Source organism: Arvicanthis niloticus, chromosome X (assembly GCF_011762505.2).
Source record: "Arvicanthis niloticus isolate mArvNil1 chromosome X, mArvNil1.pat.X, whole genome shotgun sequence".
NCBI classification, from domain to species: domain Eukaryota; kingdom Metazoa; phylum Chordata; class Mammalia; order Rodentia; family Muridae; genus Arvicanthis; species Arvicanthis niloticus.
This window is the reverse complement of record NC_047679.1, coordinates 28,555,756-28,844,113: the sequence shown is the minus strand read 5'-3', so window position 1 is coordinate 28,844,113 and position 288,358 is coordinate 28,555,756. Positions and strand designations below refer to the sequence as shown.

At 40.0% G+C, this 288,358-nt stretch overlaps 3 protein-coding genes across 14 annotated transcripts in view; 2 read left to right on the top strand and 1 right to left on the bottom strand.

Moving 5' to 3' along the window:
* The first annotated feature begins 46,411 nt into the window (after positions 1-46,411).
* Adgrg2 (adhesion G protein-coupled receptor G2) lies at positions 46,412-159,862 on the top strand. Of its 8 annotated transcripts, XM_076918190.1 has the most exons (29): positions 46,412-46,486; positions 85,441-85,485; positions 93,165-93,283; positions 111,026-111,061; positions 114,156-114,191; positions 114,299-114,322; positions 116,516-116,554; positions 118,451-118,492; positions 120,800-120,853; positions 124,123-124,178; positions 125,292-125,347; positions 131,217-131,256; positions 131,719-131,756; positions 133,599-133,693; positions 134,506-134,572; positions 139,097-139,497; positions 141,066-141,228; positions 142,080-142,236; positions 143,469-143,612; positions 144,614-144,736; positions 145,403-145,448; positions 145,555-145,658; positions 146,462-146,583; positions 147,773-148,041; positions 149,817-149,916; positions 150,833-151,116; positions 153,465-153,566; positions 154,602-154,754; positions 158,167-159,862. In XM_076918190.1, exons 3-29 carry the CDS (start codon positions 93,166-93,168, stop codon positions 158,349-158,351), a joined length of 3,054 nt encoding a protein of 1,017 aa, XP_076774305.1. In that variant the 5' UTR covers positions 46,412-46,486; positions 85,441-85,485; position 93,165; the 3' UTR covers positions 158,352-159,862. The 8 variants fall into 8 exon arrangements, with proteins under 8 accessions (XP_076774305.1, XP_076774307.1, XP_076774308.1 ...); XM_076918192.1 differs by lacking the exon at positions 114,299-114,322; XM_076918193.1 differs by lacking the exon at positions 118,451-118,492.
* Positions 159,863-163,623: 3,761 nt separating this feature from the next.
* Phka2 (phosphorylase kinase regulatory subunit alpha 2) lies at positions 163,624-243,350 on the top strand. Of its 5 annotated transcripts, none has more exons than XM_076918750.1 (34): positions 163,625-164,382; positions 164,900-165,017; positions 183,471-183,629; positions 187,826-187,873; positions 188,811-188,979; positions 189,874-189,956; positions 191,008-191,088; positions 192,509-192,607; positions 194,826-194,972; positions 197,166-197,219; positions 197,800-197,922; positions 202,632-202,727; positions 206,076-206,183; positions 207,655-207,733; positions 211,198-211,332; positions 211,989-212,098; positions 213,263-213,407; positions 213,630-213,708; positions 216,083-216,255; positions 217,631-217,804; positions 223,997-224,085; positions 225,402-225,535; positions 226,298-226,454; positions 227,185-227,264; positions 227,455-227,533; positions 227,640-227,769; positions 228,334-228,435; positions 230,990-231,108; positions 232,033-232,062; positions 233,413-233,466; positions 235,758-235,928; positions 237,933-237,986; positions 238,685-238,885; positions 239,451-243,350. In XM_076918750.1, exons 3-34 carry the CDS (start codon positions 183,567-183,569, stop codon positions 239,619-239,621), a joined length of 3,537 nt encoding a protein of 1,178 aa, XP_076774865.1. In that variant the 5' UTR covers positions 163,625-164,382; positions 164,900-165,017; positions 183,471-183,566; the 3' UTR covers positions 239,622-243,350. The 5 variants fall into 5 exon arrangements, with proteins under 5 accessions (XP_076774866.1, XP_076774864.1, XP_076774865.1 ...); XM_076918748.1 differs by lacking the exon at positions 164,900-165,017 and having other exon boundaries at positions 163,632-163,765; positions 164,273-164,382; XM_034486257.2 differs by lacking the exon at positions 164,900-165,017.
* Positions 243,351-270,295: 26,945 nt separating this feature from the next.
* Positions 270,296-288,358, bottom strand: part of Ppef1 (protein phosphatase with EF-hand domain 1) — a 92,899-nt gene continuing 74,836 nt past the window's right edge. Inside the window, exons 10-18 of the mRNA XM_076918373.1 lie at positions 288,079-288,115; positions 286,831-286,980; positions 283,815-283,961; positions 280,782-280,967; positions 278,895-279,037; positions 277,485-277,591; positions 272,835-272,998; positions 271,694-271,778; positions 270,296-270,902 (exon numbers count right to left, since the gene is read on the bottom strand). Of these exons, the coding sequence (XP_076774488.1) occupies positions 270,703-270,902; positions 271,694-271,778; positions 272,835-272,998; positions 277,485-277,591; positions 278,895-279,037; positions 280,782-280,967; positions 283,815-283,961; positions 286,831-286,980; positions 288,079-288,115 (1,219 nt within the window). The 3' untranslated portion in view covers positions 270,296-270,702. The remainder of the gene's footprint in view (positions 270,903-271,693; positions 271,779-272,834; positions 272,999-277,484; positions 277,592-278,894; positions 279,038-280,781; positions 280,968-283,814; positions 283,962-286,830; positions 286,981-288,078; positions 288,116-288,358) is intronic.

Here is a 288,358-nt window from a genome sequence, read left to right as displayed (position 1 = left end):
AAAACTTGGAATAGTTCTACCTCAGACACAGCTATACCACTCCTGGTGGTATAGCTCAAAGACACTTGCTCAAACTATGTTCATAGCAGCTTTATTCATAATAGCCAGAAACTGGAAACAACATAGATACCCCTCAACTGAAGAATGAATAAAGTAAGTGTGGTCCATTTACACAATGGAATACTATTCAGCTATTTAAAAAACATCATGAATTTTGCAGACAAATGGATGGAACTTGAGAATATCATCCTGAGTGAGGTAACCCAGAACCAAAAGGATATGCATGGTATATACACACTGATAAGTGGATATTAGCCATAAAATACAGGATACCCATGCTATACTCCACAGACCCAAAGAAGGCACAAGTAAGGATGCTTGAATCTCACTTAGAAGAGGGAATAAAATAGTTATAAAAAGGCAGATGGTAGGAGAGGGCATAAGGAAGGGAATGAGGGGTGGTTCAGGATCACGTGTGAGGAGGGACAGAAGGGATGGCCAGATGGCCATGAGAATTCAAGAAAAACTGTAACTGACAGGGTTGGGGAGGTGAGGGGCATTTCCAGGATGTAACAGAGACCTGGGATAAGAGAGGCACCCAAGAATCAATGGGGGTGACCTTAGCGGTGACTCACAGCATTGGGGATATGGAACCTGAAGATGACACATCCTGTAGCCAGGCAAGAACCCCATGGGAGCAATAGGGACACCAACCTATCCACAAAACCTTCAGTGCAAAACTTACTCTTTTCTACAAGAAATTCAGGGGCAGGGGACTGAGCAGAGACTGAGGGAATGGCCAACTGGTAACAGGCCCAACTTGAGACCCATCCCATTGGCAAGCACCAATCCCTGACACTATTAATGACATGCTTGCAGACAAGAGTCTATCATGGCTGTCTTCTGAGAGACTCCACCCAGCAGCTGACTCAGTCAGATGCAGACACCCACAGCCAAATGGTGGATGGAGCTTGGGGACTCTTAAGGAAGAGTAGAGGGAAGGATTGAAGGCTCCGAAGGGGATAGGAACTTCACAGGAAGACCAACAGAGTCAACTAACTTAGACTCTTCAGGACTCTTAGTAACTGAACCATCAACCAAAGAACATACACAGGCTGGATCTAGCCCCATCCCCCGCCCAGCACATGTATAGCATGTGTGCAGCTTTGTCTTCATGTTCTTCTAGATGGGCTGCCTTGTCTGGCCTCAGTGAGAGAGGATTCACCTAGCCAAACAGAACCTTAATGTGCCAGGGTGGGGAGATACTCAGGGGACCTCCACACTCTCAGAGGAGAAGGGGAGGGGGTATGGGGAAAGGATTGTAGGAGGGTAACTGGGAGGGGGCAATGAATGAGATACAAAGTCAATAAAACAAACAAACAAAAACCCACAAGGGCAAAAAAGAGTACGAAGTAAAGAAAAAAAGAAAAGAAAAGATGAAGCAAAACAAAAAGCATAGATACAAACGACAATATTATGGGTTATAGATAATCCTCTGTTTTGTTTTATGTGGAAACCATTGAGGCTCAAGCAGGTATGACTATTCTAGGTAAGTGTAAATTAGAAGCATCTTGGAATTTTTAAGTGTATTTCAACGCATATATTTTGTGTGTGTGCATGTATGTATATGTGTATATTTGTGTGTGTGTGTGTGTGTGTGTAGGCCAGATGTAAATAGATGGCTGGTGTCTTTAACATTCATTCACCTGTAGGAGACTATGTAGGCATGACTGGGCAGCTAGATTATTTGGCACACTGCCCTTCTAAATAAGAAGCATGGCACACCATGCCTCTGAAGTCACAACACTAAATTCTGAAGTACTGTGAGTAGCCAGGTGGCCTGCTGACACATCTGCACTCTCCATGTCTCCTTTAATGAGCTTTTTGTCACAGAGACCCTGCTGGTATGTGTACTCCCTATCCAATCTAAGGCAGTGTGCTAACCAATCACAGTTGAATGGCTTACACTCTATAAGTCGTTGCTCCTGTGCAATAAAGCAGATACTGTCTGCAGAGTGGTTTATCTCCATGCCCTTTACCAATCACAGGCATTGCTGTTTTGTCAGGGGACACACCATCAATGACAGCACTCATCACCTAATTTTATAATAGTTTGTCACTGTACCTGGAACTTATCAGTTTGGCTAGGCTAGCTGCTCAGCAATCCCTCAAAATCCTCTCATTTCTGCCTTCCCAGTGCTAGGATTGGAGGTGCATGCTCAATATCTGGTTTTGTAATGTGGGGGTCCTCACGTTTGTGCAATAAATACCAACCAAGCCACGTCCATCTTCCCAGTCTTTCAATGCATACATTTTCATATATGCTTAAACAAAATTTTGATCGTAAATTTTGATATATTTTTGTTTGTGTGATTGTTTTGAGATAGGGTGTCATGTAATTGAGACTGGTCTTGAACTCACTATGCTGACCTTGAACTCTGATTCTCCTGCTTCTGTCTATCAAGTACTGAGGTTGCAGGTATGTCGCATTATGCCTATCTACAAACATTATTTAAAATGAGAATCTAAATAAAAGCATATGACTAGCAACAAGATGTACATGTTCTTATTCATTTTAATGTTAGTCTGGCATTCATTAGTACTGATGTACAATAGGAGTCATAATTCGATTAATATAATATGTTCTATCTCCCAGGATATTTGGGGAGGTTATAAAGTTATCATTGTATAAGTAAACAGGCATAATTAGTTTTGTACAGCTTCTTGCATAACTTGCTGTTTAGCAAATCACAAGTTGTCTCAAAGATTCATGCTTATAAGTATACACTCACATATACCAATAAGCATATCCTGAAGATATGAGCAAATTTCTTTTCTTAACCACATAGTACCATGATATGACTAATAGTAAAAACCTACTTTAAAAGTAAGACAAAGAAAAATTATAGATGTTAGCAGTTATTTTACTTATTACAGACTCTTTCATCATTCTTTATAATATAAATGACTGTGTGCTACTTAAATGATAGCTCATCTTATTGACTCTTATCTGATCACATATTGTAACAACTTTCTCAGCACAGTTCCTGGGGGTTTCTACAGAAACCTCATCTGCACATGGATCATGATACTGAGCTACTAAAGCTTCATCTTCATAATCCATTGCAGAAGGTGGTGGTGGAGGTGGTGTGGTGTCATTGGGGATGCCATCTGGTGGAGGTGGTAATGATAGAGTTGGGATATCAGCAACTGCTTCAATAGTGGATGATAAGGTATCAGCCACCACAATTGAATGCACTGTGTTCTTGCCTTCCACTTCCAGCACTCCTTGCACTGTGTGTGTAATATAAAGAAGTCTTCCTGGCTGTATTGTTTTGACATCCTGGCTTTTAGGAACTAGTCGTGTAGTCCTTAGGAACTTTTGGGGGTATGACAGGTTCCTGAGTTTTATTAGGAATATTCTATCCCTGGAGGACTTGGTGGTTTCTAAGTAGGAGGATTTGTTCTTAGCAGTGTGCCAGTTCTTGCAGGCTTATTATTTTCATGCTTAACTCCACTGTCTGTGTCATCTACAGCTGTGTAATTGATAGGTTTGCTCTATATCTTCAGGTGCTATTCTCTTGTGAGTTCTTGATATATTCTTATTTGTTGTCAAAATATCCATCTCTCTTCAAGACAGCTTCTCTTCACAAACATTCATGATCTGTGAGGTATGATGGAATACTTCATGTCCAAAAGCTAAGAGGATTGGATGTCCAGCAACTGGAGTACATTCTTGGCCAATGCATAATTTTGAGTAAGGGAACAGTAACTACAGATTAAGTTGTATATACTGTGGTCTATTCTAAACTTTTCTTTTGTCCATACTCTTTATGTAGGTGTTTTCATGGTAGCTTGTTGTCTGGTCATTTTCTGATAACTCAGAGACCTCTTGCCTGATGTATCTCCTACTATCTAGCAGCACCTGCAGTAATGGCATTTTCTACCTATCTGCACTGCTTCTTCTTGGGTTAAAGAGACAGACACTAAGGTCCACTGAGGCCAGTTCTTATATTTCAGCCAGCAGCTACAGTGTCTGGTGAAGAAGAAGCAGATATAATTAATATCATCATGCCAGTAATAGTGGAAGGAAAAATGGATACATCCTTTTAAACTTCACACAGAGAAACAATGCAAAACTTTATACATGAACATCAATGGTTTTCTGACTAAAGAAGCAGTGAGAGCAGAAATATCACTACAAAGAAATTCCTGCCATTGGAATAAAAAGAAAAGGTTCCAGTAGCAAATTCTGACTTTAAAATATAAATTATATTTTTGCTAATATAAAATGAAACAAAAGCCCTTATGATCACATTTGGCTTACTTATCAATGTTGGATTCAAGGTTCACCTACCATAAATGAGAACTGGAGGTTCTTTTGCAGTTGGAGTGGGAGGCTGGCTATGTTGATGTTCTATTTTTTGAGAACTCATGAAGAACAGAACAACATTTTCTCTGCAAACATTAACTTGCCACATCTTAAAAAAGTATTCCCTTTGGACGCCTACATCAGGATAGCACCATCTCAGTTTTTCAGGTACAGAGTGGCTCATTTCTCTGTCTGAGGCTGTATAAAGGCCCCAGTAATTCAAACTAAGGCTAAATTAAGAAATCTACTGATTTTTATCCAATGCAGCTAAACCAGATGGATGGTGTTAGCAACATCCAACCAATTCCACCTATTTTCCAACCCAAATTTAATAGATGTGTTCACAGCATGCCTTTTTCACTTGTTAACCTTGGGAAGAAAAGGAGTATATTTTAGTATATCCCCTTTCTAAGCATGAAATAATGATTTCAAGTTCATAGGGGAAAATGTTAAGTAAAAATGAAATAAGTCATGCATATCCCAACTACCCATATTAAGGCTTTAGCACATATCTTTCTTATATTTTCCTCTGATGTTACCAATGCATTTGATTATGAAAAGCATGCTATTTATATGCAGGATTTTAAAATCTTGGATTCCTGTTTAAGACTATATCTGCCTCACTGACAACTTCTAATATGCATTATTTATTTTACTGCTGTGACATTTCTCTTTGCATGTGTCCAGAGGAAGTACAAAACTAGCCATGCATGGTGTAACTGAAGCCTCACCCAGTAGAGTAGCCTAAACAGATGAGTGATATAGAAAAGGGGGCCAGCTGCCCAGCAGCCCAAGAAGAGATCCAAAGCTGTGGACTGCCGGGCTGCCAGGTGGATCCTTGGGAGTAAAGTCTGCCTCAAAAGATTAAATATATCAGAAAAGACTGGGCAAAATATGCCATATGAGTTAAAAATCTGGAGGTAGGCCTGATGGCACACCTCTGTGGTCCCAGCACTCAGGAGCCTGATGTAGGCAGATCACAAATTCATGTCAGCCTGGGATACACAGCAAGATGCTGAAGATAGTAAAAAAAGAAAGAGACAAAGGAAGAAGAGGAAGAGAGAGAGGGAGAAGGAAGAGGAAAAGAAGGAGATATAAACTCCAAATCTCAGGCCATATAGTTCATGATACTGATAAAAAATATTTATAACATGAATACCCATATTGTATATGTTTTGAGGTCCATTTAGAAACTCTAGTCCCCCGTGATGTCTGTTTTGAGGGTGAGAAGAAAAGCTGCACTTTCTGGATTTGCAGCGACCAGTTTGGCCCACTGTCCTCTGTTGGTTTCTAGATCTCTGAGTTCTCTCACAGGCTTACTTAGCTCTCTTTGGGAAGAATCCCTGCTTCACTCAGCCTCTACATACAGAAGAAAAACTTCTAAGAGTCATTTGGCCAATTCTTAACATCCTTCAATCATCCTGCAGCCCGTTCTTGCTTGATATATTTTGTGCTGGGCTATGTATTGGTTATATTTCTCTTTGTTGGGACAAAACACATGGCGTTCTGACTCACCATTTGGGGGTACAGTGCATCATGTTGGGGGCAATCACGGTATTATAAGAGCCTGAATAATTATAAGAGCTGAATACATTAAATCCACAGTCAGGAAGCATGGATAAATGTTGGTGCTCAACTTTCTTTTTACTTTTTATTCAGTCCAGGACCCAACCCATGGAATGGTGCTACTCGCATTTAGTGTGGTGGGGTCTTCCCACCTAAATTTACTAGACTAGGAATGCTTTTGCAGACACGCCTAGTCTGCTTGTCTCCTGGGTTGAGTCTACATCAATTTAATTGGCAATAAATATCAACTATCATAAGCTTCTTTCTGCTGCATATTCCTTTAGAGGACAAGATATCGCAGCAAAGTCACCCATCCAGACAATAGAGAGGCAGCTCTCTGCAATCACGAACACCATCCTTCAATCATTAGTGTATTATGCTGTACCAGTGGTTTCTCTTGAAATCTCAAACTGTATTGCTACATCAACCTTGCCACTCCTAATCTCTTTTTTTTTCTCTGATTAATTCTTCCTGTCTGCAAATCCTCTTGCCCTGTAATCAACCTGCCTGATGTATCTGTATAGATCATTTAAAGGTTTACTAATTTTTACTTCATCTGGGTGTTTTACCTGATATATATATATACCACATGCATGCCAGATGCTTCTGGAAGCTCAAAGAAGATGGTAAGAAGATGGTGGAGGCCCTAGACTTAGAGTTAGAGACACCTAGCCACCATGTGGATACTGAGACCTGAACCCAGGAACTCTGCAAGGACAGCAAGTGCTCTGAAACACTGAGCCATCTCCCCAGATTCCTCTGTATAGATTTTGAATAGATCTCAAGCTGTGAGCTCAAGATGAAGCTTTTATTGCTTCAGGGTCGATGTGTAACAGGTATTTCACATCTCTGCTCAGAGGGTGTAAATGCACAACACAGTAAGTCTCCATGCTCACGTGACTGGACCTCTGCTGTATTGACTAGGCTAGTTCCTGCGGAGTGGGCTGGTTATGCAGCTGTTCACTCTCCTATTATTATAACAATAAGCATCTTTTGCATAAATCTCTAGCAATCATTTGAGCCTCTGGCAATATTTTCTGGAAGAGTCATAAAAGTGAAATTGTAGTCACAAGGTATAGATGTTCAAAGGGGTCTAAGAATTACTTTTTACAAGGGTAGTTCCAATTTTCAGTTCCATCTACCACAAAGCACAATAGAAACTGCACATTCTAGCAACATTCTTGAGTTTCTAAGGGTATGCGGGTGATAGCTTCACTGATTACTTGACCTGGAGCCAGAAGGCCTTGCTATAAACTCTAGCTTTGAGACTGTGTGTCTGGAATGGATCACTGACCTCTTCCCACCTCTTTTTTCCTCTCTGTGCTTCACCTCTCCTCTCTTCTTCCATCCTCCTTTTTTCTGCTCCCTTTCTCTCCCCTCCCTGTTTGTCCCCTTATCCATCTCTAGCTTGGCAGGCTCTTACTCTGTAGTCTAGGTTGGCCTCAAGATTGGAGCAATCCTTTTATTCTACCCTATCAATTGCTTGAATTAGAGGCATCAGCTTTCATGCCCAAGGTCACTTTCCAAAAATCTAGTTTCTTCACACCTGTAATGGGATTGAAGATATTTTCTCAACAGAAGTGCTGGAGCAAACATGTAAGACATGCACCTATAAGGGTTTCCGTGCAACCCCTTTGAGTGCTGCGGAGGGACACTTCTGCTGGTGACCTTCCCTGGTGCTAGCTAAGTGAGAACAATCTTTTCTTTTTGCTCTTTTCTCCATTTCTGGGCCCGTTTCCTTTTTTCTCTCCTTCCTCCTTCCTCCTTCTCCTTTGCTTTTCTCTGTGGCTGCTCAAGCATAGAGGCTGTTTATTGGTGGAGGTTTTCCAGAAACCCTGAGACCATACCATACCAGTCTTCAGCAAGGTCAGAGCCATGTAGAGAATGTAAAGTGTTGGGCTAGCATTACTGTTTTACAGATGGTTCCCCAGTTTGGAATTCAGCTGACTGCCATACTTGCCAACAACAGCAAAGCGAGAATACAATTCAGCACCTCATTAATAGCAATATTATTACATGTGTGGTTTTCATTTCACATTTAATATTTATTTTTCTCAGGAGGAGGCCAGGACTAAATTAAGCATGTTATAGTCATCCAGAAGTAAGGTCAGGAAGGTACTGGTAGATGGGGACAGGCCAGGATTTCTGCAACAAGCCGGGACTGTGGCTGAACTCAGCTTATGCCCTGATGTTCAAATGGGAAAGGGATCCTGGCAGTCAGGATCCAAGGAATACCACAATGTCACACTGCAGAACAAACCTCACACAAGAGATTTATGGGGAGAGGACCAAGAGCGTGGCTGCCTGTGCTCTAGAGAGAAACAGCAGAGAACTGAGCAAGAGGAAGGCTTTATTTAGGGGTTTTTGGCGTGTGTGTGTGTGTGTGTGTGTGTGTGTGTGTGTGTGTGTGTGTTGGGGATAGGGTGGGGTTCCAGGGTGGGCTGGGACTGGAGGAATTTGGTAACCTAATATTGGGGAAAGTTCAAGGATTGGTGGAATTTTCTGGTCTGATCTTGTTTTTGTTTGTTTGTTTGTTTTGTTGTTTCCTGTAGGAAGGGACTTAGCCATTCTCCCTCTTTGAGGGCCTGGGAAACACCTTTTAGGTCCTTACAGAAATCTGGGGGGTGGGGGACAGGCAGGGCTTAGCTGCCTGTTTCTCAGGGTCTTCCACTCACTTGGGACCTTAAAGATTAAGTGGACTTTGGACTGGTTGAATTAAAACCATAAGACAAATGCACACATCGACATTGATTTGCCCACCTATTCATTCCTATTCATTCTAAGGTAATGACCCCTTCCAGTGACTTAACTGAAACCGTGGGGTAAATGCACAAGTTTGCATTGATCTGCCCACCAGCAGCTATCCCCTCCAACCAGGCTAAAAGATTTTTAGAGATAGACTGCTTGATTCACAGATGAGAAAAACTGAAACTCAGCGAAGTTAAATAACAACTCGGTCATTGTGATCTGCCCTATTCTGAATAGACCCAGAGCAGAGCTTGAGGCCTCTCTTGTTGCCCAGTCCGATGCAAGAGAGATACTGCCTCCTTCCCTTTCTTGTGCATTTGTGATGGGTTTATCATGACAGTGCCTATTGGCTGGCCTTAAACACAATAGAAACCCACTGGAAAAGTCAGTGGTTTCATTCCTTCCTGGAATTAAATTTGTTTGCTAGAAACTATAGGAGGACATTCATATGTAGAATTTTGTTCTAATTGGACTGATAAGAACTTTACCTCTGGAATGAAAGACCTGGGGAAGCAAAGCCATTTCTAATCTATTTCCAGTAAATTTGAAAAGGCAGTGAAGTACTTTGAACTTCTCTTCAGTAGGATAAAGGTAAAAGTCTAATGCCTACATGATTTTCCTCCTCGTCCTCCCTCAAGTTCTTTTAGTCTGTGGATATGTAGCAGCTGGGACCAGGCACCATGTTCAAGGGTGTTGTAAGCCAAGGGCTAAAAGCATTATGAGCCCATGATTACCAGAGTTTGGGATTTTGTTCTTATTTAGGTCTGGGGGGCAACAGTAAATGATTCTGAACAGGGAGAATGACACATTTGCATATTTCTGGAGGAGAAGAATGAGCCGGGAGCCTTGTGTGATTAGAAAGAAAAGCTCAAAAGATTGGAGTCCAGCAGGCCAGGCAAAAAACATACCAAATCATTGCACAGGTTGGCAATGTATCTCAGCAGTGGATCACTTGCATAGTTTTATGTGTGAAGCCCTTGGTTTGAGCCTCAGCCTGCCCCCATAAGTCATCAAGAATAGAGGTTTTTGTTGTTGTTGTTTAAGAAGGCCTGAAATAGGACTTCAGATCTATGGATTGTCTTAATTTGAATGGCCTCAGAAGCAGGCTTTGCAACAAAGGATTCAGGTGCAAGTTGCTACTAAAACAGTAACAGGCAAGGATTAGGATTGGGGTTTGGGTTTGAATTAGGGAAAGGCAGGTTGCTTACTGAGGCCACACTGGAGTGGCTTCCAGACCCACTAACACTTTTTGTTTGTTTGACGCTTTCATACATGTGTATACTGACTTTTAGTTCTTTTTTGCACCCCTATCCCTCTGTTTCATTCTCCAATCTCCCTCATTGAACCACTTCTTTCCAATACTTCTTCTGTTTCCCTATTTTCTCTGTGTGTGGGACACATGGAGTTTAACTAAAGTTTCTTTCCTGAGCTTGGCTGGGAGGTTATTTACTGGAGCAAAGTCAATTTATCAGTGGCTACACCACCGACGAAAATGGCACTCCCACCTCTTAGACCCATTAACTGTCAATAGTCCTTTAGTGAGAGGCGGGGTCTCTTAGGCCCTATCAATGACGAAGTGTTGATAGACCCAATCTTGTGGTGGTCATCTGCAGATAACTACAGCTCTAGTGAGTTCTTGAACGAAGTAGCCATAAAGGCATGTCCAGAAAACATTTTTTTTTTTTGCTTCTTATCTCCCCATACCATGATTCTGACATTATTTCTGTCTCCTCTTCTGGGATATTCAGTGTGACTTGAAAAGGGATATCCAGCTGCCCCATTCAAGGCCACAGACTCTATCATTATGTATTCTCAGCAGTTTGGCCATTTATGGGTATTCTACTTTACCCACCACCTATGCAGTAAGATATTTCTCTGATGAAAGGTTGTGGACAAATGTAATTTATGGGTACAAACGTGAGCATTTAGTAGGCAGTGTGTGACTAGGAAGTATGATGTGAACATTTAGAAAAAAAAAGTAATGGTGGGGTAGCTCCCTCTCCTAGGACCTAAGACCTCCTTAACCAGGAGTTCTTGACCAGGTTTATAGAACCAGGGCTATGTTCCCTTCTGTGGACTGACCTTCAAATCCAGGTTTACAGCACCAGGCATGAGTTCCATTGTATAGAGAGGGCCTCGAATCCAGTAGAGAAGTAGTTGGTTAGCCCCATACTAGTCACCTCACTATTGCACTACAGGGCCAGACCCACAGTTCTTCATCACTCAAGGTTTGCCATGCCTGGAGGGATAGATGTACTCCAACAAAAGTGCCCTTAGGAAGATGGTGGAAGTTTCCAGCAATAAACAGCCTTAGGAGTAAAGAAATGAATGTCAAGAGAATATCGGTAGAGGGCAAACCATATTTAATTTTGATGCTTATTTCTCCCTGCTGATACTTGAACAGTTTTGAATTTTGTAAATGGAATTTATCTCTGGGAGTCTTACAGTAGGAAGACTTCTAATTAACATTCTTCTATGAATTCTGTGATTCATTTACTTCCAAAATAGCCCATTCTATGAGTACACATTACTTTCTTGCTTATATTTAATTCTAACTTTGGTGGCTGTTTCAAGAAGTGTAACCCTGGGCCTCATACATGCTAAGCAAGCACTCTATCATTAAGTTATACTCCCAGCCCCAAACATCAAACTTAATATATGCTCCTTTTAAAAATTATACTCTGTAGTATAAATTTACTGAAGGAACTTGCCCTTAATGTTGTGCATATATTATAGAATCCTGTTTTTTATAAATACCTTATAATCAGATTAGAGAATATTGAAAATTACAGTAATGAAGGCAATATAAGTGGGCATGAGATACACAAGGTAGGAAAGAAAAACATATTAAGACAACTTGCTATGACATACTTGAGTGATGCTGGCAACAAGCAAGCTCTCCATCTCCAACGTTTTTAGAATTTATTCAAAGTCTGGCTTTGAAAATAGTGAGTTGCCAGGACTTCACACTGGAAAACATTCAATATTCAAACCAGCATGACAGATTTTTTTTCTTCAGAACCATACATCTCAAAATTTAAATAATTTGAGGAATTTCTAGAAAATTGCATAGTAAATTGCATAAAAAATTGCATAGAAAATTGCAATGCCAATGAAATAGAAGTGATCTGTGGGGGAAATCTAAGTTGCCTGGCATCTATGAACCTTAGAAGTAATCTCCTTTATTCTCTTTTCATTAGTTTATTAAGTTGGTATGGAGTAGGAAAGCACTAACAGCTCCCAGGATAGATTTTTGAGCACTGATGTACATGCAGAGAACTTCAGAGCCAAGTAACCAGCCCTTGAAAATCTGTTTACACCATGGAAGTAGAAAAGTTAAACCTCAGAGAATCTGTATGAATGTAAAGCCATGAATGAACATGTGGCATCCCAGAGTGAGACAGCATTTACTTGATTACTGTGTGGTCCTTTCCTTTGACGGTAGCCTAGGTAGCCCCTAAGGAGTTGGTCTGAGAGACTCCTGTAACTTTTACACCAATCACATTGGCTCCTAGGGCTGAGCCCAATCCCAGTGAACACATTCATATTCGTCCAGTAGGTATTTATTAAGACTCTGATGTGTGCAAGGCACTGAAGTCAAGCTCTAGGCAGCTTGTGAAGGCACGTTAACCCTGGAGGATGAGAGAATTCAGTGAGCAAGCCAACCCACATTCAAAAAGTCTCAAACAAAGTAAAAAAAAAAAAAACAGATGAAATGTTCCTCTGTATCCTAAGCTCTTTTTAGTCCCATGACTGATAAGATGATCACAAAAACAATAATAGAAGGCCACTGATAAAACACTTTTAGGGGATATAGGTCATATGAGGTGATAACAAGGAGTCTGGTTAAGGCACTTGTTCAAATTTATAAAAGTAATGAGTAGGAGAGCTGAGGGTCAAATCTAAGCAGTAGGACTGGGGTTGTAGTGTGCATGCCCAAGAGACACAAGGCCCTGGCTTCAACCTCCAGAATAAAACAAACAAGGAAAACAAAACACTAATTCAAGTTGTCAGAAGCCATACTCTTTTGTTAGTTCTTTTATTTGAAGGGATTATAATATAATTATGTTGGGCCATGGAAGGGTATCCTGGTTCTTGGGTTGTAGGTCCGGCCATGCCCCCAGAACCCAGGCTCCTGTCAGGAGGTCTAATCTCCATTCAACCTGCACCCTTCAGTGATGAACAGGCCCCAGGCCCTAGAGAGATTTACATACTAATAAGGTATCTGAAGGCCAGAAGGTGGAATCCATTAAGTATTCCTCCCCAGCCCCTCCCCACTCTGCCCCTCCCTATTTAACTCACGTCCACCCTGGGTTTTATGGGGGCGCACATCCAGATCCATCCACTATCTGTCATGCTAATAAACTGGTTTTGGAAACCCAAGGACTTCCTCATGTGTTGGGGCTGTGCCTTGAGGAACCGTGGAGAGGCCTTTAGTTAGTGAGCAGCCGGGCCTAACTTCCAGCTGGAGGAACCCAGAGAATTCCCAGCCGACTACACACAGCATGGTATAAGGAACCCTGGGATCCCCAGCCGTTTTTTTTTTTTTTTTTACCTACATAATTACATACTTTCTCCTTCCCTTTCCTCCCTCCAATCCCTCCTGTATATACCTCCTAGCTCGCTTTCAAATTCATACCCTCTATTTTTCATTGTTTCTTGTGCATATTCTTGTAACAAGAAACAATGAACAGCATATATATATATATATATATATATATATATATATGTATGTATAATGTCACCTTGTTATGTATGTATGATTTCAGGATCAGTCATTTAATATTGTATAACCAATTAGTGTGTTACTCTCTGAGGAAGATCATTTCTCCCCCACTCAGAATTTTTTAGTTGTCTGTAGATTTTGTGTAAGGTTAAGACCTTGTGGTCTTTCTGTATCCACTTTGGCATGTCTATTTTGTTATCCTTGCTTGCTTCATATTTAGGCAGTCATATTGGTGAGACTTTATGGGTATAGTTTCTGAGATTGCTAGGAGACACAGTCTCACAGCAAATTCCTTGATCTTACAATGTGTCTGTCCTCCCTTCCACAATGTTTCCTGAGCCTTGGGTGCTGGAGTTCTTTTGTAGATGATGTATCCATTGGTATTGAGCTTCGCAGCTCTGCATTTTGATTGGTTGTGGTTTCTGTAAACATTTCCATACATCCATAACTTCATTAACCCTAGGGAGTCGGCTAAGTTTCCAGTACCAGGCAAGATTTCTCTCTTGTTGAGTGCATCTCAAGTCAAATTAGAGAGCTATTGGTTACCACCAAGGTATGTATGCCACTACTGCATGCACCCTTAGGCAGTGTGATGGTTTGAATATACTTGGCCCAGGGAGTGGCAGTATTAGGAGGTATGGCCTTGTTGGAGAAGTTGTGGCTTTGTTGGAGTAGGTGTGTCATTTTGGACATGGGCTGAAAGATATTCATCCTAGCTCCGTGAAAGCCAATCTTCTCCTAGCAGCCTTCAAATGAAGATGTAGAACTCTCAGCTATTCCTGCCTAGACACTACCATGCTCCCACCTTGATGATAATGGACTGAACCTCTGAACCTGTAATCTAGCCCCAATTAAATGTTGTCTTTACAAGAACTGCCTTGCCAACCAACAAATTGGGAAAAGATCTTTACCAATCCCACATCCGATAGAGGGCTAATCTCCAATATATACAAAGAACTCAAGAAGTTAGACTCCAGAGAATCAAATAACCCTATTAAAAATGGGGTACAGAGCTACACAAAGAATTCTCAACTGAGGAATATCAAATGGCCAAGAAGCACCTAAAGAAATGTTCAATATCCTTAGTCATTAGGGAAATGCAAATCAAAACAACCCTGAGATTCTACCTCACATCATTCAGAATGGCTAAGATCAAAAACTCAGGTGATAGCAGATGCTGGTGAGGATATGGAGAAAGAGGAACACTCCTCCATTGTTGGTGGGATTGGAGGCTGGTACAACTAATCTGGAAATCAGTCTGGTGGTTCCTCAGAAAATTGGACATAGCATTACCTGAGGACCCAGCTATACCACTTCTGGGCATATACCCAGAAGATGCTCCAACATATAACAAGGACATATATTCCAATTTGTTCATAGAAGCTTTATTTATAATAGCCAGAAGCTGTAAAGAACCCAGATGTCCTTCAACAGAGGAATGGATACAGAAAATGTGGTACATTTACACAATGGAATATTACTCAGCTATTAAAAACAATGAATTCATGAAATTCTTAGGCAAATGGATGGAACCAGAAAATATCATCCTGAGTGAGGTAACCCAATCACAAAAGAACACACATGGTATGCACTCACTGATAAGTGGATATTAGTCCAAATGCTCATAATACCCAAGATACAATTCACAGACCACATGAAGCTCAAAAAGAAGAAAGACTAAAGTATGGGTGCTTCAGTCCCTCTTAGAAAGAGGAACAAAATAATCACGGGATCAAATACCTAGACAAAGTGTTGAGCAGAGACTGAAGGAAAGGCCATCCAAATACTGCCCCACCTGGAGATCCTCCAATATAGTCAGCAAATCCAGACACTATTGAGGATACCAAGAAGTGCTTGCTGACAGGAGCCTGATATAGCTGTCTCCTGAGAGGTTCTGCCAGAGTCTGACAAATACAGAGGTGGATACTCACAGCCAACCATTGGACTGAGCACGGGGGGTCCCCCATGGGGGAGTTAGAGAAAGGACTAAAGGAGCTGAAGGGGTTTGCAACCCCATAGGAAGAACAACAATATCAACCAACCAGACCCCCTCCCCAGAGCTCCCAGGGACTAAACCACCAACCGAAGACTACACATGGAGGGACCCATGGCTCCAGCTACATATATAGCAGAGGATGGTCTTGTCAGTCATCAATGGGAGGAGAGGCCCTTGGTCCTGTGAAGGTTCGATGCCCCAGTGTAGGGGAATGTGAGGGTGGGTAGGCGGGGGTGGGTGGGTGGGTAGGGGAGTACCCTAATAGAAGCAGGGAGAGGAGGGATGAGATAGGAGGATTCGGGGGGAAACCGGGAAAGGGAATAACATTTGAAATGTAATAAAGAAAATATTCAATAAATGAAAAGAAAACAAATTAAAGAGTTGCCTTGCTCATGGTGTCTGTTCACTGCAGTAAAAACCTATCTAAGATAGGCAGACAGGATACATGCTTTTAACTCTTACACTATCCACCACACAGCATTAAAACCTGAACTTGAAATTGTATTTCTTTTATTGGTTTTAGAAGTTCAGGGCTCTGTTTCCTTATTTATTTTTGTATGTATATACATCTGTTCGTGCATATTTGCGTGCAAGTGGGTGCACATGTATAAGTGGGAACACATGTAGAGGCGAGAGAGGCTTGCTGGCTAGTAAACTTCTAGGACCTGCACCTTTTCAGTTTTAGGGTTGGGATTAAAAGCATATGTCACCAGGCCTGGCATTTGTGTGTGTGTGTGGTGGTGCTGGTGTTCTGAGGATTCTAGCCAGACTCTCATGTTTTCATGGCAAGCACTTTCCTGACTGAACTGTCTCCCAAGCCTAATTTATTTATTTTACTTTTGTGGTGCTCACATCCAGAGCCTCAAGCATGCTACATAAGAGCTCTGCTGCTGAATACAGTCACAGCTACACACAATCATTTTTTTTTTTTCATATTAGGTCCTACGTCAGTGGTTCTCAACCTTCCTAATGCTGGAACCCTTTAATACAGTTCCTCATGTTGTGGTGACCCCAGCCATAAAATGATTTCATTGCTACTTCATAACTGAAATTTCGCTGCTGTGATGAATCATAATGTAAAACATCTGCTATGTAGGATATCTGGTATGCGGCAGTCCAAGGGGCTGAGACCTATTGGTTGAGAACAGCTGTCCTAAGTGAATAGAGCTTTAATTACTTTGGAAATTTCTTTGAGGTACAGGATTTGCACTTTGATTTTTTAATTCTAGAACTTGGAACAGAGCCAGGTTTCAAAAGACTCTTGATAAATACTAATTAAATGAATGAATTAATGAATTCAAAGCACCAGTGAAACTGTTTAGAGAAGTAAACATTTATTTACCAACATGAAAGAAAGCTGCAGCGAAGAGGTGGCATCTGGCTTGAGTCTTGCCTAATGATGAGGACACATAGATGGGGACAAGCATATGTCACTCTTGCCTTCCATCACTACGATAAAACACCTACCAAAACCAACTTGTGGAGGGAAGGGTTTGTTTAGCTTACACATCCCAATCACAGTCCATCATGGAGGCAAGTCAGGGTAAGAACTCAAGGCTGGAACCAGAAACAGGGACTGAATCAGAGGCCATGGGGGAGTATTGCTTACTGGCTTGTTCAGTGCTTGCAGCTGGGTTCCTCAGCATTTGAGGTATTCCCACAGTGGCTGGGTGTTTCAGCAGTCTTAATCTGGAGCCGAAAACTTGGAAGGTTCCTGAGGCGTTCCTATTCCTGAGTCCATAAAGACCGGTTCTGCTATAGGCAAATGAAGCAGCAATAGAGTCAATCAACTCGGTGGATAGAGCAAGTAAGCTGTATCCTTTTTATCTGGACTTCTATCAGAACATGCATCGCACAACTGGGGTGGGTCTTCCTGCATCAATTAAGGCAGTCAGGACAATTGTTCAACTGAGGCTTCCTACTCAGATGATCTAATTTATGGCAAATTGACATTAAAACCAGCCATAATAACATGTTAGTTTCTTTCCTTCCTTCTTTCTTTCTTCATCTATTATTTGTTCATTAGCATGTTGTCTCTCTCTCTCTCTCTCTCTCTCTCTCTCTCTCTCTCTCTCTCTCTCTCTCTCTCTCTCTGTGTGTGTGAAGATGCCTGTGCATGGCATGCATATGGAGGTAATAGGACAATTCTGTGCAGCTGGTTCTCTCCTTCCACCTTTATGTGGGATCAAACTCAGGTCATCAGACTTGCATGCCAAGCCTGTTACTCACTGAGACACCCAGCAGACATGGCATCTTTTTATTCTACACTGTGCTGAGTTTGTCTCTTGGGAAGAAAGTGCTTGGTTGGAGGGCCTATATCCTGTTACTTGGAGAAGAAGCTTTTACTGAAACAAATACACACTTTATTGCCAAATGCCTAGAGAGCTCCAGAGGCTGAGAGAATGCTGGGGACAGAAGGAGGAGGTACATGTTGTGCAAATGCCACCCCCTCCAATGTTTGAGAGGCTGAGGAGTTTGAGGCTTCCCTGCCTGAAATGAGTTTGCTATGCTAGGTCCAATCCTGGAGGTCAGGACTCAAGCATAACTAGAGAGGAGGGCATGATTGTCCTGGAGCATGGGCACAGGGGAATTGGTCAACAGGCTACTTCTAGCACTGACCAGATTTGAGGGACTGCTGCATTGAGAAGCACCTGTCAGAGTAAATCTTCTGGGTGGATCTGGCTGGAAATCTTGGTGGCATGGCTGGTAGAGTCCATCTCATGACAAGGGTAGAAACTGCTTATGGTAGCAAAGAAGGCTATTGGCAAATTGAGAAAGTCTGGACAGCACGAAAGCAAGAGATGAAATCTTGTCCCTCTGAAGGAGATCACATCCATTTGGACTTGGTAAGTGTTTGAGGGACTGAACTTGGGATAACAACTTTAAAAATTAGAATTTAGGGGCAATTAATATGTTTGTAACCAAAGGAAAAATTCATAGATACCTTTAGAGAATTCAAGGATGCTCTAAGGCTTTGGGGAAAAAGGTTCCTGGGGCTGATAACTTGATTGTGTATACTCTGTTGACAAACAGCCCAAGTAGAATGGTTTAGGGTTTCATGATGTTGTAAGGTTGATAGAGGGCCTCCTGGGCTCCTCTTAGCCTGTATACTGGCCCGGTTTTTAATTCAGATGTTTTATACACCCATGCACCCCACTCTTATGTAGCCACTATGAAGGAAACAGCATTAAGTGGAAGGAGAAAATCCTGGGCACAAAATATAGGCTGCACAGTCTTAATTTGCTACATAATGACATCACATCTTGGCAAAAGTTAGGGCAGGGCAGATGGATAGAACTAGTTAGAAGCACTTGTCCAGAAGATTAAAATCTTTAGCTCCACAGTCTCAAACTCAGCGACCATATCCTCTTTTTCCACTGTCCAGAGCAACTGCTCAAGTTTTAGAACACAGGAAAGCCCTCTTCTTTCAGGATGTCACCTTCTCATCCTACACTGAGAACAGAAGCAAGATAGAAATTCCTAACCTTTGTGATCCATGTTCTCTGGTCAGACAAAGTCCTTCTCCATCCTATTCTCAGTCTTTCTTTCTCTTCTGAGGAGTGTCCATTTTCTTACCGCATGGGCATTGGGGTTCCTCCCTTCTGGTTCCTCCTGCACCTTTAATCTCAGTCTCCCTTATGCCTTTTCTTCAGCTGGAATACCAAGCTTTCACATCAAGTTCTCTTTCCCTTCATGATACACACATTTTCCCCCAGTTCTGGTCCATGTAACATCGTTAAGTTGTGATCTTCACACCTAGCCTCCCATCCATCATTCAAAGCAGTGCACCTTTTCTTCAGCTCCTAGGAAGTCTCTGCAACTACTCTCACCAGGGGGTTAAGGACCCGATTGATTATCACCCAAAGCCAGTTCACAGCATAGTGTGGCCTCTATCATTCTCATGCTCTCTTTCCAAATATATTTTTAATGCCCCACTGCCCAATTTGATCAAAATGTCAACAAAGCAAATGAAAAACATTTAGAAAGTGCAATAAGATCTATAATACGGTTTTACTGCTTACACAAATATCAAAAATTCCAGGATTTCTTTTTTTCCTCTTTAAGAAAGAGTCTCATGGACTTCAGGCTGCCTCTGAATTTACTGTGTAGCAGAAGATAGCCTTGAAATTCCTGATTTTGCTTCTACCTCCCAAGGGTTAGGATTACAGGTGAGCATCAGTGTGCTCAACTTAAGAAAGGAAATTTTAATGAGAATTTCAAAGAAAAAATAAAATTGTTTTGAATGAGCATATTCATGAAATCTAGAGTTAAGGTTAAGTGTCTATCATTCCAGAAGGTAAAGGTGGGAGAATCAGAAGTTCAAGGGCATCCTCTACTATAGTGAGTTCCGGGCTAGCCTGGATACAAGATATATTGTTGTCTCAAAAGCAAAAGGAAAAAAAATATATCTAGCAAAATGAGAAAATAATCTTAAGAAAAGAGTTTGGCAAAAAGGAGAGAATCCTAGTGATTACCAGAAGTACTCAAACTGTCTCATGTAAAACTGTTTTTTTTTTTTCTGCTGGGCATGCTTTTAATCCCAGCACTTCGAGGACAGAGGCAGAATGCAGAGGCAGGTGGACCTCTGTGAGTTTGGGGCCAGGTTGGTCTACAAAGTAGGTTCCAGGATAGTCAGGGCTGTTATTAAACAGAGAAACTTTGTCGCAGGGGAAAAATCCTCCAAAAAAAAAATGTAAAACCATATCTTTAATTTTTGATTGGCACATAATACTATACATATGATAATTTTCCATATGTGTGCGCGTGTGTGTGTGTGATGACTAAATCAGAGTAGTTACAATTTCTGTCTCTTCTAACATAATGTTATTTTGATTATGAAATTTCAGACTGAATATGGTTTAATGAGTTTGGGGAATATAATAGAAACAAAAAGTATAGTTTAGTATGCTAAAAGTTATTTAAGAGACAAATATTGGAACACTGAGCAGATCCTGGGCGAGCAGATCCCTGGCAGCAGCTCTGCCCTCAATCTCACAGAACACAGAGGAAGCAGGTCTCCCAGGAGCTCTAACATGGGCAGAATCTTAGGTAAAGAGACAGCAATACCCGCCCCAAACAGGGAGTAACTGGGACCCACTAAGACCCAGGAAGTCACTCCTGGCCAGGAGCACTGGTTCCTTCTTGTCTGCACCTGAGCACTGAGCAGATCTTGGGCTCCAGCTCTAACCCCAGTAGTAATGCCCACCCCACACAGTTCTGATACAACCAAGATAATAGGAAAGACAGGCTCCAGTCAGAGAAAGGGCAGGTAGCACTAAGGAGATCCAGATGGCGAAAGGCAAGCACAAGAACATAAGCATCAGCAACCCAGGGTACTTGGCATCATTAGAACCCAGTTCTCCCACACTAGAAAGTCCTGAATTCCCCATATCACTAGGAAAGCAAGATTCAGATTTAAAATTACTTCTAATGATGATGTTAGAGGACTTTAAGAACATAAATAACACTCTCAAAGAATTTGAGGAGAACACAGGTAAACAGGTAGAAGCCCTTTAAAAGGAAACACAAAAATCCCTTAAAGAATTACAAGAAAACAGGTGAAGGAAGTGAACAAAACCATCCAGCATATAAAAATGGAAGTAGAAACAATAAAGAAATCTCAAAGGGAGACTACCCTGGAGATAGAAAACCTAGGAAAGAAATCAGGAGTCATAGATGCAAGCATCACCAACAGAATACAAGAGATAGAAAAGAGAATCTCAGATACAGAAGATACCATAGGAAATATTGACACAACTGTCAAAGAAAATGCAAAATGCAAAAAGTTCTTAACACAAAACATCCAGGAAATGCAGGACACAATGAGAAGACCAAACCTAAGGATAATAGGTATAGATGAGAGTGAAGATTCCCAACTTAAAGGGCCAATAAATATCTTCAATAAAATCATAGAAGAAAACTTCCCTAACCTAAAGAACAAGATGCCCATAAACACACAAGAAGCCTATAGAATGACAAATAGACTAGACCAGAAAAGAAATACCTCTCATCACATAATAATCAAAACACCAAGTGCACAAAACAAAGAAAGAATATTAAATGCAGTAAGGGAAAAATGCCAAGTAACATATAAAGGCAGACCAATCAGAATTACACCAGTCTTCTCACCAGATACCATAAAAGCTAGAAGATGCTGGACAGATGTCATACAGACCCTAAGAGAAGACAAACGCCAGCCCAGGCTACTATACCCAGCAAAACTCTCAATTACCATAGATGGAGAAACCAAGATATTCCATGACAAAACCAAATTTACACAATATCTTTCCACAAACCCAGCATTACAAAGGGTAATAGCAGGAAAGCTCCAATACAAGGAGGGAAATTATACCCTAGAAAGAACAAGAAAGTAATCCTCTTCCAACAAATCCAAAAGAAGATAGCCACACAAAGATAATTCCACCTCTAATAACAAAAATAACAGGAAGCAACAATCACTGTTCCTTAATATCTCTTAACATCAATGGAGTCAATTCCTCAATTAAAAGACATAGGCTAATTGATTGGATACATAAACAAGACCCAGCATTTTGCTGCATACAGGAAACCCACCTCAGTGACAAAGACAGACTCTACCTTTGTGTAAGAGGAGGGTGGGGGGACATGGAGCCTGATGTTCGAGTGTCTCCACCAGTCAAAGATAGTTGGTATATCTAGGTTGGGTATTGGGTTACACTTCTGATTGTATTGGCATCTTGTTATTGAGCATTACCAAACTTATAAAGCCTTTGATCAACAATAAAAAATTGTATAAAAGCCAAAGGGAGGAGGGGGGATGGGATAGGGGTTTTCTGGGGGAGGGGAAATGGGGAAAAGGGATGGCATCTGAAATGTAAATAAAATACCCAATAAATAAATAAATAGACAAATATTTTCAGGAAAACTTTATTGCCTATTAAAAATAATGGTGCTTTAGCCAACATTTTGGAAAGGTTTATGGATAGTCTAATTTGGAAATAAAGCACTGTATTCAATTCTCTTCGGATGATGTAATAAAATAATAAATCAGGCAAAACAGAGATTGCTCCCTGCACTCTTTAATTATGCTCAGCTGCTGAAGCAAAAAAGGAATAACATTTTCACCTGTTGAAAAGATCTAAAATTCAAATTCCAGAATTGACAAATTAAATGTTGCACTGGCACATCTCCACACCTACTCATGTCTAGTTTGTCACTGTTTTTGCCTACTGCAACAGAATGTCTGCCTCAATAATCTTAAAAGAGTTTACTTTCTGGATGCTGGGGATTTGTCTTAGGTGGTAGAGTGCTTGCGGGATATACACAAAGCCGGGAGTTCCATCCCCAGCACCCCAGAAACTGGGTGTGGTGGTGCAAACCTGTCATACAAGCACAAGGGAGGCAGAAGCAGGAGGGTCATAAGTTCAAGGTCATCCTTGATAAATAGAAAGTTCAAGGTCATTTTAGGTAAAGTGAGACTGTTTCAAAATACTAAAAACTGAGTTTACCTTCTGTCCCTTACAAACAATTTTAATAACACCTGAAGTGAAAGTGTAGTATTTCCCCTTTAAATACTCTAATTTGCTATATTTGAATTTTTGTAGAAGTTGGGCTCACCAAAATACTATTGTATATAAAATATATTTTAAGAAAATCTAAAGAATCCTACAGAAAAATTTATTAAAATGGGCAACACCAAGGTCAAAATTCTTTCTCAGTAGGTTTTATTATATACTAGCATACAAAAATTAAGAATTAAGTAAAGCATCCCAGGAGTGGATTATATAGTTTAAGGAGGGGATGTATGCTTAACATACACAAGATCTGGTTTTAGTAACCAGCACTGGAAGGCAGATAAACAAAGACAGACAGAAAAATAGAACATTTGGAAGTCAAGAAAATGAGAAAATGTTCAGATTCATGGCTCATAGAACTGCAAAAGCATTTTTGGAGTTGTCTGCTGAAAAAAATCTTTTGTAATTAATTAAGGATACGGGAAATATATTTTTAAGAACTCAGAATTATATCAATGATATTCTTACTGAAATATCAACACTTTTTTCATCTCTGTAAGAAAGGAATGTTTCTGGTAAAGCTGGCTGATTTATTAGATAAATGAACAAAGTTATGTGTATAAATTGAAGCATAAACGAGGAGGAGGATATTATGGAAATGAAAAATTAAGATATACTATTGAAACTGAAATGTGACCAAACGTTTGTGAATCTATTTGAATTGAAGAAGAACACATTAAAAAAACATTAAGAAATCATGGGCAGATTTTCCAAGCTTGTGGACCAGACTTTCCCAGACTCCATGTAATGGAGAATTGGTAGTGTCTCTGTAACTCCAGTGCTCCTAAGATGAGATGGGAGGTAAATACAGGAGGCTTTCCAGAAGCCCACAGACAAGCTAGCCTCGTGTGCACAGTAGGAAACAACAGGGGACCTTGCCACAAATAAGATGGAGGTCAAGGACCACCATTGGAGATTGCCCTCTGACCTTGACACATGCACAACACATGCCAACACTCACAGGATCAAACACATCATACCCCCCAAAAAGCAAAAACATCAAGGCATCAAATTTTGTACAGTGTGATTGGTTTCATGTTCATGATTGATTTCAAGTATATTAATGTACTTTGACCATATGATTTTCAACATTAAGGCATGAAAATTAAATGTTAGATATTTTAAAAATCTCAGAATTATGAGATTCAGAAAAATCTCCAGATATCAATTTCTAATAAAAGCTGAAATATGTATCAACCACATGAATATATTACAATGAACTCCCTACTAGTTGAGATTATAATTTACATAGAGGTGTTAGAAAGTCTTTGTAGTTTTGAGGATGTAACTCATGACCTCATACATGGGAGGCAAGCACTCTACCACTGAGCTATAGCCCTGGCTCCTGTAAGAAGAATCTGATTTTGTTTCCTATTTCAAATCATAACAGCCAGTGCCAAAAACAACAACAACAACAACAACAACAACAGCCATAGGCTGTGAGTGTAGCTCAGTTGATAGGATGCCTGCCTATTATGCAGAAAATCCTGGATTTCATCTCTAGCTTTGCATAAAATAGGCATAATGGCACATGCCTATAGTCCCCACACTCAGGAAGAGCCAAAGGATCAGAAGTTTGGTGTCATCTTTGACTGCAGACAGTGCTTAAGACCAGCCTGAACTATATGAGAGCATATCTCAATGGGGAAAAGAAGAAGGAAATTTAAAAAGGCAGGAAAGAAGGAAGGAAGGAAAGAAAGAAGGAAAGAAGGAAGGAAGGAAGGAAGGAAGGAAGGAAGGAAGGAAGGAAGGAAGGAAAAGACCCTATTAAAGGTTTGCTAAAAATAAGTACATGTGGCTTTGGATGATAGGATTTGGTGAGGAGGATTTTGGTGGAGGTGAGGGGAGGAAAGTAATTAGAGTATTGTATGAAAAATGGGACTATTTAATAAATGATTTAATAAGCAGTTTTATGACATATACATATGGTTTAGAGACTAAAAGAATTCTGTATATTTAGTATTTCATTTCTATATTGTGTATATATTGTGTCCAATCAGACATCCAAATGTCTCTACCTCCATCAATATATATTACTATATTTGCATCTCTACATTATCATGCCCAGGATACAATTAAAGTTCCATTTCAGTTTTCTGTACTGGCTTCATCTTTTAGTGGCCACACATGGAACTGACTTGTTGGCACTGACCCTTCCCAAAATCAAAGCTGTTCTAGCCCCTCCAACTGTACTACTTGGACTGCCATCAATCACAGCCCTCTTGATTCAGCAAAGGCTTTGTGACAGCCTGTCCCTGGTAGGGCTGTGGGGGAACATTGCTATTGCTCCTGCCTCCATGGGTCTCAGCAGGGCCATCACCCCTTCTCCCTCCACCAATACTTGCTTCTCAGGAAGCATCTGAACTCTTGGCCAACATGGTCTTATCCCAAGACCACTTTTCCCCTCATGTCTTCATTTCAGCAATAGAAAGAAAAGCTATGTTCTTTTGGAGAACTTCAGACATCGAAGGCAGGTGGGGAAGAATTTTGAGACTTGAAGATGGTAGGATACATGAATGTTTTATGAACCTATCTGTAATGATTTGGACACTTAATGGTGACCCTCCTGTCTCTGCCTCCTTCAACAAATCCTACCAGTGTGTACCACCACAAGATCCAAGACTTCACAAACTCTGAGTAGCTAGCAAAGTTTCCAGTATCAGGCATGATTACCCTCCTCTGCCTTACCCTCCCCTGCCTTTTATAGTTTTATGCCTTTAATAGTTCTATAGTTCCATTGGTTACTGCCAAGGTATACATAGCACTACTTCAGTCTTAGGGGCTATCATGTCATGTTGGTCATTATTGTGGCCCATAAGTATCATAGATCAGTATAACCATTAGATAATTCTCTTCTTTGGAAGCATGCATGGTGCCTTCTGGTACCACATAGCTTTCCTTAGGTACTTTCAAGTTAGTTTTAGCACATGAGTGTCTGAGGCATGTGTCTGAAGTTCATTGTGTCTCCACCAATAGGAACTTTCCTTCCACCTTTAAAAGTAACCAAGGGCAACATCAATAGCCAATGATGTTTGGGAAGTCTCTTGGAAAACTGTGACTCAAAAACCAAAAACCGGCTACCAATCTAAGAAAGCCATACATTTCCTGTGTGCATGTGTTTGTATTCAAGACAGACTGTTTGCTTCAGCGGCTGTATTTGTTTTCAGCAATGTGGAAATTTTAATGTGAAGATTTGGAATTATAATCAAATGCTCTGAAAAAATGATCTGGACTCTTGAATTTGGGCCTTTGACATATTCTTTTTCCTAGTATTTTTTGGGGGGAGGGGGTATTTCTTCACATTCATTGATTTGTATTTCATTTTTCAAATGGATTTTTTTTTTGCCAATGTACAGGCCTTACACAAGAAGGAGCTGCTGTCTGGTACATCACTTGTTACGACAAATAAACTCACATTGTTTAATGGAAAAAGACACCAAGGTGAGTCAGCCTAAGGCTCATGTACAAGAGGTCATAAATCTTAACGTTGACTGCTATACTATCCACAACTTACTATACACCAGGAATACTGCATGCAATAACAACACTGTAGATGTAGGTGTACAAGTTGATGTAGGAGCTGGAGATGTGACTCAGTTGAGAGAGTGTTTGCCTCGCATGCACATGTCCTGTGTTCAATTCTCAGCATTGCATAAATGCTGAGTGGTGGTACATTCTGGTAATCCTAGCACTCAGGAAAAAGAGGTAGGAGGCTAAGGAATTTAAGGTCCTCAGCTATATGGAAAGTTCCAGTACAACTTGATTGCCATGAGATCCTATCTCAAAAGCAGAACAAAGAAGCAGGCAAACAAATCCATTAGCTATCATTAATTGACCCTTCTTGTGATAGGACTGTGATATATATTGTATATGCACTGTTTCATTTAATCCTCAAATCAACATTTGGATATCATTGTTTCTATTCTTTTATATTTTGTGACACTCTGATATCCCATTTTAATCCCTTCTTGTATTTACCTTGGCCCATCTGGGTCCCTGCTCCGTGTCCTGATCCCTTTGCCTTTAGTTTTGGGATTCTGTTTGGATTTGGCCAGTGAGAGTCACCACAGGAGATTGGAAGGCACTGGGGATAGAGGAAGTTGATCTCCCTTTACAATTATAACTAGTCCTTTGTCCATATCTCCAGCTCTTACTAGGAGGTTTTATTTTCTTCTTCCCTTTTCTGCATCAGGAAGAGCAAGTGTTTGCCATGTTCCTGGGTACTCTAACGTCAACCTTGCCCATACCTTCATCTAGGGTCTCCTTGATCAGTGTTCATTACAGACTTCAGCTGAGGATGGTTTCTATTTCCAGTTGAGATCCTGCTCAATAAGGTAATATTTGGTCTCAAAACTATCTACTACAGACCCTAGCCACACAAATTCCTATGTACTTCCATCTTCTAGAGTTTTGTATGTTTTAAACTTTTTGGCTTTGTCTGAAAGAAGCTGATGTTACACAGAAAGTTGCCTAGTTTTCAGGTATTGACTTAATTCTGGCTCCAGGACCATCTGCTTTGGCTGTATATACACATTCCCAAACACTGAGTTGGTCCATGGGATTACTGCTTCTTATTCATTAATGTGCAGTAAGAAACTCTCAGGGGCTGGTATTCAGTTTGACACAAGCACACATTATAGTAACCAACAAGCAATTTTTATCCCTTTAAACCAAAATAAACATTTGGGGGCATTTCTGGAAAATGTGATGAGGCAACTTTCAGTGGGAAGCTGCCCGTGGCTTTTGCAATGCCTGTGAAGGAGGATTTTCCCCCTATTGGTAGTTCTAGGTGTTTGGCAGCTCAAATGCACTCTTTGGAAAACTTGAATATTTAGGATGTATTTTTATAGGTGGATAAAAGATCTTGTGTTCTGGTAAATTAACATGTGTTTGAAATGAGAGCAGAGATTAGAAATCCAGCCTTGAATTATAGCTTCACATTGGCTCCCACGTTCTTAGAAGTTAAGTAATAAAACATATTTAACTACTTGTCCTGGGAGGCTTTATCTCTAGACCTAACTCAGTATCAAATGATGTGTAAGGCACTCACACATATAATAGATTTAAAAAAAAATACCATATAAATGTAATCCAGTTTTCCTTTTCCCAGCCCTCATGATTCATATTTTCTTAGCCACTGGAATTCTTACATATAGTTTCCAAGTTGATAGGATTGACATTTTTCAACTGTGTGACTAAGCAGTGATAGCTTCTTGTTAGAGCAGGCAGGGATTTGCCTCCTGGATTACATTCTACGGTAAGCATGTGTATGTTAAGATAATTGTGGCTTATCAAAGTCCATTTCTAGATTTGTATTCCCTTAGCAGAGGAAACAAACAGAAAACACAGATTACAAGCACAGGCTGGGGTTGTAGCTCAATTGGCGAAATGATTGCTTAGCATTAATGAAGCCCTGGGGTTGATTTCCAGAACTGAATAAAACTGGGGCAAGGGGTGCACACCTGTGATCCCATCACTGGGGAAGTGGGTGTGGCAGAATTGAAGATCAGCCTTGGCTACTTTATGAGTTCAAGGCCAAACTGAGTTACATAAGACATTGCCTAAGAATTGAGTAAAAAAAGAGAAAGAAAAAAAAAAAAGAGTCCATAATACAAGTCTATATTACAGTTTTGAAGATGTAAAGATTTTGTAAAAAACCAATCAAATGAGGCATTAAACACATATACTTATTTTTTTCATTTGAAAGAATTAATGATCATTTACGTAAATAGTTGTACAAGCCAGTAGCATTTTCAGTGACATTTAATGGACTGAATAGCATTGCAGTCATCAAGGTAGAAGACAATTACAGGGCATCTATTAACTCCAGAAAGCAGGATAGAAAGAGGAAGCAAAAAGCAAGTAATAGTTTCTATCAGCTTCTAAAAGGACTTCATGAACACTCAGCCCAGCAACCTCCCTTTACATTGCATCGCTCAACCCCAGCTACAAGGTATGCTGGGTAATAAAGTCTTGTCACTATTTCCATTCTATTCATTGCTATCCTAAAAAAAAAAAAAAAAAAAAAAAAAAAAAAAGTAAGATACTTACCTAAAGAAAGTGATTGGAAGTCTTACCACAGAAACAAAATATTTTTGCCTTTTATTACTCTTTTAGGAAGGAGGGAAAACAAGAGGCTTGAAATAATTACTTTAGGACAGACCAAGAAAGCCTGCATTCTGAGATGAAGAGAAGGACAGAGCACATAGACCATAAAATAAATGGTTAAGAAAAGAATTCAGTCTGGTGGTTCCTCAGAAAATTTGACATAGTACTTCCATGAGGACCCAGCTATACCACTCCTGGGCATATACCCAGAAGATGCTCCAACACATAACAAGGACACATGCTACACTATGTTCATAGCAGCCTTATTTATAATATCCAGAAGCTGGAAAGAACCCAGATGTCCTTCAACAGAGGAATGGATATAGAAAATGTGGTACATTTACACAGTGGAGTACTACTCAGCTATTAAAAATAATGAATTTATGAAGTTCTTAGGTAAATGGATGGAACTAGAAAATATCATCCTGAGTGAGGTAACCCAATCACAAAAGAACACACATGGTATACACTCACTGATAAGTGGATATTAGCCTAAAAGCTCAGAATACTCAAGATACAATTCATAGACTACGTGAAGCTCAAGAAGAAGAAAGACCAAAGTGTGGATGCTTCAGACCTTCTTATAAGTGGGAACAAAATACCCACGGGAGGTAGAGGGTGGGAGGGACTTGGGAGGAATAGAGGAGGGAGAGAGCCAAAAAGAGGGCAGGATCAGGTGTGGGAGGAGACAGGGATGGAGAGAGATATACAGAGGGTCAGGAAATTGAACAGAGGTGTGTAGCAATGGGGGATGGGGAACTGGGGGGAGCCAACAGAAAGTCCCAGATGCCAGGAAAGCAAGAGGCTCCCAGGACCCCACGGAGATGACATTAGCTGAAATATCCAACAAAGGGGAGAGAGAACCTGTAGAGACCATATCCAGAGGTTAGACACAGCCCTCAGTTGAGGGAATGGGGTCACCCACACTTCTCAAAGTTTTAACCCAGAATTGCTCCCATCTAAAGGAAATACAGGGACAAAGAGTGGAGCAGAGACTGAAGAAAAGGCCATCCAGAGACTGCCCCACCTGGGGGTCCATCCCATATGCAGCCACCAAACCCAGTCACTATTGCTGATGCCAACAAGTGCTTGCTGACAGAAAGAAGCCTGATACAGATGTCTCCTGAGAGGCTCTGCCAGAGACTTACCAATAAAGATGTGGATGTTTGCAGCCAACCATCAGACTGAGCACGGGGATCTCAATGGAGGAGTTAGGGGAAGGAGTTTGAAACCCCAGAAAGAGCTGAAGGGGTTTGCAACCCCATAGGAAGAACTACAATATCAACCAACCAGACCTCGCAGAGCTCCCAGAGACTAAACCACCAACCAAAGAATACACAAGGAGAGCCCCATGGCTCCAGTTGCATATGTAGCAGAGGATGGCCTTATCTGGTGTCAATGGGAGTGGGAGGCCTTGGTCTTGTGAAGGCTTGATTCCCCAGCTTAGAGGAATGCTAGAGCAGGGAGGCAGGAGTGGGTAGGTAGGTGGGTAGGGGAACACCTTCATAGAAGCAGGGGAGTGGGAGGAGATAGGAGGTTTTCATAGGGGAAGCCTGGAAGGGGGATAACATTTTAAATGCAATAAATAAAATAACCAATAAAAAATAAAGAAAAAAAAAGAGAAAGAATTAGTGCTTGGCCCTTAGCAGTTACTCATGAAGAATATGAGGAGTAAGAGGGGAAGACTGGATAAGAGAATGGGAATGCAAAAAGAAGGAAGAAAGAAACAAGATGAGAGAGAAGAACAGAAGGAGGAAATAAGGATTGGAGGATGGGAGGAAGAAAGGAAGGAGGAAGGAAAGAAAAAGGAAAGGAGGAATAGAGGATGGAAACATGGGAGGAAGGGAGGAAAGGAGTGTAATGGTTTGAATGAGAATGGCCCCATAGGCTCATCGTATTTGAATTCTTGGTCCCTAGTTGATGGAACTGTTTAGGAAGGGTTGGGAGGTGTGTCGCTGAAGGCAGTCTTAGAGGTTTCAAAACATTCATGCCATTAAATAAATGGTCACACCATATCAATGAACTGAAGAATTAATGTTGTTAAGATGGCAATGACATGTAGACTAAAATGCTGTCCATATCAAAATCTAGACCTTACAGAAATTGAGCCTAAGACTCATATAGAAATTCAAAGCCTTCTATGAATCTATAAATGCAAGTGTCAGTGTGAATGTATGTTTAGACTTCTTTTAAGTATACACCAAAGCCTAGAATTGCTGGATTGTGTAGTAACTGTATTTGAAGCCTTTTAGGGGTTCTCCAAAGTGATTCCTAAGAAGCTGTGGCATCTTACCTGCCAGTAATGCATGAATATTTCAATTTCTTCACATCTTCACCATTAGTATCTCTCCTAACCATAGCCATGTGAGTGAGCATGAAACACTGTGTTTGATTTGCATTTCCTTGATGATTAATGATCATAAACAACTGTTCGTGTGGTTCTTCTCAGGAGATATGTCTATTCAGATCTTTTGTCCATTTTTAAATTAAGTTGTCTTATTAGTGAACTATAGGAGTTCTTTTTATTTTCAGTATGCAAGCCTCTTTCAAGATACATGATCTGCAACTATTTGCTCTCATTCTATGTACTATTTTCTCATTTTAATAATATCCTTTAAAGTGCAATTGTTTATAATATTACTGAAGTCTAATGCATATATCGTTTTATTGCTGTTGCTTGTACTTCTTGGATTTATATCGAAGAAATCATGTCAAGTTCAAGACTGGGAAGATTTGACTTGACAAGATGGCTCAGCAGATACAGGCACTTGCAGTTAAGCTGTACAACTTAAGTCCAATCCCCAAAATCTATATGGTAGAAAGAGTTAACAACTTGGGGGCAGGTTATCCTCTGGTTTCCACACATGATCGTATGTGAGTGTGCAGGTGCATAGTGCACATATACACACAAACACACAATTAAGTAAATCAATAGATGTTTTTAAAAGACTGAAAAGTGTAGCTGGTCTTTTGCTACTTTGTGGGTTCTTGCTTCTTCTACTCTTCTCCACCCCTTTTCTTCTTCCATCCTTTTAAACTCACTAACACTAGACAGGAAAGAAAAGGATTAGAGGGGAAAGGGGAGTAATGTTATCATTAGATTACTTCCGGCTGATTAGGGAAGGTGAATTTCCTGGGGCAAATTTGATCTTTGCCTTCTAATAATCTAATTTATTCTTCTTGGTGTTTCTTCTTTGAGCACAAGTACTTAACAAACTGTGACCAACAGCAACTAACGAACAACCCATACAACTTCTCGGGGGGGCCCTAGCATTTACATATCCTCTGAGAAGTCCCCAGAATTCCAAACATCACAAGAATCATAGCAACTAATTGCAGGTGTCAAAAAAATCACACTCTTGCTAGAGCATGAGTCAGCTGCTATGGACAATCTGAAGCAGCTGCATATCCCACAAATGGATTTTAAATGAAAACATATTCTTGCCGTATTTCTGTGTTTTTAAAGAAACCAAACTTCTCACTAAAGAAAGAAATTAAGTTTCTGTTTTCTTCCAAGAGCTTTATACTTTTAGCTTTTAATTCCTGTATCTAATTCTTTGATCTATTTGCAGTTATGTGGTATAAATTAAGGATCAAACTTAATTCTTTTGCATGTTGATATCTAGCCATTCCAGTACAACTGTTTTTTAGAAGATTACTCTTGCCTATGGAATTATCTTGCCTCCGTTCCTAAAAATCAACTGATCCTAAGTGTAGGGATTTCCTTCTAGACTATAAATTATTTTCTACTGATTCATTCTGTCTTTTTGCCACTACCAGATTATTGCTTAATATAGCTTTGTAGTAAGTTTTGAAATTATAAAATTTTAGTTCATATTTGCTCTTTTATTGATGATTGTTTCATGGAGTATATACTGGGTCATTTACATTTCTCTATGAGTCTTAGGTTCAATTTCTGTAAAGTCTAGATTTGGTAGGGACAGCATTTTAATCTAAATGTCAATTTGAGGTCATTGCCATCTTAACATTAATTCTTCCAGTTCATTGACATGGTGTGGCCATTTATTTAATTTCTTTCAATAATATTTTATTGTTTTAAGAGTATGTGCTTTATTTTTATTGCATTACTTTTATTTTACTATTGTGTCATTTGAGATGGAGGATGTTGAGACAGGATCTCATATAGTGCAGGCTGGCCTCAAGCTTGCCATATAACCAAGCATGACCTTGATCCCCTGATCTTTCCATCATTACCTCTCTATTGCTGCAATTATTAGGAGTATGCGAGAGTATCTGGTTAATTTTTAAATTTCATTTTTGGATTTTTCATTGCAAATATGGAAAAATATAAAATCATTTTAAAATAGAAATGCTCAAAGAAAACTTTCTTAATCTAAGGGAAAAGTAACTAAATCCACAGCTGACATCATATTCAGATAAAAATATCCTAATTACCTATTCTGTAACCTTTCTGGACCTATTAGCTCTATTTGTTCTGCATGTGTTTCTTTCAACATTGTCTTCTACTTCAATCATACTTCATGGTCTAAAGAGAAGCATTTACAATCCATTGTCTGTTCTGTGGGCCAAGTAGATTTTGTCTCAGGCTTTTATATATTTTCTTAATCCATCAAATACTCTAAACAAATTTACTATTGTTCCAAAATTTGTTCACAATCCCTATTGGTTCCCTGAAAATTGTTGAGAGTAGGTGATCAACTTATTGTGATTTTCCCCTATAATTTAACTGTTCCCTTTTGCACATTAATAAATTTGCATGCCCTTTCTCCTATTTATTCATTGTTAATTTATTTTCAGCAAATAGAAAGTGGAAGGGAAATGCCCCTTCACCCAAACACCTGTACGCCACAGGCTATTTAGTAACATACTATTAGATGCCAGGAGTTCTCATCCCCCAACATGGTTGTCGCACCAAAATAAAATCTCCAGACATTTCCTGATGTACCCTGAGAGGCAAAATTATACTCTGCTTGGAACCTCTACTTTAATACAAAGAATATCAACAAGTAAGTAAAGAGCTAAGAAACTATACCAGATAGATAGTGTTTCTATTTTTGTGTTGCAGGTTTGAATTCTTTGTGTTTATCTGTTCTAATGTCTAATTTGAACTATTTGGTTATCAAACTGATTAGCCTCACGCTCCTGATGGAAGATGTGGGTATGAGCAATTTTTAGGTTTGCAATAACCAGTTTATCATTGCTTGTAAACAATATTAGAACTTCCAAAAGAACTTTAGAGGTCTGTTTACTAGATTTATTAGAGTCAGTGACATTCTTTAGGAAGTTGTTTGGAAACAGTGGATGAACTTAAAAAATCAAATATGTGACATGTAATAGTGTGGCTTAAATTGTTTTTATTTTTTTAAAAAAAAGCTTAACTAATTATAAAAGTCCCTGTATTTTTTTTTTGATAAAATCCAATTGTATTTATAAGGCAAATAGTAGAATTAACAATTGGACCTTAAAATTTTAAGAAATATCTCAGCTTTAAAATTTGTTGATTTAATTTGAATTGAATATTATTTCCAAGAACAAAATTAGCCTCTGAATAATATTTTCTTTGTACAAAAGCCATGATTGAGGACACAAAGGAACTTCACAGTGACAAAGAGAAGCTTGTTGCTTCAGAAGGGGTGTAACCAATGGTTTGACACACTGTCCCTGGGGGGCTCCCAGGAACAGCCTTATGTCCTCCAATCCTCTAATTTCAGAGACTCACTTTCTGGAATGATGAATAAAGGGTATGACTTAAAATGAGAAAATCAAGCGTGAGGAATGAGTATTCCCTCCCCCTCCCTAATCGGAGAAAATAAAAAATATTTAAGCTGTAGAAGTCTTAAGAATTTGTTTCAAGGGGTTGGAGATGTAGCTCAGTTGACAGAGTACTTTCGAGGCATGCATACGGCCTTGAGCTTGACTTTTGATTACATAGGAATTTTGAGGTCAGCCTAAGGAAAACTGGATGCTAGACTAAGACCTGAAATTCTGCATTTCTAACTATGCTACAGGGGTTGGCTCTGGTATTACACTTGAACTAGCAAGAAGTCCAAAGTTCAGACATTTTTGTTGTTGCTGCTGTTCTTTGTTTATTTTGTGCCACTCCAGCCCAGGCTAAACTGGAATTCACTTTGTGGTCCAGGCTGGCCCTGAACTGGTGGTGATTGTCTTATCTCAGCATCCCTTGTGTTGGGATTAGAGGCATGAACAAACATATATGACTTTTACAGTTTTGTTCACTAACAACAAGCTATATCCTTAACAATCATAAGCTAATACCAACAGAACTTCTGTTCATATAAAAGGGGATGATATTGATATCAGGATTCTTAGATCTTCATGGTGGTGGTGAAGGTTTTGGACTGTTTCGAAAACAGCAAGAAACTTCTAAAGATTCTTGGTCAGTTTTAAAAGGTTGTCAATATTCTAGGCCACAAAAAAAAGCAAATTAGTTACACTAACCAGAAAACAAACGTCTCAGTAGCTCATGAGATGGGTTTGGTGAATTTTAAAATAGATGCTACATTTAGTGAGCTTGGAGTTTAGAGTTGTGTTAATTTCTTGAAAAACATAAGCATCTGTTCCTTTTGGCATCCCTGGGAGTTCACTGGCTGTCAGGTTTTACTTGATGGTTTTCTTCAAAGTGAAGGCACAACAGTTTCATTTGAAACAAAAATGAACAAAAAAATACACTAATGATATTTTCATTAACTGAACAAGCTTGCCTCTAAAGAAAATATGACATAAAAATCCTGGTGAGGTAAAATACAAGTTTCCCCCCTCAAGTTTAAAAGGAACCTCTGAGGGGTGCATTAAATAAGAGCAATGCAGAAATTGATCCTATTTCAGGGTGTCAAGAGAGAAAATTGGTTAAAACACATTATATACATCTATGAAGACATCAGTAAAGCCCACTACCTTGTATAATCAATATATGTAAATGAGAAAGAAGGAAATCCTACTTAATTTACTCAAACAAAACAGAAAAAAACTTGGTGATGGTGAATTGTCCATTATAATTAAAACATATTTGTACTTTTCACTTTTAGTAATGAGTAACTTTGGGAATAAATTTATTTTTATTTTTTCTTCTTTTCTTTAGATTTTTAATATGATATTTTATTTATTTACATTTCTAATATGGAGAAGAAGACATGTTTACATTGTTTTTTCTGCAGGATGCTGTAGGAGCATGGTGGGTGCCAGAATGATTGGTGAGACATGCTGTTGCTGAGACAAAGAATGATGCTGACCTGTGAGTTTGCTGAGTGCCCTGACAAGGGTGACTGGGATTCTGTATTGGACATATGTTTCTGACCTACCTTTCCTTACCTATATCCCAGATGGGACAAGCTGCCTTGCCTCAAGTTTTTACACCTTGTGGGACAGAGAATCAAAAAGATAAATTATAATAACTCTTGTATTTTTCTTAAAGGTTACCAGTTATTTGGACTCAATCATGTACTGGCCTAGAAATCAATACAATATTGGAAATAACAGTCTTCATTTGGAAGGCTGGATCTGGACATTTTCAGAGACATATTTGGAAGTTAGCTGCAGTTCTCTATGTTATGACAGCAAGAGATAAAGTTGGAACAAGATCTGGATTTCAAACAAGGGTTAGTGCATGTTTTAAGGCTCTTTTAATTGTCAAGCTACAATTGGTTTTGTCTCTTCTACAGCATTTATTGTAAGCTGCACTGATTGTATAATTTCCAGTTATGTTAGTGTGTTGAAACCTGGCATGTCTGTTATGGGGGGGTCTATCGACCAGCTTTTGTCTCACTGCCCTGAGTATTAGAAAACCTTTATTCTCTGGAAAAAAAAAAAAAAAAGCTTGAAAATGATGAAGTGAGTTAGGCTTTAAACAGATGCAAGAGGGTAGCAGGCTTGATTATTGCTGATATAACAGCTTTAATTCCATTAATTGCTGGCACCACTGCTTCTGCAATAGCATTGACACAAGGAGTTAAGACAACTATTTTTGTTAACCATCTAGCAAAAAATCTTACTAATGTATTGATAATACAAAAGGATTTATATAAGTGTCTGGAACAATGGATTGATGTTCTATATTCTATTCAAATTATCTGAAGGAGGTTCAGGGTTCAAGAGTTAGGAGCCATCTCAAGTGTCATGACAAATACCATTGGATTAGTATTACTTATAAAATTTACAATGATTGTCATTATAATTAGAAAAAAAGTTTAAAGACACCTGTGTGGTATTTGGCATAATTCTAACACCTCTCTGGGTGTTTTAACTTTGCATAGTGAGATTTAAAGTTTTAACTTTGCATAGTGAGTGAATTTAAAGAATGCTGCTCTGTTGAGCTTTGATGCTACAGATAATGCCGATAAAATTATCCATAGCCTGAGGTCAATATTTTCATTTTGGTCAAACCTCAGGAATGGCATATATAGCTTGATCATAAATTTTTATTTTATTCCAAAGCATAAAACATCAATTCAGAGTCTAGAGATAATTTCTAGGCAGGGATAGAAAATACAATGATTTACCTAGAAATTTATTCCATGAAATTAGTAAAGACTAACATCAATTGAATATTTGTGCAGGGCAATCTACCAAATCCTAACATAAATGCTAAGATAGTGATGTGCCTAAGCTATCTGGAGCATGGAAGTATAACATAGACTATTAGGAGGAGTGGAGAGAGTGTCTGTTCATGAGTATGTGCACACGAATGCAGGTACCCGTGGAGGCCAGACAGATTGGAGCTGGAGTCACAGGCAGTTGAGAGCCACCTAACATAGGTATTGGGAATTGAACTCAGGCCCTCTGCAAGTGGGAGTATTATTACCTGGTAGTCCTCAACTGCGGAGAAAGTGTGTGTTTTCAGCTTAGCCAAAACTTTTGTTCCTTTACCCTTGTTCCAGGAAGGCAGATCAGAATCAGAGTCTGTCCCTGGGATAGAGAGTCGGAGTTCTCTTTCTTTTCTGAGGTTACCATCTGGGATAATATAAGCTAGAAGTATTTGCAGCTCTGCCTTATGGTACTTAGTATGGAAGAAGCCTTGGCATAGAAGGATGTTGGAATGATGGGGGGTTGGGGGGGGAATGAGAAAGACAGTGAAAAATCCAATAACATAATTTGAATTCCTGTATCAGAATCCATCCAACCCATGTCATTCCGAGACATTTAAGCTGATAAATTCCCTTTCTTACTTAACTGAGTTGAGTCAAGTTTCTGTCACTTGCACCCAAAGAGCCCTGACTCAGACTGATTATAAACTCATTGAAAGAACACACTACAAAAACCTCTAGGTCCACCTAATACATGACTTTTAGAGTAGTCTCTAAAACCAATAACCTAGATCTTACTTGGAAACTTGTTAGACATGCAAATCCCAGGATCCATCTTAAACCTACTAAATCAGAAAGGGGTGGAATCTAGCCCTTAGGTTTGACAAGCAGTCCAAATGACTTTGATATTCACTAACATTGGAAAGGTGTTCTAATACATCTTTTACCTGACACATGAAACCAGAGATCCAGAAACGAGTTAACTTATCAATGGTCACTGAGCTACTAGGTGGTAGCCCTAGGACCCTCTTAGTAAGTCAACAGCTGTGGGCCTGAGAAAGAAGGCGCCCTTGGAGCTCTGAGGGAAGTAACACATGGGCTGGCAAATAACAGGGGGAAAATATTTTAGGTCAAATAATACAGTATGGTTGGAAACACTTGCTGTGTGTTTCCACAGGAGTTTGGAGACTACTTTACTCATCTTGTCTCCCCAGCTGAGCCAACAACAATGTGTTAAAGCTCCATGGCCAATGGCAGGAATCCAGAAGAATCTTTTCATGTGCCAGCAAAGAGGAATTTCTTAGAAAAGCTACAGAAATTATGCTACTATCCCATTTTACTTCATGCAGTGAGGAGCCAAGAGAATGAAGCATAAAGCAGGGCACTGAAGCTATTCCTGAGGGCCCCTCTTGTGTTGCAAGAGAGGGTTTTACTGTTCCTTTTCCAGGGCAGCAGGCCCCTTGAAGGGGACACAGGCAACTAGCCTGGTGACTTAGAGAATAACTTGTGCTTTAAGCTTTCTCTTTTCATGTGGAGGGACAAGAACAGTGTCCCTGGAAACTATTTGGTAGTCTACTTTCCAATGAGTTGCTCAACCTGCACTGGACACTGAGTCTATAGATAAGACTCAAGAGAGTAGTTTCTAGCACCAGTATAGTTCCATCATCTTAGTCTTGAATGTACAGGTAATCATAGGAAGACAGGGAAAGTTCAATTTTAGAGAAAGTAAGGTTTTGACAGTATACATGTTTCCTTTGAGCAGCTACTCAAGCAAGGCCAATGTCATCCACTAAGGCACCTGGTTGAAAAAAATAAATTGAAGTACTCATATCATATCTCCTATGAATCCACAATTCACAAGATTAGTTATTCACCAGTTATTTCTACTTTATCCTATCCTATTCTTTTTTTCTTGAGACTACTCCTCATTTAACTCAGGCTGGCTTCAACTTTCTATGAAGCCAAGATGATCTTGATTTCCTGATCCTCCTGTGTCTATCACCCAAGTACTAGGATTGCAGGCATTTGTCGCCAGCCCTGGCTTCATTTGTCAGTTATTTATTAAATGTCAAATATGCATCAAGTACACAATCAGACACTGGGGACAAGGGAACAGCACAAATAATTTTCAAAAACTTGGTTTTTGATTCTGGGTAGAGACAGACAATAAACAAAACAAGTAAATTAAATGTGTTGGTTGGCACCAGCCTGAGAACACATAGGGAGGGACCCATGGCTCCACCTGTATATGTAGGGGAGGATGACAGTGTCAGGAATAGGTGGGTGAGGAAGTCCTTGGTCCAGTGAAGGCTGTATGCCCCAGTGTGGGGGAAATCGTGGGTGGGCAGGTGGGAGTGGGACGGTGGGGGGCATGTCCTCATAGAAGCAGGAGGAAGGGGGATGGGATAGGGGGTTCCTGGGTGGAAGGGAATGGGGAAAGGGGATTACATCTGAAATGTAAATAAAACATCCAATAAAAATGTATCAGTTGGAAATTAGTGCAGGGGAAGGAAGCTGAGGATGGAGAAGGAAGGGGTTTGAGAGGTTGCTGCCACAGATAGCAATGACATGTGTAAGTCTAAAGCAGGGTAGTACAGTACCTCATCCAGAAGAGCAGAAAACATGGACTAGGAACACCAACCAGCATAATATGGCAGAAATGCAGAATCACCATCAAAGGAAGTCAGGACAGGAACTCAAACAGGGCAGGAGCCTGGAGACAGAAGCTGATGCAGAGGTCATGGAGGGGGTGCTGATTACTGGTTTACTCATCATGGCTTACTTGGCCTGCTTTCTTATAGAACACAGAATCACCAGCCCAGAGATGGCATCACCCACAATGGGCTGGGCCCTCCTCCATTGATCACTAAGAAAATGCCCTACAGTCCTGCCTACAACCCCAACTTATGGAGGCATCTTCTCAATAGGGCTTCCCATTTTTCAGATGACTTTAGCGTGTGCTAAGTTGACATAAAATTATCCAGTCCAAACACGAGCCTCACTTAGGGAGGTGAAGTGAGGGAAGTAGCAATGCCTCAGTAAGATTTGCTTAGAGCAAGATCTGATGGAAGGAGGGCTGAGGCGAAACAGAATATTTGAATGGTCTCATAGTATCCTTCTCCAGGGGAAAGTAGATAAGAGAGGGCAAACTAGAGTAGTATGGGGAGTCTTTCTCCAGATGTTTCCCTCTGAAATGAGCTCCATGGTTTCAAAAGATAAGAAAGTCCATTTAAAATTGTGTGCCATAGTGTGCCAAATCAGGATACCATATATTACCACCATCACTGCCTCCCCAGCCGAAAAAGACCACAACTATTTGGAGTTCTTGTATTAGCACTGAGCTGAATATGTCCTGAGCCCATAAATTACCTTCTTTCTCAATAACTGGAAAGGCTCCTCATCCTACCCCACCCCAACCCCACGGCCTTGCCATTGCTCATTGCCAGCCAGGGTGGTGGTGAGTTTCACCAGCAAATTCTAGTGTACAGATTGACTGGGTTGCCTTTTGCTTCCTCTGGATTTTCTAATTATTTGTATTGGGTAAGGGCCACATTCAGCCCTTTCCAAACTGGAACACATTCTCAGAAAGGGCTGGTCCCACCATCCTTGTCTTGGTTTACGCCAAAGTCTGGTTTCATTTTTTTTTTTATTAAACTGTCATTTGTAACTTTCATTGAACAGAATGACAGCATGCCCAATTGCCTTCATTCAGTGATTTTTTTTTTTTTTTAACAAAAGAGAGCCTTCTTGCCTCTCAGGAGAATGCATGATTTATTTATCTCCTCTATTGTGCAATCAGCTCACTACCATTACAGCTAACACAATGTTCTAGAGAAAAATGTTTCTGTATCACACGGTGACTTCACCCAAGTAGGCAGTGACTAATTTCTCACCTAGATCTACCAACGCCTATACCAGAAAGGGAGAAGTTTATCACTGAAGATGAGACTGCTTTCCTTGGACTAGGGGTGAGTACCTAGAGGACCAAGGCCACCTCTTGTTCTTTTCTGCCCAGGGTCTGGCATTTAGTAGGTATGGTAATTATTATTGATGTTCTCCAAGTATCTCTAACTCTTCTCTTCCTGGACCTCTATAGGCATGGATCTTCTGGCTCTCTGTGCTTAGTTACACTGTGTAAACATTTCAGTTGATAAGTCAGAGCAGGAATGGTACACATCAATTCTAAACTAGGCATTTAAGATACTTTTGATCCAGAATGCTTCTCTCCTCTCCCCCAACTCTGAATTTATACTTTCATATAGAGTCCTTACTTCAATGATAAGCACATACCATGAGAAGTAATCCCTTGCTGTGTTAACCACTGCTATTCTTGAGTGCTGTTTGTTACTTCAGCATAACCCAGGCTTTCCTTGCTATATGTGTAAAATAGTATTTGTAGGGTGCTTTTGTTTGTTTTCTTTTTCTTAATATTGTGACATCTTTTTTTTAAATTGAGGTTATAACTTAATTATAATATTTCTTCCTTTCCTTCCCTTTTGTCTCTCTTCTTCCTCCCATATACCCCTCCCTATTTCCCTTCAAATCTGGGCTCTCTTTTTTCACTAACTGTTATTGTGTGTGTCTATGTATTTTTTTTACCTTTCCCTTCTCCCTCTTGCTCCAGCCCCGCTTGCTCTGTCCCACCCACCACCCCACCTCCACTCTCTCCCTCCCAAAGTACACTGTAGCTGTCTTCAAACATCCATATGAGGGCATCAGATCTCATTACCGATGGTTGTGAGCCACCATGTGGCTTTGAACTCGTGACTTCCTGAAGAGCAGTTGGTGCTCTTAACTGCTGAGCCATCTCACCAGCCCATATCAATGTATTTGTATACATACATATATTACTACATATAACTTGTCGATCTGTATGTTACTGACATGTTTGCTTGGCATTGGGCAACTAACTGGTGTCCTGATCTCTGCGGAAGGCCACCTCTCTTGCTCCTAGCTTTCCTCAGTTGTCTATACGGTTGAAGCCTCATGGCCATTTGGTTGGTTGTTTTTTTGAGACATGGTACATAATATACAGCCCAAAGTGACCTCCTAGCGACTATGTAGCCAATGAGGATCTTGAACTCATGATTTTTTGCCTTACCTCCCAGGTTCTAGAACTACAAGCATGCGCGCGCGCACACACACACACACACACACACACACACACACACACACACACACATCACTATGTAAACCAGGTTGAGCTGGAACTCACAACTCACAATCTTTCTTCTTTAACCTCCCAAACACCAGGATTATGGGTGTGCACTGCTATACTCAGATAAAAACAAATGATTTAACGAATGGGTGGATGAAATCAGAAGAAATTTCTGAGTAGGGTTTTGTAATAGGATATATATAAGGAAGATCTGAGGATGTGTTCATCTGAGTGTGTGTACATGACAATTTAGAGCCATCTTGGCTAGAGGTGTTGTCTTATTTGTATAAGTACCTTTTTTAAAAGATGCCTTTTACTTGTGATCTGGGGCTATTGATGGAGATGAATGGGTTGCCTAAATCACCCAAACCAACCAACCCTTGGTACTACCACTGAAGTTTCAATTGCCTTCATTACTTCCTTTGCATTTTATAAATGGGGAACTAAGACCCAGATTATTTAAGTGGAAATATCAATTACTTAATGACCAAACTGGTAGACCACCACCAATTTCCTGATCCTGTATCAGGTAGTTTTGCTATGGTATTGTTCTCTTTCCTATGCAGGTGTTAAGAACACATGAGTCCAGGAGTCATGCTCTACTGATGACAGTCTGGACTCTCATCACTTACTAGCCACAAATGTTGTTTTTCACCTCTGCATCTCACCATGAGTTGCCCTTAGGATTTAGTGAATATATAAAGTATGTGAAAATCTAAAAATGTTAGTTGCTTATTTTGATTGTTCATATTCTGTATCACTAGCCCACTGTCTTCACTTCTGCCTGACCCTCATGTTTCTGTGGCACTCTTCTGCCTTTGGGAAATAATGAATCTGTTTTAGAACATCATATGTCTTGTCTGTGCACTATTTGACCACAGGTCAATTACATCTAAAGTTATAAGAAGTACAGTAACGCTGCCCTCCTATGCCTCCTCTCTTGACCCAAACCTAACACCACAGGGTCCTCCAGTGAGAGGATAAAAGGGTACCTACCCTTTCTCCTCAGTCTCTGCCATGTTTGTTAACTGTCCTATGCCTGGTGATCAAACTCTGCCATCAGCTCAAAGAATCTGTTGGGTCAAGGCCAAAGTTACCCACTCTCTGGTTACTTTGGATGAATATTTAAGCAGGAATTTTGACCACCCACAATTTTTCTTTATACCATTAGACAGTACCTGGGTAGGAGGCAGGTAGTCAGAGCTGCTTCCTGGGAAGAACATAGCTTTCTGCCTCTGGCTGGAGGGGTCAGGCCCTAGCCACTTTCCTTTTCCTTAGGTGTTGTCATAGTTATGTTGATCTATGAGTCAAGAAGAGAATTCAAGAAGCTGGAAGTGGATCAAAATATGAATTTTTAATTTTAGGGTAAGGACTGACTCATGTTTGTTTTTGAGGCATATTTCCTTAAAGTAAGAGTGTGTGTGTGTGTGTGCGTGTGCGTGTGCGTGTGCGTGTGTGTGTGTTATAACTAGTTGTTTAAAGGGAAAGCATGCTTATTCTGGTATCTTTCCTTTAACAACATAAGCAATTTTAAGTATGAGAAACCCACATTTTATTTTTTTTATTGAAGTGTGACCTGTATCTAGTAAGTGTTCATATCATAGGCCAGCAGTTCAACGAGTTTCATAAATGTAACAAGTAAATCCATGTGAGCAGCACCCAGGTCAAGATCAATAAATATCTGGACCCTGCCAATCCTTCTTATTCTCTTCTGAAAACTCCCTTCTAGCTCACCAGTGACCACTAGCCTGACAACTGACAGCATATATCAGTGGTGAGCAGAAGCAACATGTATGGCTGGTTAATTTCCTTCACTCCCATTCTTTATGAGTTCCATCTGTGCCCAGAACAGCAGTGATTCACATCCTAGTTTCTGGTGATACCATCACCACCACTGCCACCACTGCCACCACCACCACCACATTTCCTCCTCCCCCCTTTTATTCAGTGGTGGGGATTGAATTTAGGCCCTCACATATACTATATGCAAGTGCTAATACCACTAGGTCCTCTTTTTACTTTTTCTTTGGAGGGGACTCTCACTAAGTTGCCCAGGCTGTCCTTGAACTCACTCTGTAGCCCATACTGGCCTTGCCTTGCATTCACTATCCTCCTGCCCCAGTTTCCAGGATAAGCTGGGGTTATACACGCAGGCCGACCCTCAGTCTGTTCTATGGCCAATAGGCATTTGGGTATTTTCTAATTAGCACAAATACTGTGGTGTGGTATCCTAACTCATCTCTCTTGGTAAACACAACTCATTTCTGTCGAGGCTGAATCTAAGGGGAAATTGCTCATCATACAATAGTGGTACTCAGTTTGGATACATTCTTCCAGAGTGCCAAAGTGCTAGAAGCAATTTACGTCCAACTAGCTTTGTATGAGAATTCTTGTGGCTCTATACAGTATGAAGTTTGTTTCACAATAAGGCAAACACAGCCATTTTAACCCTTTGGAATGACATGCAGTCTGTTTATTAAATACAGTCCCCACTTCCAGCCACAACTTCTGGCTTGTTATGTAACCTGGATGAGCTTCCTGCTCTCCATCAACTCTCCCTTAATCCATCCAGGCAAAAGTCTCTCTGAAAACATTGCCCATTCATTTCTCCACCTAGAGTGTTGTGAGTGTTAATAACTTGGTGTTTGTAAAACAAATTCAACTCATCCTGCCAGGCAGAATGTATACCCTGAACCTCGCTCAATGGGGCTAATGTAGCAGACTCAGTCACCCTACTCTGCAGATCTGCCCTTTGTAAATATCAGATCCCCAGGATTGTGAATACAAATCAAAACCCAATTGGGGGCATAAAGAAAAAAATGCTCTATTTCCCTGCACGTTTTAAGAAATCAGAAGTGTGCTTTCATATTGTAAAGCACTTTGCAACTATAGGCATTGCTTGACTGGAAAGACTCAGGAAAGGAATTCAGACGGCTTATATTTTCTCCTGGTCGGTACCTGAGATTCAATACTTTGGAAGCCTTATTCCAGAATTCTGTCTGTTAAATGGGGTTACTTTGATAAGTTGTTTAAGTGATCTGTGGTTTACAGATCTAGTTTTTATTCTATGAAGGTGGAGATGCTGACCATGGGAAAAGATACAGGAAACCGAAGCCTATAGTGTGTTCCCCCCCCTCCCCCAAGCAGGCAGTGGAAAAATGAGGACCTCTAGTTTCTCATTACCCAGTGAACTATGTAGTTTCCCCCCCCCCCCCCAGAAACCACTGAGCATGGTCCTTTACCAGAATGTTTCTCTTTTACCCTGCTCCTCTGGGGGAGGTCTGATTTCTGCATTCAGAAATATTCTGGCAAAGGGCGAGGGTTCCTACCTATCAGGAGCATGCGATGCTCAGAGTAGCCTGGGTCAGGCCTTTGGGGATCAAGGAGACCCCTAAAGGTGAGCCGCTGGGTGGAGGTTGGAGTGGGGAAGCGCGCCGGCAAGCCGCCCAGCCCAGCATCCTAGGGATTCCCCACTGCCTAGGCTGAAGCTCCCCGCGGGGCTGCTTCCCCGTGTCAGCGCCCCGCCCGCTCCCCACCTCCACGCCCAGCCCCGCCACGCTGAGCGCTCGCCGCGCCACGCCGGGCCGGGCAGCTGCAGAGCGGGCGGGCAAGTGGTCCGGGGAGCGGCGGGGGCGGCGCCCAGACGGCGGGAGGGAGGAGGAGGGACGCGGCCCGACGGAAAAGGGAAAAGGAGGGCCCGAGGGCGCCAGTAGCCAGCCGGTCGCCGGGACCCGCAGGTGAGTGTAGCGCGGAGAAGGGGGATCTGAACCCCTCGGGGTCCTAAGATCTAAGCCGCTGAGCCAACTACAGGCGACGGGCCTGGCAGGCTCGATGACTGGGAGGGTGACTGGTGTGGTTCCCTGGGTTGGCGGTTCTGAGCTGGAGCTCCTGGGCCGTCTGGAAAGGCAGAGGCAAAGCTTAGAGCTCAGAGGATCCCGGACTCCGTAGTGGGATGCGTGCGGCGGGAAAGTAACCAAGCTATCCCAGAGAGGGAACCTGCAAATCGCAAAGTTCTATAATGATCTCAGACCCTCCCCACCATTCTGGGCAAAGGAACCAAGATCTTTACTCTGGAGGGCGGTCTGCTAATGCGCGACTCTCTAGGACTTGGTTTACCTCTTCTGGCCAGTAAGATTGAAGGATGTAGATGTGCCTAAGACCCAGGACGAATGGGCACAGCACCCACATGCAGGGCCCAGAACAGGTGGCTCCCGGTGCAAGGAGGTGGACTGGCATTCCAGAACCGAGGGATGAAAAGGGGCTAGCGGTTTTGGGATGTACGCATTTCCACCTGAGCTTGGGTTTCAAAATTCCAGAACCATGTACAAAGCGAGGTGGACAAAGAGAGCTGTCCCGCCTCACATGAGACGCAGGAAGCATGACACCGAAGTCTCCAATGGTTGCTTCTACAGGAACACTTCTAGTCTGGCCTGGTACAAATGTACGAATCCCTTGGGGAGCTTGTTAAAATGAGGCTCTGATTCAGTAGGTCTGGGGTGGGACCCAAGAGTCTGCATTTCTGTCCAAGCTTTCAGATGGTACTGCTGCCTCATGGACCACACTCTGGTCTGCTCTACAGAACTGCCTTTTGTTCAACAGGCTGAAAAGCTTAAGAAAAAAAAAGGAAGGTCAGGAGACAAGACAAAACTCTAGGACTTCCCAACACCATCTCTATCCCAGACACACTGCACTTTGAAACAGATTAATCAGTTGCTACTCATTTAATAGTGAAATATTTTTGCTTTTCTTACCAACTTTCCAGCCACAAGAGGCTCTGATAACAGCCAGCTGGCTGCACTGGCTTGCTACCTGCACTTGGTTTAATGCTGTGATAACTCTTCATATTTTTTTTTTTTTTAAAGAAAAGGATCTGATTTTGTTTTGTTCCGGGCTCCAAAGATTATCTAGTGGGTCCTGTCTTGAATTAGAACAGTGTCTGATCTGCTTAGGCTTCGGCTTGGTAGGGGATGGTGAGTAAAGGATTATTAGGTTAGCTCCTGCAGTTATTCTCATATTTCTGAACTTCTTCTTGGCCATCTAAAGCTTATGGAACCCTAGTCATGCATGGTATGGCAGAATTTGTTGCCTTTGCAATTAATATTAATGATTAATGGTGCATTGAGTGCATGATTACTTTTTTTGAGTATTTCAAGAATATTTATTAATAAATTACTTTAGTGTTTTACAGAAAACTTACAATGTCCCCAATAGCATACCTTTTTTAATTTAAATAATTTTTATTAGATATTTTATTTACACTTCAGATGCCAGCATGATTACTTTTAAAGGAGCTTAATTATGGCTGGGCATGGTGGTGCCCATCTATAACCCCAGCTCAGGAAAGTTGAGGCCGGAGAATCAGGAACTCAAGGTCACCTTTGGCTGCGTGGTGTATGTAAGGCCAGCTTTGGTTACATGAGACTCTGTCTCAAAAAAAAAAAAAAAAAAAAAAAAAACCATTTATTAAGAGTTTGTTAATACATGATAAATTTAAGTCTGGGGTCAAAATAATCTGTAAGCCAACTGAAAAGATATGTGCTATTTCCAAATTATTTTTTTTTGGGGGGGGGGGGAATCTTTAGTGGCTCATAAGATTTTGCTGAGGTGAGATCTAGAATGAGCTGGACGTTACTCTGTTTGGCTGCTCGTATGGGTCAAATGCAAACTGGAGGCTAAAAAGCAGCCAAATTTTGTAGCTATTCAGGGATATTGTTTTCCATGCCTCAGCACCATGCCAGCCCTGATCAGATTCCCACATCCCTGCAAGGTGACTTTCATTAAATGGGAGATAAAGCAAGTCTAGCTACTGCAAGGCATTGAGGAAATGCAGGGTCAGCATCAGTGTTGTGTGTGGGAATCATTCTTGCCCTAACCTTTGCAGATTACGGGTGTGTGTACTTTTCTACAGAAAAAAAAATTGTAAGAAATACAGAAAGGGAGAAAATGGTACTCTAATCATGGATATGGGTCTGCTCAGCAGAGGGAGAAAGAGACTGAGAAATGGAATTTTGTTGGTGGGTTTGGCCAGGAAATCCACTGTTTTTGGTACTATGAGGCTGTTTCCAGAAATGGCAAAGTTTGCTCAGGTGTTATGGAAAACCAGCAAAAGAAGCTGATTTTCTGTGGCCAATGCAGTCATTCTAGGGACTCCAGGGGGTGGGGGATGTCACGACATGTGTCTGACTTCAGTAAAAGCCTGGGAAAGGTGCCTATGTCAAGAGCAAGTGTTCTTTTAAAATGTTTACAGTTTCAAAACCACATAGATGTTTAATCTTTGTGGAACTTACTCCAGGGGCCTGGTGGGAAGTGGTGGAGTCGAAACATTTGGGGAAAATAATCATAAAATAAAGCCCCTAAAATATTCTGGTGAGCACTTCCATTTTATAAATTCATTTCATTCTTGAGTCTATTTTGTGGTTTTGTTAATTGAAGTATAATTAATTTACAAAAAAATCACCCGTTTTTAGTTTAAGATTCTAAAAACACATGTAGTCATGGAACTCCCACCACATCAAAATATAGAACTTCACCACCTCTCAAACTTCTCTATTGATTCTATGGATTCAACCTTTCCCTCCATTCTCAGTCCCTATAATGTTGTCTCTTCCAGACTGGCCCATGAATGAAATCATATGCTATATAACCTTCTTGGTCTAGTTTCTATTACCTAAGACAATACCTTTGAGAGTTTACCTCTGTTGGTGAATATTCCCATTATTCTTTCTTATTGCTTTATCCACTCATCAACTCTTCTCTCTCTCTCTTTTAATATTTCCATTGCTTTTTCTTTTTTCTTTTTTAAATTTTATTTAATATTTTATTTACATTTAAGATGCCATCCCCTTTCCCCATTTCCCCTCCCTAGAAAACCCCTGTCCCATGCCCCCACTTTCCTTTTTGCTTTTATACAATTTTTTAAAATGTTAATCAAAGGATTTATAAGTTTGGTAATGCTCAATCAGAAGCGTAACCCAATACCCAACCTAGATATAAAAACTATCTTTGACTGGTGTCATCAACTCTTGATAGTTATGAATAAAGTCGGTACAAATGTCCACAGATAGTATGTTGCATGGACATACATTTTCATTTCACTTGATTTAATATTTAAAAGTAAGATTGATGTTTTCTTTATTTTTAAAAACCCGTTAAACTTTTCCAGAGTGGTTATATCATTTTGTCTGTTTGTTGGTTGGTTTTTGTGGTACTCGAGACTAGACCCAGGGTCTCACACATGTTAAGCCAGTGCTCTGCCTGTCACTCTCATCCCCAGATCTACTTGTCCAATTTGGCTTTCCTGCCACCGATGAATGGGAAGTCCAGGTGCTTGGCACATGGTATTATTGCTTTGTTTTATCTTTTTAAATTTTCTTGTTGGTGTTCACTTTTTAATTGTACATCGAAAGCACCACTATCTCAAGTCATTATCAATTATAAGGGCTTGCCAACACTCCAGTTTTGTTTTGTTTGGCCTTTCAGAGAAACGGGTGGGCTGCTCCACCTTATTTTACTTATGTGGTGTTTTGAGTGAATTGCCATGTCTTTCCTAGTCATTACCCAAACTCTCTCTCTCTCTCTCTCTCTCTCTCTCTCTCTCTCTCTCTCTCTCTCTCTCTCTCTCTCCCCACTAGCAATGACATTGTATACTTATGACCAAAACACTACAAAACGACTTTCATATATATCCTTGATGGGTTTTGGTTTTGTTTTTAGCCATTTTCATGAGTCTGTAATAGTATCTACTTGGGGCTTTAGTTTGCTCTGCCTTACTCTTTGATCATATTTATAATAATATTTGTCTATCCTAAGAAAGACTACCAAGATTTTCTCCTGTGTTTTCTTCTACATATTTTATTATTGCTTGATCTCCCTCCCCACATGTATATATGTATATAATATGAAATAATAATTAGAGTTTGCTTTTTACATATAAATATCCAATTCCAACATCATTAGTTAAAAAGGCTTCCTTCTTCTCCATTCTATCATCTTGGCTCCATTATTACAAATGGACATTTGTGTGTTGATTTTGATTCCTCTATTTAATCTTATTTATCGATGTGACTCTCTGGTACAGTTACTATACTGAAGGTCTTTTAATTTTTTTCTTTTGAGATTGAGTCTCATGTATCCAAGGCTGCCCTTAACCTTGAACTCAGTATGTAGTTACGTATAATCTTGAACTTCTCATCAGTCTCCTGCCTCTACCTCTCAAGTGCTGAGATTACTACACTGGGTTTATAATAGTGCTGGAAACAGAACCAAGCTTCTCAGTTGGACAGCTTCTCACATGCTACGCAAACACTCTTCTAACTGAACAGTAACCTCAACTTTCTTGTGCATCCTTTAGGTTAATGTCTAGATTGTTTAGGGGTATATAATATCTGTTGCTTTTAGGAATTGTGCTGTACTCCCTTCCAGCCCTGTTTCAGCTCCCAATTTCTATACTGTTGAGTAGGAAGGCTATTTATTTTTTATAGAGATGTATCTTACATTCAGGCCATCTTGCTGTAATTCATTTATTTAGTTGTTTTCAGTTGCTTTTCCTAGGTTTTTCAAGGTGCACCATCAAATTAACTTTGAATGGCGTAGTAGAGGAATCTCCTCCTAAAGTTCTTACCTCGTTTTATTTTGCCTTAGTGGCCTGGTTCCTTCTAAGATAATGTTGGGTAGTTGTTTCCAACTTGTGTGGGAAATCTTCTAAATGGACTGTTTGTTGTAAAGTTCAGGCGGCTGCTCTTCAGAACATTTCTTAACGTTTCTAGCTTGTAAAAAGTCTCATGTTTAATTTGAATTTTTTTTTGTTGTGCTTGCAATTATTTTATTCACTGAAGACCTAACAGGTTTGTGGCCAGTTAGTCTTTCTGGCTTTAAGGGTTCAATATTGATTTTCTTGAAGAAGTTCATGTGGAATTAACACAAGTGGCTTTATTTAGGCAGATTATGAAGAAACAATATATTGAGAATTGTAATAATGTTCTCTTGGATGTATGCTAGGCACAGTATGGGAGGGCAGCAATAGAAGGGCTATTTTTACAGTATATATGTACAAATATGATAGTTTTGTAGTATTTTTCAAACTTTCTTGGCCACCATTTTCAGTGAAAATATATTTTATATTTCAATCCTGTTTAAGAATATATGTATATAATTGGAACAAAATCTCTCAATGTATATGTATTATTTTTGTTTTGTTTTTTATTTTAATTTTTTTTATTTTTTATTTTTTGAAATTAATTTTTATTGAATATTTTATTTACATTTCAGATGTTATCCCCTTTCCCCATTTTGCCCCCAGACACTCCCTATCCCATCTCCCCTTCACCTGCTTCTATGAGTGTGTGCCCCCACTTTCCCACCTCCCTGCCTTTGAATTCCCCCACACTGGGGCATCCAGCCTTCATGGGACCAAGGATCTCCTTTCCCACCTATGCCTGACAAGGCTATCCTCCCCTACATAAACAGATGGAGTCATGGGTCTCTCCATATGTGCTCCCAGGCTGGTGGTTTAGACCCTGGGAGCTCTGGTTGGTTGGTATTGTTGCTCTCCTCATGGGGCCACAAACCCCTTCAGCTCCTTCAGTCTTATATTCTGATATTTTCCATACTCTCCCATCTGTCCTCTTTCATTCCAACATGATGATGATCTTCTAAGTTGGTTCAATCATGCTTTCATATGACTTCCTGGCACAGTTTGTAAAGTGCTGCTTTACAAAGCTGTTCAGGACCAGCAAGATTGCTCATCAAGTAAAGGTGATTGCCATGTAAGCCTCGTGTCCTGTGGTTGATTCCTGGAAGCCGTGGTGGAAGGAGAGAACCCAGTCCAGGCAGTTATCCTCTGACTGCTACACATGTGCCATGGCACACATGAATACAGTGATTCCATCTCACCCTCTCTCTATCTCTGACTCCCTTTCTTGTCTGTCTCCCACACCAATACCACCACACCTAGAAGGAAACGTACAAAATAATAATAGAGGAAAAATATTTTATTTTAATTTAGTTTAAAAAAATTAATTATATTCTTCTGGTTTGTATTCATGACATTTCTTTTTCTATTAGATCATGATGTGATACAACACGAGCAAGCTATTCAGAAATAACTATTCATTTTCCTTTCTCTAATGGTCATGCAATTGCTAAACCATTCTTGACTGCACAGACTAGCCAGTAAAGGCAGTCTTATAATTCCATGGCCCCAAATTTCTCATGGCCTCCTACTGCAGTTTGGATTGATCTCTATATGCCCATGGCACCTCCTTTATTTATTTTCTTCTCACATTTCTGAAAGCATACCAGCCTCCACATTTTCTCACCTAAACCATACATTTGCCTGCCTGCCAGCCTTTGCATGTGCTGTGCTTCCTGTTTGGAATACTATTTGACCAGATCACACCATGCCTTGTTTCCTGGTTTCACTAGTTAGTGTCCTCCGAATCCTTCCTTCTAAACATTAGTCTCACCTAAAACTGAAAAAAAAAAAAACTCCTTACTCTTATTCCACTTTGGATTTTCATGATAGTATTATTTATTACCTGTAACTCTATTATTACATCAGTTTGTCTACTGATTTCATACTTTTTCCTTTGATAGACAATAAATACCAAAAGGACAAAAGCTTTGTATATTTTTCTCAACATGTCAAGATTTTGTCAAGATCTAGAATATTAATGGGCCATAGGAGGTACTCCTAAGATATGTGTTGAATGTTGAATGGCTGCATAGGCTTCAGAATCATGCCTAGGATCTGTAAGAAAGCAGATACAGATCATAAGAGAAACTCAATATGCTATACCTTTCTGAGCAATGTTAATGTGGATTTTTTTTAGGTTAAGTATTGAATATACTCTAGGGCATGAGTTCTCAGTTTGAGGGTCACAACTCCCACAAGAGTCACATATCAGATATCCTGCATATCAGATATGTACATTATATTTCATATCAGTAGCAAAATTACAGTTATGGAGTAGCAACAAAAATCGTTTTATGGTTGGGGGTCACTACCACATGAGGAACTGTGTGAAAGGGTTTCGCATTAGGAAAGGCAAGAAGCAGTGCTCTAGGAGAAGCAGTTCATTAATTAGCAGACACTCTGGTAGCCACTGCATCACTGACTGTGAGAGTAACAATGATGGCTGATAGCTGCTATTTGCTCAGTGGGTACACTCTTTCTGCTTCATATGTATGAGCTCATTTAATCTTCCCAATTACTGGAGGCAAGAATCTTATTACTTTACAGAAGAGGAACTAAGGCCCAGAGAAGTTTAGTACCTCCTGTCATACAGAAGACAAGTAGTAGATCTGAGCTTTGTTGATTCTTAAGCTTCTGTACTTTACAATGCTCCTAGCAGAAACCATAGTTCTCAGCAAGTAAGGTGCTTGGTGGGCAAGCTTGGTGACCTGAGTTCAATCCCTGGAACCCATGGTGGAAAGAGAGAACAGTCCCTGCCCTTTATTTATTTATACCCATGGCTCTTTGCTCTCATAATGTAGGGATTCTCAACTTGAAGTAATTTCTGGCAATGTCTGAAGACATTTTCGTTATCTGAACCAGCATCTAATGGATAGAATCTATAGATGCTGTGGACCATGCTATGATGTACAGGTTACCCTTCCCACCATAAAGAATGCTCCTGGCTAATATGTCAATAGTACTGGAGTAGAGAAACTGCCTTAGCACAAAGCTTCTGAAAGCTGTCTGTTAGAATCGTGTGAGGAGTTTAAAAACTAAATACTAATGTCTAGGGCCAATTTTGATCTTAGCAATCCTCCACGAGTCCCTAATTGACTAGTAATCCTGCTATGCCTGGCTTTGCCTCCTAGTGGCCCTGAAGAGCTGTTTTACACCTTCTTTTATTTCCTTTGCACTTGACTTGAGCTCATTAGACAGGAATCTCTTCACATTGGCACCATCTAAAACTTCTGACACACTCATATTTGTAGAAATACGACACTCCTCTTCGTTACTGTGAAACTGTGGAGGAGATGCCCCTGTTGTGTCACTGCAATGTCTTTTCTGGGCTCTGAACCTCTGGTTTTCTCTGTTTTCCCAAGAATTCATTCCCCCACTCCCCAATTTCTTACTTATAAATAACTTTACAAGCAAATTGTAAAAAACAAAGACAGGAAAAAAAGAATGTCAATGTACCCTTTGTCTGGGTTTTCCAAAAGCTAACATTTCACCCCATTTCCCTTATCTTTTACACTCTTAGCCCTGAATATACTTTTAATTCTGAACCACTAGAAAATAAGTTACAGATGTTGTGACCCTATACTCCCCTTAAGTGTGAATTTCCTTAACAATATGAATATCCACTTACATTACTACAGTCCTGTTTTCAACTCAGTAAATTTAACACGGATAAGATAACTGTTATCTAATCTACTATTTCTATTCCATTGAGAAGGCCGAATACAGAACCCCTGTCTTCTAGTACAGAATCTGGTTTAGGATTGTAATTGCATTTACTTGTCCTGCCTCTTAGTCTTTTTTAGTCTGGGTTATTTTTGAAGTCTTTCTTTTCTTACCTCCTTTCCTCCCTCTACCTCCCTCCCTCCCTTTCTTCCTCCCAAACGTCCTTACCCTTTCTACCCCTCTCCCCTTTCTTTACTAAAGACAGGGTAGACTTGGATAACCTGGAACTCACAAAGATATGTCTCCCAAGTGTTGTAAAGGTTTGTGCAATCACAATCAACCTTTTTATATCTTGTAAAGGACATGGATACTTATGATGAATAGAGAGACCACTCTCTCATATTATTTATTTGCTTGTTTATGAGTGACTTGTATATCCAACGGCCCTAGAACTCATGATGTTGCTAAAGAAGACCTTGAACTTCTCATCTTCTGCCTTCATTTCCTAGGTGTTGAGATTCCAAGTGTGTGTTACCAGCATATATGGTTTATGTAGTACTGAGTATTGAACCCAGAGATTTGTGCATGCTAGGCAAGCACTGTCTAATTGAGCTATCTCCCCAGCTCTGTCTTTTTAGAGTTAAAATACCTCTTGTTTGTGCTTGTCTAGTGTTTCTTGTGATCAGCTTAGGTTATAAATTTGGAGCCAGAATATTGCACAGAAGATGATGTGTCCTCAGAGCATGGCATCTTGGAGACTCATGATGCCCATCTCCTGCTTGTTGCTGATGATAACTGTAACTACCTGATGAAGGTGTTGTATCATTTCCTCACTGGATAGTCACAGCTATTGTCTTTTCCTTTAAAATCAGAAAGATTGTGGAAGACACAGATATTCTGCTCATCATTAATACTTCCCTCTAGCTTTAGTGATGATTTTTGCCTGATCAATCTTTAATGTGATGGTTGAAAATAATGATTTTTTTTCTAACTCTAGCTAGTCTAGGCAAGAGCCATGCTGTCTCCCCTATTTATTTATTTATATATTCATTTATTTATTATTGATAGAAACTTATGAATTCCTATGTTTTAAATGCCTCATAATTTATTAACATACATACTTAGTTTGTTTACCCAATTGTGATGGAGTTTTTTTTCTAGTACTGGAGCATGAACTTAGTGCTTTATATATGTTAGGCAAATGTTCTATTACTGAGCAATATCCCCAGCCCTTAGACTTAGTTCTTTGCTCTCTTTGATTCTTCCTTTAATGAAACCTTTTTCCAAACTATTCCTATAAGTTTATTCTTACATTCTAATATCTACTCGCTCCCATAGTTCCACAGTTCCTCCCCATCTGGCCATTTTCAAAGGAAATCTTCAAAGGATGCTTATACCAAACTGTTCTACATTTTCCTGTCATCTGATCCAGTTGGGATTATAAGGCTGTCCTCAGTCTCTGATGAACTCTATGTTGTCAAATATAACCATCACCTCCCCAGTTTACCATGCTAGACTTTGAAGAGCATTTCTTCTTTTTCCACTTTTTAATTGAAAATAAATTCTTTTGTCATAAAAGATATCCTGATTATATTTTACCCTCCCTCTGCTTCTCTCAGTTCCTTCTCACCTTTCCTCCTTTCTGAATCTACTCCCTTTCTGTCTCTGATTACAAAAGAGCAGGCTTCTCCTAAGAGATAACAACCAAATATGACAAAATAAAATATAGTATGAAGCAAAAATTTTTATATCAATGTTGGACAGGTCAACCCAATAAAAGGAAAAGAGTCCCAAGAGCAGGTACAAATATCAGAGACCCACTTATTCATACACTCCCATAAAAATCCTAAGCTAATAGCTGTGCCACCATTGCCCAAGGATATCCATCAGGTAGAACGGACTGTAAGTCAAAGGTTTTATGGCTGGTTGATGTTTCTGTTTTTCTTTTGGTAGCCTGCAGTGTATCTTTCTACACCAAAGAGACTAGAACGTAGGTGTGAAGGCTCCATGTAGGCACCAGCTTCGCTTTTCCATGTTCAGTGAGTAGTATGGAGGTTGTCCTCTACAATGGGGCCCTACTGTCGGCTTGCAGAGAACAACCATTTGTCTTGGTATCAGCCTGAGTTGTTTGGAGATCTCCATGGGTTTCCCTTGGCCAACAACTCAATTGAATGTCCTGGTCCCTCCACTAGAAGCTTGGCCTGGATATAAGACACCGTATCCTCCATTATTAGGAATCCTCATTAGGATCACCTTCATAGATTTCAGGAAGTTTCCACTGCTGCACTAGGGTTCCATGCCACCCCCAAACACCCCTCAATTCCAGTCATCTGTCCCTACACTATCTCCCTCCCCCCAATCCAATCCACCCTGCTCCCTTCCCAAACTGCCCCCCAGTCCATCTGCAACATCTGTACTATTTCTACTTCCCAGGATGATCCCCCACTAGATTCCTCCATTTTACCTAATCTCTCTGGGTCTGTGGATTGTGAGTACATACCATTATTGTCTTTCTGGGTCTGGATTACCTCACTCAGGATGATGTTGTTCTAGTTCCATCCATTTGCCTGCAAATTTCAGGATGTCATTTTTTAACAGCTGAACAATACCCCATCATGTAAATGAAGCACATTTTATTTATCCATTCTCTTTTAAAGGACGTCTAAGTTGTTCTGGCTAATATGAATAAAGCCTCAGTAAACATGTTTGAGCTAGTATCTATTGGGTATATTCCCAAGGGTGATATAGCTGGATCTTGAGGTAGAACTATTCCCAGTTTTCTGAGAAACTGTCAAATTGATTTCTAAAGTGGTTATACAAGTTTGCATTCCCACCAGCAATGGAGGACTGTTCCCCTTGCTCCACCTCCTCACCAGCATGAGCTGACACTTGCATTATTGGTCTTAACCATTCTGACAGATGTAAGATGGAATCTCAAAGTCATTTTAATTTGCATTTCCCTGATGACTTTAAATGTTTCAAAGCCATTTGATATTCCTCTATTGAGAATTCTCTATTTGAGTTGTTTAGTTTTTGTTGATATCTAGTTTCTTGAGTTATTTATGTATGTTGGGTATTAGCCCTCTGTCAGATGTGGAGTTGGTGAAAATATTTTCCCATTCTGTAGGCTGCTGCTTTGTTCTTTTGATAGTGTTCTTTGCCTTACAGAAGCTTTTCAGATTTATGAGGCCCCATTTATTGATTGTTGTTCATAGTGCCTGCACTAATGGTGTTCTGTCCAAAAAGTTGTTTCCTGAGACAATAAGTTCAAGACCATTCTCCACTTTCTCTTCTATGTATCTGGTATATTCTATGTAGCTCTTCAGTGTATCTGCTTTTATGTTGATGTTTTTTATTCACTTGGACTTGAGTTTTGTGCAGGGTGATAGATATGGATCTATTTGTATTCTTCTACATGCAGATATCAGTTTGACCAGCACCATTTTTTGTTTTCCATTGTGTATTTCTGTCTTCTTTATAAAAAAAAATTCAGGTAACCATAGGAGTACAGATTTACATCCGGCTCTTTTATTTGATTTCATTGATCATCCTATCTATTTTTATGCAAATACCATGTGGTTTTTATTACTATAGCTCTGTAGTATAGCTTGAAATTGGGGGTGGCAATTCTTCTGGATACCCTTTTATTGTATATGATTGTTTTAGCTATCTTGTCTTTTGTTTGTTTTTCCACATGATGTTGAGAATTGTTTTTTTCAAGGTCTGTAAGGAATTGTGTTGGAATTTTGGTTGGCATTGCATATAATCTGTAGAGTGCTTTTGGAAAGATGACCATTTTTACTATGTTAATCATATAAATCCATGAGCATGGGAGATCTTTCCATTTTCTGATATCTTCTTTAATTTCTTTCTTCAAAGACTTGAAGTTTTATCATACAAGTGTTTCACTTGCTTGATTCGAGTACCCCAATATATCCAAGGTATTTTATATTATTTGTGGCTATTGTGAAAGATACTGTTTTCCTGATTTCTTTTTCAATCTGTAATTTGTATAAAAGAGGGATAGTAATTTTTGTTTAGTTAATTTTGTATCCAGCCACTTTGTTGGAAGGGATTTATCAGCTGTAGGAATTTCCTGCTGGATTTTTAAGGGTCACTTATTTATACTATCATATCATCTGCAAATATCAATCCCCTTGATCTCCTTTAGTTGTCTTATTCTCTAGCTAGAACTTCAAGTACTGTTAGATATGGAGAGATTGGACAGCCTTATCTTGTTCCTGATTTTAGTGGAATTGCCTTGAGTTTCTCTCCATTTCATTTGATTTTAGCTTTATGCTTGCTGTTAATTGCCTCTATTATGTTTAGGTATGTCCTTTGTATCCCTATTCTCTCCATGGATTTGTGTTACATTTTGTTAAACTTTTTCAGCATCTAATGAGATGATTATGTGGGGTTTTGTTCTTTCAGTTTGTTTATATGGTGGATTACATTGAAAGATTGCAATTTATTCAACCATCCTTGCATCTCTGGGATGAAGCCTACTTAATAATGGTTGATAATCTTTTTGATGTGTTCTTGGATTTGAGTTGCAAGGATTTTATTGGGTATTTTTGCATTAATGTTCATGAGGGAATTTGGTCTGAAATTCTTTTTCTTTGTTAAATCTTTGTGTGGTTTGGATATCAGGGTGACTGTGGCCTCATAAAATGAATTTGACAAAGTTCCTTCTCTTTCTATTTTGTGGAATAATTTGATATTGTGGAAATTTCATTAGCATTTTTGAAAGTCTCGTATAATTCTGTGCTAAAGCCATCTGGCCCTAGGCTTGCTTTATTTGTTTATTTTCAGTTTTTTAAATTAAAAAAAAATTTTTTTGGTTGGGATGCTTTTAATTTCCTTTGGGGTTATATTTATAAAAACTATTTATATTGTTTACATGATCTTGATTTAACTTTGGTAAGTGGTATATATCAAGAAAATTATATATTTCTTTTAAATTTTTTAATTTGTTGGAGTACAGGTTTAAAAAATGTCTTTATGATTTTCTGGGTTTCCTCAGTGTCTGTTGTTATATCCTCCTTTTGTTTCTGATTTTTTATTTTGGATATTTTCTCTTCCTCTTTCAGTTAGCTTAGATAAAAGTCTGTCTATCTTGTTAATTTTCTCAAAGAATTAATTGTTTAACTGATTCTTTGTATTGTTCTCTTTTTTCTATTTTATTGATTTCAGCTCTCAGTTTGATTATTTATTGCCATTTACTCTTCTTGGATGTCTTTGCTTCTTTTTGTTCTAGTGTGTGAGAGTCAATGTGTGATTTAAGCTATAGTAGTGTTTCTTTTACAAACTTGGGTGCTCTTGTGTTTGGGGCATAGGTTTTCTGAATTAAGAGGTCACCTATGTGGATTTTTCCTTTGTTGAGTATGCAGTGTCCTTTCCCATCCCTTTTGACTGGTTTTTGTTTGAATTCTATTTTGGTAGACATTAAAATAGCTACACCAGCTTGCTTCTTAGCTCCATTTGTATGGTATATCTTTTTCCAACCCTTTACCCCGAGGCAATGTCTATCCTTTAGGTATGTTTCTTGGATGTAGCAGAAGAAGGGATCCTGGTTTTGAATTCATTCTGTTAGTCTGTGTCTTTTTATTAAGGAATTGATACCATTGATATTGAGAAATATCAATGACTAATGATTGTTCATTCCTGTTATTTTGCTGCTGCTGCTGCTGGTGTGTATGTGTGTTTCCCTTCATTTGGTTTTGCTGATGTGAAATTATTTTGTGTGTTGTCATGGGTGCAGTTAACCTCCTTAGTTTTCCTTCTAACACTTTCTATAGGACTGGATTTGTAGATATTGTTTAAATTTGACTTCATCAAGAATGTCTTATTTTCTTCATCTGTGGTGATTGAAAGTTTTGCTGGGTATAGTAGTAGTAGTAGTAGTGCGTGTGTCTGTGTGTGTGTGTGTGTGTGTGTGTGTGTTAGAATCTAGGGAAAGGGCACCAAACATGTTTGTGAACATGTGTTTCTGCCATTGAAATTCGTGATCTAAAGACATGGGGGGGTGTGGGGGAGAAAAGAAAATTGGGAGGTTGTGTACCAAAGTGTTTTTTTTCCCCTTTTAAACAGGATTGGAAGAGTAACAGTGTATCTTGCTTTTATTTTCCGGTTTTAGGGATTGATCCCAGAAATTACTGTTTAACTCAATCTCTGAATTAAACACCTAGCCCCCCAGCTGGGCTTTTCATTTTTTACCTCCTACACATGACTCTGTATGATACTAAAACTTCAAGGAAAATCAGTCCAACTGAGCTCAGCTGGTGTTTTGTTGTCTAGATGTTTAAGTTTTTTGACATTTTACCTGTTCAGGGTAATTATAGAGCCTATTGCTTTTGAGTCAGTAGGACCTGGTTTTCTGAATGGAGCCAAATGTTTGTTATAGTCACAGTTAATAAATGAGCCAAGAGCTTGGTGCTATTATTTACTTGGATAATATTTATGTCCTACACAGCACTATTAGTAGTGAGGGAGGCAAATATGTCAATTAGCATTTCATTAACATTATTTAGATTTTTTGTCTCATCTATGAAAGTGGATGAAGTTTATATACACATATTTTGAATTAAACTTTATTGACATAAAAATCATATACATTATAACTTGTATGGTTTGAAAAAATGTTCCCAAACTGGCCACAGCCTTGTCGCTAGCCTCCAGATTCAGAATCAGAGCTTAAGCATTTCTCAGAAGCCCTCTTTAATGCTCTTTCAGCAAGTACCAGTATCCTATCTCAAACGCCATAGATTCCACATATTAGTTTTGCCTGTTCTTACACTTCATGTGCATGGTAGTAGATGGAAGCTCTCACTTCTTCCACTAGATATTGTTCCACAAGGTTGTGTAGTTATAGTTGGCTTGTCCCTGATACTGTTTAGTGTAGCATTCCCTGCTTTCCACAGTTCATTCTTTCTGCTGGTGCTATGCCATTAGTTATTCTTTATTTGTTGTCTTTTAGAGATAGCATCGTGGGGATAGTCTTACACATATTTTGGTTAACACAAATATTCTACCAGGACACTGGCTAAAAAAATGTTTTCAATATATTTTTTCACAGTTGTCAATTACTTTTTTCCTTAAGTTCATTTAGGGTTAGTTATATCTTTGGACATAACTGATACATCTACATCCACATACAATTTGAATCTTTTCTTTATAACTTAGGTCTTAGCATATGTTTTTGTTTCTTTTTCCTTTTCAAAGAATCATTTTGATGCTTTTTCATTCTTTTACAACCACTTATGTCAAGACATCATTTTTTAAAATTTTGAGAAGTTTGGTTTGTCCTTTCTTTTCCTAAAATCTTTCTTTTGTCTCTGTCTTTTTATCCCCTTATTTCCTTTGAAAATAAAAAGAAAGAAAGAAAGAAAGAAAGAAAGAAAGGAAGGAAGGAAGAAAGAAAGGAAGGAAGAAAGAAAGAAAGAACACAAAAACCTTTCTGACACTGTTGAGTGTATTCTGCATGGGTTCATCTCCTGCGTGGCTTTAGAATAGTTCAGACTTCCTAGGCACGGTTGTTAAGTCTGCCAAGGAAAGGAATAAAGGGAGAACAGGGAAATAAAGGAGCTGACAGTCAGAACCAAGCATCACAGGAATATATAAAGGAGATTTTGAGAAGCTAAACTATGCCTTCTTTTGTCATGATTACACCTAGGCCAGTAGGTTAACATTTTTTCTTTTCCTTTAGCAAATCTTTTTCCCCCACCAGATGGAACTGAACAAAACCATTGTTTTCAGTCTGAGACATGGTCCCTCTGAGTACTTATGATACAGAAGAAACAATTAACAAATACAATCATAATAGTTCTTTTCAAATTCTAGTGTGCATGATTTTCACCTTGGAGTCTTATTAAAAATGAAGATGGCAATTCAGAAATTCTAAGCTGGGTCTCAAGGTCTCTGGGTTTCAGCTCCTTGGCAATGGAGGTGCTGCTGACAAGGGACCATGATTTGAGTAGTGAAACCTTGGGACTCAGCCAGAAGTTGCATGGGATACTTTTTTGCCCTTTACTCCTTTATACTGATAAACATCAGCCCAAGAACCTGAGACAAAGAAGACAATGTGCTGTGTACTTTAAGCATTTCTTTGAACTTCGTAGCTTTCAAAGGTCCCTCACTTGGGTTCTCCTCAAATGAATCAAAGATGTGACGGGAAGCCACTGAATTCCTCAAGCATGCACCAAAGCACACAATTATCTCCCCTCCCTCTAACCTCCCACCCAATGTATGTGTGTGTGTATGTATGTATGTATGTGTGTGTGTGTGTGTGTGTGTCTGTCTGTCTGTCATTTGCCCCTCCCACATAACTAACATAAAGAAAGGAGTGTGTCAGGGATGCATGAAACCACCCTCTTCTCTAGATATGGATAACCCAGGTCCTTGTCTTCAGGTAGCCTAACTCCCAGAACTCTTCCAGACTGCACTCCAGGGACTCCAGTGGTCACTGACTTGAAAATACTCTGTTTCGATGGCCTCCCTGTTCCCTCTCCACTTCCCCACTCTCCATCTGTGTCTCTTGAGATCACATCCTAAATAAAGCATTTGCTCTTCAATCAGGGCCTTCAAGTTATCGGCTGAAGGGACCAAAAACTAAGGCAGGTTTCTGCAATGTCACTGAGTCAGGAAGTGCTTTGTTCATTTTTAATGTACTCCCATTTCAAGAAAACCAGGTTCACCGACATTTACTTCATTAGTAAGACACTATACTTTCAGATGGCTGAAAATAAGGCCAGTGATGGAGAAAAATTCTTCCATGTCATCTGGCTGCTTGGGAACCATGTCTGCAGCTTGGATTTCCTGGTTCTGCAGCAAAGTGGGTTCTGGACCTTTTTATCCTCTCCTCAAGATACTGTATCTCTGACTTTTGCCTCTGAATTTGGTCATATCCTGGCTGCCTCATGTTTTCATACTCTCTTTAGGTTTCCTCTTTGGCTTTCTCTCCTGTTCGCTCTGCTTAGATCACTGGTTCTCAGCCTGTGGGTTGCACCCTCTTTGGGGGTCAAATGGGGTCATTTCATAGGGGTCACTTATCAACTTATCAGACATCTTGAATATCTGATTATTTACATCATGATTTGCAACAGTAGCAAAATTACAGTTATGAAGTAGCTACAAAATAATGTTATTTTTAGGAGTCACCACAACATGTAGAACTGTATTAAGGGGGGGTCACACAGCATTAGGAAGGTTGACAACCAGTGGCTTAGATACCTGGGATGAGGAGAATTTCTTGAACCTTCACTTTACTAAAGATCCACCCATGACATTTGTATTGGTTATTTTCTTTATTTACATTTCAGATGTTATCCCCTTTCCTGGTCTCCCCACCCCCGGAAACCCCTCATATCCCCTCCCCTTCCCCCTGTTTCTATGACCATGTTCTTCCACCTACCCACCCACTCTTGCCTTCCCACCCTCACATTCCCCTACACTGGGGCATCCAGACTTCACAGGACCAAGGGCTTATCCTCTCACTAATGCCCTACAAGGCCATCCTCTGCTACATATGTATCTGGAGCCATGGGTCCCTCCATGTGTACTCTTTGGTTGGTGGTTTAGTCCCTGGGAATTCTGGAGGGTCTGGTTGGTTGATATTGTTGTTCTTCCTATGAGGTTGCAAACCCCTTCAGCTCCTTCAGTCCTCTCTCTAACTCCCCCATTGGGGACCCAGTGCTCACTCCAAAGGTTGGCTGTGAGCATCCACCTCTGTATTTATCAGGCTCTGGCAGAGCCTCTCAGGAGACAGCTATATCAGGTGCCTGTCAGCATGCACTTCTTGGCATCCACAATAGTGTCTGGGTTTGTTGACTATATATGGGATGGATCTCCAGGTGGGGCAGTCTCTGGATGGCCTTTCCTTCAGTCTCTGCTCTACACTTTGTCTCCGTATTTGCTCCTGTGAGCATTTTGTTCCCCTTTCTAAGAAGGACCACGCATGACATTTTATTTCAAGTCTATACCAACACCTGTCTTCTCGGGCTGTATATGAATAGCCATTGCTCCTCCTTGCCATGTTCCTAGCTATGCTTTCCTTCTCTGGGTAGAATGTGGGTTTGAACATTAACATTTGTCTCTGAGTGTGTTTTAAGGGATCTGGAGCTGCCTTGCCTTGTCCTTTCTCTATTCTTGTAAGTGTGATGAGACAAACCTTTTCCTCCTTCAAGAATCAGGACTGGAAATTCCCCTTTGTGTGATTTCTCCCATGTTTGGCATTGTATACTGAATTGCTCATAGAGGTCCAATGATGTAGACCTCTGCCAGGCTGTGATGCCTTGTAGATGAAGTGGTCACATCTCTGAGTTTCTTGGGAGGGCTAGTTAGAGAATCTTAGCTCTTTGGACTTCGTATGTTAGAATACAGGTTACATCAAGAGGGCTACTTTTAATGTAAATAACTTAAAACATGAAGAATGGATGGATAGCTTCTCCCTAATTTTAGAAACCAAAGAATACAGATTTTTAAGTTATATATCAGAAAAAAATACTGTAGACTGGGGACTGGTCAAGGTCAAGATGCTAGCACAATTCTAGTGAGATGTCTTTTTTTTCTATTTTTTATTGGATAGTCTATTTACTTTTCAGATGTTATCTCCTTATCCCATACCCCACCCCACCCAGGAACCCCCTATCCTATCTTCCCTCCTCCTGTTTCTATGAGGATGTGCCCTCACCTACCCCCCCACTCCCACCTCCCCACCCTCAAATTCCCCCACACTGGCGTCTAGCCTTCATGGGACCAAGGATCTCCTCTCCCACCTATGCCCAACAAGGCCATCCTCCCCTACATGTACAGCTGGAGCCATGGGTCCATCCCTATGTGCTCCCAGGCTGGTGGTTTAGACTCTAGGGAGCTCTGGTTGGTTGGTATTGTTGCTCTCCTCATGGGACCACAAACCCTTTCAGCTCCTTCAGTCTTCTCTCTAACTCCTCCATTGGGAACCCCTTGATCAGATCAATGGTTAGCTGTGAGCATCTGCCTCTGAATGTGTCAGCCTCTGGCAGACCTCTAAGGAGACAGCTATATCAGGCTCTTGTCAGCATGCACTTCCTGACATCCACATCAGTGTCTACCTGGGATGGAGACCCAGGTGGAATGGTCTCCAGATGGCTCCTCCTTCAGTTTCTGTCCCACATTTTGTCTTCATATTTGCTTCCTTGAGTATTTTGTTACTCCTTCTAAGAAGGACTGAAGTACCCGAACTTTGGTCTTTCTTCTTTATGAGCTTCATGTCGTCTGTGAGTTGAATCTTGGGTATTTCAAGCTTCTGGACTAATATCCAATTATCAGTGAATGAATACCATGTGTCTTATCCTAGCTTTTAGATAGCTTAGCTAACGTTTCATAGTGTTTTCACTTGAGGGAAGACAGACAGAGGGAGGGAGGCAGAAGATGGGGACAGCAAGGCAATAAGCTTGTTCCCATTTCTTATAATGCCACAGTTCTATTGGAGTAAGTCCTCACCCATATGACCTCATTTAACCTTAATTTCCTCCTAATACCCTATCTCCAAATGTGATTACATTGAAAGCTAGGGCTTCATCATATAAATGGTGTTGGGACCCAATTCAGTCCTTAGCAGCAGTAGACCTAGCTCTGCAGTTTACCACAAATCCCACCAGTATCTCTCCTATTTATATGACTGAAGCCAGAAAAGCTTGTTAACTTGAGATTCATTAGTTTAAATGTGTTGTTTAAATGTAAATTGACACAGAACCTGGCTGATGTGTCTCCATATGCCCTACCTCCAGGCAGCCAATTGAGGTTCAAAACGTGTGACATCACCAAATACCTACTACAGGTTGGGACCAGCCCAGCATAGAGGACAGAATGGGTACTGCAGATAGACTCAATTTTTCTAGGGGCATCTGTTAACTTTTGGTAAGAATTATACTACTTAATCTTCAGATATATTTTCTTATCAGTTCCTACAAAAGAGCCATTGCAATAAAATAATTTAGTACTTTGCATATAATTTAGTACTTGGATATATAAGAAAGATCTGAGGGGCATTGTCTTTTAATGAGGCATCATACTGACTCCATACAAAGAGTTCAAAAGAGTTCATTCAGTCCTCTACCAACTAGAATTCTTCATCAACCAGTAAATTATGTGTAATGACAACTGATATTTGCATAATGGTTCTGTGAGCTACTTGAACTTAAAGTACTTTTGAAATGTCAAAGATCAATTATGTGTGGGATAATTTTCATATCAAGTATGATTATGTGAAACTCATGGTGTTCCTAAACAATAATCTTTATCAACTACAGTAATTTGCTTTGGTAATTTTTCCTCTGCTAGAATCACAATTGACCCAAAGTACAGTTAAACTATGTCATCTTGTGGCCATTGTTGCTGGAATCAGCTACTTGTAGACAGTCAATGTAGGCAATCAGAGTAACATAGCTCCGTCAAGCACTAGGCTCATTCACTGATATGGGCTTTGCTGTCTGGAGGTCTGTTGATGCTGATCAGTGCTTGATCAGTATCTACTAAACAAAACATATCTGGAATTCAATGCCCCTTGAGTTTGTTGCAGCTACCCTGGCTTTGCATCCTCTCATATAGGAATCTTAGATATTAACACACAATGTGCATGTTCTCTCTCTCTCTCTCTCTCTCTCTCTCTCTCTCTCTCTCTCTCTCTCTCTCTCTCTCTCTCTCTCTTTCTCTCACATGCATGTGCAGGCAACTTACCAGGGTCTACATCTCAGAAGAAAACTGACTCTCCTTCCCTCAGCAACCATCAGTTAGGGGTGGAGCTTCACAAGCCCCTCCTCCATCTGTGCATAGCAAGCTTTAGATTGATGCCATTCCACTTTTGTTTCATTTGCTGTGATAGAACAACATCCTGACAAAAAGCAACTTTGAGGAGAGACGTTTTAGGTTACAGTTCATTACTGAGAGGAAGTCTCAGCAGCAAGTGCTTCAGATAGCTGCTTGAGTTCCATCTTACAGTCAAGAGCAAAGATAATGAATATGCTTGCTTGTTTGTATTCAGCTCTATTTCTCCACTTTTATATAGTGCAAAACACCCTGCCTAGGGACTGATGTCATCCACAGTGGGCTGGGTCTTCTCACATCAATTAACATAATTAGGACAATCAACCTACAGACATGCCCATGGGTTAATCCAATTTTGGCAGTCCTCCATTGTTTGAGCTGATTCTAGGTTGCATGAAGTTGGCCGTTAAAGTGTACTATCACATGATTTTTTGACTGTGTTCTACAACTTTCAATTCATTCAAGATCCTTTTCAGCCTCACTGCTAGATATAGTTCCAGTTTATTTCTTTGTCCCTGACACATTCCCCCTGAACAACGAAGCCCAATCTGGCAGGCAGGGTAGGAGGGAGGAGGTATTGCTCATGTAAACACACACACACACACACACACACACACACACACACACACACACACTAAACATACCACTATTTATTTATTTTTAATTTTATTTAATTTTTTTTTTTACAATCCAGATTTTCTCCCCCTCCCTGTCCACTCTCTGACTGTTCCACATCCCATACCTCCTCCCCACCCCCTGTCTCCACCAGGATGTCTCCACCACCCTACCCCCACCCCACCAGACCTCTAAACTCCCTGGGGTCTCCAGGCTCTTTACGGTTAGGTGCATCTTCTCTGACTAAACCCAGACCCAGCAGTCCTCTGCTGTATCTGTGTTGGGGGCCTCATATCAGCTGATGTATGCTGCCTGGTTGGTGGTCCAGTGTTTGAGAGATCTCAGGGTCCAGGTTAGTTGAGACTGCTGGTCCTCTTACAGGGTCACCCTCCTCCTCAGCTTCTTTCAGCTTTTCCCTAATTCAACCACAGGGGTCCCCTGCTTCTGTCCATTGGTTAGGTGCAAATATCTGCATCTGACTCTTGTTGGGTCTTCTGGAGGGCAATCATGATAGGTTCCTTTTTGTGAGCGCTCCATAGCCTCAGTAATAGTGACAGGTCTTGGGACCTCCCCTTGAGCTGGATCCCACTTTGGGCCTGTCACTGGACCTTCTTTTCCTCAGGCTCCTCTCCATTTCCATCTCTGCAGTTCTTTCAGACAGGAACAATTATGGGTCAGAGTTTTTGGCTGTGGGATGGCAACCCCATCCCTCACTTGATGCCCTGTCTTCCTGCTGGAGGTGTGGGCTCTACAAGTTCCCTCTCCTCATTGTAGGGCATTTCATCTAAGGTCTCTCCCTTTGAGTCCTGAGAGTCTCTTACCTCCCAGGTCTCTGGTACATTCTGGAGGGTCCCTCCACCTCCTACCTCCTAAGGTTGTCTGTTTCCATTCTTTCTGCTGGCCCTCAGGGCCTCAGTCCTGTTTCCCCCACCTGATACCTGATCATGTTCTCCTCTTCCCCTCCCCATCCCTTTTCCCTCTCAGGTCCCTCCCTACCTCCCTACTTGTGATTGCTTTCTTCTCCTTCCCCAGTGGGACTGAGGCATCCTCAATTGGGCCCTTCAGCTTGTTGACCTTTTTGAGTTCTGTGGACTGTATCTTGGTTATTTTGTATATATTTTTGGCTAATATCCACTTATTAGTGAGTACATACCATGCATGTCCTTTTAAGTCTGAGTTGCCTCACTCAGGGTGATATTTTCTAGTTCCATCCATTTGCCTGCAAAACTCAGAATGTTCTTATTCTTAATAGCTGAGTAGTATTCCATTGTGTAAATGAACCACATTTTTTTGTGTCCATTCTTCTGTTGTGGGACATCTGGGTTATTTCCAGCTTCTAGCTATCACAAACAAGGCCACCATGAACATAGTAGAACATGTGCCTCTGTGGCATGATGGGGCATCTTTTGGGTATATGCCCAAGAGTAAACATACTGCTATTAAAAGAAATAGTTCTCTTAATGAAAACCGAATAGAGCCAATCATTCATTTAGCATTTAACTGGTTACTTTGGAAATTTTCAGTTTTAGTTCTTCCATGTGCTTACAACCCTCAAAACTGATTTGGAAATATCCTTCTTTCTTCTTTAGCAAACAAGGGATAGCAAAACTGATTCTGCTTTTATCTGCAGTAATGGTCCCTGTGCCACCGTCCTTACAGGCTTTGCCCAAGTTTGCCTTTGTCTCCCAAGAAGATCCCGTTTCTTTAGTTTCTTGGCCCATTCATGCCCACATTCTTTCGAGCCATTGATAAAGCTCCTATTATGTGCCAGCCACTCTAATCAGTCAGTTCCTACTATGTGTCAGTGTTAAACACTGGGACGTCAGCAGTGAGCTAAGCAGACAGAAGCCATGTCTAGACAACATGGAAGGAGACAATAATAGTTTAGTGAAGTACACAGTGTGTTGGATGAAGAGGAATTCTGTCTCATTAGGAAAACAAATCAGGAATGAGGTGCAGAGAGTGAGACGTTGTGCTTGGCCAGAGCATTTCTCTAGGCCAGAAGTTAGCAAACTATGACCTGGGGAACTCCACTTCTTTCTGTAAATAGAGTTCAATTGGCACACAGACAGATTATTCATTTACAGTTTGCCTCTGGTGCTTTGATGATGTCCTCACAGAGTTCAGTGGACATAGCCTACATGGTATGACCAACAAAGTGGTTAGGCTTTTGATGGGAAATACTATTGAATCTTTTTGCAGAGAAATGCATAGTTTTGCATTAGGTTGCTGTAGGGAACAGTTACCTGTATTGTGCTGTTTACTTTCTGAGGCACTATCCCAAGCATGGACTGTGCAACTGTGGTGAAGCAGATCTTAGTAACTTTGTTTCCCAGGTGACTGAACTGAGGCTCTATGTAGGTTAACATTGCTTGTCCAGGGTTACTTGTATTGTAGAATGGCAGTGTTTAATTCCAAAATTTGTTACTTTTTCCAGATCCAGCACCTACTCCCCAGGGCAAACAGCCCAGGTTTTACCTAAGCAGATTCCTAGCCTGTAAAACCTGAAAGCCAATACTGTGTAATTTATCATGACCGTAGACTTTGAAACTCTGATGCCCAAATTTAAGCACACACCCTGGCACTTGTAACTCAGTGATCTCAGGCAAGTTCCTTAACCTCTCTGAACCTTTTTCTCAGTTTCTTAGTCTACAAAAGTCGGGTATCTTTGTCTGTTTGTTTATTTTTCGAATGCCTACACAAAGTTCAAAGTGTTTCAGCTTTTGAAGCATTTCAGATTTGGGGGTCTACAAATGCTCAACAGGTAAAATCTATGCAAATAAAATCAATTCACAATAACTTTAAAAAAAATGATACACTTCTAGTCCCAAGCATGCCAGGTAAGAGATGCTCAACCCATATTGTAATTTTGGATTGGGAGGGGGGAGGATAAAAACTTTCTTCTACATGATTGTATCTAAAACTTAATGTGGAAAACTTGAGAGACACGTGAGAGAAAAACTAATTAAAGCAAAAAAAAAAAAAAAAAAAAAAACCTGTGATGAAAGGGATAAAACTAGATGAGAGAAAACATCACTGTCTCAGTCCAGCCTAGTCTAATGTGAGGGCAAGAGAGAAGAGCAAATGAGTGAAAGGGAAAGTTCGCCAGCTTGGAGCTAAGGTATTCTGGTACATTGGCAAAATTTTAATCTGACTCCCGCCAAATTGTGTCTTAATAGGAATGATCATATGTGCCACACTTTGTTTGCCCACTTCCTTTGTACTAATATGTATGATGACCTCTTCTAATACTGTAATTTAGCCTCTATGTGTTCACTTCATGGCTGTCTTGCAGACTTGTCTCCATTTACATTTCAATTTGTTTGAATGTCTGCCAATGTAGGTTGCCCAGAGAAGGCACAGTTGTGTCCCTTTTGCTCACCAGTGTGTTCCTAGTGCCTCACATAGTGCCTGGCACATAGTATTTACTCAACAAATATTTACTGACTGGGAACGAGCCCAAGCATGACACAGTGCTTGCTTTCCATGCAATGGTGGAGTCCTGTTATCAGGTTCGGATTGGGGATGACCTGGTTGAGGTCCCTAGCAGTATGAGAGAATGAACCTCTTCTTCAGTCCCCAAATTCGTTATGAAAAGATAAACTTAGTAATTCAACCATCTGAGTTACTTTGAAGAATAAAAGCTTTTTGAGATAGTGTCTTCACAGTAAGGCCCTAAAGCACAGAGATTACCTGTTTCACCAAAAAGGTGGGAGTGGAAAAATTGGGCATGGGAAGGGGGGACGGCAGACTACTATATGAGGTGGGCTGGTCAAGGAGGAAAAGGAGCAGATGGTAGACCCAGTCATTTCTAGATTAGCACCATTTCACCCAAAGGGTATAAGCAGGTGTGAAATGGTCAGAAAGGTGTCTGGTTCATCTAAGCAGGCAAAGATGATGACACTGACAGCTACAGACTATCTGGCAATGCTAGGCTGAACATGTTCCCTTTACTGACTTGACTCTCTCCATAGACCAGCTCTGAGGACACAAAGATGGCAACGATACCCATATCTTGGGTAGAGAATGAGAGGCAAGGAGGCAGCAAATAGAAGTAACCATTTTATTCTGTAATGTGTGATGGGCTCAAATTAAATATCAGTTGTTATTGTCATGACTTAGCACAAAAATCAGATTGCATCTCTCCATTCCTCTTGTTTTCTATAATATTGTATTAAAGGGGGCCTTAAAAATCTTGTCAGTGGGCCTGGAAAGATGGTTCAGAGGTTAACCCTCCTCTTCCAGAGCTCCTGAGTTGAATTCCCAGCAACCACACGGTGGCTCATTACCATCTATAACAAAATCTGGTGCCCTCTTCTGGTGTTTGGGCATACATGCATGTAGAATACTGTATACTCAGTAAATAAAATCTTTAAAAACAAAATAAAATAGACATTAAAAAATCTTGTCAATGAGTGGGCATCATTGCATGGGGGATACAGCTGATTGGTAGAGTACATGCTTTGCATTCATGAGGCACTAGGTTCAGTCCTCAGCACCACACAACAACAACAACGTGGCATTATTTTATAGAATAATTAAAGGTAGTCTATATTATTTATGGAAAGTGAGTTTTAAAAGTGGACATTTTCAGATATTACAATGAGATATTTGGTTTTACTTGTAGGTGCATATTACATGTTATTCAGGCAGAACTACTTTCCTAGGAAGTACTATTGTCAATGTCTTCCTAAGTACAAAACTGATCATTGCTACACTGAACATTTACTATGTGCCAGGGATTATCTATGTGTTCTAAATGTAGTGATACATGTATATGTCTCAACAGCCAGGAGACAGATACTGTTTATATATTATTCTCATTTTGTAAATAAAGAAATGGAGGCACATTTTGTAGACTAGAAACCCAGTTATTCACCTGAGGTTTAGGGGCGGCAGGTGGCAGAGTCAAAATTGAAATTCAGGGACTTTTATTCTCCTTCAAATGCTCTGCCTTCACTTCACATACAGCCACAGAGATCTAGCTTTCCTGTGGTTAGTACTTAGTGACACTCATAAGGATCGATGACATTACTGAATACTCCTTCCTGAGAACTGCACCAGCTGTCTCTTGACATTCCCATTTTGATCTGTGGCCTTGGTTTGTGTTGTTTTAGAAGGCTTTAAAAAAAAACATTTTACATTTATTTTTATGTATGTGTACGTGCCTGCTTGTCAGTCTCCACACCATATTAGTGAGTGTACTGCCTGCCAAGGTCAAAAGAGGGTGTCAGCCATGGGAGGCTTCCACCTCTCTGAGGAGACAGGAAGGGAGTAATGGGGGGAGGGATATCTGAGGATGGGACTGGGAGGAGAGGAGGGGGGTCTATGATCCAGATGACCCTGGACCTTGAGCTACAGGCAACTACGAGCTGTGACCATGTCGTCGGTGATGGATGCCAACTCTCCCCTGGTTCTCTGCAAGAACATCAAGTGCTCCTAATGGATGAGCCATCTCTCTGGCTCATAAGACATTTTTGAGGCAGAGTCTCACTATGTAGGGCATGCTGGCCTTGAACTTATAGCATTCCCCGTGCCTCAGTCTTCTGAATGCTGGGATGACAGAAGGGTACAGCCATCTCCTCAAATTACTCTTTTGAAGCCTCTCAATGCTATAGCTTTGCTTGTGTCAGACAAATGCTGTATCACGCGCTGGACCCCTAGGTTTTCAAGTCCACACTTTCCTAAGAGAACCTGGAAGACAGTGAAAACGTTTCATTTCATACTCAGGCTACACTTTTCTTTTGTTGTAAAACTTTTCATCTGTCCTGAGACTAACCTGTATGTGTGACAACTAAGATTATTATGTTCTCAGCATTCCGATTTATCATTTGAATTCTAGTTTTACCAATAAAATATGATTGCCATTCCATATACTGAGTAGCCAAGTGTGGCTTGGTAAGCAGGTGTGCAGTCAGAAGGACTATTATTATGGGTTACCTCTAGAGAGTGGCCTTCCTGCTGTGATGCTCACACTTCAACTAAGGCACACAAATACCACCTTCTCCCCTTGCAGCCTATTCAAGGGAGTTACAACCCTTGGAACTGAGACCTAATGAACCTCTCAGTTCATGCAAACTTTGGGGTACAGTGCTGAATAATTTGCTTGGTGAAAAAAACTCAAATTCATGCAGCTGGCTCTTGTTTTCTCAAAGTATCTGAAGAGTCAGTCTTTTACTTCAAGAGGAAAAAAAAAAACGTTCCACACACCAGTTGGAACACTTCAGTTTTGGAAAGATCATTTTAGAAAGTGCTGCGAAGCCACCCATGCTGCACCGGTGCTGGGGGTCATTTAGGAAAATGCAGCGTCCAGACACTTGTGGGTGGTAGGAATTTTATGGTCTGTTTGTGAGTCCAGTTTTGCAATCTTCAGAGGACTCTGTTTGGGCTGTCAATGAGAGCCATTGAACCTGACAAGATGCTGTTTGCCAGGTCTCCTGGCAAAACACACTGACAAATCTCAGTGCTGGGTGGGTCAAAGAGGATAGTACTAAAAAAAGAAGAAAATGGATGGCCCTGCTTTGGTGTGAGGCCAGAGCTTGATGCTACAGCCAAGTTCCCTGGTGATAGAGGAGTTTCCACTGCCGGAGGCTTCCCGTTCTGGCTTTCCCCACCCAACCTTACACCATCCAGTATTAAAAATAACTCCACTTCCGGTGTAGCCACACAAGATCAGTTGAATGCCTTGTAAGCAAAAGGAGCAGGTAGTGTTGGTGCTTTAGGAGAGCCTGTCCTTGATGAGACAGGAAGAAAACTAAAACTAAGGGATGACCAGGCCACAGCTGGGAGGTTTTCCTGGATGGGTGAGCTGAAGAAAATGGTACTGCCTTCTCCCAATTCTCACCGTGTTCTGTGCCCCAACCAAATTCAGCATTGACTACCAACTGTGCCAATTTGGGGTTATTGATACTGCGTTTATTTTTTAGTTGTTTACTGTAAACTGATATGAAGGGGAAAACCTGGAAAGTGATGTTAGCTGTTGGGAAACTATGTGATTATGAAGGCCAAGAATGTTTTGAGGCAGTATCTCATATAACCTATACAAATAACCTGGAAACCATAGAACACTGGGACATTGAGGAGACAATGATTTGTAGGGGTCGATGATTAGGTTGATAGAAGGGCAGAGGGTGTGATGGGAATGCAGACCTTACTACTAGGATCCTCTTAGCCTCCCTTGGATCAATCGGAGTCTAGGCAATGAGCAGCACCTATCTTTAACATCATTTGGTTATTTTCATCATTACAGTGGCCAAAATACCTGATGCAAAGCGATTCAAAGGAGGAAAGGTTTGTTTGGATTCATGGTTCAGAGGCTAGCGCTCATCATGGCAGGAAAGGTATGGTGGCCTGAGTGGTACAGAGCAGTGTCAATGGGGGTGCTAATCATTTCCAGGACATCAGGATACTGAGAAAGAGGAATATCAGTTCTCAGCCTGGTTTCCCCTTGGCCACTTTTATTCAGTCCAAGGCCCGATTCAAGGGGATAATGCCACCTACATCCAAAATAGGTCTTTCCCCCACAATTCTCTCTGGAAAAGCTCTCACACTGAAACCTGTGCCTCATAGACTTATGCCACACTCATACCTGTGCCCTAAGGTATTTTTAATGTAATCAATTTGGCAATTGAAATTAGCCATCGAAGCATCCAACACAGACCCAAGTCCTACCCAGCTCCTTCCTGATAACTCACCACCACCACCACCACCTTCTAAGCTGTCACTGTCATTGTCACTTACCATCAATACCATCGTTATATCCTCCATGGTATAGAGCAGGGCAAGCTATTGCCCATAGGCCAAATCCTGGGAACTACCCATTTCTGTCAATCACCTTTTACTGGAGTATAGCTACATCCATTCATTTACAGACTGTGGTGGTTTTGTACTAAAATGGGAGGTTGCATCAAAAAAAAAAAAAAAAAAAAAACACAGCTCACAAACCTGGAAATATTTTATCCTTTAACCCTTTAAAGGAAAGCCTTATGATTCCTGATACAGATAGAACCCTTAAATGTCTAATTATTTTTAAACTTTCACACTTTCCTGAACTGGAGTCCTCATGATGTTTTAGATATTTATACCATGTAACCAAATCTGAGTCTCCATTTTGTTTTGTTTTGTTTTGTTTTGTTTTGTTTTTCGAGACAGGGTTTCTCTGTGTAGCCCTGGCTGTCCTGGAACTCACTCTGTAGACCAGGCTGGCCTCGAACTCAGAAATCCGCCTCTGCCTCCCAAGTGCTGGGATTAAAGACGTGCGCCACCACCGCCCGGCGAGTCTCCATTTTCTTGATAATACTCTTGACTTGGGATTGTTGTTTTATTGAATTGCTTAGACTTGATTTTACCTGTTTGAGAATGGAGCACAGAAAGCCCAAACTGTACCCCCACTTCTGCTCTAACTTTTGCCCATTCACTTAGCATGCAATAGCTAAAATGATGTTGTCAAACTGAGATCTAAACAGATTACCCTCTGTGTAAAATTCTTCAGAGACTCCAACACTCTGCAGAAAACAAAGCCTTCATCTTTATCTTAGCCACCAAGTCCCACCCTACATGGGAGCTAGTACTTTCCTGCCGCAGCTCTAGGAAGGTTGAGAACCACTGCTCTAGAGAAGATAACGCCTTCAGGGAATTTTGAGGGAGAAAAAAAACCCCATTCATAGTATCATCAAAAGAAAATATATATTTATCCAACTCTGGCATCTCACTTGACCTTTCTAAGCATTAATGTCATAACCACAAACAAATAGTAATTCCAAGACACCAGGGGAAATTAAGCTTTTCAAAAAGTCTAAGAAAACATCATTCAGGAGGGGAAAAGAAAACCAAGTTGGAGTGGAAATAAAGCATAGACTGTAAATGTGGTAAAGGGAAGAAAAGCATTTGAAGAAATGACCTTTTTTTTGGCTTCTGAGTTACGCTGAGTGGTTTGATGTCATTAGCCAGATGATCTTATTGATTTTCTTTTATTGGTTGAGTAAACAAATAGAAATCTAAGCGTTTTCCCACTCACCATGTGTTGTTTCCTATAGTTATAAATATATTTTCTGTTCTCTTAGTCTGGGCTGCCACATAAGGAAGGGGGCAGTCTTTGATATGTTCCTTAACCCTTGGGTGTCTGACTTGCAACTGCATTTTCTTATATTTCTCCTCCCAAAGCTAAGAGTAATGGGTAGAAGAAAGGTCTTGAACACATTCAACAGATTGCAATGACAACAATTTTTCTAGAGAGAGTATCACCAGAACATGCCCAGAGATGACCTGCAGGCTGCCATCTTCCACACTACAGTTTGCTGGCCCCAGATATTTCTCACTACACTCCATGCTTAGGGCCCTTCTATCACACAACATCTGCAGCATTCCAGAGTATAGTAATCTGTTTCCTGTGGCTATAATCAAATATATGTGGCTTTGTACTGGACCCTTGGCTACAACCTCTCCTGACAGGTAAAATCACAATCACAAGGATACGTGTGAGGTAGAGCCATTACAGAGGAAGTCAAAGAAGCTGGGATATTCTTTTATAACGACTTCCTCACCAGAACTAACTCATGGGTCCATCAAGAACCACCTTGATGCCCTCTAAAGACTTAAGGTTCCCCACTAGGTTCCAACTCTTAAATGTCCCATCTGCTCTTATCATCAAACTGGATACTAAGCTTCCAACACATGATCCCTGAAGGGACATGTGTTAACCATATTCAAAGTATAGCACCAAGGAAACACTTTCAACACTTTCAAAGTAAACGAGGCTAGCTTGGAACTAGAGGCAGCCAAGGCCACCATTCTGAACTTAATAGTCCTTTCCCTGTAGTACTTATAGAAAGCAAAAAAGAAGGTAAGAAAAGGAGGAAGGTAGTAAAAGAATGAGGAAAGAATGAGGAAGAAGAAAAGGAGAAGAAGAGATACAAGTTAGCTCTTTTTTCTATGCAACAAAATACTTCTGTATTGGTTACATTTCTCATTCTTGTGGCCAAATTCTTGGCAAGAAACAACTTAAGGGAGAAAGGCTTTATTTTGCCTCATTGTTTGAGAGGACACACCTATAATGGGGAAAGGGTGGCAATAGATGGCTCCTTGGTAATGGGTGTGTGTGGCTGAAATGTCTCAGCTTCTCGAATCTAGCCAGAACGAGAAGTAGACTTGTCTCATAAGTAGGCTTGAGATACAACACTCAAAGGCCTGTCCTCCTTTTCTCATCAGTCATTTCTTCCAAGCAGTCCCCTAAAAGTTCCACAACTTCTCAAAATAATGCCACCAGCTGGGGATCATGCAGAGAACATTTGAGTGGATGTGTACTTCCTATTCAGACCATAGTAAGTTCGAACTTGACAGCTTCCAGCAACAACCATTTTGTCAGTTTAGCTTTGGAACACACACTCTTGGCTAAGTTCAATAGGATAGTCCTTCTGCTGGTCACAGTTGGGACCACTCATGCATCTGCAGTCAACTGTAAGTTAGCTGAATGACCATTCCTGGGGTTAGCTGGCTGCTGGAGCACTGGAGTGACACAGCATGTTGCTTTCATCATCTGGCAAGCTACCTTAGACTTGTTCCCATGCTTCTGTTTGCATCCCACTTGAATGGACCTATGTGACAAAGCAAGGACAAGGTCAGCACATGCTTAAGGAATGGACAGACAGACTCCACCTTTTGTAGGAGGATCTGTAGAGTTACATTGTAAATGGACAGGCATGCTGGCACATGAAGAACTGATGTTTTGCAGTCTACCAAAATAGGGATAGTTACCCATTTCTTTTGCTAGCAAAGACACAGCAATACTAAGGTTCAGTTTGAAGTTCTCATGCAGTATTACTAGTGCTCTACCTTCCACAGTTTTATCTTTCAAATTAGGGCCAAATGATAACATAACTTCTTACTCAATCCCAGCAGGAACAATAAAACTTTCTGAGTAAGAGTTTCCTCATCTTCTATCCCCTAGGATTGAATTAAGGCACAGTCAAGAGCTTAGTGCATATCACATGGCAAATATATTTGAAAAGAGAATTTTAACAAACTGGCCTTCATTTCAACTTCTGTTAAAAAACAGACAAAAATGTGGTAAACGGAAGAAGCATTCATATGTGTGGTCTTCTTAGTTTCATTTTTAGGGTGTATTCTATGTGCCCAATTGATTCTTCATTTCTCAATTGTGTATTGTGCTGTCATATCTTCTCTCATTACTGAAAACAATGCATCAAAACACAGTTTAAATATAGAGAAAAGTGCTCATTGTTTCCTAAAGAGAAGCTTGCAGTTAATTAGGACGTGCCAGTCATAACAATCAGGATTGATTACAGGTATTTGTCTACATTCCTAGTGAGATGTTTTCATGTAAATGAAAGAAAGTTCATTTGAAGCTAATTTTATATGGCTACAGCTTAATGTGAGACTTGCATTTAAGAAATCAGCTTGTCATTTTTTTGTGTGAAATCGTAAGGTTATATTTTTGTGAAATGGCTAACTGGTGAATCATTGTAGATGCGTTTACCTGTAAGTTGACAATAGCCTATACACAAAAGAGAATCATGATCTGTTTTGAAATCAGCATTTTGACTTTAGCATTTATCAGTGCTAGCATGTTGTGGAAAGCAACAATCGCCTCATCCAGGACAATAGGACCAAAGGTCAGGGAGTCATTTGAAGGTGAGCATCTTACCTTGTGACTTTTACTTTCTTTTTCCTTCCTTCTCTCCCTCCCTTAAGACAGGGTCGTATGTAGAACAGGCTGACCTCAAACTAGTTACTAGAGCTAAAGATGACCTTGAACTCTTGATGCTACTGATTTCACCTCTTGAATGGCAGGCAGGGATACAGGTATCCAGCACGATGCCCTCTTTTAGGCTGTGGTGCTGGGGAGCAAAGCCAGGGCTTCTTGAATGCTGGACAAGTACTTTACCAACTGGACTACATACATTACCCAGCCTCCTCTACCCTCCCTTCCTTCCTGGCCTCCGTCCCACCCCTCCCTTCTCCTCTCCCCCTCCCCTCTCTAATTTTGTCCTTTCTGCACCACTTTTTTCTCTAGTGCTGAGCACTACCAGGGACTCTGCATTCTAAGGCTCTATCACTGAGTTGCACCCTCAGCTTTCATCATCTGCTTTTTATCCCTCTTTTCTAGCTTGGGCAGAAGTAGTCAGCCATATTCAATTCCCTAGAATACACCTGGTCAGCTACAAGCTAGGGAAGGAAATGGAAATAAAAAGAGAGGAAAATATAGGACAAAGGATGATGGAAGGGGAAAGAGAAAGAGGGAGAAAGCCAGGGAAGAAAGAATGCCATTAGTGTTGCAGAAAAATACCTTAGTGGCTGCAGTTTCAAGAGGTCTACTAGCCACTTCCAGGCTGGGCCATTCCATCTTAGCTCTCACACTTCTCCCATGGGCTAAGAGGTCATCTTTTGAGATGGCCCAGAAGACAATTCCAGCAACTTTCTAGGTCTCTTCTACCATTTGATAATGACACTTTCCTTCCCTTTCTAAGTAGTTTGGCACTGTGTCTCAGTTTAAGCTATTTCCTCTCTTTAGAATGATCTTTCCTGTGTCCTTACATGAAGAGAGCTGTACATTGTCTGGGAAGTAGCCAGGTCATTACCCTTCAGAGGTTATTTGCCTGGATCCATTTCCTTATTCTGGATTAAGGAACCTTTTTTCAGTGCTCTTGTTGCTGCCTGCAGCTAGTTCATATGGCACCCACAGAAGTCATAGGATGCTGGATTCAGGCACCATTAGTCCCACTAACCAGAGGGCCTTGGATATGCTACAACATACTTGAAACACACATGTAGGAATTTGGTGTATATTTATTGAATTATAGTTACACATTTTAAAAGCCTAACTCACATTTAATCTCTTTCAAATGGGCTGTATCCAGAATCAAACAAGCCAGTCTGTGGAGACAAGGTCTTGTAGAGAAAGAGGGGTTGGAATATAAATAGTGCTACCACAAGGTTCTAATCTGGAACCACTTGTGTTCTTCAATGACAGTATGAACTAACTTAAAGCACAGCCTGGTCGTGGACATGTCCACTAGACCCCATTGTTGCCACCATCACCATTCATGTTAGTCGTTTCCCCTGTCTGTGTGGGGAAAGTTCTCTTCACTTATTTCTGGACCCATTCCTAATTGCCAGGGCTCTCTGCTCCTTTCTCCCATGTTGTTAATATCATTGTCAGGGATAGTGAGCCCATCTCTGGTCCTCAGTCTGGGTCACTAATTAATCATTACACTCTAGAAAGCACTGGGCCCTTCAGGATGCTGCATGTCACTGTTTTGTTTTGTTCTTTGACCAGGGTCACATTGCTTCAGAGCGCAGTAAAATAGCTGCTCAAGGCTGTTGGCACCTGTACCCTTTACCCCCACTGGATTACCAAGTACCCTCAAGATGCATTGCACAAGGACCAGCTACCCAGGGCAAGACTTCTGAGTTTTGGAAGCAAACTCACTGAAGGCTTTCTTCTGCTCTGGTGCAGGGTCCTAGATACACATAGAGATTTCCCCCTACTCAAACCATTTGCAGAGGCTGGTTGCCTTTATTTTCTTTCTTGTTACACTGACTTTAGCCTGGGTTTTAGCTAGCCTGATAAATAGAGGAAGTCGGATACATCCCCAAACTCCCGATGTCATGCTTTGGGGTACTCTGCAACTGTGGGAGGTTTCAGTTAATCCTAGCAATTGGTGAGTTAGCTGTTCTTCTCCGAGAAACTTCTCTATTCTGTGCCATGTCTTACATAAGTTGATAGGACTTCTTTTGTGACTTGCCCTTTCCTTTTAATGATGTAAGTGCTCCAAACATTGGCAGCCGCTATGTTTTGTTACCAAATTGCTGGTGTGGATGGGAATCTTCTTCCTGGTTAGTAGCTCTGTGAGATGAAGGCTTACGGGAGTGAGATGTCCATCAAGGTAAACTGGGATCCACAGGCAAGAGGATGGGCAGCTTTTTAGTTAACTTTAGGCCTCAGTGTCCACCAGGCAAGTTCACAGTATTTCTTTTGCTATCATTATCAGGGATTTGCTCACGTGAATTCATACTTTCTGGGAGAGAAATTGGTGTTTCTTGTGTCTGAGATCAGAAGACTTCAGTGCTCCAAAGTAGGAGAGAAGGTGATAACGAGAAGAAAGTCATAGCATTCTCTCCCATCGATCCCGCCCTAGAGATTTCTTTTTCTGAGCTCTGTTTAATCCCCACTCTTTCAGTTTTCATCACTAAAAGAAACAGGTTTGCTTGTATCAATAGTACATGAAGTCATTAATGTATTCTATCGAATTCAGGTTAGTTTCACCCTCCATGTACCAGTCCTGTCTGTGAAAGATTTGGTGGGTTTTCTTTTATGATTTTTTTCTATATGAGCTGACCCATGTCATTATACATGCTAACATACACATATACAGCTTGGATTATTTCTTAACATGGATATACACACTCATACATGCTTTTTCTCGCTTGACTTATATGTACTGGCAGTCTCCATGATGTTGGGCCATCAACTGTACTTTCAGCCATTGAATCATATTGGATAATATGGCTGTGCCATTATTTAAATATTTACTTCCTTGGATAGTGAAAATTCCTCCCTCACCTCACATAAGGCTGTAAGAATGTTGTCTTTCTTGATGTATCATGGATGTCAGTATACCTCTGAATTTAAAATCTCTGCACATTTTTAGTGTTTTAAGATAACATCTTCAAAATAAATTATTGAATATGTATGAATATTTAAGTACAAACCGTTTAGTAATCAGTTAGGGTGCTCATCCCTGGAAGAGATTAATTCAACCTCTCTCGACAGTCCTTAGTTGCCTGTAGTATTTTTTTTTCTTTTCGAGACAGGGTTTTTCTGTGTAGTCTTGGCTGTCCTGGAACTCACTCTGTAGACCAGGCTGGCCTCGAACTCAGAAATCTGCCTGCCTCTGCCTCCCAAGTGCTGGGATTAAAGGTGCGCGCCACCACTGCCCAGCATTGCCTGTAGTTCTTTGTGAGGTACATGAAAGGACTTTGAGGGAAGAAAGGGAAAGAGGGAAGCGATGTAATTTTAATTTAATTAAAAAAAAACAATTAGGAATAAAATAAAATATAAAAAATAAAGAATATACAGTTCAAAAATCAAAATCTCTAGTATTTAATCCCAGTAGCAGTGCATGCAAGTGTGTATATTGTCCCGTGCTCTCCAACTTTAGCATGTTTTTTTATCTACTGGGAAAAACAAATGTCATTGTTGTTTGCTCTATTTTTTCTACCTAAAAATGTTCCAAAGGAGCAAACAGAGACTCTTGTTATTTATTCATCGGCTGTATTACCAAGAATAATTAAGTGTGCTTTATTGTGTTTGTCAATAAGGTTTTTGAAGGCAGTGTGTAATGACATCAAAATATTATTTGAAATCCCTATGTAGAAAATAATTTTTTACAAATGTTTAATAAAATGATTTCCACTCTCAACTCACAATTAATTTGTTTCCATTTGATTATGCTAATGTTTTGGTGCCAATCATATACCCATTCTGTATTAAACAGTGAGACGTGTTTTATAATTTATTCATCCTAGGACGGAACAACATGTTTGGCCTTCTTTTTTTCTTGCCTTTTAAAGACATTGCTTAATGGAGGATTTGGCATGTTGGGTTTTAATTCCTTAAGACATGCAATTTTCTTCTTAGAGAACCTACTATGATCAATAAGATCTCACTGTGGTTACTTATTTCTTCTTTGCATCCATATCCTGGAGTCCTCCTTGAGCATCAACTTCTGTCCTAGCAGTGAGTTGACAAAAGGCAGAAGTAGATCAGTTGGCTCCAAGAGGACATGGTGGATTGTTTCTTTATTAAATACCTTTATTTCAAATGTTGTCATGTTTCTCTTTCACATGAGATGATGCCATTAATGCGAAGTGACTGCCATCTTTGAGCTAATAGTGGTACCAGAGTAAAGTGTGATGGAATATTCCAAAAGATACAAACCAGGGACTCACCAATGCTCTGCTTTAAGTAGCCACCCTACTTCTTCTCTCTAGCATGCTTCTGTCTTCCTCTCAGTTGTGCTGTAATGAATGACCCTATCTCCCCTTTTCAGCTCAGGGCCAAATGTATTAGTCAGTCAATAGTCATTTACTCAGCCTTCTTACGAGAAAATAATTTGTCTTTGCCTTTGGAAACATCTTTCCTTTTTTTCAGAAAAAAAAATGACAGAATATGAAATGATACATAACCAATATTGTCTTTAGAAGAGTCTGCCCCATCCCAGATCTACCCTGATCACCTCACTATGTTTATGTTATTTTTCCTATTGCGGTGGAAAAAAATACCCTGACAAAAGCAACTTAAGGAATGAACTGTTCATTCTGGCTCACAGTGCAAGGATCCAGTCCACCGTGACGGTGAAGTTCAGGCATCAGGAGCTTGGAGCACCTGCTTATATGTCACTTATAGTCAGAAAGAAGAGAGTGGCTAGTTCTCATTCTCAGCCAGCTCTCTCCCTTTTATGTGGTCCAGGAACCAATCCCTGCAAATGATGCCACCATTTTTATATGCATCTTCCCACATCAATTAACCTAATCAAGATAATCTATCCCAGGCACAGAGGCTAACTCAATCAAAATAACTCCTCACAGGTGTACTAGGGGGCTTGTCTCCTAGGCAATTCCATATCCTGTCACCTTGACAATCAGCATATACCACCCAGCATACCTATAATGCAATTAACACTCATTTACATGGATGAGGTCACCCCACCCCCCCCCAGCTGGCTTCTGGGTTGTTTCTGCCATTTATAATCTGTTCTCTGGTAGCAGGGCTTGCATTGTTCATTTATTTCATAACTCCATTGTCAAGATGCAGCCTCGGTGTGCAGTACTGATGCTTTCTGGCACCATGAAGACTCACTTTGCATTGGCCTAATTCTCTGTTCTTGTTTTCATTTTCAGATGTGCACAGAGTTTCCTCCCTCTTTTCTCTGAATTCCCTGTCAGGTGAGTCAGGATAATTCTACCTGTAAGAAACAATGAACATATTTGCTTTGGTTTATTTTTCCATCCATATTTCGCAGCCTTCTTCATTCCAAATCCCCATTTTTATCACAACCTTGTATTTTCCTGTGTGTTTGGTTTGTAACTCTTTACTTCCACTTGGAGCTCTCTTTTCTTTAGACATTTTCTTTTTCTTACAGAAAGGCTCTTGTTGAACCTTTCCTCTTGGTAACCTTGGTAACAAAAGCCAGTTGTTTTTGACTAGGCTTTCGGGAGGTGGGGGAGGGGGGAAGGTGACCATTTTGGAGTAGGAGTAGACATTGAAATGACATGGTGTAATGAAAGCTGAAGAAGGAGACTAATTCTCTACAGAGGTGTTTTTGGATTCTTGTCTAGCTGATTCCCCTGTCTTGCTCCTTGATCTGGCTTCCCTGGCTCTAACAGCTTTGACTTGTTTTGAAATAGGTGATGATGTGTTTTCCTGGTCACCTGAGGTACTGTGTACATGCAACTTCCAAAGTACCTCCCAAACAGATTTCTGCCTAACTTCCTTCTAGACAAATTCTGAAACCAATACCTACTTTACTCCTTTCCTTTCTGTCCCTTCCTTTCCGTTTGCTGTTCTTGGGGTCAAATCCTGGGACCTTGTGTGTATTAAGCAAGTGCTCTGCTTTGCCCAACATTATTACTTTCCCTTTCTTTTGAGACTCAAATAGTGATTGTTTCTGGGTTTTACTTGATATAAATTGTCAAAATTTTATGAATAGTATAAATATTTGTTATAACTATTTAAATTAGAATAGTCCTATAATGATTTATAAAATAAATAATACATATAATTAAAATAGATACTAATAAGTTAATGTTAGAAATAAGGTTTAAGCACGCAATAGGGCTACACAGCTAGTAGACATGTACACTGAGATTTAAAGCAGGAGTTGACATGGTATGACAACAAAACCAAAAAGAAGCCAGAATATTGGGTTTCCCAAGAAACCACCTTCCTCTGCAGTATGATCTCTCTCCTGAAGCATCCAAACCATGTGCTCTGACTAACTCCCACTTCCAGCCCCAGTGCAGGTCAATGTCCAAAAGGATGCATTTATCCAGTCTCTGTTCTAGTTTCATTTCTGTTGTTGTGATAAGTCCTGCTTATTTTCTCTACCTATAGAGATCAGGATTCCCTACCTAGGACATGTGCCACCCATGGTGGAACAGTCTTCTCAATTAACACAATCAACATACCCTCCTACAGACTAACTTGATCTGAATAATCCCTCATAGTAATTCTCTTCCCAAGTGGTTCTAGATTGTGTCAAATTGACAATTTAAAACCACCACAGTTTCCTCTCCTATTTCTCTCCTCTATATAGTCATAGAATTATTTTGTAGCAATGGGTTCTGTACGAAATCCACTTAAAAATCTTTTATGAGTGGCTGCTGTAGGGATGGGGGTGAGGTGATGTCTAATTCTCAATAGAAGAGCGTACTTACTGTATTTTAGTGCTTTATTTTTTGTTCTTGTTTTAAGTCAACCTGAACCTCATCAGCCATGAAGAGAAAGTATCTTTTAAGTTTACCAGGTTTGAAAAACATTACCATTTATCTGACAACACCAATAGCTACTTAAAGTAAGTAGCAGCTATAAACTCTCAAGGGCAAGACAAATATGTCTTATTTATTGAAAAATCAAGAGCCCCTAGCATAGGATCTTGTATATAAGAGAACCTCAGAAAATATATGAAAACTAGATGGACAAATGCAAGAAATTATTCCAAAAGTATGTTCAAACTCAGCATTAGAGCACACTGTAAACTTTATATTCTGCTTATAATCTCAGCTAAGGCTTTGACTCTGTGTTCGATATATTACCTCATCTAATTCTTATAGAACCCTATGGAGGTGGGCCTTATTATCAGGTTCATTTCTTCAGCTGTAAGGTTTACAGAGGTTAAAGTGCAGCTCAAGGTTATACTTTTAGGAGGTGGAGCTTGGATGCCACAGTTTGCTTGAAGAAGCAGCTCCATGTTTGCTGGTTTGTGCATATTGAACACATGTACTTTGTGCTTTGGGGGAAGACCCTGACGGGTAAGAGGAGAGAGATGAAGTGGGTTTTCTCCTTACCTCTAGTAATTCAAATGGACACTCAGGAGTGCAGTGGGGAAATGTGGAAGTGTGCAAGGGAGCTGAAAAATCAATATTTCTCCCCAGTATTTGAGTATATGTTTGCTGTGCAATTAACTTCCAATTTTACAGTCTGGTATCAACTCACTTTTTAAAAATAAAAGTTTCTTTTTTCTGCTTCAGAAAGCTCTTAAGGCTTATTAAGAACATAATTTTCTACTGTGTAGACTAAACAAATCATTTTTGTTCCATTTGCTCCTAGGGATGTGATACCTTCACATACACACTGGCTTGAATATGTGTCGTGGTAAATATTACACAAAGCTGCTATTCCGGAGCCACACTCACACTGCTTAGCAGTTAACCCAGCTTCTGCCATGTGTATGCAGTCCATAGGGTTTTTTTTCTTTTAGAATATATGGTGTTTCTTTGACTACAGAAATACCGGCTTTGGTTCCTAGTGACTTTATCTTCAAAAAATAAATTTGGTACCAAAATTCTTTTGTCCTATATTTACTCTGATTACTTCAATTTCTAAGATTTATGATTGTTGTTATGCATTTCTGTAACAGAGAATTCTGTCAATTACTTGTGTGTGTGTGCATGCATGTAGCAAAAACATGAAGACTTTCCCTTAATGCTGTGAAAATGAGTTAAGATGTGCTCTACTTTTTTTTCTTTTTACCTCGTTGAATTTTTGTGAGACTAAAATATTTATTTCTTAAATAAATTTTCTTTGTGGGAAGATTTTTGAGGCTTTTAATAGTTGTTCATCTTCTTCGGATTTAATAGTTCTTGTTCTCTGAGCCCCCTCGAGGAATTTCTCCATTTTGTGTGTAGAATTTTAAAACCAAACCATTGAATGAAATTGTCATTGGGATCTTTTTATCTCTTTTGTGCCCATAGCATTTGCATGATATTGCTGTCTGGATCTCTTGGTTAGTTGTTCATTTCATCTCCCTTTCTTTTTACCCTGGCTCTCAATTTTACCAGCGTTGTTTTCTCAGAAAATAGCTTGACCTTATTAATTCTTTACTTAGTGCTTTTTTCTTAGTCATTATTTTATGCTTTTATTTTATCGTTACTTTCTTCTTAGGATTTATATTGCTACTTTCCAACTTTCTCAACAGGGGCCTTAATTTATTAAATTTAAACCTTATGGGTATCTAAAATATCTGTCTGGCTATATCTGCAACTATACCCATATTTTGATACATAGTGTTTATATTATTGATCAGGCTAAATTGGGAAGGAACTGTCTTGTTTATAAAGTGATTCTTCTGTTTTAAAGTATAACTTTTCTGAGATCAATATAAATATAGCACTTATTTGTTTTTCTGAGACAGTGTTTTATATAGCCCAGACTAGCCTCAAGGTTGCTATTAGCCAAGGATGACCGTGATCCTCCTGCTTTCACTTCTCAAGTGCTGGGAGTTCAGGCCTAGACCACCATGTCAGGCAAAATAATCGTTTATTGTCAGTACTGGGGATTAAAGCCAAAGTCTCATACACACTAAGCAAACACTCCTCCCTTGAACTGTATCCCTAGCATTACTCCCCTTTGGACCAATGTTGGCATAGATTGTGCCCATTCTTTCACACTCGGGCTTTCAGTAAAGAGTTCTAGTTGTGCCTTGGCAGTAGCATGGAGCTGGAGGTTGGGTTATGGTTTTGTTGTTATTTTGTTTTTTACCTCTATATGCTTGCCTTTTAATGGAATTGTTTTGTTCATTTATATATAATTAATCATTGAAGTGCTCCTGTATTTAAATTTATCATACTCTATTGTTTTCCTAAGTTTCTTTCCCCCCTTTGTCTTTCAAATTGAGTATTTTAAACACCAATTTTTCCTCTTCACTATTTAGAAAGCTTGATGTATCATTTCCAGTTTCTCTGCCCCTGTTCTCCTTTTCTGATATCACCATACTGGGAAGTGAAAATCCAGGCCCTATTCTACCACTGAAGTGAATCTCCCAATCACTGCCATTTCTTTTTTTTTTTTTTTTAATTCATATGGTTACTGTAAGCACTGATAATTGAGCATGCTGTCTCTAATTATAGCTACTTGGAAGACTAAAACAGGATGATCATTTGACCTCAAGAGCTCATGACCAGTCTAGGCAACATAACAAGACCTAGTACCTGTCCCCTAAACATGCAACATATCAACTCAACTTTTCCATATTTAAAGATAAGTAATACCTTTAGCCTCATCTAGGATGAATTCGAGGTCCTTTGAAGACTTAAATTAATTCTAAATTTTTTTCTGTCTCTACATTATTTCATGTATCTTATCTATGTGGGAGATACATACATAGATACATATCTATACATATATATCCCCAGCACTGAAAATAAGTTACACATACACACACATCATATGGGTTTTTATGGGAGGTTATTTTTTTTTTTTTTTGAGACAGGGTCTCATAAAGCCTAGGAAAGCCCTAAGCTCACTATGTCACCATGTAGCCAAAGATGACCTTGAACTTCTGATTCTCCTCCCTCCACCTCCCAAGTGCTGAGATTACTCTTATGTGTTATCATGCCCATAATTTTAGGAATGTATACTAACCACCTTCTTTTTGTGTCTTTGTTTCTTCTTGCATCTCAAGTTTAATATCTTCTTCCTGAATATGTATTTTAAGATTGATTTTGAGGACTCTTTTTTGGTGGAAAGCAAGCAAAGAAACAGAAAAACAGTTTTTGTCTATTTGAAAATGTCTTCATTTTGTTCCCATTCACAAAGGGTATTTTCACTGGGAATAAAATGATCCCTCCACACATTGCAGACAATATTACATTGTCTGGTGGCTTCGGAGAAGAGAATTGCCAATGTAACAGTTGCTCCTCTGAAATGTAATGACCTTATTTTCTCAAGTCATTGTCGAGGTGGTTTTTTTTGAAAATCTTGTTTTCTCCAGTTTCATTATGAGGTGGCTAGGTGTAGATCTCTTTTTGTTTGCTTCTTATAATTGCAATTCTGTGGGCTTCTTGAATCTGCATTAATGTTTTTCTACCAGTTTGGACTCTTAGTCCAAATATTGAATTTCCTTCTCCTCTTTTTTTTCTTTTTCTTTCTTTCTTTCTTTTTTTTTTTTTTTTTTTTTTTTTTTTTTTTGGCTTTTCGAGACAGGGTTTCTCTGTGTAGCCCTGGCTGTCCTGGAACTCACTCTGTAGACCAGGCTGGCCTCGAACTCAGAAATCCGCCTGCCTCTGCCTCCCAAGTGCTGGGATTAAAGGCGTGTGCCACCACCGGCCGGCTCTTCTTCTCTTTCATTGACTTTTACTAAGTCTGGTTCTCTTCTCCATAACTCTGTACTTTTCTTTCACACTTCACATCTGAAACCCAAGTAAGTTTGCCTCACTTGTCCTCGCTGGTTATGTTACCTTCCTGGCTTTCTACTTAATCTTCCACTTTGGCTAGACATATTTAATATTTTATTCATGGTTTCAGCAGAAAATCAGTGTAAATAACCTAGCTCAGCCTATTCCTATGATGCGGGAGAGAATTGTGTGTGTTTTATAAGAAATTTGCCAGATGATGTTCTTTTACCAGAATTCAGGTAGAAATTAAATTGTGCTAGCTATCACTCATGGTTTCCCATTTTCTTTTTGTCTTCTGACTGCTTTGGAAGTTGATCAACCTAAATCAGTCGTATTTTCCCTGTAAGTGCTTGCTTTGTCCACACTAAAGACCTCTTCAGCAGCTCCCTTTTAAATGTCCTCTTGTGCTAGACTTCTAAGCCAACACGTAGGACTTTGGGTAAATATATTAAAAGAATGGTGTTTTCTAGAAGATACTTGTTATATCTTGTTATATCTTATTATAGCTGTTATGCTATAATTAAATTAAAACAGTTAATCGAGGATTACAAAATAGTCCTCACTCAGGCCTGCCATATAGTACTTCTCTTTAATTCTTCTTTACCTACATGAAAATAAATTTTCCACATTAAACCATACAATTTATGAACTTTAAAAATATAAGCCCTCTTTTGAAGGCAGGGTCACTTCATGGTCTAAGAAATTATCATGCCATATCAAGGAAAGACTCATTGTCTTGGTACTGTCATAAGTAGTAAGTGACAGGATTCTACTTTCCCCCTTTGGTTTTTTGAGTCAGGGTCTCTATATAGCCCTGGCTGTCCTGGAACTTGTTCTGTAGACCAGGCTGTCCTCAAACTCAAAGATTCACCTGCTTCTACCTCCAGAGTGCTGGGATTAAAAGTGTGCACCACCACATCTGAATGGCAGGATTCTTGAAGATAGCCAACTTTACCTGGAGACTGAGACAACAGTGTTTTTCTATTTCTTTTTTGTCCCTTGTCACTTTAATCCCTGCACTACCTGACCTCACAAACTAGAAAAATATAAAAAGAATTGCTGAATGACTGGGTGAATAAAAGAATGAAGAGTGTAGCCAACATTTGTAGAGTACTCTTAGTACCAGCCCCTGGTCAGAGATCTCTCCATTATGCATTGAAGTTATAAGTAGTTCTATCAGGTTAATGCCATTATCCCAGTTTGCTAAATGGCACATTTGATTATTGGAAGTGCCTTGCCCAGTGACTCTGACATTACATGGCAGAACTGGGAGCTTTGAGCCCATTTTCTCTTGACTTCACCATGGCGTGTGCACACACTATCTCCAGTTTGTAGAGTTGTTGTAGTGCCTAGATTCATTGGGTACCTTGGCCAAGAGTTCTGCTAGCTGGGACTATAAAGCCTGGTCATAGGTCTCATCTGGCTGTATAGGAGTGTGCTCACCAGGTCTCACTTTCTCCTTGTCCCTGAGCCTATGAATGTGTTGCTGACTTCTTCTTCTCTCAGTTTCCCTTGTCAGTCTCAAGCAGGGTGACATAGTCTTAGCACTTTCAGTTCCCATATTCTGAACTCTCTCCAAGTCAGAGACCTGTCTCTGCCACATATATTGCTTCTAGTTACCTCCAATCCATACCTGATGTCTTACTTGGCACATATTGATTGGGAATGGATAAGTGAATGGCAAATGATTCTTTTAAATTAGAATCAGATAGAAACTTTGCATGTAAAATGTTGCCATGTTGACTATTAAAAATATAAACAATGACGATGTAATAAGTCATAGTAATGAAGAAATGCAGTGTAGCTTTCCTTTGGTAGTATAAGAAATAAAGGAGGTAGATCATTTAGAGGTGTCCATGATGCCGGATTGTTAACATTGTAACCAGCTTTATATAGTGGTCATTATGTCTGAGATATTTTAGTTGTTAGTTTAGTCTTTTGATATTATGTATGTATTTTTCCATAAGTCTACAAGGACTGTTGTGTTTATCATTTTAAATATAATGTCTTAGTGGGTGAGCCTCCCTTGATAAACCTGGGTTTTTTTTTGTTTTCATAGCCAGTGCTCACCTGGCATTGCCAATTCTCTACAGGCACAAGACAGTTTTAACTATGGTACTACTAAGAAGGCAGCCTGGAGGTAGTCTTACTTAAGGAATGACCTTTGAGTCATTACTATGTTGGGATTATGACAGGTGTGATGATCTGTTGTCCCTCTTATTTTCTTCCAGGATGCTTTTCTCTGGTGGGCAGTATAGCCCTGTTGGCAGACCTGAAGAGGCTTTCCTGATATACAAGATATTCCTTGTTATCATTTGTTTTCATGTCATTCTCGTTACATCCCTGAAAGGTAATGTGTCAATTTTCCTCCCTTCCTTCACATGATTATTGTTGTGTGTGTGTGCTTATGACAGGTGGCAGTATATGCCATGGCACATGTTAGGAAGTTAGAGAACAACTTTGTGGTTCTCTCTTTCCACCTCTATGTAGGTTTTAGGGATCAAACTCTGGTCATGTTGCTCGAAAGGCAAATTCCTTTACCCACTGAGCCATTTGGCTGAATTTTCCTTCATTTTCTTATGTCTATCTTTTTGGGGTGTGTTTTGAGTGTTTTTCATAATCTTTAGCATAGTTATATATATATGCGTATATATAATAGTTATCATTATTTACATTTGTTTATTTGTATGTATGTATGTGTGTATTTGTGTGCTTGCGTGTGTGTGTGTGTGTGTTTGTGTATGTGTTCAGAGAACAACTCATCTGTTATGAGAATTTTTTTCTCTCCTTCCACCATGTGAGTTCCAGAGGCTGAACTCAGGTTGTAAGACTTGCCTTTACTTGCCAGCTCCAGCAGTTACCACTTGTAAATAGACAGTTTTTGCTATTAAGTACAATTATAGTTTTGGTGCAACTATTACCACGATCCATTTCCAGAATATTTTCATCATCCAACTTACCAACTATGTGTCGATCCCCATTATAAACTCTATTATTTTAGTTTGTATAAATTTGCCTCTTCCAAGTACCTCACATAAGTGGAAACAGAATATTTATCCCTTTGTGTTTGGTTGATTTCATTTTACAGCTTTTCAATGACCATCTATGTTGTAGTTATGTATATCAAGATTTCATTCATGTTTAAAGGCTACATATATTCTGTTGTATGTATATGTGGCCCATTGTGTTTATTCATTCATCTGTTCTTGGATACTTCTCTTGTTTGTCTTTTGGCTACTGTAAATAATGCTGCTATGAGCCTAGGCAAGCAAATATCTGACTCCCTGCTCTCATTTCTTTGGGGTGTACACCTAGGGCTAGATATGCAGGGTTCATTTGCATTCTTTGAGGATCTGCCAGCCTGCTTTTTGTAGTGGCTATACATTTCACATTCCTACAGTCAAAGCACAGGGATTCCAGTTTCTCCACATCCTTGACAACACTTACTGTTTTCTTTTGTTTGGGTGGTAAGAATGAAGTAACATCTTACTGTGGTTTTGATTTGTATTTCCTTAGTGATTAGTGAACTCAGCATCTTGGGGGGGGGTATTTATTAGCCATTTTATCTCTTATTTGGAGAAATGTCTATTCATATCATTTTCCCATTTAAAAAGTATATTTTTAAGTTGTTGACTTTTAGAAATTTTTTATATGCTATGGCTATCATAAAAGACATGATTGGCAAATATCTTCTATTTTCATTCTCCATAATATTCTTTCATGAATATAAGTTTTTAATCCTGATAAGGATATAAATATTAATATTAAATTAATTTTAATATATTTTACCTTTATTGTCTATAATTTAGTATCAAATCCAAGAAACTCCCTTTGCCAAATCCAATGTCAGGAAGATTCCCCACTATGTTTTCGTCTAACAATTTTACAGCCTTAACTCATAATTAAACCAACTTTGTTTCCCTGAGAGCTATTTTGTGCCTGTAGCTATCCCATTTTTCTATTATCATTTGTTGAAGAGGCTGTTTTTTCCTTTGAACACTCTTAGCACCTTTGTCCAAAATCCTGTTACCAAATGTATGGGGATTTATTTTGGTGTTTATCTTGAATAGTATCGACTAGAAGACATTTCCATATAGAGATTGAAAAAGAATGTGGTCAAATGAAGTACTTTTTTTTTTTTTTTTCCGGAAAGGAGGTGTCTTTGGAAGCTTATGAAAAATGGTGACCATCATCCTCTCCAGTATTTAATAAGTGTTGTTTTGAATTTGGCTCATGGTAAAGCAGAATTATGATTCAAACTTAGGCCCTATAACCACAAAGTTTACATGTGTACTCTGTATACAATATTTCTTTCTATGCTGGCTCAAACTTACTATATTGTCAAAACTGACTCCTGATTTTCTGGCATCCACCTCCCAAGTGCTGAGATTACAGTTGTATACTCCCATGCCTGGCTTGCCTGTAGCCATCTTAAGCCCTCTGCTATCTGAGACTCCTTTGCTTGCCACCTGTGCATCTATACAGTAAAAATAAGCAGTGGTAGAGCCCTTAATGATGAGAGTCCCTGGACTTAGGTTGGTTCAGATTATCCAGATATCTCAGAGCCACATTTCCCACTGAAGAGCAGAGGGATGAGAAATTCAAGGCAAGCCAGAGTTATATAGGACCCTGCTGTCCCCAAACAAGAAAGTTCTGTTTTCCTCATCCCTTGGCAGGACAGTGCTGAATTATGCTCGTCATTGTCTCCTAGAGTTCCAATGTTGGATTATGGGCTCCTGCCCATAGTAGTCATCTGCTCCTTAATGTCCCCATTTTTTGCTCCCCTCCCTGTTTCACTTAAATGTTCCCTCCCTCAACTTATCCAGGTCACCTTCTCACATCTGCTTGGAAACTCATTCCCCACCAACATTCAGCCAAATACTCCTTCCTCTATCAAGCTGAAAAAGAAATCTCACAAATCTCTTTTCTCCAGTGTTCCCTTCTCTCTTTATCCCTCCTTCTGATCAGTGCAACCTGGGATTGTGTTGACCATGAACTTCTGGTGCACTCTCCGTCTTTTGGTGCATCTTTAGTGCCAAGTGGGAAAGGAGAGTGAAGGGATAGTGGGTAGATGAATGCAGGGAAAACTAATGTAGACTTAGAGCCTGCTCTGAGCCTAGCCTTCCTAGTGCCTTGTAAACATTATCTCATTTATCTCTTACCCAAACTCTTCATGGTAGGTAGCTTTTTTTAACCCCAGTTTGTGGATGGAAAAATTGAGCACTGAAGAAATTAAAGTCATTTGTTCAGAGTCACGAGACTATGAAGATTTGCCATCAGACTCTGGATTTGGTACCATGTACCCTCAACCAGGCTGCTTGGGGCAGTAAGTGTTTGAGGCTAGAGTTAAATGTGTCACTGGGACCTGGAGAGGAAGAAAGAGAACACTGGAGTTACTAGAAAGGAGTGGCTCCCCAGCTCTAGGATGCAAACACAGTAGCTTCACCCTGGAATCCTGAGAGATGACTCATTAGCTCTTGTCATTAGGGAGAGGTGGGTCTGACACTCTTATGAGGCCACCAGCCAGCCAAGAGAATCCTCAGAGTTTAACACATCCGGTTGTCTAACTAGATGACATTTGTGAGAACCATTTCAGTCTATTGGAAGTCCAAATCAGTGGTGGGTCACTATTCATCTCCATTCCCTGTTCTCCAATCCTGTGCTAATGCCTTACTTCTTTTTAGTTTTTGAAGGAGGTTCTCCTTTTAGGTACAACTGTTCTATTTTCCAGAGGGTGGATGACATAATAGTGGAAGATGGTTATAATTTCATTCCTGCCAAATTGTCTTGGAAACAATTACACATTTGAAATAGCTTGGTGATCTCATAAGCTATAATCCCCAACTTTCTTTCTGGGCTGGGTCTAGAGATCTCCCAGTGCTGCAGATATTTCCAGCGATAAGTTACAATTTCCCTTCTCTAGTCCTTGCTGTCTTTCTTCTTACTCTCTTACTAAGCCTTGATTCTCCAGTGTCCATTATTCCTTGCAGGAAAGATGGTAATGAAGCAGTAGGTAGGCTGAAACAATGGCCCCTGTCTTCTTTGGCATGGTCCTCTACTATCAAACCCAGTGTCAAACTCCTTACTCTATCTCTACCTTTTGCTTGTGAAACTGAAATTATGAGTTTCACTATAGCATTGGTCAGGTAGATGTTCAGCTAATCTCACAACTCCAAGTTTTAGCCCAGTACTCAGGTATGGAGTCATTTCTGTTGAGCTGTGATTCTCCCTAGAAGGTAAAATGATGACAAGGAATTCTGGAGCTTCTGAATAGATTATAGTTCCTTCTGGTTTCATTTATTCAGGTGTTTGAGGGTAAAGATATGTCTTGATTGTGTCTAGAATATAGTAAGTACTCAGTTAGCCCTAGTTAACTGGTTAGAATTGGTTTGTGACTAAAAGGCTTGCAGATATTCATTTTTCTTTTCATATTTTTAAAATTTATTCTTCTCTCATACATTACAGCTCAGCTGCAGTTTCCCCTCCCTCCATTCCTCCCAGTACTCTCCATACCTTCCCACTCCCCCACATCCACTCCTCCATTTCCCTTTAGAAAAGAACAGGTTTTCCAGAGTTATCAACCAAACATGGTATAACAAATTACAATACAACTGGGCACAAACCCAAATAGAACTTTTTCCCCAATGTTTTGAGACAGAGTTTCTCTCTAGTCCTAGCTGTCCTGGAACTCACTCATAGACCAGGCTGTCCTTGAAATCAGAGATCCATCTGCCTGTATGTCCTGAGTGCTGGGATTAAAGGCATGTGCTATTGCTCAGCTGGCTTAGAGATATTCTAAAGCATGGACCTTTCCTCTGAACTCATATATCATCAGTGTTATAGTCTGAATCCAGTGAGTCCCAGTAGAACATATGCTACCTCCTCAAACTTGCATAGACTTCAGTGAGGAAGCAGTACGTTGCCAAGGATTCCTACTGATAGATATGATTTCCCTCCTCATAGGATACATGAGCTCACCTGATGGCCCATTGAGATTAACAGTCTGACATTGAGTTAATCTGCCCAGTCTTTAGATGCTCAGCTCCCTAATTCATTGTCCTGGATTTTGGGGAATCTTGAGTTCTGCCTTGGACACAATGTCATTCTGAGAATTATGTGTGAAAACCCAGGTTCTCAAACTTGGCTGTTCCATGGAATCAGCTAGAGGTTTTGTTTGTTTGTTTGTTTGTTTGTTTTGGTTTTTTGGGTTTTTTTGTTTTTTGTTATTGTTTTTTTTTTTTTAGAAAGCCTGCCACTTGTACTTATGCCCCAGGATCCTCATGCCATTGGTCAGGGTATGTAACCTGGGCACTGGACTTCTTTAACATGACTTAAATGATTCTAGCAGGACCTGGAGTGGCTTATCTCTGTGATCCAATCTGAAGGATGGCCCCTATTCAAAGTTCGAACTGTGAAAGAGAAAACATTTCAAACATTTCAAAGTCTTTTTCTTTAGACTGTGATGAAGACCAACTCTAGGCTTTTGTTCATGCTAAGCAAGTGCTCTACAACTGCCTTGTATCCCCAGCCCCAAAGCCATAGAATGTTTTTTTTTAAATACAGATGTGTTTTTAACATGCGCAAATTTTAAAGGTGGTTAAAGTTACAATGAGGCTAACAAATCTCTTGGCTTCAAACGTGGTAAAAATTTTAGTGTGGCTTGTGCTGGCTGGTAAAAGCCTGGTCCTTTGTGGAAGTCTCAGTGTCTGTAAAATCTAGTAACTCATAGTACTAAATGTTGACAACAATAGCAGGAACAGCATGATTGCATTCCTCTGGGTCTTCAGGACTTACAAAATAGCTTGCTGTGTGCTATCTCCCTGAGGTAGAGAAACTTCTATTAATCCTCACTTTGCAAATGGGAAGATGGGGGTGGGAGTTTAAGCAAGGAAGCAAATAGGTAGGTTGCTTCAACAAGAAAGCAACAAAACTAAGATCTAGAAAGAAGCTCCCTAAAACTCTGTGTGTGCCAGACAGCCAGAAGTGCTTATTTGGGGCTGGGACAGTTTGAGTCACTTCCAAGTTCACACAGCTGAGTAGTGGAAGTGCAAGGACTCTAGAACTTGTGTTCTTAACTGCTTCCCCAGTGTTTACTCACTGAGGCACATGAACATGTTTTTTATATGACTTTCTCATGATTCATTCTGGGATGGGTTTATACCCCTCCTCCCCCAAAGTACTGGGTAAAGATTAAGAGAGGCCCAAAGGAATGAAAGCCACAGTACCACTGATTTTAGCGACTAGGGATTATGCTAATGTTCCAGGGGAGTGTATTAGTAAAATATACCTTGATAGTGGTACACCCTTAGTTCATTTAGCAAGATATCTCATATGAATAAGATCATAAGCCCATGAAAACAGCCCACCAAGGTATGGTATAGATGCTTTTCCAATGATGTTATGGCCATCATGATTAGTCCTTTCCGTGGTGTCTTGTTTGGTCCATACCCCTTCTTCTGTTTTTCTTTTAGAAATTCAACTTCTTTTATGGGATTATAATATTCAGTAAAGTATCAAATTACATTTTTATTGCAAAGAGAAAAATGAAAATACAAGATGGACATGAGAAGTAATTTTAAATGACTTATGGTGGTATTACTAATTAGATGGATAAGATTGGCCACACAGCTTCATTGCCTTCCAATTACATGGACATTTTTTGCTTGTTGTTAATATGAAATATGTTTCGTCATTAATCAAAGCCAGACTGACAGTGCCACTAACAAATTCTGTCTTGGAGGGGTATGAGCAGAAGACAATGAGTTTGACTTACTGAGAAATTTTTATTTTCAAGGTGGAAACTGAGGCCAGAGACTTTGCTTTGTTTTGTGCTATAACTTCAGCACCTGACACAAGTAGGCCTTCAAAGTTTAGAATTAAAAATAAAATAGTAGGACATACCTGCTTTTTCTTCAACTTGAATTAGGTAGTGTTCTTATGGATAGTCTCACTAACTGAACATTAGAGAAGAGATAAAGCAGAGAACTGGCGGTGGCGCAGCCGGTAAGGCGTCCGCCTGCAGAGGGCGCAGGGTTCTTCCGCGAGCTCTCTCTCTCTCTGCATTCGAATCCTCCCGCCCGCCTCCTCCCACGTCTTGTGGAGAGAGAAAGAGAGAGAGAGAGAGAGAGAGAGAGAGAGAGAGAGAGAGAGAGAAGAAGAAGAAGAAGAAGAAGAAGAAGAAGAAGAAGAAGAAGAAGAAGAAGAAGAAGAAGAAGAAGAAGAGAAGAGAAGAGATAAAGATGTTCCATAATTAGACTAGAAGTCATATAATGCAATTCATGGAAGAAACATCACTATGTCTTGAATACTCTCATTAAATTAATGATGTCACAATATTTTCACAAAGGGGAAAATGTCCACTTTATTATATAAAGGCAATTTCAGATTGGATATTCAAAGTGGTTAAGAAGTGCCATTAAAACAACAACAAAACAAACAAAAAACCCATCACTTGGGAGGCAAAGGCAGGAGGATCTCTGACGTTGAGGCCAGCCTGTTCTATAGAGTGAGTTCCAGGACAGTCAGGGCTACACAGAGAAACCCTGTCTCAATGCCCCCCACTCAAAACACACCAAGGTAAACTAAATTATGGATGCTTTTGCAATGATGTTGTGGTCATCATGTTGAGATTTTTGCATGATGCCCTTTTGGCCCATAGGAAAAGTCCTTAGGACAGAAACTACCAATTTACAAAGGCCCAGAGGCCTGATAAAGGTCTTCCACCCATAAGTACAGCAGCAAGAGTTAAGGGTTAAATGTGGCATCAAAAAAAGGGCAACTATAAAAATGAAACTTTTCCAACTAAGTAGGCTTTTTTCTTTCTCTTAAGCAGGAATATCTACAATTTCAACCTTTCTTACCAGCACAGAGTTGTTAACAGATCAGGTTCATTATATGGTAGTCTTGCTCTGGAGGGTCCTGGAAGAACCATAGTTTGGTTGTTTGCTGGCAACAAAGCTGAGAGGGTGAATCACAAAGGAAGGGAAATTGATATTCAGGCTGAAAATAGAAAGGTCTCCCTCCGTTCACACTGATTGCTTGAACTCACTGTCATGACAAAGAATAAGAGAGAAATGATGGTTGGGGACACTGATTTTGCCATTAATCTCATCTCATCAGTAGTTTAATGGGTATTGATTATTGAATAGTACCCTCTTTAAATGTTTTTTAAATATTTTAATTGAAATAAAGTTACTTCACTTTCTTCTCTCCCTTTCCTCCCTCTAGCCCCTCCCATGCTCCCCACTTTCAAGTTCATAGCCTCTTTTTCTTTGGTTGTTATTGTTACATGTAACAATACACACACACATGCACAAATATATAAATGCAACCTACCGAGTTCCTTTTTGCTAATTGTATATGATTTTCCAGGCTGCCCCTCTGTGTTGGACAATAAAGGAGTTTACCCCGGGGGTGGGGGTATGCTAATTCTCTTTCTCTCAGTACTTGTTAGTTACCCATAGTCCATTGTTTAGGATGGGACCCACAATTACCCCTTCCACATTAGCATGTCCATTGATATTGCTGTTGTTCTATTCTAGTCTTGTTTGTACAGCTGCTTCTAGGAGATACCCTCTCACGGCAAACAATGGCGTTTCTGGTATTCTGGATCTCAGGATCTTTCTGCTCCTTCTTCCTCAATGTTCCCTGAGCCATAGATACAGGATTGTAATGTAGATGTATCGATTGGGCTGAACTTCACATAATCTCTTGGTATCTATTTTGTGTCCAGTGTAGTTTTCTGTGGTCTCCATTTGCTTTTTAGGGGCTTTTTAGGTGAGGGGTGGTAGCTACACTTACCTGTGGGTATTAGGATGAGATTTAGGATATAATTAGGAATTATGCTGTGTCAGCAGAATAGTGGTAGTAGATTCTAACAGCCATAGCCTCATAAGCCTCAGAAATCTGCCTAGGTTTCCAGTACCAGGGATAATTTCCCTCCTGTTGAATGGGCCTTAAGTCCATTAGACAGCTGCTGGTGGCCACCAACTTGTGAGTGCCACTTACTGCACCTTTATGCATGTCCTGCCATGCTGGTCACTGTTGTGGTTCATAGTTTTGAACTATAAACCACCTTGCAGCTGGGTAGGACTGTTTAATAGCTTCCCTCCCTTGGTAGCTTGCATAGTGTTCTCTGGTACCATGGAAACTAGACCACAGGAAGGAGGCTTTCAAGTCAGATCCAGCTCGAATAATTCCTGTGTAGTGTCTTCAACAATAGGGGCTCACATTTAAACCTAGAGAGTCACCTTCTGGTCTGGGCCCGAGCACTGAAACAGATCCCAGGCGGCAGCTCTGCTCCCAATCTCACAAAACCCAGAGGAAGCGGGCCTCCCAGGAGCTCTAACCCAGGCAGTATCTTAGGTAAGGAGACAGCAACACCTGCCCCAAACAGGGAATAACTGGGACCCACAAGGGCCCAAGAATTCACTCCTGGCCAGGAGCACTGGTTCCTTCCAGTCTGGGCCCAAACACTGAGCAGATCCCGGGCAGCAGCTCTGCCCCCAGTCTCACAGAACCCAGAGGAAGCAGTCCTCCCAGGAGCTCTAGCCCAGGCAGTATCTTAGAATACACAGCCTTGGTGTATCTACTCATCAGGCAAGCCTGGCAGACCTGCTCGAACCTCTGATGTCCTGGAATCCCAGCTGGATGCAGTGAAGACTCAGTATCAGAGGCTTATCAATTTACTCTTCCCCCCACCCCTCTTCTAATATCTCAACGCCCATAATCAGCTTGAAGAAGTTAATGAAGAGTCAGCGTCCCTATTCCCAGGGCTTGGGAACTAAGGTGGTTAATATTGGGCTGTCTTTCTAGGGAAAAGTAGTGGTTTTGTTGGAACAGAGAGGATTAGCTAGGGTTTATTGCGTAGCTATAACCTATTGGTAGAAATATGTATGATTGTTATTAAGATGAAGTTATAATTTCTTAAATGGTACAAAATTTGCTTTGATTTCAAATTTAAGGTTTTCATTGGTACAAGTGTCTTATTGATATAAAAGTGAGATTAATATCATTACTCTCATAGGCATTGTGCCTATATAACACATTTAAGAATACAAGGCTTAGATCCAGTCCTTTTTAACTTTTTTTAAACTGATTTGAGATGGTTAGCCTATGAGTTAAGGGCCTATAGAAAATTCATAGCACTAAGTTTATTGTTAGGGTGTTTTCTATACTTTATTTAGAAATAGCTGAGAGGAGTTAACAGATAACAGTCCAGATTGCCTTACATGGATAGTTGGTTTTCAAAATGTCAGAAGTCCACAGAATTGATGTTACAAACATTTCTGTATTAATGTTCATTTTGATTAGAGACCTGTCTGCTCCTGATAGCTTCCTGTCTTGGATTCTAAGAAGAAATTGAGCATCTTTGGAGTTATTCCAGTTGTGGTGAGACAGCCACTAGGCAAGAATTGCCTCTTTTTATCTACAGACAAATTACTGTCCAGAAAAGGACACACTTGAGGAAGAGTCGACTGATTATATCTGCCAAGACAGAGTAATTATCCCTTAATAATTCTGCATTACTGGGTCTGTCAGATGATCCTGGGCCAGAAGACTGAAGATCAGATGCTCCAATGTTTTGTAGTATAGGGACTGTCCAGGTGTTCAGTGGTCTCTATAAATTGGCTGAGTTTTAGAAGCTATGCTTTGTGCTTCCCATGATTTCAGTTACCTCAGTCATTCTGGATTTCTGACAGGGTTGAAGACTTATAGTCTCATAGCCAATTCCAGCTATTTACTTTGAGAGAAAAGATCTGAGAGGATGGTTTTCAGCTGACATTCATTCTAAAGCCAAGAAAAAAAGCCAGGTTCAGAACTAAGTCTTTTAGTTAAGAGAGATGACAGAGGTTCTGGTTAGTCAACAAAATGATAGACTGGATATTAGGTCTATCTTGTACCTTACTGACACAAATTGGTATAGTTATGCTCTAATTGTATTTTGAGAGAAAAGTTTTATTTTAACAGGAAGGGTGATATGTAGGAAGAGCTAAGGTGGGAGGAGTAAGGAGAGGAGGAGAAGAAGGAGAGGAGGAGGTAGGTGACAAGAGAGGGGGGTGGAACATGGAGCCAGATATTCGAGTGTCTCCACCATTCAAAGATAGTTGGTATATCTAGGTTGGGTATTGGGTTGCACTTCTTATTCTGGGGGCATCTTGTTATTGAGCATTACCAAACTTATAAAGCCTTTGATCAACATTTTAAAAAATTGTATAAAAGCAAAAGGGAGGAGGGGGGATGGGATAGGGGTTTTCTAGGGAGGGGAAATGCGAAAAGGAGATGGCATCTGAAATGTAAATAAAATATCCAATAAAAAAAATAAAACCTCGAGAGTCAACCAAGGGCTACATCAGTAATCTATATTGTTTAGGGAGTCACCTGACCAACCATTTGGAAGGAGGTTTCTCATTCCTGGTATGGGGGCTTTGTTAGTCTATGTTTTTTGTGGGAAGCAGCATTATCAGCCCAAATGGCTTAACTTCCTTTAAGATATCACTTTCCCTGGGTGGTGGCACACACCTTTAATCATAGTGCTTGGAAGGCAGAGGCAAGGGCATCTCTGTGAGTTCCAGGCCAGCTTGGTGTACAGAGTGAGTTCCTGGACAGCCTAATACCATGCATAGAAATCCTGTTTTGAAAAACAAGAAACAAAAACAAAAAATAAAAGATACCACTCTCTTGTCCTGATTGTCCCCTAGATGGTGCTATCCACAGCAAATTTGGACTCTTCACATTGAAGAAAGCAGGTCCTCTGTCAATCTGGGTCCCCTGAACAGTACCCTTTCCCTGACTATTCCATCCTCAGCTCTCTCCTTGAGGTTGCTTTTTTGATTTTATAAATGAAAAACAAACTTCTATTTCTTTAAGTCCCTGACTCACTGTGCCACTGAAGGTAGAGTGAGGTGAGACAGACATTCCTTCTTCCAAGGGATCATATAAAAACCCAAGTTCATATGCCCTAAGGAAAATGTAGGCGTTTGTTAGGATCTTTACTAAGATACCCGTTATCTGAACTGGAAGGTTTGAGTGTAGGAAGTTTCAACAAAGCCAACTACTTTTTTTTTTTTTTTGTACCAAGCCAAATCAATGTGATGTTTACAGTGTGAACATAAAGGTAAGAGTTCTAGTCCTTGGACTTTCTGAGGGCAAATCTTAACCTCTGAGTTTAGCAAAGTGTTTAAACCTTGTGTTTGAGTTTCCTTTTCTCTAAAGGGGCAGTAACTATCTCAGAGCTTTGTGACTTAACACATAGCAAACATGCCTGTAATACACCCGACTTGTAAGTAAATACATGGCATTAGCACTACAAGCCAGCATTGTCAGCTAGAAATCTTTTTGTGATGATGAAGTGTTCTATACCTGTTGTATAGAACCTGTTCTACACCTGCTCAATACTGTAGCCACCAGCCATATGTGACTGCTGAGCGCTTCAACCTTGACTAGGGCAGTGGAGTATTTTTTATTATATTTAATTAGTTTAAATTAATTTTAGAAAAAAATATACACATTTATTTGGTACACTACAGACAGAACAGGGGACATGGCCACAACCAAAGAACTACTTGCCTAATTAATTTAAATTTAACTTGTCACATGAAGATAGTGGCTGCCATCTTGAACAGCAAAATTATAGACAATTTAATCCAATTGTCATAGAAATTTTCTGTTTCAAACTATGTAAGCCAGTGTTAAATCACATAGGACAGCTAAGGCAGACAGTCTCCCTCTCTCACACTCTCTCTTGCACGCTCCCTTCCCCAAGGAGTTTGCTATAGGGATTTGACTGAGTTAAACTATGGGCCAGGGGGTTGAAACTTTATGATGCTTCTCTCCTTACAGCTGGTACATTTAATAGAGCAAGCAGTTGGGAAGGGAGAATGAATGTATGACGGGAGAACAAAACCAACTGGAAGCCAAGGGGTATGAATTATAGGACATGAGAACCCAACAAATTTCATGTTGGTCTGTGTTGTCTTTTGTCTTGGTAGTGTGGATGTCCCACAGAAATTAGACTGTTCATCACAGGAGTTGCACATCTGAAGGATCCAGGGGAAAATGAACAATTGTAGGCCCAGCAGCTCTCTCATAATAACCATATGAGGCCCACATTACTTGCCAGTGTGTGGGAGCATTAGAATGGCTGATGTCTCACGTCTGCTCAGTTCTAGAGGATAAAGGATGAAGCCGGTGGGCTAGTTATATGTGAAGCTGGAGGAAGAGCAAGAGTTGGGCTCTGGAGGATCAAAACTACATTTCACCTTCTTCCTATTATGGTGAAATCCCACCTAGAATGGCTGTTTTCTCCCTCAGCTAAGAGCTAAAGTTTTCTTTGGCTATGTCATTATTAATCTTTTTAATAAATATGTTACATAAGAGTCCTTATTGAGCAGTGGGATGTGAGATGGCCATGGTTCGAGTAAACAAGTTTGTTGTCTCAAGTTCTGAAAAGTTGATATAATAACAAAATATTGTTTTGTTTAGGGTTGCCATATAATAGTTCCTAAGTGTGGTGGCTTGTTTTTTAACCATCTCTCTGTGGAATAGTAATTGAATCTGGAGGAGTTTCAACTGGGTAAAAAGTACTCACTCAAGGGGGCCTAGCTGTAGTTTTTATAGTCACTTCTGGAAGAGAAAGTCTTGTTCCCACCCAACTTAAGGCTTGGTGTGTTGGAAGAGTCATTGGCATTGTCACAGCTTTAAGACAGCCAACTCACATTCAAAAACATAACCCCTACCCCAGTGAGCACTTCAGCAGCACCCAGATATGGCCTCTCATGATTTGGGTTCAGATTTATTTATAAAGTAGTGTCAGGGAGCAGAGAGGGGACATTTAGCAAAGAGGAATAATGAATTGTGGTGTTTTATTGAGGTTACCATTCTAGGCAGTTAGGGCTCATAATTGTGGGCTTTTAACACCGACTTTGGGCATGAATTTGGATAGACAGTTCAGCACACACTTGTAAGATCCGTTACATGATCTCTTTGTTGTGATCGCTAGACATAACTACTACTGTACACATCTCATTCAGAGTAGTAGTTATCCAAGAAGTATTTTCAAGTCTTTACAGATTCTGCCTAGATCACTTTCCCCCATTCTCAGATTCATTCTCCATCCTCTCGCTCTGATCCTTTGCAACTGTCTTCCAGCTAGGTTTAGCTCATGTGTATTAATGTAACAAAAACTGGAGTATAAAAGGAAAGGAACCAGTGTGTGTGGTGTATGTGTTTAGTGTGTATGTGTGTGTGTGTGTGTGTGTGTGTGTGTGTGTGGTGTGGTGTGTGTATGTACATGCATGGATGTGTGTATACATTTTCTTCTCTGATTCACTTTCCCATATCTCTGATAGTGGCTGTGCCTCCTCCAGGATTCTCTTGTCACTGGAGAACCCCCATCTCTACATGGTTTCAGTTTCTGCTTCATGGCTCTTCCTCCAATCCTAGAAGATTATTTTAGACATCTACCTTTCCACTGTTTCTCTGAGTTAATTTTCTCCTCTTGAGATACCTGTTATAAGTTCATAACTTGATTCCTGACTGATAGAAATTTATTTTGCAGGTATGTATGTATGTATGTATGTATGTATGCATGCATGTATGTATGTTTGCATGTAAGTGTTTTGATGCTAAGAATCAAACCCAGGACCTTGAACATGGAAGACAAGTACTCTATTATGATAAAGATTTCTTAATGATTTTGTTAGTCAAAACAAAGATTTCTTTGAATAGTTCTAAGATCCATGACACTGGCCTGGAGGATAATGGATAAAACAGCAAGCTTGTTAGTATCTAATTGGGAAAATAAAAGATATCCTATGCAATGGTTAGAATCTGCCCTCCCCTGGAAAAAACCCTCACGCTGACATTTACTTGCCTTTGTGATATTATTGAGTGGTGGGGCATTTGAAAACTGATTAAGTCATGAGGGTCCCACCCTCTTGAATGTATCAATATCATTCTCACAGGAGTTATCACTCTGTCTTGTGAGCCCACTTGCCTTTTTTCTATGTATGACACAGCAGGAGGACCCTCATCAGATGTAATCTTTTGATTTTGTACTTCCCAGACCCCAGAACTGTGAATCAAATAAAAATGTTAAAAATACTTATTCATTTTATTTTATGTGTGAATGTTTTGTTTGTATAGATGTATTTGACCACGAGTATACTTGGTGTCCACAGATGATAGGCACAATACTATTAAGTTCCCTAGAACTGGAGTTACCATTGTTTGTGAACATCCAGTACATGGGGGTTAGAAATTAAACCCAGATCTTTTGCAAGAGCAACAAATGCTCTTAATCACTAAGCCTGAATCAAATCAACTTTCATTGTTTATAATTTTTCCAACCTCAGACACAGTAAAAAAATATTCATGAATATGTCCAAATGCTAAGTGCATGATGTAGCCAATAAATGTTTTAAGATATAAAGAGGAACCAGCCATCTCCATCAGCTTCTGTAGCCAAGGAATACTTTAGAGGGCCAGAGAGTTGACATAAAAGTGTCATCTTCTAAAACTTCCAGTTTTAAAAGATAGGCTTCAAATTTACATTGTGGAAATGACATTGCAGATGTAATTAGCATTGAAGACCATGAGATGTGGAGATTATCATAGATTGCCTAGATAAACCCAGTCAAATCCTGTGAGTTTTTAAGTGACACAATGATGGAAGATGAGAGTTTGCCTACTTTCTCCTGTCATCACTGGCTTTGAAGACAGACAAATGAGCCAAGAGCCAAGAAACATGACTCTAAGACTTAGAATGGCCCTCAGTCTACAGCCAGTAAGAAAATGAGAACCTCAGTCCTACAACCACAAGGAACCACAATGTTTGCCAAGAACTCAAATAAGCAGAAACTGGATTCTCCTCTAGAGCTTCCAGATAGGACTGTAGCTTGTCATGAACTTGACATTCATCTGGCAAGCTCTGTAGGGGATTTCTGACCTATAGAAGTCTAGGATAACAAATTTGTATTGTAAGCCACTACTGATAATTTGTTAGAGCATTAACATGAGAATTCAAATTTCAATTTGAATTTCTTAGCCATTGTTAGTATCAGTCCTATTCAGTTCAAGGTCAAATGTCAAAATGATATGGGGTGATGAAGACTGAGTTCTTGGATACATTGAGTTGAAGAGGCAATGACAGTGGCACAATCATATGGCATCACTGACATCATGCTAGATCATTTGACACTAGAGTTTGGGAGGTTGTGGCTATAATGCTGGGAAAAAGTGCTAAGGAGGTAAGACAGGGAAGGGGTCTCCATCCATGGGGCTATTTTCTTGAGGTTCCTATTCTTCAGGCTCTATTTGGCTTCTTTCCATTATAAAAATATTCTCTCCATAATTGGAATATATGGACTTTAAAAAACAACAACAAAAAAGCCTCAAAAAATTAGTCAGAGTGTCATACTAAGTAAATTTTACAGATGTATTTCAATAATTTTGTTTATGGGTTTAAATCAAGAGTATAACAAATTAGTACTAATTTAAGATTTGTTTTGTAAGTTTCCAAAGAGAAATCTGAGAGAAAAAAAACAAACCAATTTTTTCTTTTATTTGCTTATGAATCCTTATAACAATGAAAATATCTTATCTCCTAAGAGTGACATGGAGTCCAAATATGTGACTCATTGGGAGTGACAAGCCTGTCGTTTGTCTGAGTGAGAAGTGAATGGGGCAAACCCTCAAAGAACCCCCAGCCTAGTTTTTAGAAGGCAAAAGGCATGTGAGATATGTGAGGAGTTGGCTAGGTTCGACCATGAAGGGTGGTATGGAGCATCAATATTGAGAGTTTGAGACCTAGAAAAAGTAAGGTAATATCTAAAGGGAAAACTATACCAAAAGAAAAAAAGAAAAGAATAGCACATTTTAAATGTCTATGTTATGGGCTGGAGAGATGGCTGCTCTTCCAAAAGACCTGGGTTTAATTCCTAGAAGACACATGTTTGTTCATAACCATCTGTAACTCTAGTTTCAGGGAATTTGACACTCTTTTCTTGACTCCATAGGCTCACTGTTTTGGCTAGGCTGGCAGAGAAGTGAGCTTCCAGGATTTATCTACCTGTCTCTGCTCTGCAACAAGACTGAGGTTACAGGCACTTGTGACCATGCTGGAGTTTTATATAAGTGCTGGGAACTGAATCTGGGTCCTATAGAACAGCCAGTGCTGTTAACCACTGAGCCATTTCTGCAGCCCCAAACATGTATTATTTTCCTGAACAGGAAAAAAAATGAAGGGTTTTTCTTTTAAGGGATCTGAGCATTTTCCCCAAATAACTCAATAGTTCTTGTAATTTATTTGCCCAAAGGTGGCTGATCTAGTTCTACTAAGAAGAAAGAGGTGGCATTATAGGCCAAATGTTTGTATTAAAAAAAGAAAAGTTAATGAAATATAATTTGTGCAGATGTGCACATTTTTTCTACATAGTTAATGAACATTAATCAACAGCTTAAAGCCTTCCCTATCTCCTAAGTTTGAAGTGTACTTTGCACATTTATACAACACCACATATAGAGCACCATTACTAGTTAAAAATTGAGGACCTGAGGAAATGGCTCAGTGGTTAAGAGTGCTTGCTCTGAAAGCAAGAGGACCTGAGTTCAGATCCCCAGAACCCACAGAAAAATCCCACAGGATTGCATGTGCCTCTAAGCCCAGTGTTGGGGAGCAGAGACAAGTAGATCCCAGGAGCTCACTGGCTAGTCAGCCTAGCCCAAACAATGAGTTTCAGACTCAGTGGAGGACCCTGTGTCAAAACAATACAAAACAAAACAAAAAAGGTAAACTAGAATGAGATAGAAGATGACACCTGATCATGTGATATTCTACACACACACACACACACACACACACACACACGAGTTAGAAACGGGAAGGCTTACTTTAGTAGGAGGCTGTCCTTTTAGAGAACTGAAAGGAAACACTAATCAGGGTATGGAAAACAGCAATGAAATCGAATGCTGCCCTCTTTTGGTAGCCACTTGCAGCTCAATTTACATTGATTGCCATTTAAAAAAAAATGTTAATGGCCTACAAATATGTGAACAAACCAAACTAATGCTAAATCACCTTTTTCCTTGACAGAAAACGCTGGTAATTCCAGTTTGTTATCACCATCTGGTAAGAGTTATTTTATGATTTTGGGGAATCGCATGGAAGTGTTACTCTGAAGTTCTCTGTGTAGTATGCCATAGGGTCAGATAAGGCAAAACTGTTTTCTTCTAAGAAGCTTGGTTAATTGTCACAAACATACACCTACAAAACCAATAGCAGAAGTCATATTCATCCTTCCATACTACCTGGCAAAGCTCTAGGGACTAGAATGTGCACGTCTTTGGGTAGCTGCTAAAGTGCTTCAGCTATGTTTGATATTCTTTCTAGAACACAAGTCTAAACAGCTTCAAGAACTTAAACATGCCAAGATTTAATGTATTTACAAAGTGAGCTGTTCCCTTAAATACACACCTTCAGTACCTTCACTTACAGAGTATCTTCATAGATGCTTCTAAAAGCTTAGTTCTCATGACAATGAGAAGGCAAATAAACTGAAGAGAACTTTAGAACTAGAACCCATAGGAACTGAGAACAGTACCCTAATGTGAGACTAGCATCTGGACACTAGCATCCTAGTATCTTATGGTGAGAGAATAAAGCCTAAGGCTTCTGAAAAACTTGTGTCAGATCTCACAGCTTCTTGCCTATAACGCGCGCCTCCCGTGTCGCCCCACGCCCGGAAGAGAAACACGAGAGACAGTATTCGGGTAGTTACTGCAAAACGAGGACTTTACTCTGTAACACACACGTGGAAAACGCGGAAGGACGCTGAAGAAGCGGAAGGGCTGAGACACGGAAGGGGCCTAGCTTAAAATACACCCTAGAGTGACGTATTCACTTCTGATTGGCTGTTCGCTCACCACCCAATATTATGCCTCGGGATTGGCAGTGACTTTGGCGGGCTCTCTGCCTTTGCATCTGCACAGTTAATTGTTTACTGCTGGGAAAACATGAGGCCAGCGCCATTTTGCAATGGAAACCACTGACCCCGGCTTCCTACACTTGCCCTACATCACACAAAGGCAGCACATGACTTCTTTGAGTCCAGCCTGTCTTCTTTTTGATGTACCACATATCCTAGAAGGGTTGTGAGTCAGTTGGTATGCCATCCTTAGAATTGTGAAAATGAACTTCCTCTGCCATTCAATGATTTAAATCCAACAAACAAAACCAGCAGCCATCTCTTATGCGTGTACTATTGTGCCTGCAAGTCTTCAGACATCTCATTCCTCTCAGTCTTGCAGAATAGGAATCCTTATGTTCATGCTATAGATGTGGAAACAGGCTCAGTGGAGGAAATCTTAATCACATTAACACATTCTCTGGAGCCAATCTGTCTCTCGGGGATTTGAATTAAGCAACAACCCTCCCACCTCCACTACTAGCTCAGATTTGAAGCAAGTTCTGTAACTTTTCTGTGCCTCAGTTTCTTCCTCTGTAAACTGACAACAGTAGTATCTGTGTCATGGGATATTTGAAGATAAAATAAGAGACTACTTGTGCTTGCTATGGGATAAATAAATGACTGTCATGGCATGAGATAGGTGAAGATTCAACCCCTGAACCTCAAGCCATTGGAGCACAACTTCCTTTGTCTATGTCTGTTTGCCCCCTAGCTGTTGAGCTTCTAGGGTTCAGCATTCTGGTATATTTTTCTTCTAGTACAGTGTTTCTAAACCTGTGGGTTGTGACCCTTTAGGGATATAATGACCCTTTCATAGGAATTGCCTATGACCATCGGAGAAATAGATTACCATATGATGCATAACAGTAGCAAAATTACAGTTATGAAGTAAGAATGAAATAATTTTATGGCTGGGTGACCCCAACATGAGGAACTGTGTTAAAGGATCACTGCATTAGGAAAGTTGAGAACCACTGCTCTAACAGAATGCCTTTTGCCAAAATTAATCATAGTAAAGTCTGCAAAAACCCTGTTTTTAAAGAATGGAGAGTAGTGTTTTTGGAGTTCTAGTCATAACCTGGCTTCTGGGTACCCTGAGGGTAGGGCCCAGTGTAGTGTCAAGGGAGGCAGACAGCTATGCCCACAGACCTTTTCTTTGAATTGTGTCACCATTCATCAACATCCAAAAGAATTAATAGTCATTCATTAAAATCTGGCTGTGGCCAACTATTTTTCCTCACCCCACAAGCACACTTCGACTTAAATTGCTTAGGACCAGTCTCATTCCTCAAGAAAGATCTTGGCAATTGTTTAAAAGAATAAATATAGTAAATGACAAAATAAGAAAGTAATAATGTGGAACAGACAGAGTGTGTGTATGCTTAGCCAACCCATGAGCAGTCTGAAAAAGGCCAGACAAGGGTTTTGGCACACTCAGAGTTTGTCCATACCAGCCGAAAACTCAAGCTCTGTATTCTCAGATGCTAAGATTTTTGTTGTGAAGTGTTTGCGATTCCTCGTGTGTTTAGGTAGAAATCAAACCACTAAATCTCTTAAATATTTAAGCATGTGAAATGTGTGCAGTAGATTGACTTCCTAGGATAAGTGGAGTCATTCTACAAGAAATCTATAACTTGATTGACTGTCTTAATAGCAGCTATATTTTAAAATGAGCTACCAAGAAACGGGTTAGGTACTATAATATTGAAAGGTATGTCATATTGAATTGTATAAGATATATGTATATATAAATATATCATATATATCATTATACCATATATATAAATTTATATTATATACTCTAAATTTATATCTAATATATCATATGGATATTATATGAGTACATTATATGAAGAATGAATATTTTTTTCTAAATTTACCATGGGAAGAATTGGCAGTTGGCAGGCACTGTAATAACAGAATGGAGTCAATGTGTCAATATATCCATGACTACAGTTCAATGAGTGATTTTAAATGTTTTCTAAAACTTTCTTGGCTGGGAAAATAGTGAAGCTATCGTTTATCTTTATTCCAATGTGGTTCCTAACTTATTGCCATGGTATTATACAGGCACAATGGACTTTATGATTACAAGTCTCATAGCACTTTTCCTACTTTTTATAATTGTATTACAAGAGTTATGACTTCTTAAAATTTTATAAATAACAGTTTCAAGCCAGAACTATATGTTGAGACCTTGGCTCTAAAGAAATATAATTGTTCCAAATTATTCACTTTTTTTTTCTCCCTCTGCAGCTGAATCATCTGTCAGTCTTGTCCCCTACTCCAATGGTACACCAGGCAAGATTCTGAAAATATTTAAGCCTAGATGTAGTCTAATTTGTTAAGTTTCTCTTTTAATTATACCTTTGTCTTCTTCTTCTTGGGAAAAAAAAAAGAGGTAGAAACCACAAGCCTCAATGGTAAGAATATTTCTGAAGCAAGTGAAAATTCATAACCCCTCATACAAATAGAAGTATAATGAGTCACGGCAATGAAGATTTCTATCTCTAAATTATATCTGGATACACTGAGTGATTCCGAATAGTCCGATACTCCAAAACTCAAAACATGTGGGAGTAACCATTCTGGTTAATTGATACAGTTTCTGTGATCATAGAAAAAGAAGAAAAAAAAATCCCTCTACCACTGTAAATATTTCAGAAAATACTGGAAACATCAATCACACTTTAAAGGACTCCATTTCACTGTTCTCTAACACCTTACCAGCAAACTTGACATGACAGATTATTTAACCGTGGGGAAGCACGTCTAGTGACTTCAATATGATCCAGCATGAATTTAGAGGTACAGGGTGTCCAAAGACAGTCTCTTTATGGGTGATTTTTTATCAGGTTTTAAATAGTGTGAAATGGGGGGGGGGGAAAACCCTGGCTCCTGTTCATGCTAGAGAAAAGGACAAAGAACTTCATGATATCCCAGGGAGGTAGGTGGGGCAGCACATTCTGTTCTCTCCCCTCTGAGGGGAACCAGTTTTCTATCTTATTTCAATCAAACCCCATCACTTCTCAGACTCTCTTGGTTAAAATAAAATTCTGCCATGTGGGTGGTGGTTGAGGAGTTAAATAATCATAGATGTATCTTATACTGATTGAAACTGATTAAATTCATAAATGGTCTAATGGGAAGAGCCACCAGTTGTCATTTTTGTGTGTAATTACTTTGTACATTGAAAAAGATTATCTTCCATTTAACTATGGCAGCAGTGATTTTTTTTTTTATATATCTGTCGTGTATTTCTGGGATATATGTGGGTGTGTTTTAAGCATGACAATGTGTTGTGTTTATTTAGATGTTGGTTTGCTTGTTTGTTTTTTGAGATGAGGTCTCATAATTGCTTAGCCTTGTCCTCCCAGGTGTTAAGATTACAGGCATGAGCTATGTAATGCACTATGTCTGCATTATTCCATTTTTCCTAAACTTTCATCTCTAATAATAGATTCTAGAATTCTTTCATTTCATGAAATACTAGTAGGATCAATTTGTATGAGATTTTATATCAAATAGAATTGAAACAAAAATTTCCTAAATTGATAATGCTTAAGAACTTTAAACTTAAACTAGCATCATTTGACTTAAAAATGTGCCATCACTGGTGTGAACGCTGATAACGCATCTCCAGACCTATTAAAGTTGTTATTCCTGTTGTAAAGTTCATATTCATGAAGGATTTATCATTAGCATAGAAAGAAAAGGACATTTAACTTTTTTCTTTTTTAACATTATTGTTGTTGTTGTTGGCTGTCCTGGACCTCACTCTGTAGACCAGGCTGGCCTCAAACTCACAGAGATCCACCAGCCTCTGCCTCCCGAGTGCTGGGATTGAAGGTGTGCACCACCACTGCCTGGCCATTTTTATGAATTTTGGGAGAATCTCATACACTGTTTTTGTTCAGAGTCACCCTCCACTCATCTTGCTAACTACCTCCAGGTCCCCCTTTACCTCCCTACCCACCCCCAACTTTGTGTCCTTTTTTTAAAAACAAAATTAATAACCCACCAACTTCAATTTGTACTACCAATACACTCTTGAGGGCGGAGCTATCTGCTGAAGGATGGCCAGCCCTTAGAGAATGTTGACTCTCTCTCCCCAAGAAGCATCAGTTGTCCATAGCTCCTTGCCTAGGGGTAGGAGGAGCTCATGAACCCTTTCTCACTTCATGCTAGAATGTTAACTGGGCCGATCTTGTGAAGGCAACCACAGCTGGTGTGAGTTCCTGAGTACAGGAGTCCTGTCATGTCAGAAGATACTGGTTCACTCCTGTCTTCCTCAATATCTGACTTGTACAATCTTTCCATCCCTTTTCTTCAATGAGACAAAATATTAAATAACATAAATGTTATGTCTAATAAATATTGGTGTTATATGTTTCACACATAATAGGTAATCAGAAAATCACATTCTGATAGTATGAATGTGTTCTTAAGTTCATCTTGGGGCCTAATAATAGAGAATGGGATGGTACATTGGCTAGTGCCAGTTAGTTTTTGCAAAACTCTAAACTCTACATTTAGGGGAAATTGAAGTGTTTAAGGAATCTTGGAAGAGTTACATTTCGTAACCAAACCAGTCATTACACTGTTATTAATTTCAGATGCTGCTTCAGAAGTGTTGTCGACTTTAAACAAAACAGGTAATTTCAAATTATTTCTGAATGTTATAGCTTGCCTTCTGTAGTTTCCTGAGTTTTTCATAGGTATGGTCTAATGGATTAGCAAAGTAACACATTTCTGTTGTTCCCTTGTTTATTTCCATAAGTGTTCAACCTTTGCTGCTCTTTGACTCTGTCATTGAGCTGTCATTCTGTCGTCACTACTCTCCTAAACTTCTTATTATGGCCATAGCACTCAACTTAAAGATAACATTTGTTATGCTTGAATATTATAGCAATACAGATTAGTTCATAAAATAGAGAATATACGAAAATAAATAAGAAAATAAAGAAGAAAATTTAATCTTCAGTGTCACTTTACTAAAACTATTATTAGTAATTTGGTACAATTTCATTTGTGATCACATATACACATACATATATACATATACACATATGCAAGATAGTCATAATTTATACAGATTTTATGTTTCTCTTTTAATTTAATATTAAATTGTAAGTATTCCCCATTGTTTCTTGCTATTAATGACTTGATATCCCATCATGTGCCATATGTTAAATATTAAAGTTGTTTTTTTTAATAGTCATTGCAATGAAGTTCCTGATGGCACCATCTTTGCATTCACCCCTGATTTCTCTAGGACATGTTCCAAGGATTGAACATAATGGGTCAGCAGTATGAATACTTTAAGGCCCTTGAGAACTATTGCCTAATTACCTTCTAAAAAAATTGTACCCCACAATTTTGCCAGCAGTGGGTGAGAATGGAATTGTTGCTCACTGTATCTTTGCTACATTATATATTATTAAATCTTGTTCTTTTTTTCAGTAGCTTATTTAGTTTTTGATTATTAGTGAAGTTGAATTTTTTTAAATATTTAGCAAAAAAAAAAATACAAGTTCGTTTTACAGTTGTGTTCCACTTGCTATGGAGAGAAAAATAGCAAGGCAAACAAAATAATGTATAAAGGATTATTAATAAGAGCACAAAATTGTATCCACCTCTAAAATTGCCACTAAACATTGTCCATGAGTCACACAGCCAAGTGAGCTCATCAGTAACATATATACAATGGTTTCTGAAATTGTACAATTTCAGCTTAGTCCTTTCTTCAAATTTGCCTATCTGCTCTAAAAAGACAGAATTTCGCTGCAAATTTGTACCCTGAATGCTGCCTCTTATAATTGGCAATCCTCCTTACACAAGGCTTTCTAAACCAGACTCTCCATCATCTGGGAGATGAGCCAGGGACTTTGTCTCCAAACTTCTTTGGAAAGATAATCCTAAGGCTTGCCTTTTCAGAGCACATTAATACTTGCCTGTGAATCTCTAACTTAAGTAATTGTGGTTCTACTGTGAGATTGTTATGCAACAGTTGTTGGCTGGTCTTGACTTCTCTCAGAACTATTTTATCTCCCAGCACAATGAGGATAGTAGCCTATTAACCTTAAAGAAGAAAGCAGGATTCTTGATTAGAAGTTATAGTAGCAATATTTTTGATTCAGTATGCCCTGATTCACACTGGCTTTCCTTCTGAATCACATGTTCTTTATAACCTGTCATCTGAAGGCACTGTTAATAACTTAGTTCTACCCACCTGCATTGTAAATTCATATTTATGGGTCTAGCAGTAGTGCCTGGAAACTGAAGTAGAATTACACAAGCAGAGGGATGTGTAATGGGTGTGATCTAACTGGGTAAACATGTGACTCCAATTCTCAGACCCACCCTGGGCCAATGCTACATGTTCTGTGAATGAGAGTCCCATTCTTTCTGCTGCTAAGATGACCAATGGTGTCTTCAAGATCTCAACAGTGTGCTTTTCTTAGCACTTCACTAAAAAACAATTCTCATGGCAAATTGTTTTTTTTTTAAGCAACAAATTCTGCTCTAATATTTAAATTGCTTCTTTGCAGAAAAATCTAAAATCACTATAGTAAAAACCTTCAATGCATCAGGTATGACTTATTATCAATATCAAGACTTTCTTTTTATAACTAAAGTAAACCTAAAGAAATGGCTGGTATTTATGATTTCTTTGTCTTTTTTCCTACTTTTAAAAATAAGAATCTGTTCTTAATGAATAGATATAAATTTATCAGCTACCTGAAATTGTACTAGGTGTTTTGGTCTGTGCAATAGTAATCAGCTAGTGCCTGCCTTTAAGAATTTTTTAGTCTAAAGGGAGACAGAGTAAACAGTTAACTGACATGAGCATGCCTGCAGGAGAATTCTACCAGTTTGTTTGTTTGTTTGTTTGTTTAGGTGCTGAGAATTGAACACAGACCCTGTCACATGTGAAGTGTACACCCTATCACCAAATCTACACCCTCATATCCAAAGATATTTCTAACATGATTAAGACACATGGAGGACACAAGGCTGGGAGTAATGAGTAAGAATGTAACTAACAAAGGAACTAAAGGATTAAACCTCTTTTTAAATGAAGAGGTGATGTACTTTTAAGTGCCCAGCACAAGCTCTGGCCAACCACAAGGGTTTTTCATTGATTTCAATAGGAAAGTCTGGTTTGCTGCCTGTTTCTGTAAATAGAATTTGTTGAAACATTGCCCTGCCTATTTGTTTAATTTATTTTCTGTGGATAAGTTTCTGCTTCATAAAATTGAATCATTCCAGCAGAAATCACCTAACTCACAAAACCTAAAATAGTATCTGACCACTCTCAGCTCAAGTTGTTCTCAGGATTTAAAGAATTGTCTGTGGTCATGTACTCAGGGAGGGGTGGGAATTAGAGATAATAGTCCTAGAAATGGGAAAGAAAATTCTCATTGTGAAAGAGCAGCAAAAGATTCTCTTCCCTGGAAGTGAAAGTGCAGGTGAAATTTAGAGAGTAGCAAGCTTAGCAGGCAAGAGACCAGTGGTTTAAAGGCTATTGTAAGCATCACTACCTATTATCTATACATATTATAGATGCATGATATTTTACATAGTGTGAAATTCAGTTTATTCACAGAATCTAAATTTAGCTGACACATGACACTCATACACCAATAAATCATTCTGACAGAAACCAGATCATATGCACCAAGTCAAATTATAATTTTCTTTTGCATCCAAACTAATTTCTCACAGGAACAACTCATAGTGTCCAGTGGACATAAGCTTGAATTTTGGACATTTCATATATAATTCTGACAAAGATGACATATCAAAGACTCTAAATATTGCTTAATATAATAATCTTTTGAATGATCTTTTTCCTTCATTAGTTTATGTAGTACCTCATCAGCCTTTCCCACCCTTCTATTTTCTATGGATTTCTTTACATGTCAACAAAAAGATACAATTACTGAATGAAACTTTGAGCTTTTCTCAAATAAAAAAAGATGCACTTCTTTAACAAAGGAGAAAGTGTTTCTCGGGTTGAGCTGCAGCAAATTTGTTTTGTTTTGTTTAACAGGGATCATTTAGTCTCCCACTCATCTCTTCCTCCTTTATGTGTTTGTATCCCCTCATGTCCCGTCCATCACTGAAACTTTTTATTTCTTTGCGAGTAAGCACCATCACACAACCCTTTTATTTCCTGACTGGCATTACCCACCAGAGTGTAAGCTCTTTAAGGATAGGGTCTGTATGTGGGACTTCTCAAGACCCAGAAATTATAGTGAGTACTCAGCAAATATACTTGAATTTTGTAACATTTGTTCATGGAGTGAAATCGTGACATTACTATTATTTTGAATGTGTATTTGTTGAGTACACTATGTGAGCTTAGACCAACGTTAGAGTCTTCTAGGATTTTCCTACCTTGGAAGGAAAGGATGATCTATGATTCAGGACTAGCCCACTTAAATTCTCCATACATGATTCATTTCCATTGTTCTCTATTTATATCTGACAGGAGAAGGATTAATTAGAAAGGGGACAAAGAAATATCAGAGAAGAATTGATGTTCAGACAGCGATATGGCAATGAATCTTAGAGTCACATCCCATAGCTGCTCATCTAAGTAAAAACTTATTACTTTATTCTTTGTGTAATTTATCCAGCCAATTCTGTTTAGATTTTTAATATTTTTGGTTTACATTTAATGCCTTCACTTGCAAATTTTCTTGGTGGTGCAGTATTTATGTATATAATATACATGTATGTTATATATATTAAACACACACACACACACACACACACACACACACACACACACACACACATATATATATATATATATATATATATATATATATATATATATATATATGCACAGTTATCATCATGCTTAACCAGCTGGGTTTCTTTTCTTTCAGGAGTCAAATCCCAGAGAAATATCTGCAATTTGTCATCTATTTGCAGTGACTCAGGTTAGTTCTAGAGAGCACTATACAACTACACATTACCAGATAAGTTTAAATTTGTTCCACAGAAAGAATTGGTTTGTTATTCTCCTGTTGTGGCTGTACATGCCTTTCTTATCTGTCTGCTTTTCATACCAGACTACTACAAAGTCCCTAATAAAAACAAAAGCAAATTTTAGACCTGGATGAAATTACCTTTCCATTTTCTAGTGAAAGAAGATAGACAAGCATCCACAACATGGATTTTTACTAGAGTTTTAAATCCATGCTAATTCTAGTAGCCTTAGATTAATGCATGAATAAAGTTTATAATAAAATTATTATTGATTTTTGGAAGTGACTTCTTATAAGTAAATCCCTCAAGCTTTTTCACAAGACTTTATGTATTATGACTCAAAACCTAAGTATTGTCCTTTGCTAAAAGTAAAACAAAACAGACTTTTAGAATATTTCATATATACCTAGTTTAATTAAATGCTGATTCCATTACTCTCTGTAATGTTTTACCATCTCTAACACTGTCCACAGTGTTTTTAAAATTGAGATGGAAATCTCTTGAGAACATGCTATTTTTGAACTAAGAATAGTTTTTCCTCCTGCCATGGGCCAGAGGCATGAAACAAACTCTTTTCTCCCATTGATTTGGCTCTCTGGGCTATCTTCCTTATTAAGACCAATGAAAGCAAATGTGAAAAACAGAAAATTACGCTGTGGCAGGTCAGAACTGGATTGGAGATCATGGTTAGATGGAAGAGGAAAACAACAGTGTATTTTATTACATAAAGTCTTGCTATCAATTCCAGTAATAATCATTAGAAAAAAATTTTACCTTTTATGTTTTGTTCCTATTTATAGTGTTACACTTCATCTGACGAATATAGGTAACATTTCAAGTAAAAATACAATTGGGTAGATTAAAAAACAAGAAAATTTCCTATTTAAATACTTCAGGGATGGAGAGATGTCTCAGAGTTTAAGAGAACATATTGCTCTTGCAGCAGACTCAAGTTTGCTTCCTAGCAACTATGGGACAACTCACAACTACTTATAACTCCAGTACCAGGGGAATCCTACACCCTCTTCTGGTTTCTGGAGGTACTATATTCAAGTGCACACCCTATATGCATATCCATATAATTAAAAATCAAATCTAAAAAAATAATATTTTACAAATACTTCCTACTGTGTGAGTATGAGACTTGCTCATGTGTGTTTTCTGCTGATATGTTCCAGGAACACTATAAGAGGGAACTGTTAGCTTGGGTTTTTTTTAGTGGGCTAAGGGTGTGACTCAATGGTGCTGCATTTGCCTAATCTGTACCAGTCTCTTGGTTCAGTCCCTACCACCACAAAAAAGTCGTATACATTTTATTTTCACATATCTGCATAACTTTCTCTTATTTTTCTTCCTCTTTCCCTCTACCCTCTCTTACTCTTCTCTTTACTACTATCCTTATACTATCATTTGTCGGCATCACCTATGTTTTGGACCAGGACTAATGTCTAGTTCTGTTTTGTGTCTAAATCATATTTGATAACTGAAAATCAAAATGTGTTTTTAAATGGTCATCTTGAGTAACAGATGCCAGAAAGCTGGTTAGAGTAATGTTTTCTCCAATTAAGTGAGTGAATTGACCATTTGTTGTAGTGACTGGTGAAAACAACCTCATCAGGGAACCTACTTTTCTGGCACCAGAAATCCCACGGTATCCTGCCAAAAACTAGAAACCTCTGCCTCTTTCAGGTTTCCAGTCTGCGTCCATTAAAGACCTATGAATAAGCTGAGAGCTTTCTGGCTAGGAAGAATTAGGTTGAGAGTCAAAAGTTGATAGCTTTTTCATTGTTCCATGCAACCAGAACTTTTGTGTTCCTTGCACACTTATAAAATTCATAACGCTCTCAACAAGAATGTGAGGGAGACAAATTGTCACACTTACACATACACACACACACACACACACACACACATACACACACGGGGGAGGGCAAGGAGAATCTAAACAAGCTTTCAAAAGTTTGATTTTTAAAATATTATATATATGTGCATCTTCATGCACACCAGAAGAGGGTATCAGATCCCATTACAGATGGCTGTGAGCTACCATGTGGTTGCTGGGAATTGAATTCAGGACCTCTGAAAGAACAGCCTAGTGCTGCTATCCGCTGAGCCATCTCTCCAGCCTCCTTGATATTTATTTAAAGTGTATAATTTTATACAGATTTAAAGTGTCTTTGTTTTTTAACAATTATGAATTATATTATTTGAAATTTCTGTGTCAATATAAACTTTTATTAAATAAATTCAGCAGACTATATTTCTTAATTCATGTGTGTGTGTGTGTGTGTGTGTGTGTGTGTGTGTGTGTGTAACAGTAACAATTAAAGAATAAGAGGCCATGAATTTAAGATCAGTACAGATTTAGGAGGAGGAGGATGTAAATTATGTAAATGAAATACTAGTATATGAAATTCTCAAAAAACAAATTTAAAAACTGATGAAGAATTGACTTCCATAAGGCTGCTTAGCTGCTAAGGAACACCTCTCTCTCTCTCTCTCTCTCTCTCTCTCTCTCTCTCTCTCTCCTCTCCCCCTCCCCCTCCCCTGTCCCCTCCCCCTCTCCCCCTCCTCTTCCCTGTCCCCTCTCCTCCCCTGTCCCCTCTCCTCCCCACGTCCCCTCTCCCTTCTCCCCTCTCCCCTCTTCTCCCCTCCCCACGTCCCCTCTCCCTTCTCCTCTCTCCCCTCTTCTCCCCTCTCCCCTGTCCCCTCTCCCTTCTCCCCTCTCCCCTCTTCTCCCCTCTCCCCCTCCCCTCCCCCTCTCCCCCTCCCCCATCTCCCTCTCCTCCCTCTCCTCTCCTCCTTTCTCTCTATTCTCTCTCTCTCTCTCTCTCTCTCTCTCTCTCTCTCTCTCTCTCTCTCTCTCTTTTTCCTATGCCACTGTTAACTTCAACTCTAAAAGATGTTATTTGAAAGGTCACATTGCAACCATAGTCCCCAATTATCCTAAGTGAAAAAGTTTCAGCTGTAAGAAATGAAAACATCTTGGGCAGCATGTGGCATTCTCTCTTACTGAATTCCTACATCAAAGTTGTAGTTCCTATCTTCTGAAAATTCTATTGACAAGCAATGAGTAGCCATTGATAGAGGAGCAGGACTCAAAACAAAGAATATGATTAAACTGTTTATAAAATAATTTAATAACCTTGTAATGTGTTATATTAGCCCTCAAACTATAAGAACACAAATCTAAAATTTCTTTCTGAAATTTTATTTTTAGTGTTTTTTAGAGGCGAGATAGTGTTTCAACATGCTGATGACCACAATGTTACCCAGGTAGGCTTTCAAGATTTTCTTTAACTGTAGTCTTTCAAAATACATTTTAATGTATCTAAAGATTTATCAAAGATTCAGATTATTTGTGATACTTGGTTTATTTGATTTATGAGCAAATTTAAATAAAATATGTCTCCTTGACTTTCTAGCTGTGTACTTAAGGGCTTGAATTCATAGTATTCATGTTATTATTCTAATAGTCCTATTTTAGATTTTACTGAGTTTCTGCTGAATAAGAATGGTAATATTGTGCAGTTCTATTACCAGTTAAAAGTATCAAATTACTTTAGAAATTCCTAACAACAAAAAATATGTGTATTGAGTTTAATAAGAACCTTCCAGCAGGGCAGTGGTGGTGCATTCCTTTAATCCCAGCACTTGGGAGGCAGAGGCAGGCGGATTTCTGAGTTCGAGGCCAGCCTGGTCTACAGAGTGAGTTCCAGGACAGCCAGGGCTATACAGAGAAACCCTGTCTCGAAAAGAAAGAAAGAAAGAAAGAAAGAAAGAAAGAAAGAAAGAAAGAAAGAAAGAGAGAGAGGGAGGGAGGGAGGGAGGGAGGGAGGGGAGGGAGGGAGGGAGGGAGGGAGGGAGGGAGGGAGGGAGGGAGGGAGGAAGGAAGGATCTCCCAGACATGGTTGTGTTCCACACTTGGGGAGTTCAAATATACTGATATACACCTTCCTGAAACCTAGAGGATCTAGACCAAATGTGATTCTTCACTCACTGACTATCTCCTAAATGCCTACTACATGTCAGGCTATGATCTGAGTGCTGTCAAACTTCTCTTTTTACATAGATTTACCTTAACTCTGAAATCTGCCATGAGGAGAATTTTAGTAGCATTGTTTTGGGGGAACCCTTGAATGGAAGAAATACAGAAGTGACTGACTCTGACACTTTAAAAATAAATCCAAATTGGCTCATCCAATATCTATTCACTCTTGGATACCACATCATCTGTGTAGCCACAATTTGGACATCTGTAGTTTATGGAGTTATGATTCACTCTTTAGGACATAATTCTTTGGATGACTAAAAATGAAAATTTTTGTCAGGGAATGTGTTTAAACATGATCTTTTACAGTTTTCTTAATGAGTTCTGACCTCCAACAGAATCAAGATATAGCTAATGGCACCCTCGCTGAAGTCCTGTCTCTAAGTGAACTGAAGTAAGTAATTTGGCGTTTGCTTTAAATTTTCATATATACAATGTGAAAAGATACACAATGAGCTAATTTTGCTTTTGGAGACTAAGAATAGAGACAACACAGAGACAAAGATACAGAGTGAATTAGTGCTTGCCTACTTTGCAAACTATCCATGGTTATCTGTCCTCAACTTAGAGTCTCTTGAGAATATTCCCTCTGGTGCTCTGAAATTAAACAACAGCTTCATCTGAGCTGGTATTTGAATTTTTAAAATTTTTTTCTATTGGATATATTATTATTATTATTATTATTATTATTATTATTATTATTATTATTTTGGTTTTTCAAGACAAGGTTTCTCTGTGTAGCCCTGGCTGTCCTGGCACTCACTCTGTAGACCAGGCTGGCCTCGAACTCAGAAATCTGCCTGCCTCTGCCTCCCAAGTGCTGGGATTAAAGGCGTGCGCCACCACCGCCCAGCTATTGGATATTTTATTTACATTTCAGATGCCATCCCCTTTCCCCATTTTCCTGCCCTAGAAAACCCCTATCCCATGCCCACTTCGCCTTTTTGCTTTTATACAACTTTTAAAATGTTAATCAAAGGCTTTATAAGTTTGGTAATGCTCAATATCAATCAGAAGTGTAACCCAATACCCAACCTAGATATATCAACTATCTTTAACTGGTGGAGACACTTGAACATCTGCCTCCATGTTTCTCTCTCTCTCTCTCTCTCTCTCTCTCTCTCTCTCTCTCTCTCTTCACCTAGATCCTCCTCTCCTTCTCCTCCTCCTCTCCTTATTCCTCCTCTTCCTCTTCATACTCCTTCCACATTAGCTCCTCCTACATATCACCCTTCCTGTTAAAATAAAACTTTTCTCTCAAAATATAATTAGAGCATACCTATATCAATTTGTATCAGTAAGGTACAGGATAGACCTAATATCCAGTCCATCATTTTGTTGAGTAACCAGAACCTCTGTCATCTCTCCTAACTAAAAGACTTAGTTCTGAACCTGGCTTTTTTCTTGGCTTTAGAATGAATGTCAGCTGAAAACCATCCTCTCAGATCTTTTCTCTCAAAGTAAATAGCTGGAATTGGCTATGAGACTATAAGTCTTCAACCCTGTCAGAAATCCAGAATGACTGAGTTAACTGAAATTATGGGAAGCACAAAGCATAGCTTCTAAAACTCAGCCAATTTATAGAGACCACTGAACACCTGGACAGTCCCTATACTACAAAACATTGGAGCATCTGATCTTCAGCCTTCTGGCCCAGGATCATCTGACAGACCTAGTGATGCAGAATTATTAGGGGCTGATTACTCTGTCTTGGCAGATATAATCAGTCGACTCTTCCTCAAGAGTGTCCTTTTCTGGACAGTAATTTGTCTGTAGATAAAAAGAGGCAATTCTTGCCTAGTGGCTGTCTCACCACAACTGGAATAACTCCAAAGATGCTCAATTTCTTCCTAGAATCCAAGACAGGAAGCTGTCAGGAGCAGACAGGTCTCTAATCAAAATGAACATTAATACAGAAATGTTTGTAACATCAATTCTGTGGATTTCTGACGTTTTGAAAACCAACTATCCATGTAAGGCTATCTGGGCTGTTGTCTGTTAACTCCTCTCAGCTATTTCTAAATAAAATACAGAAAACACCCTAACAATAAACTCAAAGCCATGAATTTGCTATAGGCCCTTAACTCACAGGCTAACCATCTCAAATCAGTTAAAAAATGTTAAAGAAGGACTGGGTCTAAGCCTTTTATTCCTAAATGTGTTATATAGGCACAATGTCTATGAGGGTAACAATATTCATCTCACTTTTATATCAATAAGAAGCTTGTACCAATGAAAACCTTAAATGTGAAATCAAAGTAAATTTTGTACCATTTAAGAAATTATAACTTCATCTTAATAACAATCATACATATTTCTACCAATAGGTTATGGCTATGCAATAAATCCTAGCTAATACTCCCTGTTTCAACAAAACCACTACTTTTCCCTAGAAAGACAGCCCAATATTAACCACCTCAGTCCCCAAGCCCTGGGAGTAGGGGTGCCGACTCTTCATTAACTTCTTCAAGCTGATTATGGGCATTGAGATATTAGAAGAGGGGCAGAGGGGGGAGAGTAAATTGATAAGCCTCTGATACTGAGTCTTCACTGCATCCAGCTGGAATTTCAGGACATCAGAGGTTCGAGCAGGTCTGCTCAGCTTGCTTGATGAGTAGATACACCAAGGCTGTGTATTCTGCAATATACAATTCTCAAAACAAATTTTAGTATCAAGATAATTTTTTGTTTGAATTCTGGAATCTAGTTTTCTGGCGGCCTGCCTCTGTCATGTCTAATCCATATAATTCTGGGAGTTGCTATGAGGGTGTGCTCCCACCATCCTCCCATTTCTGCCTCCCTACTCTCAAAACTCCCCAACACTAGAGAATCCAAACTTTCAGGCACCAAGGCTGTTCACTTCCATTGATGCCTGACAAGGCCACCCTTAACTACCTATGAAATATTCTAAAAGTCTGTTTTGAGCCATCGGTCCCTCCATTTGTGTTCTTGGGCTGGAGATTTTAGAATGGCTACTCCAGCTTGTTGCTTAGGACCATTTGCTTGAAAAATTGTTTTCCAGTCTTTTATTCTAAGGTAGAGTCTGTCATTGTCACTGAGGTGGGTTTCCTGTATGCAGCAAAATGCTGGGTCCCGTTTATGTATCCAGTCCATTAGCCTATGTCTTTTAATTGGGGAATTGAGTCCATTGATGTTAAGAGATATTAAAGAACAGTGACTGTTGTCTCCTGTTATTTTTGTTATTAGAGGTGGAATCATCTTTGTGTGTCTATCTTCTTTTGGATTTGTTGAAAGAGGATTACTTTCTTGCTCTTTCTAGGGTATAATTTCCCTCCTTGTATTGGAGCTTTCCCGCTATTATCCTTTGTAATGCTGGGTTTGTGGAAAGATATTGTGTACATTTGGTTTTGTCGTGGAATAACTTGGTTTCTCCATCTATGGTAATTGAGAGTTATGCTGTGTATAGTAGCCTGGGCTGGCATTTGTGTTCTCTTAGGGTCTGTATGACATCTGTCCAGCATCTTCTAGCTTTTATGGTAGCTGGTGAGAAGTCTGGTGTAATTCTGATTGGTCTGCCTTTATATGTTACTTGGCCTTTTTCCCTTACTGCATTTAATATTCTTTCTTTGTTTTGTGCACTTGGTGTTTTCATTATTATATGATGGGAGGTATTTCTTTTCTGGTCTAGTCTATTTGGCATTCTATAGGCTTCTTGTGTGTTTATGGGCATCTTGTTCTTTAGGTTAGGGAAGTTTTCTTCTATGATTTTATTGAAGATATTTATTGGCCCTTTAAGTTGGGAATCTTCACTCTCATCTATACCTATAATCCTTAGGTTTGCCCTGGATTTCCTGGATGTTTTGTGTTAAGAACTTTCTGCATTTTGTGTTTTCTTTGACAGTTGTGTCAATATTTTCTATGGTATCTTCTGTACCTGAGATTCTCTCTTCTATCTCTTGTATTCTGTTGGTGATGCTTGCATCTATGACTCCTGATTTCTTTCCTAGGTTTTCTATCTGGAGGCTAGTCTCCCTTAGTGATTTCTTGATTGTTTCTACTTCCATTTTTATGTCCTGGGTGGTTTTGTTCAATTCCTTCACCTGTTTGGTTGTGTTGTCTTGTAATTCTTTAAGGGATTTTTGTGCTTCCTCTTTAAGGTCTTCTACCTGTTTACCTGTTTTCTTCTCAAATTCTTTGAGAGTGTTATATATGTTTTTCTTAAAGTCCTCTAACATCATCATTAGAAGTGATTTTAAATCTGAATCTTGCTTTCCTAATGATATGGGGAATTCAGGACTTTCTTGTGTGGGAGAACTAGGTCCTAATGATTCCCTGTACCTTGGGTTGCTGATGCTTATGTTCTTGTGCTTGCCTTTCGCCATCTGGATCTCCTTAGTGCTACCTGCCCTTTCTCTGACTGGAGCCTGTCTTTCCTATTATCTTGATTGTATCAGAACTGTGTGGGGGTGGGTGTTACTTACTGGGGTTAGAGCTGGGGCCCAAAATCTGCTCAGTGCCTAGGCGCAGACAGGAAGGAACCAATACTCCAGGCCAGGAGTGACTTCCTGGGTCCTAGTGGGTCCCAGTTACTCCCTGTTTGGGGCAGGTGTTGCTGACTGCTTACCTAAGATACTGCTGGAGCTCCTGGGAGGCCTGCTTCCTCTGGGTTCTATAAGATTGGTGGCAGAGTTGCCGCCTGGGATCTGCTCAGTGCTCAGGCCCAGACTGGAAGCTTGAATTTTAATACAATTCATTAATCAGTATTATTGTCAGACAAACTCAAGTCCAGACTTCTTGAAAGAGTGTTCAATCTATGGCCAGCAAGCTACATGCAGATGAGGAGAGATATAAAAGAGGCCCAACACAAAAATCGTAAATAGCTTTAAAACATTATTATGTGGGTTTTTTTTGCATGGGTTTTTAATATGAACTTTGCAGATGAAAACATTGTGTCACAGTGTCAAAGGACGGGACATACCTTACCATATATCATTTGTTTATATTATTATGAAACATCGGTGATTTAAAAGTCAGAGAGGGAACAATGTACATTGTAGCACATGCCTTTAATCCCAGCACTTGGAAGGCAGAGGCTGGTAATCTCTTGATTTTAAGGCTAGCCTTGTCTATGTAGCAAGTTCTGAAACAGCTAGCACTACATAGAAAGACCCCATCCCCAGAAAAAAGAATAAAAATAAAAATCAAAGATCAGAAAGGAAAATTTTGGTTCACTACATGTCAGCTTGCAAGATCATTCAAAGATAATGAGATGCATTATTAATGTACCCAGTTAGAACATAGGTTCTCTACTATTGCTGAGAGGAATATGGCATGAATCAGTTACCAAAGGACTATCTAAGGATATAAATATAGAGCAGAAGGAGTGGCTAGGACCATGGAAACCAACAGAAAGAAGGTGTCCTCTGAGCACCGTTTGGCAGATGTGAGCTTGGGAAGCTAGTTGACTACTGTTTTGCATTCTTTTCCAGATCTTGCTTATAGTCACCTAGAACTGTTGCCCATTCCTCAGAGCAGGGCATTCTCAACCCCAGCATTGTTGCCCTCTGGGGACCGATAGTTCTCTATCATGGGAACTTGTTCTTTATGTTGTAGGATATTTAGCCACATCCCTAGCCTCACCCCATCAGATGTCAGCAGCAGCCTTCTCAGTGTGACAATCAGAAATGGTTCCAGTCACACATCTCCTGGAGGGCAGAGTCACCTCTCTTGAGAAGAGTTACTTCTTTAGCTGGAATTCTTTCATCTGAACTTCAATGGTCTGCCAAATTGAAGAAATGGAAATATTGTAGAAGCAGAAATGGAGGAATGAGAGAAATTCCCACGGGGATATTGAATGAAAGGGAGACAGGGCTGGAATCCTAGCGAGAGAGAAAGCTGTGTCCATTGAAGGCAGATGAGGTATTAGTCAGAAGCCCAGGATGAGTGGCTTACCATTCTCAGAAATCTTTGCCCTGGGGCCAGCTCTTCCTTTGGCTGTCTGCCAGAAGAAGTTGCCTTGGGGTTTGCAGTAGCCTAATGAATAACAGGATTGCTCAACCATAATTTATATCTTGCTCTTAGGTAGAACTGATCCATCTCCCATCTGGTTAGTTTTCCTTGTCTTATAAATAATTGATTTTCCCCACAGAGCAATCTCTTATTTTGCCCCATGTCTCTTCATAGTGAACACTGTAAGCAGTACATGCCACATTCCTGATCTAATTGCTTAAAAAGCTACCTTGTTTTGAATTTCACATCACTAATTGTCTCCTTCATGTCTATTTCTCTCATTCTATTCACAGGCGCTCAGAGCTCAACAGAACTCTGCAGACCTTAAGTGAGGTAACCATAGTATACTCCCTATACCTTGATTGCCATTATTATTATTATTCAGGGGATGAGTATGGAATTCTGTGTTCGTGGGAGATACATATTCAGATTCTCCCAAATCTGTCGTGCTGAAAGAGTGGGTGAACCTGTTGCATTGTTCCAAAACTCAGAGGGAGGAGCTATGGGTGGGCACTGTGGGGAGGTAGGATTGCTGCTGGTTAAGACCAGAAGTTTCTTCAAATAAAACCTCTGGGAGATTGAGCTACTGTGTATAAGTGAGCTCTCTGACACTGGGGGGCCTCCAAACAGAGTGTGTATAGCCTCAATGGCTTTTGTGCTATGTTAAAAACTCGAGAGAATGTGCAGAATGTCTCTAGACATTCTTGTGCTTCTGAAATACTGTGATTAGCCCTGCATTTCTAAAATTTCTAACTGTTAAAATAATGTGTATATACATTTGTTTATTTATTTCAGACTTACTTTATAGTGTGTGCTACAGCAGAGTCCCAAAAGTAAGCCATGTTTAATTTTCATAGATATCTTTTCTCTATTCATGGAAATAACGTATCATAAAAGCTTAGTTAAGCCGGGTGGTGGTGGTGCACGCCTTTAATCCCAGCAGGGAGGCAGAGGCAGGCGGATTTCTGAGTTCGAGGCCAGCCTGGTCTACAGAGTGAGTTCCAGGACGGCCAGGACTACACAGAGAAACCCTGTCTCGGAAAAAAAAAAAAAAAAAGCTTAGTTAAATTGTCAATTCAAAGGCTTTCTGCTAACATAAATAAATATTGGAGTTTTTTTACATTTATATATTTTTATAAATATACATTGTTCTGTTAACATCTTCTCAATTTTTTGGACCATCAGTGTCCTTAACTCTGAAATGGTTCACATTAGGCCAGGCAAGGTAAATGCCAGATAGAAAGGAAGACCTACAAAACGAAGCTTGGGAAATGAGATATGGAGATAGAAACACATAGAATGGAAAAGGAAAGACAAAAAAAATATATCTGCAGGAGCAAAGCAATTACTGGGAGCTGTACAGATAATTATTTAAGTTCTGTCCTGTGGTGTCCTTGGTTGCTAAGTCAGTGGCTTGTAAAGTGGTAAACTCTCTATAAGAACCCTGAGCATTTGAAGCCAGTTTGAATGACAATTTTCACTCATCAACTTTTCACTGATGCAAATCATATCGAGTCTTACATGAAATTGTACATTGGATCCCCACATACTATTGATATCTACTTCATTTTTTCTCTCCATCTCTCTCCAATATCTGAAGCATTAATTTCTTTCTACCTACATTATTAGTAATGGAGAGAAGAGCTTAAAATATTAGTCATCTTATATGTACATTGAATTGTGGGGAAATTTGGGGTTTAAGAAACCTTTATACTTAGCTAGACTAGCTTATAGAAAGGTTTCTATGTTGGAATTTGGAATGACACCAGGTAAATAGTCAGGGTGGTTTTGGATTTAGTTTTGGTTTGTTTGTTTGTTTGTTTGTTTATTTTTGGAGAGGTGGTAAAAATTTAAAATGTAGATGCTAGTCTTTGCAGCTACATTGTATGCCTGCAAAAGAAACCAGGAGCCAAGTGCAGACAGAAGGTCTCTAGTCTGAAGCACCTGTGAATGTGAACCTGATGTCTCTTATAATAAAGTTTTGAGGGTGAATTACAGACCGCATGTATTATCAGGGTTCTCTAGAGAAACATAACTTATAGAATATATATATATGTATATATTCATATTATTCATATATAAAAATAAATCCCCATATACATACATATGTACATATGTACATACATATGTGTATATATATTTGTACCTATACCTATATCAAAGGGATTTATTAGACTAACTTTCAAGCTGTGGTTCAATAATCCAACAATAGTTGTCTAGCAAGAGAAGATCCAAGTATCTAGTAGCTGTTCAGTTCACAATGCTGGATGTCTCAGCTGGTCTCCAGTATACTCTAGAATCCCAAAGAAGTAGGCTTTAATGACAGTGAAGGAATGGGCTTGCTATCAAGAGTGGCCAGATTAAAGGTAGATCTTCCCACCTCAAAAGATCTGGATGTGTATCTTCCCATTTCAAATGAAAAAACAAAACCCTCCCTCAAAGGCATTTGGCTTTAGTTAGTTCCAGATGTAGTCAAGTCGACAAACAAAAATAGCCATGAGACCCTAGAAGATAGGTGTTTGTAAGGCTAGTGGGGTAATACAGCAAAGATAACACTATCAATGTCCCTTTCCTCACTCTTGAGTTTGCAAAAGTAATTACAAAGTACAGGCACATATCTAATATATGCTGTACATACATACTAACATCCTGGCTGTATACGTTTCTCTTTGCAGCACGTTAAATTGTACATTCACAATAAAACTGAATGAGACCATGAATGTGTGTGCCATGATGCTTACTTTCAAAAGTGTGCAGATTCGGCCAATGGGTAAGATGTCTCTGTGGCTGCACTCTTTTTCATATGAATTTTGATGGAGGGCTCTGTGTAGAGTATTCATTCAATGGATTGTGGCTAGGTCTTGTCTGATTCATTTTTAATTGACAAGTAAGCTATGTGTATTTATGTGTACACTGATGTTTTGTTGTACATTGTAGAATTCCTAGGGCAGACTATTTACCATGTGCTTTACCTTGCATACTTACATTTTTCTTTTTGTGTTGGGAAGACTTACATTTTACTCTCAATAATTTCCAAGTATGTAAGATATTAACTACAATCACCATGTCACAAAATAGGTCTCTTGAAGTCTAACTGAATTTTGTGTCTTTTAGCCAAAAAGTCTCCAGTTTTCTCCTTTTGTTTCATCTGGTGACTCCCATTTCACTCTCTGTTTCTATGAGTTAGATCTTTGTAAATTCCACAAGTGAGTAAGAGCATGGGGTGTTTGTTTTCTATACCTGGCCTATTTCACTTAAGCTAATTTTCTTCAGGATATATTTACTTCTTAATCCTTCTTTGGAGTTTCTAAAGAGAGACTGACCTTGCAAGCACATAACCAAACAGAAAAGAATGTTGGTCATTCAATAAGCAATTTAGCAAGATGTGTGTGTGTGTATGTATGTATATATGTATATATATATGTCAATATCAAACACAGTCAATAAATTTTGCCACTGATTCTAGACAATTACTCTTTGAAATCACAGCCTGTCAGTGTGATAATCATATATTAATCTGGGCTTCTATTTTTCTTTATTCTTAACCATGCATTTTCTTCTTTTTCTTTTTGTCTCCTTTAGAACAGTGCTGCTGTTCCCCCAGGACTCCCTGTCCTTCCTCACCGGAAGAGTTAGAAAAACTACAGTGGTATGTAACAAATTTGCTGAGCTTCTCATAAATAAATAAATCACAAAACAAATCAATCAATCAAATCAAATGTGATAAAGTGATATATACATATAACACTTAATCCCCATGCTAGCCAAGGATAGTCAGAATTTTCAGACTGGAGAAATTTCAGGCGTTCAGTTTTAGAGAAAATGGTTTTCTGTTCTGTGGAGCTTTCATTTGGTATGCTGTCTTCAAACTGTTTCTAAATCTTGGCTACACACTGGAATCACTGGGTGAGCCTTACAGATTTTTATAGCTGGGTATGGTATACTTTTGTGGTGCTCTAAGTGTTGATGGTTGATAGGGTCTCATTCTGGATGTCATAAGTGAGCATTGGAAGATTTTGAATGAAGGGCATGTGGAACTCTGTTGTTTTGCTGCCTTTCTATAAGCCATATATTAGCTCAGATTTTGGTTTTTAGAAACACTGATTCCCAAACACCACCCTCAGAGGTCTGGGGTGGAATGATCTGAGATATACTCTGAGTATTTGGTATTTCTAGTGTATTTGTATTTCAGCCTGGGCTGCATAGAGTAAGACTCTGTCTCAAAAAAAAAAAAAAAAAAGTAAAGGTGGTAAAGACACTTTGGGCGGTTTTTAACAATTAAAATTGAGAATCACAGGCTGGGTGGTGGTGGCACCACATGCTTTTAATCCCAGCAGTCAGGAGGCAGGAGGCAGGAGGCAGGAGGATATCTGTGAGTTCCAGGCCAGTCTGCTCTACAAAGCAAGTTTTAGAGCTACACAGAGAAACCCTGTTTCAAAAAAAAAAAAAAAAAAAAAAAAAAAAAAAAAAAAAAAAAAAACAAGAGAGAGAGAAAAAGAAGGAGAGAGAGAGAGAATATTTTGTTAATCTCCATCTCCTCCTTATCTTTTTCCTCTTTTTTGCCTCTTCCTTTTTTTACTTTACAGAATATTTTTTGTATAGTCAAAAAACAATAGTCACAGCATTTTAAAAAACACATACAGAACCTTTGCATATATATCATGACTTCTGGATTTGTGTTTTATGAGATTACTATGTGTACAAAATGTGTGTCTCTGCATCTATATGTGTTTCTCATGCTTTTTGGCTCTTTTCTTCTGGTTATTTGTTTGCTTTATCCTGTTCTTTTTTCTATTTTATTTTATTTTTTATTTTATTATTGTACTTTAGATGTCTGGAGAAAGGATGTGGATCTGGATAGGAGGGAAGGTAGGGAGAACTGAGAGGAATTGAAGGGGAAAACTATAATCAGAAGATATTGTGTGGAAAAATCTATTTTCAATAAAAGAAAAAACATACATAATTTAAAATGGGAACAGAAGGCCCAGTGTAGTCTGTCAGTCCAATATGGGTCATATTTTTGGGATATGTTAAAACAACAGGCTCAAAGAATAATTAAAAGTCTCTAACAATCTGTTATATTTTTGCAATAAAAACTTTAGATATACCTTACTGAGCTTAACATCTACTAATCTAGAGTTTGAGAACTATTTAGGGATTATGATGTTTGGAGGTGTCAGAATCAGAGCAAAAGGCCATCACTCTTAACACAGCACCCATACCCTCTAATGGCTGTCCATTCAGAGACACTAGCAAGAAGCAGGCCATAGAAAGCAGGGAAGAATTAGACCTGTGCCTGGCTACATATTTATGGCTACTCACACACACACACACACACACACACACACACACACACACACACCATGTCATTCTCTAGCTATACATCTATGTTTATTCTAGAGCAGGTACTTTTCCACCTTCAAAGTCTTAGATGAAATGGTGGAATCAACTAATCTCTGTAAATTTGCACATTAGAAAATAGATTTGATCAGTCTCAACCATTTCCAAATGCATCAACCCCTGAGCATTTTTGAAATGTGTATTGTGGCCCAGTAAGTCTAGGGAAGAGCCTGAGATTCTTCATTTCTAGCAAAATCCTGGAGGAGGCCAGTGTTGCTGTCCCCTGAGCCCCAGTCTGACATAGATGTTTTATTTTAAGACAAGGCCTCATCATGTAGCCCTGACTGTTCTGGAACTAGTTCTGTAGACCAGGCTGGCCTCAGACTCACAGAGATCTATCTGCCTTTATCTCCCCAGTGCTGGAATTAAAGGTGTGTACTACCACATCTAGTTCTTTAACCCAGCTTTGAAGACTAAGGATACAGGCAGTAGAGCAATGCAATGATGTTCAACCATTGTCTTATGCCTCAATCACTGGGGAATTAAAAAAGAAAAAAACACTTCTTACCTCCTACCTTCAGTGAATGGTCTGGCATAGCACAAGCTTCTGACTTTTTAGAAACCCTTTAGTGAGAGGATTCTAATGTGAAGCCAAATGTGGTAACTACTGAGCTAGAACTGTGTGGACATTGGGTCTTTCAAATATTGGTTCTCAAGATTAGAAGAATCACATGGGGCACTTTGAGAACATGCTTTGAAAACGCCCTTTCCAGGGCGCTCTATGTTTAGATTTAGGTGGTGATGACTCAGATCTATATAGATGTAGCATTCATCAGGTGCTAAATTCAAGGCAAATACCCTCGACTGCATATAGGCTTCACCTCTGCCAAGAAGACCATTCAAAACATGTCTGTGCTCAATCCCAGAAATTGCGACCAGCTGTACAGGAGAGACATCTAGACACTAACATGGAAGAGTTATTTCCTCTTTGACTGCTCTGTAATTTACTTGGGTGCTTCACTCAGTGGCTGGAGGGCCAGGACTAGTGTGAGCAACAGGAATCCACGGCAGCCTCTTTATTGCTGAGCCCTATGGTGGGAGCCTGGAATAGGTGTCTGGCTTCTGCAGGCTCCTTGTATTCTGAAGATAATCTCATGTACATTTTCCAAGGCACTGTTGTCACAGCTTGGCCAGATGGATTGCTATATAGTATATGATGTAAAGAAGAACATCTCACTGGCATGGAGTAAATTATCCAGAGGGCTCTCTTTGTCTCCGTGTCTATGCCTTTCTGTCTCTCTGTCTCTGTCTCACTCTCTTGCTTCCTCTGAGACAGGGCCTCCTGTCTTAAACTCACTAATTTTACAGTGACCAAGCAGTCAGTGACCTTGAACTCTAGATCCTCCTGTCTCTACTTTCCAAGTGCCTGGATCACCAGTTTATGTGGTGCTTGGAGTGAAACCCGGGCATCATACTTGCCAAGCATAAGCAAGCACGCTGCCAACTAAGCTACAAATCCACTCCACTGGCATCTCTTTAAAGTTATGCTCATCTAATGCTCCACAATATAATCACCCTCCCTCCTCTTGCCTAAGAGAAGCTCTGTGAACAAATTCCCATTGGTTTTCTGTCTCCATCTAAATCTGGGTCTATCTGAGACAACCCTGGGTTTCTATTCGTCCACTCTAGTTGCTCTTCCCTAATATGTCCTAAGACATATTGATCCTGTGCAGATAGTAGGTGAATTCTTAACCTTTCATGTAACCAGGAAACTCAGCTGAGAGTTTAGAAAATATATGTGCCTGACACCCCTTACTCTCTGTCCCAGGACCAACTGAATGAGACAAGAGTGTAAGCCACAGAAACCTATCTTTTCTCTATCTCTTCTTCTATCTACTTGTCTTAGTTTCCTTATTGCTGTAACAAAATACCTGATAGTGGCCATTTAAAGAGAGAAGTGCTTTATTTTTGCTTTGCAGTTTAACGATGGATATTGTTTGTCAGGACAGGGCCAGCACAAGTGTGAGGAGGCTGGTCACACTGCACCCACAATCCCAAAGCAGAGAAAGATGAGAATTCGGATCCTCAGCTTGCTTTCTTCTTTGTTTCTTTAGACCCCCCCACCCCGGCCCTGGTCTGGTGAAATCAACATTCGGAGTGGGTCTTCTCTCCTCAGTTAAACCTCTCTGGAGACACCCTCACAGACATAGGGTGTCTCCTTGCTGACTTTAAATCCAATCAAGTTGCAATATAGTTTGTTTGTCTGTCTGTGTGGATATGTTTTTCAAAGTTTTTCTAATAGAGTTCATATATAGCCAAGGTTGAGTATCACTGAACCAAAGCAACGTTAAAAGGTAAATGACTTACCAGCCAGAGATTATCTCTTTGGATCCAGTTTGATTCATGTTTTCATCTAATGAATTTCTTGATCACTTACCATGTTCTAGTGACCACTATACCTGGATATAATGGTATGAAATTGGTTAAGACAGATTTCTAGTGTGATGAAACCAGTTGAGTTATGGGACATTTATTATCTTTCCTCCAGGAACACAGAGAATGTTGCAAGATCCTAGATTACGTGTGGCATAGAGCTCTAGAGCATTGAAAAATCAGTGAACCAGAACTGGGGTTTGTAAAATAATGCTAGTATCTCTCCCCAGAAGTCTGAAGGAGACAGGGACAGAAGCCAGTGCCAGAAGCACACAGAATGTGAAGTAGCCAGTCTTTAGAGTGAAACTCTGTTAAGTTTGTGGTACCGGGCAGCTGCTGGGGTTGAGTCCTCTTGTACCTTACTGGTGTCTTATATGTATCTCTCTCATTTTTCCTTTAGTGATCTGAAGGATCCCATTGTCTGTCTTGCTGATCAACCACATGGCCCACTGTTATCTTCTTCCAGCAAGCCTGTGCCAGTTATACCTCAGGCCACCATTTTTTCCCACTTTACTAGTGACTTCTCTTTGGCTGAACCCCTTGGTCATGCCCTTATGACCCCACACACACCCTCTCTGGCACAAGAGAGTCACCTTCCATCTCCTCAGCCTACAATCCCCCTGGCTTCCAGTCCTGAGAGTGACTTGCCTGTTCAACCTGTAGTGGTTTCTTCCTCTTTGCCCCAAACTGATCTTTTCTACACCCTGTCACCTGTGCAGTCCTCCATTCCCTCTTCTACCACACCATCTCCATCTGTCCCTGAAAAAGTGGTCACCATCAGCATACCTCCTGGTGAGACAGGTAAATATGAGAAGCCAAGCTGATCATGGGGCTGTTAGAATTTGGGCTTCCTAAAAAGCTTACAAATCAAAAATACACAGTAAGACTTTATTAAGCCATTCTTCTGAACCATTTGGAAGATCTAGCCTTTAACCTCAAATCCAGCAAAAGCTAAAACAGTTTAGCACCTCCTGACCTATTCTCCATGAGGATAGATAAGTCATACTGGGTGTCCTTGGCTAGGAATAGTATTAAATGAGAAAGCCATGGAAACAAAGGATTCCCAGGAGCCATGTAAGCTTAGTGGTATAGGAATAAAGAACAGAGGGAAAGGAACAGAGAGTATTCCAGACTCTCTGGAACTTTAGTTCTGGGAGTATGAAACAAGCTTTCCTTTTAAAACTGGAGATTGGAGACAAAGCCTAGCTTAATGTATTAGTAGTTTGGAGCTCAGGTTATGGCTTCTGCCTCCTCTGCCATCAGGCCAGCATCCACAGAGAGATTTGGAGCATCTTCCAAGTGACTTACTATTTCTCCTAATAAGCACTGCTCTCAAATTATCTTAAAATAAATGTGTAAATTTTAGGCAGAATTATGGAATCATAGTACAAAAGAAGGTTTAATGGCTGGATAAAAAAAGTATTATTAGAATTCATTGTCCTGAGTCTACAATGATTATTTTCCCATAGCTATTCCCATTGACCCTTAGGAGCAATCTTAGAGGCTACCCCAAAAGCCATCAAGAAGACCCTGAACCTAGGGTTCTACTCTTAGGGCAACAGAAATGAAGCAACATATGCCTACAAGATGTACATCAGAGCATAACCTAGTAGCTAAAACGTAGATAAACCTTATTGGCTCCATAGAGAGAAGTGATTATATAAGGCATGCTACTTCAACACAGTGTCCTTTGCTCAATGACGTGGGCCATTAGAATAGCTGTACAAAAGTCTGGGGACACTTTCACATTTTGATGTGAAGAGGTAAAGGCCCAACAATAGCTAGTTAAAAATATTCCATTTTCATAATAGTATAGATACACATGGATATAGACCAGAAGGGAATATGCAAAATAAGAAATCAGATATTAGTAATAAAATTATGAGACATTTTTATATTTTTAAAAACTAAGTTTGGCCACCACTGATATGTTATGCATTCCCTGTAGTTTCACCATCTCAAAAATGTCACATGAAGAGAATCATATAGGACATGTCTTTTGAGTTTGGATTTTTTTTCATTTAACATAATGTATTGTACAACTGGAGAGCCACCCTGTTGTGGAAAGCATTGGTAGCTAATTTCTTTTTGTCACTAAATAATGTTCCACTATGGACATAACACAGTTTATCCATCCATTTTCCAGTTCATGGACATTTGGATTATTTCTCATTTAGAACTATTATGAAAAAGGATACTATGAAACATCACAACTAAGTCTTCTAAATACATATCCTTCTTCTTTTGGATGCATACCCAAAAGTAAACTGACCACATCATGGGATGTGTTTATCTTCAGAAGTGACTTTTGCATCATGCATTGCATAACATGACTTTGTTTTTGTTTTTTGTTTTTGTTTTTGCTACAGTTTTCAACACTAGCAGTGTTCCTGATCTGGAAGCCCAAGTATCTCAGATGGAGAAAGCTTTGTCTTTGGGCAGCTTAGAGCCTAATCTTGCAGGTGAAATGGTAAACCGAGTCAGCAAACTCCTTCACTCTCCACCTGCCTTGCTAGCCCCTCTAGCTCAAAGGTATGACTCTGCAAACATAGGGGTATATTCTGTGTGTTTCAGAGATGAGCTATGCTACCTGAGCTTTCCATTTCGAATGAGTGAGTTTATTAAGGATGTAAATAGCAAAAGTAAAAATAAGTGTTGAGTAGCAGATAGAGAGAAGCAACAGATAGCAAATCGTCATTAAATTGAGGGCTCAAAACATCCAGCAGAGACAATTGACTGAAGCAGCCCAATTAAGAAAGCAAGCAAAAGGTAACAGTTTCATATTGGTGACTTACAAACACCTAGCAGAAAACAACTGAGGCAGCCAACTAGATTTCTCAGTTGAGGAGGTCAGGGAAGAGGGCCCTCTTTGTCATCTCCATAGATGAGTTTCCAGCCTCCAGTTCTTGCTATAGGCATTTTAATATTATGGGATAAGCAATAGTAACCTGGATTGGAAATAGTTCTCCTTCAAGCTCTTCTCAATGACACAATGTTTTTTTAATACCCTTAGCTACATGCTTTTTTTCTTTTCTCCCTGTTAAAGCGTCAGAGAGGCAGCCTCAGCCTATCCCAGGAAAAGGTTCTAAATAACATTTTGGAGAACACTTGAAATAAACATGCTGGAGTCTAGAACAGGAGGGCCCTCCTGCTCCAAGAGTTCCCTTTCAACAATGTTTAATGAAGATGTGGCAACTTACCTGTATAGTGTATATTACAGGTTGCTAGGAGGATCCCCTCAAATATCAAAGATACTTGTTTATGTGACTAGTGATAGCCAAGTATTTGCCCCCAGGACTAGACTCAGAATGACATCCATTCTATATTAGAATGGGGGAGAGAGAACGAGAGGACTAAATTTAAACTGCCAACTGTCTTGACAGGTTACTAAAAGTGGTAGATGCCATTGGCTTCCAGCTGAATTTTTCATCTACATCTGTCAGTCTAACTTCACCTTCTTTGGCTCTCGCTGTGATCAGAGTGAATGCCAGTAATTTCAATACAACGACTTTTGCAGCCCAAGACCCAGCCAATCTCCAGGTACAACAATCTAATTTCTTACAGAAACAACATTTTCTTGGGTATGATTGGAGCCCCTGCTGTGCTCCCAAAGGAGGCAATTACTGTTGATTATCAGGAGTTATATTTACTATTCAAAAGATTAAATATCTGACTCCTTTAAATCTAGCACTCAGGAGATGATGGCAGGTGGAACTCTTTTGAGTTCAAGGCCAGTCTGGTATACAGAGCAGCCAGTGAGGCACCACAGAATAATAAAAAAGACATTGCTTTTAGGAGCTGAGATGGGACTCAGTGGTATAGGGCATATTTTGTGTGCACGAGGTCCTGGAGTCAACCCCCAGCATTCAGAAAAATATACAATTTGACTAGATAGTCTTGTACCCATGTTAACCCTTTAGTAACTGGATAGTGGAAAGTGTGTGTGTGTGTGTGTGTGTGTGTGTGTGTGTGTGTGTGTGTGCAAGAGAGAGAGAGAGAGAGAGAGAGAGAGAGAGAGAGAGAGAGAGAGGTTGTGAAAGTCTCTCTTTGTGTGTGTGTGTTTGATATATGGTAGGAAATGGTATCTTCATGAAGGAATACTAGGCAGTTGGGTGACCTATGCATGGAGATGAATTTCAACATTTTAAATTTTTATAACTACACTATGTGTATAATAATGCTGAAAATCAATCCTGCTTCTAGTGCTTTCTGCCCACCCTTTAGTAGTGGCTCTCAACCTTTCTAATGCTGCGACCATTTATTACAATTCCTCATGTTGTGGTGACCCCCACCATAAATTTTTTTCATTGCTACTTTGTAACTGCAATTTTGCTGCTGTTATGGATTGTAATGTAAGTATTTAATGTGCAGTATATCTGAAATGCAGCCCTCAAAGGGATCAAGGCCCAACAGGTTGAGCACCGATGCTTTAGAGGGACTGGGGGCTAGAAACGCTAAAGTAAAACAAAGTCTTGTTTTTTAAGGTCTTCATTGTATAAGCACACCGCACAGATGCTCATGGTGACTGCCCTAGCACTTGCTTACTGACTTGGTGTGTGAACTGCTGTGGTCTCCTGGACCCTGCAATGGTCTCACTCTTTGACCATTTCTATGTGTCCTTAAAATGTTTCCTTTCCTGCTTGGAGGCTTCACTCAACCAGAGACTTAGAGGCAGAGCTGTTTTCTAGAGCAATCTAGATCAAGGCCCTTCAATTTTGATCACCTCACTGTATCAACTCAGACACATTTACTATCTCTTACTTGATCTCCAGGTTTCTCTGGAAAGCCAGGCTCCTGAGAATAGTATTGGTGCCATTACTCTGCCCTCATCACTGATGAGTAATTTGCCAGCTAACGAAGTAGAATTGGCTTCGAGAATTCAGTTCAATTTCTTTGAAACACCCGCCCTGTTTCAGGTAAAGTTGCTACTTATTGGTTTTGATTTGGGTTTGGTCTGGAGGTAGGTGACTTAATTCTGCTTAATCATCACATATTCTTAAGCCTGCCACAAATCAAATGGAGTGTTGAAACCCTGTAGTTAATTTTTATCCACTCCCTACTCTTCCTGATGATAGATAACTAGCAATTACCAATTCATTTATAGGACTCACAAATGGCTAAGCTCTGCCCTACAAACTTGCAAGTGTTGACTCTTGTCTTAATCAGGGTTTCTATTCCTGCACAAACATCATGACCAAGAAGTAAGTTGGGGAGAAAAGGGTTTAATCTGCTTACACTTCCACATTGCTGTTCATCACCAAAGAAAGTCAGGACTGGAACTCAAGCAGGTCAGGAGGCAGGAGCTGATGCAGAGGCCATGGAGGGATGTTACTTACTGGCTTGCTTCCCCTGCCTTGCTCAGCTTGCTTTCTTATAGAACCCAAGACCACCAACCCAGGGATGGCACCACCCACATTGGGCCCTCCCACCCTTGATTGCTAGTTGAGAAAATGCCTTTACAGCTGGATCTCTTCGAGACATTTTCTCAAGGGAGGCTGTTTCTCTGTGATAACTCCAGCTTGTGTCAATATCAGCCAGTACAACTCTAATCCCTATCTTGGGAGGAAGGAACCTACTCTTACTCCATTTTACAGATTAGGTAATGGAGACACTGGGAGATTCAATCAGTAGCTTGCTCTAGGACACAAGATTTAAATGATTCATGTTGTGTCTCCCTTTAAAAATTCATGAGGTCCTTTGTGTCGGCTGTACACTTCAACTTAGTATTTAGAGCCCTGGGATGGAATAAGCCCTGCTTCTGGTTGTTCTCTTGAAAAAGTTACTTTACTACATCACAATTTCTGACCTAAATTGTAAGTAATGTGAAGTCAAATAGTTCTTAGTGTCCTTCTAGACATAAATCCCCCTCATCATATTTCATTTCCATTTTTGTCTTGCTGCTTCTTTGTGGTGCTAGGACCCCTCCCTGGAGAACCTCTCTCTGATAAGCTATGTCATATCATCAAGTGTCACAAACATGACCATCAAGAACTTGACAAGAAACGTGACAATCTCACTGAAGCACATCAACCCAAGTCAGGTGAGGAGATGCCTGTCTCATACAGACTGCTGGTAGGGCATGGCTGGAGACAGGCGATGTGTGTAAGACCACAAATTGCTTGTTGCTCTACAGAATTTTGACCTCCCAAATCATTTCATCTTTGACCATGTAGTTTCTGAGGCAGACCAATGCAAAAGCAAGTTCATAGCTACTGCTGAGTTTCACTGTGAGAAGAGCCGTGACTGCAGATTTGACTCTCACTTCCAGACACCTCATCTCATATGGAGTTTCAACTACAACTTCACTTCTCAGAGTGTGCTCTACAGACTTGCAACATAAGTGTCACCTGAGAGTTGACTAGACTTGCAAAGGCTTGGGTTCCACCCCAGGCCCACTGAGCAGAATGTATTCCCTGCCCCTCGGAGCTAGGGATTGAACTCATACCCTCACCAACTAGGCAAGTGCTCTACCACAATGTGTGGAGTGTATGTATATTTTTTAAACAAGTCCCTAAGGTGATATCTATGCATAATTGATATTTTAAGAAGCACTGACTTGTACTGGGCTCATTTGCCTCTTAAGAATCACATAAAATAAGTCTCCAAAACTCAAGCATAAGATTATGAAGTTAAAAATATCACTGATTTTCCCAATTGCTTTTAAGTGCAGTAAATTAATTAGCTATGACTTATCTTTCTGCTACAGGATGACTTAACCGTGAAATGTGTATTCTGGGACTTGAGCAGAAACGGTAGGTTCCAATTTTAAACTCTTTCAAGGTCTTAGTGAGGGAGTGGGGAAGTTGGTAAGTCACTGTGCCTTGCTGATGGGACAGATACTGCTCTTGATGTCAACAGGTGGCAGAGGAGGTTGGTCATCTGATGGCTGTTCCATCAAAGACAAGAGGATGAATGAAACTATCTGTACCTGTAGCCACCTTACAAGCTTTGGCATCCTATTGGTAACATTCCCATACTCAGTGGCCTTAGATTCTGGGTCTGAGGGCTAGCTGGACATTATATCAGATCATCTACTGTACTAGATGACTGGATATATAAGCAGAAAACATAATAATATTGTGGCATAGTTATACACCAAAGAAACCACTCTTTTAATAACCAATATTTGAATGTAGAATACAAGTATTTTTTCACATTCTATTTTCACATTTGTAGTTTCTCTTTTGCATAGCAAGAGATTCCTATTAGAATGGGCAACACAAATTATTTGCCTATTGATACAGTTAAAATTTTTATAAAATACTCTGACAAAGATTAATGTTGTTATTATTATTTTATACTGCTACCCAAGTGCTCTACTACTTAGCCACACCCCATCCTTAAATGATCTCATTTAAACTTCCCAGCATTCCTTTAACACGGGTCATTTTATTGCAATTAGAATTAAGACTCATGGTATTTGTTCACAGGAGTAAGAGATAATAAGAGCCAGGAGCCAAACATCAGTCTTTAGGCTCCTAATCCAGGGCTTCCCCAGTGCACTATGGTGCAGTGGTCAACTATATGAGCTTCTGGAGTCAGGCAGACCTCGATTTGAATCCTGTTTCCTCCACTTCCTAGCTAGGATCTCAGGCAGGTTACTGGAACTCCTTATCTTTACCTGACAGTGATTGTGCCTATCTTATAGATGGGTTGAACAGACTGTGAAACTATTTATGGATACTTAGTATATTCAACAAGCACAATAGTGATTCTTATGTATTTGAAATGGTTTGATCACTGAAAGCAAAATTTTGTTTCCCAGGACCTATCTCGGACATCTTTACCACCAAGTCAAATGATGGCTCTGACATTTATCACATATATTGGCTGTGGGCTTTCATCAATTTTTCTGTCAGTTACTCTTGTAACCTACATAGCCTTTGAGTGAGTATCTACAACTGGACGTTAGGTTTATAAGATGCAACTCTCACCTTCAGCACCAAAATGTATTATTTAAAAACCCTTTCTTCAGCCTGTCCTGTCCTTTATACCTACCTGATAGAATGAATGTCTGGGTATGAAATTTATAAGGTGTTGGTTTATATGCTTCTGCCTTCCCCTAGTTTGTGAGCTCACTAGGGACTGTGCCATGATCATCTTTGTACCCCAAATGGGTGCCTGGTACATCATCAGAAGTTAGTGGAGGAGAAAAGGGACAGTGATTGAGATTCAAGAGGTTACAGTTTAAAAGGGATCATACCAGAAGGGTGCCTCTTACCATTTTTAGGGGGGAATCCTAGTAGATGAATTAGCTACATTTCCCTGTGACATTACCTTTAGCAATAATTTAAACTCTTCTTTCCATGATCTGAATTTAAGTGATAGCGTGAGATGATATGGGAATCTGACCATATATTTGAAGAGCTGAATATAGCAGCCTATTATGTGAGAAGAACAAGCAATACTTCTAGAAATTGTTCAGGAGAAATGAGGTGGCTCCTCCTTGGTGTCGATTACACACTGTTTAAAACTGTGTGTCTTTAGTCCGTGTGTAAAAGATCCTACAGAAATTCAGACACATTTTCAGAGCTATTATCTCTTTAGTTGCTTCTCCTGTTGAGGCTGTTGAATACCTGACAAAAACAAAGTATGGACAGAAAGGTTTATTTTGGTTCGTACTTTGAAGGTTCTGTTCATCTTGACAGGGGTGTAAGGATGTCACAGCATCAGGAACTGAGAATGTTGAATGTGGGGTGCTCAGACCACTTTCTCCTTTTTATTCAGTCTAAGGCCCAACTCGTGGAATAGTGCCATCCACATTCAAGGTGCATTTTCCCACCTTAGTTAATCTACTCCGACCCTCAGAGCTGTGTCCAGATGCTTATCTCCTAGGTGATTCTAGGTTTTTGTTTTTGAAGTTGATGGTCAATATTCATTCTCACAATTTTTCAGTTTAGATTTTTCCTTTGTTGTTGGTTTTAATGTCCCCTATACACTCAGCCACTCTGAGAGAAAATCTATGCATATCAGCATAAGCTAATGAATAATTCAGTTAAAACTCTGAGACAGCTGAGGAATATTCTTATACAAAGTTTGGCAGGCTATAATGCTGTATTTTGTCCTTTCATTTTAGAAAGATCCGGAGGGATTACCCTTCCAAAATCCTCATCCAGCTGTGTGCTGCCCTGCTTCTGCTCAACCTGGTCTTCCTCCTAGACTCCTGGATTGCGCTGTATAATACCCGAGGTTTCTGCATCTCTGTGGCTGTATTTCTTCACTATTTTCTCTTGGTCTCATTCACATGGATGGGCTTAGAAGCATTCCACATGTACCTAGCACTGGTCAAGGTGTTTAATACTTACATCCGAAAGTACATCCTGAAATTCTGCATTGTTGGCTGGGGTATGTATAAATTTGCTTGAATGTTGCCTGCATTTTCCCCCAGTGTTCTGATTTTTTCATCATGCAGAGACTTGGATCCCACTTGGCAACTCTCTAAAGGAGCTTTGGACTCCTCATAGGCTGTGTTGTCTCCAGAAGAATCTCGCTGAGTCAGCAACCAGATCATTTCCCAAACTCTACATTCTCCTTCCCATTAAGTTCACAGCTCTTGGTGGCACTTAACAGTGAGCTTGGTTCTGGTCTCTTCAGTGAAAAAGAGTAAGCTGGTGCTGCTTTCTCCTAAGAGTCCTCTAGATAATCCACAAGTATGTAGTGCCCTATTCTTTATGTAGTTTCGCACTTCATTGAAGATAAGCCAGTGAAGCTAGCAAGGCAATTAGCAGCACCCAGGGAAAGATCCTGGCTCTAAATCATGGTGTGGCATACCCCCATTTTGCAAGGCTAGATCACATCCCAGACTGGCTTTTTCATTCTTTATGGATATCTTTTTCACTGGATCACAACCATCAACACTCCAAAATTCCCTCCTCTTCATTCTAAACAGTTCCTCTTGAACAACAGGACTGTAAACCTTTCCTTACTTGTCCACCTTTCTGTCATTGTATCTTTATGAAGAATAACAAAACACAATTTCCCTCATTTGTCCCCAAAAGAAAGTTATAGCTCCAGGTATTTGGGTAGGAATTGTATCTTCTTTAGAGAAAGCTGAAATGCCAGTTATCCTTGTCAAGGACAGTCTCCTCCACTTCCATAGCTTATGTACATCTTTGACCCCGAGGATCTAACCAAAGGCCATGAACATGCTAGGTAAGCACAATGATCTGCAACTTTAGCCTCCAGTATTCTGTTCTTTAAAAGAAATGTCTCATTAGGAAACCATCATGCCAGTATCATTAGAGGTGCACATAAATTAAAATAAAGAATGCATTTGAATGTTTCAGGCACCTCAGGCGATCTATAAAAGGAGTTGTTGTAGTCATCATCATCATTATTGTTTTATTTACTAGAGCAGTGATGCTGACTGACTGGTCTGTGTAAAGTGTGGGGTGGCAGCACAGGGTTGGTGAGTGGTGGCATGGACATCTTTGAGGCACCTTTTCCTAGCAAAGAAAGCACTTTGAACTGTCACGAGCACTCTTTTGTTGTGCCTCCTTTTAGCAGAAATACAAATGGACCCCTGAGAAAGCCAACAACATAGCAGTCACCAGCCGAGAGTCAGGGAAGACAGCCTTTTCCATTCATCATTAGGCTCCAAATAATCAGTTGAGGAATTGTAGTTGTATAATGAAAGATTCACTGGGAGTTGCTTACTCTTAAATTTACAGTGCAGACATGAGTGAGTTCATGGTGGTGCTAGCTGCTCCAGGAGAGAAGCCCCGAGATCACAGTACTTCATTTCCCACTTGTCTGTGTCCCAGGTGAAGGGAAGGAAGGCTTATTTATAAACCCCAGTAGATGGAGACTCTGCCTCAAGACAGAGCTTCCAAGATTGCTCTGGGTTTCAGGGGGAAAAAATGGAGGACTCTGCAGGTAGTTTCTAGGGAACAGGACCACAGTGGAACAAATCACTTCTGCTTATAGCCTACTAGCCAAAATTTTGTTCTGGCTGCTAATGACGGTCAAAGCATCCATCCATAAAAAATGAATAGAAACTGATTTGGTGACTAGTTAATCAGTCTCTGCTATGCCACGGGAGGGAAAATAGAATGATCTCCAGGTGTTTTTTCATCTCCTTTGTAGTCAGAACTGTGTGATTGATGTTTCCCATGTTCCAGGAATACCAGCTGTGGTTGTGGCCATCGTCCTGACTATATCCCCAGATAATTATGGGATTGGATCTTATGGGAAATTCCCCAATGGCACACCAGATGACTTGTGAGTACCAATTCATCTTAGAGAAGGCCCAGGGAACTAGAAAATTAAATTCCTCAAGAAGATGGAAGATATAATCAGTCTGTGGGGCTACATCTATCATCTTAATAAAATTTTAAATTATTTTTAACAGGAGCTGTCATCACCATGTGTAATGAGATTAGCTAGTTGAAAATACCACACTACTATTAAGTAACAAATTAGGAGGAATTATTCTGAAGAAGTATACAAATTAGGGCAAAATATATTAAGACTTTTAACTGCTGATAAAAATGAAATGCTCATGACATTATATTAATAAATACATACAATTTTGGATAACTATAATTTACACAAGTGAAGATCTAAATGTTTCAAAAATGGTTTTGAGCCAGGTAGTGGTGGCACACTTTAATCCCAGCACTTAAGAGGCAGGGTAAGGCAGATCTCCTTGAGTTTGAGGTCTACCAAATGAGTTCCAGAATAGCCAGGCCTACACAGAGCATCTCTGTCTGGAAACATCAAAAATATTATTTTTAAAGATTCATTTTATTTATGTGGATATATGTGGATATATGTGTGCTACATGTGTGTGTTTCTATGGAGGCCAGATAGGGAGTCAGATCTCTTGGAGCTGAAATTACAGGTAATTGTGAGCTGGAGCTTGGGTCCTCTAGAATAGCACCAATTGCTCTTAACCACTGAACCATCTCTCCAGCTTCAAAAATATTCTCAATTAACAAGTATCCTAAGATAAACTACTAGATTCTGTTCCCCAGAGATATAAATGATTGTGGAGAAAAGCAGTTTATCTTTTTTTGTTTTGTTTTTTATTTGAAAGGGAAAAACGTTTTTATTGAAACATTTACTCAGTTCATCCCTTGGAGCAAACATATTTTCGCCGTTATAATGTTTTCCTCCTCTCTTCTTCCTCATCCAGTTGCTGGATCAACAGCAATGTGGTGTTCTATATCACGGTTGTGGGATATTTCTGTGTGATATTTCTACTGAACGTCAGTATGTTCATTGTGGTCTTGGTTCAGCTTTGTCGAATTAAAAAAAAGAAGCAACTGGGAGCTCAACGCAAAACTAGTATTCAAGACCTCAGGAGTATCGCTGGCCTCACATTTTTACTGGGAATTACTTGGGGTTTTGCCTTCTTTGCCTGGGGACCAGTTAATGTCACCTTCATGTATCTCTTTGCCATCTTTAACACCTTACAAGGTAAGCACCACAACATTAAATATGAACCCAGAGTCCAGTGGAAAATAAAAATATCACTACTAAGAAAGTACCTACAAAGTGCCCTATTTAGTGGCTGAAAGTGTACTCTTTTCTGAACCAACTTATTGCTGAGAATAGGAGCTTTGAGGTCCTTAAAAGAAAGGCATTTTATTAATTTTGAGCAATGGTGATTTTTTTTTCTTTTATCCATCTTCATCTCCTTGGATAAACTGTATTGAGAGAATCTGCCAATGACTTGGCATTTTCTTGTTTCCTTCCTTTTTATTTTTTAAACTAATTTATGAAAGCAGAACCTGCATACAAGAAAAACCCAGATACCATGTCACTATGAGAGTTCTCCACTTGGACCTTGGGCTTAGGTTTGAGGTTTTGATTTAGAAACATAAAATGATAATGGGAAGATAATCAACAAACCCAAGTAGCAGTGGTCTTGGCCATGGGCTGCCCTGAGCATGCCTGGGATAGGCACGAAGGGTCTCCTTGACTTCTGAGCTTCTCATAATGTAATAAAGCCCATCACTTTCATTTTGGGACCCTAACAGTTGTATTCTTTAGAAGGACCAAATGACTAATTCCTTTTGGAACAATATCATAAAAGTCTTGTCAGCTGTTAATTTTTAATGGAAGTGCTTTGGCATTAAAAGCCCAGTAGGCTAATAGGTTTACATTACAGAAACAATAAAGAATTGTCCCTTGGCTTCCCCTTCTTCCAACTCCTTTCCATTACATTCTTCTCTGCTTGTTTTCATGTTGCTTTTGCCTCCCATACTACCCTCCTTCAGGAAATATCAGGAAATAGATGATTTTGCTGGTTTTCATGAAATTCCTCCCAGAAGTGTAATTCTAATACTTAACTTGGTCATAGGTTCTTATTTTATTTACACACACACACACACACACACACACACACACACACACACACACACCTACATATGGCTGATATTTTTATCTACAACATACCAGTCCCTAAATTGTTTTATCCAGGTGTTATACTGTGTGGTATTAAATATAAAACAAGAGAAGATAAGAAAATTATATCAAAGGTTTCTGTTTTGTTTTGGGTTTTGTTGAGGAAGTGCTTTTCAGGCAGAGTATAGCCTTCATGAATTTATTTAGTCATGGCTTCTATGGGATTTACCAGATTAGCCTCAGATACACAGTGATCTTCCTATTCTGCTAATCCAGTGCTAGGATTACATAGGCATGTGTCACAACCTTTGGCTCGAGAAAGGTTTTATATCCTAATAATGGGATACTAAAAGTAATAGATACTTTAAAGAAAAAACATGCTATGCAAATTTATAGTAATCATTAACATGAAAGCTATGTACCTCCCCTCATGTGGTTTAAGAATCTAGCAAACTTGACTTTTTTTCTCAATTTCCACAGTATTAGAATATAAATGACTAGAAGTTATTTGCTGCTTCTGTAAAAGGGAACTAAGGCCTAAAGATACGCTGTGTGTAATTTTGTTCTGGTGCATATATCCATCCATCCCTCCCTCACACACGTTGTTTCTCCATGCATGCAAGCAAGGAGCCTTCTAGGGTAGCACTGAGCAAAGGTGTGCCATGTCCACCAACCCTTGAGGCTTCCTCATATATACCCCATAAGAAGCAAATCTGGTGTTTTAAAATGAAGATAAGTAATCGTTGGTGGGGGGGAGTGTATTCAGAATTCATCCATAAGGTCCACAAATATTTACTAGCAAAATCCTTGGGGGTCTTAGCAGTGACAGTGCTATGTAAGGGTTTCTGGGAACAGTGGTGGGCAGGAAGTAACTCCAAAGGCCTGCTCACATCTGTAGCTAGCTTTCCATGCTGTAACACCCTTGGGCCTTGAAGAGAGGCAGGAAGATGGTGGATACATAAATCCAAACACTGCAGACTTGATGATCAGAGCAGAAGGACTCAAGGACCCAAGCAAGGAACCTGACATAGAAAAGAGATACCTGAGACTCTGGAGAAGCTTACATTTGACAGAACTTGGAATGAGGTTGCAAAACCAGGGGATCTGAGAGGTGGGAGCTGAGGTTTCAGATAGGACCCTGAGAAGATGGCTTTTGTTACCTGGACAGGGAAGAATGAGAGCAAGACCTGGGGCAAGAGATGTGAATTTAGCTGTGGAAATGAAGTTCCATGTATGAGCACTGTATCTTACAAAGTTCTTCATTTAAGCTTTGGATTTTAGATATTTTGTCCAATTTATAAAATTTCACCTTGTCCATAACTGCCAAAGATGTCCTCTTTTGTGCAAAACAAATCCCCAAGATTCAGGTTTTATGTGAAATTCACTGTATAATGGTTTGGATTTTTTTCTCCCTTTAGGGTTTTTCATATTCATCTTTTACTGTGCAGCAAAAGAAAATGTCAGAAAACAGTGGAGGCGGTATCTTTGTTGTGGAAAATTACGGCTGGCTGAAAATTCGGGTAAAATTTGCTTTCATTTTTTTTCTTCTCTTAAATCTCAAGAAAATAAATGTGTACATTAAGATGAAAGCAATCACTGCCAAGGAGTTGTCAAATCTGGAAAGTGGAGGAACACAACATGCGCAACAGAAAACGCTGTTCAACATTACTGGGTAAAAAAGAAAGGGAGGGAGAGAGAGAGAGAGAGAGAGAGAGAGAGAGAGAGAGAGAGAGAGAGAGAGAGAGAGAATTGCTACCTGAGAATTTTGTGAGCAAGAAAGTTAGTAGACTGAATGCTTCAGCAATGAAGCGACAGTGACGTTTTTAGCATTTGTTTCCTATGGAGTGCATGGTTTTCATTTCTCAACGTAATTTTTAATATTTTCCTTCATAACATTTTAAGGCTTGACTCACCCCTTTCTCCACAGGTCCAAGTTGTCAGTGGCTTTATTTGTTAGCTGGCCAGACTTTGTATAGAAGCTTTGGCATACATTTGGTTATTTTGAAGTTCTTTTCACATATTCCCGGTTGGCTAGCAGAGCAACGGACTCATTGTTTTTTCTTTTTTCTTTCTCTTTAAAACAACAACAATAAAGTCCTGTTTGAAAAACTAGCTTCCTTCCGCATGAATAAAACCTTTCAGTGCCTGATAGGTACTGCAGTCTATATTTAGAAAATGGCAGTATGTGTAGATCAGCTGTTTGTATGGATTCAGGAACAATTACCAGGCAGAGTTGACTTATGTTCTTTTGAGGGCAGAGGGAGAGGCTCTGGGACACTTCCTAAATTGGTGGCTATTTCCAGACAACCCACTTAGCTCAGCCCTTAGTTCCAGGAGGACACAGGTTCTTCTTAATGAGGCAGTCATTTGCAAGGTAAATACTTGCAGTGGAGCTGAAGGCGCCCTTTATAATGACAGCTTGTAAAATGTGTGAGTTCTCTACAAGATCTTGAAGTGAGAATTCAATTGCTAGAACTTGTTACACTGTGACCTATCTCTTGCATTTGAGCTTCAACATAGTGCCCTGTTTTTCTGTAATGCTTATTCTGCTGTAGACTGGAGTAAAACTGCTACTAATGGTTTAAAGAAGCAGACTGTAAACCAAGGAGTATCCAGCTCTTCAAATTCCTTACAGTCAAGCTGTAACTCCACTAACTCCACCACACTCCTAGTGAATAGTGATTGCTCAGTGCACGCAAGCGGGAATGGTATGTATGTCTGTCTCCATATAGTGTGTTTCAAGCCAGTGGGTTTTTTTTTTTTTTTTTTGAGGTAGTTCTTTTTGCAGAGCAAACTGGAAGATTACACCTATGGCTACTAGATCAAAATAGAGTTTTTGGTAACAGACAGAACATATTTATAAATTCAAATGTATTTATTTTAGAGCAAATAACAGAATGACATTAAAAAAAAAAAAAAGATTCGGTTTTCCATCATGGGAATTGACCATAACCTAAAAGAGATTTTATGTTCAAATTCTAATTTAAATATTGCCCAAAGGTTTCATTCAGTACTGCACTGTTTCTGTAAGAGCAGTACCTCAATTACCAAGCAATATGTTTTTTTTAAAAAATTCTATCTATTAGCCATGTATATATATCTTTAGCACTTTGAAACCTTCCTGTTTTTCTCTTTTTATGTTTGTTTACCCTTTCCCACAAGGTGGCTGCCTTGTGACGGCACCCAAGTCCCCATGAATATATCAAATGCTGGAAGATGGATTGTGAGCAATATTGGTCACTATCTGTGTCACTCATACATGCAGCTGTGCTTCTTTTACTCATTAAGTCTAGACTTTCTAGCTAAAACTTCATTACATTTCCTTTCTTTCCAAGACTGGGCTCTTCGTTACTCATAAAGCTTATCTTACTTGTGTTTGCCTTCTTCTGCTTCTTAATATACCTTTTGCATTTTATTTAAAAAAAAAAAAAAAACCCTTGTGATATGCCAGTACATTTCTCCTTCCAATGAACAGTTGGCCTCTAGCCATTGTTTTAAGATATTAGTTCTTTCCATTACTCACTCAGATCAGTTTGTGAGACGGTTCAAGTCTCAACCAAATAGATTTTTTTTAGTCTCATAAAGATGAGGGCTTCTGATAGTTTGAGTTTAAAGAATACAATTGGCAGTTGTCTGGGGAGATGGCTCAGCGGGTGCCACACAAGGGTGAGGACCAGATCTCTGGAACACACTTAAAAGCCTGATGGGTGTGGTGACCTTGCTGTAATCCTAGCACACAAGAGGCAGATGGAGATGGAAAACAGCTAAGCAAACTGGCTAGCCAGACTAACTGAAATGGCGAGCTCCAGATTCAGTGAGAAACTGTGCTTCAACACAGAGAGTGAAGAGTAATCCAGGGAGATACTCTCCATCAACCCCAGGCTTCCACATGCATGCACATTAATTACATGTGCATTTGTGCACTCATATGAGCTTATATACATGCTAGTATGCACATGTATACATACCACATATGAAATTTTACACAAAAAAGATACAACAGAAGTCCTTGACATCCAGACCTTTCAATCTCAGGCACAGGTGACATATGGGACTAGATAACTCTTTTTAGAGAATTACAAGATGTTGAATAGTATACTTAGCCTCTCTACCAAGTAGAACCAGCACAGTTCTGCCCCCAAGTTGCAGCAAGCAAAAATGCCCCTAGACAATGTCCTCTATGGGAACAGGTAATAAAGTCTTCTTTGCAAAGCACTGCTGTAAAAGATAAGAAATTGCTGTCTGGTGCTGGAGAGATGGCTCAGTGGTTAAGAGCACTGACCATCCTTCCAGAGGAACTAGAATCAAATCCCAGCACCCACATAGCAGCTCATAATTGTCTGTAACCCCAAGATCTAAGATCCTCATACAGACATACACATTCGGGCAAAACACCAATGCACATAAAATGAAAAAATTAATTAATTAACATTTTAAAAAGAAATTGCTGCCATGTGGCCTTATATCCTCACTGTCAATACCAAGATTAAAGTTCTGGGAATTATGCCAACTTGCCATATGAGGAATGATTCATTGTAGGTCCCTAGAATAAAGACAGGGAGATGAAGACTGGTTACTTAGAATGAGAGAGCAAGTTGAAAGGCGTGTGATTAAAGGATTGAGCTGGATCATCCAGAAGCCTTAGACTCATGTATGTGTTGGGGGGGGGAGGGGGCTCTTGATCCATAGCTAGAGTTTTCCATCTTCTGAAAAGGGCTTGGAGGTGATACTTCACCTGCCTAGCACTAACAAAAAATGCTGTCATTCTTCAGGGAATCATTTTGTAGAAGCAGGTCCATTTTGGCACCACTGTTTGACACAGCTAGTTTTGATATTTGACAGTAAATAGGGCACTTTGCAGTCAACAGAATGGCTAAGTGTTTCCAAAATAAAAAATAAAAAAGATAATGTGCCTGTCAGAAGGACATCTCTGACTTGTCAGCCCTCACCCGGGATGAGGAATGGCACTGGGAATTTAAAAAAAGAAACTGGCAGCTGAGAGCTTTATTATACTAGGACAAATTGTTCCTGCAACCAAAACGTCCTCAAACCAAAATGCCTAAGTCAGAACAGCTGCCTCAGACAGGCACACGCCCAGTTTGAGCTGTGGCACAGATGGAGCTGTGTTAGCCACACCCACTGCCTCTTTTGCATAAACGTGACACATATTTCAGTTATTAGCTTCCTTATAGCCATTAAAATTAAGTATACAGGGCCACGAGCTAACACTTTGGAAGCAATCTCAAGTGTTCCATCCATCACTTTTGAGCTATAGAAGTTAGGCAGGGCATTTAATTTCTACCTTTGTCTTAACATCTGTGAAATGGCATCATAAATAGCACCTGTCTCTTAGCCTTAACTATGTGAGACTATGTATGATGTGTAGTGATGTTTTCATCATTATTGTGATTGTATCATGAAATAACCAATAGACTTATTATTCAGCTTTGCACATGGCCTTTCAATGATCAAAAAGATGGTGCTAAGTAGCTAAAAGCTAATGGATGCTGTGCCCTGAGGTTCCAAGGCTGCTAATGATAGGGAAGCCTAGGTCTCAATCACAGTTACCACTGAATACCCTGCTGTCCCCCTCTTAGGTTGGAATCAATGGCTTCCTCATGGGAAGCTGTGCTATTGGGATTGTCAGAAGAGATATTTAGAAATGGCTATAGAGAGATGATCTCGTCTTGCCATGACTGTAGCTGGTTGCTTTGAGCTTGTCTTCTAATAGAAAATTTCATTTCATAGGACTCATAGGGAAGCAGGAGCCTATGTGGTTCCCCACAGGATCTCTGCTAATCTTAACTATTATTGTAGGTTATCTTATACACAGTTTAATTCAATGTGTTCAATTGAATTACATCTTAGGTAGTGGGACCTTGAAAATAAAAAATACCTTGCTTTGACTGTTTCCGTTTTTAAAAACTGTCACAGGAATTTTGTTTCGGATCAACCTCCAACTTGTGCTTACAGTCACTGGCCTTAGGGAAGGAATACAAATAAAATATGAAAACATTTCTGGTGTTCCTATTTAACATTAATGTGAAGATGATACTTGCTTGGTCGTGAGTACTTTCTGTGGATCCTTCATGAGACCGACTTTGATATTCTCCTATCTAGGCAATGCATCTACCGAGAGGAATGGGGTTTCTTTCAGTGTTCAGAATGGAGATGTGTGCCTTCATGATCTCACTGGGAAACAGCACATGTTTAGTGACAAAGAGGACTCCTGCAATGGTAAAAGCCGGATGGCACTCAGAAGGACTTCAAAGCGGGGAAGCTTACACTTTATTGAGCAAATGTGATTCGCATCTTCTAAACTCAAAGCATGATGTTGATGGTGTGAAGTGTCCAGTTTTCCTTTTACGCAATGTGAGATGTATGAAAATCGCTGGTTTTCTACTCAGCAACCTTGAAAGGAACATAAGCTAATTGAGGGCAATAGTTATTATCGGAAGAAGAAACCATGAGATGATTATGGTTTCTAGACATTTGCAATTTGGTTTCTTATCTCTCATTTGCTAGGGGATTAGTGTTAAAACAACAGAATAAGATCCAGGAGAAGAAAAATGAAAGTTTGTTTTCAGTCACCTTTTAAAGAGGCTGTTATCCTTGCTAACAGCCTAGAAAAAAAAGAAAGATGTTTACTTCAGTCTGTTGGTGAGTTTAGTTGCGCATTCCTTTTTTGTATATAAACTAAATTCTAATGATCCACATGTCAAAAATCTTAGCTCTACCTTTTTATATTTATTTTCTACTGTGTAAATTTATTCTTTTGTAGAATCATGGTTGCATCATCTTCTCTAATGTGATCACTTACCAGTGACTTCTAAACCTCCTTTTGGAGTTCATATAGGATGTGAAATTCAGAAACTTCGCTGAAATCTAGAAATAATGATAAAGGCAGACTGAACAATTATAAATAGACAGTGCCACAATTAGCTCAGAAAGTGCCTTTGAGCAATCAAGAAAAGGTGTCCCCACTGGGCAGACACAGCCTTATGAGCTTATGGTTTGGGACACAGTGGGACCGCATTTTAGCCTGATGATCCTCTTGGGTACCTTATGCAGGGAATGACTTGTATGACTATATTTGACATTAAATAGTGATACCAATGGCTAGACTTCATCCCTAATGATCAGATTATAGAATCTCTACACCATGGTTGTTAGAGGATAAAACTGTAATCTAAACCATGTTGGGAAGATTGTGAATGTGGAAAAGATATACACTGCCACTTCTCCAATACCCAGAGCCTTTCAAAAGAGGGGATCTGGAGTAGGATTACTTTTCAAGAGTGTATATATGGCAAACAAATTAGGTCTTTAAAAGACAACTGCATGGTACGTTATTGTTGCAACTGCTACATTCTGGTTCAGTCATACTTGTATCTATTTTTAAAAACATGTCAAATCTTGAAGCGTGTACAGTGACAAGGGGGAGCAGCTACTGGGAAGAATGAACTATCCTGTGATATTGTTGTTTGTATGTAATAATATATATCCAACTCTGATTGTCCTAGTTCTAGAGGGCCTATCCTATTTCTCACCGATACCCACTTGAGTGGTGCCTGAAGCAGTGTGTTTATTAGGAACATTTCAGAATCAATCATTTAGTTAGGTCTTTCACTAAGGCTCCTTTGCATATATTTCAAGTAAATGTTGTATCCCAGACTAACCACAGTAGTAACATCTGTTTCTGTGTGTGCTCATTTGTCTTTGCAAAAATTTTTCTCCAAATTATTTAATTATTTTGTATTTATATGTTACAATTGACAAAACTGTTAAAAAATCAATAAAATAAATTTGCAGTTAAGTCCTTTAAGTTTGGTTTGCAGTCTCTTCTCCCAATCCCCACCCCCGGGCAGCATGGTATGGAATGGTAGGATATACCTTCTGAAGATTTGGACTGTGGAATTAGAACATGGCTTGTCCTGCTTCATGAGAGTGGTTTCCAAGGACTATGCTCTATTTTATCTTACTCTTTCAAGAGCTACTCTTTAACATGTGTAGCCACTGACCTTTAGAAAATGTATGAAACTCAGTTCAGTCCCCATCCAAACATCTGCTTCCTCAGTCTCCAGCAGTGGGGTTTCAGGAGACTGAAAACAAGATCCAAGTGCCTTTGTACATAGTAATAGATATCCAGCTCTGATTCTTCCTAGTCCCAGAGGATCTGTACTGTTTCTTGTGGTGCCTCAAGCACAGTGTGTTTATTAGGAACATTTCAAAATTCTTCAGTTAGGTCCTAACTAACTACCATCCGCTAGTTAGCATGTGGAAGCCACAACTGGGGAAAGCAGCCTTCCCACGGATGAAAACTGTCTGAGCAATCTCTCTTTCTAAGCTCCTCAGCTCCTACAAAGAAGCCATTGATTGGGAAGGTGATGAGACACTCTTGATTTGAGGGTAGGGGTAAGCAGGGGAGGGATGAGACCTTTAATCTCCCAAAGTAATGTACATACCAGAGTGCACCTAAAAAGCACAAAGTCAAATGCCCTTCAGTTCCCAACATCCTTACTTTTTGTATTATATTTCATGTCTGGTCCTTAAGCTAAATTCTCTTGGTTATTTGTTGGTTTGTAAATTCAGAGAAATAACATGACGAGGCAGAGACAGAATGTTCCTAAGAAATAGCTTCCTCTGGTTTTAAAATCCATCTTAAGAAACTGAGACTGTTTTAAGGGAGACACAGGAGCTTCAGGGGATGTCAAAGCAGTGTTCAACATCTGAAGTGTTTCCTCAATGCACTGGAGAAATTTCCGGCAGAATTCACTGGAATCATTGATGCTACCTAGGAACTCTGCTCCCCTTAATGAGCTATGCCTTTAATGAAATGGTGCAAACTGTTCCACTCAGTGAGCTGGTATCTAACATAGTCCCCTTGGAGGACGGTGTGTTATTTGAAGGGGTATTTCAATGGAGAGTTAATTTACTGAATGGCATACTTACCAAGCACACTTGTTTGGTGTGACTTTTGTCTTTTTAATAGCAATAAAAGATGATTCAGTTTATCTCTATCTCATCTCCTCCTTGGAGTCTGAGGGACAGAAACCAGGAAAAGCTGAGTGAGTACAATAAAAACATACCATTGGGACTGGAGAGATAGCTCAGAAGTTAAAAGCACTTGTTGCTCTTGCAGAGGACCTGAGTTTGGTTTCCAGGACCCACATGGTAGCTCACAACCATCTGTAACTCCAATTCCAAGGGATCTGACACCTTCTTTTGATTTCCACAGGCACCAGACACAAACATAGTAGATATACATGCATGCGGGCAAAATACTCATGTACATAAAAAATGAATATTTTTAAAAAAGGAACAAAATTGGGTCAAGAATTATTAGGAATATATTAATTTATTCCTCACCCTCAGTTTCCAGATACAACATCAAGAAATAAATTAAATAAAAAATCAGATAAAAATTAAATATATATTCACATGGAATATATAGCCTTAAAAATAATATTTTTATTATTTGAGAATTTCATACAGTGTCTTTTAAAATCATCTTTACCTATATATCCATATAGCCTTGTAGCTCTGGCAGGCTTGCCTCAAATTCAGGACCTTTCTGCTTCAGTATCCACAGAGCTGGGATTATAAGTGTGTATCACCATTCCTGGCTTTAAAATATTTGCTTGTAAAATGTATTTAATAGATATGTTCTTCACTGTGAAGAAACTCTTATAGTCCTCGGTATGTCCTCTCCTTGACTTTCAATCTTATATAGCTTCAAGAAGCTGGAGCAGAGACAAATTTAACATTCTTTTACACTATTGTAATGGGAAATGATTCCAGGTCAGCTAAACTAAATCGTTACAAAAAATAGTTTAATTTGGTTAATTGATTACTTTCGGCAGGTTGATTAAGAATGGACCCTCTCTATTCAGAGATGGGATATTTTACTTTAGGGTCAAAAGGCATGATATCTCCACTTTGGATGCTGCCCTCTAAGACAGATTCTAAAGTTTCCAATGAGAACACAAGCCATCCTAAAAATAAGCAATGATGCCAGTTTTTACATACAGAAGAATATATGAAATATCCAGTAAAGGTACAAATACAGATTACTAAAGGGATTCAATTATGATAATTGAATGCTTATTCTCATTTACTCCCTAGACCACAGCATGGTCCATGGATGTACACTGTGCACTGCTTCATAACTCACGCGCCATTATTAAAACAAATTTTAAAAAGAGTTGAGAAAAGAATGGTAAGAAGGTATGAGAGGAATTGCCCAACATACAATATATACATATGCCAAGGCTTGAAAAGAACGTTTAAAAGTATGTGAGCTGGGTGTGGTGGCACATATTCAGAATCTCAACTCTTTGGATGCTGAGGAAAGAAGTATTGCTATGAGTTTGAGGAACAGTCTGGATATACAATATAGTTGAGACTAGCCTAGGCTACATGACAAGACTACTGACAAGATTCTGTCTCAGAGAAAAAGTAGGTGAGCTGATAGGGGGTTGGGGACTTTAGTTAAAGACCAATTATATGGGTACTCAAATAAGCATAACTAATTTTCATTCAATCAACATTGAGCCATAAACACATGTACAATTAAGTCTGTGCCAGCCATGGTGGGAGATACCAAGCTATTTCAGTAAGAAATTTATAATCCAGTTAGAAAAATATGCCTGTTTAAAATGTAAATAATACACTATTTCCAAATGGTGATGAAAATTGCTGTGATTTAAGTGCCATTCTGAGTCAAGTATGTGCTAAATGTGCTTGGCCTTGCTATATTACAAGGGATGAGGCTTATCCCAACAGAGAAAAACAGTAAAAGTCAAACAACTGAAACAGAAACACAAATGTCTATATAAAGCAGAAATGGAATAAAGTGTAGTTTGAACTGACTCGTTGTCCCATCTTTACTGAAGAGATTGCTATAGGAATTCAGAAAATGGGAAAAGCTAATAAGGGAGTGGGCTGACCTAGTCTTTAAGGTAAAGGTCGGTTTCGGACAATGAAATGGGTCAAAGTGGAGAATAACAAAGTGCTTGTGGAAGCAACTACATTAAAACAGCTGCCCAGTCAAATTTAGATGTGGGCCAGATTTTGGTGGACAATGAAGACTAGATCAAAGAATGCGGTCTGTAGTCAGCAACCTTGGCAACTAATGGATGCCAATTTTCAAAATATACTATCAATGGACTGTGCAACTCTTCCAGGGGCTAAGGCCAGGAGCCACGGGTGCCAGGAGTGTATGTGGAGGACAGTATTCAGGCCTCCTTTTCTTGCTTTCAGTGCTGAGCTCCACTTTGGGGATTCTGTCCTCAGGTGAGGCCTGGGACAGAGCGGGGCTATGACAGCAGGTCATCTGAAGGATACCCAGGCGGTCCAGCCTCTCTCTAGTTTCAGGTGGGTTTGGCGGCCCCCGCTCAGGAGACCTTGTCACTGCCAACCCAGAAAGAGGACTTGTTCTCTGCTGAGATCCAAGTTCTGCAGGTCTCTCGCAGGCTGCCCCATTTTCCTTCCCGATCAGGCCCCGGACGAGGAGGACTCCAACTCGTGGCGAAGGCGGAACCGGGGCGGAGCTGCGAGCAGATCGGCACCGCCCCCCCGGCGCGTGCCTTCCGGGCCGGGACTGCACGGGTTCCGCTTCGTGGTGCGAGCCGGCCTGAGGGGTGGTCTCCGCACCCAAGTGGCCGCTACCGAAGGACTCTGCTCCTTTAGCCTCAGCTGCGGTTGGAGGCAGGTTGAGGTAGGAGGAAACTCAATGAAAGAACTGAATTTCCGTTCGGAGTCCAGCTCCCCGCTGCTCCCACGGGACTTCCTCTTTAAACCGTCTCCCCTTAGGCGGAGACTTGGAGAGTTCCGCTCCACGCGGGGGGCGGAGCCTAGTAGAGCTTGGGTGAGCTCCCAGGCAACCCGAAGCCACCTCCAAAAACAAAGGGGTGCCATAAAGGCCTTTCTCTCGCCGACGGCTCATTCCTGGGTCTGTTGTGCGTGGCGGTGGGACTAGAAACCGTCCGGACTGCTGCTGGCATGGAAGAGGCAGGGCCGCGATAGCGCCACCCCCGTCTCCTCCCCCGCACCGCCCAGCGGTGCGAAACTCTGGTTGGCTCGCCTTGCAAGTCGTACTTTGGTTCTCTCAGTTTGAAAACTGACCTCCTCCTGCTCGGCCCCATTTGGAGAACTCATTGAAGCTGAGTGTTTTAAGGACCAGGCCAGCTTGGAGGCGGCAACTTTGGGGTTCACCACCTTGCAGGTCCAGCTCCGTGGCCTGTGAGCGTGGGCGAGATGCGGAGCAGGAGCAATTCTGGGGTCCGTCTGGACGGGTACGCGAGGCTGGTGCAGCAAACCATCTTGTGCTACCAGGTAAACAGAGACCAGCCCAGAGAACGTTCTAAACTGCCCACTGATATAACTCATTCTTCCCAAGACCTCTGTCACTCATGAGAGTGACACCTGAGAGCTTGCATTTAGTTAAGAGGTTTCCGATTTTAATCCAGTTCTTGCTCTGCTCTCCAGTTGTCACCCTCCTCCCTTAATGATATCCTGCTCACTTTACTCACAAGTCAGGCTTTCTGGTTTTTGAACAGCTGACGCGGCTGCTTTGCAGAATTCTTAGACAGTTTTTCCTCCTTCCCTCTCTCCTCCTTCCCCCTTCTCCCCCCTCCCTCCTCCTCCTCTCCTCTCCCTCCTCCTTTTCCCCCCATCAGAACACGCCCCTGGATGTCCTTCCTCACTGCCTCTTTTGGGTGAAAGAAGTATGTTAGGTTGAACAGAGCACACTGAATGAAAACAGTAAACTCTACTCTGGGAACAGTAGACAGGAGTGAAAAACTTCCAAGGCTTGAATCTGACTGGAGTGTTACTGCCCCTCCCTTGTTAGAAACCCACCTGAGAGGACCCTATGACCCCGCTCTGGTTGCTACTTTACAGTCACCGAAACTTCTGGGCACATGGCAGCAGCATCAAGGGGTCCTGTGAAAGTGTGCATATAATCTCAGGTATGAATATGCCTGCTATGCTTTGTGCTTGGCAAAAGTTTTGTGTGAGTCCCCAGTGTAAGACCACTGAGTTATTTTTGTTCAGAACAAAGACAGCAGCTATATTGCTTGCCTTCAGTCAACAGCAGCTATTTTTAGGGCTTTCGGAGTCAGAGAAGGAAGTAGCAGTTGGTGGTTTGAAGCTTGACTGACCCATGGTCGTTTTCAAACCATTAACCATTTTTTTCTTTTTTGGCTAATTTTCCAACCTTGGCCCCTCACTCAGGAAGAATTTATTATGTATCTTTTGTATGCAAGACATTGTACAAACTGCTTTGCCTACATAAAAAATGAATAAATGGTGCTGTTGGTAGTGGGGCTTAGTAGTAGTTTACCTGGTATTTCTCAACACCATGGATTGGATTGCCTACCCTGTGGAAAAAAATGGTCATAGCACAGTGAATTTTATGAATAAAGTATAATAAGTTCAGTGTTTCTTGTTTTGAAACACTTTGGGACCAAATGTCTGGATTTGAAAAATCATATGCATACTATAATAGCCATAGTAGTCCAGGCAGTAACCCTTAGTTGCATCCAGTATTAGTTCTGCATTGGAATATATTCACACTAAGCAGTAAGTAAAGACTACAAAAAGAGTTTCACATTAGACCAGCTTATCTTTGCCACCAAAAGAAATTTCTGCAAATGTAGGAGAAACGTTTTCATATCTTAGTGGCTTTGAGGATTGCTCATAAAGGACTGTAGTGTTTGAGGAAGACACCCCTTCTCCCACCCTTCACTCCCACTGCCAAGCCATATATGGCAAGGAAGGAGTTTTGCAAGAAACAACATTCCAGTTGAGAGTTGAAAAGGGACTAAGTTGATAGGTAGGTTCCTCTTTGCTTTTACTCTTAGAATGTAATTACACCTATAAAACGTTTTAAAAATCCCAGTAGTTTCTATATTACTATGATAGAAAGAACTGTAAAGAGAATTGTAAAGAGTCCTAGCTGGCCTCAAACTGACAGATACCTACCTGCTTTAGCCTCATGAGTGTTGGCATTAAAGGTGTACACCATGATACCCAGAGCTTTCTGTTTATCCTTTCTGAGTTAACACCTTCATCTGTAGAATGAGAATTGGGTTGTTATTTTTTTTTAAATGAATGTCTAGTGTATTCCTTGGGCACATTGTGTGCAATCAGTATACAGTGGGTGCTTTTGAAATAGACCACATGTTGTTACTTAGTCCTTTCATGACCATTCTGGCCCAAGATGCTCCCAATCCTGGAAGACTTGATACTGCTACTAATTATTTTCTGGTCTTTGGACATAATTATGTGTTCTACTGATGTAGTCACATCCTAAGTACAGAGACTTTGGTACTTCTTTCCTATTCATTAAGCAATGTTTCAGGCTCTTTATAGGATTATCCTTCCATCCTTGTTGAAAAATACTTCCTGTGGGTTCTGTGCCACCTTAACAGCACAGCTATTGGTCCAGGCTTGTCATTGCTCAGGAGCAAAACAACCACCAAAGCTGCAGGGTTGGACTTTCCTCCCCAGCATTTTAATGATTAAAGAGCAGCTGTCTAACCTTTTAGTTGTATTTATTTTGGGGGTAGTCAGTGAAAAGGCCCTCATAGTTTCTGTCTTTTCCTCTGGATAACCAGAATACTCCAGGTAATTCTACTGGGAAAGTCTGTGAACCTGCAAGTAGACAATTACATGCTTCCTCATCCAGTGCTCCCCTGCACCTATCCTACTGCAACTACTATTCAGTTGTAGAGGCCTAACTTGCTTAGGGCCTTGTCATCTTTTCTGAGTGATATTAGGCAGGTGGCCTGTGTTCTGTGGTTTTTTTTTTTATCATAATAAAAAATGGATGAACTAGGTTTCTGTAGTTTCTGCTATATTGTGCCATCTTCCGTAGGTATGCATGTTTCTGACACATTTTTCAAGTTAGTTCTTATAAGCTCTGAGCTCTATTTTTATTTGATTTTTAAATTGAGATCAGTTTATATTGGTTTCAGAGGTTAGACATCATTTCATAAGAATGCCAGCTGATCCTTATTCTTCCTTTTAAATCCATAGTTTATTCACATCGTCTAGCATGTCCACTAATCTGTCCCTGTATCTGTAAAAGAGAAGAACTTTTTCTGTTATTTACCAAATATAGAATACTTGGCTATTATACATTATTTGAATTTTAAGGCAAAAAGGAAAGACCTATGTCTATAAAATAGTCATTTAGCAAGTTTCATTTTATGAATGTACATTCTGAGGAGTCTCTTCAGAAATGTATTGATGTTTAGAAAGAAATTTCTAGATTTTTTTAGCCTAGATTAAAAAATGTTGATTGTTAATATTTCTTCAGTAATGGGTTTGTTTGAAGACTTATTAATATGTGTGAAGTATGATATAGTGGTAAGAGAATATGAACCAGAAAATAACCAACTTTGTGTTCACTATAGTTACAAATTATCAAGTATTCAGAAAAGAGACTAGGGCAAGAACTACATTGTGATTAGTAACAGTGGAATTTAAACTGAAAACAATAACATAAATAGAACATGGTTTATGGAATAAATAGCAGTAGTAAAGACTAATTGTAGAAGAGTTAAAAATAATAGAATGAAGTCTAGGAAGTAGTGTGACAGGAAACTGAGAAAAGACTGGTGTTAAAGTGTTCTGAGTCTTTTATTGCCTTAGAAGAGAGTGTGAAGGAATTGTCATGTCTTTCAAGTCAAAAACTTAATTACCAATAAAATAATATAAACAAAGGGCTGATAACATAGCACAGTTGATAAGGTGCTTGCTGTGCAATCGTGAGGGCCCCAGTTCAGTTGTTAGCCCTCATGTAAAAGCCAGATGTGGTGATACATACTTACAACCCTTACAACCCCAATACTGACAAGGTGGAAATAGGAAGATCATGGGGGCTTGCTAGCCAAGTTACCCTAGCCTAGTCAGTGAGCTTCAGGTCCCAGTGAAAGATCTTGTTTCAAAAATCAAGGTGAGCACTGGAAAGATCCCCAGAGTTGACTTCTGTCCTCCACTTACACTAGCACATGTGTAAATGCACTCACACAAATATGCTCATTCACCTACATGCAAATAATAATAGTATGAATGGAATATAAACCTGTGTTTGCCCACCCTATATCTTTTTTTCTTTTATTTTTTGAGATTATATTTTTTCTTCCAGTCCCTCTCATATACCCCTCCCAAATAATAGAGAAATAATGAAAATCTAGTCACTCAAAGAGAAGAATGGAAGAGTGCTTGGGCAGCCAGGAAATAAGACAGAAGCATTATAAACATTCTAAAGGATGATAGAAGCAACAAGGAGGTCTAAATGTTAATAAGTACATTAAGTGTAAATGTAGGGATAATTTCTTATGCACTGTGTTGAAGCATCATCTGTCAATAAAAATGGCCAGTAAGCAGCAGAGAGGAACTCTGGGAAATAGAGTTGGAGAATTCTGCCCTGGACTTGGAGATGGACAAATGAAATTGAGGAGTGGTAACTAGCCAAGTGGCAGACATAGACTAGAGTTAATGGATTATATAAATTCCAAGCCAGTTAGGGAATGAGCCAGAGCTTATGGTCTAGGCATTAATTCATAAATATGTCTCAGAGTCATTATTCTGGTCACAAAGAAGCCAGGTAGAAAACTCACAGCTCCATATAAATTTTTAAAGCCATCAGATAATGGCAATTGTTTAAAATGTTTTCAAAGGTACATGTAGTTTATAAACAAAATCTGAAACAATATTGAAAGGTTGAAGTTAATGTAGTGGGCCAGCTAAAAACAAATGTAAAAAATTGATGTCATTGAGCTAATATCAGAGCAGACTTAACAATTCTTTCAAAGATATGTTATTAAGGATTAAGAATATAATTACTAGATGACAAAAGAAAATTCACAGAAGAGTATAGTCAGTTTAAGACCACAGGCTACTAACAACGAAGCTTTAAACTATATAAGACAGAGTTTTGTCCAGTTGTTGGAGCAGTTCACAGATCCTCAATACTAATGGGAATTTTTAAACAGTAATAAATCAACCAGGGACATAGATAACAGATAAAAAACCAAACTCAATAACTAGAACTCCATTTCCAACCTATAGAAAAGTACGTTTTTCAGCTTTACAAGGTGTATTTTTCATAAAATGGTGACAATTGCAATGTAAAGAATTCACTTAAAAGACTGAAGATTCAACTGTATGTATAATATATTTTTTATCAAAATTAAGAAACTAAGAGAACAATAATGGTTACTAAAGAGACCTGCCATTCCATACCCAAAGATATGTTCTGAAACCTAACCAGATCACTTTCAAACATGTCATGAGTAGAGAAGGAATTTTTTTTTTGTCTGTGTTGGGTTTTTATTTTTTTTTTTTAGTTTTTTTTTTTGTTTGTTTTTGTTTTGAAATTGGATTTCATGATACCTAGGCTGGTCTCAAACTCTATGTAGTTGTTTTAGGATTTTTATTGCTTCAACAAAACACCATGACCACAAAGCAAGTTGGGGAGAAAATTTATTTGGCTCACACTTCTATTTTACTGTTCATCATTGAAAAGGTAATCTAGACAGAACTTCAAATAGGAAAGGACTTGATGCAGAAGCAATGGAGGGGTGTTGCTTACGGACTTGCTCCTCAAGGCTTGCTCAACCTGCTTTCTTTGTAGAACCCAGAACCACACGGCACCACCCACAATGGGCTGGGCCCTCCCCTATCAATCTCTAATTGAGAAAATGCCTTGCAGCTGGGACTCCAAGAAGCATTTCCTCTCTGATTACTCTAGACTGTGTAAAACTGACACAAACCCAGCCAGTACAGTAGTTGAAAATGATCTTGAACTCCTGGTCCTCCTGTCTCTGCCTCCTAGATGCTGAGATTACAGGCATGCACTCCACCATCCTTGACTAAAAATGAAACTATAATGAAAATGATGAAATAGCACTGAATCACATTAAAAAAACACTGAATAAAAATGTATAAGGTTCAGTTAAAATGGAGTTTGAGCCATAAATAAATATTAGAGCCATAAGTAAATATTAGAAAAGCTTAAATCCTTAAATATGTATGATAGAAAAGCAGGCAAAACTTAGTAAACTCAAGATTGAGAAAAGAACAGCAAGGTGTACCCAAGAAGATAGAAGAAATGATAAAAATTGAAACAAGGATAGAGAACAGTAAGAGGCTAGGGGTGTGGCTCAGTTGGTAGAGTTCTTGCCTAGCATACACAAAGCCTTGGGTTTAATACCAGCACTGCATAAGCTGGGCATGGTAAATTAATAGGCATTGTAAGAGTAATCTAGAAAGCACCTTTTGATTCCTTCTGTTTTCTCATCCCACTTTTGATGGAGAACATTTTCTAATGAATGAGATTAGTGAACTGTCTCAACTCTGCCTCCTGATCAGTTCCCTGCTTTCCCTCTTGGCCTGTTAAGGGTCATACTATGAGCTAAAAAGATAGTTTAATGGTGAAAGTACTTGGTGCACAACTGTGAGAACAAGACTTTGAATCCCCAGAACACATTTGAGCATAGTAGCCTCTTCACAATTGTTTTGTTTTGTTTCGTTTCTCGGACAGGGTTTCTCTGTGTGGTCCTGGCTGTCCTGGAACTCAGATATGCCTGCTTCTGCCTCCCAAGTGCTGGGATTAAAGATGTTTGTCACCACTGCCTAGCCTGTTTGTAATTCTCATGTTCAAAAGATGGAGTTGGGATCCTGTATTAGTTAGGGCTCTAAAGTCACAATACTTACGAAATGTGTCTATATATTAAGAGAAATTGTTGAAATGACTTTAAATGTCTGCAGTCCAACTAATGCAACAATGGGCAGCTATAAATGGGAAGTCCAAGAATCTAGTAGTTGCTCAGTCCCACAAGGTTAGGTGTTTCAGCTGGTCTTCTGTATAAGCGGGAATCTTGAAGTAGGTTCCAACAGATGTGCTGGCAAGTAAGTGCAATCAGGCAGAGAAGAAGAAAGCCTTCCCTCTTCCGTTGTCCTCATGTAGGCCTCCAGCAGAAGGTATGGCCCCGATTAAAGGTGTGTACCACCACGCTTGGACATAAGCTGTTCTTTACTTGGAACTTGCTCTGTTCCAGGCTGGCCTTAAACTCAGAGATCTGCTTGCCCCAGTCTCCTGGATCTAAGCTTTTCATGGCCTCATGAGGATCCAAAATAGCATCAAGTCATATCTCTCATCTCACAGTAAAAGAACCACAGCTGACAAGATCAGCATCATCCTTTTTGTAAGCTGAGAGCCATCATAAGTACTCTAGACCAAGTTTGTCAGGACCAAGCTAGGGGTGTGTAGATGAATAATTTAAGTACATCAGATTGCTGTAAATAACAAGTGAAAACTGTGTTTCTTGTGTGTGTTAAAATGTGAGACTTGAATTAGCTGTTTCTTTAAATATTTCACCAAGTTTACTTCTGCCATGTTTCCCTTGTTATTTGTGCTTATATTTTAAATAATTTAAGGAAGTGTAAGACTCTGGGTATCACTATGTTGCCTAGGCTGGTCTGAAACTCCTAAGCTCAAGTGTTCTCCTGCCTTAACCTCTCTATTAGCTAGAGTTCTGTAAGTGCACACCACTATGCCTAACTTGTCACTTATGTTTAAATGTGACTATTAATAGTAATATGACATAAAGAGATTACCATTAATGTTCATAAAAAGCATGTAAAAAGTGGACATAGACCCCTTTGAATATTTTGTGAAGGAAAAATATTCTGTCCTCTCTTGAGAAAACTTCACACACAAAAAAGTTTCAGGAGTCTCATGATCCTTTTTGTTTCTGTCTTTCCCAACAAAGTCCATTGTGGACTCCTAGAAGATCCTTTGGAGACCTCAGATCAAGATCCCCAAAGATGTTATGGAGGTAGAGGAGGAGGATCATGAGTTCTAGTCCAGCCAAGACTACTTATCAACACCCTATCTGGGAAAATAAATAAAAACATAAGAGTGGTATGCAGCGTCTCTGTCCATTGAACACAAAACTGAAATTTAAGACATAAAAGTTGCTATTGCAAATGCCGGGATCAAATAATGAATGGTGTCTACATTGTTCCTATTCTGGTAGAACTTTGCTGGCTCTGTATCCAGTAATCCATGCATACCTGAGACTTCATGTATCGGCCACAGGGCAGCCAATATCTCCCTTGAGTGTGAATGTGTTACATAAGTTAACACAACACCAAACTGAATATTGACATCTCAGTAAACCCCCTTTCTACTACAGTGACTGATGAGAGAGTAGCAAAAAAATTAAAATCTCCTAAGAGAGTGATTAATCATTTGATAGAAGTTAAGTGACCTGGCATAGTTCCTGTACATTTGGAGGCATCTAAGATGAGTAATGGGATCTGGAATGAAGCAGCTGTCTGAAGTATGTGGCTCCTGACTCATGTTTGTAAGACTAGAGGGGGAGGAACTAAATAAGCACACAAAAAAGTGAAGATTGCATACCTCTGGTATGTTAGGTAAAGCAAGAGGCAGCTACACGAAACAACTCTATGTCTGTCTGTCTCTTGCCCTGTCTCCCTCTAGCACAATGAATGCATTTAATGAGTTTTGAGAATTTCGTGATAGGATTTTCTACTTTTCCTTGTTTTCTTTACCAGCATGTGTAATAAGTCGTGTATTTTCAGCATTTATTCTAGTCCCTTCTTAGTATTTGAACTATACTTTCCTCCCTCAGAACTGAGCAAGAGAGACACCCATGCACATGCACACAGTGAGTCCTAAGCCAAAGAAAAAAAATGCCAAAGATAGATTGTATTGAATCCTCCAACATCCTTAGGAGAAGGGAATTGATAATTTTGCAGTCAAGGAAGTCTCCACAGAGAAGAGAGCATGAACATGTGTATAGGCCCAAAAGTTCCAGAATTACCCAGTGGATTTGAGGAGAGCTAAAGAGTGAATGTCAGGTGATTGAAAGAGCTAACATGTGGCTTCCTCTTTCTCTCTGGAGGCTGTTGGCCACCAGCATGAGGTGACAAAAGGGGCAGAGGTGGAGGGTAACATTCGGATAGCAGTGAGTAGGATGGAATGACCTACAGAGACTGCTGCAGGGAGATGAGGCTACTTTGTTTCAAGGATAGGGTATATAAGGGCTTTGGGGGTACAGCTGGAAAGGGCTAATTGGTCATAACATCACGTGAGTGGGAAGGGCTGACTGGGTATAATATAGCACCTAATTATGATGCAGGTAGGGAGCCAGAGTAGTATGTGTATGTTGAGTTATGCAGTTTTGAAGAGAGCTCTGTCTGTACAAGGTCATTTTTTACACAAGGCCAGCCAGCTATGTTCAGGAACACTCTCCAAAGACAGGCAGAGACAGGGAAGCCCCACTAACAAAGGGAGTCCCCCATTTTGTGCCAAGCTCAGAAAGCCTTCCCGGTCATGGGGGAATGCTACCTTAATAATGAGGTTCCCCAACATCTCCCTCTGTTTTATTTAATAATAGAGAGGTGTCATCATGGATTTCAAATGCCTTTGAAGAGTATCAGAGGGATCCAGGGCCTGATAGTGGACCATAACTTGGTTGGTGGTAATTCTAGAAACGGTGGTTATCTGTTGTCAAAGAAATTGTATGAGGTAGGGAGGAGCAAGCATCAGAATAAAACATAGCATAAGGGCTAATGAGGGATAACTGCCAAGAAAACAAGGGGTTATTAAAGGAACTTAATTGTTCAGTGGGTTAAAACCTTGAGAGCAGGTCTTTACCGAGTTTTCGAGGTTTTAGCATTGGTCTCAACAACATTTGATTAATTTGCATAAAAGCAACATACTTCCCCCAATATCAAGCAAGTTCCCCCATGTTCAGCAGTTATTAGATCTAGCGCTCTCCTGTGTTCAAGCAAAACCCCAGGAGAGAGTTCATCTGTTGTTGGAGAGATTCAAGGCTGTCAGTTGTAGATGCTGTCACATGATCAAGATTGTCTCAAAAGTCTTCAGCCAGGTGATGTGTCTGGATGATCCAAGGGAGATGGCAAGTCCTATTCCTGCTAGGAATGAATGAATGAATGAATGAATGAATGAATGTCTGATTTTTAGCAGTAGTGCTACCTCCTCTTCCTCAAAGAGATAAACCTGTGAAATAATCACAATGTGTGCAAAATCCTGGCTGGGGGATATTTATTCAAGGGATTATCTTTCCTTTACACCAAAGAAAAGAGGGTGATAGACAAGTCAAGCTGGTGACAAGTCTGATTGGTAGCACTTTGGTTGTCTGTGGGTGTAGGCCTAGAAGATAGGCAGAGGGATAGTGTAGATATTTGATCAAAAGGGAAAAGTCATGAATGTTTGGACAAGCATCATGCCTTTGGTTGGCATTATCACAGAAGTATTTGTGGGCACTGCAGCAAGCAGGGGGTGGGTGCTAGAGGCACAAAAGTAACAAAGGCATTTGGGTGTGTGGTGAATGGGAGTAAGTCAGCAATACTGAATGTATTGACTCCAAGATGCTATTGATTTTATTTGTTCCTCCCCCTGGTTTTTTTTTTTTTTTTTTTTTTTTTGGTTTTTGGAGACAAGGTTTCTCTGTGTAGCCCTGGCTGTCCTGCAACTCACTCTGTAGACCAGGCTGGCCTCAAACTCAGAAATCCACCTGCCTCTGCCTCCCAAGTGCTGGGATTAAAGGTGTGTGCCACCACTGCCCAGCTGTTCCTTCCCTTTTGTTTCCTGTAGTACAATGTTATGATGAATTAATATGGGCTTAGCTGTCAGTTCAAGTAGTCAATAGATATGAAGGTCAGCAGAGGGGTTGGTATCAAAGGAGAATAAAGTTTATTCATCACCCCATTTTCACCATTCATTCCAAGGCTCTCTAGTGATTATCCAAATGTGGTTAACATTAAGATCTTTAAAGTGGTATATATCTGTAATATGAGTTGTTCCATGCTTCCCTATTTCTAACTTACAGGACCAATAGGGACAACCCACATAGGTATTAATATCCTTAAAATATGGTGTGTCAGATTGTCAGAAAAGCAAGCAAAGGAAGGAAAAGGAGGCAACCAGTCCTCAAGTGGGGAATGGTCAGGCAAAAGTACTACTATCCTTTTGAGGAGATACAAACTCTGCATGTTCTGGGAGTTGATGTTGGGACACCAATAACACTAGTTTGGAGTGGCAATATAAATGATTTCAACTCTGTAGACACTGGAGAATTTTGAGTAGGGTAGCAAACAAGATTTTTAGATCTTTCTGTGACTACCCTTTATGGAGGTCAGATCATAAAGAACTAGTAGTATAAGCAGGGACAACACCTAATAAAGAGCTTTTTTAGTTTTGAATAGGTGGAAGAAAGAGAATGTGTATTCTCCATGCTATATGTTGACGTTTATCTATGTGACCTCACTCAGTGGAATGCAGACTATTATATGTTAGTATGTTGATGTCACTCACTATCAGGCGCATGTATAGTCTGCCTTACTGTTGGCTCAGTCTTGCATTAACATTGAGGAAATTGTGCTGCTTTTTATTGAGCCCCTCTTACTGATCTCATCTTGCTTCAACATATCATCAAATAAAGTTTTTATGGTGTCTAGTTCAGCATGTAGACATTTATTGTTGTGTTTGTCAGGAAATTTTTCTGTTGCAGATGACAAAAGCTCACCTCAAATAGCCTTATAACACAAATGAGAGTATATTGCTCAAATAATTAAAAATTGCAGGAAGTTGTTCTGGATTTAGGCATGGCTGGATTCAGGAGCTCACAGGATTAAAATTTTACATTGCATGGCTTTGTTTTACTTTGAATGGACTTTATTCTCTTATCAGTCTTAGATTAGGTATCTCTGTCACTATGACATATTGGGAAACTTAAACGTTAAAAGAGGATTATTTTGACCCTAGTTTCAGAAATTTCAACCCTGTAGTCATAGCTCCATTGCTGTCAGCCTATAACAGCATAGTGTATTATGGGAGGAACAAATATCAGTGGAGCTAGCTGTTTACCTCATGGCTAAGAATCAAGAAAAAGGGGGAGAGGTGCTCATGTCCTAATATCTCCTTCAAGGTCTTAACCTCAAGAACCTAACTTCTGTTCACTAAGCTCCACCTTCTAAAGGGTCTATCTTCTCACAGTAATACCACAGATGATGATTTTGTTTCTGTGATTAAAAAAAAACTGGCTAAAAGCAACTAAGGGTGAAACCATTTTATTTTAGGTCACAAAGCCAGGTTACAGTCTATGCTAACAGGGAAGTAAGTCAAGGTAGCAAGAGCTTGGAATTCTTAGTCACATCACATCCATGGTAAAGAGCAGAGAAAAAACCAGATGTGTACAAGCTCACTTGTGCTTACTCAATTTCTCTACTCTTAAGAACAGCTCAGGAGCCAGGCAGTGGTGGCGTGCACGCCTTTAATCCCAGCACTTGGGAGGCAGAGGCAGGTGGATTTCTGAGTTCGAGGCCAGCCTAGTCTACAGAGTGAGTTCCAGGACAGCCAAGGCTACAGAGAGAAACCTGTCTCGAAAAAACAAAAAAACAAAACAAACAAACAAACAAACAAACAAAAAAGAACAGCTCAGGAGCCCCTGCCTATGGAAGGATGTATCCACAGACTAACCCAATGTAGACAGTGTCTTATTGAGATTTCCTTCCCAGGTAATTCTAGATTGTGGTAACTTGACAAGGATAACCATCACAATTGGGAATTGAGCTTGCCAGTATGAGTCTCCTAATTCTGGAAGCTACTGTGTATGAAGAAGGGAATGGAAGTTGTAGGGAATCGAACCCAGGGCTGTATGTATGCTAAGGAGGTGTTCTACTACTCTGCCACATCCTGCCCTTCTTCTGTTAAGACATTAGCTTTGTGGTATTGGCACTCCCACAGTTAGTTGGTTGCTGTTAAAAGCTACCTGTTTTAAAGTTAAGTTTTCTTATACATAATTATGAGAGCAGACTATGTCTCTGGGTCACAGGGTAGCTGCTGGAGTAGGGAGCAATTTGGAAGAGGAGGGAGGCACTGTGTAAAGATTTGTTGGGATCCTGAGGGTGGGAGTATACGTGTAAAGGGAGCTGAGTCATTTCAAATGTGGGAGTGATGGGTAATAAAATTAGTTCAGCAAGCTTTATTAAACACCGGAGCCCAATAAATAAATCCTTGTTGAATTCCATCTAGTTTGGTTTAGTCTTTTGTCCAAGTTCATAAGTGTTCTGCAGTTCTAGTGTTAGCTCAGCATCCATATTACAGATCTTTCCTGCCCCTCCCTTCACTCACATACCCTCTGAGGAGCAGAGTACGTCACTGTTTCAGCATTTCTGTTCTCTTATGTTGTTAAACTCTATTCCATCCTTGGCTGCTTTTGAGAATTGTTTTGGGATTGCCAGTAGCCAAGAAGACTGTGTAAACATTGTTTCTTAACTTGGGTGAAAACTTTATCCTTTGTCTTTTTTTTTTTTCAGACAGGGTTTCTCTGTGTAGCCCTGGCTGTCCTGGCACTCACTCTGTAGACTCAGAAATCCGCCTGCCTCTGCCTACCAAGTGCTGGGATTAAAGGCATGCTCCACCACTGCCCGGCTATTCTTTGTCTTTTACCAAAACAAAAACATAGTGTTGAATATGTTTTAAGAGTATATATACCAATCTAGGTAGTCATGTACCCTGGCTTCCCTGGTCACTCTCCAGCATTGTACCCTGACCCCCCAGTTAAATTTCCTGCCTCTTCCACCTCAGCTTCTGACCTGCAAAGGTACTAGTTTACCTGTCTCAACTCTGAGTTGAGCAATAAGCTGTATCTTACATTTGAAGCAGCTCCCTGCTTACCTATATTTCTACTTCTAAAGCAAAACCCAATGTTCCCAGTTCAATCATTCCTGTAGTTCATACTATGAATGTCTGACTGGCTTCTTCAGGGTCCTAGAAACTCAACAGAAGAGCATGCATGCTAATGAAACAATCTCTAGTCAATGGTAAGCATCTAATGTTAGCTGGGCATATTACAGGTATTTGTACAAATAATATGTGTACTTTAAATATCTTTGGAAAATATTTCATTCTATAAGTCAGTAAAGCCAGCACATTCATTCAGCACATATCTAAATAGGCCAGGTTTCACTAGAGCAGTAAACATTATCTTTAGGATGCCTATAGTACAGGATTGAAGTATAAGATTACATCAGAAAGCTAACCAGTGTACATGGTCAGAATATTCAATATAGTTGAGAAGGCAAGCTGGTCTGTCAGTATGAGATTTCAATTGCAGTCCATTTTTGCCTGTTGTTTAAAAGGGCTTTCCCTTCTCCTTCAGACTATTTTTAGGTCTTTGTCAACTGCCTGTGAAAGCACACAAAGCTTGGGGGCTGGGGCTGAGGCAAGACAATGCTGAGTTCTAGATCAGCTTCAGCTACAAAGTGAGACTCTGGCTCATTTTTTAAAGATTAGTAGTATTGTCAGTATTGATAAAAGGGAGTACCCCCAGACCTTCTTTATAAATTACAATGGTGGTTACATGGTACTCACTGTGAATTCTTCTCCTGGCAGTGTATCTTTATCTATTACCTCAAATTATGAGTACCTAAAAAAGAAATAACATGAATAAAGGCTGTTTCTTTCATTAACATTAAGCAGTTATATTTCACATATATCAGAACTATTCCAAAGTGCTTAATACATATTAATTTATTTAATCCTCACAGCCTCATGAGATAGAGGTGTTGGTATAATCCCCAGTTTACAGAGAGATACTAAAGTCATTTATTCAAGGTCACATCTGTTTTTGTGGTAGAGTTTTAAACAGACTGTCTAGATCCCGTGCTCTTGACCTGATACATGGAAAATTATGTTAATAGTGCCTCATTGAAAAGTAATGGGAAGTTAGCTAATGGAAGAGCAAATCCATTGCCCCTCCCAAAAAACAGAGAAATAAAATAAACCTAAGAGTGGCAATGCAGTACCACTTTACACCCACTAAACTGACATGAAGTTGAAAATGTTAAAAAGTTATTTACAGGAGGAATATTTATTTTAAAAATACGTATACATAGAACTTGTCGATAGCCATTATTATTTTTAGAGTTACTTGCAAATATTATACTGAATGTTGAGATACAGAGCTGAAATTGGTTATCTTTAAGATGTTAGCATGCCAGCTGTGAATTAAATTGATGCTGAACCAACCATCATTCTGAACATCAAGCAAAAGCCAACATTATAAGATTTGTGCTCTTCACTCTCTAAATGTTAAATGAAGGCTTAACCCCAAAGTATGTATATACATCAGCATGTAGAGTCTTTACTAAGGTAATTCTGATTCAAGGTAAATTATGCCACAATGGTGGATCCTGATTATAGATTTGATCTGGAAAGTAACCTGCAAATTCATGTATGAAATCTTTAAGAAGCACTGTTTTGTGGCTATCTTTAGATTATTGAGGGCTTCTTGTTCAAGTTCCTTCACTTTTATTGTTGTTTTGTGTATATGCTGAAACCATTATCCCCATTGAAAGGGAACTGGGGTGGAGACCTCTAGGATGTCATCAAATTGTGATGATGAAGCCCATTTGAATAAAATTCATCACTGTTTAAAAGACAGAAAACCCACTGTTGAAAACATTTGCTATAAGGACTTTACTGCTGTACTTTTGTAGTGGTAATAAAATTCCTGAACTGTAAATGAATATCATAAGGGTGTGTCCCTGCATGCATTATTGAGTGTATCTACCATAAAATAGTTTGCAGCTCCAAGCTCTTAAGTTTGAGTTATTTCAGATGATTACAGGGGAATCTCACCAGTTTCTGTTGAATGAGCGATGCCGGGTGAGCAGTGATCTTATGATTCCTGTCATGAAAAACTGACACTCTCTAAAAAAAGTTTCTGTGTGAGCAAGAATTTATTCCAAGCATATGTATAGGTATCACTTTATTGTAGTATTTAATATATGCTAGTCAGTTTAATAGCACAAAGAAAAAAGGAAAAATATATACAGGGTTGTTATGTGGACTGGGTTTATCCAATTGGTAACATGAGCAGTAAGCAGCACACCAAAAAGAGAAGGGGAAAAGCTAATATAGCCATATGAATCTAGCTACATATTTCTATGTTGTTATATGAGGGTTTGGTTATAATGAAGTAGTTTTTATTTGACATTAGATTTTTCATATAATATATTCTGATTTTTTTTCCTCTCCCCCAACTCCTCCCATGTCCTCCCCATCTCCCCAACACCCAAATTTAACTGAAAAGCAGCATATAGTTAAAATGATCATATCACAAATGTAAGCCTGACCTAGACAAATCTATCCCCCTCCTCTTTGTAATGTGCATTTGTCTGTGTCTGGCAGATTTATGTCAAATACCCCCACATTTGCAAACCAGTGTCATACAGAGAGCCCAGACCTCTAAAGAAATGGACCCATTTTGGGTTGCTCACAGGACTCAATGGGTGGAAATGCAGGTGATATGGGACAGACCATCCCCAACTAGGGAAAGAATGTAAAGACAAAACTTCTAGAACATCTTTATTAGAAAGGAGAGCAGAACCTGGCACAACAGAGTATCTACAAGTCTGTGGACATCTCAGTTTTTATGATTCACACTGAATGGAAATTCCCAAATGTTGTTGCATAATGCATCATGTTTTATAGATTTAAATCAGTGAGCAAATCAGAAAGTATTCTTTTTGTTGAGTGCAGTAATACTCCAATTTTTCATGGATTCTGTGTCTAGCTTTGACTGTGAGGATCTCCTAAAACATCCAGTCTGTTTCTCTGTATTTGAATGAGTAGCACAGACAATCTAACCTTAGATGAAGATGAACTAAGGTGGGGATTAACGAAGCAGAATAAAAGACATGACATTTAGTTAACAGGACAGTGACATTTTATAATCTAAACCACACCTGTCACTCCTTAGACTCAAGCTTAGTGGGCATTCCAGGAAGAGGTTGATTTCTTAGGATCTCCTGATGCCTTCCTGTCACAAGCTTACCCAAACAGGCCTCAGAACAGATAAAACTGCATATGCTCTGCATATAATGTTGGTGATTCTAAAAAATAGTGTTTCTTTTAGATTCAGTAATCCACTATTGAAATAATACTTGCACTTTCAGCCCTGGAAGACTTTGCTATCATTGACTTTAAAGCCATTAGAGTTGTCAGCTGGAGAACTATTTTAGTGCATTGAATGTTGTTGCTCCTGCAGGTAGTTTCTGTCAAGTTTTAGAAGTTTTCATACAAGGTATAAATTGGTTAAAAGAGAAAGCCAAATATTTAATTTCTTGGGTGGGACCATGTGAAGCGCTGCTAACATTTTTTTTATCTAATATTTAGGCAGTATCCTTTCAAAATTACCCATTAGAATTTTTTCATGAACCTTCCTATAAATGATATAGTATCCTCTGAATAACAGTTATTGTTGGTTTTTTTTTATGCTTCAGTTGAACCCCAAGCCTCATGCGCATGCTAGGCAATGTACTTATGAGCTGTCCATTTTGTTTAACTTGCTCCTCTGTACTGGCTGGTTTTGTGTCATTTTGACACAAGCTACAGTCATCAGAGAGAAAGGAGCCTCAGTGGAGGAAATGCCTCCATGCTGTAAGGCATTTTCTCAATTAGTGACCCGTGGTGGAGGGCCCATCTTATTGTGGGTAGTCCTGGACTTTATAAGAAAGCAGGCTGAGCAAGCCAGTAAGCAGCGCCTCTCCATGGCCTCTGCATCAGCTCCTGTCTCCAGGTTCCAGCCCTGCTTGAGTTCCTGTCCTGACTTCCTCCATTGATGGACTATGATCTGGATATGTAACTTGAATAAACTTCCCTTTCTCAACTTGTTTTTTGGTCATGGTATTTTTGTCAAAACAATAGAAACTCTAACTAAGACACATATCAGTATCAAGCAAAGACCCCAGACCTCTAAAGACATAGAACCATTTGGATGGCTCACAAAAACCAGTGGTTAGGAGCACAGGTAATATATTAAGGTGACAAGTAAGACATGTTTTTTTTTAAGATGGCAAGGTTCTAATTGTAAAAGTATATTTTATTACATACATATTTCTTTGTATATTTGCAGAAGTCAGCTGACTTCATGTGACTCATTTCTTAACCATTTTATTTGTGGGCTCGGAGGTTTTTTTTTTTTTTTTCTTTAGAGTTGGCTTTAAAAATACTGGACTGGGAGGACTGTCTGGTCTGGTCCAGTGAGAAAAGAAGCACCTAACCCTTGAGAGACGTGAGGCCCCAGGGAGTGGAGAGGTCTGGTGGGATGTGGGGGGGCATCCTCTTGGAGACAGGGGAGGAGAAATGGAATGAGGAACTGTCAGAGGTTGAGCTGGGAGGGGGATAATGACTGAAGTATAAAAAAAGATTGAAGAATAATAAGAAAATAATTGGACTAGGCATATAGCTCAGTGATAGAATGTTTGCCTAATATGTCTGATGTTCCAGGTTGAATCCCTAGTACCCCCAAATATAAATATAAATAGCTTCATTGACATATAATTTACTTACTATACAATTTGGTTTTCTTTAAGTGCACAACTAGTTTTTAGTATAATCATGAGTTTGTACATCATGATTTTAGTATAAACATGAGTTTGCCACAATTAATGTTAATCTTCTTTATAAAGAAAAGAGAAAACCAGGCTGGAGCGACGTCTTAGTGGTTAAGAGCACTTGTTCTTGTAGAGGAGCCAGGTTCTGTTCCTAGCACCCATATTATTTAAAACCACATGTAACTCCTGTTCTAGGGAATTTAGCATTCTCTTCTGTGGGTACTAGGCATACACATACACACATGTATATGTATATATGCGGGCAAAATATTCATATACATAAAACAAAATAATTTTTAAAAAAGAAAGGGAAAATGTTTTATTCATTCATTAGTTGATACCTGTTCCTACTCTTTATCATTTATAAATAATGTTGCTACAAACATTTGTGTATAACTTTTCATGGGAAGGTCCAAACATTTTGTTGATTCTACTGCCTTTGTAGAACAGATCAGTGATACCACAGCTAATGAAGGTTCTCATACACCCTTCTCCGTAGCATCTTCTGTTCAGATGTGTGAAGTGTCTGAATTGCAGACATGGGAGCTGGAGTCCGGACAGGCTTGGTAGCTCTTCTGCCCATATAGAGTTAGGAGATGGATCAGGGCTCTGACTACAGCTATCTTACTCCCAGGTTCAGTGCTCTACCAATATGAAGGCCAAACAGACCTGAAAAGCTTGTACTACACAGATCGGTAAAGCCTAGTAGACCTTTTTTGTTTGGTGTTTTTTCTCTTTTATCCATCATAACAGTGTGGTCTGGTCTGAAGGTTTATAAAAGAACATAAGAATTAGAAAGTTCCTTATTATATGAGTGAGGCATCTATCTGAGGTACAGAGAAGAGAAACTTCGATCTCTCTCTGCTCTCTGTGCTCCTCCATAGGTAAACACTAATTGTATGAGAGCTTTATGAAGGATGATGCTAAGCATTTTTGTGTATTTTCTCAACTAGAACCCAGTCACTGGGCTGTTATCAGCCAGCCATGACCAGAAGGATGCCTGGGTACGGGACAACATCTATAGCATATTGGCTGTTTGGGGCCTGGGCATGGCCTACCGCAAGAATGCTGACCGTGATGAGGATAAAGCCAAGGCCTATGAGCTGGAACAGGTAATAGTGACTGACACCAGTGTCTTGTCTGCTCAGTACCTCGTCCTGAACTAGAGAACACATGAGGAAATCATTGTATTGTAGAACAATTAGGGTGCAGGCTACAAAATGCTCTGTGAAGGCATTGGGATGGTTGAAACCACATCTTTATCTTTGTGTTTGAGATAATACAATGGTAAAATCACTAATCACATCAAATGGGAAACATCCAAATTTCTATCCCCAACATGTTAATATGCCTAAGTAGTTACGTTTTTCTTATATATGTATAAAATATTGTAAATTAATGTGATTGTTTATGAAAAGTTGATGTATGGCCATCTACCACATGTACCAACTCCTCCCGTTGGGTACCAAATGAAAAAAAAAGAAAGAAAAACAGCTGATGTATCAGAGCTATATATCCCAAAGTGTATGCTTTTCAGAGTGGTACCATTCCAAAGAATATTTATCTTAATGTTGTTGCCACTGCTTAAAGCAATTTGAAATTTCCTTTAAAAATGCCTTTCTGTTATGAAATATAATGGGACAAGAAGTATCTGGTGGGCCCATGCCAAGGGAAATTACTCCATGCAACAGATCTGGTATAAGGGGGTTATTTAGAGAAAGGGGGCATGAGGATCTAGAGAAAGGGTTGGAGGCAAACGACCAGACAGATAGATAGACCAGACAGGAGCAGAGCCATGAGGGCAGAAAAGAGGATGAACACAGAGAAAGGCAGAAAGGGGGAGGACACAGACAGAGAGCTGGGGTGGCAAGCAGAGCAATCCCTTTATATGCCACCTGCACCTGGTAGTGGCAAGTACTGGTGGCAGATGATGACATAAGCCATTGTTAGGTCCCTGGGAGGAGCATAGTGGAATTGTCTGTAAGCTAACACTTTCTAGTTTGCATCATTCTATGAAATCAGTTTTATTAATTCATATTCATCCTTTAGATTTAAGCCAAATTGGTATTATTTTATTTTTGTGCCTGTGTTATTTGCTATATAGCTCAATGAAGGTATTTTATTAAGGTTTCCAGAGTCAGACGATGGATGTTAACTCAGTGGTAAAATGCTTGTCTGGCATGCTAATGCCCCAATACAGGAAAAATTAATTTCCAAAATCAGAAATCATGATACCAAATAAGACAATTACTATGGTAAATATTCTATTCTGAGCTCCGGAGATATTTTCAAATGTTTTGAGTAATAGTGTTCAGGTAAGTGATAGGTTATTTCTTCACAGCTGGTGAAATGAACCAATTTAAGCCAGATTAGATTTTATTAAAGGCAGGTTTATTGGGAAGCTGCTCTTGTGTGAGTTCACTAGCCCCAAGGATTGAGGCCAGGGAAGTCGCCATAGGGAAAGTGGAGCGGAGAAAAGACAGAAAGGGAGCACAGAGAGAAGGAAGAGAAGGAGAAGCAAGAGAGAGACCACAGTGTCTGGATTATACAGGGAGGAGGCTCTGGGGGAAGGGCACTGTAGCCCCTGGGCTGGAAAGTTCAAGTGTCAGGGCTAGGTATGCTAGTAGGGACTGAGGGATGCTGAGGGAACCTGGGGGAGGCCAGGTCTGCTTTGGTTTATAAAATATGCACCTCAGTCACACCCCCCCCCCCGTCTGAAACCATACAGTAAGGAACACTGAAATATAAAACTATAATTACCTTGGCATGAGAATATTTGAGATTTATTTTTATAAAGATGGAATAATGGGAGATGGTAATTGAACTCATAGCCTCACACAAGATAAGCACACACTATACCTACCAACTAAGCACCTTGGCCCTGGAATTTATCTTTAATCCATATATTCCTGGATAGTGTTCTTAGCTACTAGATGATTGGGCCCAGGAAAAGTTCTTACAACCCAGTATTGCTTGGTTATAGTAACTAGAATGGTCATGAGTGATAAGCAGCATACGGGAAATTTGACAACTATGGAAAAGTTCAGAAAGGAAGCTTATCTTTCTTTGTTGTGGGAACAAAGTTTAGATTTGACCAAGGCTTATTAACTGAAGTGATGAAATCACTTAGTTTTTGAAGAATATAAAGGTTTTTAAAATTCTGAATAAAAATACTGAATGCTCATCCAGAAAGATGGATGGATGGATGAGTGAATCAGTTATTTGCTGTTATAATGATTTGATATCAGGTATCTTACAGATCCCACCTTCTTGTTCAGATGACTCACAAATATTATATTTTCTGGGTATGAAAAAGTGTGTCCTTGTCAATTGCCCTGTGTCAGTTGTTATTTGGAACCTACAAAGCCTAGCTTACCGGATTTGTCACTTTAAAAGAAAGGCAAACTGCCAAGGGGAAGGTTGAGTAAGGAATGTGGCTTTTTGCATAAGAATGAACAGGCAGCTGGAGCTGGGGCAGAAGTACTAGCCAAAAAGCAAAAAGGACCTGGAAGGAGTTGGGAAGGAAGCAGGCAGTAAGAACCCCATGGAGAGAGGGAATGGGGGATAAGTCAGGTTAAGTTAGAAGCTGTTGGCCTCAGCAAAAGGCCAACAGCCTTAAACTATACAGATGTCTCCATGTCTTAATTATTAAGCCTGAAGCAGGATCATGAAAAACGCCACAATTCTCCCTCCCTCCTTCCCTCCCCCCCCCACAGGTTGATTAAATTTTCTATTCCTGTACTGAAACCCAAACAGACCACAGCGTTTCATATTTAATGTCTTTTCCTATTTGATATTTAGTTAATAAACTAAAAGGTGGAACCAGGCAGAGTGGTATACACCTTTGATTCCACTACTCAGGAGGCAGAGGCAGATATATCTCTGTCAGTTCAAAGCCAGCCTGGTCTACATAGTGAGTTCTTGAATATTGAGGGCTGCATAGTAATATTCTGTTACAATAATAGATAACAAATATTAATGGAAACACCACCCTTTATTGTGGAAAATAATAATCACTGGGCATCTTCAAGTAATATTCAGTTAGGGGTACTAGGGGCTTGATGAACATAGTCTTTCATTGTGTGATATTAGCTCATTCATTTGGGGACATTTAAGGACTCTGGTCCAGATCTTTAAGTTCCAATATTCTTCACCTCTGTCATTGCTATGATTAGAATACCCCTAACCCCACATTTCCAGATGTTTCCCCCCTACAGGGGATTGGCAGTATCAGTCCAAGTTGGAAAGTGTTGCATTTCTTCTTATAGGAAATAGGTTGGTTTTTTTTTTTTTTTTTTTTTTTTTGGTTTGAGGGGAAGTCAGTTGACAATTGTGTATATTGTCTACACTGTAAGAATTATAACAGTGCTAAGTTTACCTTTTATACCTCAACAGAATTTATAACAAAAATTTGAATTATATTTGAGAATCCTAGTACTTTAGAGGAGGAAGGATCTAACTTGCAGACTTTTCACTGACCAGGAACTTTCAGGCCCTTTTACTCTGCTATCCCCTAGAAGGCATGGGATGTGCCCATGCCTGTAAGTAGAAACTTTCAGTCCATGATGTCTGATTATCTAGGCTCTGTTTTTCTCTCCTCCTTGTCATCACGGAAAGTTAAGAAATGTTACTTCATCTCCCTCAGGCTCAGGTTCCTCATCTAGAGACTGGGGTAAATATACTACCCATCTCATAAGGCTGATGCTGGAATTCAAAATAATAGACGTTAAGTGTTTTTCATGGTGTCTGGATGTGATGGCTAATTAATTAATGTAGTGTTATTATGATTAATAATGATGATGTTGGTGATAGTAATCAGTTGCCATATTATTAATAATCACATCATTAAAAAACCTTGGATACCACTTGTATTTTGTAAGAAATTTGCTTGATGGTCCAATAATGGTGTCACAAATGGCTCTTTTGGCAAAATAGCATTACTTTTGGACAGACGTGGTAGGCTTAATTGGTCCTTAGTATAACAAAAATAAATTACTAAGAATGTAACATAGAGTTCCAGAATATTAAGTTTATAAGAATGTCATTTGGAAGTCACTGAATTCCAAAACCCAAAGAGGCATCTGATTCAACCCTTTTATTTGAGATAAATCATTTTGTTAAAATACTTATTTGTGATGGAGTAGAAAAGTCTCAATAATGTGAACAATCAGAATATTTATGTAGAGTTGGGCTCTATCTTTTGTGGAACATTACCAGACAACACTGGCTTATTGGGCATGTATGAGTAATCAGTTTTCTTAAAGTAAGAAATCTACACCTTGTTACTGATGCCATCTTATTTCTACAGAATGTAGTGAAGCTGATGCGAGGTTTGCTCCAGTGTATGATGAGGCAGGTAGGTGAAATGTGACAAACTTGGACCTACAGAACATTAAGGTATACATTTGTGTCATTTTAATTGGGATAGCATGCATGTTACATTTGGAACTTTCACAAGAAGAAAACCAGAAATATTTTGCTTACTTTCTCATTGTAAAATTGTCCTCAATAATTTTATGCTTTAGAACCATAGTCTCAAAGGACAATTTAAAGACCCTCTTTCAAAGACTTATATGTATAGAAGAGAACATGCCTTATTTTTTTAATTAAGAAAAACAATTAAACCCATTCAGAAAGCCATGTACTACTACTTATTTATTCTGTGTGCTTTTACTTCAGATTGAGATCTTGAGCTTTTAAAGAATGTCATTATTGAGAATGAGTTAATGGGTAAAAGCACCCATTTGCAGACACAAAAAGATAAATACATGGAAATCATTTTTTAAAAATTGATATTATCATTTGCTGATATCTTCAGTTTAGGGTAAATGAAACAGTTCATTGCAGTACTATACATAGAACCTAATACTAGACTCTACACTGGTTCAGAGATGCATGTGATGCCATCCCATCCTTAATTGGACTATCCAAAGACATTGTGCTCTTTTCTTTAGCATGTTAAGAGAAGTTGAAATTTAAACAGGTTCTTTTTCTCCCCTCCCTATGTCCTTGACAACCTACCTCTATCCCTGCTGGGACTCTGTAGATAAGGATCCCTTTTGACCTCACCTATGTAGAACTTTCTAAAAACTGTGGGCTGAGATATTTCCATTAAATAATTAGGAACAATCTCCACCATGGACCCTGGGTGTAGTGGTCATTAGCAGCTAGTTCCCTGGCTCCCCAAAATCACAGGTAAGTGGTCTAGTAGATCCAGTGATTATCCCTAGATATGACTTCTGACAGCTGTGAACCTGTATACCTGTATGGAGCCAGTTTGCCTTCTTCCTCAGGTGGACAAAGTAGAGAAGTTCAAGCACACTCAGAGTACCAAGGACAGTCTACATGCCAAGTACAACACTGCCACATGCAGCACTGTGGTGGGTGATGACCAGTGGGGCCACCTCCAGGTGGATGCCACCTCTCTCTTCCTCCTGTTCCTGGCCCAAATGACTGCCTCAGGTAAGCCAGGGCCATTTGGGTGACAAATGAGAAAGTAAAGGGGGAAATGTGTATTGTAATATGATGACAAAATACCAAGATTGGAAAATTTAAGCAGTATGGAAGTTTCTTTTCTCATAACTCTAGAAGCTGAAAAGTCTGAGATCCCAAGTTCAGCTGTCTGGTAAGAGCTGCCTCCTCTGAAGAAATAGAAAGTCATGTCTTTGCATGGCAGATGAATTGAGAACTGAATTCTGTGTAAAGCCTCTTTCCTAAGTGTCATAAGACATCCATTAGGGAGAGCCATCAGGGCCTAAACTCATATAGGCCCCCACATCTTTCACATTAGCAACACTGAACTTCAGAGACACACATTCAGAACATACCAAATAGTATTAGGTTACTACAAATAGAGAATTAGTAGTAGGTTATGCAGAGGAAAAGCATACTTCTCTACATGCATCTGTGTCTGTGATATGGCAGGAAGTGCAGGGGACCAGTCTGAGACCTGCAGGCAGAAATTGGCCTCTACTTGGACATATGTACAGTTTTTGCTTTGGCTCGCCCAAAGCTGGGGACAATGCCACTGATACTTCTGAGCTAAAAGTCTTTGCTTTGTTAGTATCTTCTCTGCATAAACATAACATGTTCCAGAGGCACATGCCTTATGTCTGATTCTTCCCTTAGGCACGCCTGCAGTAGTGGAGCTACCCCCTCCCTTCCTGTCTTTCCTTTTACTTCCCTTCTTCTTTCTGAGATTAGACATCAACTGTAGGACTTACTTCAGTTAACTGTTGATGTCCAATAAGGAAAGTAAAGATGTGATAAAAGACTTATTTGTTAGCAAAATGATTATTGTATATAACCAACAACTCTTTTTACAGTATCGATTCATAACCTCATTGCTTTTATTAGGTTTGCGTATTATTTTCACCCTCGACGAAGTGGCCTTCATACAGAATCTTGTCTTCTACATAGAAGCTGCATATAAAGTTGCTGTAAGTTTCCATGCTGAAGACTGGTAATTTTGGCATCAACCTTGGTTTTTTTTTTTTTTTTTTTGAGATTATACTATAATTACATCATTTCCTCCATACCTTTTCTCCCTTCAAATTCATGGCCTTTTTTCTTTACTTGTTCTCTCTCTCTCTCTCTCTCTCTCTCTCTCTCTCTTTCTCTCTCTCTCTCTCACACACACACACACACACACTTTATACATATATATATATATATAACCATATATATATAAAGCCTTATATATATATAAAACCATATATATAACCTGCCCAGTCTTTATAGTGTTATTTGTATGTATATTCTCAGTTCTTTGTGGTTGAGGCTTCATGAGCCTTTCCCCTTCCATGTTAGCATGCCTATTGGTGTCTCTTGATACCTTATTTGCTCAGGTCATGTTTAGGCAGCCTTGGTTCTTGTTGCATTTTGCTCTTTCAGTTGTGTACGGAGCATTTTTGAAACAATATGTGACACTTGGGGTTTTTTTTAATAAAAACATGAATCACCAAAGTTTAGGTATACATATATTGAGTCTTTTGTGTGACAGTATTCTGAATTAATTAATATGAATGGATCTTTAATTCTATGTGTGTTCAGTGTGTCACTTTCGACCTTAGCCTCACTTATTTGTTAAACAATTTTTTGCATAAGAGATAATGCTAAAAATAGTTTTTGAAATTATTTTAAATAACTCCAAAGGCACTGGCCAACTAGAGGGGTAGCCCTTTGATTTTAAGATATTTTATTTACTGCAAACTGAGTTTGTTACAAATTAGTGCCTTTTAGAAATAAGCCTTCAGTGTGTTTTTGTGTGTTTTATCCCACTTGAATATTTTCTTCTAAAATTCTGTACAGAAGCTACCTAAGCTGAAATTGAGCAAGACCAGAATGTGAGTATATAATGCTATGAAGTTGAGAGCCCTTCAGAAGCCACATTCATGTTTCATTGTATGTGTGCTAACATAAAGAAACTGCCTTTCCATAGTATTTCTCAAGTTCTCTCCGACATCTGATACCTGCCCTTTTCTCCCCCAGGATTATGGAATGTGGGAACGTGGAGATAAGACCAATCAGGGCATTCCAGAACTGAATGCAAGCTCGGTGGGAATGGCCAAGGTGACAGTCCTGTTTTCTCTCCTTCTCTGTGTGTTTACTGCCTGTTTCTCTTCTTTCGGAATTTGGGTTTAATAGGATTAGTACTTCATTTTTCAAAAGTCAGCAGGACTTTTCCTGTATCCCAGCCAAGTGAAATTGTAGGTCAAGAAAATAGGTTTCCAAATCTGCATGTGACAGAAAAATAAGTGAGTTCTGCCCTTACTATTTGGTATGGGTTCAGGCTCTTGCTATTAAGATGTGCTAGTGATGGACAGTCTCCTCTTTAGGTCATAGTGAGTGTTAACGAATGTGAGCATTTTGTAGGCAAGATGAACATCTTCGAATCTACAAGGTCAGATAAGTAACAGTAGTCAGTGAAGCTAGCCAGATAGAAAGCTAGCAGGGCAAAGGGAGATACTGAGAACATTGGCAACTTTCCCTGAAAGTATTATAACTTAAAATCATTTAGAAAAATTATCTTCTAGCCAGCATTGTAATATGTGTCTCTAATCCCAGCTTCCAGAGTACTGAGGCAGGATAGTAACTTAAACCCAGGAGTCTGGGGCCAACCTGAACAATACAATGAGTCCCTGTTCCAAAAAGGAAAAAGAGAAGGGAAATGATGAGACAAGGCAGGACAGTGCTGGAGACAAGAATGGAAACAGAAGGAAAAAGGAAGGAGAGGGACAGAAGAAGATTCTTAAAGCCAAACACCATGTACCCATGGGCACATCCAGCCTGTAAGCCACTGGTGCGAACCTCTCTATAGACATTTAGTGTACCTTCTTCCACTTCTCAACACGGCATGAACTGCTTAGACAGCATAAAGGCTCCAAAGCCACAGTTTTAAAAGGACAATGAATATGTCTGGCATAGCAAACTGACAGAAAATATACTTTTTACAAAGACCAAACTAACATTCTCAATTAACCATGCAGTAAGTTAACTGCTAAAAGTCAATTCTGAATTAATTTTAATGCCCTACACTTGTGTAGGCTTATTAATATTTCTTCTGTTGGTATAATATTAATTTCATATCAGGAAATGTTTTCCTTATTATTCATAGAATGAGTAGTGTCATACTGGAAAGATCTGAGCTACTGAAAATGAAGAGAGGCCATGACAATAGGACTCTAGCTAGATTTTAAAGACATTTTTCATTGCCATTAGGAGAAATATGCATGTTAGATTGCTTAATGAAAAAGAGTGCCACATTGATATCTATGTGTGTTTATTAAAAAGAAAATAGCCGGGCGGTGGTGGCGCACGCCTTTAATCCCAGCACTTGGGAGGCAGAGGCAGGTGGATTTCTGAGTTCGAGGCCAGCCTGGTCTACAGAGTGAGTTCCAGGACAGCCAGGGCTACACAGAGAAACCCTGTCTAGAAAAACCAAAAAAAAAAAAAAGAAAAAAAAGAAAATAATTCATACCTATTTTTGTAGGCAGCACTTGAGTCGATTGATGAACTAGATCTTTTTGGAGCCCATGGAGGTCGCAAATCGGTGATTCACGTCCTGCCTGATGAAGTTGAGCACTGCCAGGTAACCAGTCAAGGCTTCTGAAATGAAGGAAGAAGAATCCTGGCCAGGAAATTGTTGGGCTCCATTTCTGATTACTGGTTTGACTTCTTTGTGATGCTTCCTTATTCATAAAGTGGACATTTACATAGGCACTTTCTCTCCTGCCTCACAGAGTAACTGTAAGGATCAGAGTAAATGAACCTGAGTAACTCGTCCAACTACTTTGTAGCCAGAAAATACTATGCAGACATAAGCCATAATGATTGTGTGTGAAGCTAATAGCCAAAGCATCTTGGTTTTGCTAGTAGTAAAATCTGTCATCTGTTGTTGTTTTTAGTACATAAGTGGATTTCTCATAGATTCATTTCCTGGGAGCGCTCTCATTCTTTGGGAACACTGCTCCCAAATGGAGTGGCTCACTAGTGGTATTTCACTTGAGGTGAGGAGGCATGGTGTGCAGAGTGAGTGAGAGATGACATGAGAATGAGAGAGATAGCAAATTCATAGAGCTTCTTTGAAATACAGATCACAGAGAATAATTGGAACAGTGTAGGGGATGCCATTAAGCAGAATCCTTCATTGGTAGCATTGATCAAACTTAGTGTGGACATACTATATGCTGGGAGTAAAGTAAGTCAGATACGTAGTTTATAAATAACAAACCATGTGTGATAGGGCATGCCTATAATCCCAGGAGGGAGAGGCAGGATGACCAGAATTTCAAGCTTATCTTCAGCTACATAGAGAATTACTAGATTCAAGGCTAGCTTAAACTACATCTCGAGACCCTGTCTCAAAAAAAAAAAAAAAAAAAAAAAAAAACCAACTAAATCTAAAACACTTGTAAATAGCTTCAAGCAGGAATTTGTGTTTCTAGGCTGAGAAACCCTGAAAAGGAGTGAGTATAACCATGTACTTTATAGTTGTACTTTGTTCAATGAGGCATGAATGGCATGTACTATGGTATCACAGTGCATGTTGTCTCTCATTGACCAAAATGTACCATACACATACAGCCTATGTGTGTAGTAGGCTATAAGTTTTTGTAAGTGATATATATATATATATATATATATATATATATATATATCATATATATCATATATATGTGTGTATATGTATATATATCATATATATATATACACACACACATATATATATAATATGAAGTCACCTCATATTTTATTTCTCAGACTATACCACTCATTATTAAATGATTCATGACTGTAGTTAAAGAATTGAGGCAAGAATCGTTTGACTCTAAAAAGGTTTTATTCTGAAGCTGAAGGGTTTCACTCAGCTTAACTCTACCTTCCAGCTCATTCCATTTCTCCCACTAAGCATAGTCCTTAATGAGGTATCTGGTGTTTTCTTAGGGTTTACATAAATAAAGGAATACTGATATGTGTCTTAATAGATACATAGTCCAGTGGGAAAGTATAAGTTGGGTTAGAGTCCTAGCTTGATCACTTACTGATTATATGACCTTGGACATAAATCCTGTATCTCAGAATCCTTGTGTATTAATTTGACATACTATCGTATCTCTGTCTTCATGTGGAAGATTTAATGAGCTTGTGTTTGCAGGAGTCTAGCCTATGTCTATACATACACTGGAGCTCAACATTAGCTCCTTTACTCCTCCCAACATTTCCTTATAATTCTAAGCTCCTTCTAATTTTATAGTTCTTAATCTAGCTGTTGTTGAAGCCATTATCGTAGTACCTCAGATAACCTTAAAAAGATTCTGGAACTAAACTAATTCTCTGCATTCTGCCTGTCCACTCATGAGATCTTCTGAATTTTACTCTTCCTTGAAGCACTAGCTTGCCTAATTCATATGGACCCATTCCTCTGTCCTTGTCCTGTATGAGTGTCCCTGTCTGGTTTGTGTCTTCATAGCCAAAACACCTTGACTGCTGATACAAAGGGCCCTGAGTTCCTCCCTATCAGTGGACATGGAAAGAAGGGAGATGAGCAGTTTTTAGTGAGACTACATCATGCTCTCTTCAGCCCCCCTCCTCTCCTAAGGAAGAAGGAGCACTGGCTGGGTGGCTGGGTAAGCAAGGGTGGCTTGTTGTTGATAAGCTTGTTCTTATCATGTTGATAAGACCAAGTCCTTCTCCAAAAAGACAAACTCATTTGAATGTTTTCTTGAGGCAAAGGTGATGATCCCTAGATTCTGTATCTAAGTAGTTATGCCTCTCTAGCTTAAACCACTTCTTTGTTTTTTATTTAGTCAATTCTTTTCTCCATGTTGCCAAGAGCATCAACATCTAAAGAAATCGATGCTGGACTTCTTTCTATTATTTCTTTCCCGGCTTTTGCAGTAGAAGATGTGAACCTTGTGAATGTGACCAAAAATGAAATTATTTCTAAGCTTCAGGTAAGCATTGGCTGTTAGTGCCCTCTGTTCAGCATTAAATGCCACATTCATGTGATGACATGGAACAGCTCATTCTAGAATGACTCACAGAGTGTGGCCAAAGTAGTCTCTACAGGCAAAAACAAAACAAAACAAAAAGAACAAAAAACAAACAAAGTCTGAGTAATTAAGTAACTTGATTTTCTTCTAAAATAGCAGAACTTGCAACCAAGCAGCTTCCTTTGAACTTTAGTCCTTATCTTTGCTATATCTCTAAGACAGGGCTGTACTTAGATAATTGACCCTTTAGAGGTTATAGGAAGAGGACTCTTTGAGAATCTCCTGATAGCTCTATAGACCCTGCCAGAACAAAATGGCATATCCAAGTGCGTGCTCTGCAAGCAGGAGGACCTGAGGTCAAATCCCCAGCGCCCATTTAAAAATCCAGATACAGCAGGACACATCCATAATTCTAGCAGTGGGAGGGAGAGAGATGGGTGGATCCCTGTTTGCTGGCTAGCCTGGCTAGTGGAATTGGTCAGCTCCAGGTCAGTTAGAGACCCTGTGTCAAAAAAATAAAGTGGACAAGGATTGAGGAAAACAGCTGATATCAACCTCTACATATACACACAGATGCACATGCATGTACTTGAATACATACACATAGACACATACAAAAGAATAATACAGAAATCTTTGTTCTGATTAGTAGGTAAAGAAAATATGATGCGCACACACACACACACACTGGAGTATTATTAATCTATAAGAAGAATAAGTATGTGATTTGCAGGAACATGGATAGAGCTGAAGATCACTGTGTTAGAAAAACCATGTTAGAAACCAGCAAAGGGAGAGAGGAATAAGTTAATAAGGAGAAGGAAGATGAGTATTGCATGTTTTTGATAACATGGAATACACACACACACACACACATCACATAAAAGGAGAAAGGTTGACTTTGAAGAAAAGAAGCAATGGATGGAGGAAAGGAGACAAGAAAGTTATTATAGGTAAATAAGAGCAAAGTATTATGACAATGTCATAAAAATATAAAATATTTTCAAATATTTTATTATGAAATGTCATAATAAAACATTTTTGTAGGCTAATAAAAGTTTTAATGGTGAAAATCTATTACTACATTCAGTGAAATGTAGTAACAAATCACTAAGCTGAGATAATATTACATTCCCAGCAAGTAGAAATCTATAAAATTATCCAAGAATTTAATTTTCCTAAGTCAAAGCTTACATACTGATTGTCCCACATATATTCTATAAGAAATGCCTTTGTCCCTTGGAAACCAAGCAGTTGAAGAGTCTCCAATCATATTCTCAAAAGAAAGCAACTGGGGGAGTCAGGAGAAAAGGGAATGATTTAGGTAGCTACAGTTGAAAGGGCAGTTGTAATGTGCTTAAAAAAGGACATTGCATTTGCATGAAGTCTCCTGGGATGATTCTCAGAACCACACAGAACTTGGACAGGCCCCCAGGACAAGTAATAGCCAAGCCTGCCAGGACAACACCACCCCAGAAGAAACTGAGAAATAAGCATCCAAAACTGCCATCCAAGGATTAGTACCTCAGATAAGACACCATTGTACTCAGCCTCCTTTCTGGACAACAAGGAAGCTGGAGAGGAGCCCTGGCATATGCATCCAGTGAACCAGCTACCACATAATGAATGCAGGAAGCCCTTTTTCCACACCTCCACCTCATAACCCCTTCCTCCTCCTCCAAGCCTTACCAGGCCTCTGAAATAGACCCTTTTAAACATGCACAACTCATGTGCAGTGAGTCTGCAGTATATCCTTTTAGCTTCCCAGGTATGCACACAGGAGCTAGCCATTCCAAATGGTTTCTTCATTCAGTGGCTTCTTCACCTAATGAGGATATCTTTACATCTATGTCTGATACTGTAAACCATACAATTGAATTTTTGATAATCATACTTGCAGCCCCTCCCCCAACTCTTATGGAATGCTTCTTTATTCTCTTCTTAGTGCTGTCAAGTCTGAATTTGCTTTGCTTGATATTTAAAAAAAGAACTCTTTACATTAAAGCAAAGAATACTGGTCCATATTTCCTCCTTGAAAGACTTATGGGAAAGAGGTTGAAGGACTGACTTGAGTTGAAATAAAAAAAGTAAAAAAAAAAAAAAAAAAAAACCTTTTGATTTCATCAGCTGTACTGTTTTTCTTCACCTTACCAGGGGCGTTACGGATGCTGTCGCTTCCTTCGGGATGGTTATAAAACCCCAAGAGAGGTTGTATTTAAATATTGTTTCTTATGTTCCTTACCTGCTCTATATCTACTTGCCACGGTGTCATTCTCCCTCTACTGATTATAATTATATGTTGAATGTTGGAATGGAAAGTATTAATTTTAGAGTCAGAAAGCCTGAAATTATATAGAAAAGAATGATCATCAGGTCAAGCAGTAATGTAAAACCAGCTTATAAATCAAGGATGAGTAAGTGTAGCCTACATGTTTTTTTAAAGACTATTTGTAGCCTTCTCCTTGGGTTTTATTGCCCAGTGACTAATATAATAATATAAATGAAACAGCTGGATCATCTACCAAGTTTTGTGATAGGCAAATTGCTATTTCTTAGAGAGATAGGGTACTTTAATGTAATAAACTACAGAGGAATCCTGTGTGTATTTCTGATTTAGTTTCTAAAATTTCTCTCAAACTAGCATTTCACCATGATAGTAGACTCCTAATCATACCAGCCTATAAGCTGTGTTGACTGAGACAGGCATGGGAAACCCAGTGAGGCACAGTGGCATTGTATAGAAATCTCTAGCATTCTTTTCTAAAAGTTGTGATGTATTTGGTTTTAGGACCCACACCGATTGCATTATGACCCTGCTGAACTTAAGCTCTTTGAAAACATTGAATGCGAATGGCCTGTGTTCTGGACTTATTTAATAATAGATGGAATCTTCAATGGTGATGCTGTTCAGGTGAGAAGATGCTTAGCATTTTAGTCATAAGCCTTTTCACCCCACTTGTAGGCTAATCACTATTAGCATAGAGTCGTTCAAGAATTCATTTCATTGTTTCAGTTACCTGTTGCTATTTTCAAACCTTTCCTAAGCCTAGTGAAGTAAAGCAACAGCTGTTTTATTGAATTGTTCATAATCTGTTATTTGGGCAGAGCCACTAAGGACAGATTGTCTCTACTTCTCCCCTTGTCACCTGGGATACTCCATAGGACTAGAGGACCTACTATTAATAAGATACCCCCACTCACATGGTTGGTTAGTGAAATCTGGCCGCCAGCTAAGGCCACATGCTCAGCTGAACTGTGGTGATAGCTTGATTCTTCATGTGCCTCACTTGGGCTCCTCACAGCAGTAGAATCTCTGGGTTATTAGACTTTTCATGCTGTAGTCTTTCCCCCAAGAATGTAAAAGCACAGGCTGCCAAGCTTTTTTAAGTCTATTACAGAACTGACAAAGTGTTTCCATCAGCATGGTCAGTTAAATGGCTGTCACATATTCAAGAGTGGGGGTCAGGGGAACTGGACAAGGACATGAGTGCTAGGAGGCATAGTTCCTGTCAATTCATTCCTTTCAGATACTCCTTTCATTCCTTTCTGATCAGTCAGGCACTTTGCTGCTGTTAGTGATACTCTCAGATTACATCTTGTTTATTATTTCAGCCACCTGACTGTCTCCCAAGCTCTAGCTTTACTCCCTGTTCTTTCCATTCTCTACACCTGAGCCATAGGAATTTCATTAAAAGACAAAGTTAGATTATATGCTGCCCTGTAGTCACCTTTCTATTGCTCTGATAAAGTATCTGAGATAAACAAGTTAAAATGAGGAAGAATTCCTTTTGGCTTACTGTTTCAGAGGTTTCAGCTCCTGGTTGGTTTTGGCCTCATTTCTTTTGGTCCTTTAGTATGGTATTATGTTGTGGTAGGTATCCTATAGTAGAAGAAAACTATTTATTTCATGTCAGCCAAAAAAACCAGGGTGTGTGCTGGGGAAGAAGCTAGGGTTCCAGTACATTTTTCCAAGGGTATAACCCCAATGACTTACTTTCTCCAGATAGGCTCTATCTGCTAGTCTCCACTACCACTCAATAGTGCCACTGTTATCAAAATCTCAGTATGGCTTCTCAGATTCCATTCTGATAACATCCCAGGTCTAGAGGAGAGGTCTGTCTCATTTGGCTTTTGAAAGCTCATTGCTCTGAAACATAGACATTAAGCCTAAAAGGTTAAGGTCCTTTCATTATTTGTTCTTATGTTATACTTAGAGTTTACCTTGGGCCTTCTTGTCTTTTATTCTTAGTATTGGAAACTCTCTGAATGACTGACTTTCACTGAATTTCACTGAAAGGAAACAGACTTAGCCATGATCAAGGGGATAGGGGAAGCTAAGGAGATTAAAATTACTATGCATCATGTTTTTTTTTAAGGAAATAGAGTTTATTCTGCAACCATTTTAAGTGTCCATGATCTAAGAACACAGATTTAAGTTACCCCAAGCTCCATGTTCCAACATAGAAACAGTTTCATTAAAAATTTTATATTTTTATAGAAGCAACAAAGTCATAAATGAAGACAAGTTTAAAATACATTGATAGCATAGGTACACCACAGAGGCAGGTGCTGGGAGATCAGGGAAGCTTTTCTATAGGCCCAGATTGCTATTTGAGATTTTGGAAGCTAGTGGTCAAGTTAATAATAAAAGGTTTTTGATATTTGTCACAGGATATTAGTTCTAACAGAGAAGTAGGTAACGAACGGCTATTCTGTAGGGCTAGACCCAGTCCAAGATAAGGTCACTAGACTTTGGACCTGTAACATTCCAATCTCTCCATAGTACTGAAATTCTAATCAGCCAATCAGTCTTTGCAGACACAGATTTCTTTCAAGAGTTTTTCCTTCACAGTTCCCTCTGTTGGCCAAGCACCATATTTTATGCATTCGTGGGACACATAGAATATATCAAATATTAAAAGGTCCCTTATAGCTAGCAAGGCCCTTTTTGAGGATGTAGTACAGATGAAGCAGAAGGGAGTGTTCAGGAGAGAGGAGTACCTGGTAAAGACCATCAGGAAACCCCTGGATCATATGAAAACTATTCACATCACAATCTGGATCTGAATTGCTATTTACCCTCTCTGTATGAGACATAAATTACTATATCTAAAATTAAGTACTCAAGAATACAATTTGACCTAATGGAGTGAATATTATGGATGAAACAAACATGTCTAAAATAACTAGAATTTACATATATTTTCAAGAGACTGATTATATATTTCCCCCTGCATCTACAGTTATTTTTACTCAATGAACTATCTTACTTATATTTAAGTGTTTAGAAATGAGACTTTGGAAGAAGTTACTATAGAATCATCTCCCTTTTTATTAGTAAAATTCAAATATTGTTTTCATTTTTAATACCAGACAGTTGTACTATATGATATTTTAGATACTAAATCAAGAAACATTAATACTTATGGCATATCACCAATGTTGTTGTTAGACATTTATGTTTTTTCTACAACTTCTATAAGAAAAATAACCCAAATCTTTATGTACTTTTAGCTAGAGTAAATGAAATTATAGTTTAATTTAAAAGTTATTTTTTGTTTTGTTTATTTGGTTATTTAGTTTTTAGTTTTTTTGAGGTAGGGTTTCTCTTTCTGTAGTCCTGACTATCCTGGAACTCACTGTGTAGACCAGGCTCTATCCCCAAACTCAAGAAATCTGCCTGCCTCTGCCTCCTGTGTGTGTGTGTGTGTGTGTGTGTGTGTGTGTGTGTGTGTGTGTGTTATGTATATATTTATAAAGACAATGGATAAACTTGAATCTTTTAATACTAGCTTTGAATAAGGTAAGGGTAACTAAGCAGTCAAAACAAAAAAGCTTGCTCAAATGGAAGGATACAATATCTTTTGTTTCTTCATTACTATATCTTGTTTTATTATGCACCCCACTTATGCTGTCTCTTCTAGTTGTCATATTATTTAGATTTTTTTGGTCACTATAAGGGATCAAACACAAGTCCTGAGTTTTCATGCAAGGCAAATACTTTACCACTCATTTACATCTCTAGCCCTTGTTGACACGTGTGTGTGCGTGTGCGTGTGCGTGTGCGTGTGCGTGTGCGTGTGCGTGTGTGTGTGTAGCTACTTGAGCTGACAGTGCTCCCCACAAAAGCCATAGACTAATGAAAACTTCAGTACCAGAGATGAGAAACCTTTCAAATGATTACCAGAGTTCAAGCAGATCCCAATACAAGGTAGACTATTTATTGATGGAGCCCCTGCTTTCCTCTCAGGTGTTGAGGGCAAGCCTCTATTGTTGAAGACACCTCACACTTAGGACACAGAACTTGAATGACTTGAGCTAGATCTGACCTAAAAGCCTCTATGCACAGTCTTGCTTTCTTGTTGACATTTGAAAATGTTAAAATTGTGGTCATACTTTGACATCTATAAATTTAAAATGATTAGAAAATGAGATCTAGAAGTGTAATTGACTAAGCTCTCCCAAAAGCCAGGCTTAAATAGCCAGTGGTTTTCTGTCCTACTTGTTTCCTCTTTTGTGATGTTGGGTCAGTGTAATGGGAATGTTTGCTTCAAAAGCTGTCTTTATAATGAGTGCTGCATCCTTAGAATTGGTGTAGATGGGGCATAGTACATGCATTTCCTTTTTGTCTCACATTTGATTTTTGCAACAAATCAGTCTTTCTTGCTCCCCCACCCATGTGTGCTTGTGTGTGTGTGTGTGTGTGTGTGTATGTATGTATGTATGTATGTGTGTTTGTTTTGCTGAGGATGATACTCAAGACGTTGCATTAGAGGCAGCTACTACCACCAAACCACAATACCAGCCCCAGCAAATATTTCCTAACCAATAAACATTGTGTGTATGTGTTACCTGTGTATATGTATAGTATGTACATGATCATGTATGTGTGTAGAGGATGCTCATGTGTGAAAAACAGAGGTTGATGTTTGGTATCTTCTTCAGTTGCTTTCTACCTCTCTTTACCTTATTTTCTAAGATAGGGTCTTTTACTAATAGAGTTCATCAATTCAAGTAAACTGGCTGGCCAATGAGTTTTAGGGATCCATTTGTTCTCTGCCCTGCATCTCCCACCTTTTAGGTCATAAATGTGCCACCAGGCCTTTTATGTGAATTCAGGGGATCCAGACTCAGGTCCTCACGGTTGCACTTTGCTGATTTGAGCCATCTCCCCAGGCCCTTGAGCAAAAAAAAGGAAGAAAGAAAGGGGCGGGGCAGAAACAGAGTATGTTGCCCAACATCCTAAGCTGTTTAAAACTTGTTTGGCAAGGCAAATTTCAAATATGAGAATAAATGATTGAAATGATAATGGCATGGGAATGATGTACATGGTATAAGTGACAGTAGTGTGGAAAGTTTGAAGACCAAACAGCTACTTTCTCGGGGGCTACCCTTGCCCTCTCCCTGGAAACATGGCAAGTGGGGCTTGGCTCAGGGGGAAAAAAGCAATGGTGTTTCCCTTCTTCTAACATTACTGTCAGCCAGAGTCACTCTGTTCTTCTACAGCCAAGCATTTGTAGCCCAGAGTCCTGTTTGTTACTGTTTTCTAGGCTGTACTGCCATTGCATAATTAACTGCCAGATCTCTGTCACACTAAAGATGCTGGGGCTTGTTTTCCAGGTCCAAGAATACCGAGAAGCCCTGGAGGGAATATTAATCAGAGGCAAAGATGGGATCCACTTAGTGCCAGAACTCTATGCCATCCCTCCAGACAAGGTAACCAGGTGGCACCAAGCACTTGTGGGACTCATCTAGACTAAGTGAGTTAAAGCTTGGCTTTTTTGATATTCTCTACCCACCCTTTAGGACACATGACCTCTTTTTCTCCAGAAGTGGTTTCTAAAAGCTAGCTTTCCTATTTATCATAAGGAATTATAGCTCTGAGGAATATAGGGAACATATTTGTTGATGGATGTCCTAGGGAGGCAAACCTGTCCCTGATCTGTGTTTGAATCAGTCTCATATGCACATGACCAAAGGAAATGAAAACTCCTAGAACCTGTCCAATCTAGGATTCCGCCTAGGGACCAGACCCCAGGTTCTGGGCATTCACACAAAGCCACACTACTTCCTCACGGGTAGTACACTTTACAGTTAGTAGAAGTGTCTACACATTGGATGCCCTATTGGGCCTATGAAAGTAGTGATGTAGCTGAGTTTTCTTTTAATTTTATGTAGAGCATACATTTTGATGAGCAGTGACACATGTAATTTTATCCTTCAAATATGTGAAGCAGAAGGATTACTAACTCAAGGCTACTTTGTATGACTGTCTCTCAAAGGACTGTTTAAAAATATGCATTTTAAATGAGTCTGAGAGTTGATCCTTATATGTCATCAAAGTTCTGAGTAGTACTTTGGGCCTTAATCTAGATCAGTGGTTCTCAATCTTCCTAATACTGTGACCCATTAATCCAGTTCCTCATGTTGTGGTGACCCCCCAACCATAAAATTATTTTCATTGATACTTCAAAACTGTAATTTTGTTTTGAATCAGAATGTAAATATCTGATATTTCCATTGGTCTTCTACAACCCCTGTGAATGGGTTGTTTGACCCCCAGGTTGAAAACCGTGATCTAGAAGGAACTAGTAAATGTTACGTAAGTAACTACTTAGATCAAGAAAAAGTCAAATGAAGGAGTTGAGTTTCTATAAGAAATAGAATATTCTACATCTGGAAGCATTGGATTTTTTTACATTGATAGCCCACTTGGTCAGCTGGTTCACTTCTGGATTCACTGGGGAGGGGGTGTTCCTTGCAATGGCTCTATCCATTCAGTCCTACCTAGACTGTTGGGTCTGAGCTTTCAGAAACCCCATGTTCCCATCATAGCATGGCAAGTTTATATCATCCAAATGTTCTTAGGGCAAGTTAAAGACTTTTGTCATACTGTACCATATAGATTAAGTTATGAAGTCTTTCAGGGATTTTTTTTTCTATGTGTCATAAAGTCTTCTGCAAATTTCTTCACTTTACATTTCTGTCTGTATGCTATGGATGGAATGAATGATGATGAAGGTAAGGAGTGTCTAGGTCACTTTCTATAGCTACATTTTCATATCCCATGTTCAGATTGCTCATACTCTAGTACTGTGGCATCAATGGGAGGAAGCTGGAAACCAAGCAAGGGAGAATGCATATCATCAAGGATAGTATACCTATTTTATGGTAGAGATCCCTGTTCTTCCAAAAGGTACTAACCATAGTAAATGCTTGGTGTCAGGGCTGCACTTTGCTTCCTGATGGATAATGCTGGTTGTACATCACAAAAATGTTACTCTACAGCTCTCTCCTAAAAACCACACTGACTTTTAGGTTTCTACTTGTCATTCAGTGTCTTCTTTATTCAGTGTACTTAGCTTATATGCAAGGCACCAGCATTGGACAGTATTTTACCTTAACCTCATTTTGTGTTAGCTTTGCAGGTAATAGTTGGCAGGGTTTCTCAGTCATGTCAATAACATATAGAGACCACTGGGAAAGAATCCTGCAAGACACCACAAACCTATATGGCACCTTTGTGCAAATTAGCAAAAGTCTGGGACTACAGTGGTATGCAGCCTGTATCATTGGGCATCATCCATCTATGGACCCTCCACTGTACAACTGGGGACTAGAGAAAGTATGTCCAACAAAGATGTAGTGAACAGCTAGCCATGCCTGGCACAGCTTAGGGACTAGTACTCAAGATGGTTCTCTATCTGTAAGTATTATAAAAGCAGAACTAGGCTGGGAGATGGACACAGCCACAGGAAAGATGGAAGCAAAGATGTGGTGCAAGTGCACCTGTAAGTAGTACTTCAGTAGGACCAGAACAGAATTAAACTCTAGTGGGAAAGTGCAGAACAAGTACATCTTTTGTCCTTTGCATTAGATAGTTCTCATTCTAAATCGTTGCAGTCTTTCTCAACAGCTGTGTTTCATTGTGTTTGATGTGTATTTAAGATGCAGGTCAATTGTAAAAGTAATCCTCTGCATTGTAAAATCTGTGGGGTTCTGTAGAAAGAAGAAAACATTTATTACCCTTAATGCTACTGCTCAATAATAACCATGATTACATTTTGGAGAATCTCCTTCCACATCAGTATTTCTTTTAATGTGTGCAAAACTTGAGTTTCTAAAATGGTTAGTACCAAGAAATATAAATCTTAAATAAGTATATTAATGATATTACTGATCAATCTACAGTACTAAGAATGAACTTCCCTTGTACACATGTTTATGCATACACATGTAAACTTGTGATGCAGTTTTTCCCCTTAGAGAAAGATCCATGTTTCTGTTTTTTTCAAGTGACTGGTATTTTCTGGAGGAAAAAAAAATGGACAGAAATATTACCTTAATCAAAGTTTCAATGACTAAAACCTTATAGGGGGCATGGAATTTAGGAGAGTGCCCCACATGTAGCTGGCACTATCCTCAGAACAAGCAGGCATAGAAGCTTACATTGTTGGTACCAAAAGAAAGAAAGGCATAAAAGCTTATGTTGAGAAGATAAAGCTCCCGGGAAATTCTGCTTTCTAAAGGAGGTGGACTGGGAGTGGTAACAACACTATAGGTCTGCCTCATTACACAGTGCCACCTTCTGGTAATTTTCTTCCATGAGCACACATTTATAAGGGATGGTAAGCCAGAAGAAGAAACCAGGGTTGACATCCAGCTATGCACTGTCTGTATATAGGCTGGGGCATTTGTTTTGTTTGTTCATCTTTTTTTACGAAAACAGCCATCCATAAGCATGAGCTATAGAACTTCCTACTGCCCAGAGCTCTGGGTATAGAGCAGGCACACTCATCTTCCAGCACCTGTGGTCCCAGTTGTGCTTATGGAGGGAACACTGGCCTAAATCCAGGCCAAGACTTGAAATCTTCTTCTGTTGCTTATAGCCATGAGGCACTGAGAGCGGAACGTTTTGCCTTTGAGCCCATCATCATGTATTTCACAGTTATGGTCTGGAGGCTGAGGACTATTTTATGAATCAACATGTTCCTCAGCATAAGATATTGCTGGCCTTTATATCCTCTGACATTCTGACCTTGAACTTTTCATTTTCTTTGCCAGGTGGATGAAGAGTATAAGAATCCACACACAGTAGATCGAATTCCACTGGGGAAGCTGCCCCATCTTTGGGGACAGTCCTTGTACATCCTCAGCTCACTGCTAGCAGAGGTAGGCTTTCTGATTAGAGGTAGGCCCATCTGGTAGAGGTACCAGAAATGAGGAAGAGCAACTTCATTATCTTCAAGGTTACCTGGGCTGATTTGGGCTTTTCTTAGGCCTTGCATATCTGTATTTACAATAAGCCAGTTCAGATCAGCTGCATGAGATACTCCCTGTCTTCCTCTCGCCAGAAGCTCTGGTATGTAGTTAGAATTTGTTTGCATTGTTGCTCAGAAGACATGGGAAACATCTCAGCCAAGATTAGCACAGCTGATCCTGGAAGTGATAGGCATTAGGAGGTTATTAGATGTGCTAGAAACTCTGCTAGTCCAAGACACAGGAAGCAGAGTGGCTCTTCAGATCTCTCCATAGAAAGAGGTAGCAGGCGCAGGTAGTCCTTCAGACACCAAAGCTCACACCAACCCACCTCCTGACCCATTCCCTCTTGCTCCAAGGCTTCTGTTGAGAAAGCTTTAAAATGAATCTCCCAGTGTTAAGTGAGAAACTTCAGATGAAATTTTGGTGTGGGAAAGGAGCCCAAAGAAGAAAGGGACTGCCCTCCAGAGGCTGGACAGCCTTGTGTGCTTTGCCATCTAGAAAACGGGAAGAGAACAGGGCATCAGAGTATTACTGGGTTACTGGTGTGGTAAAGACCTATGAGAGAAAGCACAGTGGCCATTTCACCTGGGAGCATTGCCTGCTGAAGTGTTTCCCAGGTATGTTTAATCTCCCAAGCTTCGTGGTCACATCTTCATATATCTTTTTGAAACTCAGTCCTGTACCCAGCTAGCTCAGGGACTTTTGGCAGGTCTCTTAATCTCTCTGAGCTTCAATTGCTTCACCTGTAAAGTGAAAAAAACTGGGCTTAATTGTCCAATGCATTTCAGCTCCAATTTCAGTAAATGTGAGGTGGGAAATAACTAACTCCACTCTTATGAGACCTCCTCTTCAATATATATATTTAAAAAAAAGCTTCCTTTGGGCCCAACAGTAGGTTCCCTTTCTCTCAGATCACCTTCATTCCCTTGGGAAGCTTGGATCATTTCTAGAAAGCTAAAGAAGATGCATTTTTGAAGAGCACACTTAACAAGATGGGGAGTGTTTTTTGTTTCACAGCAGTCAGCCCTGGACCAGAGTCTCTTGGCCTCTTTCTATAAGCACTTTCACCTCAGCGTCCCCACATGCAGAATGGTGATGGACATAGGAGACTCCAGTGTGACAGTGCACATGCAGGGACTTGGCTAGCACTAGTAATAGCCTTCTTTTCACTCATACAATGTGGGGATGCATTTGAGTAACCCTCAGAGCTAAGCACCAAACAGGTAATACATTTCTCAATAGCATTCTGAGTAGCAGATTGTGTTATGGAGAAAGATTCAACAAATAAGAACAAAAGGGGCTTGAATATTTGAGCCCCCAAATATGCCACTTTCAAGTGGAGAAGCAGTGTTTCATAGTATTAATGCTCCTCTCTTCTTAGGGATTCCTTGCCACTGGTGAAATTGATCCCCTAAATAGAAGATTTTCGACTTCAGTCAAACCTGATGTTGTTGTACAAGGTTTGTGAACATGTTTACTATCCATCTCTAATGTGTAAAATCAGTGTTATTTTTTTTCATTCACACCTTACTTCCTTATTGAAATGTCTTAAAAAGTGCGTTCAGCCAGGTTCTAGCAGTGCAAACCTGTAATACTAGTACTTGGGAGCCTGAGGCAGGAAGCTCAAGAGTTCAGAGGTAGACAGAGGACAGGCAACTCAGTTGGTAAAGTGCTTAACTAGCACGCATGAGGCCCTGGGCTCAGTTTTCAGCACTATATAAATCGGGCATGATGGCCTGCATCTCTAACTCCAGAATGAGAAAAGTAAGAGCAATAGGATCAGAAGTACAAGGTCTCCTTTGGCTTCCTAGAGAGCTTCATAGAGAGTAAACAGGGTATGTGTGTTTGGGATTCATTGTGTATGCAGTAAGATGGAGGTAGCTATGTGAAACCCTGTATAACTCAGACAGGCTCCCAAAGCAATAGGATTCCTGGCACCCACAAATTTACTTCCTACAAAGTAATTGTTTTCTGGAATCTAAACCTTGATTGTCACTGGTGTACCTATAACTGTCACTCTGAACAGTAGAGACAGCCTGGTGAAAACTCAGAACTCAAGTGAAGTTCATTTGTCCCTTGGGGGTCTTACTACCTGCTTCAACCACCCCTTCCTTCCTCTTTAGCCAGATCCTCTTCCAAAAAGGTAAGAAGCCCAGTGGGACGGCCTCTCCCAACATACCTCCACAGGCCATGTCTTAGGGCTGCTAGGACTCTTGTTCCTATCCAAGAGATCCTGAAAACAATGGAGGTAGCTACAGAGGAAGCTGTCAATCTAGGTCTGGCCTATGGTATACAGTGAGAACAATCCCTCCTGTTTCCTCTCCCAAGTCCTGTGGCAGCTCTGGCATGTTTTGAGTGACTGCCTTGTATAACATATTGCCCCTAAAATAAGCCTTATACCTTTGTTTATTTGTTTGTGTATTGTTTGGTCCTTTAAACCAGTCTTACTTTGTAAATCTGGCTGACCTTGAACTCACTACATAGCCAAAGCTGGACTTGTGTTCACAGAAGTTCTCCTGCCTCAGTCTCCCAAGTGCTAAGATTATAGGCATGAACCATGCCTGACTTAAGCTGTACACTTCTTAAGAATAAGACTTGTCTACTCTTCTGTGTATTAACATCTGTGTACCCACACATTGCAAGTAATGATTGAACAAATAAAAAGCGTTCCTCTTTGAGTTGCTGGCCCATTTTAACAAGCATGGCCACGAGGCAATAAAAGGAGCTGCAAGTTGCATCACTAGTGTATGCAGAGCACACCTAACCACCGCAACATTCTGATTAGGTAACATTTACAACATTGCTTATCTCCATGAAGCTTAGAGGTTAGCTTATTCACTCAGGGATTTCAGTTGACAGCTGGAAGTGGGAGCCTATTACTGATATCCTGGTAGGCTGATCCACCTTCATCCCTTCATCTAACATACTTGACCAGCACATTCTGCTAATTTGTCTCTTAAATCTACACTAGTTCTTTTTCAGCTGTGGGCCAGGACATAGTAATAGAGCTCAACCAATTTTTTTTTTTTATTTATAGGTTTTATTTTTAATTATGTATATATGTGTGTGCATCTGAGTATGAATGTGTGCACTTAAGCAGTGCCCAAGGAGAATAGAAGAAGGTGTTTCAATCTCTGGAGCTAGAGTTACAGGCAGTTGTGAGCTGACTGATGTGAGTGCTGGGAATCAACTGCTGAGCTACCTCTTCATTTTTTCAATGTAGTAGGACCAGAAGATTCTATTACAACCAGCATTACCAGAAGATCTGGCATGGAGTAGGTTAGGGACTGTTCAGAAACTCATGCAGGTTCAGTGAGGTGCCTCAATGGATAATAATAGCCTTTTGCCACCAAACCTAACAGCCTGAGTTCAGTCTCCAAAGCATACATAGTAGAGCAAGAGAATTGACTCTTGCAAATTGTTCTTTTACCTCTACACACATGCTGTGGCACATCCGTGCCCCACCCCCCAAGTGGAGGGCAGAACTCATTCATGTACATGTGGTTGCATCAGATCGTGATGCTCTCCTGTGTCAGTTACAGCTACTTCCTGAAAACGACAGTCATAAGGAGAGTGGTGCTCTGTGACTTTCATAAATGTGCAATTCTGCTTATCAGTGAAAAATTTAGAAGGGATAAATATTGAGGAAACTCCACAGATGGTCCTGCATAGTCCAGCAATCTCATTTATTGGAGGCCCAGGGAAGCAGAGGATGTTGTGGAGATGAGGCTCCAGTCCTGGCTCAGCTATTGTGGGCTAATTAGGTGTTCTGTAGCTTCTTTTAAGCATTCACTGTGAATATGACATCATTGGTATCAAAATGCTTTAAAAAGCATCAGGTGGTATATAAGTGTTAGGTAATGTTCAACTCTCAGAGGCATTTATATGTATCGCATGTTCAGCACTTCCCAGCCTATGGATACAATGGTAAGATTTGGGGAAGATACTCTTGACAGTAGTTAGCCTGTGTTCTCTGGCCTGAGGCCCTCTAGTTTTCAAAAGGCTCTGCTGCAGCTGGGCAAGGTACCAGCTGCTCCCTGTGACTGTCCTCCTTTTCTGCATCTGTCCAGACTCCATCCCTTTGCCAACATACCACTTTCTCATATAGGCAGGCAGTACTGGTAGGATAGATACCATCCAGCCATCCCTGATGTGGCACTAAGCTAAGACAAATTTTTGCATCGACTACCAGAACCCAGATACTTGGAGGTTTCTGCCAGCCAGAGAGCCAAGGGCTCAAACATCTGGGATGGGTGCTCTTTCTAATCTGTGGGATTTTGTGCTATGCTTCTAAGTGGGCCAGAGAGTCCCACTTTTACCAGGCTCTACACTAAGAGGCCTGCTTTCTTTTCTGGGGAAAAGAAAGCTGCCTTCTCCTATCTCAATCTAAAGCATTCCCTGTTAGAAGATTCTGCCATAATGTTCATTTCCCCTGCCCTTTGGGAGCAAGAACACAGATTCCTGGCATCCCCTAAGGGAGCTGTTTCCACTCCTTACCCTATGTGAAAATGACTCAAGGAATGTTTAGATAAATGCAGACCCAGAGGGAGGCAAGGCATTATTTCTGATAGGGTAAGTTAACACTTACATACCACCTGATGCTTTTTAAAGCATTTTGATACTAATGATGTCATACTCACAGTGAATCTTTAAAAGAAGCCATAAGAACACCTAATTAGCCCACAATAGCTGAGCTAGTACTGGAGCCTATTGAAGACCATTTCTGTAAGTTCTCAGACCATGCTACACAGTGAGGGCACTTGACAGATATGCATTGTGTGTGCTGAGGTACAGTGAGGACAGAGAAAGGCTGGAAGTGCAGTGAAGCAGTCACCATCATTTCCAAAGCTAACCATGGAGAACAGGCTAACATTCTGAGACACCAGACACAGATCCAATGCTAAGTCTTTGTTCTTGTTTGCAGTTGCTGTTTTGGCAGAAAACAGTCACATTAAGGGGCTGTTGAAGGAACATGGAGTAAATGTCCAGAGCATTGCTGATGTGCATCCAATTCGAGTCCAGCCAGGCCGGATTCTTAGTCACATATATGCCAAACTTGGTAGGTCAGGGGTATAGTGGGGTATATTTGGCAAAGAGGGGCTTTCCAGGTTCTAGGTTTGGGTGTGAGGGAAACTTGGTTATAAGTTCTGAAGAAGACCTGGGCAGAGCACTAAGCAGGTCAACCAATAGTTCCACTTCATTGTGAAGAAGAATGGGCAAGCACATATCCCTCAGCTGAGTCAGCTCATACTGCCATAGGAGCGTCCCTGTTTGGCAGACATGTTGGAGAATAAACAATGCCCTTTGAAATGTTACAGTTGAAAGAGTCACTGGTATCTTGATATGACATCTCATTGTTACCTGTGGTGGCTCAAAATGCTCATTTTACCCATTGAAGTGGGAAGCAGTTCTCTTTTCTTAGAATCTGAATTCATTTAGTTTACGACTGACTGCTAAATAAATTCGAAGTCAGTATTAGTAAAGTTCTTTTAATAGGTCTACTCCATATAGCTCAAACTGGTGTTACTCATATCCGTGCATGAAAAGAGGGGTAGGGTTTGTTTCTCTGTTCAGCTTTGTCCCACTTTTAAAAGGTATTAGGAAAACAAACCCCAGAGTCTGACATAAAAATAAGCCCCAGTCTTAGCCCAGGTCACTAGGAATAGCTGTTACTTTATTTTCTCTAACTCCAGTTTTCCTTTATATTTCAAAAAGGACGAAATAAGAATATGAAATTGAGTGGTCGACCATATCGGCACATTGGTGTCCTTGGGACCTCTAAACTCTATGTGATTAGGAATCACATCTTCACTTTTACGCCCCAGGTAAAAAGAGCAGGCTTGGTGGTCCATGGTGGTGTGTGCCTTTAATTTCAGTACTGTGGAGGCAAAGACTGGTGGAACTCCATGAGTTTAAGGCCAGCCTGGCCTACATGAGTTTCAGACCAGCTGGAGCCTCAAAAAGAAGTACAGGCAAGTAGAAAACCAGCCAGCATCCTCTTAGTAGGTTCTCTTTTCTATCTGCTAAGCATTTCTCTGTCAAAACATGGAAGAATTTTATATGCATAGGATCAGATGGAGGTATAGAAAATGTTTACAATAGGTGTTCAATTAATGTTACTTGAATCAAATTGGACATGTCATCACTTCCAGACTTGAATATTAATAAAATTCACATTTCTTTACAATACTATATGTCACTTGGCTCATATCACCTAAACTTAATAGTCTGTAACCCTTGTGAAAGTTGTCATAGGACCCTCAGTATGACAAACAACTGGAATGATTTTCAAGTCCCAACCCCTATTGAGATTCAGAATATGTTAACTATGGAACTTACTTCAGAATTCTTGTTCCTAAAGAAAACTAACCTAAAAGAAGCACACACTATTTTTTATGCATTTGAGCAGCTAGAAAGATAAACAGTATGGTCACTTTACCAGTGTGGAACATAGCATGTACTCCTGCCTACCTGCCTCAGTAGCTGCCACTTGAACATTGCAAACCTTGGTACCAAATTCCAAATGCAGAGCTGAGTGTGCACTAGCACAGAGGTCAGGAGACCAATTGGATTTTCATCATTATGTTGCAGTTCTCTGATTCTCATTAAGCAGGCGTCAGTCAGATGGACAGTTCCCAGCTCTTCCCCACCTTGAAAGTGTGAACCAAGGATCCCCAGAAGATGTAGCAATTACAAGGCTCTTGATATGCCTTTGGTAGTAAATAAGGCACTTACGTCCCCTATGGGAGGAGTTGCAAGCAGGTCTAGCAACATACCTTTCCTTTCATACTGGTATAGCTGCATCTCGTGGGCAGGTGACACATTGTTATGTCTCATCTCAGAAAGAGTGGTACCCTGCTTAGAGGATTGAGGCCAATACCGAACATCTTCCTGGGCAACAAGTTCAGGATTAGTGCAGTCTCAGATGACAGGTGTTGTGTGGGAAAAAGTGAAGGGTGGCCCTTGATTTGGCCTGTTCTGACTTTCAGTTCACTGACCAGCATCATTTCTACTTGGCCCTGGACAACGAGATGATTGTGGAGATGCTGCGGATCGAACTGGCCTATCTGTGCACCTGCTGGCGGATGACCGGCCGCCCCACTCTCACCTTCCCTGTCACGCACACCATGCTCAGTAATTTCATGATCTTCATCTGTTTGGTCGTGGGCTCTTACCTAAATGTTGAGGACAATTCCCATGGATGGTGCCAAGTACTGAAGGGGATCCTTCACAGTTTGACTTCTTTGTCTAAGGAATCTTGTGCCATAAAGATTTTGATTGGGTTGGTGTTGGTAAGAACATTTCAATGCATTGTGCTCCTAGATAAAGAATCTCATTCATCATTCTTTTTCTTAGCAAATGATGGATCAGACATTCATCCTGCAGTTCTTTCTACAATTAGAAAATTAGAAGATGGCTATTTTGGAGGTGCTAGGTAAGTCGGGATTTCTTTTCATTAAATAAGGATAATGTTGACCTTTCTAAAAGTTTTCTGCTGTTCTTTTCCCACCTTTCACATCAATTTTCTAAACCTAAACACACAGAATTTTTGAATAAAAAGGAAATCAAAACTAATCTAATTTCATCTCCCATGGAAAGCTTGAATCTGATCTAAAGCAATATTTGGTTGTTGTTTGTCAAATTTTCCTGGGCACCAAAAGACCACCTGCATAGAGAAGTGAGCATAGCAGTCTCAAAGGTGTTGTCTTTCCTGGGATGTGTGCATTGCTATGTTTCTCCTAAGAGACATGGAAGAAAACACCAAGCACCCAGGGAGGGGCCAGCAAGTGCTCAATAAAAGCCAACTTGAGTACACTGTCACCTTGAGAATAATAATTCACACAACTTGACAGATTTCTCAGTGGCCCTCAGAAACAAACCATCTGATTAGTCCTACATAAGTCATTGTCTACCAGCTGCAGTGGTATGAAATCTATTTAGGTTTGTTGTCCTAAAGTATGACTTTCCTGCGTATGATTCTTAGATCTTAGGTGAATAGAGTTACTGGCTCTACAGGAATCCCCTTCTTTCATTTTGTACCTCTGCGTGACCCAAGGTAGGTGATTTTTCTGTAGTCTCTATATCTTCATCTCCATGAGTCTCCTAGAGTGTGCCAGAAGTTAAGTGACCCCTTCTTGAAACTTCCTACCTGCTGCCACAGGAAAAGTATTTTTTAAAATTTCTGGTAAAATACTTCTTGCCTTACTATTTACACTATATCTTCGTATGCAGCTCAGTATGCCAAGAACATTTCCATCATTTAAGACAGATCTCCAGGACATTTTCCATCTTTCAGAATTCAAACACCAGCAAAAAACAACTCCCTGCTGACCTGCCTATTCCCTGCACCCTATCTACTTTGTGTCCTCATGGTTTTAGGCCAAACAACGTGCGCAATGCAAGGTCTTTTTGTCATTGGCTCATTTCACTACCTTACTGTTGTCTTTCAAGGTATACTCAACTATTTTTTTCTAACATGTCCTCAAGTGATTATTTTCCAGCTTCTAAGATTGACACCTGTGCCTTGTAGTTTCCTGTGGGCCCTGCTGTTGTCTAGAAGTGGCTTTCCATACAGGCTGCCCTTGGTCTCTTGGAAGTATCAGTCAGACAGTCACCAGTGTGATACTGTGTACATATGCAGAGCTAGAATTACAAATACCATTATCATCTACTTCTGAGCAGTTTGGCACCAGCTTGAATAAGTTGCCACCTGGTATACAGCATCATGACCAAAAGAAAATATCATAGGCCTATGATGGAGTCTTATGCTACCAAAAGCTTTTGAAGTGACTGTCTTCCTTTGCGTTCTCCTTAGTCACGTAAACCCCACTATTTCACCTTCATCAGAGAAAAAGTCCCTGTTGCACTTTGGTTTTCTGGTCTACTTCTCAACTCTAGGGCAAAACAGAAGGAGCCTTAGACAGTGGTTGTATTGCATACTCTGATTTACTCTGTAATCAAGTCTGTCCTGAGTTCTTAGGTTTGCACACATATTAACTAAATTCTGATCTCATGGTACTAGCTCAGAGGGAGGTCCTGTTGTCTTCCACTTCAGTATCTGACATTTCTGTAGGTCAGAAATTACATGGCCTCCCAGTATCTTGGGTGCTGATCCCACTTTAGCAAGACCCCAAGCTGCCTGTTTTCAGTGGAATGTTTTTCAGCCCAATGCAGTAGGGCCCATGCAGGGTGAACTGGTATCAATCTGAGGATGGTAGGTCAATCCAATGACTTCCTTCTAGAGAGAACCTTAACTCTGAGGCATGTGTCTTCCATCATTAGTCCCCTGTACCCATCTCACCATGTTTCATGACAGGGACAAGCACACCAGGAAAATTATTGCTTCCTATCCAATTGTCAAGGAAGAGAAATCTTAGAGGTTGACACTAACTAAAAATGGTTTGCTCAGTTTATTTTGTAAAATTGTTAGCTAAACAGGAAAATAAGTTTGTATTTGTTAGGTTTGGGGACAAAAATTAGGCATGAAATCTATTGACTTTTAAATGTTACATGTTTTCACTTCATACTTGTGAATAAATCTTAAGGGGCATGGTCTTATGTTACCCAGGCTGGCTTCAAACTTGCTATGAAGCTGAAGACGGCCCAACCTCCTGTTTCCCAAATGCTCAGGTTACAGACATTCCTACCAGGCCTAGCTTTGCTACTGAATTTTTGGGTTTGTTTTTTGGCTGATAGAGGGCCAGTATATTTATTGACTCCTAGCTAACTGTTGAAGAGTCTCATAGTGATTCCTAGTGAAAGTCTGTCTGCACTCCACCTGTATCCCTAACATAGTACCTTCTTGACAGAGTAAAACTAGGAAACCTGGCCGAGTTCCTTACTACCTCATTCTACACATACCTCACCTTCCTGGATCCAGACTGTGATGAGAAGTTGTTTGGTGATGACAGTGATGATAGGAGCTTTAGTCCTGACAGTGAGCCAGACCTGGGAGGATACCTGGAAGACAGCAGTCATCAAGGTATCTTGTGGCAAGCATCTGTGATTTACTGATTGCATTCGTTCAAACCTTAGCACTATGATAAAATTGCCTAAGACCCAAATACAGAAAATAATTGACAAGTAAGCTAAAAGCACATGAACAGAAACAAGGCTTCTGAAGATTCTGTTCACTAAAATGAATAAAGTGCTAATTTAAGAACCTAATTTACTAGAGCTGGAGAGATGGCTCAGCAGTTAAGAGCACTAACTACTCTTCTAGAAGCCCTGAGTTCAATTCCCAGCAACCACATGGTGGCTCATAACCATCTGTAATGGGATCCAGTGCCCACCTCTGGTGTGTCTGAAGATAGTGACAGGACAGTGCACTCAAATAAATAAATAAATAAATAAATAAATAAATAAATGCTCACATAAATAAATAAATAAATAAATAAAACTCCTTTTTAAAAAAAGAACCTAAATTACACTGGTGCCTTTGAAAGCAGGGCTTCATAAGCCTAGTAGGAAAGTCTCAGGTACAGACTGTTCATAAATTGATTTTTTAAAAATGTTTCCCATTTATTTACTGTGTGTGTGCATCTGTGTATGTGATATACCATGATATATATAACATGTAGAAAGAAATCAGAGGACAACTTTTGGGAGTTGATTCTCTCCCTCCACCATGTGGATTCTGAAGATTGAACTGTGGTTGTTAAGCTTGGCAGTAGTCCCCATTGCCTGCTGAACCATCTCACCAGTTCTCTTTTTATTTAAAATAGTCTATTTGTCCCTTAGACCTCTGTGAGCTCATTTGCACCAGCTGCTCCTGGTACTCCTTACAAGGGTTTTCACAGCTATTTAAATTCTGACCTGAGAGTGAACCAAAAGCTTCATGCATGCTTATACTGCTGAGCTACACCCTTAAGCCCTTACAAAGTACATTCTTAAAGGAGAAATGCATTGCTTGACTATTGAAATGAGTAGTAAAATGACCTAGTTTTGATTAGATGTAAGTGGGGAAACCCCACACGTATATAACGTGTCTTAATCTGAACATGATTTTTGGGTCAGTGTGACCTGTTTTCTGCTTTTAGATAACGTTTGTAAATGGTACAGAAAGCTCCATAAGGCTTAGCTCATCTTAAATTAAAGACATAATGTCAGCTAGTATTCTTCAGGTTATTTTCATATTTTATAGCTCACCTTTGGATGGATGATGTAACTTAAGCTGTCATTCTACATTTCTTTGGCATAGAATGAAGTTTTTTTTCAAGCAAGAAATTTGTACACAGGCATGGCATACCTGTCACTAACTTTATCCTTGTGAGTGGAGGTGCAAATATATGTTGCTAAATGTTGTTTACTCAACAGCTTGTTTTCATTGATTCTTTTTCTTGGTTGTCCAATTGCAGAAAGCCAAGATGACCTTGACCAGTATATCAGCCACCTTCTTCAAAGCACATCCTTGAAGTGCTACCTGCCTCCTCTTTGTAAGAAGTCAGAAGACAGCCATGTCTTCAGTGCTGTTCACTCCACTCGGGACATACTTTCTGTGATGGCCAAAGCAAAGGGTTTGGAAACTCCATGTAGGTTATTTAACTCTTCTGTCTACTAAGTTATATTCTTTTTTCACAGTAACATATGAATATAATTTAAGTCAATCCCAAAAGACAAGATGTGCTCCCTCCTCCAACCTTCTACTTAGATGTGACCACTTTCAGCTCTTCTAGATGTTTCTTCTGGCATTTCCATATCTCCATATTTCTAAGATAGTATTTGTTTACGTCTGTCCTTGAGGCATCAGTTTGACCTACAATGTTCTAGTATGTAGAGAAGGATTTAGCTGTCTTAAATGACCACTCTTTTATTTCATTCCCTAACCGACTACAGGAATTGTCTAAAAATTTAGTTAAATCAGTCTTCCCATTTATAGTATACATACAGATAGCATTTTTAATTAAACATTATAGTGTAGTATGATTATTTTCCAGTTTTTATGTTTTGATTTTCCTGAAATTAACATTGTCATTTTTGCTTGCTTTTCTTCTAAGTCTCCCCATGTCCTTACAATACAAATTTTCACAACATGAGTTATATTAGTGAGTCTCTTGAGTCTTTCTTAGAGTTTGCAAAGTCTCTTTTCTAGGCCAGTTGTGCTTGAGGCTCCTTGATTTTCTTCTTGGTTAGTGTTCCTGTTTACTATACTGTAATTCTTCTCTTTCTTGGTATTATTTTATAGAGGACATCCAATAGCCTCCTAAGAAACAGGTAGTTTTACTGAGCTTTACGTATCTAAAAATGCTTGCAAATATCTTAGACCCATTTGATAGTTTGACAAGGTATAGAATCTGGATTAAAAACACATTTTTCTTCAAATTTTTAAAAGCATCATGTCATAGTATTAGTTTGTATATGTGTACATGTGTATATGTGTGTTCATGTGCACATGCTCTTGTCTGAGTGCTTGTGTGTATGTCTTTCTCACTCCTGCCTTGTTTCTGTGTATGTGAAAGAAAGCTAACAGTGACATCTTGGGTATTCTTCAACAAAAGTGGTCACTACCTTGTTATATTTGTTTTGTTTTGTGTTTTTGAGATAGGGTTTCTCATTGCCCTCGGGGCTCACTGATTATGTTGGCCAGCAAACTTTAGGAATCTTCTTGTCTCTACCTCCAAAGTACTGGAATTACAAGTGCATGTATCAATGTCTAGATTTTTATATAGGTACTGGGAATTGAACTCAGGTCCTCATACTTGCACTGAAAGCACTTTACTGATGAAGTTCTCTTCATTTTCTTGTTATATTCTTAGTATCAGCCTTCGATTTGGAATCCACAGCCTGCAAATAAATAAAAGCAAATCATAGAAAATGTTACATAAATATAGACAAGTTCTCTCTGGGTAATATGTTTATTTTTTGATATGTTCTCACTTGCTTCTATAAAATGTTGCCTTAAGTATGCAAATATTTTTAGATGAGTTCTTTATATTAAACATTTATATTTTGTCACATTCTTTATTTGTTTTGTGTAGGTGTGGATGTGGGTGCACATGTGGTTGTCAAAAGACAACTTGTAGGAATTGGTTCTTCTTGCATCATGTGGGTTCCCAGGATTGATCTCAGGTTATCAGGCATGACAATAAGCACCTTTACCCACTGAGTCCTCTCATTGGCCTACATATCTTTCTGTCCAATTATTTCTTTTATTTGGGGGGGGGTTATAATATATTACATTATTTCCCATTCTTACGGCCAAACTCTCCTATATACCCCTCTTTGCTCTCTTCGAAATCATGGCCTCCTATTTTTCATTACTCGTTCTTATATGCATGTATATTTATGTCCTAGAGAACAATACCCTCAGTTCCTTTAATATTTCCAATTAGTCCCTTCTTTACTCCCAGGCAATCATTAATCCTTTGTCTCTTTTTTGTCTGTGTTCACTTTGGATACATATAATAAACTGACTCATACCATGTGTGGTCTTTCATGATTGGCTTTATATATGTATTTATTTCTAACTATAACCTGATCAGTCCATATAATGTTATTTGCATGTATGTTTTTAAGGCTTACCATTTGGTATTAAGGGTGTGTGTGTGTGCGCGCGCGCTTGTGTGCGTGCGCGTGCGTGTGCGTGTAGTTGTAGGATTGAAACCTCAGTCTTTCTTCTGTCTACTTTGGCATATCTGTTATTGTTGTCCTTATTCATCTCATGTTTATGTAGTCATGTTCGTGAGACTTTGTGGGTATAGCTTCTGACATTACTAAGAAACAGTCTTACAGAAAACTCCCTGATTCTCTAGCTATTAGAATCTTTCTAGTTTTATTTTAACAGGAAGGGTGATATGTAGGAGGAGCTAAGGGGGAAGGAGTACCGAGAGGAAGAGATGGAGTAAGGAGAGGAGAAGATGAAGGAGAAGAGAAGCTAGGTGATGAGGGAGAGAAAGAGGGGGCGGGACATGGAGGCAGATGTTCATGTGTCTCCACCAGTCAAAGATAGTTGATATATCTAGGTTGGGTATTGGGTTACACTTCTGATTGAGCATTACCAAACTTATAAAGCCTTTGATTAACATTTAAAAAATGTATAAAAGGAAAAGGGGGCATGGGATAGGGATTTTCTAGGGAGGGAAAATGGGGAAAGGGGATGGCATCTGAAATGTAAATATAAAATAAAAAATTTTCTTCAGCAAAATAAAACTGTAAAAACAAAGAAAAAGAAGAATCTTTCTGCCCCCTCCCACAATGATCTCTGAGCATTAGGTGTGGGAATGTTTTGTAGATAAATCCATTAGGGCTGAGCTCCACAATTCCACATTTTGATTAGTACCGATTCTCTATAATAGTCTCTGTTGCAAATAGAAGTTTCCTTGAAAAGGGGTGAGGACTATATTTATCTGTAGATATAAAGACAAATGTTTAGATTGTTGATAAAGATTATGCTGGTTTACTAAAGAGGTGGTTGGTTATAGGTCCTCCTCCAAGATCCATGATTTCACTAGTACCAAGGGGTTTTCTAGTTTTCCAGTACCAAGCATGGTTTCCTTCTTGTTGAATAGATCTTAAGTCCAATCAGAAACCTGTTGGTTACTACCACAGGAAGCATGCTACCAAAGTATCTACCCTTATGGTTATCATTACATGCTGATTTTTGATGTGGTTCATAGGCATCATCGCTGGATAGGACTGTTAGTTGCTTCCCCCTTTAGAAGTTTGCACAGTGCCTTCTGGTACTATGAAAGATATTCCTCAGGGAGGAGGCATTCAGGTTAATTCCAGGTTATGGTATTTATACTGTGGAAAGTTCTTCTTTTGCTTTCAATTATAGTGGATACTTTTGCTGGGTATATTAGTCTAGGCTGACCATCAAGGTCTTTTAGAATTAATAATGCATTGCTCTAGGCTCTTCTGGTTTTCAACGTTTCTCATGATTTTTTTTTTTTATTTGTAACTTAGGTTTTTTCTGTGCTATACCATGGTAAATTTCTTTCTGGTCTTTTCTATTTGGTGTTCTCTGTGTTTTTGTACTTGTATGGGTATGTCTCCTTAAATTGAGAAAGTTTCTTCTATGATCTTGTTGAAAATCTGGTCTCCGACATTGACTTTGGATTCTTCTCTCTCATCTATGCCTATAATTTAAAGATTGGTCTTTTCATGGTATTTTACATTTTCTGTATTTTTCCTTTTGTGTGTGTGTGTGTGTGTGTGTGTGTGTGTGTGTGTGTGTGTAATTCTGTTCCTTTTATTTGGTCTAGATCCTCTACTTTATCTTGGAGTCCTGATAGTCTATATTGTTTGATTCATTCTACTTGTAAGATTTTCCTTTGAGTTTTCTAGTCTAATTTTTGGGTTTTTCAATTTCATCTCTTCGATTCAGCTTGAGTCCTCAAAGTTTCTGTCACTTTACTGAATTCTACTCTCAAATCCTGGATTCTTTTTTTTTTACCATTTCCATCAACCTTATGTTTGTGTTGTGTTGGACATTGCTTAGACATTTATTCTTTTTTAAGCTCTTTCTCTTCCATTTTATTGAGCTGTTTCTTTGTATTTTCTCTAAATTCCTTGAATACCTTGATGAAGTTTATGATCATTCTTTTAAATTCTGTGCACTGTGGTTTATCTAGGTAACTCTTATTGAAAAACATTTGTATAGGATTTGTAGGCTTGGAAAACAAAGTAATACCTGGATCTTTTTATACTGTGGTTTTTTGTGGAGTGTGTGTGTGTGTGTGTGTGTGTGTGTGTGTGTGTGAGAGAGAGAGAGAGAGAGAGAGAGAGAGAGAGAGAGAGAGAGAGAGAGAAGAGAAGAGATTTGAGCATGTAGAGTTCTTTTGTTAGTTCTAATATTAGTCTGATATGGATAGGACAGGAAAAAAAGATGTGTGAGCAAGTTTTGCCTAGAGGTTGGAAATGGTTGGATGGAATGAAATCAGATAAACAGGTATATTGGGCTGGCATATAAGATGTGTGTCTCTTGATCCAAGCCTGGGGTGTGGGTGTAGATCTAGATGGGCAGAAAGATTGTATTTAGTGTGGAAGTGGCCTTTGGATTGGGGGATATACAGGGACCATCCTAAAGGAAACCTAAAGATCGAATGTAATATATAGCAGGGGTGGTCAGGCTAGGCTGTGGAATCTGGATGTGAAATCTGAGCCAGGTCTGGTGGAATGGAAAGAGTAAGTAGTTCAAGGATTGTCAAATGGGCTCACTGGGTAGACCCTGAAGAAAGATGTGAGAGATCTGGCTGGGTGTAAAGTTTTCTATATTGATTTTCGATCTTTCAAATATTAGCTGGTTTTGGAAAGTTTTACGATCTGTTCACAAGTTCTGAAATTTCAGTGATATATACAATGGATGGAATGTTTTTATCCATTGTATTATATACTCAGTAGGTCTTTTGATCTGGAAATGTATGTTTTTTCAATCCTGTAAAGGTTTTCTAAAATCTTTGGCTCATTTTCTTCTGCACATTATCCCTGTGCTTTCTTTTTGTATATTTTTATTAACTTCTTGGAGAAATTTTTATCACTTCAGTTCGGTTTTCCATATTTCTAATCTGTTATGAATGCAATTGCTCAACTTTTTGTAACCCCTTCAATTGATTTTTTCATTTCTGCTATTATATTTTAATCTTCATTTCCCAAATTTCATCTGTTCTTGTCTTATACATGTAATAGAATTTCTTATTATCCTAAAAAATGTAGAGACAGGGCTTTTTAATCCTTGTGTTTATACTGTCTTTTCCCTGAATAGTTTCCATTTCCAAGTCACCTTTTCCTTTTAGTAAAGACTTGGCCTTCTTACATTGGAGTACTTCCTTCAGTGCAGGTCTGTTCACCTGCTAGTGCAGAAGAACCTCCAAGCCCTGTAGAACTTGTGGCCTTGGGGCCATGAGGTAGATGTCAATTCTTACTGCCTCCCATTCTACTCCTTAACTATTTTAAGGCTAAAGAACTGCTTGCCTGGATCTCTTGTCACTCTTGTCTCTCTAAGGAATGTACTCAGGCCTTTGGATGTGTAAGCAGTCTGTGCCTAGATATCCTCTCCCTTTCATTCTCTTCAGAGAGTCCTCTATTCTTCGTCCTCCTGAAAGAGGGAGGCACCAAGGTGTGTGCAAGAGTAGAACATCTAGGGAGCACAGTGCATCTTGCATACTGTCTCTTTGGTCTTCTTTATTTTTATCCCCTTGAACCCTTCACCAGTTTCAAAAGTACCCAGCACAACAAATTCCTGAGCCTTCTGAGGATTCTCTTAAGGCAGACCTGACTGGTTCTTTGATTTCCCCATTGTATTCTTGTGTCTTCTCAACTGTTTATCCTTCAACCTTTGTTTTTCCTACTCCTGAAAGTGTTGCTATTATTTTCTTCCTTTTGTTTACCTGTTCTTGAGTATTTGTCTTTTTTGTTTGCTTTTAGCAAGGTGCTTTTGTGGTTTTGGATTTTGATGGCAATATCTTGTTATGTGGTCCAGGCTGGCCAGGAACTAAGTGACATAGTCCAAGCTGACTTTAAACTTGGAATCTTCCTGCAGAGTGCTGGGATTACATATGCGAACCACTTGAGCTTACTTTATATGTCTCTTTTAAATATGAATTAGTGAGAGAGCTAGAGAGATGGCTTAGTGGGTAAAGGGCATGTTGAACTTGTGTGAGTATCTGAGTTTATATGTCCAGCACCCTTATAAAATCCAGGCAGAGCGATGCCCCATACCTACAAAAGAGGGCTTTATTTTTGTTCTTCCTCACAATAGCTTTCTTAATCACATTCTTTTCCAGTTTTTCCCATGATTTTGCCAACTAAAGTTCTAAGTGGACACCGTAAGTCACTGAATCTTGTTGACTCTCCTCAGCCACTCCTAAAGAAGGTAAAGTATTTGCACTACTTTTTGTTTGTTTGTTTGTTTGTTTTTAATGCAATACTTGATAATAATGGGTTAGTCCTAAGAACTATCTCAAATGGTGGAGCTTAAAGAGCATATTTTTTTATACCCAGAGTTTCACAGTTTAGACACTCTACACATCAATGTGAATCCAGGCACTTCGTTGTCTGGAATTCAGTTTGCATCATTGTATACACTGGGTTTGGTGCATACGTTTGTGTTTTGCTTGGAGGAAAAGGCCTCTTACTGCTTATCTGCCTGATCATCAGAACACAGGAGTAATAGAAGAAATACACTTAACTGCCTTTCTTACTACATCTGAGCCAGTCAGAGCTCAAAACAGAGTATAGAACTTCATTACTTTATTACCCGTACTCTTTGGTTTGGTTTTTAAGACAGGGTCTCAGTTTTTGGCTCAGTCTGGTATAGAATTCACAGTCCTCTTGCATTGGCCTGCCAAGGGCTTATTATAGACATGTACCACCACTCCTGACTTTACCATACTCTTAATGTAATGCAATTCCTCAAAACATAAAATCTCAGGGGGTTGGTCCTTATTTTTCTTTCCTGATTTTATCCCATATGAATCAAAATATCCAATGCCCATTGGAGAGTATTTTAATCTAACTTTATTTTTAGGTAGTTTTAAACATATAGTTTTATGTTGTTTTGCATTCTAAAGCAGCTCACTGAAAGCTGGGTATGATAGTATGTGATTGTAATTTCAACATCATGGAGGAAGAGGAAGAAAGACTGCAGATTTTCAACTTGAATTATATAGCAAGTTCTAGGGAAGCCTGGACTACATATACCTTATTATTATATATAGACACAAAAGTGTCCTCATAAGTACAGTGACTAGTCACTGAGTCAATATGCATTTGTCATTGATCACTTTCTCTGCCTCCTCCTATTACCCCCATCCCAGAGTCTAAAGATAACTGCTTGGGCCTGATGGTGTGGCTCGGTCATAGACTATTTACCTTGAAAGGCCCTAGGTTTCCTAGTACATGGTAGGGGGAGCACTGCTGTCATGATTTACTGTAGCAGCAAAAGTTGGTTTTGTCTATTTTTGAAATTTGAATAAATAAAACTTATATATGTTTTAACCTGTTCTCTCTAGTCTCTTGTAAATGTCAAATATAGTAAAGGTACATAACTAATACAAGTACAAAAGATTTACTGAAAAAAAGTGAAGCCTAGTACAGTGTTAGCATTCAGAAACAAAACTGAGCTTTATGGTCATCTGAAAGTTCCCGTTCTTAATCCCTTTCCCTCCTTTTTGGCTTTTATGTGGCCAGACTCCTGAATATGACTACCAGTGGCCCAGAGATGACCATGATGAAATGGACTGTGAGAAGCTAGTTGGGCAACTGAAAGACTGTTCAAACCTACAGGACCAAGCAGACATTCTGTACATTCTTTATGTAATAAAGTAAGTGCCTTAAATCTCTTTGGTCTACTATAGCAACACACCATCAGCCATAATCATAAAAAAAAAAAAAAAAACTGAAGTGCATCTTACAGTTATAGAAGCTGGAAATCCAAGATACAATGTTTGGTGATAGCCTACTTTCTCATGGATGGTTACTTTTCACCCTATCCTTACATAGTAGAAGGGAGGGACAAGCTTTCTGGGGTTTCTCATGTAAGGGTACTATCTGATAGATTAGGAGGGATCTTACTTCATGGCTCAGTCATTTTCCAAGAGCCATGTCCTAATAACCATCACTCTAGGGTTAAGATTTTAGTGTAGAGATTTGATGGGGATACAAGCAATCAAGCCATAGCATAATAATTATTTATGGTCTTCACCATGTTGAACTTAGTTCTACATAATTGTTTTTCCCAGTCTCTTGGAATTTCAGCAATGCCAGACCATGCTCACATTCACTCAAATTACCTAGGATCACTAAATATGAGACTTCTATCCCTTTCTCTGCCTCTTGATGCTAGCTTTCCATGCTAGCTTTCCATGAAAAGTCTAGGCAAGGCCAGGATACCATAGTGATGTGTGAACACTAGGCTTTTGTTTCAGAAGACATGATATAGACATATTTGGTTGGACTGAACCCTCTTGATGAGACCAAGAGTTACTAGGACTGTTCAAATACTTGGCAAAATATACAGCAATCTATGCCTTACCCAGCCTTGACATTCTGACCTATTATCTTTGTATTTTTCTGCCTCTGGCCAGGGGTCCCCGCTGGGAGACCAATTTGTTTGGGCAGCATGGAGTCACTGTTCACAGTCTTCTCAGTGAGCTCTATGGAAAAGCTGGGCTGAACCAAGAATGGAGTTTGATTCGCTACATTTCGGGCCTGCTCAGGAAGAAAGTGGAGGTCCTGGCTGAGGTCAGAATAAGCATGCCTGCCCTGCCGGGTTGTCCATTTGCTCTTTCTAGCCCCATGCTTTCTTTTTCCAATCATCTAGTTGTGGAAGGTCTAAGGCAAGTGTCTCTTATCAATAAATGAACTCAGGGAATGTAACCCAGCACCAGGCAGGCCCTCTCATGACTTTTTCCTGCTCTGGATGGAGAGGAGAGAGGAAGAAGTTCTCAAATTGATTAGTTTGGTTCTTTCTTAACTACACAACAGTCATGAAACCAAAGCACTCGTTTCCACATGTACAGAGATTATTAATATTTATCTTCCTGAGTCCCTACAAAATCCAGAGCCACTTCCTATGACTTTAAGCAAGTTCTGGTAATGATGCTAGTCATTGTTACACGTGAATACTGAGGAACTCATAAGCATGAAACACAATGTGCCTAGTAACTGTAACTAATCTTGGATATCTGAGGCCTCACCCCTGCCATGTCTGATATAGCAGGAAATCTAGGGTGTTTACTATAGTGGATGGGCCAGGCCTAGGACCATACCTGGGAGACACAAAGATCACAGGGATTTAGCCCTATGTAGGTTGCTCAGCCTAAGTTTTAAGTTTCAGTTTCTCAGAAGGACCACGTGCATGGATTATAAAGTTCATAAAGGTAAATATCTGGTGCTGTTGGTATTTAACTTTCTCAGTTAGTTTTGCTTAATTTATTTTCCTTTATACCCTTTCCCCCCACAAAATATACAGGCCTGTGCAGATCTGCTGTCCCACCAGAAGCAGCTTACAGTGGGCCTGCCCCCTGAGCCCCGGGAGAAGACCATATCTACGTAAGTTCCCCCCTGGAGGACCTCCAGATTATAGAGGAGCATTGAGAGAGCATTGTACTATTGTGGATGGGTGGCAGCAGCTTTTAGAAGATACTGTGTCATGTGGGTGCTTGTTGAAAGCAGGGAACTTCCACTGAGCAAGAAGACTCTGCTCTGAGGTACCTCTTGTGAGTGATCTGCTCTTTCCTAGGCCTCTTCCCCCAGAGGAGCTCACAGAACTCATATACGAAGCCAGTGGACAGGACATCAGCATTGCTGTCCTCACACAGGTCAGGTGCTGATGCAGGAAGGGCAAGTTGGGCCATAGCCTTCCTTGGAGTGCCAAAAGGCCTCTCAGGTTCCCTGAAGCCCTGTTCCCATGTGTATCTGTACCAGGAGATCGTGGTTTACCTGGCCATGTATGTCCGGGCCCAGCCTAGCCTCTTTGCAGAGATGCTCAGACTCCGGATTGGATTGATCATCCAGGTGATGGCCACAGAGCTGGCTCGGAGCCTGAACTGCTCAGGTAAAAGGCCATGGCTTGCCACTCCTGACATCTCAGCCCTACCTTAAGGCCTTGCTGCACAGGGAATCATAGTCAAGCACTTCTGAACAGGCTTCCATTCTGGGTGAGCTTAGGCTCTCTCGGGTTCCTTTGTAAGAGTTGGCTGCTGTCAGGCCACATAGCACAACAACATTCTTCACTGGGGCAGGCAAAGCAGCTACCATGTTTACATAAGAATTTTTTGCTGTACCTGACAGCTAATCTACAGTGATGTCCTTACTGTAAGATGTCTCCTACCACTTAATAACACCTTCACTGGGAGAAGTACAAACATTTGCAAAACACATTTCAATGTCAGGGATCAGTGCAATGTGAAAAATTCTATGTCTAAGGATTAAATGCACTTCTACTGACCTAAGCAGAAGTATTTGCATTCCGCAAAGGACTAATGTCTTTGAGGCCTGCAGTACCAGTGAAAGAATCCTGAACAAGGAGCCCTGCCACTGCCTTCTATATCTATCAACCTCTTGCACCCTGAGCCACCCACCAACAGCCCATGTCTGGGTCTCTTATGTTTGTTTTCAGGAGAAGAAGCTTCAGAGAGCTTGATGAACCTCAGCCCTTTCGACATGAAGAGCCTCCTGCATCATATTCTAAGTGGGAAGGAGTTCGGTGTGGAGAGAAGCGGTGAGTCAGTGCAGAGTACTTCCTGGGGACCCACGTGCACATCAGCACCAGTGTCAGCAGTTCCCTATAAGGAAGGAACACATGCTTCTTCTTTCAGTGGGATAAACGGAGGCTAGGGAATCAAGGTTCCTGCTTTTAGGGACAAGGAGTATCCTTAAAGGGTTGTATTTCTCTGCATATTATACTGGTACAAGGGCAGAGTGAGCTGTATACCTTTGTACCTTGCATCTCCTGTAGTCCTAAGTGTTATAAGGGGCGGTGACTCTAAATGTCAGGATCACAGGGCTGCCCTTAAAGATCACCCCTTGTGGCTTGGCCTTTGGTTTGCATCAAAGTATTTGTAGCCAGGCCTCATGGCCTCCTCCAGAGAGCAGGGGAAAGTGCTCCCTGATGTGTGTGGGCCAGTCCACTCGCTTCATCCAGCATTACTCACTTCGTATCTGTCTTGGAAATCTGCTCGCAGTGCTAAGAAATCTAATCACCAAAGTCCTGGTGTGATTCTTGTTCCCAAATGTTCCCTAATTATAATTGAAGCAATTATCATTTCTCCTCCTCATATAAAAGCTAAATGATTCGTAGACACATTGGTGAATTTATTTCATCGAGCCAAAGAAACACACTGTGGGCTATCATTCCTTTTATTTAATAAGAAGGACATTGGGTACTTTGTATTTTTCCTGAGCATGTACCTCAGACAAAGCCGCATGGGGCAATCAGCTGTCTATTCGAGGCCTTCTCCTTTCTGAGGAGGAATGCTCGCAATCCCTACCCAAAAGTAATTTACAGGTATCTCGAGTACACAGTCCTTGAGATGTAAATGGAAAAGATAAATATTTAATGTGTTCTGCTCATCATAATAGTGCACATGGTTTGACAGATAATTTTCATTCAATATAAAGCTGTATAGATGCTTACAAAACCAAGAACTGGGGAATGTCATTTGAATGCCTTGACATGTCTAATCATAGGCAAGGACAGAAGACACATTATCTTTTTCAAACATAGCAGTTCTTCATTGTCTTATAATTGTTCAGGTTTTATAAGCTGGGAAGCTAAGTAGTAGGGTTAAAATTCTGACTAAATCCTAAAATTACTGTTTCTAACAAACACTTCCCCCAAACACACTATCCTGGAGCTTCCCATACCCCATTTGGCTTGTTTTCTATTTCTTTGGAACCACTTCTCCCTCTTGAACCATCATTGGATCTCCTTGGTGGTTTCCTCCCTCAAAACTGCCCCCCTTTCTTGGCTTCAGCAATGGTTTATAGGAAGTAACCTTTGCCTTGTACCTACAAAAGGAGCAGTGGAATGGGGGAGTAGTGCATGCATATGCCCACATGGGGCACCCATTAGGAGGGCTTCCCATGGCACCAAAAAGATTGCTTAGACTTCATTCTGAAGACAGATTTAGACCCAGGAGGATTCCAGTTGAGCAATGATATGATACATTTGCCTTTTAGTATTATCCTTTATGACCATTAGCTTATAGACCATCCACATAGGGAGAAAAACTGGGGACAGGTGTTAAGCCTTGAGGTTGATTATAGAAGGAGGTGTGGTCTGGTGCAGTGGGAAGATCCTCCTTACCCCATTCCATAACGGCACTGTGTGCCTGGCTTTGGCAGCACTTTCTACCTCACCCTCAAGATCTCTAGCCTGCTCAACCCCTTCTTCCTCCCAAAGGCTTGGGGTGAGCTCTTCTCCCAGCCCTGCCCTGCCCTGAGTTCTGTCAGTCCTGAATGGTAGTACCCATGTGTACTTGCACCCATATCCAGACAAGGCCTGATGAGGATACCTCATCAGTTGGTTCATAGCCATAGGTACCTAAGTTCTAAGCCCTTCAATAGAGTATGCAGCAGTTTTGTCATTTTACCAGGGACAGTTGGCATTACAGAGCTTGGCAAGGTCACCATGAATCCTACACATTAGTCAAGACAAACCCTTTAGAAAGTCCCAAATAGAATTGGATGTTACTCATTCTGAGACCCAATGTCATACATGTGAGACAATATGTAATGCTGTAGAAAACCATTCACAAAGTGTTAAGTGCAGAAACAACTGATCATGCTTACATATGGACATGTCGGGCGTATAATGGAGAGTTCCTCTTTGTACATGTATTTGATATTGATGTAAAAACATGTTCACGGAGGAAAACTGGCAGAATAATGACTGAGATGTCGACAGATGTTACTTTTGGCTTCCTTAGGTGGTCTCAGTTTTCCACAGAGAAAACGTATTTTGTGTAAGTAAAAAAAAATAGTTTTCAAAACCAATTCCGTCAGCCAATGTTTTTTTGCCACTCTGATTTGTACCTGCTGTTTAAGTAGCACCCACACTTTGACACTGCCTTTCAGGCCTCCTGTGGTGGGCCTGTGCTACCTTCAGCACTATAAGCCCAGGCCTGACTGGGGCAGGTAAGGCCTTTCTCTCATCAAGTTTACATTCAAGTAGGGAAGAGAAGTGGATCTCAGAAACATGCTGCCCATGTTGCCTCTCTCAAGGCAGGTGCAATAGATTCCCTAAAAGCAACATGCATGCATTTTCCTTCCAGTGCGCCCAATACACTCCTCCATGTCCAGTCCTGCCATTTCCATCCATGAGGTGGGTCATACTGGAGTCACCAAAACTGAGAGGAGTGGTATCACCAGACTGAGAAGTGAGATGGAACAGGTAAGAAGACCTTAGCATGGCAGCCACATGGGAGGGTTGTAAATGGTTCTTCTGCTAGGACTCATCTCTGAAAAACAAGGGCATGAAGCTTTGACCTGCTCTCTGTAGAAGTCATGGACTCTGAGGATAGCCCTGTAGCCCAGGTAGGTACCCCAAAGCCATTTTCATGCACTCAACAATGTCTTTCCTTCATGTGATGTTATATGTACATCCTGGAACATTCCCTTGTCCATATTTGTTTCTGTGTTATTTAAAAAGTAGAGTCCTGGGGCTTAAGAGATAGATCAGGAGTTCAAAGGCCTGGCTGCTTTGGGAGAAGACTTGAGTTCAGTTCCTAGCACCAGCATGACAGCTTTTAGCTAGCTGTCTGTGACTCTAGTTCCAGGGGATCTGATGCCCTCCTCTGATCTCTACAGGCACCAGGTAGACAGGTGGTGCACATATAACACATGTAGGCAAATACGCGTACCCTAAAATAAAAATAATTTGTAAAAGTAGAATAATGTCAGAACAGAGAACCGTTTCTCCATCAAATGTGTTCTTCATCTGAAATAGCAAGGGGGATGTGGAAATAGACTGGAATAATTATACCTGAATTTACCAGCAGCCACAGTTGTCTCTTCATTTTTTCACCCTAATTTAACTCACAGTAGAAATCCTTTTGAGCTAACCGTCACAGGTCTGCAACTCAACACCTTTTCAGTCTTGATGCATCTAATACTGTGCTAGGACATGACCATGACCTACAGTGAGAAAATCTACTCATACACTAGTCATGCTGCCTCACTTGCTTAGGTCTGTGAGAGAGGAGTGGCCAGCCCCTGAGGTGGGATCAGCATGCTCTGGCTTATCGGAGTGTGATGGAAGCATCGGGGCATTCTTAACCCAAAGTAGGTTTTTACTTTCTGATGTTTTTACTTTCAGATGAATAGGCGAGCTAGTGCTGATGAGCAGGTGAAGTGCCTTGCTTTGTTTGTCTCTCTCTTTGTTAGCTCTATACTCTTTCTGGCTTGAACATGGAAAGCAAAGCTGCAAATGCAGAGTGTGGATGTGGGTGCATGGGAGAATGGCAGGCACTCAGGCAGTCCCAGAGCCAGAGAAGCAGATGAGAAGGTGGGAAAGAGGACCTTGCCCTTTGCCTTTAAAATATCCAGTTAGGGTGGCCAGTTAGCTCATTCAGTGCAGGGTACTGATCAAAAGAGTTGCATTTATCAGACTCAGCTTTTGTAAGGATTCTTTGTGAAAGAGATGGTCCAGGCTCTGCCTCCATCAACATTTCTGTTCAAGAGGAGGTCACTAAAAGGGGAATGTGGTCAGTGATGTCATCAGGAGAAAGACTAAGACAGTGCTACTAGTTCTACCCTCAGCCAAACCTGGGGAGATTGAAGCCTGGGAAGAAAAGTGTCAGGGTACACTGTACACCTCATGATATACTCCTTCCCTTAAGGAAAAATGCATGTGCTTTTTATTTATATATTTCTTTTTGAGATGGGGATCTCCATGCTGCCCTGGCTGTTCCCAGACTTCTGGGCTCAAGGAAATCCTCATTCCTCATCTCCTTGAGTAGCTGTGACTACAGATGCACACTATTACATCTGGTTTTGGATTCATATTTCTACTGATGTGATGTCTCTGTGACCGGGAAAGAGTAAACAGTGGTACATAATACAGAGTGTAGACCATACAGAGTCTCTCCTTTATGCTTCTTCTAAGGAAGTTATTTTCCAAACATCTTCCTTTGTCAGCCACTCGGTGGCACCGTCCCTCTGGTTACCCACAGCTCAAAGGCCTGATCCTGGGTGAACATGGATGGCTTCCTCTATTTAGTGCTGCCCTTGCCTGTGACGAGAATGAGATGATTATCTTCCTTTTCTGTTGTGTTTATATATCCAGTCAGCCAGTATCAGCTTTGTATTTGCCTACTCGTGTCAAGAAAATGTTCTCTGGCCAAAATTTAGTAGGTGTCAATGGTATAACTTTCTATTCATTTTTGCAAGCATACCACAGACACAGACCAATATAAAATTAAGGGTGCCATCTAGAATCTTAGATGAGGAAAGATGTATATGGCCAAAGGTCATCACCCTGATCCACTGTGTACATTTAAGAATAATCTTTAAAGCCAAGCTGGGCTGCAAGGGAGTGGTGAAGCTGCATCTGTCACTGCTGCTCAATGAGAAGCCCTCTAGGTCTTGTCTCTGCCTTCAGTCTCTGTGCTTCTCTTGCTGCTCTGTGTTCCTTCTCAACTACTGGTGCCTCTTGGTATCACTGCATGTGACTGAGTCTATTTTTTTTCTTTTGTAGTTCTTACCTTTGGGCCAGGTTGCGTCCAGCAGTTTGCATTCCATCAAGTCTGCGGTAAATTTGCATTGGCATCTCACCCCTCCCTGCCTCCTCCTCCCTGTCTGTAGTGTTCAAGTTCTCTTCTGGCCTTACCCATGTTCCCACCTCTGCCATACTTGTGTTTAGGGTGTCTATGTGCATGCACACGTGTAGTTTTGGACATGGAACCAAGGTCCTCACACATTCTAAGCAAACATTCCAGCCCTGAGCTTCACCACACCCCTCATCCCTGACTTCTGATGGTTTGAGTAAAGGTTAAGGTAGTGGTTCTCAACCTATGTGTTGAAAGCCCTTTAGGGTTCAACTGACCCTTTCATGGGGAATAACCTACAACTATCTGCATATCAGATGTTTATATTATGATTCCTAACAGAATCAAAATTAGGAAGTAACAATGAAAATAATTTTATGGTTCACAGCATGAGGAACTGTATGAAATGGTGGCAGCATAGGAAAGTTGAGAACCACTGGGTTAAGGGTTTTCAATTGATGGTGGAGGTATTTTCCAACTATAAGTTTGAGAAAATTCTAGAAAAGTTTAGATATTCCTAAATTAAACTTATTTTCTATCTCATGCTCTTAGATCTTGGCTTGTCAGACTCCTCAATACAATGTGGGTGAGGTGTGCTTACCTTATCAACTCCTAGGGGTTTCCAGAGTTTCTGAAACACCCATTTCTTGTTTGTTTTGCAGTGCTGAGGATGGAACTCAGGGATTTGGGCATGCTAGACAGCCACTCCATCACTGACCCCCATTCCCAGCCCAGATGCCTTTTAATTGAGTGTTGAGCTACTGCTCTTACCCCAGGCTAACCACCACTTTCTACTCTCCTGTCCCAGCTGAGCATGTGGCCCTAGCTCAAATGGAGGCCCAGGAAATGTTCTAATTGCAGAGGCGAGTCTGAATCTGCCTCCCAAAACCAGAAGGAGAAAATCAGCTGAGTCACTGATGAGTGTGGCTGTAATTACTTTTATTTGTAGCTAATTGTTGCCTTATTTAAATGGCAATAATGAGCCCAGCAGAATAACCCAGCCTAAGTGCCTTTTCAAAATAAGATCTGTTGAAGTCAAAATGAGTTCTGAGAGAAGAATCCCACCTCCCGCTCTGCTAGTATGTTTCATATTTGGATTTATTTTTAAACCTTTAAATTTGATGTTGCACATTGTGAAATGAAAGTGCCAAATAGTCCAAACCAAAACATATGTAAAAATACGTGTTAGCTTTGTCCCAGCCTGAGGAATCTGTCCAGGACAAATCAGTCAGTGGGGCATCCACACATGATCTCTGCCCCTGAGTGGTCAACAGTACTGGTCTTGTGGAGTCTAGAGAGGTCTAGCCTCCCATAAGGAAATGGAAAGAAGGTATCACCCTGTAACCATGGTCAACAGGTTCAAGCTGAAGACTACCATAGCCTAGCTTGAGAAGAAAACTCGAGACCAACAGTAAGACAGCAGAAATCAGGACTGAAAAGCATAGGCAGCAAACCAAAAACCAATGGCCCCCCTGCTAAACATGAATTCCTAGTTCACTTTCTATCTTTGCTTCCTGGTCCTTTCTTTCTCACTGTATATGTATGGCACTCTCCATGGTATTTATCCTCTGGATAGGTGATAGTCACGTCTCTGTGGCACTGCTGAAGTGAAGCAGGCCCTCAAACATTTGCTTCTCCCTCAGCTTGTCCTTTCTTCCTACCCACCTCCCTTTCTCTGAGACCACCTCTCCTAGCACTGTTACAGCTTGCTTCCCTTAGATGGGCTTTGCATGCCTGGCTAGTGACCTCTGAAGGAGTGGCCTTCAGGGTGACAGCTGCCCCCTGAGCATTCATCACAAGCAAGAGGGCCTCTCAGGCTCAGGCGTCTCTGTGTCTTCACCAAGTAAATGACTGCAGACAGCTCCCCCAGAGAGGTTATGTCCCTATCATGTAGATCAACTGGGACAACAGATAGTGCTAGCATAGGGCCCAGGCAGCCTGAACTTGGGCACTGTTGTAGCTGCTCTTGAGCTTGGCTCCAACAGCCTAATGGCAGAGCCCATACTAGTACCTATTTGGTCTCTGTCCTGTAAGCTCAGGGTCCCCTGGTGTTATACTACTACCTGGATCTTGGGAAGAATTAAACTACCAAGAAAGCATGAAAAATTAAACCCAACATCAAGTAGCTGACAAAAAAGAAGTCAAGGACCCCTATGCCCTTGGCTGGGTGACATGTGAAGGGAGATTCTGACGAATTTGCTGATCTGGCCTTCAAAGTGGTCAGCTTTTCTCTGGAGCACCTGCTATTGAAGGCCATATGGTATCTGTTTTGCAGAGGTCCAGCACCCCCTCCTCCCCAACAGGCACATCATCTACAGACTCTGGAGGACACCACCTGGGCTGGGGAGAGCAGCAGGGCCAATGGCTGCGCAGGAGAAGGTTGGATGGGGCCATCAACAGGGTCCCCGTGGGATTCTACCAGAGAGTGTGGAAGATTCTTCAGAAGGTGAAGTGGGTACTGAGGAGACATAGACTCTTAGGAAAATGAACACGACCCTATTTACCTTCAGGAGACATAGTGGCCCTGCCAAGTACCAGACAGCAGATGGCTATAGAACATGCAGCTCCAACCTTGAATGGCTCAGCCTAGAGCAAAGTCTCTCTGCCTTGGCACTGTGGCATTTAGGGCTAGGTGGCTCTACTATAGTACTGTTTTGTGCACTGTTATATAGGAAGCAGTGTCTACCTACTGGTTGTTAGTAGCATCTCCTTTCCCAGACATGACACCAAAAATAACTTCAAACATTGCCAAATGGCCCTGCAAGAGATGACAAAATAGCATCCGTGGTTGTGTGCAACCAACTTTGACATAGTTTAGGATCATAGAAAACTAAAGATAGACAACAAACAGAGAGGGCAGGGAAGATTTCGAACAAAATTGCTACAAAGGACCCGAAGCATTAACTGGATCTTGATTGGCTAGCTACCAAACTGACAGCTCCTCAGGCTGTCAGCTTAAGGCTGACAGCCATGATATCTGAATCATTCAGGAACATGATGGAGCCCCTACTACCTGCTAAGTATTCAGGGGTACAAAGAAACAAAATATTATAGCCTGGCCCCAGAAACCATGTGCCCTGAAGATACACACTCCCTCCTGCCCTGGAATAAACTTGTTTCCACATCTGGAAGACAGAGACCCTAGAGCCCCCATCCCTTAATTAGCTGCCCACTGCTCTGATAGCAGTGAAATAGGGTTCTGCTTCCCATCTGCCTAGGGGCTGTTAAATTTTCATTGGAGTTTGTAGTTTGAAACTGACAGAAAGTGACACATCCGTAGACTGCAATGCAGCACACACCTGCCTGCAGGAGGGTCTATCTAAAACACCTGCTGCTAAAGTAGGGATAGAGTGGGAAGACAGGGCCACTTTGTTCTCAACACCCCACAATCCATCTTCTCCCACATTCATACTCCAGAGTGTTCACACTACTCCCAAGGCCCCACCAGGGCTTGACTGTCCTGCCCCCCCCCCCCCCATGGAGGGACAGTGTGCCTCATTTAAAAGCTTTGCAAAGCAAGACAAATTTCTTTCTTCTCTGAACCACTCCTTTTTAGCTTGTTTCACAGTAGGAGCAGAGAGAACTGCTGTAATCTCGAATGAGAGCATACTCCAGCTCCTTTGTGAAAGTCACAGGCCTCTGTCTTCTTTCTGCAGCAGGTGCCAGGGCCAGTCATAGAGCTTCAGGGCTAATGCTCTGTAGACCAAGGCCTTCTCAAGACAGCAGCCTGTAGAGGCCCCAGGTCCACCCTTCTAGACTTTTGTGCAGAGCCCTTGAACCAGCCAGCATGAAGGCAGGGCAGCTGCTGCCAACTGGAGGGTAAAAGGTGGCCAGTTAGAATAGGCCCAACAATTCCTCGAAAATCTCAGTCTTTCTGGGGCACCATATATTTCCGGCCAGGCTTCTGCTGGCCCAATACCAAGATGCTTTTATTATGAAAAAGCAGTATTTTATATTGCACCCTGTTGGTATTTATATACATGGGTGTGCGTGTGTGTGCATGTGCTCCAGCCTTTTGTGATTGGTGCTTATTATAGAAATCTCGAAAATAGACGGCTGCAAAGGCACAAGAGCATTACTTCACCAATGGGAGCCATGAAAACCTCCCTTCATTATGGTACCAAAGGGGGCTTGGCAGGCACCAGGGGCCAGTTGCCAAGTGCATTGCAGAGCCTCTTGGGAGGAGGATGCAGCAGCTCCCTAGGACACTGTTCCTGCACCAATCTGAAAGATGCCTGCTGGTTTTTCCCTAGAATTGTTCCATCGAAAACACAGCCTGTGGGCAGTGAGAACAACGCTCTAAAAATAACTCTGACAGTCTGGCATGTTCCAACCCTCGTGCAGATTTCCAGGGCAAAGAAAGTTGTATGTGCGTATGTGTGAGTGTGTGAGCAAGAACACCCTTGTGGTGTTCTGGAATCTGACTGAGATGTCTATGTTCTGCTTCTAGTGCCATGGTCTGTCCATTGACGGTTATGTCCTTCCATCTTCAACGACTCAAGAGGTAAAGTGAGAAGACCCAAAGAGCAGCCCAGCCATGGGCTCGCCTCATGGCTGATTCTATATATGCCTTTCAGGATTATTCTATGGAGCCAGGCCATCTGTATGTCTGATCACTTTAACTGCCTCACCCTCAAATTGTACAGAATTCTTGTCACCATCCCCTCTTATTCCCCTCAGCAGTAGCATTTATAAACTCTCTGGGCCCTTATAACCCCACCCAAACCCCGTCAAGCATACACTAGACCCACTCAGGGCCCCTTCAAGCACAAGCAGCCTTTCCTTTGGTTTATTTGCTCTCCGTACAATCTGGAGTATCTTTAGCCTTTCAAGCACAAGGCACCACACCAGGCACTTGCAAGCATTCTTCTAAAAAACAGTTTTTTTCTTTTTTCTTTTTAAAATTTTACCCTGCCCAAGGTACCATTCTTTATATCACAGGGAATTTCTTTAAGAAATAAGAAATGGCCCCTGCTCCCTAAAACTCACAGTCAAAAGACAGAGAAAAGGAACTAGAACAAGCTCAGCTGGCCCTCAGGGACTAGCAGACACCCTCTGCTCCGGAGGGCTGCTGCGATAGAATCAAGCCAGTGTCAAGGAAGGCAGCCTTTGAACTGCGCTCCAGCAGTGCTAGGGCAGCATTGATTATAGGGCTCTGTCTCCTCCATCTTTCACACTGGCAACCTGCTGATCATTTGGTAGATGACCCCTTGTGAGATCAAGTTTGCCGTCCACGTGGAGTCAGTGCTCAACCGTGTGTCACAGCCCGAGTATCGGCAGCTACTGGTAGAAGCCATCATGGTACTGACTCTGCTCTCAGATACAGAAATGGACAGTATTGGTGGCATCATCCATGTGGACCAGATAGTGCAGCTGGCCAATCAGCTGTTCCTGCAGGACCAGGTGGGTGTGACTGGGCCAAAGGCAAGGTAGTCGGTTTGGTTGCTATTCCTCCCACTACAAGCTGGAGATTGTATCTAATTGGAAGGCATATACTCAGACCAAGAAAATGTCATCTCAGTTGGTAAAAAAAAAAAAAAAAATGTCAACCATTTGGTTAGGAAATGGCAAAGTTGGCCACTTGGGAAATGTAACAACCTTTAGGGAAGCTGGTGTTTGTTGCTGTAGGTTTTATTCCAGATGCTACATACCTGGCTCTTGGTAAACTACTTACCCTGTACACAAAATTGAGTCAGGCAAAGAAGCTGTCACCTCCAAGAATCAGTACTGAGCAGCAAAAGGAGGGCTGTGAAAACACGGTATCCACAGTGGATGCTTTACCATGCATTCTGTGTCATTGTCATCATGTCACCTGCCTTGTGGCTCTGGGGTCCTGCCATAAGGCCTAGCCTCCAGCTCCCAGCCCCACCTGTAGCCCAGCAGACTACCTCTAACATGCAGAGTACTTTATGAAGGAAAAAAACTATAGATTCCACTGATTTTTTTTTCCTGCTTTTTCTGGCTGCAGGTGTCACTTGGAGCCACAGACATCCTGGAAAAAGACCAAGCCACAGGCATTTGCCACCTCTTTTATGACAGTGCTCCTAGTGGGGCTTATGGTACAATGACCTACCTAACAAAAGCAGTAGCTTCTCATTTGCAGGATCTGCTGCCCAGTTCAGGCTGCCAGATGCAGTAGGGCCTTGCCCATAAACATGTCCACCCTCTGGATCTGTCGTTTGTTGCCTCATTGGGAACTTTCTTCTGCCTTCCCCCTAGATCCCTTGTTTTGTCACACAAAAGCATGTCCCACACCAGAAAGCTTCACAGGCAGAGATGACAGCACTCAGGCTGGAAGCGGGTGTGTTTAAGCACTGATAATGCTGATGAATCCACTGCTCCCCTGAGAAGCACCCTGGGATCATTTTCTAGGTTCTTTTCACTGGAACATTTGTCACAGCATCTGCTCTCATGGACTCCAAAAAGGAACTGGAAATTAGTCTCTTCTGAGTGCAGAGTGAACTGAGAAGCAGCTTAAATTGGCTCTCACCAAGAGTTACAGAAATAGGTTCGATGAACTACTGACACATCTTAGAGGTGGAAAGATCCTTCCAGCAACAGTAGCTAGGCAGGCAGACCCTGACAGGGGTACATCTTAACAGAATGTCTGAACCAAGCAGTTGACCAAACAGAATAAGTCTGTCTTTCTGAAAAATTTTTTAACGCCCCAGTCTGCTCGGGTCACATAATTTTTCATTGCCAAAATGGACTAAATTTGCCCTAGTTAACTTTGGTTATAGTCTTCAGAGGAGCTTGTCCTGGCTGTTGGTAAGTAAGGACGTATCCTCTTACCTTAAGAAAATCCTTTATCTTCCGGAACCAGAAAACAATAACAGAAAAAGTATCTGATGTTTCTAATAGGCAGACAAAGCATTGTTTTAGGATTGTAACAGGGAGTCCCATGGAAAGGGCTGTGTCCCTGCTCCCCCTGAGAGCACTGTCATGCGTGCTCAGAACATGAGTCAGCATTTGCCATAGAAATGAGTGGTGTGTTCCTGCTGAAACTGCTCCCTTCTTTTTAACAGAAGCACTCAGATGGGTATGGTCAGCGCACCATGGCAGAGAAAGCTCGGGTCTGATAAGGTCTGCTAAATCTTTCACCACTGTCCTGGGGGATGAAATTTCTTTTTAAGCCTTGTCTTCCCCTGTTAGGAGAAGGATGAATAACTAAAAGAAAAGTTTCTGTGAATAATCAGCCCTGAAAGACAATGTCACTGGTGCCCAAGTTTCATGTTCCCATTTGATTGTGATAGGTTACAGTTTGCACTGACTTTTCACTTCTGAAATGGAAACAAGGCTGTTTCTCAGCTTCTCAAAGTGTATGTGGAGATGAAAGGAGGATGGGGCTTGGAGGTGACCATATGCCTCTGAGTACAGATGCAGGGATGGTACTTTCTTCTCAAAGCAGAAGATGGTGGGGAACCATGGTGTCCCTCAGCATTTCTAGGTAGGCATTTTTTTAAATGTATTTCTCTCTCTCTCTCTCTCTCTCTCTCTCTCTCTCTCTCTCTCTCTCTCTCTCTCTCTCTCTGTGTGTGTGTGTGTCGCGCACGCATGACACCTATGTAGAGGTCCCTGTGGAAGCCAGAAGGAAGCATCAGATTCCCAGGAGCTGGAGCTATTGGCAGTTTGAGTCACCTTGACATGGATTCTGCATTAGGGTACACTAGAGTCACAGAACTTTTGGGTAGTCTCTATATAGTTAGGGAATTTGCTGATGACTTATAGTCTGTAGTCCAACTCCCCAACAGTGGTCAGCAGCAGCTGTGAATGGAAGTCCAAGGATCTAGCAGTTGCTCAGTCCCACAAGGCAAGCAGGTGAAGAAGAGCAAGTCTTCCTTCTTCCAATGTCCTCATGTAGGTCTCTAACAGAAGGTGTGGTCCAGATTAAAGGTGTGGACCAACATGCCTGGATCTGGGACTTGCCTTTGTCTCCTGGGATTAAAGGGGTGCACTACCTTGCCTGGGCCTAAGCTTTTCATAGCCACTGTGCCTCAAGATCAGGATCACAGGTGAACCTTCCAATTCTGTATTGTAGTTCATTCCAGATACAGTCAAGTTGACAACCAGGAATAGCCACCACAGATTCTGAGAATGAAACTCAGGTCCTCTGGAAGAACAGCAAGCACTCTTAACTGCTGAGCCATCTCTCCTGCCCTCTTGTATCTTTAAGACATTTTCAACATAATCCAGGCTCAGAGTCATGTAATTGGCTAGCAGACTCCCTGGTAGAGAGTTTTGAACACACAATAAAAAAAGATACAAGCATAAGTGTCCAGTGCTGCATGAGAGAAGTTCTAGAAGAACTAGAGTCCTTCAGACTGGGTGGGCCCAGGGCTAACTCTTAAACACTCAGCCTGCAGTGACGTGGCTGTGATGTAAGACGCAGCAGCTGCTGGTTTGGGCTCAAGATGAGACTCTGGCCAAGGAGACAAGCCACAAAAAGCAATTCGCTGCAGCTTCTCAGCCATTCTTTGAAATCTCTTTCAAATGAAGTCCTGAAATAGGACTGCATTTCCACAGGCAGCAAGCTGCCAGCTTCAAAGGAGGAGAGCAGGCTTCTGAGACTATCCCTTTAGCCAGCAGCCGAGGCCATACCCAAGACAGGCTTGAGAGGATGGCAACAAGCCCACCCTTGCCTAGAGGTACTGGTAGAGAGGTCTCACAGGCCCTGTGGCCTTGGTCTTGGTTGACTGTTCCCCAACTCTCAGGGCCATGGTAGGGAGGCTTTTTCCTATTGTCTCTCCCTAGCTGGAAAAGCAGTTGTTTGTTTGTTTTTACCTTTGCGGGGGACTATAATGTGGTCTCGGAGGACAGACACATCTGGAAATCCAGGAGTTAATACTTCTTTTAACATATTCAGCTGAAAAGCTGCCCTATGGTCTGTCCTGTGGTTTTTACCATTAAGTTTACCATCCTAGCACTGACACCAATACTTGATGTTGGGCATGCAAATTGACCTCTGTGTGCCTTAGTTTACCCATCTGCAAAGAAGAGTAAGAAGCCTCCTGACTGGTACAGAACTTTCTTTGGCAGTTAGGTAGGTGACCAGATATACCCTGGGACAGCACCAGACCATCTGAAATGAGGGAAGGCTGCTGTCATGTCCAGCATGTAAAAATGTGCCAAGTTAGTCCAGCAGTCTTCTCAGGCATAGGAAATAGTGGTTGTCAGGCCTCAGCTTCCCAGATAGAAAGAATGTAAATGTATCTGCTGAAACAAAAGGAGAGCCCACCAGTCAGGAGCCAGGAGAAACACTTTGCCAGTTGATTGATGCAATTTATTTCTGGACAAGATGACAGGAGGCTTGGCCTCCCTTTCTATAAATTACAGTGGAGTCATCTCTGTTCTATTGACTTGTACACAAGTCTGGCAAGTCACCTTTGTCTTTTTGCTTCCTTGTTGTCAAAGGGGACAACAGTCTCCCATCTCTGTGTGTGCCACTCTGTTTCAAGGTGACTTCGGCTTTTGAAGTCCCTGCCATTATGCTGTGTCTAGCTCTGTACTTAGCAGGGTGGAAGAACATCATATTCCCAGAATTCCTTCTGTTCTCATACATGGCCATTGATAGTTCTGCCTGTGAAGAAAGAAAGCAGTACTTGCCCCACCCAGAGCCCTATACCCCTCATCTGTCCATCAGAAAGCCACCTAGGAAAAGCCATAACCTTGAGTCACTGAGTGAATTCTCAGAGGAATGAAAAGACCAGATATTAAAACTGGTCTCCAATTTTATGCTGTGTGCCTGACTGATGTTAGAGAAAATTCCATCAGAAAATTGTCTTTTTAAGAGAGTATATGTGCATTATTTTTTAAGAGACTATAATGCTTCTTAGAGGAACTGGAATAAATAGAAGCAATGAACTCTGAACTTGTGTGACTTTCCCCTTGCCTTACCGCAGTACATAACTCTTCTGAAAAAAATGAACAAACGAATCCAAAGGCATTTGCAGCATGTAGTCTATTGCCAGGCTTCACTAAGTAAGCACGTAGGAGCCTGGACATGCACGGTGGCAGTTAACAAGCAGCCTGCTCATTTCTGAAGCCCTGGGAGGAAAGGACATTGACCAGGCTGCTGATCTGAGAGCTCCTCATGCTGATCTGTTGACATTCACATCTCAGTTCTACATCTGGTGGCTGCCTGAAGCCTTCCACCTCCAGCTAGTGCAGGTGAGGCGCCAAGCTTTGCAAAGGACAGACTTCAGATTGACTAAGTTGTGTCTTCATTGAGCACAGGCATAACATTTCAGAGCTTCTTTTAAAGGGGGAAGGTAGGGTGCAGAGGTGTGCATTGCACCTGTGCACATTTACTGGCTAGAGGAAGACACTCAGTGTCCTGGTCTATTGCCACCTCACCCCCTTGAAGCAGGGTCTCACTGACTCTGGACTAGAAGCCAGCATGCCTGTCTACTCTCCCATGTGCCCCCACTTGTGTGCACATGCATCCACATGTGTAGATGGTACTGGAGTTATGGGCATGTGTGGCTACATGTGACCTTTTATGTGAGTTTTGGGGGCTTTAAACTCAGACCCTTCTGCCTGCATAGCAGTTACTCTTACCTGCTGGGCCCTAGCCTCACATCTCCTTTTTGAAGGATCTTCCCAGCAGCTAACTCTGGATGGACTTGCCAAGGAGAAATATCAGTAATTGGCTGTAGGCTTTCATTGCTGTCATGTCACTTTTGACCAAATGTTACAGTGCTTGTTTGCAAGTATGTCAAATAAACCTTAGCCGCGTAAACATGGAAGATATTCCATAAAGAAGGTTGGGTAAGTCACATACCATCAGAACCAAGTCTCCAGGTTGCTCCCAGCCTCACAGATGCCCCGATGCAGGATACTGCCACCAAAGCCATCACCTCTGCCTTTGCAGAAACTTAATGTAGGGACTGCCTCCTGTCACTAGCATGGATTGCAAACAGCCACAGGCTTCCAGTGCAAGGTTTTAGGAATGCAGAGGCAGCTGGAGGCAGAGGCCATTAGCTGGGCATCTGCCTTCTACATTTGAGGTGGACTCAGTCTCAGTGTATGGATAATGAATAGGGTTGAGATCAACCATCCTAAACAAATGTTATTCCAGCCAGTAGTCTAGCTTTTGTCCCTTTGTCCAGAAAGAAGGCCTGTGTTCTCCCTTTCCAAGGTGTCTGATCCAGACAACTTGGTCATCAAAGTCTTGTAGCAGGAGTGAAGGGAACACATGGGTCTATCACCCCTGGCTGGAGGCAAGACAGCTATGTTTGTTCTCTTTGGAAGTGCAGCTGCTGAGCCACAGTTGTCAGATTGCCACTGGTGTCCAGGGACAGCCCCACCCCGCCCTACCACACAGTCTTCAGCTCCAAAGGAGCTATCATAAATCAGTCCAGCAAAGCCTGGGGGAGTTGCTGATGGGCCACACATTCTTCATGACCACAAACCCAGCTCCATTAGGCTCTCTGGACCCTGAGTGACAGCCCATCTGGAACAAGATGCAAATGATTGTCACATCGTTCCGTCTAAGCCCCTAGCCAGCTGGGGGATTTAAAAATAAAGAATTGGAACAGAATCATGGTATAAGCCTCTCTCCTGACAGTGTGAATAATTTTCCCCAGCTGTCACCAGGACCTGCTCCTGCATTCTTGTGAGCATGGGAGGCCCTCCCCCAGGCTAGAGGGAGACACTGGCATCTAGAGGAGGCTTCCCCCTCCCTCAGGTCCCTCTCCTTGTCCTCTAGAGAAGCAGGCAAGAACTCCCCTGCATTTCTTTCCTTATTAAGCACAAGCTGCCGAGCTCCATCACAGGCGGGCTGAGAAGCTTGGAGAGGGAACTACATCAAGGGAGGAGCCCTGTGTGGTACTGAGTGGGCCTCATGACCCAGAAAGATTGGGCTCTTGGGGGCTGAATCTCTCCTTTTCCTGCCCAGGGCCTGGGACTCATGGAAGACCTGCTCTGTTCAGTGCATTTGGGAGGGGGGTGCCACCAGCTAGCCATCAGCTTGGTATTGGCAGCACACATGTATGCTCGTGCCAGAATGGACAAGCTGGAGTTCAGAGGTCCCGTGTCTAGTAAAGACACAAACTAGTCATCAGTATGAGAGGGGGTCATTGGGGGTGGGGCTAAAGGCAGTAGGTGTTTGCACGCTTATCAGTGCAAACAATGCTAGAATTACATGGTGTGAGCCTATGAGGGGTCAGTGAAGAGCAGAAGAAACAGGAACAGAAGCTGCAAGGCAGTCTGGTAGCTGCCAGCCTGGGGAGATGCACAAGTTTCTGGAGGTGAAGCACAGCCTACACCCCCTATCACTCAATCCCACTCCTGTGCACAGACCAGGGCAATCATGTTTGCTCAGCAATGCAAGGGAACCACTGGCACTGCCAGGAAGAGTTCACATGGTATCATGTATACCACTTCCTCCAAACCCTCCCCAATGGTCTGGGCACAAGCCCTACTTTCCCCCTGCAAGAGAAAGATTAGTAAAGCACCTGCAGCAAGATGGGACTCTAGAGCCTACAGATAGGACAGCTGGGTGAGGTCAGGCCATCTGTCTCCTGTAGTTTAACCCAGGGCTGAGGAGCCAATCCCAACTCCTCTCTGTCCCTATCCTAGGAAATGAAAGAATGAGTAATTAGATGTGGTGGGGTGACACAGGCCACAAGAGGACAAAGCAGAGGTGCAGGGGCAAGGCTTGTGATATGGCGAGACGTGGGGAGGGTTGGAGAGGCTTTCTACTGAGGCAAGTCTTGATCAGACCTAAAAGAAGTGAGGGCCTGAGCCAGGCATGGGTGAGAAAAGAGTGTTAGAGCAAACAATGAGTGCAAAGGTCCTGAGGCAGAAGAACTAAAATGTTCAAGGAAGCCAGGGGGAGAGGAGTATCTGCTTTGTTTTTGTCACAATTCACTGGGAAATTTTGAGCAGAGACATGACTGTTCAAAATGCTTCCCTGAGAGATTTGCTTTAAGGAGAACCAGGGCAGTGAGGCTAGCTAGAGACAGAAGGGGAGAGAGGCCTGCTTTATAGAACACTGGGAGGGATTCCGTGAGAAGGGAAGGAAGGGGTAAGTGCCCAGTGTGGTTGAACTTCACCAAGTGTGAGGTACCCACAGTTTCTAGGAGCAGGTGCTCTGACTTGGATACTGTTTGGAGTAAGATTCTGACAACTGGAAATGGCAGTGAGTAGATGAACCTAGATAGTGGGTGGAGCCCTTCCAGTATGCTTTATCTTTCTTGATCAGGCCTAAAGACCCCAGTGCTACTTAGAACCTTTCCAAGCAAATATACCCATACATGTACACACATGCTTGCATATACACGGGTATATAGACACATGCCTAGTCTGGGCCCCTCAGGCAGGGCTGCAGTTGCTATACAGTAGACACAGCAAAGGATACAATGACTGGAAACCATCATTGGGACATCATAAACTTCTGTTCCCATCTGCCCTTTAACATGGTTTCATGTTATACACACCTGATAGACTTCAGATCTCTGATGTCCCCAAGCACCCATGGGCCCATCAAGTAAGGAAGCATGAGTTACAAGCTTTGCAGCTGATGTCTTCAGAAATTGTAAAGGTTTTTCATTCTGCAAGTTGTTCAAAGGCTGTTTCCCCTGCACTTAAAATAGATGTGCTGGGCTGAGTTTTAAATTTGATGATTTTCCCCAAAAAGGAGGCATAATGAGAGAGAGAGAGAGAGAGAGAGAGAGAGAGAGAGAGAGAGAGAGAGAGAGCGCACGCAAGAAATGTAGTGAGCCACTCACTGAAAAAAGGGGAGGCCCTACCTGAGGAAAGGCAGTCATAGGGAACATTCTAGAAGGTTAGCCGGTAGCATGTACCTTGAAGTGCAGAAGTGGAAATGGGCAGAAACAGTGTAGAACAGGACTGGCTCTGAGGAGCCCTGGAATAAGTGGCCCAGTCCTGCGAGGTGTTTGCCTGGAAAAGAGAGGGACAACAAAGCTGAAGCTTCATACATGGTACACAAATACCATACCCTATACTCTAAAGCCAGCCTGGGAGTTTGCAGTTATGTTTGTGAATGGGCAGTCAAAGAGCACAGTGTCCTGTCATGGATCATAGCCCCAGCATGCCCAGCAAGGCTTTTTTTCTGGCTTCTAAAAACACGAGGTCAGAGAGTCCTGGCTCCATGCCTAGAGCTCTGCTGAGACCATTTCTCCAAGTTCCTCAGCTTTCAAGACTAGGGCCAACAGCTTCTCTCAAAGGACACACCTGAAAGTCAGAAGGAAGGTAGATAAGTGTTTTGGAAATAGCCAAAGCTGGTAACCAGGGTCTCAGAAGTAATATAGACACAGTCACCCTAGATGCTTTGATCAGAGGTACCTTTGGCACAGCTATAAGGGAGCCAGCATTTAGTTTCTGATATGGGCCTCAGCTGCAACTGCTTCCTGAGCCCCCAACCAATCCTGTCTTCACCAGAATATCTGCCAGCAGACATCAGAATTTCAGCCACCTCCTGCTTAGAACACCTCTGATTATACATAGTCTCTTGGTGCTTCAGTTTCCTCCTCTCTGAAATATATGGTGATTATACAATCTATCTTTGTGTGGTAAGTCTAGAAGTCAGCAAGACAATAAATGCATGCAACAATGATTGCTTAACAATGTTCTACTACTGTACATGAATTGTTGGCCTATGGCAGAAGCTCAAGAGCCAGTTGTAGCTGTCACTCCCTAGCTCCACGCAATGGTACCTTCCTGGATCTGCAAGTCAGGCTGTATGCTGAAGGACAGGCCAGATGCTTTGGAAAAATGAAATTTGCATTCAGACAGGTGACCTTTGCACTGTACCTATGAATAGTGACTCAGCTGTCCTAGTGCTTTTTCTCAGTATGCAAAGTGGATGATAATTTGCATCAATTGGAAGTTTTGGCAGGTCCTACACAGTAGCTAGCAGAGAGAAATTGAGTGTGAGATGTTGAACTCTGAGGACCCCAAACTGGCTTGCCTGCTGTGGAGGCCAATTTAAGCATCTGCTGTGAACACCTAGAGTGGCCAAGGTCCTTTGTTCCATTCTAAACACTCCACTCTCCCCCTGCAGCCGGGGCAGGACATGACACTGGAGAAGGAAAGCACATCTTAACCCCTGCTTGTAGATTTAACTGACATGCTTTCTTCCTCTTGGCACTTGGCACCAAAGGGCCTGTTATTGCAAAGTGCCCCTGCTTTCCCTGGGAGAAATCTGGATGCTCTTAGAAGGGACAGTGGGGATGAGAAGATGATCAGTGGGTAAAGTGCTTTGCAGTCAAGCATGAGAACCTGAATTTGGATTCCAGGGCCCATGGAAAGCTGCAAGCCTCTGGAATCCAAGTCCTTCAACAATGAAATGGGAGACAGATAGGAGAATTCCAGAAGCTGTTAATCCCAAAGATGGGAGGAGAAAGACAACCAAAACAAACCACTGTGGCCAAATTAAATGATTAAATAAGCATTCTTATTCATGTACAAGGGCTGCCTCCCCCTAAGGTGGGGTTCAAGCCGGTCAGCATTGGACATAGGGAATATAAGGGTTTTATAGCTCAGGGGTAGAGGGGTTTCCAATTGGAGGACTTAGTGGGCAAACAGGCTTGCAGATATAGAACAAGTTACTCGTAACAACTTCCTGAAACAAAGACATGACCATCATTCCTGGAATAAACAGTACAGAACCATTTGTAGTTAAAGTTACAGGTGGGGCATAGCCCAATCCTTAAGAAACAGAGGTTTAATCATAAACAGGATTGAATCTAATTTGTCTCATAAGATGGTTTTCAAGCCTAAGATGGAAGCAGGATGGTTCATCAAGATAGCCTGACACAGGTAGCAGTGAACAACAAAAAGACTCCGACTCAAACAAGGTGGGAAGCAGGGGCTAAAACTGGGGTTGTCTCTTGTACTCTACAATGTATCCCATAGCACAGGTACCTGCATATTTCTCTCTGTCTCTCTATCTCTCTGTCTCTCTGTCTCTCTCTCTGTCTCCCTCTCCCTCTCTCTCTCTCCCCTCTGTCCCTCCCTCCCTCCCTCTCCCTCTCCTCCCCTCTCTCTATTTCTCTCTCCCCTCCTCAATTTCTCTCTCTCTCTCTCTCTCTCTCTCTCTCTCTCTCTCTCTCTCTCTCTCTCTCTCTCACACACACACACACACACACACACACACACACACACACACACAGAGGGAAAAGAATGCAGGAATGAACTTGGAATTTGTTGGGAAGAAAGAAGGCCAAGGAAGCAGACCTTGTCTTTTGTCTGAGCCACTGGACACCCTCAGAACACATGGAGTAGGGTGCTAGACTCACCTACCAGGGCTACATGCAACCATGGGAGAATGAAGTCACGAACATGCAACAGACAGAGATGCTTTTCCTCAAGGCTCTGTCCCCACACCACAGCCTTGGGTCAGGAGAACTGCCCTATGCCAGCAGTACTACAGAGCACAGGCCCCAGACCAAGCCCTGCATGCTGCCACCTCCAGCTCCACAGTGACTGGCTCCATGATCACACCTCTGCTTCCTGTGGTTGTTGTAAGAGACTACCATTAATATTTGTATAGTGCATGGATACTACTTGGCACATAGTAAATGCTAAACAAATGTTAAATTTTACAATATAGGTAGGAGTAAAGTTCTCCTGGAACCTAACATTCAAAGAATTCCTTTTAGAGACAGCCCCAAATGCCTCCTCTTTCCTCCACTCAGGGTAGCCAGCTTCTGCTGCTTCTGAAACAGTCGAATAGCTGTGTAAGAGAGTGAAAGGTCCACTCTGCATTTGTAAAATGATGCCCTTCCATACAGGAACCCTTGTGTCATCCACTGCAATGGTAAAGTGCCTGTGAAGTGGCTGGGATGGGGTTTGTTTTCCATTTTCTGTCCACTGTTCCCAGGCCCATGTGTGGAATCACCCCCAGGCTCATCAGGCAGCCTCGGGGTTCCCTCCACCCTCGCTTGCAAGAGCTTTGACTCAACCCTGTTTCTTTCTCTCAATTGATCACTCCAAACACCCACACTGGGTGCTTGTGAATCTCAACTCGGAGGGGAAGCCCTAGCATTATAAGCACCCTGTGAGCACATGCTTTTCCAACACCTTTGGGGGTGCCACCCCTCACTGAGTGCCCCCCATAGAAGCTATACACTATGCTATGTGACCAATAGAACTGGCAGAAAACAATTTCCAGTGTCCTCTCCCCCTCTCTCCCTGGGAGTCATTTCAACTGGCAACACTGGGGGTGAGGGCCGGGTGCCTCTGGGGCTCACCGAGGCAGTGGCAGATCTAGGCTATAATTAAACCAGACTGTGAACATATTGTTCATGGAAACCTTAGCAGAACATGAGTCATGTTGGCAAAGTGAATCACACGGCCTCAGAGTTTCCATTTATATTTGCTGAATTGGGGGACTTTATACCTCAGTTCAGGATTGCTGTCCCCTATTTGTTCTCTTTCAGCAACAAAGCCTCAAGGATGGACATTGCTAAGGGGCACTTGAACAGCCAGAAAGAACACTGAGGCTAGGGCTTGGTACACACTTCACTGAGACACTTAACATTTCTTCAATGCCAGGGATTCCTTCCCTGGGGTGGATGGTACCCTAGGCTTGCCAGAGACGGGAAATAAGAGGGAAATCTGACCATTTTGATAATTATAAAATTGGGAAAAGAAGGATACTGAGGTGCTGGGCTCAGATGGCTCAAATGAAGTCTTGTGAATAGCTTTTGGGCAATTCAGAGACCAGGACAGGTACCAAGCAATATAGTGACCACATGCAGCCTCCAACATCTGCCTAAGCTTCCTGGGTCTCTATTTTGTCCTCTGTGAACCAGGGGCAATGACAATACCCTTTTTCTCACAGGATGGCAAGAAAATGTTAGTGAGTGATGGGAAGGCTGGAAACTGTACAGAGGACAAGCTGAGGGTCTGCTGCTTTTTATTACTGACATCAATGTCACCAGCCCTTCAGTGACATCACTGAACACCAAGGGAGCTTTGTAGAAAACAATGGTCCTGAGACTGGGTAGAGGTGACATTCCCAGGGAAGGAGAGCTGCCAGGGCCTTCCTTGCACCCTATCTGGTCATTTTTGCTATGAGCAAGGAGACATTCATTCCATCACCTACATTAGCATCAAGCCTGAGCAAAACCCCTTCATGCATTCACATGGTACTCTGCCACATCCGCATTCTGGGAGAAGGGAACAGCTTTCTCCCTTGAGATTTTAAGGGTGGGGTCTATAGCAAATACTGATGAGTGGGGAGCTGTCTGCCACTTTGGTCCATGCCAGACTATGGACTAAGAGTCCCTACAGTCATGACAAAGCTACCCTCATCACTCACATATTGGAGGCACTTCAAGTGCTAACATTGTCGCCTCATTTGGGTCCCTCAATGACAGATTCCCTGGGAGCCATTTCATCTTCTCACACCCAACATGCAAGTGACCTCAAAGAAACAAGACCCCTACCCCAATGAGGAACTGCTTTATCACCCTATATTTCCTATGCTTTGGACAGTTTTTATTGGACCAAGTTCCAAGTGATGAATTATCATGTTCTCTTGTAATTTATTAATTGAAGATGAACATAATACCCAAATGAAGTTTCTATTTGGTGTGGGATAAATGGTGTTCCCAATCTGAGGGAGCTAGGATTCTTGCCAGGAACAAAGAAATGTGACATTTCATCAGGGAAATGCAAATCAAAACAACACTGAGATACCACCTCACACCAGTCAGAATGGCTAAGATCAAAAACTCAGGTGATAGTAGATGCTGGCGAGGATGTGAAGAAAGAGGAACACTCCTGCATTGTTGGTGGGGTTGCAAGCTGGTACAACCACTTTGGAAGTCAGTCTGGCGGTTCCTCAGAAAATTGGACATAGCACTACCTGAGGACCCAGCTATACCACTTCTGGGTATATACCCAGAAAATGCCTCAACAAATAACAAAGACATATGCTCCACTATGTTCATAGCAGCCCTATTTATAATAGCCAGAAGCTGGAAAGAACCCAGATGCCCTTCAACAGAGGAATGGATACAAAAAATGTGGTACATTTACACAATGGAATATTACTCAGCTATTAAAAATAATGAATTCGAGAAATTCTTAGGTAAATGGATGTATCTAGAAAATATCATCCTGAGTGAGGTAACCCAATCACAAAAGAACACACATGGTATTTACTCACTGATAAGCGGAGATTAGCCCAAAAGTTTGAAACAACAAAGATTCAACTACCAGACGACACGAAGCTCATGAAGAAGAAAGAACAAGTGAGGATGCCTAGGTCTTTCTTAGAAGGAGTAACTAAATAACCAAGGGAGCAAATATGGAGACACAGTGTGGGTCAGAATCATAAGGGGGGGTTGTAGGGAGACCATTGTGTCTGGGTATTCATTCCATAGGCAGTCACCAAAAATAGACGCTGATAGGGATGTCAGGATGGGAAAGCTGACAGCAGCCTGATAAGGCTGTCTCCTTAGAGGTCTCTCAGAGTCGGACATACCCAGAGACAGATACCCACAGCTATCCATTAATCTGATCAAAGTTCCCAATGGAGGAGTTAGAGAGTAAATTGAGGGAACCGTGAACCATACGGGCTGGTGGCCCTGTGAGGAGAGCAAGAATACCAACCAGCCAGAGCTCCCCAGGGTCTAAACCACCAGCCCAGGTGCACATAGGGAGAGACACATGACTCCAGCTGTATATGTAGGGGAGGATGGCCCTGTTGGGCATAGGTGGGAGACAAGATCATTGGTACCCTGAAGGCTGAGCACTGAGGGGGGGGAATCTGAGGGTGGGGAGGGAGGCTGGGGGTAGGTGGGTAACACCTTCATAGAGGCAGGAGGAGGGGGGATGGGATAAGGGGTTCCTGGGTGGTGGGGGAAATATGGTAAGGGGATAAAATTTGAAATGTAAATATTATATCCAATAAAAGAGGGGAAAAATAGAAAAGCGGTTAGAACCAACATTCTTAATAAAATGTCAGCCCTCTTTAAAAAAAAAAAAACTATCTTGATACTAAAATTTGTTTTGAGAATTGTATATTGCAGAATGATCAGCCTTGGTGTATCTACTCAACAAGCAAGCTGGGCAGACCTGCTCAAACCTCTGAGGTCCGTGAATTCCATCTGGAGGCAGCGAAGACACAGCATCAGAGGATTGTCAACTTGCTCTCCCCCCCAACTCCTCTTCTAATATCTCAACGCCCATAATCAGCTTGAAGAAGCTAATGATGAGTCAGCGCCCCTATTTCCTGGGCATGGGGACTAAGGTGGTAAATGTTGGGCTGTCTCCCTAGGGAAAAGTAGTGGTTTTGTCGGAATAGAGAGGATTAGCTAGGGTTTACTGCATAGCCATAACCTATTAGTAGAAATCTGTATAATTAATATCAAGATGAAGATATAAATTCTTAAATGGCACCAATTTACTTTGTTTACAAATTTTAAGGTTTTCATTGGCATGAGCTTCTTAGTGATATAAGAGTGAAATGAATATTGTTACTCTCATAGGCATTGTACCAGTATAACACACTTAGGAATACAAAGCTTAGACCCAGTCCTTCTTTAACTTTTTTAACTGATTTGAGATGGTCAGCCTGTGAGTTAAGGGACTATAGCAAATTCATGACTTGGAGTTTATTATAAGGGTGTTCTCTATGTTTATTTAGAAATAGCTGAGTGGAGTTAACAGGCAACAGTCCAGATTACCTTACATGGATAGCTGGTTTTCAAAACATCAGAAATCCTTAGAATTGACATGACAAACATTTCAGTATTAATGTTCATTTTCATTAGAGACCTGTCTGCTCCGGACAGCTTCCTATGTTAAATTCTAAGAAGAAATTGAGCATCCTTGGAGTTACTCCAGTTGTGGTGAGACAGCCACTAGGCAAGAATTGCCACTTCCTTCTACAGACAAATTACTGTCCAGAAAAGGACACACTTGCAGAATAGTCGACTGATTATATCTGCCTAGACAGAGTAATCAGCCCTTAATAATTCTGCAGCACTAAGGTCTGTCAGATGATCCTGGGCCAGAAGGCAGAAGAACAGATGCTCCAACGTTTTGAAGTAGAGCGAGTGTCCAGGTGTTCAGAGGTCTCTATAAATTGGCTAAGTTTTAGAAGCTATGCTTTGTGCTTCCCACAATTATAGTCAACTCAGTCATTCTGGATTTCTGATGGGGTTGAAAACTTATAGCTATTTACTTTGAGAGAAAAGATCTGAGTGTATGGTCATCAGCTGACATTCATCCTAAAGCCAAGGAAAAAGCCAGGTTCAGAACTAAGTGTTTTAGTTAGGATAGATGACAGAGGTGCTGGTTAGTCAACAAAAGGATGGACTGGGTATTAGGACTATCTTGTACCTCACTGGTACAAATAGGCATAATTATGCTCTAATTGTATTTTGAGAGAAAAGTTTCCTTTTAACAGGAAGGGTGATGTGTAGGAGGAGCTAAGGTGGGAGGAGTACTGAGAGGAAGAAAAGGAGTAAGAAGAGGAGAAGAAGAAGGAGAGGAGAAGCTAGGTGATGAAAGAGAGATAGAGGGGGGAGACAGGGAAGCAGATGTTCATGTATCTCCACCAGTCAAAGATAGTTGATATATCTAGGTTGGGTAGTGGGTTACACCTCTGATTGAACAATACCAAACTTATAAAGCCTATGATTAACATTTCTTAAAAAAATGTATAAATGCAAAATGAAAAGGGGGCATGGGATAGGGGTTTTCTAAGGGGGGGAATGGGGAAACAGGATGGTATCTGAAATTTAAATGAAATATTTAAAAAAAAAAAAAAACAATACAAAAAAAAAAAAAAAAAAAAAAAAGATTTAGCGGAGGAGCTGAGGAGGGAGTGGCTACCCTGACTGTAAGTGCTACTGACCTATCACTGAGGGACTGGGCTGAATAAACTGGAAAGAGTAAGCTAAGCACAAGCATTATGCTTTTTGTGCTTCTTGACTGCAGGTACAATGTGACTAGCTATCTCAGATTCTTGCTGCTGAGCCTCCCCTGACTTGACGGATTGCCTCCTCAATGTGAGCTTAAATATACCTACCCTTCCTTAAGTTCTTCTTGTCAGGTATTTGGTTATAGCAAAAAATAAAGTAACTAATAAAAACAGATTCATATAATATGCTTGGCTTTCCAGTTTTAGGTAGAAAATTTCCTTAGAAGAAATTTAGTCAAACTTGGAATCCTCGTGTTTCTTATAGTTCAAATGTTTTGAGTTTGAGTTGAGTAAGGGTTATCTATAATGCAGTAAATAATGATATAATAATAATAATAATAATAATAATAATAATAATAATAATAAAGGTTTGTTTTCTTCACAAGAAAAAAAAAAAGAAATGTGACATTTTCTTTGGCCCAAGATAATCTTATTTGGAGTTCCAGGAACATTCTCTGAAAGTCTTATGGCAATATCTGACAGGCTTTCTTTAAGATAACATCCATCCCAAGTAGTCTAGGGACCCCAGTAAGCAAGTTATGTGGCAGGGTAGGGATGTCCTCTGATCTTACCATAGGATATTCATACATAAAGACATCTGATACATGTATTCCTCTGGAGAAGAAGGATGCTAGGGACAAAGCCTAGAATACAATTCCAAGGCAGACTGCCTACTCTGACAATCCAGACTTCACTTCATGGTGACAGTCATTAGAGGTTCCCCAGGATTGTCACCTTTTTAACCCTCTAGACACAGACTCTAAATTTCTGCCCTTGGCCTGAGAAGCCCCAAATCCTGTGCTAGGAAAACATTCCAAGGACAAGAAGTCCAGGACCCTCCTAAGGGACCACCTGAAGACCATCCAACGACTTAAAATTCTTCCTTACCAGACATGTGGGTCCATTAAACACTGGTGATCAGCTATTCCTACAGTATATGCTTAGCACCTACTATTATGCTTACCTCCTGATATGCTGATCCCCAAATATGCTCATTACCTAATGTGCTTATCACCTTCTTGTTCACCATCTGACATGCTTACCACCCAATATGCTTATTCACCTAGTATGCTCAGTCTGGCCCATCAAAGACCCTAGCTGATATGCCAGAGCCACCCACCAATGCTGAGATAAACTTGAGCCAGGTTCTTTAGTTAGAAATGCTTATCCTTGCGCTGAATCTCTAATACTGTGGAAAGGGCACATGGATTAGAGTCAAAGGATATCAGTTTGATTTTCCAATTCCACAAACTCATTTATTACATTTCACTTTAAATGTCATGCAAAAGACTTTAGAGCCAGGCACATGACTATAATCCCTAGCACTGAAGAAACTGAGACAACATGATTTTGAATTCAAGGCCAGCCTGGGCTGTATAATGAGTTCAAAGCTAGCCCAAGTTACATAGCCAAACTCAGTCTCAAAATAAAATAACAAAATGAAAACTTAAAAAAATCTCATTGAATGGTTATTTGTCAGCTGTGTATGATGGCACTGGGAGGCAGAGGCAGGAGGATTTTCAGTTCCTCCCCAGCCTGGGCTACATAGCAAGGTTCTATCAAACAAAACAAAACAAAGCAGGAAATTCTATTTGTCTAGAGGGTATAGTAATGGGGGGGGTGAAATAAATGGCAATTTAATTAAACCTGAAAAATTAATCTCTGAGTAAAGCAAACATGTCAGTCAGTTTATTTACCAAGAGTGATGACATTGAATTTTCCCCAGGAGACTGCCAGAGTTAAAAAATAAAAATCCAGATATATACTACTTAGAGAAAAAATGCATAAAATAACAAAGATTGAAAATAAAATACCCAAGAATTTTTCAGAAAGGAGGCTCAGGGCTGAAAAGCATTGACTGCTCTTCCATAGGATTCTGCTTTTATTCTCTCACATGGCTGCTCACAACCATCTGCAACTCCAGTTCCAGGGGATCTTACGCCATCTTCTGGCCTCTGTGAGCACTGCATGCATATGGTACACAGACATGCATGCACGCAAAATACCTATACACATAAACTAAAAATAAATAAATCTCATTAAAAAGCTTTAATTCAAGAAAAATAAAAAGTACCAATAATAAGTAAAAAGCAAAAGCAGAAGTAAGAAGAAAGTTAAGGCTCAAAATATTCCCCCAAAGGACAGGATATATGCCAGAAATAGAATAAAAACACAGAATATTTATATACTTAAGGGTATTATATACATAGGTGCAAAAAGCATGAAGCAAAAAAAAAATCTGTAGAAACACAAACAGAACAAAATAAAGTTTAGTTTTAGTGGGCCCATTCAATTCTTATCCTTTAGAACTACATACACCTGGGGTTGGGCCAGTGGTTCTTTAGATTAAATACCTGTCATACAAGTTATAAGTACCTCAGTTCAGATCCCAGCATCCATATAAAAGACAACACTGTAGGTCTGTAACCAGCAGAGTCAGGCAGATCCCCAGAATTCATTAACCAGCCAGTGTAAATAAATCTATAAGCTCCGAGTGCAGTGAGAGACTCTGAGTCAAAAAAGGTGGCAAGCATTAGAGAAAGACACCCAATGTTGACCTTTGGCTCACATATGGATGCACACTTGTATATGTGCACATAGGTACATATGCATATAGCACACATACACCAGAAATAAGAACTACATATATCTAGTGAAACATTAGCAAGGGCATAAAATAATTGACACAACTAATAATTTTTGGTAAAAGCAAATGCATAGAGTTTTACTGTGTGTGCAAGGCAAGACAGCTTTTTTTTTTTCTCAAAGTCAGTTTCTCCTACCATACCCTCACAACACAAAATAGTTCTATTACCAGATGTTTGGGGAGGTTCCATGCCTGCCAAGAAGCAATTCTACAGCAGACACCATCTGGACATCCTCTAATTCAATTCAATTCTGATGCTAGCTACTGAAAATAGGGTTAGATTCCACAGGCTAAGGGCTCAGTCCCTGCTCCTCCAGAAGCCACTCACAAGCTCTTCTGACCTGGCAATTGTAGATCAGAGTTGCCACAGCTCCCAACTCCAGTTTGATTATTATGCTAGAGTGTCTCACATAACTCAAGGAAACACAGTTACCTCTTTAATATAAAAGATATCACAAGGGATATGGAGAGATGCATAGAGAAAGTCATGCCGGGATGAACATCCAAGAGATTCTACAGGCTTGGCTTTAAGAAGGTCTCCAAGCCACGTACTTTGTGGATTTCCATGAAGACTTCATTACATATGCATAACTGATTAAGGTCTTGGCCATTAATGATGAGCTTAACCCCTCTCCCCTCTCTGGAGCTTGGTGGATAGAGCTGAAAACCCCAGGACTCTAATCCTACCTTAGGCCTAGCTCCCAATCAGAAACTTTCTCAGGCTGCCCTGCAGTGAGCTCGTTAGCATGCGAAAGGGCACATCACTTAGAAGATTGAAAGGGTTTTCAGAATTGTATGCCAGGAAATGGGGTGAAAACAAATATACATTTTACAATATTATATATTCTTCACATGAAAAAATTCATAATCATAGATTGGGTTCATGGCCACAAAGACAGTTAAGATTTCAAGGGAAAAAAAAATCTAACAATGATGACATTTAAATATGGAATTTTTTAAATGTGGAAAATAAGGAACTTGCTTCCAGAAAACTGGTAGAGAGAAAAATCAACAGGAAATTACTTCTTAGAAAATAGTGTAGAGGGGACCACTTCACACTAAAATTGACTCATGCAGTGAAAGTAGTGCTCAAAGGAAATTTCATAGCCTTTAACATCTTTATTATTTTAAATAACCTTTACAAATTAAATCTCTATGCCAATCTTAAAAAAATTAGAAAAACAGCAACATTATAACTCAACAGAAATCAGAAGACAATTTGTGGAGAAAGGACCTGAACATGTCCTTTCTCCACAAGGACATGTGAAGCAAGGTGAAGCAGATCTGTCATCCTAACACTTGGGACTGGGAGGCCAGAAGATGAACAATTTGAGGATATCCTCAGCAACACCATGAGTTTGAAGCCAGCCTGGGCTACATGATATACTGTCTGAAAGGGAAGAAATGGAAATAGCTGGGATAAGGAAGAAGTGAAAAAAAGTCCTGCTAGCTCAGGGTGTCAATAAATAAAAATGCTGGCACTTAGGGCTGGAGACACAACTCAGTCGGTAAAGTACTTACAGAGCATGCACAAAGCCCTAAGTTCTGTCCCCCAGGACCACAGAATCAGGGTGTAATAGCACATGCCTATAATCCAAGCATTCAGGAAATAGAGGCAAGAGGATCAGAAAGTCCCTGGTTTTTTGTTTTTGTGTTTTTAAAGTACTCTGAAACCACTCATAGTAGAGGCAATTGGAACAGCCACTTAGAAACTGTTTTTTTTGTTTTTTTTTTTTTTTTTTTTTTTTTTTTTTTTTTTTTTTTTTTTTTTTTTTTTTTTTTTTTTTGCTGAAAAGCCCATCACTTAAGCCCGTAAGGTAAGAAAGTCCAGCTCTCCTGTACCTACCTCCTTAACTCTGAGTCAGATTCTTGCTTGATTCTGCATAGAATCTCCCTCAAGGAAGTCTGTCTAAACATCTACTGACACCTAGTCTGTTTCATTCCCCTTCTATGCTAAAGACATAAAAATAAAGTATTGACTGAAACCTGCGATTGATTGCCTTGGACTCCAGGAACAGCAAAGCCTGTACGGTAGCCCACAGGTTCCTGCCCAGATAAGGGCAAACACCTAGAACAGTGAGGCTCTAATCTAGAGTGATTATGTCCTGAAAACTGAAGTGGGTGTCGACAGCTTTAACAGTACACTGGCCCCATCTTGCAGGATCAGTGCTCAGACAATGATGAGTAGCATCAGTCTTCACCAGGACTGGTGAAGTATGAATGCCTCTTGCTCCTTGCTCAAATTCTTCTGTTAAATTGGAAGTTCATGTCTGTATCTGGAAGTTGGTCCTAGTATCACTGGACCCCTCTTGCCTGGTTAAATGCCCTCCTCCTTTTTGCTCATTACTCATCCCTTTTTGGCTGGTGTATTGGCATGGGTGGCAGTACATAGCATGCTGGGGCTTCCACTCTAGTTACAAAACCCCTCAAACGCAGGTCAAGGGGAAAAAGATAGTAAAGAAGCAGAGGTTTACCAGGTTTACCAGAGAACTGAAAATATAATACAGCTAGAGATTTAGTAGAAATTAAAATCTATACAATTTAGAAGGAAAGGGTGATTGCTTTGCAAAATTGAAGCTACCAAAATTGACAAATGGAACAATTAGTACAGAAAAGTTTAGAAAGGGATGCATTGATCTACCATTTAAGAAAGAATGAAAAAAAGCTCCAAGAGCACACTGGCCCCAAACAGTTTCCTCTGACCTTGATGGACAAATGAATTCAGGGCTACTTGTTCCTGCATTTCTCCAACTGAATGTCTACCATAGAATCCAGAGCTCTCATTCCCAGCACCCACCTTAAGTGCCTCACGACTACCTGAAACTACAGTTCCAGGGAATTTGAAGACTCTGGCTTCCACAGGCACATGAACTCATATGCACACACTCACCAATGCACACATGCACAAACAGATAAATACATGTATGTACATCTTTTAAAAAGATGACAAAATCAACTCTTTAAAATAGGTCAGTTACATAGTCACATAAAAGGTGTAGGAGATGTTATGACTGGACCCCTCCATATTAACCAACTGCTTATAAAACTAGAACTGCAGGACTCTAATTACTAGTTGAAGGAACAGAACCTGAGTTACTAGCCTCAGGAGGAGCTGTGACATCTTGAATTGCCTAGTGGTCATTAATTATTAATTATCTAAACCTGGACCCAAGATCCCTAAACCATGTAAGATTATTATGTAGTAGGAGGCTTTTTCATTGAAAATAAGGAAGGGAGGGAGGGAAGGAGAGACAGAGGGAGGGAAATGACAAATCACTGCCCTTTCCTCTAAGAGTCAATCCAAAAGGCCCTGCCAATCATCTGGACAGCAATGTCTCTGGCCAATGTCCACTCTCAGTCTGTGAGTGTTTTCCTCCACAGTGAGTGGCCCCTCTGGCCACTGCCCACTCTTATTTTTGTAAACTGTACCTATCTTCTAGACTATGTTCTGCATGCCTGGTCTGAATTCTTCCAATGGAGATTTTAAGGACAGGAGTTGGAGAGTCTGGAGTGACATCCCAGTAGCAGAACCAAATGAAAACTGTGCAATCAAAACTAAAGTGATTTGTTTGAGAATCTTGTCTCACGTGTGTTTTGATCATATTCACTCTCCCTCCCCAACTCCTCTTGAATCCACCCCCTTTCCTACCCACCGAACTTAGTGTCTTGCTTTTTTAAGACATCTACTCCATTTTTTATGCCTATATAGTCTTATATGAGGACCTTTCCACTGGAGATTATTTGATGTAGATTCTTTTATTTTTTTTTTTAAAAAGCAGGATCTCACTGTGTGGCCCTGGCTATCCTGGAACTCACTCTGTAGACCAGGCTGTCCTTGAACTCAACATCGATCTACCTGCCTCTGCCTTCCCAGTGCTAGGATCAAAGGTCTGTGCTATCATACCTGACTTTTGGTTTAGATTTCTAATGCATGCTGACATCATCATTATTTAATGTTAAAACACTGTTTTTCAACACTATTATTAGGCTATTTAGGGAAGTTTTTAAATGCATAGATCTTCAATTAACCATCTGAACCTAAGGATTCATACTAATGTGCACCCTAGGTGAGAGATACAGTCTTTCTTGATTTCAGCAAATGCAGCATAAAAGGAAGCTAAAACAGCAGGCATCATCATCGGTGGCTGATAAAATACATGTCATCCAGATAAGTTGGAATTTCAAGCTAACAGTTAATGCTTTCCTGCATATTTCCCAAATGTAAAATAGGGCAGATCACACCAATAATACCAGCACTTGGAAGGCTGAGGCAGGAAGATTGGTAGACTCCAAGTTAGAGGCCAGCCTGGGCTCCTCAGGGAAAATTTGTTCCCAAGTACAAAAGAAATCAAAACAAAAAGCACATACTTTTCATTTTAAAAACCTTCTCATTGTTTATACAAAACTTAGTTTCCTGGTCATTCTGTGTGCTAAATGTGACCACCTACAATAAGAATAAATGAAGTCTGCTGATATTGTAACTGACTAGCTTGAAAATGCAAGAGATACTAGAATTAATAGCAATATCTCCTAAGGAGACTAGATACTAGATAAAATAATAACCCAATAAACAGCTTTTTCCCTCTTTTACTCTAATAGTAAGTACCTATAAATGCATATAAAACTGAAAATCCCATTTCCAATTGTGCAAAAATATTAAAAAATTAGGAATAGCAAAAGAAACATAAGCATAAAAAAGAAAATAATTTATGAACAAATGGTAAGTATACTTGTTATCATAAAAACATTAAATTTTCCAAATGTAATATATACATTGTATTCCATTACAATTAGAATCTTCTGGAGGCTTTTGTTTTGTGTGTTAGTTTTGTTTTTGGAGTTTCATGCTGGACTGGAATTCCTTGTGTACCTCCGGCAGGACTCAAACTTGCCACAAGCCATTTGCGTTACAGGCAGGAACAGTCATGCCCAGCTCAATAATATTAGCAGGGTTTTCTTTGTAATTTCATAAAGTTACATTAAGTTACCTATAGAGAAATAAATGTCTGGAAATAGCTAAGAAAACTGAAAAGGACAGTAGAATGAGATCATGGCACTAAAAATTGAATAAATATAATGTTAGTATGAAAATGAACAAAACTAATGGATATATCTAGAAAATCTAAATTAAATACTTATATACTTGAGAAATTAGTACCTGACCACTATAGCCATTCATCTCACGCAGGAGGAAGAATGTAGACTGGTCAATAAACAAGGCTGGCATGACAGGGAGCCTGTAGCGAAGAATATTAAAATAAACCACAGAGGAGGCTGGAGCAAGGGTAGAGTATTTGCCTGGTTCCAGGCCCTGGGTCCATTCTCCAGTATTGAAAAAAGGGAAAAATCATAAAAATATAGAAAAAAGCACATTTTTATGCCATATAAAATTAAATTATTGTACTATAAAGACCTAAATTTAAAAATAAAGATCTTGCAAGAGCATTCCAGAGAGTAAATATGTGCTCTAGAGACATTGTGAACACCTTCTACAAAAGCAGAAGTAATGAAAGGAAATATGAATGTAATTACTATTTTAAAATATAACATTTTTATATAGCCAAAAGTAACATGAACAAAGTCAATATAGAAACAGTAGGCACGGAAATACTTTTCAATTAAAACAACTAAAGTGTTAACTCTTTTTGGTTAGGATCTCCCTAGCTCACTAGCTTGCAATCCTCCTGCTTCAGGCTTCATTCAGAGTGCTAGAATTGCAGGTATGTGTCACCATACCTAGCTAGAATTAATTTACAAATTGGTGAAACAAAAATATATAAACCCAAAGAAAATGAAGAAATAATATATCAAAAAAATCTAAGTACATGAATAGGCTCAAATTTTCAGCCATTCAAGGAATAGATGATTTGATAATCTAACCTACCATTAGGAATAGATCGACATTCCTATGTGTGCTCAATATACATAATACTTTTTGAATTTTTACCTTAGTGGTCAAGAACATAAGGTAAGCAGCTAATCACACTGAAGCTACAGTCAGGAAGCAGAGTGTGATAGATACTTATGCTCAGCCTTCTCCTTTATGATACACCCAGGACTCCAGCCCATAGAATGGTGCTGCCTATAGTTAAGATGAAGTCTTCCTACCCCAATTAACCTAATCTAGAGAATTCTCCTCAGACATGCCCAGAGATGTGTCTCCAAGGTAATTCCAGATCCTGTCAAGTTTACCATCAGTATAAAGCATCCTATTAATCAAAGCAGAAGCAGAATAACTTAATTAAAGTAGTCCTCCACAGCACTGAATATTTTTATGGTAGTTAAAGGGTAAATTAATGAACAAAAATGGTCATGACAGTACTGTCCACAATAGCTCCTAGGTCTTACCAGTAGATGGATAAATTCTGATATATTTACATAATGAGATATTCTACGGTCATCAGAATAACTAACTAAATTTAAGTACATTAGAATGTTATAAATAATGTTATATTGTAGGATACTATTGAATGGTTTCTTTTTCTATAGAATCACAGAAAGGACTACAGAAATCTATGTTGTTAAAGTCAGGATGATGGGTACCTTAGGGAAGTGAGAGGCAACTCAGAGGAGGCACAGATGGGAGTGACTCTGGAGCACTGGGAATATTCTATTTTGTTTTCAAATTATTTTCATATTTATTTATTGTATATGTGCTCATGCAGTGTGTGAATGCACAGGTGCCACCGTCTGCATGTAGAGGTCAGAGAACAACATGGAGAGTCAGGTCTCTCCTTCCACAATGGAGGTTCCAATGATCAAACTCGGGTCATCAGACTTTGTGGTAACTTCCCTCATTCACTTAGCCATCTTGACAGCACAAAATCCTATCTCTTTGTTGGGTGCTGATTCCATGGAGAAGTTCATTAAGCACTGTAGTGGTGATCTGCCTTTCTGTTGCTTAGAACAAATTTCCTGAAACTGGCTAATTTAGAGACAGTAGAAGTATATTTGGGTCATGGTTTTAAAGACTAGGAAGTTCAAGTGTATGGCCTTGGAGTGTTTTGAGCATATGGTACAGGCCTTCTTACTGTAGCATAACATGGCAGAAGACATCACATGGCAGGGAAGGCCCGTGCTAGCTTGGGTCTCTCTTCCTCTTATAAAGTCACTAATGCCATCACAGATCTCTCACTCTGGTGGACATTCCTAATTCTACTTATTTACTAGAAACCCTTTCTCTAAAAATCATTAATATATGAATTTCAAGATTAAGTTTTCAACACATGAACTTTGTTGAGGATGGGGGCAAATTCAAATGTATCCGCATTCAAAAGGTAAAAAAGCAGGAATTGGAACAGCTCCCTGGGCCTTCAGTGCCATATAAAAGTAAAAGCAGATTGCAGAAAATGATCATCTAATTCCATTTTCAATGCAGTACAAAATAAAAGCTCTGTTATTGTCTTAAAGTGTACAGCTATGAGAATATAAATGATCTTACATAGATTTATATGCAGAGAGTACAAGTATGGAAATTGGGTTAGGTTAATATGTCTTCTGTATGTGAGGAAGAATGGGTGAGGCCCATGCTAATGCTAGGGAAGGAAAAGGGAAAAGAATAAAGTGTGGCCTTGTTTTTTTAAAATAGAATATGATGCCATTTATGTAAAAACTGTTGCAGAAATTCAGAAGTCCTACCAAGGTTTTAAAATTGTGGCCCAATAAATGACACATTATATAATCCAAATGCATTGCATATTATGAACATTTAATCATTGGATAAAAATATAAAGTCTAAGTATCATTAACAAATTCTATGAATGCAGTCTATTATCATGCTAAAGAATGCAAAAACTCTACTTATCACTGGATAAGTATAGGAACTCAGACAACATGAAAATCCTTTTATTATAATCACCTAGATACACTGAGTAAAATCTAGCATGATTATTTTAAATGTAAAACTAGGCTCACAAATAATAAAAGCCAGCCCCTAGGTGCCGGAAACAAAGGGGGAAAAGCAAAATCAGAAGAGTGAATGCTTGAGATAACAGGGGGTATTTGTATTTGAACCTAGGGCTTTGGGATTTAATAGCCCTACATGGGCACAGGAAATGAGGCTTTGGGCTTTAGGGGGTAAAGAATTAAACTGAGAACTTCACATAAAGCCAAGACCCTCAAAGAACTATTTTATTTATGAAAAGACTTAAAAACAAGAGAGACTATGGGGCCACGGGGCTTTGGGTGGGAAAATAATAAAAGCTCTATGAGAATTTAAAACCACAGGGCTACAATTCATTCTGCTTTCAACTCTACCCACATAATTCAGAGACTCCAGACTAAAAAGTTACATAAGACCAGTTCCTTAAGCTCTGATACCCCTGGGAACAAGTCAAACAAAGACATGGAAGAAAAGCACCCACATCCCAAATATCATGGAATATTCCAGACATACAAACATATGGAACAACATCAAAAAAGTGCTACTAATGATGAATTAACAATGGAAAATTACAAATTCCGCAAGCGAACAATCCAGACTGATCATGTGTCTGCACATGGTAGAAACACATAAATAGGCTCCCCTCCACAGATCCATACAGGTCATACAAGAAACGCATAAAGTAACTGAAGACTAGAAAAGAATCAGCCAGACTCTAAAATAGAACTGTGTGGGAAGCAAGCAAGAAGATTAAAAAAAAAGAAATAGAAGAGCAATACAAAACTCACATAGTATAACGTGGTGTGAATCATTTTTATCTTATTTTTTGAGATTATAATTTTATTATTTCTCTCTCCCCACACCCCTTTTTCTTCAAATCTGCCCAGGACTTCACGTTGGCATTAATCTCTTTTAAGGATTATAGAAATGGCACAAGCTTCTTCATTAAAGTAAGTGAAAAAATTCTAAAATAATTGGAAAATATATCATGTTTATGAGCAGGAAGAGTCATGAAAGTAAAGACTAATTTAGAAATGATGTGATTCCTATTAAAATACAATAGCTGATTTCACGAATTTTGACAAGCTGATTCTAACATGTGGACAGAGGGCGAAAGGACCATAGAAACTCAAACAATTCGGGTGAGAGCAGGGATCATGCCACCAGGAGTCAACACATGAAGCATTTGTGAGAAAACAGCCCCAGAGATCAGTGGATGGTAACAAGGAGCCTAAAATAAGAGCCATGTGTTTGGAGGAGCTTCCTATATGATTGATGTGTCATTACAGCTGGGTAAAAAAGAATAAAACTATTTAATAAGTACCCCTAAATCATTTGCAGAAAATTGAACAGATAAATGCTCTTGAAAAGCAAATTAAATAAATAAATACTTTTTTAAAAGCAAAAAATATTTGAAGAACTCACTTTATTTTTATTATTCACAGTACTTGGGGTCTATATATCCAGTGAACACCAAATTAACAGATACTGAAAGAATGCTCCTTGGGAAAACATAGGGTTAGGTTCCTACCAGACTTTGGCCACCATTTGTATTGACTGACCAATATAGATCTTGTTTTTAAAAAATATTTCTCTTTAGATAGAATTCATTTACTTATGTTATTAATTCATTAACACTAAACTCATGCCAACAATGCTATCACACGTGCTTGAATGAATTTTAGTTAACACATATTTTCTCCATAAGGTACCTCACAGTTTTCTTATAGTTAGAAACACTAGGCAACGCTTCACCACTAGGCTTGGGAGCCATTTTCAGTAGCAAACTCTATGGAAATGCATGCACACACACCACACATACACACACACATACACACACAATCAGTTAGTTTAATATGAGACAAAAGGGAAGGAGTTTTGTACACATAGTTTGAAGACTTTTTTCTCCCACTACTTCTGCCCAGCCCATTATGGACGGCAGCACACTCTCTAGACTAGCTGATCTCAACCTGTAGTTTGCAACCCCTTCAGCAACCCTCTATCTCCAAAAAAATATTCACATTACAATTCATAACTAGCAAAATTACAGTTATGATGTATCAACGAATGTAATTTTATGGTTGGAGGTTACCATAATATGAGGAACTGTATTAAAGGGTCACAGCATTAGGAAGGTTGAGAACCACTGCTCTAGACAGAGAAAGCTAGGTGACAAAACAGTCAAACACAAGCAAGGTGCTTCACTGTGATAAGATATGACTAGCTGTTTGAGATCCTGCCTTGACTTCCCTGGAAAGATAAACTGAGATTTGAGACCTGAGAACTGAGACCTGAGACCTTGTGTATGTGTGTGTGTGTGTGTTTTGTTTTGTTTTCTGGGTTTGTTTTGTTTTGATCTCAGCAACAGAAGTGTTCACGTAGCAGTTAATTTTTTGTTAAAACTTGCACAGAGTTATAGAATTTTTGTGAACTTCTTTTTAAAGATTTATGGAAAATCTATAGTTACATTCCTTTTTTTATAGTCTCCATTAATATGGCTAGCTTTTTCCTTTTCTTTTCAGTACTGGGCCTCAAACCTAGAGCCTTTTACATATTTATTTTGAATTTAATTGAATTGGAATTTAATCGTTTCTCATCAGTTGTTTGATCATTGTAGTCTGCTTTGTGGTCAGTTTTTATAAATGTTCCTACGTGCATAAAATATGTATTTTTTAGCATTCATCTTTTAAAAATCATATTTCAAAAACTGATTTCAGAGTTGTATAGATATGTATGCATATGCACATATCTATATAGTATATATACATACATTTATATACATTCACTCACATATACACATGATGCATCAGGTGAATTAGTTAGGCTATCCAATGTTCAATATGCTTATTTTATATTTGCATAATAAGTTATTGACAAAGGTATATTACAAAGCTTCTTCTATCACTTTAGTCCAGCACTTATATAAATTTCAGGATTAATTTGAAAGCTTGGTTATTAGATGCACATATATCTAAAATTATATTTTTCTTCCTTTTAGCATTTAGCAATGATCTTTTCCTTCCCCTCGATGATATTCTTTGTATTGTGAACTGAAGTTGGTAGTGGGGAAGGGAAAAAGAGCTGCACCTGTTTTAGATTATACAACATCAAATGGCTTAATTTTGTGATTATGGAAAATTAAAATGCTTCAGACCAAGTCAAATTATTTTGGGTTATTTTCAGTCCCTTTAAAAGTCATTCTTTTGGGGGGGGGGGAGATGGACAGATGGCTCAGTGGTTAAGGGCACTCATTGCTCTTCTAGAGGTCCTGAGTTCAATTCCCAGCAACCACATGATGGCTCACAACCATCTGTAATGGGGTCTGATGCCCTCTTCTGGTGTGTCTGAAAACAGCTACAGTGTACTCATATACATACAATAAATAAATCTTTTAAAAAAATCTTTAAAAAAGTCATTCTTTGCCCATTTCTAGGTTTGACATAATGCTATGAATTTGAGAGATAGCAGAGGGGAGTATACACGAGCAGGGCTTGCAGGGAGCAAAGGGAAGGGGAACAGGATGTAATTACATTTCAATTTAAAACCTAAAGAATGAATGAAAAACATTTTAGATGTATTCTTAACAAGCCACTAGCTTCCACCAATCCATTCTAGCAGGGTCATCAGATAGCATGTGAGGCCTATGATGGAGATTTTAGCACCTTGCCATATAACCCTCATATAACTGATATTTCCATCAATGTATTCATGTTTTGATACAGAATTTCTTTTTTCTGTAACTGTAAGAAAATTATGAAATGGCTGCCATGTTGGAGCATAGAGTTGGAGGCAAAATATGTTCCTGGGTATGAATGCATATTTAAATAAATTATCACTTATTCTTCAAGGCAAAAGTTGCATTTTTCCATCGACAGCATTAAAACCTATCTTGTATGATATTAGTATCACTATGGTTTCAATTACATTGTTTTTCTGCACCTGGGGGTTTCTTTTGCTTTTCTACAAGTTTAGTTATTCATTTCAAAAGGTATCTGATGTAGCTTATTCATTATTTCTGATACATGTAGCAGGGCGGCTCACATGATCTGGATTATTTCTGGATCTCAAAGTTCCAAAGCTTTAAAAATAATAAACTATAGCCTCATCCTTGGAAAGCAGTTGTTTGATATGTAACCAGAATGATAGAATAAGCTACAGAGGGTATAGAACCCAGATGCTGCTTATCCATCAAGTTCTCAGACCACATTAATAAATGTGAATATATTGACTTCCTATTTCCAGCAAACAAGAAAAATAGGGGATTTGTTATTCTCATAGGACCCTCCAAGATTTTGATATGGTTCTCATCCCTGAAGGTGGTCCCCCACCTACTCAAGATCACTGGTTGCGCAATCTTCAAAAAAAAAAAAACAATTAGTTTGATGATGGAAACATTTTATTTCAATAATAGTGTAGTATTCATCTCATCCTCAGCCACTCAAAGATATTACACCTAAACCATTTTGTCTCCCGCTCTCTGGGCTCTTTTCAGTATGCTTCTAAATTTCTCTGGTCTCCTGGTTAGGTATCATCTGAGACCAGCACTATGCTCAAACCCAGTTTATCACTGGCGATGTATGGATCTCAACACTGGAAGTAAATCTCATCAACGGATATTTAACATAGTCTTACCAATAGCAGATTGCTAAGGACTACCAACACTCACACGATGCATCTACTTATGGTGGTCTACTTTTCTCTACTATGGTGACTTTCAAGGGCCCTTGTTAAGACTGAGAGTGGGGGTCAGCTGTTTTCAAGGAGGCTGGGAGAAGTTTTTGTTCATCTCAAGAAAAAGGGGTCTTTGGCTTCTCATATTTATGTACGACGTAGAAAGCCCTTAAAAACTCATTAAAGTCGATGTTGCCATCTTTGTTGAAGTCCACTGTGCTGGCTAGCTCATCAATTTGGGAGTCATCAATATGAGCTTTGTAATGAGCATTGAAAAGCTTCCACATGGTGCGAAATTCATCCATGGAGATCAGCCCTAAAGAGAAACAGGCAAAGGTGGTAAGTGGCGATGTTCAGACTGACCTGCAAGAGTAGGGCAGAAGCAACACTAACTGAATAGTACCAATTACCAGCTCACTAACATGCCTGAGAATCAAAACCCCGAAGGAGACAGAAGAACAAGGTCATATACGCGAGAAAGAGTATGACACTTGCAGCTACCGAGGATCCTGAGAATATTCTAATGGTAAAAAGAGTACATGGTAAAAAATGTTGAGTGAGCATGGGTGAAAGTGGTATAGAGATCATAAAAACTAAAACACAAGGATGCAAGACCCAGAGGAGGATGGCAGAAGAGGCAGCAACATCAGAGCAGGACAAAGTACTCTGGGAGTTAAGATGATGTCACGTGTGTGTATGCATGTATGCATGTGTGTGTGCATGTGCACACATAGCCCATGTCATAGTACAAATATGGAGCTCAGAGGCCACCTTGAGAGTGTCAGTTCCTCCTTCCACCTTTCTACCATGTGAGACTCGGGAACTGAATATAGGTCATAGTGGTCAGCAGTGAGCACCTTTTCGTGATGAATCGTCTCATAGACCCACTGTTGCCTGTTTTAATATGCAAAGACCTACTGTCGTGGATTACTAGTGAAGTTGGGGTGGTGGCAGGGTGCTGAAGATGGTACCCAGAGCCTCATACACAACAGGCAATCTACCACTAAGCTACATTTCCCATTTTTAAGTTTGAAAATCAGTAATTGTATATCAAAGTTAAATTAAAACCAAGTTTCCAGTCCTTCAAACTAATCAACATTCCTTTACCTGAGTGATCAGAATCGATGATATTGAATATGATTTTCAGGTCAGATCGGTATCTGTACATTGTTTCAATTAGATTAGAATTCATCTAGAATAAAGATTTTCTAAGTGTTAAAACATTGAGGATTAACAGTTGAGATTAATTTCAGCAAATATGACAGATATAAAATAACATCACAAACTCTTTTTCTTTTCTTATTTATCTTTTTATGATACAAAGGAATAAGCCCAGAGCCTTGCTTGTATGCCAGGCATCTACCACTGAACTCAATTGGAAGGTCACCAATTTACATATGAAAAGGCAAACCATCCCTGGGCTTAACCATTTCGAGACAGATTAAAGACTTGCTCTTGTGTTCTGCAGGGACAAAGAATCAATGTGACAGCAGGAAATAACAATTGCAAATCTACAGAAAGGTCTACATAGATCCTTCTATCTCATCTTCTATGGTCTTAAAGAATAAGGACAGAAGACAAAGAAAAAGGCAATTTTCTTAGAGGTAAGACAGCTACTGAGTGAGATTTGAATCTTAGGCCCTCTGTGCAGAGGCCTATGATCTGAGTCACCATGGTAAACTGTCTCTACCATCCAAGGCCTTCTTCCTATGGATATTTCCCTGTCTAGTCTGCATGCTTATCTCTGGTCTTCTCACATTCTCTGCAAATGATCGCCCAAGTCTTAGTTCCTCTCAGCTCAACATTATAACTAATTACTGAGGAACTGCTAACTAGTTAATGATGGGATCTGATCAGTGTCCCTGTAGTGTTGCCATTTTAATAAGGTATTTTAAATCTCATAATACCGTAAGGTATATTCTAGGGAACATCTGTAAATCTGTACACGTATGTTAAATATTTAAATGGTATTTTTAATGAGAGAATGTTGTTATATGTGCCCTTCTGGGAGACAGCACTGAAAATAATATCAGATCTAATATAGGTTTGCTGACAAAGCTTTTGCTTATTTATTTTGTCTATTCTAAAGAGAATACACACATTTTCCACCCCCTCATCCATTTTCATTCATTAGATAATTCCACTCCCAACTTTTGAAAGCACTAAGTTGCTTAGAGGCTGTCCAAAGGGTACATTGAACCAACCCAAGTTTTAGCTAATAATATGGAACTAATAGTATGTCACTCACATCTTTCATAGGCTTTTCAATGTGGATGTCGTCAAAGCTGGACATGTAGTCAACACTTCCATTGGAGTCAATGGATACCAGGTGTGAACTCAGAGATCTCCATGGTAAGTTCAGCCCCAAAATATTCTCCATAGAAAAAGCCCACTGGGTCAATGAAATCTTTCCTAACAGCAACAACAAAACCCCATATGATTGGTATATAATTTCACAAAATAAAGATGCAAGCTCTTTCTCAGACCTAGTGGGCAGTCTGAGGTTTTAAGGCCTGAGGGCTCACTGCTCTCTTCCATGGTCTGTCTTAGCAGGCCCCAGAGCCTTGAGGGAGGAATAAATAAAGTAAGTCTTTCATGTTCTGTAAATCTTACTGTCACATGTAAGGAATTTAACTATTGAACTTTTTTCTTTCCCTAATACACAAAGTAAGGTATTACAGAAGATTTGAAAACACATAAGAAAGACTTACTTTTATTTTTAATATTTTAGCATATCACCTACTTTCCAACTAATGTTTTTGTACTTAATATTACATTGTAATTTATCAAACCACATATATTTTTATTTTTCTCATTATTGAAGATATATATTCACTTGAAGCAACTTTATATTGGGGATCAAACCTAGTATGTTCTATAGGCAAGCACTCTACCACCAAGCAATATTGCCAAACCTTGGCTTTTGAGACAGTCTCAATATATTACTTAGGCTAGCCTTGAATTCATTATATAGCTCCAAGCTGGCCTCAAACCTATGATTCTCCTTTAATCCTTTTTGACTGGTATGAGCCACCTTCCCAAGAACTTAAAATGATTTCAAATAAACAATTCCATCATTTCTAGTCTTTTTACTAAGTATATAAATATTTAAACACAAATACATATAGAGTTTCTCTTTCATTTTTTAGACTTATTTTATGTGTAGGAATGTTTTGCCTGTATGTATATATGTGTACAGTGCCCATAGCTTCCACACAATGTGGAGCTGGAGCTGACCTTGAATTCTTTATTCTTCTGCCTCTACCTCCTCAATGCTAGAATTATAGGCATGAGCCACCACATTCAGCACTTATTCTTAATTGTCTGCTTTAACAAACCATTAAAAGATCTCAGAATGGAGCTCAGTTGGTAGAGTACTTGGCTAATGTGCACAGAGCCCTGGGTTTGAGTCCCAGAACCATATAACTTAGCATAAATCTAACATCCCCAGCACATAGGAGGTAGAGACAGGAGGATCAAAAGTTCAGGGTTGTTCTTAGCTACATAGGGAGTTTAAGACCAGACTGTCTTAGAAACCCTGTCTTAAAAATTAAATAAAAAAACCTAAACCATGAAACTAGGATAAATATATCAATATAATTGGTTTTAGGTAAATTACACAATATCTTCATTAAAATAGCGAATTACATTGACTAGGTTTTAGATTTCCTAGTATTCATAGCAAATGCCAAACTTGGTTTGATATACTAATATTTGACTATTTCATTTATGATTTTTTCATTTAAATTTATCTATAGTGAACGCTTAATTTTCTTCTTCTTGTTAGGTTTAAGCACCAAGGTTATGTTGGCCTCCTAAAATATTCTGTTCCTATTTTTTGGAAGTGGTATAAGATTTTTCTTGTTTTCTTTAAGGAATGAAGCTGTCTGAAAGCAGAGGACTTTCTTGTAGAAACTTTCAAATCTTCTTTTTCTGTTCCTTTAACAGTTACAGAGTCACTAAGATTTTTGGTTTATTTCTGTCTCAGCTTAGAGTGTTTGTATATAGATGTATATATTTTAGGAATATGTCCATTTGATTTAAAGTTTTAATTCTTTGATAGGTAAGTTTTCATAATGTATCTTAATGAATGATCTCTATCTTAGCATTGGTTATTTGTACTTGAATCTGTGTTCTCTAATTTGTGTGTTCTCTCTCTCTCTCTCTCTCTCTCTCTCATTTTATCAAGTTTACCAGTTTCTTCAAAGAACTACCTTCTTATCAGTTGATAAAAGTTTCATTGTTTAAAAATATATGCATCCAGAGAAGCCACTGTTTCTCTAATTTGCATTCTGGAAAGTTTGCATGTTAAAGTTCCATTGCCACTCAGCTTGAATATTATAATTCTACTGTAAATTTTCTATGATACAAGAAATATAATCATTCAAAAGTACATTTTTATTTCCAAACATATATGTTATATATTAGCTGTCCCTGAATTCATGATCACTTTGCCTCTGCCTTGAATGTTGCCATGCTGAATCCTAAAAGTAGTTTTTATGGTTGGAATAGACTGAGCTATAGTGCTGCTCACTATGTCATGGTATAAGTGTATTCCATAGTGATAATCTTTGATTTCTGACGGAGGACTATTAAAATCCCCCACTATGACGGCAGAGGTTTCTGCTTCTGCTAGCTGCCTTGCCAGGTTTGTTTTGCATATTTTGAGGCCGTATCAGTAGGAACATAAACATGCAGAATAAATGCAACTGGCAAATTAAATGTTTGCTATCACAAAGTGTTCCTTTTCATTCATATCTAGGTATGTATTTCCTCTGAGTCTACTTTTTTTGCTATTAACAGAGTACTTTCTTCTTGCAGTGGTGGTGCTCGCCTTTAATCCCAGCACTTGGGAGGCAGAGGCAGGCGGATTTCTGAGTTCTTGGCCATCCTGGTCTACAGAGTGAGTTCCAGGACAGCCAGGGCCACACAGAGAAACCCTGTCTCGAAAAACCAAAAAAAAAAAAAAAAAAAAAAAAAAAACCAAAACCAAAAAGGAGTCCTTTCCAGCTGTGTCTCTGTTAATGTTTTCATGCTAGTTGTGTAAGTATAACTTTCAATCTTTGTATATATGATCCACTATCTACTGGGTTTGTTTCTCGGTTGCTGGTTAGTCTATCAGTCCAACTGTTGTATCTTTGTCGTAATATGTATTTCCTTTTTTTAAAAAAAGATTTATTTATTCATTATGTATACAGAAGTCTCTCTCCTATATGTATGCCTGAAGACCAATAGAGGGCATCAGATCCCATTACAGATGGTTGTAAGCCACCATGTGGTTGCTGGGAATTGAACTCAGTACCTCTGGAAGAGCCGTCAGTGCTCTTAACCTCTGAGACATCTCTCCAGCCCTGCAATGTGTGTTTCTTCTGCCTCATTTGAATGTCCTTGTCTCTATTGGTGGTCTGTAGCTTAATTACAAGTGAATACAAGTGTGGATTTAATTTTATGTATCCTGCTTGAGAATCAGTGTTTCTATTTATGTCTAGGACTCTGTCATCAGTTCTGGGGGAGCTTCAGACATTATCATTTTACATATATCCTTCCTCCAGTACAGTCTGTTTCTTTCTTTCTGGTACACTGATATGTTAGGCTTTAATGCTCACTAGATATTTGTTAAGCCTTCTCATTTTGCTGTTCATATAAGGTTTTTTTGAGACAGGGTCTGGCTATATAGCCCAGGTTAGCCTTGGGGGTTACTGTGTTGCTTAGGCTAGCCTTGAAGTTCTTAGCTCTCAATCTAATTCTTGAAGGGGTGTCTAATCTTCTCTTTAACACAGTCATTATACACACTCTGTAACTTTCCTGGGTTTTGTTTTGGTTTTAAGACAAGGCCTCATGTAGCCCAGGCTGGCCTCTAATTCCTGACTTCCTGCCACCACCTCCCGAGTGCTGGCATTACAGGTATTCAGCACCTGTTCTGCTTCCTCTTTATTAACAAATATAGCACTATAACTATTTGATACTTCTTCCAATCGTATTTCAAATATTTCAAACACACATCATGTTTCTCTTTTGTTCCCTTTCTCCTTTTTGTTTCTTAAAAACATTTTATATTTTGTATTTGACAACTCCAACAGCTGACTTCCTTGAGGGAACTAGCTCTGTTATTTGCTGGTCTTATTGACTCTTAGTCATCATAGCTCACCTAGTTTGTTTAGTCCGCCTTAATTTCAAGCTCATGCTAACTGATGTTAACCTCTGAATATACTAATAGCAACGATTAAGAATGTTTTTTGTCAAAGATGCAGTTGAGAACATTATAGAATTTAGCCACGTTGAAGGCACAGAAACCCTCACTTCATCTTTTCTGTCTTTCTTCCATGCCAGAATTTAGTGCCCAGATAGCTGCTAGAGCAACACTAGCCTTCCCACCAGGGCAAAGTAGCCTTTGGTGCTTACTCATTAGTTTGTGCTCTCATGTATGATACAAAACCATCATCTTGTTTTTTCTTTTTGTTTTTCTTTCTAAAGACAGAATTTCTCTGTATAGCTCAACCTGGCCTCATATTCATAATTCTGCCTCAGCCTACCAGAGGCTGGGAATTACAGGCATATGTTACTACTAGGTCAGGCTCAAATAATCATTCAAAAGAATGGCAGCCATGAGACTTAAGACACCATGAAGCTGACAAACACATTACACTTCTGCATCCTCCAGGCATTCTCTATCTCCACAGGAAACCCGAAAAGAGGTCTAACTCATAGTTGTTGGTTGCTTGAATTCATAGAAGCTTACTGAAAAGGAGATACATTCTGCTTTTTTTTTTATAGCAAATAATGGATTTTAAAATATTTCTATCATTCCAATATTCTAGCAACTAAGAACTAAAATTCCATTGGAAAACCTACTCTGTGTATAGCCAGATATGTTGAGAAATGGTAAATATTTTATTACCTGATTTACTGTAGTCACGGAGCTGGAAAGCATCGATGAGATCCGTTTTTCGTGCAATCATTCTTTCCTTTAGTATCCTGAAGGCACTGAGTTCCATAGCACTCACCCTGTATTAAGAAAGCAGCATTTCCGGGACACTTAAAAACCCACTCTCTCCTGCTTCATTTTCCAGGGCTACGTTACAGCATGCTAGCTTTCACTTTAAATAAACTGCCTATGTTTATATGTGTTGTGTTGTTAGATAGTAAATGTATGCATTTTTGTGTCTGCATTTTGGAGATTTGTTAGCTATTTTTTTAAATCATCATCATTATTGTTGCTGTTTGTATACTTCCTTTTCATTTTGTAGACATTTTCTCGTTTGTATTTGATAATCAGATGTGGTAAGGGGGTTGTGTGTATGCCACAGTACATGCGCACAGATCAGAGGACAACTTTGTGGAGTTGGTTCTCCCTTGTACTTTAATGCATGCTCCAGATAGAGGTTTTTGTTTTTTGTTTTTTTTTCAATTTGAAACACTCATGTGAATAATTATTTGAAAAGGGGAACTTGTTATGTGAGATCTTGAAATTTACCATTACATCATTGAAACAAGGTAGGTGGTGACTGCTAAAAGAGGCTATGCACATGAGCAGGGCATCATAAGAGCCTTTAAAGCCAGATGCAGCTTTTATGAGGACACGCAAGGCAACAGAAGGGCGCATAATTCAATAGCAAGGACAATCTTCGGATTGATGGCAGCTGGCATTTAGTCAACTACATTAACATAAACTTTTCCTCGGCTTATTTTTAAAAGAAAAATGCCTGTACAACTTCAGAAAAGATTCATTTCTTTTCAATGTTTTCAGTGTGGAACCGACAAAACAAAGCGTTATCTATGTATCAAAAACATAAAATGGCAGGCACATGTTGCAGTCAATGAATAATGACAGCATATGTAAGTAAATTAAATAATCACCTAAAAAGACAGAGATCATGAGACTAGATAACTTCAAAATGAAACAAGATCACACTATATTGTTACCTCATGGGAGACATAGTTTAGTGTTAAAGGCTCAAAGAGTTTGAAATGAAAGAGACAAAAACACAAGCAAAACCAAAAAAAAAAAAAAAAAACAAAACAATCCAGCAACTCTATAAACTAGAGTGTCATGCCAATAGGAGACAAAATAGACAGATGGAAACTGGATCTCAAGTAAAGGGGGAGAGGGGTAATTCATAACGATAGAACACAAAACAACTATAAACATATGTGAACCTAACAACATGAAGCACAAACTAAAAGAATGAAAAAAAAAACAACTCAATAATGATGGCTAGAAAATTCACTGGCAGAACTGTTCTTAGTCCCTTGGAACTGGTTCTACTTGATCACAAATACAGTCAGTAGCATTATCGGAGCTATATACCTTTTGTGAAGAGGGTCCAGGCATGATGTACTAGTTACTTGGTACTGGAAAAATTGTGGAGTTGTACCATAACTTAGTCTGATGTAAGCTCCTCGGTTGCTGCCTTCTTCATAATAATTAGAAGCAGAAAATACAGTAATGACCTGATTAAAGGAAAAGAGGATCAAGTTCATTAAATTAGCTCTCGAAAGATCATTCAGTAAAACGCAGGAAAAAAAATCTCTGCAAATTTTCCAGGTCTGACATGATTTCATATGGGTCCCTTGAAGGAAAATACAAGTTTTCAGTCAGTGTCTTGAGTACTAACTCCTCCTAGCTATTCACCCAACATTCCCAGGGTATGGCCCTGAACACTTACATACTATTTTAGTGCTAAATCTTAGAATTCTCTTTAATGTTTAGTGTGTAAATTCTAATTTTTCATTAGGGATAAATCCCTTATTTTCTTATCTTGGGATATCTGAGGGGTCAAAATAAAATTTAGTTAGAAGCCCATTCTTTGTCTTTCCCACAAAGATGAGAGATTTAGAGGGTTCCAAGTTGCATAAAAATGTTTTACAAGCAGAGACATAATGGATGGGATGAAAGCATGATAGGCAGACTATGGAAAGACAATACTTGCTGGTGACAGGAAACCTGGCTTGAGTCCAAGTCTGGTCTAATAAGAATGTCACTTCAGATGAACCACTGCTATTTTCTAATTACAAATAGATTCTAAATAATATGTGCCTTATTTATATTAGTATGGGCCAAAAAATGAATGAATAGAATTAAGGACATTAAAGTATCAGCACAGAAGGAAATGCCACAGGATTCTATATTCATTGTTATTTATTTTTATTCACTATAAAGAAAAAAGAAAACAACCATTCCAGGGCAACTGAAGATAGGAACCAGTTTCTTAGTCTTCACCTTTTCTAACCTTGTTGACATAACTTGAGGAGAACAAGACATTCCATTTTAATGTCAGTAAAGTAACCACAGTAAGCAACTTGCTAGTGATCGCCTCCTCAGTGAGTTGAAAAAAGAAAGAAAGCAAACTGGATTCTTTGTAAGGAAAAGCACAGTCTGCACTTTTGTGGGAATTGCAGCTGTGAGGACTGGCTTACAATTAGTAAAAAATGAAGTGTGCACGCATATGTGCATGTGTGCACACATGCATCTCTCTTTCTTTCTCTCTCTCTCTCTCTCTCTCTCTCTCTCTCTCTCTCTGTGTGTGTGTGTGTGTGTGTGTGTGTACTCAGTGTCATTGTTATAGTTTAAAAGTAATGCATTTGGGTATTAAGTTAGAAAGAGGTATACTTGTGATGGTTAATTTTCATTGTCAATTTGATTGGATTAATGAGCAGAGCATAATTCTTGGTATGTCTGTGAGGACATCTCCAGACAGGATTAACTGAGGGATGGAAGACCTTCCCTGAATGTGGATGGCACCATCTCTTAGGTTGGGGTCCTGGACAGAACAAAAAAGGAAAAGGGAGAATATCAGCTAAGCATCAGCATCTCTCCCTCCTTCCTGGTCATCTGAGATGTGATCAAGCAGCCTACTACCATGCCTTCTCCATCATGATGGACTATACTCTCAAACTGTGCATCAAAATATATCCTTCCTTCCTTAAGTTGCTTCTTATCACTTGGTTATGGCAATAAGAAGAGTAATTAATTCAATCACATACAAGAGTTTCTGCTTCTTGGTATCTTAGTAAAGATCGAAGAATAGGCTAAATATCTCTAAGGATAAGGGACAGTGAAGCACTGTTAGTCCATTTTCTGTTTGATACTAAGGAAGACATCTCATGGACTTTTAGGTAAGGACAACACTGTGCATTGAAGACCAGGCTTGCAGCAAGAATGTCTGTAAGAATTTCATACATGATATTAGCTCACCTTTCCATCATGACAGATTTCATACCCGTCAGGTTTACACTCATGAGACCTAATGAGCATCTTCAACTGGAATTTACTAAGAACCTTAGAGGAAACATCTGGTCCAAAATAGCAGCCCCCTCCTCGGCTTGTGTTTGGGTAGCAGCCTTTTTTGCCTCTGGGGTCACTCCACAGGATGTCAACAATCTTGGAACAATAAAATAAATTAGGCTTATACTTATAAGTAACAGTCTATCATTTCTGTATTCCAATTTACTTGACAGAAATATTAAAGGTATCTGGAGTTACAGATATGATCCACCTTGCCCAGCTAAATACAGAAGAGAAAGCAGTTCCTTCCAATGAACATATATTAGGTGCTCTTAATATATTCAAGGAGATTCGATGGATCTCCCTCCCATTGGCCTAGGTTTTTGCTCCATTGAACATATTAAGAATGCCTAATATGTGTTCATTGAAAGGAACTACTTTCCTGAATTTAACTGGGCATGGTGGTTCATGTTTTTTCAAGAACATACCAAAAATCTTTTTTTTTTTTTTAAATTGTCTCCATAAGGATGCTCTCCAATTCAGTATTACATTTACTTATTGACTGGCTTCCACCACATGTTCTAAACCCACAATGATTTTAATTCAGCTTAATATTTCCTTTGGTGGCTGGAAGAAGCAAATGTAGGTCACACAATACCCAGGACCGAAGACCCAAATTTTAAGACTATTTTCACAAAAAATCAGAGGCTGTGGTCTCTGATCTATGTTGAATGTTCGAATTACTACTACAAAAGCTTTAAAAAAGTGGTAAAAAAAATCACCTCTTTATTACAAAAGACAGTGACAACCTTGAGAAAGCTGTCTAGGTCCTGCTTTAAAAATCTGTCAATCAGGTATTTGGGTCAATTGTCCTGCAAAGTACTTCAAGATTCTAATAGACAATGATTCTAAAAGTCTGTTAACTGTTTTCCATAGTTATTTTTGCTGTTGCTATGTGTGCAGAGAATTGAATCAGGGCCTCATATAGGCCAGGAAAATGTACTATTTCTAAGCTACACCTCCAACCTGTCTATATCTATATGTTTCTTTGGAGAAGAAGCATATAATTGACATTTTGTATGTATGTAGAAGCCAGAGATCTACATTGGCTGTTTTCCTCAACTATTCTCTCTCATTGAACCCATAGTTCAACGATTTAGTTGGACTGACTGGCCAGTAAGCCCCAGAGATCCAGCTGTTCATGCCTCCCCAGTGCTGTGATTATAGCTATGTGCTGCCACACCCAACTTTTATTTCAGGTACTGGGGATCTGAACTCAGGACCTCATGGTTGCACACTAAGCACTTTACTGATTGAGCCATCTTTTCAGGCCCCTTCAATTGAAAATATTTAGTTATTCTAGTAGGTCCCAATCAGGTCTTAAGAAGAGGATCAGATATGGTTGCTCCACTAAACTGGACTGTGCATCCATTTACAGCTTTGATACAAATCTGGCTTCTATACAATGAATTCACATTTTGGGTGTGTGACTTGTAGCATAATAAAAGAGAAAACATGGAATATAAGGGGTTATATTTTATTAGGAAAGGATTAAGTTTTTAATTTCTACATGGAACATAGTAATTTATAGGCAAGAGTTCAGCTGGAAAGCATCCTAAGTTACCCTTGGAGTATATGTTTTATGTATATAACCTTAATAGTAATATATAAGAAAATATTGGTAATATATAAGAAAATATTATATATACATATATATGATAATGGAAGAACATTTCACAATAAAGTATAGGGAAGTAAACTCTCATTGCATCTTTCTCTTCCTTTTTATCACACACAGTAGTCAAAATTTGCATAAATCAAATGTATATGTGAGGTGAACAAGAGGCACCTGGTATAGGGAGGCAAAGGCAGAAGGATCACAAATTCCACGATAACCTGGGCTGTGAAACAAGTTCCTATCTCACACTAAAGACTAGCATATATAGTGTAATGTTAGAGTATTTGCCTGCCCTACACAAAGCTTGTGCTCAATCTCTAGCACTATAAAAACACAATGTCTTACAGACTAAGCAATATCTACACAATGTTTAGGTAATAGATAGACAGACAGAGAGAGAGAGAGAGAGAGAGAGAGAGAGAGAGAGAGAGAGAGAGAGAGAGATACAAGACATAATAACAAAGCAGTGGTTCTCAACCTATGGCCTCCAAATGACCCTTTTGGGGTTACCTAAAACCATCAGAAAACACATATATTTACATTATAATTTATATCACTAGCAAAATTACAGTTATGAAATAGTAACAAAAAATTTTATAGTTAGAGGTCCCCACAACATGAAGAACTTTATTAGGAAGGTTCAGAAGCACTGAATTAATGGAAAAGAGGCCATGAATTTAGATGAGAACAAAGGGTCCAGGGAGGAGTTTGATGGAGGAAAGGGAAGAAGAAAATGATGTTCTTATATTATAATATTAATTTTCTTTTTTAAAAATTTATTTATTGTATATGAGTACACTATTGCTGTTTCAGACACACCAGAAGAGGACATCAAATCCCATTACAGATGGTTGTGAGCCACCACGTGGATGCTGGGAACTCAGGACCTCTGGAAGAGCAGTCCGTGCTCTTAACCACTGAGCCATCTCTCCAGCCCCAATCTTAATTTTCTTAAATCATTAAGAATACATCTTGCTGGAACTCCATTGAGGCAGACTAGCTACCAGCCAAAGGGCTCCTTTGTTGAGTTACCTATGTTACCTTGGGTAAATCACTTTACTTATTTGAGTCTTAGAAAGCACAAAGGCTAACAGCTTTAAGAAATAAGTTTCTCTTTCAGAATCCATAACTTGAGTTCTAGATTTCTTTTTTTTTTCAGTCTAGAAATTATATATTTGATTATGTGAAAAATATAGAGATGAATTTAGAGAAAACAATATATTCTGCTTACAAAGGTGAAATCATAACATATATTTTGTTAGGGACAACATCATCACTGTTGATGAGATGAAGTCACTACACTGGTGAATGTTTTTGTTACTTACTTGCTCCCATTCATGCTTTGTCAACTGTTCAGAAGGTAATTTGTCTGATTCGACCTTCCCTGGTTCAACATTGGCTGACCCTGATTTATTTCTCTTTACGTCAACTTCTTGATTTACTGGCATTGGCGGCATCAACACAGATTTCATCTGCAAAAAATAAAAGTCTTTAGTTAAATATTGCATCAATGCATGTCAGTTCCAGTTAGGAATCTGGCCATTATGTGCCTCAACTCTGGAAAAGCACGGGAATAGTCTCTCTTTTATCTCACCCACCTCATGAGCATTGTTAGGGCCCATTCAAATATTTTTGTGCATTTTGCAACTAAAGATACTACCTTACAGTAAAAGCTTCACAACAGAAATTCTAAAGGACCTCAGAGGCATGTGTGTAAGGTGCTAGACATATTATAAGGCATTGTCAGAGGAAATAGAAGATGCTAAATATAGGAGAAACTAGTCGCTTTCTGAGCCTTTCTCTATACCTGGGGTTTTGAGGAGTTAAAAAACATCTTTTCAAAGGGGGTATGCATTTGATTTTGTTGTGTTTTGCAAGATAAATGAGAAAAAAACTACATCATGTCTATGAAACTTCTCACAGGGGACACAGGTTGAAAGCTGGGAAGCCCTTCAGCCTCAGTTCAGTGTAGTTCTTAGCCAGACCTGTCAGCACTTTATCATGTTGTCTAATCCTAGTAGCAAACTCATTTCTTTGAAAAAGAAATGTTTTCAAAAAGATAACATGATAAGCCCACTGGATTACTTTATATAATCTGAGACTGGGATTTTGCTCTTATCTCCTTTAAGCATTATATCTTTACAGGAAGCAATTAAAACATTTTTACATGTGTGTCTGTCTCTCTCTCTCTCTCTCTCTCTCTCTCTCTCTCTCTCTCTCTCTCTCTGTGTGTGTGTGTGTGTGTGTGTGTGTGTGTGTGTGCGCATGTCACATGAACACCATACTCCATAGCACATATGTAGAAGTCAGAAGACATATGGTTCTCTCCTTCCACCATATAGTTTCCAGGGATTGAGCTCAGGTTTGGGAACAAGAACCTTTACCTATGGAGCCATTTCATTGATTCACAAAAAAACAACTTAAAAATAATACTTCTATTATACTGGTGACCATAGTTCAGCAATGGGTAACTTAGTTTCTCCAATAAACTATAGCATGAAATTTCTGGTTTTATTTTTCAAAACTAAAACTAAGTCTTATTCTAAAGTATCTGCATAAAGTTGATTAGAAACTCAATCTCAGCTATTAATCACTAGTTCACAGCCTACCTTAGTCTTCCCCAAACAAATGATCCTAGGTCTTAGGCAGAGCAGAATATTCTGGGAAGACACTCTAGGCTTAAGTCCAAATAATTCATTTCTGATTGGCTCATGATCCCTTAGGAACATGTAGCTCTACAGACTTCAAAGTATTTACGATTGGGATACTTTCCCTACACCCCCATAAGGCACCACACCACCATTTTTCTTGAGAGTCCTACTAACTATCCTTCTCTATACTCCTGATTGGGAATTTGAAGAGTGTCTGCCTTACAGAATCTTTATTCTCAGTGTTGACCTCTACTCTGCTTAGCTTACAAAATGCTTTTAAGGAATATAGAATGGTGGTTACCATCAGGTTAGTGTCACCTAGAGCTTTTTATTTTGTAGTTTTGATACTTTGACATCTTGGGGCCCTGTTCACTGTAGATCCTGCCCCTTTCTGGGTATCACCATAGACTAGGGAGAGGGATTAAAGAAAGTTCTTAGCCACTTTTATTTTGCCATGCTTTGGTCTTTAATTTCTAAAGAAGCATTCAACAATTAAGAAATACTTATTACATCCCAGGTACTGGGGTTTTGCCAGAGATTGGAGAAGCACAAGAATGTCATATGAAAATAGCATCAGCATTTTTTTTTTTACCTAAATTTGGTAACTTATGAAAGATATGTATAAAGGGCTTGAGAGTGCAGAAAGGGAACCTGATGGAGCCTAGTAAGGTGAAATTGAGACGTTAGTGAGAAGGTGATATTCTCATTCCCATGTATAGAGGCTCCCAAACCTCAAGTGCAACTGAGATCACATGTCTCTATCAGATCAAATACCAGCTTCCTAGACAGACTGGATATTGACTATTGGTCTTTAAAGACAGTAGCCCAAGTCTCCCACTTGACCCATACACCATCATCTGTCCTATAGCTGCTACTGGTCCTCATGCCCATCTGGAACCTCATTTACTTCTAGACTTGGGGCTTCAGTTTAGCTCTGGTAAAGGAGGAAGATGGCTCTAGTTGTGTACATTCAAGGAACCCGTTGGTAGGTGTGGAATCTTGACAGAGGCAGTTCCCTGAGAAGGTCTATACAGGTTCTTGTCCTGGCTACATTGTATTTAATATGGGTGTTTAGAGTTAAAATAATTTGAAGATAGTTACTGTGCTCAGTTGAAACATAGAGACATTTAACAACTTAGAAATAAATCTTTGTATGATTCTACTTATATGAGTTACCTAGCATTCCTATGCAGAATGTTGGCCATCAGAACTAAAGGAAGGAAGAGTTACTGTTTTATGGGCGTGGTTTCAGTGAAGGAAGCTCTGTGACTGGGTGGTGGTCACAGCAGTATCAGTAGCACAGTGGGAATGCACTCAGTGGCAAGCAGCTTGACACTTACAAAAGCTGACAGTGCTATACTGTGTTTCTTTTACCACAATGTAAGTGAATTCATTTAAACTTGCCTTCTAAACCCCCCACTTTTAGAAGGTATCTGATGTGCTAATGTAGCCCCATTTTTTTTTCCATTTGCAACATGGCTTCTTCTTCTTTTTTTTTTTTTTTAATGTACTCTATATAGAAGAACCACTTAGTTGTCATGCAATCAATCATAGCTTTTCAGGAGACTTTTACTAATTTTCTCAGCTACAACCACCACCAAAGTACATTTCTATTTAAAATGACAAATGAAAAGAAGCCCATTCCATTATAAATCTCTGAAACAAGATTCAGGCGCATATTTCTTCTTACTTTATTTCTTTGAAGTTGGTGGAGTGTATTCAAGTCTGTGGATTCTGATATTCCACCATGTATGACCAGGATTTCGTTGTCAATAATTGTACCAATTGGGAGCCAGGTATAGACTTCTTCCAAGACTTGTAAGATTTTTTTCCCATGTATCTGTAAGTAAGAGTGTAGTTAGTTTTTTTTTTTTTTTTTTGATTTGTCCAGCTAAGTGAATAGTCTCAATATATAGATAAAAAGCAAGTTTTCATGCCAACAGAAGGAAGCCATCAGGGAGCTATCAACCAACTAGCAAGTATTTAGCATGGGAGGTTTTTTTTTCATTCTGTATTTTTGATACTTTGATATCCTGGTACCTTATTCATGGAGGAAACTACCCCTTCTCATTGCTAATTTCTAGAGCTCTTAAATGACTGCTTTCATGTGCAAACCAACCATTTCAGATTCTACACTTCCAAGGAAGTTTTTTTTTTTTAATTTTTAAATGTATTTAACTTTATTTTATGTGCATTGGTGTTTTGCCTGCATGTGTGTCTATTTGAGAGTGCCAGATCTTGGAGTTATAGACAGTTGTGAGCCTCCATGTGTGTGTGCTGGGATTTGAACCCTGGTCCTCTGGAAGAGCAGTGAGTGCCCTAACCACTATCAATCTCTTCAGCCCCCAACCCCCCAAGGAATTCTTTTCTTGGCCTCTAACTCAGGGCATCACCCTGTTGTGCTAATCAACCCAGAGCTAGACCAAGACAACTAGTCATAACCCTTATGCTGTACGTCTGGCTGCCAACTTTCAATTTACTAAGGGGCTTTGTCCTGTCTTTCCTATGAAAACCTATTAAGAGTTCTTGTCTGTATTTTCTTCTGGCTCCATCTGCCCCTCTCTTTGTCTGACTCTGATTCCTTGTGTGCTATTCCCAATGTGGCAAACTATGCCTCCTGCATGTAGGTAGCTGAATAAAACTCTCTCTGTCATATTGTATATTTCCCTGTCTGTCTGTTGCACTATGACTGAGTAAAAAACCCTGGGTAGGTACCTTACCTTTAAGGCAATGCAATATGTTTATATGTATGCTGAAACTGATCCAACAGTCACAGTGAAAAAGAAAATCTAAGATTCTATCATGGTGAGGGGTTCCTGCTGTGCTTATTATTTTATTGGCACAAATTCTAACTAATCAGCCCATCACTCTTCCCAAAGCAACAATCTGCTCTTCATTGGCTCTTCTTTTTTCACAGCAAAACTAGTATGAATCTTACCTTGTATTTCTGCAAAATTTCTTTTGTGAAGCCATATCTGAAAAGTAGATTTTTAAACCATTAATTATTGCAAAAAAAGAACACCATTGATGTCTCACTATTACCAAATAGTAGGAACTCAAGAAAGCATAGACTTCAGTTGAAATACTTAGTAGGGTCTTTCCGGAGCATTGGGAGAAAGAACAAAAGTAACTAGTGGCACCATCTTGACTCTCAAGAAGCCCAGAGTGTTGGTGGGGCAAGAAAATACATACTTGTGGAACTGTAATACAGCCTAACA

Coding starts and splice junctions, on each gene's coding strand:
- Phka2 (XM_034486257.2), top strand. CDS start 164,305: ATGCGGAGCAGGAGCAATTCTGGGGTCCGTCTGGACGGGTACGCGAGG. Junction 188,980..189,873: donor GGCCCAAATGACTGCCTCAG/GTAAGCCAGGGC, acceptor TGCTTTTATTAG/GTTTGCGTATTATTTTCACC. Junction 206,184..207,654: donor TCAGCTCACTGCTAGCAGAG/GTAGGCTTTCTG, acceptor CTCTCTTCTTAG/GGATTCCTTGCCACTGGTGA.
- Adgrg2 (XM_076918190.1), top strand. CDS start 93,166: ATGCTTTTCTCTGGTGGGCAGTATAGCCCTGTTGGCAGACCTGAAGAG. Junction 143,613..144,613: donor AAACACCCGCCCTGTTTCAG/GTAAAGTTGCTA, acceptor TTGTGGTGCTAG/GACCCCTCCCTGGAGAACCT. Junction 151,117..153,464: donor CATCTTTAACACCTTACAAG/GTAAGCACCACA, acceptor TTCTCCCTTTAG/GGTTTTTCATATTCATCTTT.